We start from the raw sequence: 288,358 nt of genomic DNA, 5'->3' as shown, positions 1-288,358 counted from the left end.
AACATTCTCAAATGTTTGTAAATAAAGGAAGATATAACATCTGAGTTAAATGAGAATGAAAATAGTTCAGAAATATTCTAAAAGATGGTTCTGAGGAGATCAAAATATAAAAGTACTTAAAGGAAGGTCATAAGTGTACCTTGATCATGGTGTCTATATGTTACACTAACAAGCAATACATCATTTTCATTCCAGTCAGTCTTGTCAGTGTCGCGTAGGCAGAAAAGTCAATTAATGGAGTATTTTGCATTACAAGTTTCATTTGCGTTGTATAAATTCAGTTTACGTAGGTTCGATTTTAATAGAGACAAGAACTGCAAATGGAAGGTGATGACAATGTCCTACAGCTACAAACTCTTTGAAACGGAAGTCATCACTTTAGTCAAATTATTTCATGTACATGCTCTAAAAGAGAAATTACTCATCTAATGGTTAACATGAATGAAAGTCAAGTAGTATGGTGGATGTGACTTTAAGGGAAAAATGTTTTCTTCACACAGCAGATGTGGGAGCATAAGGCCAGCAGTGGGTATCAATGCTAAACTGTCACCGAATTACATAAAAACAACAGGCTGTAACAGAATAACTAGTGTTTTCAAACTTGCTATTTTAGGATTGACTTCTTTGCCAACCTCCTTTAAAGAAATCTGATGTCCATCGACACTCATTTGCTTTAATATACACTTGCATCAAATGGGAAATTTCAGGATCAGGCAGAAATCAGATGTTTGTGTGACCAAAAACATGTAATAAGATTCTAATGTGAGTTGTTTTTTTTCCCCTGTTTTTTTTTGTTTTTTCCTTCCTAGGGCAGAGTTCATTCATTATATTTAAATTCTTGCATCTTCAGTGACATTGAGCTATTATACAATACTGCTTCTCTAACCTGGTAGCTTTGCTTTACATTTATATCACATCATTCACCTAAGGAAATTTGATTTTTTTAAGATTAATTGACATTTATAGGGTAGTGGGATTATTCACCTGGAATATCAAATATAATACAAAATGGCCTATACCCTACAAATTATCCTACAAAGTAAGCGTGGAATTTTAAAATATTTTCTGAATTCTTTTTAAGTCACATAAGACTGGCAGTTTACTCCAGGTTATGATGCCAGGTTAGAGTACTGAAAACCCCATATGGTTAAAATTATCCTTGAGAATTCCCTAAATTTCCTATGTACATGAATTTTTATATACAACTCTCTACAGTAATTTGAAGCACCCTAATATTTGAGAACCACTGAAATAAACTAAAAGAAAAAAACAGGAATGTATATGTGAAGATGTGCCATCATTTATTTCTATGTATCTTAAAAAAAAACATAAAACCCAAGAGTTTTCAAGTCTCTAGAGATAAATGAAGGATGCTTATAGAATTCTACTTTAATATAAACTTGATACATATTAATAACTGTTAAGTTATGATTAATTACTGTTAAGCACATTTGAAGCTGTGATTTTTCTGTATCTGAAACTGTTACTATACATTTAGGGTAAACAGATAAGACATAGCCACCTGAAAATTTTAACTAAAAGAGAAATTTTAAATAATCTATATGATCACATTTAAAAGATCTCAATGTATTTAATTTCTAAATACTTTTTTAATAACCGAAAACATTAACCTTCAGTTATTAGAATACATATTTGTATATGTTTTTAATGAGTGTCATTTCAAGGATTTTGCAAAGGTATCACAATTGTGCGCTTTGGCCTTAATATGACCTATTATACACGGCCTTGCCTGCTTTCAGATTCTCTTGTAATTCATTCTCCAGATTCTGGCTGAACAAAATCTTGCCTAGGGTATCATTTTGATTTTTCCTATCCCCAAACCATTCCCCCCTTCTTATATTTTGCTTAGCAAATTACAACCAAACTCTTTCCTTCATCTTTTGACCTCTGCATTTCTCAATCTTCTTCACTCCATGCAAATTATCTATTTGTGCCCTATAGGGTTACCAGCATTCTCCTTCTATGCCTTGAATTTTCTGATTCAGTTACATGTTTTGTTCTTTTCCCGATTTGCAATTTTTTCATCTGAATCTCTGCTTGTCATAATCTTTAACATTTCAGGGAAAGTATCTTCTTCAAGACAATTCATCCCAAAACAGTTCTGCATCTTTATGGTACTAAAAAAAGAAGAAAAAGTATCTTAATGCTCTTAGGCACACTAATTACTGAGACACATACAATGTTTCCCCAAAAATAAGACCTAGCCAGACAATCAGCTCTAATGTGTCTTTTGGAGCAAAAATTAACATAAGACCCAGTCTTATTTTACTATAAGACCGGATTTTATAATATAATATAATATGCGGTCTTATATTAATTTTTGCTCCAAAAGATGTATTGGAGTTGATTGTCCGGCTAGGTCTTATTTTCAGGGAAACATGGTAGATATTACTTCCCTCCCCCATTCTTCTGTCTTCCTTCACTTCATTCTCTGTCTCATTGATCAGGACCCTATTATGTACTTGCCAAAATGTACCAGGCACTTCATGTACATTCTTTCTAATGCCTTCAACAATCTTGGGCGATATTATTAGCTCCATTTGACAAATACATAAACTAAGGCTCCAGGTAATTGACAGAGATGAGAATCAAATCAAAACAATTTTACCATGGTGATGTTAACTACCTTTTATGTTTTAGTCTGTTTAAAAAGTAAATGCTTTCGTTTGTTTCACTAAATAACTGGTTGGCCCAAGTTGCATAATTTTGTCTCCAAGTGACAACTCAATGAGGTAGTTTTTATTACAGGCAAATAAATGTTCTTTAGTTTCCTTAGAATATCACACGTAATTGCTTTCTTCACATTACGATGGCTAAATTTGAATGTGACCTTTCTGAAAATAGTTTTATGTCCCCTCAGAGTCAACTGGGTGATTTATGCATAGCCTACTGTTACCGAATGACTGCTCATTTTAAAGATTAATGTTCCCAACCCCTCACCAGCTGGGGATGCCAGGTGAAAACGGGAAAGGAGTGCACATCACAAAAGGACGTCACAAAACCAAGACTCAAGGCTTTTTCTTACTTTTCCCTCTTCATTTCTCCATTGTCATCTCCTTCCCCCCAAATCTCCTTTCACAGAGGATATGAAGTGGTGAGCTGCCATACTTTATTTGGTGGCGTCATTTCCATAATCACCCCTGCCATGCCGAAGCACTGTCCTTTATTCAGTTGCTATTCCCTCATTTCTCATAGTTCAAGAATTGCCAGTAGACAGGACTACATACAAAGCACGTTGCCTGGCCAGCAGCACTTGCAGCTGGCACAAAGTCAAATCTCAGCATTTAACTGCAGGGCTCATAGCTCATTCTGGATGGGACACGGCAAGAGCTAATTGTTTATGTAACCATCACTTTGCACTTCTACATATTGTTTTTACCAAAATGTTTCCCAACTTTAATAACAGATTGATTTTTTATAATTAGATATCTAAAGTTCCTTACCATAAAATCAACTGTGACTTCAGAAGTTGAAATTTCAGACCCGTCCCTAATCTGTCAGCACTGAGATCTCTATCAGATCCCCAACTGGATTTTCTTGAAATTTTAGTAGAACTGTCTTAAAAGGAATAATGATTTATCAAAATAAATTATAGGACTTTATTACATTTGCATTTATTTGTTTCCTTTGGGGGGCGGGGGTATACTTTACCAAGGATTTTGCTATAATTACAAACTTATTTTGAAAAACAGAATGGTTAAAATGAGAAACACTAGATATAGAAAAAAAAAAGAGGGTAAGGGGGGAGGGGTGTGGTAGGTAGATGAGGGTAAAGGGGATCAAATATATGGTGATAGAAGGAGAACTGACTCTGGGTGGTGAACACACAGTGTGATTTATAGATGATGTAATACAGAATTGTACACCTGAAATCTATGTAATTTTACTAACAATTATCACCCCAATAATTAATTTAAAATATATAAATATATATATATATATATATATATATATATATATATATATATATCAGTAGTTCATAAAGAAAAGGCAAGAATATACCAACGTATGAGTTCCATTTTATTTTCTTTTAATTCTTTTTCGCCTGTAATAGTGTTATAGCAGACAAAAACATGGAGTGTAAGGTTTGAATTTTTTTTTGTTAGTTAAAAAAAATAATAATAGGACTATATCCAGTGGCTTATGAAAGACTACACACTGTGGTCCTCTATTCAGGAAAGCTAGAGACAACAGGCGAAGCACCCACCATAATGCTACAGTTGAGCTTGATGTGACTCATAGAGAAAAAACAGAAGAAATAAGGATGCAACGGTATCTGGCCACCCTTCTACCCACCCACCACCAATTTATTCTGTTCTACTATTGGGCTGAGTCATTCTGTTCGAAGTTGTAATTATAAAGGAAAGGAAAGGATAGTAAAGTGTGTTCCTGTTTGACCCATTACTGAAAGGTATGTATTCTGCATGTGAAGGCCCCCAACTTATTTGGGGAGAAAAATAAAAAGAACTAATCTCTAGTCCCACCCCTAAAACAAGAAATGAGACCAACATCATCCCCCATGGTCACCTCTACCCAGTAGATGTCCATCTGGAGGCCCTGGAAGCACTGAACTTCGGCTGCTTCAAACCTAAACTTTGTCTCACAATCACAAGCCTGCCCCTCACATCCATGTTGCTGCCATCGGCATCACTTCCTTCCATTTATAAACGCTGATGATAGCTTTGACTCTTTTTCCTCTTTCAGCTTCCACAGCGTATCGGTCACCAATCCAGGAGACAGCTCGAACCTTTTCCCACGATCACTGCCTTCATCCAGGCTCCCACCATCTCTTACTACTCTAAATGGTCTTCTCCTGACCATCTCCATATCTTCCCTGTGGTTCTCAAGGATGGTGCCCCCATTAGCAGCATCAGAAACAGCTGGGCATTTGGCAGAAATGCAAATTCTTGGGCCTCATACCAGACCTACTGAATCAGAAACTCAATTGCTTAAAATTGACCAGATGAGTCTGGTGCATGTTTGAGTTTGAGAACCATAGGTATAGATCATGTCTTACACACATGAACATGTCTTATAAAAATATAGATCATAACTTATAAGTTGATCGGTTAAAATATTCAGTGAAACGGACAGACTCCTGATAATATCAGAGAGCTGCATTTCACCATCATCTTCCTTTACCCCTCTCGCATCCTTTTCATTTCAGCCACACACATTTCTTTATCTCCATTTCATAAGAAACCTGAGATTTAAAGGAGACAAGTAACCTGCCCAGGGATAAACAACTAGAAAATGACAGAGACATCCAATTTTGTTACCACCAAGCAAAAGCAATGAATTGTTGGTTAGTTCGTTGGTGTGTTTGCTTATTTGCTTGTCTGGTTTGTACAACGAGTAGGTGAATAATGGAGGAGTGAACATAAGAATTACTGGGCAAATCAGCAAAATTCAGTATAAATAATGATAAGTGCTCTAATAAAGTGTTTCATAATAATAGCTTTGAAATACAAAAGCAAAGACATAGGCCAGATCTTACTAGATAAGTCTAATTGATTAAATACAACTTGATATATAAACAAAAGTGTCTACCAACACCAATATGCAGGAAAACTTCTCTGCATATTGTGTCCCCTTCTACTAACCCTGTGCCATTGCATATTTTCACGGGGGGAGGAGGATTCAGAAGACCCTGGCAGTAAGCTGGACACATGTACAAGTGATTAAAAGCTACAGGAGATATCCAATACTCAGGATGAAAGAATTTAAATCCAAAAAGCCTAACAAAATAAAAAAAAATCCCTCAATGTTTCTAATAATAAGGAATGTAATGGGAATGTAGTCAGTCTGAGAAAAGTGTGTGTATAAATTTAAGGTGATTAAGAGTCTGGGCTTTGGAATCAGACAGGTCTAGATTTGAGTCCTATATTGTATTTAACTTTTTAATCTTTGGCATTTTATCTAATTTCCCTGAGCTCAATTTATTCTTTAAGAATACTTAGGAAATTGTTGTAACAACCTCTTAGAACTCGTGTTGACTAAGAATTAATATGAAACTCTCAGTACAGAGGCTAAAATATAGTTAAGTATGAAATCAGTGTTTTCTAGTAACTCTTTTTAGATATCACACAAACATTGCAACCTGGAGGGAACAAACATATCACCTAAGCTTCATCAAACCATCTACAGATGAGTATCACATTATAGGAGAAACATTCACAAATATGAATGTTTCCTCTCATCCAGAGGCACCGGGGGAAAAAATAGTATGATAGGAAACAAACAACAAAAAAAGTCATGAGCAGATGCTTAACCAGGAAGAGTAACTTCTAAAAGATATGACTGAATACTTCAAACTTTTAAGAAATGCTTTATAGGAAAGAAACTGGGACATAGAATTTGGAATAAAAAGTTATACGGGGAGATAGATTCCTACTCAATACAAAAACGAATGTATTAACAGAGCTGTCCAGGAGAATTCCAGAAGTGATGTAAGTTTCATATGACTGGTAATATTCAAAAAGAGGTTAGAGGTCACTTGAGATTATTTGAGAGAGGATATAAACACCAAATCAGTAGTTTAAAAGAGGAAACATTTTAACTGAAGAGTTTGTCTTTAGTGGCTAACTGCAATTTGTATTTATTCAGCAATTGTATCTTAGTAGTATCAAGACTGAAAACATTACCTCTTGTCCCTTCATTACTGATTTTTTAGTGGATTATTAAAAATTATTATAAATTTTCTCTCATTATGGTAAACTTATTTTTATTATATTCTCCATTAGCAATACAGAGATCCATTTAATTGGAGACATCTATTTTACTTTGGTTATGAATGGACCTCTTTATTTCTCTTTTTATCTGCTCCCAAGAAAGAAGAATATAATACACTTTTCAACAATAGAGGGTATTTTGTACATTATTGTCCATACCAGGATACTTTTGAGAGTGAAAATGGGCAATAGATCAGACAGGCTAAGTAAGTGACTAAAATGATTGCTGTTCAGTTTACTTATCTAATTATTAGGAATGTTTTGTGGGGAAAAAAGAGTGCTGAGTGACAGAACTATAGATACGACAAACTTCCCCAAGAACTGGCCATAACAGACTTTGATTTTTCAGGGGGACTTGTTCTTCTCTAAATGCATCAATGCAATTTATTTGGCATTCCTTTTGTTCATTCTGCTGGGTCACCATATCAATGGAATAACAAAAGATGACCCTTTAAGTAACTAATAATATCTCAATGTAAATAGAAACATGCCAAAGTATCAAGTAAGAATACAATATAAAATTATCTTTCATTTTCTATGTTTTCATTTTTTCTTATTTATCCCTTTTTTAAAAAAAAGTGACTTAATTAATTTAACATTTATCTCTTTGTCTTGCTTAAAACAAACTAACAAACAAAAAAAGACCTGGCAGGAGGGAGTAACTTCCTACCTTTTTGTTTCCAATATGCCTTTGTGAATTCTGTACTTCTCTCTAATGTGGCATTGAGATGGCTGAAACTTTGTAGAAGCTTCCTTATCCAAAAACTTTGGCCTGGTGGGAAGTTAGAGGCATAATTTGCCAATATGACATATTGCCAATGCTGCAAATTTCAATACTGTGAATCATCCTAAATGTGCAGAACTGGACAGAGAGCCAGAGAGGGACAATGGATTAATGAGATGGTCAGTCATTTCTGAAGATTTGAGTTCAAATCTTGATATTCTAGAATGGGGAAAAATGAGCTAACAATTGGCCTTTTAGGCATTGAGAGGCACATCTAAAAACAATGTAGAGAAGGTATCAACTGTAATAAAGAAAAGAGTAAGCAATTTGGAAACTTCTTAAGTTTGGGGCACGGGGAGGTGACAAGAAAATAATAGTAGCAAATTTATGATTTCCCTTTATATAGCCAACATGTAAACTATCAATCTTAGCCCAGTTTTCAAATCACAATAATACAAGAGGCTCTCCCATGTTTCTGGATTGTGGATCATCCTATACTAGGAATGGATCTGGGGAACTAAAAGGCAAACAGACAATTCCCCTAACCACAGTCTTATTTTATTTTCTAGTGTTACTTAAGTAAGTAATCTATATTTAAAATCAGAAGTAGCAAAAGCATATTTTCTATGCAATTTGAGGATACCTTATGTTTTAACAGAAGAAAATATTTTCCTATTTATCCATTAAAATGGATATTAGGTTGAACCACATGAAATCGCCAATACTTCACAATTTTTAACTTCAAAGATCACAATTTCACACGGGTCAACCTAACAGGTTTGTAATACAGGGGTAAGGGAATCTGCATCGAGCATTATGCTATTGACACTAAATATATTCCTTCAATCGTCACTACAGTATCATGGAAATTTAGATTTGGAAATTTCAAGTAACTTTCCTAAATCATGTGGCTAAAGAGTGGGATGATTGGTATCAAATAAAGGCCTTTTCAAACCCTACGCAAGGTCATCACGTATGACTCTGACACCCTTTGCTGCACAAGGGTAACAGTTAAGAGGAAGGGAAGGGCTTACATTCAACAAGCTGGGAGCCCCTGGGTTGGCAGATTGTGTTTTCCAAAAATGGCTGCACCAACATATACTCCCTCCCACATGCACTTCTTACAATGTAACGTTGACACCCCTCCACTGAAAGGTAGAGTCTATTTTCTCTGCCCTTCAAGCTGGGTCAAATTTTATAACTGCCTTCAACAATAAAAAAGCAGAAATAATACTGCCTGGCTTCTGAGATTAGGTCATCAAAGGAAGTAGGACTTCATCACCCATGTGCTTTCTTTCTCTCTTGGAGCAAATACGTTGGAAGCCTTGAGCTAATGTTTTATTATTTATTATTATTTTTAATTACTATATTTGTTTTTGTTTACCAACACAGATTGTAATTCGCTTGGTATATCGCACCTTTTAGAGGGGAAAGGTGGGAGTGCTGATGGTGGGAGTCAATCTAGAATATGCTAAAAAGTGATTTTGCGGGAGAGATATTTATATGTGAACAACAACAACAACAAAAAAAATCCAGTTTGGAACCCAAGAGAATACTAAGCATTCCTCAGACAAATAAAATAAAAATGAAGCTCAGGTTCAGCGATTAAAGGTTTTTTGTCACTAGAAATGACCTATGTTTACATAAAATATTGATATAACAGTCATACCACTTTCTTAAGTGATAACATTGATAAAAGACATGATGTACTCAAAAATGTGTCTTTGGCAAATACAGTCAATATTCCCCAAAGGGTCTACATAAATTAAACATGCAGGCAAGCGTAGCAGAAGATAAAACGTGTAGGGATTTTATCAGTCATCCACATCCGTGACTTATTTTAAGCTCTAGGTACAGTGACCAATGCATATTTTCATGGCTGTTATAGATCCATGAGAGTGTTTAAGAGCCAAAGTTACATTCTGTTACAGAAAAAAATAGACTTTTAACCCTGTTACTTTATCAAGTTAGGCTGTACACTTTTATAATGTACTATATCATTGTGATAGAGCAGCAGCTACTTTTTATTTAAAGAAAGATCTGTATAGTTTCCATTACTTTTATTCTTTTACATTAAAAATTATTTAAACATACTTTCTCCTCTCTTTTATAGGCCCATGTTTGAGGATGTCGCTAATCTGATTTTCACTTGAGATGATTCAGAGCTTTCCAAAACCATTCTGTGTTCAGATGACATGCAAATCAGATTAATTTGCTTGTGTTACAGATTTAGAGATAAGATTGTTGCCTCCAGGGTGTTCACAGTAAAAAAGCCTCTAATGTTTACTATTTTTTGTTTCTGACTTGGCAGTATGTCTCCACAGGAATGTCTTTTGGCAGATGCATTTTTTAAGGCGAGGATCTACTCAGGAGGCAGAGAAATTCAACAAAGCCATTTTAGGAAATCAGAGAAAACATTTGAGGCTAAGGCTTCGATTATAACATAAGGGACTTAAGTTAGACATACAGGCATGTTTGAAAAGAGACCTACAAGGAATTTTAAATCCGGCCTGTTTTTGTTTTTTTTTTCCTTTTTACATTTTCAGAAGATGTACCTGTCTAACTGAAACATGATTTAAAGAAGGGACATACACAAAATAACCCTTCTGAATTCATGAGTCCAGCTGCATGATGTTTCCAGGCCCGAGTGTTTCAACCAGGCCAAGTAACAGAACTGGGCATTTTCTCATAATCACATGCTAATTTCAAATAAATAACATATGCTCCAACTAGGAAAAGGGGAGTAACATTTTGTCATGCACATGAAATACGCAGGTCAGTTTGCTAATATCCTAACTCCACTGTCGGAATAAACTGGAGATGTGTATCTCCCTTTCCTCCGGCCATCTCAATTTCCAAGGGTAGCTCTTCGAGCATGATGCTTTTTTAAAAGATGGTATGTTTTTATATGGGAGCCAGTGACTCCAGCCAGGATGTCCAGTACTTGACCAAAGGGTTAGTAACCTATGCCAGAGCTGGAGAAACAACTTGCTCGGTTGCAGTGTGTCTGTTGTCAACGGTGTACCATGTGAAAGCATTTTCAAAAGTAGTTTGGGATGGTACCCCATGAATTTTCACCCTTAGATTGAGCTGAGATTAAAATTTGCCGAATAAGTAAACGAATTAGCAGAAGTAATGATAAGAATCCAAAGACGTTCTTAGGAAGTAATGTGCTAGGTAATGTGTTAGGCACTTTGCATTCATCTTCTTTAATTATCTTGCCAATCTTGAAGGTTATGGATTATTATTTCCATCTCAGAGAGATGAAGAAAATGAGAATCAGAGACGTTAAGAAAACTCCCCAGTGGGAAACCAGTATAATATCTATAATCTGGTTCCAAGGACCTCACCATGTTAGCCATACAAGGCAATTACAACGCTCTCATTTTAACTACTATGATCGTGACCCTCCAGATATCGCCTGTGTTCTGTATACTCTACTTGCTTCACCGAGCAGATTACACAGTTTAATACAATTGTTCCAATAGACTTGTTTTGACTCATCACAATAGCCTGGAAAAACTGACATCTGCTTGCTACTGAATTTCATAATTGCTTTTAAAATAAGAACTTGACATTAACGAAAATGATAATCTAAGTCTCTCAACTTTTTGTAAAGCCAGGAAAACTTTTCTGAAGAGTAAACATGAGATGCTATATTCTAGGCCACTTTTTGTATTGAAGCCAGAAACAAAACAGATAATAATGTTTACAGTGTTTAAATATGTCTGCGTTGGCACACATACCCACATAGCACCCTGACCATACTTAGTCTCTCCCTACTAAAAACCTGAATGAACAAAGTAATGCCAGTTACATTTCCAGCAGCAGGCCGAATGGGTCCTTAACTGTACTTAAGTCCACCGTTTGTTCAAATGACAGCTAAACACATTTTAAGGTCCTGTGACTTAATTCATTAATGCCACAGCTTTGTGCAACCTTTAGTCAGGCTCATATAATTCTTTATGGTCCTTTAGCTTTAGATATAGTGGGAAGCTACTCTGTCTAGAAAGAAAATGCCTTTGATCCTGCGGGATATAAATCTGATGGCATGCTGCTCTTAAGAATGAGCCTCTCTCTACTTTCACTCAAGACTCTTAAGGCATTAACCTAAAGCACCCTCCGTCTAGCCAAACCGTGCTCTCTCACCCCTGCCGATTAAATAAATGCCTTCTGATTTCAAGCATTACCCTTTCCTTAAGAGAGAAAACCTGTTTTATCATATTACCATTTTACCATTTTCGCTCTCCAATAGCTCAAATGGATGAACTTCGCAGCTCTATTGATTTTTGCTTCTATTGATTTTTGCATGGCAAGTATTTATTGCCTATTTACCCTTAACCTGCTGCTCGTTGCCTTCCTGTCTTTCCAGTTGGTGGAAGCTGCCCTTTTGAAAGTCACCTGAGACTTACTAATAACTGTGTACAATTTTTTGCAGGTTCCCTCCCCCCACGTCTTTTTAACTTCTCTAAGCCACCTTAATAGTTATGACTAACATTTATTGAGCTTTCACTACGAGGCACTTGTAAGCTCTTCTCGCTGAAGTCTCATAGGACACTACAAGGTAAATATTCTGCTTAATATCCATTTGCAGATGAGAAACCAAGATTCCCACAGATAAAATAAGTCATGCAGCTGCATTTTGAATACACGATGTGCAACTCCTTAACATTTATTCTCTATTTGGGAGTCCCTTGTATTATTGCTCTACATGAATCTCTATGAATGAGGCAGCATTCGTGACAATCTTCGGCATTGCATAACAAAATTTTCCTTCAGATCCTCATCTTCCCACCTAAACCACAATCTCCTAAATTGCAGTGACTATATTTTCTAACTCCGCAAAATACATGGTTCTGTGGTTTGTCTAAGTACTATTATATTTGTTATATTCATAAAGCTGAAGGAAATTGAAGTGGTCTTTGTTCTTCCTGATATTTAGCAACATGTGATAATCAAGGCATTGAAAAGCAATAAGTAGATTTCGTTGATCCACTCCTCTTGAATGAAGGACAAATTATCTGATGAGACAAATACAAGAAGACTGCAGGAATGTCTAGGCATTTAGAATTGGGAGGAGTGGCAGTTTTAATGGTTCATATACATAAACAGGTGTGAATACGTAACTGGGCATGGATAGGAAATATTGCCATCCCAATAAAGAGATAAGTTTATCTTTCCTATTTCTTGTTTAACCCATGGAGAGCTAAGCAACACTGTTTCTTACCAGCAGTGGACCCAGTTGTGAAGGAGAGGAGGAGAGGCGACACTGAAGAAACTGATCAACACACTGATCAACTGATCAAATTGATCAAGACAAGAAATTAATCAAGAGAACAAGAGTCTGGTGACCACTCTGGTCTATCTGTAAAATAAACGTATTGGATTTTAATGATTTGAAAGACCTAACCTGCCTTCACATTCTCTGATCTGTGAAAGAGAGAACAATTAAGAAGAGGTAAAAGGAAGAGGGATTGGACAATTTCACCTAGGGGAACTTAGTCTTTAAGCATGGTATCCTTCATCTGTTGGCTGATTCACCTTGAGATGAGGGTCCTCTATTTCACCCTCTCTCCAATTTAAAGGACGGAGAGAGGGATGCTGATTAACGGTTTAAAGGTATCATGCTCTCACACACAACTCTCCTCCTCCCAAAACTTATGAACGTGCAGTGTTTCAGAAAGATATATGTAAATGACCTTATGTTAAAAAGATGCTCCAGAACATTAAAAAAAAAAAAAAAGCAATGAAAACTTTACTGAAGTACCATCTATCACTTATCAGATCATCAAATTTCTATTCCGTTTTCAACATATACTGCTTGTGAGACTGTGCAGAAAAAGGTTTGTTCAGACTTTGATGGTAGGGATGCAAAATGGCCCAATCCCCAAGGATTCCCCAAGGGGAATCTGGAAATATTTAGCAAAATTATATACGCAGGTATTACTTAACACAGTAATGCTTTTTCTTGGAACCCAAGCCAAAGTTATACTGAAAAAAAAAAAAGATGTACATATAGAATCATCCACTGTGACATTATTAGTAATAGCAAAAGATAGGAATAATATCATATATCATCTAGAGGGGACTGACTGAGTAAATCATCCATAGAACAGAGTACTAGGAAGTAGCAAAAATGAATAAGGAAGTACTCCATGTATTGACATGGAATGAAATCAGATATATGTTATTAAGTGAAGAAAACAGAACACAACAAAGAGCACAATACTGAACATAACATGCTACTTTTGTGTTAAAAAGATAGAAAATACAAATGTATACATATATTTTCTTATTTTTGCCAAAAGAAACAGAAATGATCAACCAAAAGTCGATAGTAACAATTTTAAAAGGTTGTTTATGGGCAGCATGGGAACCTACAAGAAAAAAAAAAAAAAAATATATATATATATATATATATATATGTATACATATATATATATATACACACACATGTATACATATATATGTACATATATACATATATAAATATATATACACTTATATATAAAAATATACACATATATATAAATATATATATGTGTACATATATATATATATGTATATGTATTTGCTGGGAAGTAGATCTGTAAATAAAAGGAACAAGGACTTCTTAGGAAAATCGGCTGATTCCAGTATAGGGCAGGGAATTTATAAGATAGGCTTGGGAAAACTTTATGTTAGAGATTTTATTATAGAAAATCAAACCTTTTATTATAGAAGAAATAATAAAAAGAAAATCACTCCTTTCAACCACTAATGAAATATTAATGCTCTAACTAAATAAAATAGTAGTACTGAAAGATGGATGGGGACTTGTCAATCGAAGGATCAGGCAACAGTCATCTGAACCAAGGATCAGTGTTTGCATCATTAAAAGTCAGAACTCCAGGCATGTATGCTTCCTGAGGAGCAAACCACTTTAAAGTGTGTAACAATACAAAGTGGGGAAGGCAGTGATGAATGAAAAGAGAATAGCAAAACGTTGACAGTTACGGAATTTGCAGATGGGTGTACAGAGATGCATTATATTAATCCCTCTCTCCTTGGATTTGTATAAAAACATTAAAAATAACATGCTTTAAACACAAAAGTTCCCCATCGGAATCTCATTTTTTTCTGACTTCTAACAAGAAAAAGTACTCGGGTTTCTAAGGAGGAGTCCTGGAGAGAATGACTTTCAATGTGTTTTTCTCAGAAACTCAATTCCTCTAATTCTATTTCATTGTAAGTCTCCCCTTTTGGAGTAATTCCATGCACATCAGCACAATAAAGGTTCTAAGAAGTTCAGTAGTAAAGATACTGGGTTAACCTGGTTTTAGGCAGAGTTTCCCAGACAGCATCAGCTCTAGCACCTTTGCTTTTTGTTTGTTTGTTTGTTTGTTTGTTTGTTTGTTTTGTCTAGTGACACCTGTTGTTGCACAGAAAGAACTCTCTTTATGCAAGCAAGGGTTGTGATGACAGGAATTTCAGACACGAGTAGTCGCGAAGAGAGAATCAAAATAGTGCTCTTCAGTCATCCCTTAGCTCTAAATCGCTCAGTGGATTCCCAACACCTTCCAACAGAATCAGACATTGCCAGCTCCTCCTGATGTTGCCCATAAGTAACCTGATATCTAAACTCCCCTCTTTCACCTCCGTGGGAGCCCTGGATTGTGGGTGAAGTGGAACACTCTGTGTTGGCACTGTTTATGCATGTGACTGTACCCTTCTGTCTCTGCACCTTCACTTCCAAAGTTCTTTCTGACAGAACCACCCTTCACTTCTTCACCACCTTCACCACGCTCAGTCTCAACTCCAGTTCAGATGTCACTTCCGGGAAGGTGCCTCAAGTGTTTCTTTACTTCCCTCTCTTAGTGCCCCACTCCAACCCTCACAGTAGCACATATCACACTGTACTATGGATTCCTCCGATTTGCCTTTTTTCCCCACTAGATTATGATCCCCTTGAATACAGCGTCTGTATCTTACTTTCTCTGTAACCTCTGAGTATGTCATATTTGTTCAAAACTATCTGTGGAAGGGAAAGAGAGAAAAGGTAATACCGGTAAGAAGGTGAAGAGTTAAAATCTCATCATTCACAGTTCCTGTAACGAGAGGTACTTCTGAGAGAAACAGTGCAGTTAAAAATTCACAATGACGTCCAAAGAAGTGGCATTTGAGTATTTCCAGAAAAGAGAATATTTTATGACAGATGAAGGCAGAGAGCATGAAGGCACAGCATGTCTGAAGAGGAAGGACACGGGGGTGTGTGCCTTCGGACGGAGTAGGTAAAGGTTAATAAAAAGGAAGATCATGGCTTACAGAGATAAACAACACAAATTCTCAAGCAATCTAGAACCAAAAAGCAGTGGCGGTATTCCAAGGATGCTCAGGTGTAGGGGAGAAGAGCGGCTCAGGTGAGCTTCTGTCTTCCATGTCATTCATATGGACAGTGGCTTTTTTATTTTTATTTTTAATCTTCTGTAAAAGGCTCTGCCAATGCTACTATTCCTCGCAATGTCCCCTCGACTCTGCATCAGTCAGCTCCCTGCTCCTGAGCCCAGGCCCTTCTTTCCGTGCAGGAATATTGGAGACACTACTCTGCACAGACAGGCTGAGGCACATTCTTACAAGTGGAGTTTTACCGTATTATGAATTTGCATTCTATGTCTACAGAAGCACCTCAGTTTATTTCCCCTTTTAAACAAATTACTTAATGCCAAATAATTTTTTTTTTTTTTTAAGGCAGGTATTTTGTATTTCATATGGAACAAGTAAACGGCATTTCCGATGCAGATCACCTTTTCCTTCCATCCCAGGGACTTCGTTTTAATGGGTCCTTATTCTCTTTCAAGAAACTTAGCATCAGGGAGTGACCATTCAATCCATTTTCTTACTCCCACTACTGCGGTATTTGTCATTTTCCCCCTCATGGCTGCCAACAAGCTTTCAGTTTACTGAGTTCCATCAAAACACTCCAGGTGCTTTGGGCTTTGGTTTTCTTTTTTACAGATTGGGTTTATTTACTTCGGTTCCAAATGTGGCAAAAAGCAAACAAACAATTATCCACATGGTCCAGACGTGGCTCCTCTTGTAACTCAAATGAAAGAGGCCTGACAATGTAGCCCAGCCCCTGCTCTCTCCACAGGCTCCGTGGAACACACTAGCACTGTCCTGGGAAGTGGCCAGCCTGGCTGATGAGCCCTAATTGCAGGCATGCTGCTCACTGCCAGCAATTATGCAGTCATCGTTAAGTTAGATGCATGCACTCTGCCTAGGTCTTTTTCTATTGGAATATAAGGTTTGGGCTAAGATCTCAGAAATAACATTTCTGCATGGAGGAAATAGTTTTAGTGATTTAAGCAACAACTATTCTTCCTGGGGTTAACCTGAAACAAAACTGTGGGGAGGCACATCTCAGTCCTTTGTTTTTCTAGCATCCCCAATTGATCCGTGCCATATTCTGAGTCTCTCTGACTTGTCTTCTTAGATTCCATAGCCCTGCTCAGTCACGCCACATAGATTTTAATCGAAGGTGTCAATGCCGGGAGCCATGTTTTGAAATTGTTTGAAAAGTATTTGGAGGTTGCTGAAAGGAGCTAAGTGGGAACAGTGCAAGGATCAATTAACTAGCAATGTCTGCTACGACACGTGACACCTATTTTAGAGATGTCTTCTCCAACCCCACTGTCTAGAAGAGATTCTCCAAAAGGAGCCCCTTTTCCACTCGTTGAAGGTAATATGTTGACATGATGACTTCTCAGGCCACGATGATGTGGCAAACAGATTTGGAAGCGTTTTCCTGACTCCAGGATCAGAGCTGAAGTGGAGCCAGCAGTTTCATGTTCCCCCCATTCCTTTTTTACAGCAGGAGAAACAGTTTGCCAGACAGGCTGACTATGTGGTGGGTGGTGTTGGGAAGTCAGTCTTTGAGGCCCACTCTGGAGTTTGCTCTTAAAGTCTCTCAACCCTTTCTATAAGCACTTATTTGACTCCTAACTAGCTGAAATGGTTTCTGTTACCTGCAAATGTCCCCTGCCTGATACAGACTGAAACATATTAAATCGCTATGAAAACAAGACCATGAGACATACAGAGAAGCAATGAAGTTGTGCCAGCCTTATCTTCAGCCTAGCCTTGCTCTTAGAATGTGTGACCTCGGATGATACTTCCTCATGCCTGACAACAGTCTGTCTCTCAGCGCTCGGTTCCAATTGCACTTTCCCCATGAAGCTTCCCCCTAACCTTCATCCCCATCACCTGCCATCCTCAAGCAAAATGAGACGTTCCCTAGCCACATGACATAGCACAGGTGGTTGCTGGTATTTTGATCATGTTTCCTTTACAATTATATATACTTTGTAACTTAGGTCCTTGTGAGGTTTTGGAGTCCTCTGAAGGTTGGATTGTAAACATACAATTTTGTCTTTGGGTTTTCTGTGGGTGCATCCAAGCTCCTATGCACACACACTGATCCTACCATCGTTGCTGTAATCTGATACATGTTTAATAATGCTGCTTTAATTGGATCAAAATGATTCAATTTATTCTAAATTAAAATGTATAACACATTGCTCTTATGTATACCCTATTATAGTTTAATATGCAGAAATCAGTCTCTAATGATGAAAGTTTAATCTAAGTGAAGTTTTTTTTTGTTTTTTTGTTTTGTTTTTTTTTTAATGTGAACGTGTGGGCTGGTGTAGGAGGGATGGTCAAAAGACAAAAAGGGTAAAGTAGCCTGGACAGGCTCTGTCATATTCTTACTGGCCTCTCAAATTCACTTAAATCCGAAGCTACCACCTTTATTGAATCCAAATCCTGGTTCTTTTGGTGCTGTTGCTCTCTATAGGCTTGGTCTCTTTTTATTAGGTCATATCCCCAGAGCCAATATAGAGGGTTATGAATCCAGGCTATGTAGTTAATGTGCCTGGTTTCCGATCCCTTCACTACCATTTGCTACCACCGTGTGACCTTGCATAAGTTATTTAATCATTCTTTGTTTCAGGTTACTTGTCTGGAAAATGGTAATAATGATAACATGCAACTCAATTATAGACATGTCAAGAAGAGTAACAGAAAGCATGACATATATGTTAGCAATTATTGTTTATTTTTTTTCCTGCTGTGAAGACAAATGCATGAAATTCCATTCACGTAGTTTTAAGATAGTAAAGGTACATACATGTTATCTAAATCACTACAGAAAATAATGAGCTAGAACGTTGACTACTCGAATGTTCTCCTGTCCCTTTTGACCTTGAACCAGTAAGTTGAACTTCATTAGCTCCAGTTTGTTAACAAATAGAAGAGGAATTACGAGAACTAGTTAGACTTATGTGAATTAAGTCTATCCAGCCAGGTTATCCAGAAAGTTTCTTTTCACCAGTAACTTTCTGGATGGAATGTCTTCGGGGAAGGTGAGCTGCCATCCTTTAACCTTAAAGAAAATGCAGTTAGCCTCTTCGCACAGAGGCTGCCACGTTCAAATCATCGAGCTGTATGCCTTAAACTTATACAGTAATGTATGTCAATTATTTCTCAGTAAAGCTGGGGGGAAAGGTATTTTTTAACTAAACAAATGAATAAACATACTGACAGACAAATAAGTGAATGAGTGAATTGTTGAAAAAAGGCAATGGTTTTAAAATTATGTTCCCCAAGAATGTGCCTCCACGGGTTACTGAAGAAGGGCTGGTGAAGAGAAACTTGAATGAACGGGCTCTGGCTGTTTTAAAAGTCCATATATTGAGCATCTGCAAAAGATGCAAACTGAGCCTTTCCCTTTCCCCTATGTTTTAGTGTAGCTAAGGGACACCTTCTCTTGATACCTCAGTATTAATTTTACTCAGCTGTAATGAAGGCAAAAGCCACCTTCGTTCACATTTATGAAATTGATTGGTTCGTTCTGACTACTGGCTTCTTGCAGTATCAGCATTACCAGCCTGGGGGCAGTAACAGAATATTATTTCTATAGCACCCCAAAGGGAGGTCAATCATGGAATTTAGTTTCCACATGACAGCAGGATGGGACACACGTCCAGACCCAATGAAAGGTGCCCCTTCGGAGACGTGGGATACAGATCTTGTTCTTTTTCAAACTCTTTGCTCAAGGGGCTGACCACAGGTTGTCTAGAATTCTCACCGAGCTGCTTCTCAGCTGAGGACCATTGGTGTGTGTGTTTTTTTTTCCAATTGGCAATTCAAAAGGTCAGAAAAAGATTGGATCAACTTAAACTTTACAGCAGCAAGACTGCAAGGAGCGCTTTGTGTCAGCCTTTATTATTATCTCAGTGGTTGAAAAACGCCCCTGTGCATTCACTTGCCCTTGGAAGGATGAGAGGAATAATGCAGTCTTTAATTTCACATTTTACTTTAAATGCATTCTGTTGTGATTCTTTTTCTTGTGGAAAAAGGCAATCTGATGGTTTTTGGCATTGCCTAACCAGTACAGCAATGCTGTTTTTTTGTTTTTTTTTTAATTTATTGGGGTGACAGTTGTTAGTAAAATTGCATAGATTTCAGGTGTACAATTCTGTATCACATCATCTATAAATTACATTGTGTGTTCACCACCCAGAGTCAGTTCTCCTTCCATCACCATATATTTGATCCCCCTTACCTTCATCTCCCACCCCCAACCCCCTTACCCTCTAGTAACCACTAAATTACGTTCCCCAGATTAATTTTCAAAACCCCGTGGCCATGCTGTTTTTGATGTGAAAATACAACTCATCCATGCTACTTCTGCTCCAGGTTTGTACAACCTGGTTTCTAGCATCATCTTACTCATAAGAGCTTACATCAGCCATAAAACTGAGACGCCACTGATTTACAAATCACTTAATAAATAACCAGACTTTGCAAAATTAACTAAGTATCTACTAAAATGCTTTTCGGGGTAGGGGGGACATTTTTAACAGGCTTTTTTTTTTTTCCCCCTGCACAACTGGACCAGAAATTTCTAGAGGCTGGTTTTATGCAAAGTATTTTGAGATGTCGTGTTGCATTCTTGATTAGAATTGTAAGGAGGAGGAGGAACATTTATGAACAGTGAAAGTCTTGGCTTGTCTTTAGGGTATGGAAAGGGACAGCATGAGTTCACAGCTTGTGTTCAGGTTCAAGGTCATTCTGCCATCTCCAGTGGAACTACGAGTAAGCCACATCTTAGATCAATTTATCCCTGCAGCTTGTTTATCATTCTGCTTGCATGAGTTTATTTGTTTTTACCAAAAATCAGGGAAAGAACTAACATCTTCTGTTTAATCTGTAATATGAAGTTATGAAAAAAGTTTTTTTCCCATTTAATTACTTCTTTACATGCATTTACAGTAATTAGACATCAGATGCAGCAGCTAAAGCAATTACTATATGTCATCTCAGAGAATTACAGTATAAACATACAGTAAATACTCAATAATCCATGACAAGCTACTTAAAAAGTAATAAGGAAATTTAATTTAAAATGTGGGAGCTGAGATGCATGATGTACTTCAGAATGAAATGCCCACAATTACAAAAAAAAGAGATTCCAGCTTTGAAAAGCCACCGCTATTAATTTAGTACCTTTCACAGTGTGGGTCATTGGCTATCTCCCTTCAAAATTAACATTAACAATGCATGATAAATAGTGTCACATTAAATGGTGAGCCTCTCTTTTCTCTCCCTGTCCTCCTCTCTTTTCCCCTTCCTTGACCTCTCCTCCCTTTCTCATGTACACTGCAAACCCAGGTGACACTTCAAGCCCATTAACCTGCGAGCACAAAAGTGCAATTTGTAATAACATCACAGTGGTTCACCCACAACGACACTCATTGTCTTTCACTTTTAAAGGTCTTTTTCTCACCATATTACAATACACTATAATAAAATGCATAGAAAATTTGGAACTCATAGGAGTGAGTTCAAATCTCAGTTTATTACTGAGAAACCTTGGGTAGCTACTCGATTTCTTTGTGTCCCAGTTAACTTATCTGTAAAGCAAAGGCGTAACTATTTATCAGTGAGTTGTCCGACACGCTGTGAGCAAAACATCTCTCTGGGGAGGATTAGGTACGGAATGAATGGCTGCTAGTCTTGTGTCACCCATTCATTTATGTAAACACATTTAACATGTCTGGACAAATTACTCTTTTCTATTTAGACTTTTGTAGGCTCCATGACTTCTTAGAATTAACACTTTGATATGTGTACCAACTACTACATAATGTTTTCCTCCATTCATTAACGGGGGGAAAAAAGGTAAAATGCAATGTTTCCCCAACATATGCCAAAAACTGAAGACTAACTCTACGGTCACCATTTTAAATCCACTATGGCTTTACAAATTCTTGTTTAACTATACTTAGGCAGTCTCTCAGGACCGTAGTCTTTTTTTCTCCCCACCTCCCACTGCCCCAATAAGATGCCCTTCTCCCGTATGTTATAATGAGAAGTGTATAGAGGAAAGAGAAGCACATTAGATATTGAAGTCTAGATTTACAGTGTTCCCCCGAAAATAAGACTGAGCTGGACAATCAGCTCTAATGCGTCTTTTGGAGCAAAAATTAACATATGGCCCAGTCTTATTTACTATAAGACCCAGTCTTATATAAGACCGGGTATAATAATATAACATAATATAACATAACATAACACCGGTCTTGTATTAATAAGACCGGCTAGGTCTTATTTTTGGGGAAACATGGTTTTAATACCACTTAGCTTTCTCTTTGTTGCCCTGCCACTGCTACCCTCTGTGGTTCATTTCTCTTGTGCTTTCATGACTGGTGACTTGATTTCACTTCTGTAGGAACCAAAGCCCACTCATCCCTTCATTTGCATATTTCCCAAATATACAAAAGATGTTTAAATTCAAGAATCCCGTGATTTGGATTTGTTTAAAGAGCTGCTTTAGAAATAAAGCAATTGCCTTCCTTAAATTATGGGAAGAAAGATGAGCATTATGATTTTTTTTAAAAGAAGGGAGAGAAAAAAAAGGCTTGTCTTTACTAATTTCAAATGCAAAACCATGTACAAGTGCAGGTATGCTTTCACCCGAATGAGTACAGAGAAAAGCCGATTCCTCCAGGAAAGATTTGGAAATACTTTTTAAGCTCACCGAGGTCTTGTGGAGAATTATGATTACAACAAACCTGGGAAATGACTGTTGTTCCAAAATGCCTGCGAAAAGGTTTATTTCATGCCCAAGAGCTTAGCTGATTTGGAATTAAATCAAAAGAGCCTTTGATTCTCTGAGGTTGAGCAGTTCATTGTCACCTCTTGGCAAGCATGATGAGGTTCAGGGATCCCTAGCTCTGTCCCCCTTGTCCCCATGGACACCATGTCAGGTTATAGTGTGTAAAGAGACATGTTGGCAATTTGGCCATAGTTGAGAACTGAAACTATTTGTGAGTATGGGACACCCAATGCACTATTTTGGTAGTTCTTTTCAAGCTGGTAAATGTACTGCCTCTTTACAAATTATAATCATCATCACTTAATAAAGTGTACAGAGGGAACCTACTTGCATTCTTTCTCCTGCTTTTCATTTTCTAATAGACTTTGCTATTTTGTACACTGCAAAATAGTTAAGATTTTTCATAAGACAATGTTATCTCATTACATTTCGGTGAGTAGTCATTTAAAGACTTTAGGGGTTCCAATTCTCAAGGTTCACTCAAATACAGGACACATAGAATCCAATGTAGCATAACAGCAACATTCTAGTAAGTTTTAACTACTACTCGTTACCTTACATGCATCAAACGAGGTATATGGAACAGTCATGAATCATTCTTTAGCCAATGTTCTAATTCTTTCTTTTCTCTTTCTCCTTTTTTCCTCTCTCCTCTCCCTCCTCCTCCTCAGCCTCCTTCACTTCCTCACCTCTTCGCCAGATCAGATAGATTTGATTTGAAACTTTAGTATTAAAAATTATATGCAACGCCTCAGATACGTCACTGCTTTCTTCACCCAAAGTCAACATCATGACTAAAATGAACATCTTACCTCCAACAACATTTAAAATTCAAAAGCAGAATTCAATGTCTCTCTGATCAAATGGAAGCTACTGGCCCTGTCTTAAAGACACTTTATAAGAAAAAAAAAACCAACAAAACCAAAAACCAAAATCATGACTAAATAGTCCTTGGCTACACTGTACCTCGTTTTATCATCTACCAACTAGTGGCAAATTTAGTAATTACTCAGCAAGGTAATAAAAAGGATCAATACAATGATAAATGGGAAACACTTTAAAACTACTGAGTGCTAGGTGGTAGAAATTGGGGTGATTTTATATTCATATATACTTTATACTAGTTTCCAAATTCTCCTAATTTTATATTGGAAAAAAAAAGTCATACACTATAAACTGAAAAGTGCTGTGAAACTGTGTTATTAATTAGGACATTATCTGATAGAGGTGGAAGTTCTTGAAAGTAGTTAAAAGACTAAGAATGTAAGATTGTATAATAGTAATAACAGACATATGGGAATATTGTTGCATAGGTAAGGGTTAGGAACTTCTCAATTCTTGAAATGGGTAGTTTTTCTCCAACTTATTGTCATTTCGGAAAGATGGGTTTCCAAATAAGAAAATCACAGCAACCTTCATGTTATATTACCTATGGCATTGTAAAATACATCAAATAAAGTTTCTGATTCCCTTCTCCACGGGAATTAGTTTGGAGATTAAAAAAAAAAGAAAAAGCCCAGCATGTCCCAAGGGCATAAAGCATCTGATGAGCGCATTTTGGTTTTTCTCAGGACAGTCTGGGCTTTGGCCACTGAATCATTAACATCCACTTACTGTGAAGGAAATTACAATTAGTCTAAATTAGACACTTCACCTTGGAAACGCTCATTCTCCACTCCAAGAAAAAAATCATGCAAAGTACATGCAGGTAAGAAAACCTGAAAACGTGTCCAAATATTCCACTAGAAGAAACTCACTGCCTGTGGGGCTCACAAACGCATGTCAACACAAGTCCCAGCACGCCGTGTGTAACCCAGACAGGACTTACCAAACTGCTCCTTCCAAATTTAGATTATAAAAAGAAGTATTTCCAAGAATTGCACATATAATAATTTGTTTTCAAATAGTTTACCTGTCCTAAAGTTATATTTAGTAGTAGTGTGTGCAGACACGACACTTAAAATAACTTTTACAAACTCACATTTAATTCAAATGAAGCTATAAAAGTCATATGTTTGTAGCTAATACTTTATCTAAAATATTTTGTGGTTCCTTTCAAGCAAGTGTGTGTGTGTGTGTGTGTGTGTGTGCATGTGTGTGTGTGTGTGTGTGTGTGAGAGTGTGAGAGAGAGAGAGAGAGAGAGAGAGAGAGAGAGAGAGAGAGAGAGAGAGAGAGAGAGAAGAAAGAGAAATAATTACTTTATTTTTTTAATTAAGAGACTGGATACATAGTCTGGCAATTTTGAGGCAGCATTCTAATTATTATCAAACTTTTTCTTTTTATAAGTCAGAGCTCTAATTACAGGTAAAGAAAAATATGTTTGATATTGTGGAATATTTATGGAAAATACTACTCTTAGCACTTATCAGCTAAACTGTAATTTCTGGAAGAGCTTATACAGCAATTTCCCAAATAATGTTATCCACTTTGGCCTTTCCTTTCTTGTTCAATATACATAATGCCTGATGAGGGTACAATTTCTTTTTGAAAAACTCTAAATTTCTGTTGGTAATTAGTACAATTCTACCATCTGCATTCTTTAAAAAAAAAGGTACAAGTCTTATTCCATGAGCAATCACTTTGCTCTGAAAAATCTGACTTTCCTGGACAAGATATTCACAGCTCTACCTAATCACAAACTTTATTGTGTTCTTGAAAGTTAAGGACATTTAATGTTTTCTCCTAAGACAGGATTCATGCAATTAATTTCTTCTATATGTTTTTTAAAACATAGAAGCCAAGAGGTGATACTAATTTCTGAATTATTTCACTAAGACTTTTCTCATCTCCCCCGCTAAAAAATGAAAAATACATAACTGTGCATACACTCTCCATTATCAAAATGAGAAATGAATTCTTAATTGTTGAAAGACTTTAGGCATACCTAACATTACTATAGGATTGATGCTATATGTTAACACAGAAAATTTAAATGTATAATTTCTGACTTCTAGAATAACCTTAGCAATAAACTATCTACTCATTCATTCTCTCTCTCTCTCTCTCTCTCTCTCTCTCTCTCTCTCTCTCTCTTATTCCATAATGTATGCCTATGTATTTAAACACAGTTTTTAATAAATACATATACTTTAGGCTAGGATTACATAAACTAAATATAAATTTTGGCAACAGGAGTGATTATACTAGTGTTTACTGAGTTGTGGGAGTGTTACTTAATCCACCTCTATCAGAATCATTGAATTGCTTGCAAAAAAATGCAAATTAATGACCACGTTCTAGATCAAATAAATCAGATTCTTTGGAAGTACAATTAGACAGTCTTCATTTTTTACAAGTTTCTCCATTTTTATACCTATGTTAATTTGAAGAACACTGGTAAGTGGATTTGCTGTTGGATCAGGACTCACGAACATGACATTTTTTTAAATTTCCTGCAGTGTTATAAGCATTTGGTTCTACTTTTTCTCCCATTTCATCCTTCTTTACCTGAGATTGAATGTATAACTTTAAAATATCCTTATACCTTCCTCAAATACATGGCTTTAAAAATGCGTTGGCCAACAAAGTTTTAGCAAATAATTGTTAAAAAAATAAATAAATACATGCATACATACATGCATAAAAACTGGACATATTTTTTCCATTTGAAGAAATGTACTTCATGTAAATATAGAGAAAAAACAGCTCAGATTATATCTAATCAACTGAAAAACTATTTGAGTGCAAGGGGCTAAGTTATAATTGTTTTGGGAGCAGTGATGTTGAGTTTTCTGGATTTTGTAGATTTATGTTCTAAGCCATAACGCTGAGTTAACAATTTTGCTTCGGGATGAATACATAAACACCTGTAAGATGAGGATTTCAACTTTCCTAAGGATCACATTAGAAATGAATTGAGGCTTAGAGTGCAATTATAGCATTAAGTCGTCCCAAACCACTGTACAGTTAGAAACTGTTAGAAAAGATTGTCAATTTGCGCTGTGTGCTTGGCGCCAAATTTCTCTAGGAGACTCAAAAAGTCTGTACTGTCCATCCTGTTTGAAGGTAACATTGCTGACAAGGGCTATTTTCCAAAGCCAATTTGTCAACGTCAGAGACAATGAATTGCTTCCATTGATTAGTATGATGTGGGGTTTTTTGGTGTTTTGGTTCTATGCTTCTATGAATATCCTGGAGGCATAGAGGAGACGAGACATATAACATTGTTATCTTGTGTGTGTGTGTGTTCCGTAATACATAGATGCATGAAAATCTTTAATGTCAGCAGCCAAGTTAAGTAATTGCGTAATTTTTTCCAAGGGACTCTCAGAATTTATCTGTCAAGCACTTGGGGACTTTTTTAAATTTTTTCCCTAAACAGGCTTCCTTGTATTTATGAGAGAGCATAAGAGAGAGCTTGCAAAATGTGCTCTGACTTGAGAGTTTGTCCACTGCTAAAACTCGTTATCCCCAAAACTAGTTATTGATCTTTAAGAATCGCTCAGTCTCCTTATTTAGGAATCAATCAAATACAAATTCATTATGTACATATCAGCAAATTAAAATTATTATATTTATACTAAAAACACCCCAACAAGCAACAGAATTCCTAATTAAATTCCAAACACTTGCTGAATGGCACCTTCAATATGGAATACAAAAATATGTATGATCGAGTCGCTATCCTCAAGTAGCATTAAACGAAATTTGAAGAGGAAGCCAGAAAAGACATGCCTCTTAAAATGTGTAGAATTATAAAGCCTGAGAGGAAGAAAAGTACTGATCTTCCAAAAACAATTTGACTATACTTCTTTCTAAGAAAGTGAAATTATTCATTCATTCCATATAAATGGTAGGGGCTAGATAGTAAGGTTCTTAAGGAAAAATCCTGGGAACCAGACTGACTGGATTAGAATCACCTACGTTCCTGACCTTAATATTTTACATAAATCACTTAATTTCTCTGTGCCTTTTTTCTACCTTCTGCCTTTATAACAGCACCCACTTCTTGGGGTTGTTATAGAATTAAATGAGATGTATTTCTAGGCATAAAGGTATATAGATAGACAAATATAACTACTCAGAGCAGTTAGAAGAGTGCTGAGAACATAAGCAATTGTGTATATATATTTATATTTTTAAACATACAAATAAGCATAGAAATAACTATGAGCTTCTAGGAGATCAGGTTCAATAAATATTCACTTGTGATCATTTTGATAAGAATTCTTAGCTGCCTCAAAGCTCTTTCTATGGAATTATTAATCCAAATTAACAAGAAGACCTTGTCATTATGTTTACCCATTAATCTGAATTTTCAAGATTAATAGTAGACTCTGACTATATTAGATCAGATAATAAATAATATTAACCACAGTTTTAAAAATATATGTAGCTGGATTACAAAAGACAAAAAAAAGCATTTATTCTTCCATTTTTTCAAGGTCTTTTAAGGAATTCTTTAGTCCTAGTGCTTATCGTACATTAATCATTAATTTATGTTGTTTTTTAAAAAACAAATGTACATCTAAGTTTTCTTTTTGAGATGAAGGTTCTACTTTTTTTCATCTTTAACAGCTCAATAATATGAAAAGGAATGAAGTTCTAGGTTTCTTACCTTAATCTTACTTATAAAGAACTCGTTATTTATCAAGAAACACCAGTTTGAAGGTGATATTAACTTTTATTTATACCAGGGCTTTCTCTCTTAAAAGCACAATACACACTAGAACTTGGCAAAAGAGAATAAGCAAACACACAAAGAGGATTTATTGCCTTATGTGTTTAGAAAGAATAGCAACTGGAGAACCTTCAGGTGAAGCTTTGTTCGGGGGCTTCAGACAATGTCCTCCCATACTTAGTTTCTCTCCTGACTAAAACCCTGCTCAACTCCACGTGTTTTTTCATTCCCCAGAGTCTCTCCCCTCATACTTATAAGACCATCAGCCTCTCTAACATGTTGATGGCTGTAGTCCTGTGTTAGATCGTCTACCCATGAAACATGATAATGCCCTACCCAAACCATGTGAATCAGTGGGGAAGATGTGGATCCCCCCCGTAAGCACTGACGCTATTTTAAGAAGGAATGACTCTCGAAAAGAACGATGGACATATTCTGTCAGGAGGCAAAGATCCATTGCTAATGTAGTATCAAATAAAGAGGACTGCATAGGCACAATCCCTTCCCCACCCCACCCCACCCCACCCCCGTTTGGTATTGCTCTGCAAAGTTATTACATTTAGTAAATAAGAATAGAATGCCTACTAAGTTTGACATTTAAACAGATGTTGAGAAAAATATAAGTCTGGCCTTAATAAATTCAGGATTTAAGAATGGAATATGTACATATACCCGTGTGTGTGTGTGTGTGTGTGTGTGTGTGTTTGTGTATCCCAGGATAACTAGGCATTCATGCATTTAACACAGTGATTCTTAAATTGTGTTGAAGAACTAGCTACTGTCTTGAATTCCACTGCAGAATAATACTTTTGTAAAATGCAATAAAACTAATTAATAGGAAAAAATTATCACACACTTGGAGACAAATAAACATCAAATTGCTATTAAACTTTCTAAATGCTTTCTAAAAACTTGTAGACTCATTGTATACTTACAAAGCATTCACAAACTCGGTCCTATATGTGGATCACACTTTGAAAAGCATATTTATAAATATATATTGAATTCAGACAATGTTTATTAACAATGCTAATTATTAATATCATAGTGGCAAAGGGGTGAAAACTGAGGGGATACTCAAATAACAGACATTTAGATCCCTGTCTTAAGGGGATCTTTAAGAGATCTTAAAAATCTTTTGGGGGGAAAAATTAATTATTTATGAGGTGATCATCAGCAGTCAGCAACTTTTTTTTTTTTTAATAAAGGGTCAGCTAATAAATAATTTAGGCTTTAAAGGCCATGAGGTCCTTGTCACAACTATTCAACTTGATGGCCCCTGGTCTAGGTCTTCAGTTGCAGGAGGTAGAAAACCCAAAAACAAGTAGTCTAAACAAAACAAGGAATATATTGACTTTGGTAACTGAAAATCCAGATGCTAGGTTCAAGTGATGCTGGATCCAAGGACTCAAACTCTGTTAAGTTTTCTTCTGTACCTCAGTTCTGTATTTCACTACATCATTTTCAGTCTCACACAGGAGAGACAGGTAGGTTCCAGGCTCATATCATCCCTACCATCACAGTGCCATTAGAGGTGAGAGAACTCTCTGCAGACAGAAGTCACAATGCATTTTGTTGGATGTAGCTATGCCACATGTATATCCCTGAACCACTCATTGTGTCCAGGGAAAATGTATGCTCTCATTGAACAGATTTTATTCTCTCCTCTTTACACCTGGACCACAGGATGAAGTCAACTGCACCTGAGCACAAAAATTTAAGAGTCAGGTGGATGTTAGTGCATCAGAAAAAAAAAAAAAAAAAGAAAAGTAAAAGAAAGGTATTTTTGTCAAAACTAGGGTTAAGGGATAGTGAAAGACCAAAAAGCAGTAACGTCCATGAAAGAAAAGTAAGCTCACAAAGCAAGAGATATCACAAGATCGGATTAGGTTTCCTACGTCATATTGCCAGTATACACTTTAAAGTATAAGAAAGTGGCAATCAATGGTTAACCTGGGATACTCAGCTTTGGCTATCTGTAGAAGTTTGCAATCGAAACCAAAAGAAAGGGTGAGATATGGATGGGCAGTAGAGACGAAGGAAAACATTTCCCGTGCACGAAGCATCCACAATAGGAAGATACGTGGCATTCTGTCGACTGCTTACCCTGGTAGACAGAAACACATTTCGGTATCATATCTGGATTTAACTCTTGGTTCTACAAATTAAGCGTTACACAAACTTAGACAAATTGTTCCTCATCCCCCGCCACCCCCCACCCCCTCCACCCCTCCACCGAGCTTCAGTTTCTTTCCCTTAAAATGGAGATACTTAATTCATGGAGTTCTGTGAGAAGCAAATACACATTACATACTCCAAGAACAGTGGCTACTCTTTCTATAATCACACAGTCTGGCCGAAACCATGGTTTCATTTTATAGGAGTCAAGGACAATGCCCTTGGAAAGGAAGCATGAGTCGAGATAAGAGCAGAGCCTTGAAAAGGAAATAAATTTTGACTCTATGTAGGGATGAGTAGTGAGGAAAGATTTTTGAGCTAGAAAGTGACATAATGCAATTGACATTTTAGGGAGGCTTTCTGGCAATAAGAAATGCATGAAGAATTGAGTAAAAAAGAAGCTGTCCAAAGACAGTTCTGTGTGTGTAACCCCACAATCAATGTTTTCAAATGCCTATCATGACAACAGAGATTCCTTTTAAATGACTGTGCCATATATTGTATTTAACATTTGTCAATATTCTATGAAATATAATGACATTCATGATGGAACCATACATAATGAAAGCAGCAGAAAAAGACCTTTTATGGAAATGAGAGGAATTGAATGACCTTTACCTTCTATCAGCAAGAACTGAAACTCCAAAGTGGCATCAGTGAGAAAGAAACAATGAGAATAGGAAATGAAAGAAAGTCTACAAAAAAGAAAGTTTATTAGGAACTTCCTCTAAATGGCATCGTGTTTGCTTTCTTTCAAATGTAGGAGGAATTAGAAAATGCCAGGTTTGATGTCATAATGTGCTTAGAAATTTTAAGATAAAGGAAACAAACACAACACACAAAAAAATCGTCTCTTATTAAAGTAGCGATCCCCCTAATTCTGTATGGGTGAAAGTCCAAACAAACACTACCTTTTCATTTTCCTAAACTGGTATACATTCAGTGTTCATTGTACTTCTAGTATTTATTCACATATGCTTCATTCATCAGAGGGAAACATTTACCAGCTCAGTAAGTTCTCAGCCTTTTACTTAGTCTTTTCTCTGCCTCTATTTCTTCCTTTGTTTCTCTATCCATTTGAAACATGACAGACTACAGGTCACCATGATGCTATTATTACGGAAACCTCAGTTATGTAGACAAATATACAACCTATTTATTTCCTACATGATTTGATTTTAACCGAATCCTAATTCCTTTGTGTTAAGTATGTAAGAGATTATGTTCTGGCCAACAAAAATCTCTGCGTTGTGTATCTTCATAACCACAGGTGCTGGCAGGAATTATAAATCTTATTTTACAGCAGATTGGGTATCTAAGAGAAGAAGAGAGGGAGAGAGTTTAAGCGGATTGCCTAAGGTCACAAGCTAACGCTGTCTCCAAGTAAGATTTCTTAATTCTGCCTTTTGTGCCTGCAATCATTCAATCCATTTTGATGTTGGAAACTGTAGTCAGATTCTTTATCTCCTACACTACATCTTCAGGCAGTATGAGATTCTGACAGGTGACAAGACTATGGTTAAGTGATAGCTCTCTTCCTTGGATAGTGCAGGGAACTGGAATAAAGTAAAGGAATTCCCATTAGATCCCATGGTGGAAGATCTAGGAAGGACTACACATCAAAAAAAAAAAAAAAGAAAGAAAGAAAGAAAGAAAGAAAGAAAGAAAGAAAGAAAGAAAGAAAGAAAGAAAGAAAGAATAGTAAGTTTAATTCAACATTGGGAATTCCTTTTTAATTTTATAGAATTGGGTCTAATCAGAATATTCAAATGACTAAACATGTTCAAATTTGGCACGTTCTATTATCCATGGATTATATATAAGAGCTCAATATGCATGTTTTTATTTGGACAAAACCCTTGTGTGTTAACTTGCTTTTCACTTATGTTCTGTCGTGCTTTATGATGATGAGTTGTAGCTGATAGATGCTCTAATCTAATTCCAGAATAATCAATCCAGGTTTCCTTGTTTGAATACACTGTGCCCTCTAGCCAAAGATCAAGTACTCTCTAGTCGAAAACTAATAATGAGGATAATTATATCTCTACATGTTTGTACCCCTTTGCATTTCACAAAGCACTTTTACATAATTTATCTTACTTGGCCTCCATAACTCAATTAGTTGCTTTTATATTATTCCTACTTTAAACACAGAGACTCAGGCTCCTGAAGGTTAAGTATCTTGCCTGAAGCTTCCCAACTACTTACTCTAAATCATCGAGGGGGCAGTTATTTAATCAAATCTTAAAAGTTCATCAACATGAGACCCGCCATCATTTTATATTGCACTATGAAAAAAAACAATCTGTTATAATTATAAGATATTATCAATTTTATGGTGTATGCCAATTTCAGTGATCATAAAAATGTTTAAGAGTGTATGTCTAAAACAGATGCAATGTGTGACTTATCATGCCATTCCAGCACTGGTTTCCTGGTCTTTACCACAAGGCTTCTCTAAAAAGTGATTTCCATGGACCATTTCCTTCTTTTTATAATTCATTCATCATTAATTTCCCCCAAATCTGGCCACCCGCCACTCTCAGACTTCTCTTTTTAATAGTCACCAATGCCCACACAAACAAAGCTGAGTCTGTGTTTTTCAACACACACACACACACATACACACACCACTTTCAGAATTAAAGCAGCATTAGCACCCTTATCTGGTTCTGTTTACCAAATACAGTCCCACCTCTTCGACTTTTCAAATAGTCTCTTTTCATTCCCAACTCAGTATTTCTAAAACTAAAGTCATTCTCTCTCTCTTAACAATGATAATAACAAAAGCAAACAAATAGGGCCGGCCTGGTGGCTCAGGTGGTTGGAGTGCCTAATGCCAATGTCACTGGTTCAATTACCACATAGGCCAATAAGTACGCCCTCTACAGCTAAGACTGGCTGCTGTGAGCAGCCAGAGGGTGGCGTGAGCTGCAGTGAACTGCAGTGAGCTGCAGTGAGCTGCCGTGGACAGTTGAGTGCTGCTGCGGACTGCTGTGTGCTGCCATGGGCTACCATGAGCGGTTGGCACCCAGCATGAGTGGCTGGCAACCACTGGGAGCTGCTGAGGCTGCTGTGTGCTGCTGTGGGCTACCGTGTGCTGCCATGAGTGGCTGGTAGTCAGCGTGAGTGGCTGATGGCCAGTGAGTGGCTAGCAGCCGGCAAGAGCTGCTGTGAGAAGCTGACCGATGACCGGTGAGGCCAGAGGGAGCACAAGGCTCATAAACCAGCTGGGCCAGGGAGATGGGTCCTACACAACTAGACTGAGAAACAGCGGCTTGAACCGCAGTGGGGGGTTGGGTGGTGGGGAGGCAGAAGAAGGGGGAAAAAAAAGCAAACAAATAACAAAGCTCATTTCTGACTTGTAAATTTCATATAAAACATATATTATTTCCTCTCTTGATCTGTTTAGAATGCAGTGAATAATGTTTTTATTAAAAATAATACAACTGCTTCAAAGTGGGTTCCTAAAATGAAGTACCAGTAAGGTTACTCTGGTACAAAACGTATGCATTGATTTGTACAAGGATATCTATCATGGGTGTAGTTTTATTCCCCAGAATTGGGCTTCTGATATTATATTAATATGACATGAAGGTCTATCAATCCTATATTGGGAGAAACATGGAAACTCTTTCCAAATCGGTCCTATTAAGTCAAATTAAATAGGAAAGCCATTTCTACTATAACCAAGAGGTTTGATTTCCTATTCCTATGTATATACAGCCTTACAGGGGCACATAAAAGTGACCTGATATAGGTCCTTCTCCACCATCGACATCCTATCTTTCATTACACAATTTTTAATTTTGTTCTTTCATCACTTATCACTTCAATGAATTGTTCTTTAACTGTCACCATCAAGTACATGTTCCATAATGGCTGAATGCATGACTGTCTCAGTCATTTTTGTACCCCTACCACCTAAACAATGCCTGACATTTAAAAGACATTCTGTGGTCTTTTGCATATGTTATTAAAACCTGTATTGTAAGAAAGAATTATTGTGCTGACTGAAAAAAAATACATTTATCATTCATTTCATTGTTGGCAGTCCATACCAGTGTATGGCTTGTCTCTAGATGGCTTTGAAATGCAGTGTCTAAAATCTCCAAATTTTGAGAGATAAATGAGATATTTTTTTTCTTTCTGAGAACTCATTATTGCTGAGTGTAACCTGCAAAGCATAAATGACAATTTAACGTTGGTAACATGTTTTCTTATAGCTCATAGAGCAATAATTCCATGATACCTATTTAAAATTATCAAGTTTCTTTTCCTTCCAATTTTTAATATTGTACTATGTCTTTATTAAATTTTAAAGTTTAATATTTTATACATTTGGATTTTGCTAGATACACTTTTTCCACTTATTAATTTTACCAGTAGTATCAGTGTTCAGCAAATTAGGATTTGTTAAATAGAGTTACACCATATTTATAAGCCCAAATCTCTTGGTCCTGATGTTTAATTCATTGCTTTATTAGTATATTTCCAAGTAGAAGATTTAATTTATACATATTAAACTCTACCACATGGTGTCTTGTTCACAAAATCTTTCATTAACTCTATTCCCCAGTAATGAATATTTTACCAATTTATCACATGAAACATCCCTGGCCGTTATTACTTAGATAATCAGTTGAGAAATTTTGTCAAATATACTAAGCAGAATAAAACCCCCAAAACAAAGAAACAAAAAATAAACGCTTACTCCTCCATTAGAATATTCAATTCTTCTGTTCTTAGACAATCCATTTAATTCACTTAAATCTTGTGTTTTCTAAGAAGTATTTTGGAATTTAGGGGGCTATAACATATCTTTTCCTTTAAACAGGATTATTTGCTAGAAGTAGCTCTTTTTGCAAATAAAAGAATATTTGTTTTTCATGGAATGCAAGCCCTATGGCCTAGGACAGATCAGACTTTCACTTCTCATAAAAACACTTGCATGGAGGTACACTTGCTCCCATGGTAAAACTAACTATATGCTCCTGCCCCACTAGTTTTGACTTATAGAAAGAAAAGAAAGAGACTAACATTTACCCTACCATTTGTTTCAAATATTTGATGCTACCCAACCTCCTGGAACACTTATTTCAAAAGTGAAATTCCAGAAGGAGGAAACAGTTTGCTGCACAGGATACACGAGGCAGGGGCAGGTTACTCAAATGCATAAAACCTAAGGATATCAAGTCTGCAGGGCAAGGCAGACTCAAAGTGCTAACTACTACCATGATATTTTATTAATGAATTGTCCATTGATTAAAACCCCACATTAGAAGTCTCCTTGATTCATTTTCCAAAGTTATGCTTCACATGTGCACTGGTGGTGGGGAATACTTAATGAGAACAAAGCCATGTTCTCAGCAGAGAAAAGCTTAGACCCAGGTTTGAAAGGGAGCACTGGTGTTGCTTTAGAGAAACTTTGTAGGAGATAATACAAATCTCCACTCTGCAGTTATTCAGTATATTCATAACTATAAAACATAACCTTATAGGAAAGACAACCAAAGGTAATTGATATAGTACAGTTGTGTTGTGTATACCTCTGTGTGTGTTATATTTCTCTTGTAACCCTCAAACTTACTCCCTCCCTCTCTTCCACACTAACATTTCTCCCTCTTTCACTATTTATATTCATGCCCTACACTGAAGATTCCTATGGGAAATCAAAAGACAAAATCAGGAATCGATGTGCTTTGAGCAGTTATAATAAAATAATATGATCACAATGGAATTATGTCCTAAAGTACTATTACCCAGCAGAGGAGTCTGCAATGCACATAGATTGGCCACGCCAGAAAATAACTAAGTTCAACGGTGGCAGGGACTTTAATAATCTTATTCAGTGTCAACCACTCTACTTGGCTTATACTAAACAGTCATTAAGTATTAATTGATCAAATGAATGAAAAGATGGTGAAACCTAAGGTGAAAGATAGTTTGTTTGGATGTGTTCAAAGGGCCTTAACTAAAGATTATTATTTCAGTTAATGAAAGCATTTTTGGAGCATATAGTGTATGTTGGATACTGCATCATACCCTGCATTTATAAATATGAGTAAGCATGGCCTCTCCATGGAACTTGCTGGGAAAGCTAATGTCAACATTGGTCTTCAATTTATTTTTGTCAGAGCTATGATATAGGTATATAGTTCCTATGAATGAAAACAATACATTAAACCCAAACTAATTTAATGGTGACACGGTTGGATGTAGAAATGGAGACAAAGAGAAAGGGGATTAATTAGGAAAAGGCATCCTAATGGAGGGTTTTAAAGTGAGGATATCATTGAAAAATAAAGGATATGATTGAAATTTTATGTGAAAGCTGAAGAGTGAAGAAATGTCACTTATTCAAGAAAGCCTGCCCTAATATCTCCTTTAAACAAATGTATAAACTCCCCCATTATTCCTGGTGCTGAGTTTGTTTTCTTCACTCCTCTTATACTGGCTAATTTTCGAAAACATTTGCCTTCTTCACTATGATTGTAAGCTCTATAAAGATACGGGCCATTCAGTCTTATTCATTATTCTAAGCCTTCTGCCTAACAAGGAGTAGGCAGAAGCACAAAGAGAAGGAAGGAGGAAATAAAGAATACAAATTAAGCAAGAGATCAATAGAAATTGTTCCGAGAAACCTGGCGAAGGTGGTAAGGAAACCAAAACCATGCTCTGAAAACCCATTTAATCCTAAATACAGAATCTCACTGGAGAATTGTTGGCTCTACTTAGGTAAGAAAAAGGAAAAATATAAGTGTCTTGAAAAAAAGATTGGATTGAAAGTAAAATGACTGGAATATAATCTCAACTGTGTGGCTTGATCAATTAACCTGAAATCTCTGCTGCTCTATAAGTTCAGACAGGGAATGAGATGGCATTCAGGAAATCGCACCACGGGAAGGATTAGGCAGTAGTCTGCAGGGAGGGAAAATGAAAGGACTACTGTGTGGAAGCTACAAGGAAGATATTTGCCTACCATGAGGAAGAAAATTCTAGAAACCTGAGCTATAAAGACGGATCGTGTTGCGTCAGGAGATAGAGACATATCACCATAGGCTGGCAGACTACCGAGGATATTTAAAAGTGGGCCATTTTAACACAGTAATAATTACATTAGATGATCCATGAGTTCTCTACCATTTCCTAAGACTGTCTTATTGTATCAACCTGCACTATGCATAGCAATGATACATGAAATAATTATTCACAAGGGCAATGTCCTATTTACCCAGAATACCAACTGGAAAGCTTAGCAGCAATTTTAGATTAAGAATGTTCGGAAAGATAAACCTCGTACGTGTGTAATATATACTATATTATAATATATTTATAAACCTTATGTGTTTAATCACAAAAGGAAAATGAAACTAGTTGCGGTACACTTTGTACCCTGCAATATGTTAATAGTTAGAAGAATAATTCTATTTTAAGCAGGATAATTCAAATGAACAAAAAAGTCCTTTCTCCTGCCATTTCAGGTAAGCAGGGATTTGGTGATTATAAAGAGATTCCCAATACTGATATTTTGGAACTTAAACTATTACAAGATGGTATGTGTTCTGAAGCTAGTTATATGATAATCTAATTCTGATTTTAGATAATCTGTTTTCATAGACTTATTCAATTGTGGTGGTTTATCTTTAATAACTTTTAAACTTTTAACTTAGATAACAAATGCTTTTATTGTGGAAAATATTTAAAGTTACCCAAATAATTATTTATAGAATAAAAAATTTAATTTTTTTCTCATATAATAAAATCACTTACTTTTTTGTAGCGCTAAGCTTTAACCTCCATGACAGTAAAATTAAAGGGAAAGGGAGTAAGAAGAGCCAAATCTTAAAAGAACGTACAGTACAATAATAATAATTTTAAAATAAAGTATAATAATGCAAAGCTAGAATTACTAGAATTCCATGAATTATTATCTACCCAGGTGTGCTACAGAATATAACTATTGGTAATTGATGTATGTTTATGTTCCAAACAATTATGTAGACATTTTCTCGAATAAAGGATATATGCCATGTCAAGTCATTCTTCTGCATGTTAAAATTAAAAGTCAAGTGCCTTAATTTTCAATGACAGCTGTAAAATGAGTAATTGTTATAAAAGTAAATGATATACTAGTCTAAAGATACAATCTGAAATATACTCACTTAGATAAACAGCCTGAGAAAAACACTTTAAAATACTGATACCTGTGTCCGCAGTATTTTATTTTACAGTTAATAAGTAAATAAGACAAGCATTAGGATATTTTGATGTTAACTGAAGAGGAATCAGAGGAGGAGGGGCAATACACTTCTGCAAAAATAATACACTTTCAGTTTTTGCTCTTTGGAAAAATTAATTTCTTGAAGAGCATAGGTTCAATCCACTAATTCTTATTGAGTTTAAAATATCATTTTTTTTCTTTCTTTGTAGAAGCACCAAGAATGAAAATAAAAGTGATTATCAAGAACTTGTAAATGGAATTATAGTTAGGTAGTTTCCTATTCAACTAAGACTACTAAGAACAGAATATTAAGGATTATTACCAATCAGATTATTACAAATCAAGCATCCTAAAGGACAAACAACAGCTGATTCTACCACGGATGAAATGAAACTCCAGAAAGGTTTTAATTCTTCCTGTGACTAATAAAAGATGGCCAAGTTGGAAATTTTTGTTCGAATTAAAACCTTTATTTGACTTCTTTGTTCACATTTGGACACAGATTTAGCTAATGATCTTATTACTTTATAAATGAAGCATTTCATTTAAAGTGGCATGTGTCTGTGCCAAAATATAGCACATACCATGCCACAACTCCCTGACCTACAATTAAAGAGACAAACTGCATTCTTTTAAACTCAGAATCCCCATGAAAAATCTTTCCTTTCCTGACAAAGACAAAAGGTTAGATCAGATACACAACATCACAGGAGCATTATCTTGTCAAATGACTAGAATACATTAATACAGGGAGGAACCTTTCAGTTGAAATTTTTAAGAACGGATGAGTGAAAATCTTTATACTTGCTATTTATATTACTTTCACTATGCAGAAAAAAATAAGAAGAATAAGTCTTAGTGACTATTATGAGGCATACTGGAAGAAATCCAATTTAATTAGGAAAAAACACTGCTAACTTGGGGGTTGAAAAAAATAGGACTTTGAAACAAGTCTAAACCATTATAAAATGCAGTTTGTGATTAATAAACAATGAATTCTTCCTTGACACATATGCACTGTTGGTTATTTATTGAAGTTTCTTAGTTTACGCTCTGCATGGCATGCTCTTCATTTTTAAAGAATAAGTATAACTCTTTTCTTTGTTTAGAGCCACGTTCATTTTATTCTTAACAAGATAAATAACAATGAGACTAGGAAAGCTTACGCATGAAACACTTATAGACTGTAAGCATTGGTTAATTGTCTCCATCTTTCCCTTGTGTCAGTGTTTAAGTAGAAAAAGCTAGAATAATTAATATGATCTGGCCCAGAGTTGTCCTCTGTAAAACATGGAAGTTCAACATGCAGGAAAATTATGGTGGGAACCAGGAAGTATCATTTAGTGTAGCTGACCTGTTACATAGAAGACTATCTATATGAAAACTCAGGCTTGGGCACAAAATTAAAGCACTAGTTTCATAGCCATCGCAGAACTCTGTTAAGATGTGGCTGGTTTATGGATTAACTTCTAGCGCATTTAGAAGTCAAGATTTGATGTGCAATACTTTTCAAACGATTCTATATACTTGGAAGCATTGAGCATTGGAATAGACAGACACAACTTTGATCCCTGGGTTTCTCAGATCTTATAATCGGTTATTCGTCTCTATGCTAATTCCTTTATTCATTCAACAAATATTTGTTAAGCACACCTCTGTGCTGGCAGTATAACAAGAAATTATCATAAAATAAGTGCTGTTTAGGAAAAATATACAAAACATATTTGTACTCTGGGGATGGGAGTGCTAGTTAGGAAAACCTTGCTAAACGAGTGATGAATCTGACAGAAGGCCCCCGATAGAGAGTGTTCTGGCAGACAACACAAAGACAAAGTTTCGTTTTCTTTTTGTTTCCTCTTTACAAAAAACTGAAATAAGTTCAATAGGCCAGAAGTTGGCTTATATTTTCTTTTACAATTCTATTTTAACATAAAGTAAATAAACATATATTCTTGGGCTAAACGTATTATGTAGAACCAAGGTTTTCCTTTCAGTGGATTCTGATCATTGGAGCGCTGAATATGGCTTTCCTACATAAATCACACCCTTAACACATTAGGTAAACGTTCAAGGTTGAGTTCTATGAAGGTCAAATGAGATTGATACATGTATAGAATTTTTCTAGATTCCAAAAAATGCTATATGAAAAAATTTAAATATCCTAAAAAATTATAAAATATATTATCTGGATTCAACAATTAACAAGAATGTACCACACTTATTTTTTCTGCTTTTTTGAGGCTGAGTTGATATACTACTAGGTTGCAGCGAAAGTAATTGTGTTTTGAAAGATTAAAAATCGCAAAAACCACAACTACTTTTGCACCAACCTAATGTAAGCAAATCTTAGTCACTGCCCCTTCTTGATAAAACTTTGGCATCTCAAAATTTATGAACATTTTCTTAGATATTCGCACTGACATTAATAAAATCAACATTAACTCCTTGATGTCATTTAATCCTCAATCTATGTTCAATTTTTTGACTGTGCGGGCAGTGGGGGAGAGGAAGATACCTCTATTATTTAAAACAGATAAACAAGAACAACAAAAAATTCCCAGATTAAGTAAACAAAATCCTCAAAGCATAAGCTTTAAAATGAAAAGTTGATGTGTGTATTTATGTAAAAAATGAAGGACTTCTCTTCTGTGAAGAACACAGTATTATCTAACACTTGCAGCATCTGAGACCATTGAGATCCAAACAGAAACAAATAAACACAAAAGCCCAAATTCCTTCCACTAGAAAATTTAATATCATTCCACTGATTTTTCTACAAGGAGAAATTTCTCAAATTAATTTGTTTCACATAGCTAACATAAGGAAGGAGTACCTGGAAATTCTAGCATGATAATGAAGAAACATACACACACACACACACACACACACACACACACACACACACACATATATACACACACACATATGTATATATATATAAAATGTTTTAATTGTTGATTTTTAATTTTTCAATAATATTAAGATGGGAAGTGATAAGAGAGCAAAGGTTACATTCCAAGTAAGGTACTACTTGTACTTTAGCTACTTTACAGTTAATTTCTTATGATTAAATAATGAAATAAACAATTGCGGGGCGGCCAGATGGCTCAGTTGGTTAGAGCGTGAGCTCTCAACAACAAGGTTGCCGGTTCGATTCCCGCATGGGATGGTGGGCTGCGCCCCCTGCAACTAAAGATTGAAAACGGCGACTGGACTTGGAGCTGAGCTGTGCCCTCCACACCTAGATTGAAGGACAACAACTTGGAGCTGATGGGCCCTGGAGAAACACACTGTTCCCCAATATTCCCAATAAAACGCAAGAATATTGGACTCATGAAGCAGCCCTATGTGTCAAACTCCAGCACAGTGCATTACATGGACTCTCTCACTTAAATTCCACAATAATTATGTGGGGAGGTATTGTTATCCATTATTTTAAAGGGGTAAACCCTGGTTTACAGAAACTATGTAAACTGACTGAGTTCTCACCAGTAAGAGGTAAGTCAGGATTAGAATACAGATATTTGGCAATAATCTGTGTGCTTTTTTGTTTTCCCTTTTTATGGTTGCTATTTTAATTATTTATTTGCTCGTTTACTTATTTATCAATTAATAACACTATGTGGTTTAAACTTCCAAATGCAAATAATTATCTGAAAAGACTTCCTTTGACTCCTAGTTTCTGCCAACTTATTATCATACCACTATTTTTTCCTTTTTGGTTTATGCTTCTACAGACTTATGAACACCCAAGAAGCCTCTATGCACATACATGCATGTATCTGTGTATATTATTTTATTCTTCCCTTTCTTATGCCAGGGCTAAAATATTTTCCATCCTTTTATGTATCTTCCTAACACACACACACACACACACACACACACACACACACACACACACCCTCCATCAGGTTGTATTTGAGAGTGCCTAGGGTAGCAGACAGATAAATCTGTCGTGTGTCAGTTCTCCGAGATTGGCAGTCATCTGTTACAATAGCGTCACTTGAATTGTAGTAGTCTAATTACATTGATGGCTCCAACTACTGCCCTCTCTGCACCCTTGACCTTGGTTAGAGTCCTACCACATAGAAACTGCGTTGACCATATTAATTGTTCTGGTCAAGTGGGCAATAAAAATATTGATACCAGAAGCATCTTCACAGGGAACTTGAACGTTTATACTTCTTTTGGATGCCTGCTATTGCCAAGAGGTCATGTCTGGGTTAGACTGCTACAGGAAACCGAAAGCTGTGTCATCCCAGCCAGCACCATCCTAAGCTAGTCAACACCAGGCTGACTGACCAGATGACCACAGAGGGATGGGCAAACCCAAGTTCCCCAACCATGACTGGAACAGATCAGCAGACACAACCAACCAATTTATAGACTTGTGAGGGAAAAAAAAAAATGACCACTAAGTTTTATGTAGTTTGTTAGGCAGCAAGTAGTAACTAATACAGCACATCCAGACTAGTATACTAACTAATCCCTATTTTATTCAAATAAGCCATTTTGTTTGCTCTTCACTCATTCCTATATTGCCTGAATTAAGAAAATGGGTAGCAAATGTGTTTTTCTTTTGTTTAAAAAAAGTACCCAGCCGCAAAATATAATTTTGTCTCAATTTAGACCTCATCATGATCAATCTAGTTCAAGCAATTTTAGTATTGCCAATAAAACTTCACCTTTATGCCATCATCCCTTTTTATTATGGGACAAATGAACAATCACAACTAGAGAAAGACTAGTTGCTTCAGTAAGTGTGTTAACAATCACCATGATTAATTATTTGAGGTTTTTATGTTTTTTTTCCATTAATAAAAATGAGTGATGCATGTCTAAAAGAGAAGTGAGTTCTTCCTTGTTAAAACATTGAGTCTAATCCAGTTAGTGATGTTTATGCAATAGATGAGGCTTGAGAGAAAATCTGGGGCTGGGAGAGATATTTGTGAACTTTTTTACAGTGAAATGATCCTAAAGCTCTCATACGAAAGGGATTGATGAAGGCTATCATAGATCTGAAAAAATGAAGGTAAAAGGAAAGGCATTATGGTAAACAATCTCATTTACTTGGATGCAACTGAGAAAATGTCTTTTACAATACTTGTTCTTGACCATTTAGAATCATGCTGTCTTAGAATCTAAAGAAAGCTAAAAACTATAAAATGTACATGTGTACATATCCATCAAGATTTGAAATAATTCATAATAGTTCAGAAACTCTGACCCATCCATGGGTCAGAATCTGTATTAATAATCTGTCCCAGGTTAAGATGCCTTGCTAAAGAATGTTTCTAACTCACATTCTTTTGTGAAATTATTTCTTTAATAGCATATGTCAGCATGGAAATGCATATTTTTCTGGAGCTATAAAAATCCACAGTGTGTGCAGAAACTTTAAATGAAAGGAAAATTTATAGACTTTTCAAATTTTTCTGTTAGTTAATTAGAGTCTGACTGTTTTAGGATCCTGATATTTGGAATAAACATATTGTGTTCCTGTGTCCACACTTTTCACTCAATGCCTTAACTTTGGTCAAAAGGAAATGATAACTGTTGTTTTGTTTTCCAAGAGACATATTAAATAACAATGATAAAATGCCCTCTATAATGTTATTCAAGCAGAAATATGAAAATTTTGCTTTTACTAATGAAAAATAAGGTGATCTCAGTTTCTCTAAGGATTCTCAAAGATTGAGATCTCGTGTGATTTTCAGTTCATTTAATGTCTTTAAGATTTCATATTCAAAATGAGATTAGTGTGTGTGTGTGTGTGTGTGTGTGTGTGTGTGTGTGTGTGTGTACACTTGTGCTTCTCAGGTTTGAGGTCATCTTTCATTTCTTCATGAATCATTGATCTAATCAGCTAATCAATCTATTCAACTAAACATTGAAAATGAGTCATGTTATGTAAATATAGCCTAATAATAATTCTCAATGGCATTTATATGTTTCGTAAGGATTTCCATACAGCCATTAAATTCTCACACTGATATATATAGGCACAATTATTACCCAAAGCTGGCCCAATGTAACACACAGCTGGAAAGAAAGAGTATATCAAACACAGACTTCCAAGCCCATTCTCTAAAAGATTTTTGAGAGATGGTTTTCTTAAATAACAGCTATTAGGTCTGAAATAAATTTCTGTAAGAGGACCAGCCATGGGTTGGAAATGAAAAGATGCTTTAATCTTTATCAACTTTGAAGTTTACAGCTAAGATATAACTGAAACTCATACATCCTCCATGACTAAGGCAGGACCTCTATAGCACATAGTATCGGGGCTGTGATAGCACTCATCCGTATGCTAACACATCTGTTTTGGGTTTCTAACCATATACTCAACACTGTTAGGTGTGACTGTGGGCTGACTATGGGCTAATGGTCCTCACTCTAAATGACTGCCCACCATTGTTTCATCAGCATCTAGCATTGCACTTAGCCCACAGTAAATGCTCTAGAACTTGGAATGAAAGTTTCTACAACATGATGTTCTGGACATGTGGGATTGAGATTGGCAAAATGATTAGGGGAGCTCAAGAACATGCCACCTGCAAACTTCTTAGAAAGAAATTCAGGTATATTAATTCACACAGTAGATAGTTTCCTGAAATGCAACTGGGAAAATCACTCTTTTTTCCTATTGATTTACATTATCTATTCAGAGCTCTTAGCCTTCATTTTGGATTGATCTCCAGTTGTCTCAATCTTCTTTTAATTGAACTCTGCTACATCCCCTTCTAATCTGCCTGCTTCATCTCAAGTAGTTAGTGATCTAAGCATCCACTACACAGAAAGAATTCCACACACAAAAAAAGATCCCACTATATATATATATATATATATATATATATATATATATATATACACACATATATGTATATATATATATATACACATATACATATATATGGCATAAATACATATACATATATACATATATAGAGCAAAAATATGTGTATATACACATATAATAAATATGTGTATATACATATACATATATATGGCATAAATATAGTATCTAGTTGAAAAATGACTTTTTGTCTAATAATATTTCAATTTTACGTATCAACTTTTAAAATGATTATAGTAGCAATCCTTTTGAGAAAACAGTTTATTGTGGAATAATTGCAGTATCTGAATTACTTTGCAGTGTAGAAATTATGAATCAACATGGTTCCTTACAAATGAATTTTGTTTCACTTCAAATTAATTGTCAAAACTTTTGCATCAGCTTTCCTTATTTTTCATGGAAAGCATTGGTTATTCATAGGTAATTAAATTGTAGTCCAGCAAAATAATAAAAGGCATGGTTTTGGAGTAAGGCTAATCTAGGCTCCAATTCCATTTCAGCACTCACTCACTGTATTTATATCTTTGGGCAAATTATTAAATTTCTTGGTCTCTAATCTTCATCACTGAAAATTATGGCAATAATAACACAGGACTTTTAAGAAGATAAACTACAATAAAATGGTAAACCACTTAACACCATGTCTGGTACGTGGTAGCTGTGTTTACTAGTATTGTTTTTGTCATTGTTTCATTAGTAAGTAAATACTGGTACATTTCTGGTACTTCTGATTTAGGCTTTACTGTCTAAACAAGTTTTCTGGCCTTTAGCAAGAAACTAAAAATCCACCTTAAATATTTTACTGACTCAATTTAAAATCTAATGTTCTATAAATAATGGAACTTGGCTCAATAATAGCAAAATAAAATCTGAAAATGGAATGTTGGTTTTATTCAAAACAACCAATGAGATTGTTGACTCATTCTGTCAATTCAAGCTCTGAATTTGATAGCATTGTCATTAGAATTTATGATGCTTCTGAGAATGAGACTCAGACAGTTGGAAAGTGTGGAAAATGCTTAAAAATATGACTTTGCTATAAATCATGAGTTCACTGGTGTTAAAGAAAACAATATGTGTCAGAGTATAATTACATCAACAAGTTTGTGAATCTCCTAGAAAGGTGACAGATACTTCTCATTTCCAAAGCAAAGGTAATGACACTGAAACTATCTCTCTTCCATTCATTGGCTATAGTGCATAATACCGGGGTGCCAAAAAAATGTATGCACATTTTAAGAGATGTTATCTTAAAATGTGTATAGTACCCTCTGTATATTACAAACATAAATTCTAGCTAAACATTACTCTACACATCCGTCAAAATTTATTTCTGTAATGAGTTCACTTCCATCTAATTAATCCCCATATTTAATCTGTTCCACAGTTTGCTCTTCTAAGGTAAATTTACAAGTAGTTGAATCTTCCAGTATTCCCTTACTCTGAGCTATAATTAATTTGGTGGTTCACAGGAGGATGGTATCCAAAGGCCAGGATGGCAGGCGTCCAATAGAATAATTCCTATATTCTGAGGTTGGAGGAATACAGAGCTGGAAGAGAAATACTCATGCCTGCTAATAGAAATTTACTGTACCAGTTCCTCACCAATCAGATTGCCAATCGCACCTCATTAGCTTCCTAATTAAACAGTAAGTGTAATACATACATACAGGTCATGTTTTTGAGCTACTGAAATATATTCATTTTTCCAAAGGGCTAATCACATTAAATTACTGAACCTACGAAAAATAAAATTCTACAGCTATAATAATTCAAACTTGCCAGCATAAACCCATTTTTCAAAGAATAAAAAAAAAATCTATCAAACAATGACATTATTATTCTTGGGAGTTTTTTTTTTCCTGTAGCAATCAGATTTTAATTATGAAGTGAGCATCAAATATGACAAATAACCAGTAAAATCAAGTGACTATCTTTTGTCCAGTCAGCTTTCTTATTTCCCTTTTTGATTATCCTTAGGAAAGTAGAAATGATTTTTTTTTTAAATTCAAAGCAAGACAGAATTAAATACAAATGCCAAGTGAAGAGCATGATAAAATTTTCAAGTCTATGGGCACAAAAGCTATTTTTGCAGTATCCTTGCAGAGTGATTTCTTAAGTGGGAAATAGCTCTGATTTGACAATGGTTCATAAAAGTATTTTCATCAATGGAAATACTGCAATGAGACAATGCTTCCTGTCACTTAGAAACAAAATTGACATTCATCTCTTTTTCACATGTAGGGCATATACCAGAGGAAGAAAGAAAAGTAACTTTTTTATTTGAGTAAAGTACGTTAAAAGTAGTTATGTGGAATAGACAGACGGTTCTTGTTGCTACTGGAATTTTGAATAGGGAAAAGGCAGGATATTTACTAAATGGATTGCATTTAGTGTCATATGTACTGTAAGAATGCAAAAGTACTTTGCTATAGTCAATTAATAAGGCAGACGTGGAGGGAGGCTTAGCACTGAGGACAAGAGGGGACTTTGACAAAAATGGCCCCCAAAACTATGGTTGTTAAGGATAACCTGTAAAGGTCAGGCTGTCGGAGTGATTCCATCCAGACCAAATGAAGTTGTGTTTGGAAACTTGGAGGAAAAAGATGTTCTAGAAGTAAATGCACAAGAGCTATTACTCTAATGACTACATTGACTTACATTGCATAAAAAATGTTACTTTCATAGAATTTGGTAAATGCAAAAACACTTTACTTTCTAGTAAAGCCATGATCCTCTAAAGTGGTAGTTGAATCATGTTTTAGAAGAGATTCAGCAATATTTCAAGGTGGATTTGAACTTTTTAATGATGATTCGTGCTGCCTTGTTTGAAAGAGACGATTGGTGAAATTCTGGCTTTTTACTTATTTCCATTTTTTTCAGGAATCTTTGTTTTGTAATGGATATAGCTTTACAGAAACATGATGACACATGGAGTTCCCATATACCGCACACCCAGTCTTACCTGTTAATAACAGCTTATATTACTATGGTTCATTTGTCATAGTTAATGAACTGTTATCAATATATTACTACTAACGAAAATCCATACTTTATTCACAATCCTTTAGTTTTTACCTAATGTATTTTTTTTCGGTGCCAGGATCCCATCTCAAATGCCACTTATCATTTAATAGCCATATCTTCTTAGGCTCTTGCTAGCTATGAATTTCTGAGACTTTTCTTGTGTTTTAGGACCTTGATAGTTTTGAGGAATACTGGTCAGGTATTTTGTAGACTATCCTTCAGTTAGCATTGATTTAATGTGGGTTTTTGTTTTGTTTTGTTTTTTGTTTTTTCCATGATTATACTGAGGTTTGGGTTTTTGGAGAGGAAGACAACCATGGTGAAGTGCCATTCTCATTACATCATATGAATGGTGCATGCTACCCACATGGCTTACACTTGACCAAGTGTTCATAATTTTCCGTTTCTTACCCTTTGCTTTGTCGTGACTAGACCAGGCTTCTCTCCTCTCCACAGGCCCCTGAACTTTGCTTGCTCTCCAGCCTACGCAAAGACTAAAATGCAGAACATAACACTCCTCCGCCCCCACTTTTCCTAAAAATCAGCTGACCGTACAAAGATCTACCGTGTTTCCCCGAAAATAAGACCTAGCTGGACCATCAGCTTTAATGCAGCTTTTGGAGCAAAAATTAATATAAGATCCGGTCCTATATTATATTATATAAGACCTGGTATTATATCATATTGTATTGTATTTTATATTATATTATATTACGTTATATTAATTATATTATATTATACCCGGTCTTATATTAAAATAAGACGGGGTTTTGTGGGGATAAGGGGGAAGGTGAGGGGATTAGAAAACAATCAGTAACCACAAGATGGCCACGGGGTTTGAAAATTAATCTGGGGAACGTAATTTAGTGGTTACCAGAGGGTAAGGGGGTTGGGGGGTGGGAGATGAGGGTAAGGGGGATCAAATATATGGTGATGGAAGGAGAACTGACTCTGGGTGGTGAACACACAATGTAATTTACAGATGATGTGATACAGAATTGTACACCTGAAATCTATGTAATTTTACTAACAATTGTCACCCCAATAAATTTAAAAAATAAATAAATAAATAAAAATACAAATAAATAAAAAAAATAAGACGGGGTCTTATACTAATTTTTGCTCCAAAAGACACATTAGGTCTGATAGTCTGACTAGGTCTTATTTTCGGGGAAATATGGTATCTCCTACCAAACCACACTATTCATAATTCCCCCTGGTTTGCCCGGGGTATTAGTTGTTGGGCTGCCATCACAAAACACCACTGGATAGCTTAAACAGTAGAAATTAATTTTCTCACAGTTCCGGAAGCTAAAAGTTTGTTTGTTTTTAGGCAGGTTTGTTTCTTCCACGACTTTGGCCTATAAATGATCACCCTTTATCTGTGTCCCCACACAACATATCCTCTGTGAGCATGCATCCCTGGTGTCTCTTAGTGTGTCCCAGTTCCCTCCTCTCCCCTCCTGACTATAAGGATACCAGTCAGATTGGATTAGGACCTATACATTTGACCTTATTTAACTGTAATCACCTCTTTAAAAGTCCTATCTCTGAATACAGTCATCGTTTGTGGTATCGGGGGTTAGGGCTTCGATATATGAGTTTGGGGACACAAAGCTTTTGCCCATAACACCCAACTTTACCATCCTTATTGCTTGTTCCTACTTAGTTTATAAAAGAAAAGCTGTTTACTGTTTGATTTTGAGGCACTTACAGATCTCTAACATCTGAGTGTCATGCCTATTACAACAGAGTCATGTGCCACTTAGCAGCAGGGATACATTCTGATAAGTGCCCCAACAGGCAATTTTGTCATTGTGCATACAGTGTATTAACACAAACCTAGATGATGCAGCCTACTACACACCTAGGCTATGAGGTATAGCTTATTGCTCCTAGGCTACAAGCCTATAGAGAATGTTACTGTACCAAACAACACCAGATTAAATCTAGTACAAGAGAAAATGATGCAATCAAGAAATGCAGTAAATACAAGATATATGAGGCTCCTGCCTATGTAACATGGCATACTGTTTTACAGAAAACTTTTTTTTTAATAAGAAGAAAGAGTACAGTATAAAGTAACAATAAAAAAGCATAGGATAGTAAACCATAAACGAGTAGCATAGTTGTCTATTATAATTATCAAGTATTATGTACATAATTAAATGTGCTATCCTTTTATATGACTGCCAGTGCAGTGGGTTAGTTTACATAAGCATCACCACAAACGTGAGAGTAATGAATTTCACTACAACATTAGATGGCTGATACCACTAGGGGATAGAAATGTTTCAACTCCATTAAAATCTTATGTATATGTGGTCTATGGTTGATCAGAACATCATGGCGCACATGACTGTAGCCTTTTTGAATAAAGCTTTTGCTTCTCTAAGTCTGGATTTGTTTTTCTTTGACACACTATTGATGTTTACTTTGACCACCTGGCTGAGACGATGTGTGTCAGGTTTCTCTACTCTAAAACCCTTCTTCTCCTGGCCCCTCTATGGAAGGAAGTCACTAAAAGCTATGAGCATCCAACACTTAAGCAGTGGGGAGTTATGCTTTCTCTCCCTGAGGATCAAGTATTCACATTACGTATTTGGAAATCTACATGAAAGATTTGTCTATTTTCCCACGTACCTTTTCAATACTTTATGTCAATGGAATCGTGGATATTTATTTATGCTTTGGGTTCTCATCCCAAACTCCTGTATGTTCCTGTTTTATCATTGATTTTCAAACCAACATTTTATGCAACATTCAGCTGATTCATGTATACATATGTGAATCTTATCCAAATGCTGTTACTATATCCTTGATCTGCATATTTGATTCAGATAAGGGTAAGGCCTGAAGCTCCAGCTGCTTGCCTCTATGCTTGTCTTGAAACCTAAGTTACGGTGTGGGAAATCTATAGGTAACCAACTGGTGCCTGTTTCTTAACATGATGACAGCGGAGAATTATGGCTACTGTCACCTTGTCAAAACAGCATCGAAGGCCAGGAGGTAGTAATGTTTCACCTAGTTTTGTCACATAAAGTTGAGGTGCTAAGTAGTCATTAACTCAACCAGCCTGCATACCCCTTCAGACATTCTTACTATCCAAGAATTCTGATAATAATGATCAAGAAGGGAAAAACTACAATAGCCTTCCTCAACAAAAAAAAAAAAAAAGAAAAAAGAGGAAAGAAGGCTAAATGTGCACAATTGAAGACGAACTAAATCTTTACAATCCCTGAAACCTACAAGTAATTTGTATGATAGGATTTTTAAAATTTAGCGCAACAGTGTTTCACACTGTTCAAGGGTATTGATTCCCTCTCAGTATAGTTTCAGCAAATTTAAGAACGTTAAGAATTACTTTTAAATCATAACTCTTCTTTGTGACCGTTCGTAATTCTTCCTCTTAATATTTTGAATTTTGCTAGATATACGTAAATCTTCTGAATTTTGCAAAATATAGGTATGTACGATAGCATTCGAACTTCATTCTGAGCAAGCAAATCAGTACATCTTAGAGTTCCTAAGTGGGGGCAATACCTGTTTATCTACCTGTTTATTTTCAAACTAAAAATACCTACAAAAACATATACACAGACATACCAAACAAGCATTTCTGGTTGAAGGACTGGGGAAAGGTTATGTGGAATGGAAGGCTTAACCTGTTATTTAAGTAGAGTGGGCTATAGATTGTCATATTTAAATCAGGGGACTAATTAGGCAAGTGTTTGAAGACTCTCCCATAAAAAAATCATAAAGTTTGCTGTAAATATTATTATAATGCAGATGCACACTGTATTTTGTGTTTGAAGTAACTTTGAATTCTTTAACAACTATACTTTTTTGAATGACTTCATAAAATGAATTGGGATGATTCGGCTAAGAATTGGTAATGATCAGAGTGCTTGATTTCCAAAGGAATCGATTCAAGTGGGAATATCTGAAGCAAAGATTGTCATTGACTAGGTTGCTTTGACTCTGACTGAAGAAATATAACAAACTGTTGTGATTTACACTGTATACATGGTACCAGATTCAATATCTTAAGAATGTTTGAGGGAACAATAACTCTTTGGCCAATGAACCAGTCTGACTTAAATGTAGCAAACAGATCCATTGTTTTTGGCTAGAGGCTCTAAGCCACAATAAGAAGTTATTCACATTTTTATGACAGGACATAACATAACACTGATATTTTGACATGTCCGTGATTTAGACAATTTGCTTGAAAATAACTACTTTATAAATTCTGGGAATGAAAAAGAAAATTGTACTCAGTTTAATTTCAGCATTTTTAGGAAGCATATATTACAGACTTGTAAAAGAAACAGACGAAAAAAATAGAAAAAAATGAGTATAGTTGCTAACAAGGATTGCATACTGAAGTTGATTAACTAATTATACATTTTTAAAACACTTCAAACTTTATATTTTTATGATTGCTTCCTTTCTGTTTTTCTACTGGCTCTTGTGTATCTTGTAAAGTCCCACTAAATAGTATGTCAATTCTTAGAATAAAATAGTGAATATCCAATCCTAATGGTTATAGGTTTTGGGATACACAGAAATGACTTTCATTGCTAAGTCCTCGAGCAAGGTATTTCACCTAAACTGTTCTAGCTTGTCATTTTTAACCAGGGATACTAATTTTTATTTCAACAGTTTTTATAATTACATAATATACATAGTCTAGAATGACATATGGTAAAATATTCAATCAGTATTAGTAGCAGCAACATCAGAAGCAGTAATAGTAATTATTAGTTATTATAAAAGTTCCCTTTGTTCGGGCAACATTTCTCTAATCACAATTTGACCAAAGGTCTACTCTGATATTTAGAAGGTGGGAGCAGTTAATTGAATCTGCTTCGCTTCTTCTTTTCCCTTGCTCCCTTCTATCAGAAATAAGGAAGACTATTTTGTGTCTATTACATTAGCCACACGTGTCTAACTCTTGGATGGAATTTTGCAGTACACTTGATTATTTTCCCCAACCTTTGTAAGGTTTGCCCTCCATGTATTTAAGTAGAGTGGGCCGAAGATTGAACTAAAGTGGATTTAAATCAGGGGACTAATTTAGATGGTAAGACTTTGCTTCTTGTAACATGACCCTCATCCAAGCAGAGTCTATTTACCTTCCCACACAAGTGGAAATGAACACCAAGCACCAATCACTGACAGTGGAGGCTGTCTTGGTCATTTCAACCTCACCAGCTTTGGCTTAGTGACAGTGCTTTGACTAGAGGGAAGGTTATTGAATGGTTTGGGAGATCTGACTACAAAATGCATAATACATTTTGAACTAAGAAAATACTGAAGATGGGTTTTCTTACCCTTGTTCAGACACTTTGAAATGTGGCTATAAAGAGTGGATAGAAAGAGAAAGGGAAAAATAAGGCAACGGAATGCATAATTTTAAAGAACTCAGTTATGGGGGAGTGCCAAGAGAGTCACTTTGTGGTTCATAAATCTGTCTGCTGTTTTCAGTGTTATTCTAGCATGCACTTCTCTTGTTTTTGTTTCATCTGTTTGGATGAATTAGCCAGCAAAGCATCATAAATACTTAGCAAGTGCTACCTTTCTTTAGGGAAAGGAATTATTTTTCTGATTTTCTTGTTAGTTTGAGCTTTGAATAAACTGTTAGGAAATCAAAATAATTAGTATTCCTATAACCTACTTCTTTCTTTATGCCTTAATCACTAAAACTACTAGAGGAACGAATCATTGTAAACCCTGTGAACTGTCAAATTTCCCACCTTGACCAATGATGTCATTCAAAATGTATTTAAAATAGGTTACCAGGTAACTCACATTCCTCACTCAGACAATATTGTCATATTTATTATCTATCCTTTTACATATATATTAATACTGTTGTAGGAATTTGTTGACTCTACCAGATGCGCTGAATTGATAGGGCAAAAAGCGCATTTTTATTTAAACAAGGAATTTACACAGCCGACTGTGGTCTCTTACCATTTCTATGCACTTCACAGCCTGTGTTCTAATTTTAAATTAGGGATCTGATGTGTACATTTATACATAGCCATACTTGAATCAACCTGTAACTGTAAACCTTTGGGGAGTGATTGTGTTTGAACATCTGGACTTACCACATGTTTTCAGTTGGAAACGAAACATCATTTAGAAGACCTAGGTTTTAAAAAAGGAAGAGATGGTGATGACATTCTATAGCTGTTCCAGATGATTAGAAATGTATTCTGCAAATCTGATTGAGCATTTATTGTAGTACGGGTGTAAAATGAGATTTGAAACTGAAGTACTTTTACTAAAAATGCCTATCATACGTCTTTCCCTTATTTCACACAAATGTTTTGATTACTGTTTGAGCAAAAATAACAACAAATTGAATTACATAACAGATTACAATTAATCTGTTCCATATAACATTTTCTATGAAAAAAATCAACAATTATTTGCATTCTGAAAAAAACAGATTCTTTGTAATAATACCAATCTTCAAGGACCAAGTCATATTTTGTGTTTATTAAATACAGATTAAGCATCACTCTCTTTTGAAGTGCTAATATAATCTCTTTTAATCACAACTAGAAGCTTGCCTTCATTAAATAATTGCCTATGGTTAGTATGTTTCCTTATAATACTTAAAAGAGAATACTGATCCTGTCTTCTCTTGTATAATCTGAATTAACCTCTTTATTGGAACCCTATGGTTTATATTTACAATGCATGTATCTATCAGCAGAAACTAATTAATTGGACTCTGTAACCTTCTAAGAGTAACCTTAAACCATATAATATCTGCCTGTGCAGATTAAAGAAAGTACTGGGAGCTAATTTGAGCAGAACTTTCCTGAAATGTCAGAAACCCTTTAATCTGATAAAGAAAGTTCATGTAAGGAAATCTCTTTAATCTTTGACTTGCACACACTACAAAACCAACAATTTAACCTTTCTACATATGTGCAAGTTCATTTATCTTGCGATATATACTGCTATCATGTAACATACAAAATACTGAATAAACTAAGATCGTTTTGCCATTTAACATGTACACAGTTTTAAGAAAGTAAATGAGTGGGAACTTTGTTTTAAAATTAGGATAGTTTCCATTGTGAGTTCCCACATGCAACTGTGGTTAAAAATCTACCTCACTTTGCCTGGTGCTTAGGTTTCTAAAAAGGTGTCAATAAAACATTTTTTTAAAAAAAATAAAATGAATGGCCTTGAATAAGCTTGTTTTTTAAAAACTGTTTTAACTAGCTTTTGGGGGGAAAAATACTTTTAAGGGTATAATAAACTTTACAATGTAACATTTTGTTGAATGCACAGATTTTCCTGTTTTTCAATTCTTTGAAGCAGAGCACACCTGTCACTCTATTTTTAAAGATGGTTGTGTAATAATGCATACAAATATTATTCCTTGGATACTGAGATCATCTTTTTTTCGACATTGGATGTTTATGACTTGCAGGCTTCTGTAACATGACCTTTAAAACATCGACTGTAATTGACTTCAAAACAGCCAATCAGCATTTTAAAATTAATATTACACTTAACATTTTTGGACTCCTGTATTTTACATTTAGATAAGCGAAATTGCACAATTATTTCAGTCCAAAAATTCATCCTAAGGGTCAGTATTATTAACTTGTGCCTGTGGGCAGCACGAGGAAGCTGCCACTTGTCCATTCTACTATGTCACTGAGATCAGCAAGGAGCTTTGATTTCCAGGATCCACATCACAGTCAAGAATATTTTTAAGTGAAATAACTGAACCAAAAAAGCTAGCTGGAGGTCTCTCATTATTTATTCTAGCTTGTTATTTCAAAATTTTTCAGTTGTAGTTATTTCTATCCGTGCTTCAATTATAAAGTCATCATGAAAAGGGCTTGGAATTATGGATTTTTTTGGGGGGTGGTGGTGTTTGTTTGTTTGTTTTTGTAATTTCAGAGGAACTGTCCATGATGCCAAATGAAAGATGCATGTGATACCCCAGAGCTGTCAAAATGAAATTCCTGTAGAAAACCAATGAGAGACAATTCGGTAGACCAATGCCACCACAACAATGAAAACAGTGTCTATTTCAACAAGTTATAAATAGTTGATATATAAGCAGATAACAAAGTTTAAACTCCTCTTACAGAACAAGGAAATACACTCTTTTTAGTATTGTTACATAGCCAAGCCTCAAAACTCACTACACCAAGCTCCATCTTAGATAATATGCTCTGTGCCACATAAAACTCAAAATATGTTACATGGAGTGTAACAATAACCATATCATCCAATTTTGCATTATTAAAATTTCAGATAAGCTTCCAAATTGTGATCTAGTTCAATATAAATGATATTGAATTGAAACTTTTCCAAACTTTCTCAATTATAAACAAATTGAGAGCAAGTACATATTCCTGACAATATGCCTTGGACAACTTTGGCATAATTATTTAAAAGTATTATTAATATGATGAATAGTCTCTATAATTTAAAAAAAAAGTTTCTCACTAAAATGGTTTAAAATTTGAAGGCCTTGGAAATCATTTACAATTGGAAAAATTAGACATTTACAGTTGGAAAAACTAGAGTTTGGGGGAAAAAATAAAATGAGCATGATACTAAATGTAATCATAAATCATGTAATCATATTGCTCTGGTGTGTATAAATACAATGATGGTACTTTTGTAGTATATTAAAAAAAAACTAGAACATGTCTCCTTTTAGATAAAAGATATAACTGTACTGAAAAATGTGGGGTAAGTAATTTTTAAAATAATGTTAAAAAGTTTCCAAATAAAAGCACATGTATCATTTTGTGGAGTATATGCATTCCTTAGACAGAAAGAAAAACTCATATAAGTTATGTAAATTAAAAAAAAAACACAAAAAAACATTAAGTTCCAGTCAAGATGGCGGAGTAGAATACTGAATACCAACTGTAACTGAAAATTTTTAAAAAATATATTTTAAAAATAAAATTTAAAAGAACATTAATAAATTTAAAAATCTAAAAAGTTTATAAGTAACTTTTCCAAAAAATCTTTTAGGCAAGATATAAATTTGGTAATTGCATGTTCAAATATGGTAGCTAAGTAAAAGAACAGTTATTTTTCAATCAGATATTTGGCCATTGGGACTTCATTCATGCTTGAGAGATAGTATTCTTGATACTTCTTTTTTCCTGCCAGTCCTAAAAGAAAATAGCGTTTACTCTGTTTACTGAAAATATTCTGCCCTTTACAGATTGTAAACCTCCTCTCTATTCTTTCATCATTCACTTTTTTCTTCCAAATAATTTCACATACTGACATATATTACACATCAACTTTTCTTGATTTTTTTAGTACACCTTAGGAGAAACTCTAAAATGAATTCTTTATATTCGTGCCAGTTATCAACTTCCCAACAGTCCTAAAAAAGTCACTGCAGTAATAATTCTTTCCTCCTTTAATTTTCACATCCTCAGTCAATTGAATATTTTACATACACTCCCCAAGGATTTAAACCTTTTGTAAGTGAAATTGGAAAATGAAGTAAGTCATGCATAGGAACAAGAATCACAAGTCTTCCAATGAATAATGTATTTTTGCATGCAAATGCTTCTATTTTCACAATACTTTACTGTTAAACATGTGCTCCTCTAGAATATGCTTTAATCTTATGCTACATATTTTATTGTATGTAAGAGTAAAAGCCATTGACTGTCAAGTGTCATCCTAATGATTCCAGGTTATCATTGACATACTTCATGTGAGGGAATCTGATTAGGAGCAACTTTTAGAGAAAATACGGTTACAAGAAAGAGCATTATAGACACACAAAGACAAAAAACATATATTAATTAGGGTTAAGTTAAAATGTCAAGTAAAAATGGCTTTATAATTAAAATTGTCTAGTGCTTTTAGCACTGAGCATACACAGCAATATAATTCGACTACTACGTTATTGGGAACGTGAATGGGACAGCAGAATATATCCAAGTTACAAGTGACTAGCACTACAAGATGTCTTGTCTAAACTCAGTAGAGCAAAATTTTACAAACCTGTTGACAATACTACTCCTAAATTCTCTACAGACTTGTAACACATTCTTAATATGTCTGTGATTAGTTTTCTAAGCAGTATCAGCTACAATGAATGATCTCACCTAAGAGCTAATTATATATATAAAGTATATTTATATAAATTATATATGCATATAAAATGGCACGCAAAGAAGGAGCACAGTGATAAAAGCAAAGGTACATTTTAAGCAGGAAAAGAAACTTGAGGCTCAGTAATATCACACAGTGTTTGAATTACGAATGTCCTCGTATTTTCTATTAACATCACCAACATTTCACATGTTTGTGCTACCTGTTAATTACACACATATAAGCTCATGATAACACCTTCTAGGTAAGACTATCATTGTACATGCTTGTGAGTGAGATTATTACCTCACGTAATGATTAAATCAAAATTTATAAGTTATATGCCTCATCATTGGTTTTCCCCAACTATTAATATAAAAGTTAAAAAAAAATTTACAAAGCATATATACAGCACAATACTGTAGCCAGGGGAGGATAATGGCTTATACAAATGACAGTGAATAACTTGGCACATTTAGAAATAATATATATTAGGAATTGCATCTCAGACCACAGTTAGAGATCAAGCTCCCAACTATGAACGCAGAGCTCATGGAGATGCAAATCATCATGTACATTCCTCTTAGAAAAGATTTGGTAGTTCCTTCATTTAATTGCAGTTTTTCTTACAAAGTTATTTACTTGAAGGGAGACTAATCATTGAGAAAAAAAAAAAAACATAGCAGTTCAACAGAAAGCAGGCATTATCTTAAAAAGTAGTCGTGATGAAAGTGTGTAAAACTACAATCATGTAACAAATAGATAAATCTTGACTGTGTCTTACCTGAAGGAGCAGTGTCTTGATAGTGTGGAGTGTTGACAAGACGCAAGTCTCTAAATTAGAAAACAAGGGGTGTTTACACTCCCAGTTTTAACGGAGCTAGAGTGCTCTATGCATAAGTAATAAATCGCCTCTTCAGAGTCGTCCTGACCACGGTGATCCTGGGCAACGGTAGCCTGCGGATGCTGCTCCTGCTGCCTTCTGCCTTTGCACAGACACCTAACATGTGAGTGTGCCAGAGAGCATCCGTCCCCCCCACCCCCTCCTTTTTGCGTGGTTTTTCTTTCTTTCTCTCTCTCTCTCTCTCTCTCTCTCTCTCTCTCTCTCTCTCTCTCTCTCTCTCTCTCTCTCTCTCTCTCTCTCTCTCACTGATCACTAATGGAGAGTTACCGTTCGGCTTATTCAGCAGACAGTCAAAGAGGAGGACAGGCTGGCAGGCAACAGTGCAGCCCTTACTCTCCTGCTGAGACACATGAATGTGTTGTGAATTAAGACAAAGCCCCGACCAGAGCAGCGCATTACTACCTGACACAGCACTGCTATGGTCTGTCTGCACCAAGACTCCACAGGCAGCCAGGACGCCGGGCTGAGGGGTGGACCACATCCCCCGCCCTCCCTCCCGGGAACGGGAATGTGCATCGTAAACTTTGGCTCAGGACTTTGCTTCCCCTCTAGAAGATCTTGATTTCTGTTCTGTTATCATCAACTGTCTGAACATCGTGAACAAAAGTGTTTTACTTAGTTTTCAACTAAGTTAAACCTTGAGAACCTAGCTAATCCCCCAAGTTGTTGCCAAAGTAACGGCATTTTCTAACTTTTAATGATAAAGATCAGTCTGGTAGGCCCCAAATAAATGTTTTCATGGTAGTGGAAGATGGATTTCTCTAGTCTGAGTATTCCCAGAGGGGCTGAGTGGGAAGCAGTTGGGGGCTGAGGTGAGTAGACAAACAAACAAAAAGCATCAGTATCTCACAGGTGCCAAAAATAGAAACTGAGATGAAGTAACGTGAAATTGATAAACGGGGCTGAAAGAACGTAAGTGCAAAGCAATGAACAGAGTAAATAAATGGGACTCACTGCTTTCCTATAGCTACCATTCAGGTTTCATAACCGAAAGAGATCCTACTTATATAGTCCGTGTTTTGCAGTTATTGCAAGTATTAATATATAAATAAACATATGCTAACATATACCCTGCATTCAGGAAAGACTTAGTAGATAATAGCCTGCAGGTGTTTGCCTAAGGAAAGTCAAAGAATTTTTTTCATATTAAAGAAGCTACAGGAAGTTGCTCAACTACGGATAAAAAGCTTGGGTTACACACCTCCAAATGTTGGTCTCAATCAATTAGGATGAGTCTTTTAAAATGTACAGTAATATGATGCAGACTTTAGTCTTGGAAAATTAATTAAATATAAGTTAGGATTAGATGTATCTACAGATGCCAAAACACTTGAAATAAACAATGGCTGAAATAAAATATCAATTTGTTTCTGTCTCTCATGAAGATGAAGTATGGCTGGATGTGAGCTCCATGACCATCAGGGATCTGGCTTCTCTTACTCAGCCATCCTCAATATGGTCCAGATGGTTATTCAAACTGTGGCTATCAAATCAATACCTAAACTTCCGGAAGAGAGACGAATGAGGAGAATATGCTCCCTATTTAAGGATATATCCTGGAAGTTGCATATGACGTTTCTCTGACCAGAAATTAACCATATGGACAGAGCTACCGTGTTTCCCCGAAAATATGACCTAATCAGACCATCAGCTCTACTGCGCCTTTTGGAGCAAAAATTACTATAAGACCAGGTCTTATATTACATTATATTATATAAGACCAGGTATTATTATATTTATATTATATGATTATATATTTATTATATTATATTATGTTATATTATATTATACCCATTCTTATATTACATTAGAATAAGACTGGGTGTTATATTAATTTTTGCTCCAAAAGACACATTAGACCTGATGGCCTGGCTAGGTCTTATTTTCGTGGAAACACGGTAGCTGCACGTTAGCCTGGAAAATAGAGTATCTATGTGAAATGACCACGGACATGGCTAAAAATCTGAGTATTCTCTTACTAAAGAAGAAGTAAACTATGGAATGTAGGGGGAAATAACAGTATCTGCCATAGTAGGATAAAGGATAATGGATACTGTAAATGATGCCTCAACATCTATTCCACGTTTATTCCATTGCATAACAGCCATGTAATTCAGGGAATTGATCCATCTCCAGCAGGAGACCCTGTTTAGTCTACACTAATCATGGTAATGTCACGATCACAAGAGATTGTTAAGGAACCCAGGCCTAAGCCAGTCAGAGCATGAAATTCACTTGGGGGCAGTTATTGACTAAAGGATGGCATATGCTTTTTAACACTAACCCAGTCTCTACTCTTTCAAACAGAAAGGAAGGAGAATTGTTCAACGTGGAAGAAAAGATTTAGGATTCAGTTTTCAGATGAGTATGACAGTAGGGAGAAAGAAAGGCATTGGGTACTTGAAATCCATGAACTTCTGGATTAACCAACTCTGAAGCCAACACTAACTCTAAACTTCTACTTATCTGCACCAATATGTTGTATTTTTAAAAGTCACTTTGATACGGATTTCTGTTAATAACCAAAAGCATTCTCCATTCTACATGAAATTAAGCACTGTTATTAAGGATTTGGTAATTAATTCCTTGTCCTCAGTCTTACATGGGATCATGTGTAAAATCCCATGGCTCAGTGATATCTATTTGTAAATTAACAACAGAAACTACAAAGGACATATTAAATTTCTACTTACACCAGACCTTCAAACCATCAAAATATTTATCTGAAATTGTTTCTAACAATTTAATTTTTCTAAAAAATTTAATCTGGCATTCCATTAAGATTACTAGAAATCAAACGTGTTTATGAGTTGGAGATATGTCACAAACTCAGTAGATTTAAATAACTGTTGTTTTTTGTTGCAATTACTACTTCTCAGGATTTGACCAGAATAACAGACTATCCTGTGTGTTTTTACTCTCTCTTCAGTTCGTTAATAGTAATTATTATATTTTAATAGCTGACACTTGTCCTTGGATATGTTTACCCAATGTCAAATCCTGCTTTAAGTATGTATGATATATGAGCTCACGAAGTCTTCACCACAGCTTTATGAGGCATATATTACTAGTATTCTCATTTTATGAATTAAGACATGGAATCACACATAGAAAAAATTGCACAAGAAAAAAAAAGAAACTCTAAATAGTCACAGGTAGATTAAGGAAATTGATTTTACAATTAAAAAAAAATCTCACAAGCAAAACAAAACTCTCACAAGCAAAACAAAACAAAAACAAAAATCCCACAAGCCAAACAAAACAGGCCAAATGACTGTGCTTGTCAATTCAACATTCAAGAAAGAAATGACATCAACCAAAACTTCGCAAGCCCTTTCAGTAAGCAGAGTAAGAGGAAACACTGACCAACTCATTTTATGAAGCCAGAAACACCTTGATAACAAAGCTGGGAAAAGACATCAAAAAAAGAAGAGGCCAAAAATATACCTACCATGAACTAAGATACAAAAGTCCTTAACAGAACATTGCAAAGAAAATCCAGAAATATATAAAAAAATATATTATAACCATGAAGGTTTTATGCCAAGAATTCAATTTTGAGTTAATATTAAAAAACAAAACAAAAACACCACACAATAAAACTTGTCAATTAACATAATAAAAAAGTTATATCATCATCTTAATAAATGTAAATAATTTTTGAAAAATTCAACCTCCATTCATAATAATCAGCATTGTCTGCCCTTTCCCCTTTTATTCAACTTTGTATCAGATGTTCAGCCACTGCAATAAGAAAAAGAAATAAAAGGCAACCAGATTTCAAAGAAAGAAGTGAAGCTATTTTTATTACCAATCAGTATGGTTATGTATATAGAATACCCTAAGGAATTTCAAGAATAAAAAGGTATAAGAATAAGTGAATTTAGTAATGTCAAAGAATACGAGTAAATATACCAAAGTCAATTGTATTTCTAAATAAGTGTCTAAGTATCTAAGTATGTATTTCTAAGTATCAATGAAAAATTGTAAAACAAGAGCATATACATATGTATGTGTACACATATATACACACATATATAATTTATATACTTTACCACAGTATCAAAACTTGAAATATTTAAGAAATAAATTACATATACATGCATACTGGGGGTGCCAAAAAAATGTGTACACATGACTTGTATTCATCTTTCATTATCAGTATATATTAAGTATTACAATTTTAATACAGTTTTTCCCTAAAATTTGTATACATTTTATTGGCCATATATTATATATCACAAAAAAGACGAGACAAAAAAGAAGAGGCCAAAAATATACCTACCATGAACTAAGATAAAGAAGTCCTTAACAGAACATTGCAAAGAAAATCCAGAAATATATGAAAAATGTATTATAACCATGAAGGTTTTATCCCAAGAATTAAATTTTGAGTTAATATTAAAAAAAACACACAATAAAACTTCATTAACATAATTAATAAGAAATGTTATATTATCATCTTAATAAATGTAAAAAATTTTTGAAAAATTCAACCTCCATTCATAATAATCAGCATTTATATATATATATATATGTGTGTGTGTGTTATATATATATATATATATATATATATATATATATATATATACACATATATATATATAACAACTCCACAATTACAAGAATAATAATTTGATTTAAAAATGAGCAAACAGTTAAATAGACACTTCACAAAAGAAGATGTACAAACAGGCAATATGCACGCGCAAAATGCTCAAAGTCATTACTTGTGAAGGAAATGCAAAATAAAAGCATAATGAAGTGAACACACCCCCACTGGAATAGTTAAAATTGAAAGGACTAATGCTGTTAAGTATTGATGATAATGTGGGTTAACTGGAAATCTCACACAATGTAATTTCAGGGAATTATTTGTCAGCTACTTATAAAGTTAAATATGCATGATTCAGGAAATCCATTGCTCAGCATAAAACCCAAGAGAAATGGGGGGAAAAAAATCAAGGCCGCAAAAGACTTGCACATCAACACCCTTAACAGCTGTTTATTAATAACCAAGAAATAAACAGGAAAAATAATTTCTATCAACACCTGACTAAATAAATTGTGGGATATCTATACAGTGGAATGCTTCTTAGCAATAAAAAGGAACATACTACTGATACATACTACATGCATGAATTTATAAGATTCTGTAAGATTACACTTATGTAGAATGCTAGAAAAACAGCGTAGCTGACAGGAAAAAAATTGGTGTTTTCCTGAGGGTAGGGAGACAAGAACATAACTGGCTACAAAATGACAAGGGTAATTTTATGGAGAAAGGAACCATTCTATGTGTTGATTGTCGTGATGTTTGCAACAGATGTACACATTTCTTCAAACTCTTCTAACTTTATGCTTAAAACGGGTATATGTCATTTTATGTAAATTATAGCTTAATAAAGTTAACTTAAAAAGACATGAGAGAGAAACTGAGACACTGAACATGAAGTAACTTTCTCAAGATCACACCAGTAGTAAGTAGTAGAACTGCAATTCGAACCCTAATTTACCTTTTTATCCCCTCTTAACCATGCATTTCTGCTGAATCTTGGTAAGTTTAGAAATAGTTTTCTATTTCTAAAAATATAAATATTTTTCTCATTTTCTCAAAACTGAGAAATTTCAGGGAAACAATAGTACAAGCAAAGAATCAAGGAGAGATGGTCGGCGTTCACCTGAACCAGAACTAAAATGTCCTTAGAATTGGAGACAATTCTAGAGATGAGCTCCCCAATCTATTCTTCTTGGTGTCTTTCTAAATATTTCAACTCTCACTACAGATGATTGATTCTTACACTCCTGTCTATAAACTTAACTTTGAGTTTCTGCTGATTTGTCTTAGTCTTTGTCTTAATCAACTCACACTGCTTTAAGACAATGCCATAGACAGGCTAGCTTGAACATCAGACATTTATTTCTCACAGTTCTGGAGGCTGGAAAGTCCAAGGTCAAGGTTCTGGCAGATCCAGTGACTGGTAGAGAGCCCGCTTCCTGGTCTTGTATCCTCACATGGCAGAGAATACAGAGTAGGACTTTTTTTTCTCCTCCTTTTATAAAAGCATTGATTCCATCATGGAGGCTCCACTCTCATGACCTAATCTAATCCTAATCACCTCCCAAGACTCCCACCTCCTCATACCACTCCATCAGGGTCTGGGTTTTCAACAAACAAATTTTGGGGGAACGTAAACATGTCGTCTATAATAGTCATCCTTCCTGCTTTATAGTAACTTCATTTTGCTATAATCCCTCATGAAGTACCCCTTTACAAGATCTCTTTCTGCCTAACATTTCCCACTCTCTCGTCCAAATTTCCAGGAGAAAAAAATCTGAGTGGCCCAATACATCTGGGCTAATTCACAATAATAGCCTTATCATAGGTCACAGGCAAGCTATCCATTGGCTTTCCGTGGGTGTAGTGCCCAATCTTGGATCTGTCGGGTATGGCATAAGATAAGGTTTATGTGGTGAAAACATGCCTGTCTGGGTGGGCTTATGAGTGTGGTAAATGCCATTATTAGCATATCCAGGTATGTTATGTTAGTTTCAGTTTCCTCTGAAATTATTGCCAATATTTGTGAAAGGAAGACGCATATGAATATATCTATACATTCATTTATGCAAACATAGACACACATATCTAAACACACAGAGACACATAAAGAAAAATATTCCTCTTGGACAGCACGGATTCTAACGACTTTAAAGATTTAGCCCAGGCGAAGGCCACACATTCTTTCCCCTATTCTCATCCTGTTTATTGTCATTAAATTACTCCTTTTAGCAACTTTCAAGAATATATGTTGTGTGTGTGTGTGCACGCTCAGACATAAAGATAAATAATTTATTTCTCTTCGATGTCACAGAAAAATAATGTAACATGTTTTACTTATAATTTTTTATTTTATATTTAAGTAGAATTCTTGACATGCAAATAAACAGGGTTGCTTTTAATTTTTGACTCTTAAGGAATACCAAATTTGAATGTACAGACTCATCCCAAGCCTCCTACTCTCAAAACTCCTCCACAAGTCAAAACAGTGAACGATGACCCATAAATAGATAATTAAAACAACAGAAGAGGCTAATAAGTAAACATTAGTCGTGCCTACTGAACGGGGTGAGCACAGTTCAACCCACTCAAAATTCAGTTCGCAAATTAGTTTCTAATATCATAAGGAAACATTATTTCATTTGACTTGAATTTTTGTTAGTTTTATGAATGAAGAAAAAAATACCATCATAAAATTGTGAGATAAAATTTGGCCTTAGTAAAGCTCAGCCTGAATTAGCAATTTTCTTGTTACAGGGCAGAAAATGGTAAGTTTGAATGATGCATCAAATATTAGTGCAAAAATTACATTCTGAGAAAATATGTATTTGTGGCATTATTTCTTGTTCTTACACATGGCGAGGGAGGCAGAGTTGGGCAGGCGGGGTGTTCCAAGGCATTTTCATGCTGTGCCATTTTGAATAGGAAATATGAGTTTGTTACTATCACCTTGGCCGTATCCTTCTTGAACTAAAATAAATACTTGAAGTATTACAGTGAGAACTATCAATGACAAGAAATCAATTTGTCTATGAGAGATCATATTTTCAACTGCTTGACATTCCCACGCATTTTTATAAAATTAGTTAATATAAAAATAAATTTCCCTGCAAGTTCCAACCCGTAGTCTAAGTTTTGCCTTCTAGAGACAGATTTACTGGTTTATATACTGGTTTAATAATGTTTGAAAACAACTCCTCCCATTCACTGCCTCAACTCTTTCCACACCCTTCTCTTAATCAAATGAAACATGACCAACTTTCATGAATTTCTTATATGACATAGTTTAAAACTCCTTTATTATTTGATCTACAGTTCATTGAACTCACTACAGTTTGTCAAGTCTATAAACAATGTGGACTGATGTAGTAGATAGCTTAAATTCTGCTGACTTAACATTTATTCCCCCTTTTCTGGTAACAACATCTAGAATTCCCTCTGGATACTATCCATCCTCGTCCTTACATGACAAAGGCAAAGTCGAACCTAGCCACCGTCCACAGCAATTGGTTCAGAGACAGGCCCATGGGCCCAAGAGAGGCCTTTCTGAGCTAACCTGTCACTAAATTGGAACTATTAAAGCAAGAAATCGATCAGCGTTGCTTAAGTACAGATAGAATACTGGAGTAATCGGTGGCCATTTTGCTATTATATGTATTTTATCTGAGAAATCATCTACTACAGAAGAAAAAAGAGGTGAGCTGTAAGGAGAAACAGATCCCTCCCACCACCTAGATCCAGATAAGAATAAAGCCTGTCCTGGGACTTCTCAGGTATTATAGACATAAATTTCCTTTCTTACTTCAGCCATTTGAGCAAGATTTCTTTGAATTGCAACTTGAGAAGTCTAACACAAGAGACTATCCTAAAGTATCCGGTCTAATGTAGACACTTTGCTTTGATGGAGTTGCCTGGGATTCAGTCATCTTGACTCCGTGGCCCCCAGACATCTCCCCGCTTCTATCATCCTTGGGATGATTGTACCTAAATGTACCTAAATGCCTGACTAAACACATATTTCTGTTAAGTTTTATCCCATGCGTTTCAGATAAGCTATCCCATGGAACTTTGACACCTAATGCTTTGATAAACAAGCTTACCTTATCTTCATCCACAGTATTTATTTCAAATGCTGAACAGGATAGCTACCCATGGCAGGCCCTCAGAGACTACCTCCAGCTACAAATAGACCCATTCATTAGTGCTCTGTGTGTGGTGGTATAGTTACACCATGACACAGTGTATCAGGATATTAAAGAGGAGATTTTCACCAAGGCACAAAGACAGGGCAGATATAAAATTACACAGCCTGGCATTTTCAAAGTACTTTACTCTTAAAAATCTTTCAACCAAACTGAGATTATAAAGAAAGGACAAAGAGAAAGATAGAAGATGTCTGTGAAGAGTTGTTCGTTGGGAAAACAGTCCTGTATATTATACCCCCATAAGGATTGATGGGTGCATGATATGAAACAAATCAAAAGAGAGAAGGTTATTGTGATTTATAATAGGAAATATGTATTTTGGCTCCATCCCTGTTTCTGGCACAGACTTCCCAAACCCCTTGGAATTTCCTAAGTGACCGGAACAATAACGGTGTTTTTTGTTTTATTGACACCTAAGGACAGGGGCTGGTTGCCAGGAGAACAATGTGATATAACAGTTGTAATTTTCAGTCCCACTCTGAAAGTTCTTCTCAGAGCAGGAGAGGGGCTTTGAGCTTGAATCAACTGCCAATGGCCAATGATTTCCTCAATCATGACTATGCAATGAAGCCTCCATACAACCCCAAAAGGACTGGGATCAGAGAGCTTCTGCATTGATGGCCACGTGGAAGTACTGGGAGAGTGGAGCACAGGGAGAGGGCATGGAAGCTCCATACTCTTTCCAGATGCCTTGCTCTATGAATCTCTTCCATCTGGCCATTCCTGAGTTATATCCTTTTAATAAACCAGTGACTCAGTCAGTAAAATGTTTCCCTGATTTCTGTGAGCCACTCTAGCAAATCATTCCCACCTGAAGCGGAAGCTTTGGGAACCTCTGATGTATATAGCCTGTCAATCCCAAGTATAAGGGGTTTGGGCCTGAAGTTGGAGTGGGGGGCAGTCTTGTAGGACTGAATTCAACCTGTGGAATCTGATCCTATCTCTGGGTAAGTAGCATAAGAATTGAATTGAGTTGTAGGACAATCGCTGGTGTCCCAAGAGCTGTTTGTCAATTTGGGGACCTCCCCTTTTCCCATTGGAATTGGTACCGAAACCTGTTTAGTTACGTAAAATTGAGCCTGATGGAAACCACTGCAGTTAAGGAGTCTGCCTGAGGAATCTGGAGCATTTGCTCCTGGTGGCAAAACAAAGGAAGACCTTCTACTGCTCTGGAATTTGACAATCTGCCCGCATCCCCATAGATTGTCAGAGCAGACTGTGTATGGATTTGCATGGCAGCAGGAAGTGGGGGGCGGGGGTGGCGGAGACGAAGATGGACTCAAGAGCAGAGATAGATAGAAGGAGAAAGACTGGAGCTATTTAAAAACATTTCCATGAAGAATGCCTGAAGGGACAATGATTCCCCAAAAGTGAGAGTCAGGATAGAGTTTCTATGTAAAAGAAACTGGGAAACCAAAAACCGAGGGCCGGGGGGTCCAATCAGAGTAACATGCATTATCTAGGAAATGCAGATTAAACTTTACATTGTGGGTCTATGGAGAATCCACAAAAGCACTCACAAAACTCTCATCTCTCAACACTTGCCAGATAATGAAGAACGTGAAACCACCTTCAGATGCATGAGACAAGAACTTCCCTGCCCTTGGATATATCAATCCTCTTCCTTCTTTGACTTTAATGGTGTCAAAAAAACTAGAGTAAGCAAGATGAGGTGAAAGAGAGAAGGACCGTGTCCCTTTCTTCAGCTTCCCACCTAGAATGCCTTGTTGGGGTGAGAGAAGATTATTTTAACTGCTTTGAATTAAATACAGAAGTTTCGTTATTATGTGAACTTACATTTAATTTCTGAATTGAGTCTGTGTTTGTAGTTGAAAGTGGCTGCAAAATATTTGGCTAACGGAGTTCAGAAAACTCAAGGAGAAATCCTAACTTCCATCTAGGAAAGTGGAAGTACCTCCTTCTCACTAAATTTGAAGAGCAGGTGAGAGACAAAAATAAAGATGCTTTCTGATTACATAATGTCGTAATGTTTAGTGTACAAGTACCTTTTTTCACTAAAGCCTAGCTTCTCCATCTTACAGACATGTATAGGGTAGAAAACATTGACAACAACCTTACTAAAATCCAGATGTTCTCTATGCGTTCTCTTAATAACTATTAGGCAGACGATTTAGGAACCAAAATAAAGTTTGTACGTAACTGACCAGTTTTAGTGGAACTATGTTACTGTGATACAAGCACCTCTTTCTTTTTGGGATATTTACAAATGTTCTGATTAATATTTCATTTTCAAGTTGTTAAAGTGACTGATGTCAAGTTTATCAGCTGTAATTGCTGAGAATCACCTTACTTTCAATATTAGGATAACTTGAATATGTTTCTTAAGTGATGTTGCAGCATGTAATGGCTTCCGAATGGCTTTCTCAAAGACCCGTGAAGATGAAGATCAATGATTAAGTTGATAAAATTTTCTGAGACCATAGAGATCAATTTAAACAACTTCCTGTTCATTTTGTTGCTGTTGTGTCATTTCATTGACAGTGATTAAGTTGGACAGTAAGCTTTCAAATACGATATACTCTTCGTAAAGATAACACTTTAAAATAGTAATGATTTTTCTTAATGACACAAATCCTCAAGTTACTAACTGTGGTCAATGTTTCTGTTAAGCCAGAGAACAAAATGATTTGGCTTATTTATTTCTCTTCTGTTGCCTATGGCATTTCATAAATATTGTCTTCAGTGGCGACACTGTCACAGAAATACACCTTTTCAAAATTTGTGCAGTAGTTTGTCAAGGAGGGCAACACGGACAGAGTAGAAGAATAAAAATGACCTTTACGCCACTATTTTAATGATTTTATTTACTCTAAATTTCTTAGATTGGCCATTTTACAATTAACCAGAATGCTAAATTAATTGGAATGATTTTCTGTACTAAGCTTTTAAAAGGAAGTCCTACATGATGAAAACAATTAAAAATAATGTAAAAAGCTTTCACAGCAGAATTCTTGACCCATAGACACTCAGTAATATATGTCAAATAATTAAATGAATGCGAATTTAATGATAAAGTAATTTCAAAGCAATAGCCTGAATATAGATCCTATCCTATTCCTTCAAAATATATCTCTGAATAAACAGAATGAAGTGTTTGTATAGACTGAATGTAAAATTGCCCAAATTCCAACTTTTGAAACAGCTTCATTGAGATATAATTGACATATACGATTCAATATGTGTGTATATTATGAAATGATCACCACAATAAGTCTAGTTAACATGTCACTACACATAACAGTATTTTATTTCTTGTGATGAAATCTTTTAAGATCTACTCTCTTAGCAACTTTCAAATGTGCAGTATGGTGTTATTAACTGTAGTTTCCATGCTGTACTTTACATCCCGTGGCATTTATTTTTAGATTTCTTCTTGAGTGGGCTTTCATAATGTGTATCTTTCAAGGAATGTGCCTATTTCGTCTAAGTTGTCAGTTTATCGGCATAAAATTATTCATAACGTTTGTTTATCACACATTCAATATTTCTAGAATCGGTTGTGAAGTCACCAATCTCATTCCTGAAATTGATAATGTGTAATCTTCTCTCCTTTGTCCTGGCCATTCTGGCTAGAATCTTTTCATTTTTGAGAAAACTGCTTGTTTTTTTTTAATCTCCAAAAAAACCCAGCTTTTGGTTTTACTGATTTTTCTATATTGTTTTTCTATTTCTATTTTATTATTTTTACTCTGGTTTTTATGATTTAATTTCCTTTTTGGGTTTCATTTATTCTTGCTTTGTTAGCTTATTCATGTAGAAAGTAAGATCATTTATTGAAACTTTTGTTCATTTCTAACATAGGTAGTCCCATAAATTCCAAGAACTGTATTAGTGGTATTCCACACATTTTAATAGGTTGTTTTTACTTTCATTCAATTCAAATATTCTAATTTCCCTTTTGATTCATGGGTTATATATAAGTGTATAATTTCATTTCCAAATGGGGATTTTCCAGAGATTTTTTTTTTAAGTTAACTTCTAATTTATTCCATTGTAGTCAGAGAACAAACACACTTTAAATGACTTGAATCCTCTTAAATTTAATGAGATATTTCATCTTTAAAATCTTTGCTCACAAATAACAAAAATTGTGAATTTTACTTCGTTGGGTGATGGGTATTTTTATATTCCTCTGTATACACTGAGCTTTGCTCTAGAATGCAGTTAAATTGCTTAGAAACAGTTTGATCCTGTTCATTCCTGCTTTTCAGATATGTTAGGCTGTACCAGGGCTGTTTCATCTAATTAATTATCCCCTGCTAGTGAGTCGAGATGCTTCTGTGTACTGTATTCATTGCTCCCGGAATGACACTGTCCTCCAGGATGGCTGATAGGAAAAGCCACTGGACGGACATAAGGCTCCATTCTCACTAATCCTTCCTCATGGTCCTTTCTCCAGTTTGGTGTTGTTTCCTCCCACAGTTCTCAGTTGAATAGTTGGAGGAAATCCTCTATAGATGTCCCGAGTTCACTCTCTGTGCGACGCTCTCCCTTTTGGTCTTCCACTCTCTGAATGTTAGTAACTTCAGTCTCTCTGGATTCTCACTGCCATCTCCTCAACTCAGGAAGTCCAATGGCTTCACTTGGGATTGCCCTCTTTGCACCATGGCCTGAAAACTCTCAGGGATGGTAAGCTGGGGTAACACAGGGCTGATCCAATTGTTTACCAGCCTTAAAGGATAACTGTCCTTTGGAAGTCTGATGCACAATCTTGAAAACTGCTCTTTAAATCCCCCCCCCCTTTATTTTTCTGATATTGATTCAGGTAGGAGAGTAAATTTGGTCACTGTTATTCATCTCGACCAAAAGTGGAACCGCCTTATTCCATTTTTAAACTCACAAACTTTGTAGTTGAATATTTCTCAACCTAATACAGGTCTTATATTTAAAATTAAAAGTGCTTAATCTCCTACTACCAATGTGATTCTGGAGATATACTGATAAATAAAAAAATTGTAATCTATATTCTAAATATTGATTCCTCCCGCCCCATATTCCTTGATTTTTTGGAGCCATTTTAAACACTGTTAACATATATTTTATGTTAAAATTTAGGAGTTATAAAGTGTATAATCTAGAAAGTAACCTTTTATCTTTAGATAAAATATTTTAATAGTCAGCAAATGATGCTGCTGACAACTGCCAAATGACAGATCTTAAATAAAGAACTTGATGATCCAGATGAAATTTTTTTAAGGTTAACATTAGGGAACTAGTTTTCCTAACATCCATGTAGTGGGCTAAAGTTGCTAACTTCTTCCACCTCATGTATCATCATAAGTCCCCTTCAGCATATTTGTGCTTGTTAGTGAAACTTGTCAAATTTCAAAAGCAGTACCCTAAAACCATAGATGCTGTAACTTTCATTCTAATTTTAGAATGAAAGTTTTCTTTTCTGTTTTGTTTGCCATAGTCACCAAATGAGAACAAACTTAAAGTCAACTACCCTATTCCTAATGTTTGCATTAGTTCACTAATACGTTTTGAAAATTAAGACTGTATATATTAATTATATATTCTTCAGATGAAGCTTCACCTTCATCTACTTCAGATCCTTACTGGGTTTTACACTCTTATTTTCATAACTGCATCATCCTTTTTTCTGTTCTGTCCTATTGTATGATTTGTCAGTATCCAAATAATAAAAAAAGAATAAGGAAGGAAAGAAGGAAGGAAGGAAGGAAGGAAGGAAGGAAGGAAGGAAGGAAGGAAGGAAGGAAGGAAGGAAGGAAAGAAAGAAGAAAAGGGAAGGAAAAGGAGAGAGGGAGAAAGGGGGTGGGGGAGGATTGAGAAATGTGAGGACTCTACAAACTTAGAGCAAAGAAGAAAAGAGTGGTCAAGGCTATTATCTTCTTTCTATAAGGTAGGTCCAGATGTTCTTCTGTCCTCTGTATTTCTATTTTATTTTTGAGAAAAATTTAGTGACTTTTTTGGGGTATAATACCTACTTAGCTACTGACAGACAGTAGAATCTGTATGGCAGATTTATATATCTTCGTTGTGAATGAAATTTAAAAAAATAGATCAAATGAGATCTGCCATTATCTCAAAGAGAAGCTATTTTGCTCATTGTTCAGTGCTAATATTATGAATGTATCCATTGATGCTAAGAATTTTCCTAGACTGACATTCTCTAATTCACTTTACAGATTAGTTTTTAAAACGTCAGTGGTCTATGAAAAATGAAATTTAATTCACAAAATGTGTATTGTCCCTACTCCCCAATTTAAATTGTTATTTCTTTCCTAGCTGCATATCCATCTGCAAGTTGTCTCTTTCACTTAGCACAAGGCACATAATAGTTCCTTTATGAGTCATTTTAATCCATTCCAAATTTATCTCTTAATTGTTTTCTGTCTATAAAATGGAGAGAATAGTGCATACCTCATGATTTTATTGTGAGAATTAGTAAAAGTCTCTGGTGTATAGTAATGCTCAATAAATGCTAGGTACTTCTTTTTCACCAATTATTATTTTTCACAATCCCTAATACAAGTCATTCTTTAATATAAGCCAAATACATATTGTTCCCTCAACACTGTTTCCACTTCCATGCTTTTGCTTATGCTGAACTTTCTATCCAGAAAAACTTCTTCAAATCATAATCCTAATTCTTAACCACATTTTACAAGATCTTTTTCCAATCTTGTTAAGCCTTCTCTTCTAATTTGTGTTTATTGCTCTGTCTAATCTCCTTTAGTGCTCATTTTCTAGTATCCATTTAGGCACCCAACAATCTACTATCTTCTATATGGTTTCAATGCATAATGATTTGTATGCGTTTGGTGTTTTATCTTTCTAACAGGGCTAGCTACTTCTTAAAGGCACTGATCCCTTCTTACTTCCTATTCTTGCTACTCACATACTTCAAACTTTTTAGATATTTAATAGATGTTGAATGAAGACCAACACAAATGTACTTAAACTCTCTCTCTATATATATACATTTTTAAAGATTAGGTAATGATAATGAGACAGATTTTACATGTGGTTCAATGTCTCTTCTACCTTAGCACATCTTGGTTTTTCTCAGGTGTTTTTTCTCAGGCATTTTTCCCCAGTTTACTTTCTAATGGCAAAGCCTTCTAATCTGATATTTCTGCCCTAGTTAAGGCTCTTTGTGCTGTACTATAAATTCTCTTTTTAAAAAATATGATTGTTTTTCTTCCTCAGCTTTATTTCCCATCCCCGGAATAAAATCGATAATATGGGTCATCTGAAAACAGGTGACAGTTTGCAGCTAATTTAAAAAATATATTTCAAAGAAATATTGCTTAGTTATAACTTACTTTTGGTGACATTAACACAGCAATTGCCACAAAAGGAGCATACTGAAAAATACAATGACAAAAATAAAAATAAATAAATTTTTTTAATTAAAAAAAATAAAAATTTTTCAAAATGCAAATAAGGAGGACATATTATAGGCATACCTTGGAAATATCACACATTTAGTTCCAGATTGCTATAATAAAGTGAATATTGCAATAAATTGAGTCATACAATGTTTTGGTTTCCCCAGTTAGGTTTATACTATACTGTAGTCTATTAAGTGTGCAAAAGCATTATGTCTTTAAAATATACATACCTTAATTAAAAATACTTTATTGTTAAATTGCTAACCATCATCTGAAAATTCAATGAGTTGCAATCTTTTTGCTGGTGGAGGGTCTTGTCTCAGTGTCAATAGCTGCTTACTGGTCAGGGTGGTGGTTGTTAAAGGCTGGGGTGGCTGTGACAATGTCTTAAAATAAGACAACAAAGTTTGCCACATCGATTGACTCTACTCTTCCTTTCTCCAGTGATTTCTCTATAGCATCCAATGCTGTTTGACAGCATTTACCCACAGTTGAAATTCCTTCAAAATTGGAGTCAATCCTCTCAAATCTTGCTGTTGCTTTATCAACTATATTTGTGTAATATTCTAAATCATTTGTTATCACTGCAACAATCTTCACAGCATCCTGACCAGGAGTAGATTCCATCTCAGGAAACCACTTTCTTTGCTCATCCATTAGAAGCAACACCTCACGTGTTAAACTTTTTATCATGAGAGTGTAGCAATTCAGTCACATCTTCAGGTTGTAATCCTAGTTCTCTTGCTATTCCCAGTTACTTTCTCCTCTGAAGTTTTGAACCCTTAAAAGTCACCATGAGGATTGGAATCAATTTCTTCCAAATCTCTGTTAATGTTGGCATTTTCACCTTTGCCCATGAATTACAGATGTTCTTAATGGCACCCAGAATGGTAAACCCTTTCCCGAAGGTTTTCAATTTACTTTATTCAGATCCACCAGAGGAATCATTATCTATCATATGGGATCCTTATGAAATGTATTTCTTAAATAGTAAGACTTGAAAGTTGAAATTACTCTTGATCCATGTGCTACAGAATGGATGTTTTATGAGAAAGCATGAAAACAACATTAATCTCATTGTACATCACCATCAGAGCTCTTGGGTGACCAGATACATGGTCAATGAGCCTTTGTCAATAATCATAGCATTGTCAATCGCATAGTAATAGAAGAGGGCATCTTGGAAGAGAAGCTGGGTCGTCCATGATTTCTTATTGCCCCAGTAGTGTACTGGTAGTGTATGCTTATCGATATACTTGAAGGCCTTGAAGGTTCTCACGGTGCCAGATCACAAAGAGTTCCAATTTGTAGCCCACCACATTGCTCTCAAGGAATCTATTATCATGCCCTTAAAAGCCTTGAAACCTGCCATTGACTTGACCTACTTGTGGATGAAAGTCCTTTCAGGCATTTATTTACAGAATAGGGAGGTTTCATCTATATTGAATATTTGCTCTGGCAAGTCATTTTCCTCCGAAATCAGCTTACCCAGAGTTTCCAAAACTTCTTCATCTGCCTTCACATCAGCACTCAGCAGACTCACCACTCACTTTCACATTATGTAATGAATAATGATTCTAGAGTTGTTTAAACCACCCAGAGTTATCAGTGAATTCAACATTGTACTTGGGTCCAGCCTTTTATTTCAACATCACAGACTTTTTGCTTTGGCCGTGATCATCATGGTGCTGAGAGGGATATGTATCTGTGTCTGATCTTCCATCCATATTGTTGGAATTTTCTCTATGTCTGATATAGGCCCTTCTGGAAATTTTGTTAGTCTCATTGCCTTCAATGAAGCAGATTCTTTAACAGCTTGCATCACTTTTTTCTTTTTCTTCAAGATTGTGGAAAGGGACATGCCTGACTGGTGAGCAAAAGCCATCACTTATTTTTCAACTTTGTAATCCTAAATCACTTTTAATTTTGTTTCCAGATCAATCGCTTGATGAGGCTTGTTACCTGCAATATTAGCAGTGGATTGTACTCTTATGGGCCATGATAAACAAAACACCACGAGATTAAATCAAGCACAAGAGAAAATGATGCAATCGACAGATGCGGTACACATGGCACATGTACCACAGGCATACGCCTGGAGGCTACTCCAAGCATAACGGGGCATACTGTTTTATGGCAAATTTTTTCTTATAAATAGAAAGAGTAAAAATAAGATACAAATATCATTTTTATCACTCTAAAATAATGATAAAAAGTATAGTGTAGTAAGTACACAAACCAGTAACATTGTAATTTATAATCACTATCAAGTATGATGTACTGTACATAATAGTAGGTACTATACTTTTATACAACTGGCAGCACAGTTGGTTGTTTACACCAGCATCACCACAAACACCTAAGTAATGCATTGCACTATGGCATTACGATGGCTACCAGGTCACTAGGCAACAGGAATTTTTAGCTCCATTACAATCTTAAGGAACCACAGTTGTACATGTGGTTCTGTATTGACAGAAAAGTCATTATAAGGCACATGACTGTAATGTTAACAACATAACATCTCTTCTTGTTTTTATATTTTTGAGGATTATGCCTTTATGAAGATAGTGAAAGACACTCATAAAACCAGTTTTTTCTCTTTCCCATCACCAAGATTCATCCAAGAAAGTATACAGATGTACAAGTTAACTTCTTAATTCTATAGCTCGTAATTTGAATATTTACATTTGAATAGGTGTTGAACCCATAACGCTAAGGATAATATGGAAATTTCAAGATTTTTATTCCATAATAATATTTATCACAAGCCAGGTGATATAAACTATTTCTGTAGTATGATGACTTTTCAACCAATCCTAGTAGAAACATCACCTAAATTCCACTATGTACCAATTTTTATTATGTTTTTAAGTTGAATGAAAATTACTATTAGGCAGTTTCTAAAATGGCTTATTAAAGGGCAAAGACAAGACAAAAATACCTCTGAGTATCGTTACAAAACAGATGAAATATATTATAAATAAATAGACATAGTTTTTTTTTCTACTTAGTGGTGGGTTTGCTTTCCATTCAAAGTGAGTACAAATATATTAGGTTTGATTCATAATACTAAAGGCATATTTTGGTTTGTTTTAGTTTTTATGTGACAGCAATTGGATCTTGTGATGTAGTCCTGATTCTCAAACTTACTCAAGATTATCTGTAACATGTATCAACAACCACCTCCCCCAACTTATACTTAGCAATCGATTGTGAAAATGTCGAAACCATGTTGTTATCCACAGTGTAATGTATTTGTTTTTTCCCTTTTCATCATCCATTTAACATTTTACACTTTTCAATCTTTAATTTCCTTTTGTTTAGTACTTTATGATACAGTCCGAGATTCATCTGTCTTGCTACCATTTGGATTCAGCATGATAACTATCCAGTATCCTCCATAAGCTAATATAGACCCCACATCTTACAAACAGTTGAAGTACCTCATATACTTTACCTTTACTGAAGTAGGTTCCTTTTAGTAATTCCCCCATGAAAACTGAAAATGTCCAGTATATTTTCTTAATTGCATCTGTTAATTGCATAGTTAACCCCTGTTGGTTAGTCCCTTTACTTGGGATTCTTATAGTGTTTAAAATACAGCGTTAAGTTAAAAACAATTTAACATAATATTCGCCCATACGACCCAGGGAGTTCTTTTTCTATTATTTGCATTAATTTCTAAACATTATCACTATATTTTTATAAATATGTTATTTCATACAATTTTAATATATGAAGTTGTCAAGTATGGTATGTTTATATGTGTGTATCTAACATAAGGTAGGTTTTTAATTGATTTTATTAAGAAAAAATAAATAATTTAAAATTTAAATTATTATGCTTTCAAAATCTTGTGAAGAGTCATTAACATACCCCTCTTAGATATACAAATGCAGAGCAATAGGGCTTTATTTGCCTCCAGAATTAGAAAATGTTTCCTTATGACCTAGGTATACAGAGTTGGTTTTTTGAGAGGAGGTAGAATGAATATATATATATATATATAGAGAGAGAGAGGATACCCAAAAAGAAGACTTTTCAGAAAAAGGTGGGGTAGTTAATGTTGGAAACGTTGGCTGAGAGAAGAATGACAGGATTTCTGGTCAACGTCAGGTCCCAGAAACCATGTAAAGCATCAGTGTTTTGGGAGACAATGTTCGTGACAATGAAGCAAGAGACCTATAATTGTGCTTCTCAAGCATGGCACGTGACTTTGGGGAGGGCAGGAAACAGACCAGAGAAGAGGTCATCACATATTTAAAAAGTGTGTGTTAGACTCCGATGGGCCGATTTTCTTTCCTGATAACATGAGGCATCTAGAAAATAAAGGTGATACTGGACAAATAACTCTTTAGTTTCTCCTTCCTTCTCCTTTGTATGTGGAACGAAAATGACAGCTTTTGGAATAAATATACTCTGAAATTTTCCGACAATTTTGTAATAGAATGCAGGAACTAGGAGCCTATAAATAGGTCAGATACAATTTTTAATTGTTTTTATAAAATATACTAGAAGTAGGATTATGTTTGTGTCTTGACATGGCAGAGTAGGCCATATTGTACACCTTTGTGGGTCATGCATATGAATGTGTAGGAGCAGTCACGTAACTGTAACAATCAAATCTCCTCTTAAAACCATAGGATTCGTTTTTTATTGATTCAGCGTGTCACCTCCCCTCAAGAAAGACATCTCTGAACTGGACCATATCACTCATTTAGTGACTACTGCGCTGTGAAATACCACGTATCACTTTAGATATGTGTTCCATCCCCCAGTTAGATGACAAATTCAAAGACTATTTTGAGATCCATCTGTACCCTTCAAGTCCACAGTGCCAAACATAGCCCCTTTATTGGAGATAGAACCACACCTTGGTAGAGTGGTAAGGCAAGATAATATGTGGTATATAGTCAAAAGAGCTGAGTTTAAATGGTGGGCCCCGCTCTGACTTGACCTAATTATCTAATAAATACCAATTACATGGACTTATCAAAATATATCATTTAAAATGTGAATTATGTTCTGTCACTCTCTTCTACTGGACACGATTTACAGGGTTCTACTTCACTGAATTTTCCTTTTATATCCATGTTGTGCTCCATTACAAAAAAGTTTTCTTTCAGCTTTTCCTATGCATGAAGATTTCTGCTTTAGGGTGTTTACAGACAGATACTCTGCCCTCTGCCAGAAACATGTACGTTCCCTATCCATACTAGGGACTCAGTAAATATTTGTAAAATTACTGAATGAATACTTTATAATTGGTCTACTCGTATTTTATTTTTTATTGCTATATTATCAGGAAATTATTAATAAACTGGACTGTAAAAATCTCTTTTTCAGCATTTCGATCCTATACTAACATTGTTTTTATAATAATGAAACTAGTTCATTATTTCTATAAAAATGGTTAAACTAATTAATAAATAGTACAGATGTTTAGGTGACACATATCAAAGTTTTATTGTGATTTAGATACTTCTCCTCTGGCTCACAAAGAATACTTAGTGACATTTTCCAGTCAGTTTTTGTGTTGCTGTATCTTCTTCCAAAAAAAAAAAAACCAAATACACACACATGCACACACACGCACCTACATCTAGTAAGGCCTTTGGCTATGATTGTTTTACTACCTTTCTGTTCAGATATATTTCTTGGGTCCTAACTCTGTCATTTGTTCATCATTCCTTCGATTAAATATTTATGATATTTTGAAACTTTCTACATTTGGCTAAAATCCTAACATTCTTCAGTCAATGATAAAATTTACTTGACTCTTATCCCCATCACTGTTTGGTTCTTTGATTGTGATCTCTAAGAAATAAAATCATAAAGTTCTTTTGATTTTCCCAGGATATTTACCTTTCATTTTATTGGGAAATCTTTCATTATTTTTAATGCACTGCTCTTTTAACTTTCTATTTTCCACTCAAGTATAACATATATTTATCATTTAAAAAGTTTAAAAACACAGAAAGGCAGAAGATTGGGAAAAAAATTACCTGTCATCCTAGAAACACTTAACACTTCGTGCCATATCCTGCCAGTCCTTCTGCTGTACATATTTTATAATTAGGATAATATAATAGATGTAAAATTGTATTTTAAATTCTTAAATTTTATATCAATGGTATCTGATCTCCACATAAGATAATTTCAGTTTTGAAGGGTCAATTTTGGCAGTTAAATAATGTCATCCCTAATGTTTTCATCCATTAATTTGGAATCATGGAGATTTTATCATGAAGGAGTTAACATTTATCTTTACAACATATTTGAATAATGGATATTCTAAGCAAATTAATAATATGAAAATAGACAACAAAATGAAAAGACAACCCACTAAATGGGAGAAGATATTCACTAATGGCACATCTGATAAAGGATTAATATCCAAAATATATAAGAAATTCATACAACTTAACACCAAAAGGACAAACAATACAATTTCAAAATGGGCAGGGGAACTAAACAGACATTTCTCCAAAAAGGACAGACAGAAGGCCAATAAACATATGAAATGATGCTCAATATCACTAACCATCAGAGAAATGCAAATTAAATTTACAATGAGGTATTAACCCACACCTGTCAGAATGGCTATCATCAATAAATCAACATACAACAAGTATCAGTGAGGATGTGGAGAAAAGGGAACCCTCATGCACTATTGGTAGGATTGCAAATTGATGCAGCCACTATGGAAAATAGAATGGAGTTTCCTCAAAACATTAAAACTAGAACTACCTTATGACCCAGCAATTCCACATTTGGGTATTTATGCGAGGAAATACACAACAATCATTTGAAAAGACGTATGCACCCCTATGTTCATTTAAGCATTATTTACAATAGCCAAGATAGCAACCTAAGTGTACATCAATGGACTAATGGATAAAGAAGAAGTGGTACATACATACAACGGAGTGTTACTCAGCCATAAAAAAGAATGAAATTTTGCCATTTGCAACAACTTGGATGGACCTAGAGTATATTATGCTAAGTCAGAGAAAGACAAATACCATATGATTTCACTTACACTTGGAATCTAAAAACAAAATAAAAGAAGAAACAAACAGAAACAATCTTATAAATACAGAGAACATTTTGATAGTTGCCAGTGGGGAGGAGTTGGGGGAGATGAATGAAAAAGGGTAAAGGATTAAGATGTACAAACTTCCAGTTATAAAATGTCACAGGAATGTAAAGTACAGCCTAGGGAATACTCAGCAATACTGTAAAACTGTATGGTATCAAATGGGTACTAGACTCATCAGTGCGATCACTCATAAATTTTATAAATGTCTAATTACTATGTTGTACACCTGAAACTAATATAATACTGAATGTCAACTGTAATTCAAAACAAATTTTTTTTGAATATAAAAATAATATGAAGATGGACGATCATGATTGACTTAAAAACATAATCTCACAGATGATAGAAAATTAATACTACAAATATCAAACTTTACCGTGTATTCTATTATTTAAATTTAACTAAAAATTTAAAGATAGTAAAATTTACAGGACAATTTTTGTATGAAAGCATGTAAAAATCCCTGTCCTCAGAGGGCTTGCAACAAACTAGAGAAGCCTGATCAAGCATCTAATTTTAACACAAGAGAGCGTCTTATACAGGATGAGAATTATGATAAAAGTGAGAGAGAGGGAATGTTGTACTGGAAGACTTTTGAAAGTCAAGTAGATTTGGATTTTACTCACAGTTCTGACACTTTTCGACATGGTGCTTAATCTCTCAGTGCTTCGGTTTCCATCCCTGTAATATGAAAAAGAAAATAAAGTGTATATCTCAAGGTCATTGTCAATTTAAATAACATAATATGTCTAGCATAATAGAAATCCTTAATGAATAGTAACTATTACTCATTTCGGTTATAGACCTATAGTGCCATGAGAAAAATTAGAGAGAATATTTAGGAGGCTGTTATTATGATAATTCTAGTAAGCGTTAATGAGAGTCTGAATTAGCATAGTAGTAGGCAATACAGAGTAGAAAAGTGGATATTGAAAAGAATACAAGAAAAGCATATATAAAAATTAGTTACATAGAAAATGAATGTGCAGGAAGAATCCAAGATGACTTGAGATTTAGACCTTTGTGAATGGGAGAATACAGAGATCAGGACCCACTCAAGCAAATTAAATCAGAATCTACAGGTTTAGGGCTCTAGACTCAGCATTTCTGAAAAACATTCCAGATTAGTCTAATGCATCACAAGACTAGAGAACCATGTTTGAGATTTTTTTATATGCATATATTAGCATATACTTAAATGCTTTAAAATTAATTTAAATTCGATTTTATTGTAACAATTTTAACTTTATTAAAATTCATTACATATAAAATAGGAAAATAAATACTATTAAGTTGGTTGTCAGGCTTCCACTTTCTGAAAGTTTATTTACCAGGGTGGATGTCATTTTTAGAAAAGAGTCCCATTGAGCATATTTTGGACAAAGACAACGGCTCCATTTGAGCGGCTCTCCAAAGGGAGAGCTTTAAACATAAGATGCATTGCTTTGCATAAAGCTATGAAATTTGGAATCATCGAGAGATACTCTTGTTAATAGGAGCCTGAAGACTAGAAGAAGGGGTAGGGGTGTGGAGGGGGGGACGGGATATGCCCAGTGAGGAACACACCATTATCAAATACTGCAAGAAAAGAACCACCAATGGCAAATTCTATATCCTGTGAAAAATGTCCTTCTGGAATGAATGGGAAATAAATTCTAAGACAAAAGAAAACTAAAATAATCTGTTGCTAGCAAACCTACCCTTAAAATGGCTAAGGAAGTTTTCTACACAGGAGGAAATGGTAACAAAACAAGTCTTGGAAGGTCAGAAGGGAAAGAAAATCATTGGCTTGGGTTAAAACAAGGGGTACATAGAAGAAATTAGCCGACTTCTTATGCACTTATTAAATGCATAAGAAGTGGGCTAATTGATGTGATGGCTGAAGCAAAAATTGTAATATCACCTGATATGGTACTCAATGTACATAGAGAAAATGCTTAAGACAATTATAATAAAAAACTTGAGCAGATGAAAGAACCCAAATGAAGTTAAGGTTTCTAAACTTCACTCAAAGTTGTAAAACGTCAATACAGATAAATTGTTACAAGTTATGTATGTATATTGGAATGCCCAGAATATCCTCCAAGAAAAAAAATATAAAATGGTATAAAATATAATGATATTTGGTAGTTCTTGAAAAATGCATAAATAGACGTTAGAATCAGGTAAATAATTATCTAATGGACCTTGTGTGTATTGACAGCTTGAAAATAATTTATGGGGAGAGATAGAAATAATTCAGATATATATTATATACAATTATATATATTCTTTTCTCAGTCGTTTCCCATAAAATGTTGCTTTGAACTTTAGTTTTCAGAAGCCAGAAAGACCCAGGACACACAATCTTTGTTTGTGGAATATGACACAAGTGGCACAAATATTGTAAGGTAGTTCATGCCCTTGGATCAGCTGTCACCAAGCAACTTTTCAAGATGGCTTATCCCTATCTTGTTCTGTTTGAGAAATGGAATACTGACAACTACGTTCCTATGCAGCTTCTTTAAAATGCAAGTTCCATTGTATTATACTGTTTGAGAATCAGGGTTAACATAAATAGAAGTCAAAATATATTAGCATATGCATACACAGTATTTATGGTGTGTTAATGTTGATGCCTTTAAAGGTAGTTATGATACTGCAATAGTAACAGTTAATACTTAAACACTAATAGAAAGTTATGAAATGTACATGCACTAAATTAATCTTCACAATAACACACATTGGTTGAAAATATTATTTCCAATTAGCAGATGACATTGTTAAAAGGTTGCCCAAGAACAAGGAGATAGGAAAAGATGGAGCTATAATTTTAACTGTATCAGTGACTTCAGATCCCATCCTCTTAACTTTTGTGCCCCATTGGAAGACTCTTACACTACATTTGTGTCTAGGTAAATGCAATTACCTTCTCGTTTCTGAGCCTGCTTCAGATCCATTTCAGAGGTTCCCAAGGCCATTTATTATCTACTATCGGAAGTCTTTACGTGTCCTACCTCTATCCTATTTCTTAGGATTATTCCTTTCAAAAGGAATCATGTGACATCATGCTTGGAACTCTTTCATAGAGCTGCCTTTCTGTTACATAGCTCTTTAATTTAAACATGCCTTATTAAAGGAGCCAGATTATTTCTGTTAAGAAAACAGAACAGCTTTGAAAGAAGCTCAATGCCCACCAGAAGGTAGGTGGGTCACACAGAATTTGAGTCTATATTTACTTCAGTAGCATCATAAATGAATCATTCCAAGTGAAAACCCATAAATCCTAACTCTAAATGCATTACACCTTTGATAACAGAAATACATATTAAAATATATTATTTTAATAAATATTAATTAAGTATTAACTCTATACCATTCAGTGTTATAAGCAATGGAGATTCAGAAGAAAATGCGATTGTGAGATTTCTGTTTAAATATCGTATATAGCTGTATTATGAGTGAATAAAAAAGATAAATTATCACAAAATATTGATATTCAAACGTGGTAACTTTTCTGGTCAATAATAAACATCCATTTAATAATTGGGCATATAAGTATCTTAATAATGAAACAATTTGATATATTTACCTATGTGTTACACTGATCATTTAGAACATCAGTTAAATATTGGGGGAAGAAATGGAAAAAATGGATTCCTAGTTCAGCAGCCCTATTGTTATTTTTCAAAAGGGTATGTTTCAGAACTGCTATTAATGGATAATTTTGAGTGAATTTAAAAGGTAAAAACCATTCAAACTTATTGATACATGTCTGCCCCCCTTTCAATAATCAATGCATATTTTTAATAAATAGAATTTATGGATAATTTCTCATAAATCCTAAACCAAGCCAAATTTTCTGTCCTATTTTATATAAGTCTGTCAGAGAGTAGCTTCCTTCTTTGACAAATTGTTCTTTTCTATTACATTTAAGGAACTGTGATTTCACTCTCCTGTGTAATTAGGAGTACACTGAATATTCTGTTCTTGTTAAAAGTAGCAGTACAGGGAACAAATTGATGGTATAGTCACATACCCATGTTTGACCCCCTCATTAGGTATAAAACAGCCTATTTCTGATAAAATGATCCGGTGTCAACAGAATGCTTTTCCCTCTGGATTTTTAAGTTATGTAAAATCTGCCCTGTGTTTCCTATTAAAAAACAAAACAACAACAACAACAAAACTGATGTCAAAGATCTTCTTTTCTAAAGAAAGAGATTATCTTTCAGAGGGAAAAAAAAGAACAATGTGATGTCACTTTACATTCTTTATATCATAAGTTGGAAAGTTGGACATGGGTTATAATAACCCTCCTGTTCTAGTGAGAATGGAGTGTCCTGACAGTATTCTGGAGAGTAATACAGCACTGATTTTGTTAAAGTAAGTATTATTATACATGCTGTATGACACATAAATCTTTCTCCTATGTCCTCAAAAAAATTCTCTTATGGGTCTGGAGGGGACACGAATGAGGTTATTCATAGTGATGTTAGTGGTTAGGAGTTGACAAAAAGCTTGGTGTCCATTTTACGGCACTGGATAAGACAATGTGAGACCCTACAGAGATAATGTACAACACTAAATAAACAAAAAAGAAACCCACAACATATGTGCACACAGCTACACTGATATATCTCAGAAAGATCTGAATAAAATAAACAAGAAGCAGAAGATGTATAGCATGTGTCATGTATGCAAAACAAAACAATCACCTAACAGGATAACATACTAATAAAAAGGACACTTAACCAACACATAGTGTGTGAGTACAGGGCAATGAGCTTGGGTGATGAGGACCAAGAGGAAAATAAAGAGGAAGGAAGGAAGGAAGCAAGCAATCCAGCCAAGTTGGAGATAGAGCAACTGGAAAGAAAGTTTTGATTTTTAATTTGTACATTCTGTTTTTTGAGTGTGCCTATGCTGTGAATTTCTCCAGAACTATAATATCAAAAGCAAGAATTCCTACACAAGCATGTTTCCCAAAATTACTTGAACAATATATACCGTTTCAGTCTCTGAGACAGTAGATAGCTATTACGGTGTTTCCCCAAAAATAAGACCTAGCAAAACCATCAGCTCATACGCATCTTTTGGAGCAAAAATTAATATAAGACCCAGTCTTGTTTTAATATAAGACCGAGTATAATATATAATATAATATAACATAATATAATATAATATAATATATTAGTATAATACCAGGTCTTATATAAGACTAGTCTTTATAACATAAAATATAATACCATATAATACCAGGTCTTATATTAGTTTTTGCTCCAAAAGATGCATTAGAGTTGATGGTCTGGCTAGGTCTTATTTTTGGGGAAACACGGTATTTCACCTAGAGTGATGAGTACAAAGAAAATACCTATGAGATATACAGTTATTTTTTTCTAGAAGAAGAATTGTTTGGATGGAGAAATAAAGAAAAGTGAAAAATAAACATGATAGAATAAATTTAATATTTTTAATTCAATTTATTAGTCTATGAATCTTGGAGATTTCAGAAAAGGGATAGTTTCACTTACATCACAATAGGTTAAGAGGTAAACTGGGGATTTCAATGGCTGCCTTTAATCCTGGCTCTACCGATTACAAGCAAGGTGATTTTGAGCAAAAGGTAAGACTTTATGAGCCTTGTTCTTTTATTTTAATTGTGATTTTAAACTACCGTATCAAGGTATGACTAACAGCAAAACGCTGTATATATTTAATGTATACAACTTGATGAGTTTAGAGATAAGTATACATCTGTGAACCATCACCATAGTCTATGCTTTACATATGTCTATTACCTCCAGAAATTTTCTCCCATCATCTTTATTTATTATCATTATTTTGTGTGTGATAATAACACTTAACATAAGAGCTATCCGCTTGGCAAATTTTTAAGTATACAATACAGTATCATAAACTATAGGCACCATGCTGTACTGTAGATCTCTAGGACTTACTCATCTTGTATAATCAAAACTTTGTACCCTTTCACTAATACCATTCTACTCTATGCTTCTATGAGTTTGACTATTTTAGATTCCTCATATAAGCCATATCACATGGTATCTGTTGTTCTGTGTCTGGTTTCTTTCACTTAGCATAACGACCTCCAGGTTGTCACAAATGGCAGGATTTACATAATTTTTAAGGCTGATAATATCCCACAGTATGCATATACCACTTATCACATAGGGCTTTGTGATGATTCACTGAGACAACTCAGTAAATAAGTACATATGCTTGGAACATAATAAAGGCATAATGTGCGCTATTATTAATGAAATCGAAGTGAGAATCAGATGAGTTCTGGAGGCACGAGTTCTGACAATTAAGTTCACGAACTTATTGCAACAATGTTGCTAAACTTTTTTTATATCAGAGGGATTATTCATTATGAATTTGTACCAAATGGACAAATAGTTAACCAAGTTTACTATTTGGAAGTGCTGAGAAGTCTACATGAAAAAGATGAAAACAAACTGAACTTCTTGCCAACAATTCATGGCTCTTGCATCACAATGCACCAGCTCACATGGCACTGTCTATGAGGGAGTTTTTAGCCAGTAAACAAATAACTGTATTGGAATACCCTTTCTAGTTACCTGATCTGGACCCAATGACCTCTTTCGTTACGTGAAGAGAAAGGAAATATTGAAAAGAAGACATTTTGATGACAGGACATCAAGGGTAATATGACAACAGCTCGGATGGCCATTCCAAAAAATGAGTTCCAAAATTGCTTTGAAGGGTGGACTAGGCGCTAGTGTTGGTGTACACCTTCCCAAGTGGAATACTTGGAAGGTGACCATAGTGATATTTAGCAATGAGGTATGTAGCACTTTCTAGGATGAGTTTGTGGCCTTAATTGTCCGACCTCATATGGGAAGGTTTGGGTAGAATTAGGTAGGGCATTTTAGATCAAAGTCTCATCAGTGGAAGGTTATTTTTTTTTCCCCTTAAAAATTAAACATGTTTCCTAAACTTAGTATCTTGCTGGAAATTTTCAAGATGTACTCAGTATTATAATCTATAGAAATAGTGGTATTATCACTGTGTTTTGTCTAATTTTCTATGTATCTTCTATAATATTTGTTTTATGGAATGTTTATTATATGTTACTTATAGAATAGATATTTATAATTGTAATATCATCATGGATTACAACTTTTAGTACTTAAAAGTGTTTTTATTTTTAATCAGTTAATACTTTTTGGCCTTAATTCTGGAGTGTCTGATATTAAGGTCATTATTTCTGTTTCCTTTTTGGTAGCATTTGATTTGAACCATTTGAATTGTCCATCATTTTTCTTTTTCACCTAGTATGAATTACATTCTTTGGATGTATTTATTATATAGAAAGTACTGTTTGGGTTTGCTTTCTGATCCAATCTGAAAATTTGTTTACCTCTACAATAATGGGATAAAGCCCATTATAATTTAAAATATTAAAGTTGTTTACTCCTCTATCAGGTCATGTTACATTTTTTTAATTTTTATTTTTTATATATTTTTATTTTTATATAAGTTCTCATGCTATGTCTGCTTTTTCTTTCACATTTTTGTTCATAATCCTTCTGACATCTAGGAAGTTATAATGTTCTCTTTTTTTTTTTTAACTATAATTTTACATAAGACCCTTAATCTTCTATTTGTCAACAATTTCTGTTCCATTCTAAAATGCAATCTTGGAGTGTTTCCTCTGTCTTTTCCTTCTCTTCCCTCTCCTTTACCGCCTCCTATTAGTCAATACTTTGTTTCTCCTTGTGTTTACTTTTATTTTAAATAGGCTAATTATTACATTTCTTGATTTATCAGCTTTAAGATAATTAACATACTAAAAAGATTAGTATACAACTAATAAAGATTTGATAATCAAAGAACTGATCCCTCCCTACCTCTTTCCCCTCCCACCTTTCTTTTTTGGGTTGTTTTATCATTTCTACATTTTTCAGGGCATATAACACTTACATGCTGTTCTGTTAATCTAGTCTTTATACTAGCCTAGATCTATTATTTAACTAATTCAACTCTCATCACCAGTCATCTCACTGAATAAGACATGGAAAGTATATTCCTTGAGTTGTTATAAGTTCAAGAATATTTATTTGTTTAATAATATTTGGAGGAAAATTTACCTGGTTATAAAATCCACAAAGAAAATAGCTTTTTTTGTGTTTTTTTTAATCCACCAAGTTTTTAAATTGGGTATTTGAAGTAGGCTTTAATTAGTGCTTTGTGAAATTCCCCACCACTCTTTTCCACACATTTCATCAGTATCTTCTTTCCACATACCTTCTGCCAGGTTTCAGCTGCTATTCACAACCCCATTTCCTAAGCAGATTTTTTGACATGAGAATCCATTAGTCAACTTGCTCAATGACTGCACTTACAAAAAATTATTTTGTAAAAACTCACTGTATAAATTTACACTCACCTCATGTATTTTCTAAGAAAGGATAATAGACCATCATTTTCTAAGAAACGGAGTCACCAAGAGTAAGAGTTTCAATGCGAAAATTTACTGAAGCTAGTTCAAAAGTCAATAGAAAATGAATGACATTATTTAGCCCTTTTATATCTAATACAATATTTTACGTAATGCAAATACATTCATGGCTTTTGGCCATGTTGAAGTAGCTGAAACTAGATGTGCTATTCAGTGTAAACACAAGAAAACTGGAAAATATATGAAAAACTTTTTAGACATTAGTCAACAAGTGTGTGATATCCAAAAGAAACAAAATGGATAAGGTGAGCCCTCCATTGTCCTAGATTTCTGCTTGAAAAACTTTACAGGTGGTTGCTCAGAGATGGTAATCCAGGCTAGAGGAAGTGATCCCACTGTTTGAAGAGACACTGTTAGGATTTTAGTGGAAAAGATACAGGTAAGATTAGTGTGGCAGAGTTGTGGAGAGCCAGGAGCTACACAGAAAAAGAGCTTAATGTAGGATTTCCTTGTACCAGTTGCTGAACACTAAACTGTGAATGTGTAGGATGAATCTCCATGACGTTGGTCAGAGAACTACTGGAGAGTTCTAAGATTAAAAATGTCCAGGTCTCACATTGGGCCAGGAGATATTACCATTCTAACAAGTCAGAGTTAAGACACCTTATTGACAAAGCGGGCACTGACAGAAATCTCAGAAAGATGGTGACTCAGTAGCAGTAAAAACAAACAAATAAAAGTTCTGCAGTGATTCATCTTTTGGAAGACTGCCCCGAAAAGATGGGATTCGAGTCTCCTTTCATGGCACCATGTATATTATCAATCATAGCATTTAATTCACTGGATTTTGATTTTTTTAATTAGTTTCAGTTGCACAAAACAATGTACTAGTTAGACATTTACACCCCTCACAAAGCGATAATCACTGCTTTTTTTGCTGACCTGTCATTTTGTAGGAATTGCTGAAATCAGAAGTCACTCTTCCTTGGTTTAGGTCTAATTATAGTTTTTTTGTTGTTGTTGTTTTATTAATTGAGGTATAATTTACTATAACGTTATATTAGTTTCAGGTACACAATATAATGATTGCATATTTACATATATTGTGAAATGATCACCACAATAAGTCTAGCCGACATCTGTCACCACATATAGTTAATTTTTTTTTTCTTGTAAGGAGAACTTTTAAGATTTATTCTCTTAGCAACTTTGAAATACAGACATACATCAGAGATTGTCATGCAGGGTGCCATATGGGGTCTCAGCTCCCGCTCCCCGTATAAGGATGCAGGATATGGTGAGGCCAAAAGGGGAGTTATACCACTATATTCTCTCTGGCAGCTGGGTTGGAGACACAGGAAGCAGGAGCCACATGATCCACAGCCTGCTGTCCGCTTCTTTGCCAACAAAACTCACTTGCTAACTGCAATCCGCCGTGCCAGCCACCATTTGCTGCTAGCGTAGCCATGGCAGTTATACTAGTGGCTAATGGCTAACTGGTGATAGCTAATGGCCAACTAGTCACAGCTGATGGCCATCTACTACCCGAGCCAGCACCTTTCCAGGTGCTGAGGCCAAGAGACTGGAAACTGCGCTCTGGGACTCTGTCCCTACAGAGATACTACAGGTTTGGTTCCAAACCACTTCATCAAAGCAAGTGTCACAATAAAACATGTAATCTTGTTGCTGGTGGAGGATCTTGCCTTCAATTTGTTAAAAACAAACAAATAAAAAACACAACATCTGTAAGATGCAATAAAGCAAAGCACAAGACACGCCTCCTTTTATTGCGTTCCAACTAATTGTGCCTCACAGGTGCTATGTATTTTCTACATATTGAAGGCAATACTTTCCATCAGCAATAAGATTACAACTCACTTTATTGAGGTGGTTAGAACCGAACCCACAATAATCTTGGAGGTACGCCTGTACAATCATCATGCTGTGCATTATATTCCCATGACTTATTTATATTACAAGTGGAAATCTGTACCTTTTGAACCCCTTCACCATTTTGCCCATGCCCCATCCCACCTCTGGCAACCACCAATCTATTATCCGTGTTTATGAGCTTTTTATTTTGTTGTTTTGTTTTCAGATTCAGGCCAAAGATTCTGGACAAGCAAACAGGCCTCTTGCAAGGACTGGGGTTGTGTTTCAGTCGGCTGTGCAGTGCCCTGGGGGTGGTAGCCTTCCAGGAACTCTGTTATAGTCACTGGGACTCAGGAACATGAGCCCCCTACCCCACACCCCACACCCGCCAGAGCCACCAAGAGCCTGGCGATTAACGGACCTCTCCAGGGGCCAAAACTGGAACACCAGAAGTAAAAAGCAGCGTGCCAGGCGAGTGTAAAAGTTCCGCTCTGGGAGATACTTACGCTCTGTATCACGGCAGAGGGAGAACGGAGAGATGGCATACGGTGTGCAAGAAAAAAAGGGTGGGGGAAGCCCAGAATTAAAGAATGATGGGACCCACTGGCTGCTGGAAGGCAAAAGGAGCTTGCACACATGGTGCCAGCCAGTCTCCGTTCCAGACAGCACCCAGTAGGCTTCAAATGTGGGTCACATCAGATGCCCGCTCCTCAGGCCCCAAGCTCCACGACCAGCATCCTCCCATCTCCGCGGTTGTACTGGGCCCTGCGGACCGTGAATCCGAGATTTTGCGAGAGTGTTTTTCCTCAGATCTCAGAGCCTGTAGATCTCGTGGACTGCGAAGCCCTATTGATTTTCAAAGCTAGATGTTTGGGGGGCTCGTGTCTCAGGTGCAGGTCTTAAAAACAGGGGGTGCCTGATGAGTCGCCATTCCCAGATTGGGGTTTATGTTGAGATCATGTCCCAGTTTCTCCTACGGCGCTTCCATGTGGGCCTTTTCTCCTTCACCCAGGAGTTTGTCAGCTCGTTCTTAGTTTTATTTGTTTTGCTGCCTTTTTTTCCCTGCATTTGTAGCTGTAACCTTACTGTGTTTGTGGGACGGATGTTTTCAGAGCTCCTCATCGCCAACCTGACTGGACAGTTCTTCATAAGAATGAGCAATGAGATGAACCGGGTCATGAAAAGACAGCAACTTGTCAAAGTGTTTTCTACTGTAGATTTATTTATTATATACTGTCACGCGGGGTGGCCGGCGGGGTCTCTGGTCCCGCTCCCCACACAAGAACGCAGGACATGGCTAGGCCAAAAAGGAACACCCACGGAGCCATAGGTAGGGAAGTCATACCACTATGGTCTCACTGGGTTTACACGACGTGCGACCTGCTGTCCGCTTTGCTGCCAACCGACCGACTCTCCTCCACTCTCCTCCTCTCTCCTCCTCTCTCCTCCTCTCTCCTCCTCTCTCCTCCTCTCTCCTCGACTTCCCTCCGTAGCCGCGGCAGTTATATTATTGACCAATGGCTCAATGGTTACAGCTGACGGCCAACCAGCCACAGCTGATGGCTATCTACTACCTGAGCCAGCACCTTTCCACATGAGGCCGAGAGCCTGGAAACTGCTTTCTGGGGCTCTGTCCTCACATATACTCTGAGTGATAATAAGCAGTGTTTAAGTCAAATGTCATTAGTTTTAACCCTTTACCGCTGAGGAATTTTAAAATATAAGCAATCTTAGGTGCTCCAGTTTTTCTTTTTCTTTTTTCTTTTTTTTTTTAAGTTTGGGTGATGCAGGAGGGTGATCAGGTGAGCAATTTTAAAAAAGGTGGATAAATTCTCACCTGTCTCAATACCTTCCGTGGGGCAGAATGACTAGCACTGGTAAAATCTAGTCATGATACCATTATCTTGTTTGAGGCAGGTTTAACCAATAGAGGACTATTATTTAGTGGCAAACTGAGCAAAGAATAAGTTTTGGATAAGGGGAGTTTTAATAGCAACTTTGGTGTGTTACATGTTATATTTCTTGCAGCACTTGTTCACATATGTTGTTTTGAAGCATTTGGGCACACAAAATTAGTGTGACTAACTTAATAAGTAATAATCACACTTTGTAATTTTTATCTTTATTTACGGGTGAGGCAGACGATGGAGTCTTTTACTTATTTATTTATTTATTTTATTTTTGGGTCTGCTAATGTTTGGCAGGCATTGTCTGTCCCCCAGAAAGAAATGTGACCAAGGATCACCCCCACATCTCCTTCCCCAGACTGTGGGCTCCTTGAGGGCAGGAACTGTGTATTTCTTTAGCCAAGATCACAGCACAGAGTTTACATGCGGTAAATGCTCGATAAATATTTTCTGAATAAATAAATGGATGAAGGGTATCCATTTTCCCTGTGAAGGGCCCCTGCTGGTGTAACTGGTAGCTGGCAGGACATCATTCCAGCACTTCTGACAGTCCTGTTCTTGGCTATGGTAAGATAATCTACCCATGGAATGGGTGATGGTGTCTTTGGAAAGCTGGAGAATCTGCTTTTACCTTGAACTCTCTCTCTTAGCAGGCTTGACAGGCTGTTTTCTACACAAGACAGTAGCCCACGTATTCTTAAGGAACTGCACGTAGGTGGTACCTGCAACGCAAATACAACTCCCAATACATACTCTCTCCACAGAGGGTGTAAAAGGAAGGCCTTGGAATTAAAAAGAAAAACCAAAACACAAAAAGCATACATAGAACATTAGATTGAATAAGATACCAAAGATGAAAAGGGCAAAGGGTTTCAGCTAAAATTGTGTTTTGAGCAATTTGCAATCCTTGGCTAATTAAACAGACCCTACTTGGATTTTCTAAAACAATCAAGTAGAAATTGAGACTAATAGAAGCCGTTATGGAATTGGAAGTGCCCAGGGTGTTTTCTATTTCTGGGATAGTTTGGAGCATCTGAGCTCTGAACAGTATCTGGGAGATGGCCCAGGATTCTGAATAGTTTTGCATATTCATTAACTCGACAAACACTTGTAAGCCAGCTACACTAGGACGTCTTCTAGGTACTGACAGCAGGGCAGCGAGAAAACACATGAAGTTTACATGACTCAGATTTCCTCTTTTAATGCTAATACCAAGGTAAAAAATTAATTGGCATTTTTAACTAGTAGTTGTATGATATATGTTTCTGCTTTGATTTTGTTGTCTTGCAAAGCACTATATTTGGGGTAAAACTGCTTTCTGGGGTGCTGGATATACTGATTTATAAGTATAGTGATACTTACTCTGCTTTTTTCCCCCTGGATGAAAAGGTAGCCCTGCTGATAAAGAACATATATTCCCTGAAACAAACATCGGGCAAGTTTTTTTCCAGATAACGGTAGAAGTATAAATTGACTGTGAGGCAACCCAATATCAAGCTTCTGAGATCTGGACAGACCTGGCCTGGTGTGCAGACTCACATGACCTGGGCAAAGTAATGTGTACTGAGAGGTGCTGCATCTAAGTCTGCTCCAGCGGCCATCTGTGTTCTACTCAAGGTCTTCACCTCTAACCCTATAGTGTGTGTGTGTGTGTGTGTGTGTGTGTGTGTGTGTATGTGACATGTATAGTTTTCTTGAAATACGACAAATAGGCAACTTGCTTTACTGTTTGTGTTTCTGAGGGAGAGTATGATTTTCTGCTTTTCACTTTCTTTCTGTTAGTCAACTTGTATTTACTCCACATTTACAATATGCATGGAGTGAGGTGTTGGGGATACTATATTTTATGAGGAAGTCCTAGGCAATGAAAATACAGAGTATGGGTCTTTGTATTTTTACCTCGAGTCCTTAATTCTGTGGTAAGTGAATGGATAAAAGAAAGAAGGAAAATATGTTCAGTGAAACCTGGCTTTATTTTGGTTGGGGCTTCTCTGTGGTGCCATCTGACTTTGACAATTTCTGTTAAATGTATCTATCTTTCCACAAACTCTTATCATTTATCCTTCATCATCACTGGTATCCCAATTAGGTGGAAAAAAGAAACAAAACAAAAACAAAAAAACAAGAACAGAGCCTATGTCTTCCAATCCAGTTTTCAAGTTCATCTCTGTTGTAGCAGTGAGCAGGCCTTCTCTTCCTGTCAATCACCTTTTGTAACCTGAAGAAAAGAGAAAGTTACTCACTGACACCAAGCAGAGTTTCTTCACATTCCATTCTCAGTATCCAAGGGGCTCTGGGATTTGAGACTATCAAATTAGTGTCAATTTGAGGCATTTCTGTGAGAAGGAGAAAAAAATTGGAGATTACCTGAATTCATCTTCCATGTGGCCCACTGCTAACATCCAATCATAGCGGCTGTCAATCACAGAGAAGGGCACGCTATTTCAATGACCGGGTATGTCTTCAATTACAGAAATGAATAAGCCAGCTCCCCCAGCTCTCTTCTTAACGGCTACAGCCCATGAAATGAAAGATCTGAATTTGAAGGATCAACAAAAACAGAATTTGCCCAATTTCTATCACTAGTTTCTTTTCCTATTGTCTGATACAATGTTCCCTTACCGACAGAGGAAATGAATGAGGTCTGGAAACACTTTTTCTAAGCTTCAGTGGCATTTTACAACGCTACCTTCACCTTCTCAAGGTTTGTGGTTGTGAACAGCATCAAAAATTGATGATCTTTAAAGACGTATATTATTTTTAAAAAATCTTCCCAAACTATAAAAAAGTGGAGAACATTTAGGATTTGGATCCATCATAGAAATATCACACATTGTTATTAATACTATGTATCAAACAAACATTTTTTACCTTTTTGTTGATCATTCCTAAAATTATTTGGAGGTAATTTTGGAGAGACATACGAGTATAGCCAGAATATTTCAATTCAAGGAAACTGACTTACATGCTTTCTATATTTTAGTTTCTTCTAGGTAAGTGTAAAGTGCTTAACCCGGGGTTTTGCACTTAAAAATTACTCAATTAACATTAGTATTCATTACTGTTAATGTCATGGTGATTTTTCTGCTATTATAGCATTGCTTGAGTCACTGATATCTTGAACATCTACTATGCACAGCATTGGGAAGAATACAAAGGTCAGTCATGATCAGATACAGATATTGCTTTAAGAAAGCAATGGAAACTAAAAGTAATCAGTGTAGTGAGAGAGACAGAAATAAAGTCCTTTGGAAGTTTATAGAATGAGAAATAAATGCCGCTAGATAAAATGAGGGATTGCTTCCTGGTCAAAGTGGCATATATGTTGACCAGTACAATTGAGACATGTAAAAAGCCAGGGATGACCATTTTGCAAAGGGAGAAGAGAGTGAGAAAAAATAACTATGATGGAACAAGACATGAATATTATGTCAGAAGGACAGTGAGACATGTTTGCCAACTGGGTTTGGGCATGTGCCACGGAGAGCTTTGAATGCATGGGAAGGAGTTGGTGGGGCTTTTGTGTTTTTTACCTAAATGCGGCCCATGAATAGTTTGGAGGCAGGGAAGGAATGTGATTAGAAATATTTTAAGAAGATTAATTTGATTGCTTGTCTTTATGCTTTTAGAAGGTTGCAATTAACTGTCAGCTTTCAAGCATAATTATTTTTTACTAAGATGTATGTATGATATACAAATATATGTAAATAGTAATATATATTTAATGAACATATATTAGTAAATTATTTATATATATGTACATATGTATTTCCTGTCTGGACGAAGAAGTTTAAAGAAATAAGAAATATCTTCCAATAGTAGCTCAAGAATGGCTTCTTATAAAGTTCAAGTTTATATGTATATATACATTGTATATACATATATAGAGAGAATGTATATATATATGTATATATATATTGAACATATATGCTCACATATTTCTATTTTCATACTTTGTAAGTTCAAATATTCATGACACTTCGGCTATGAGGGAATCAGGAAACATTTAAATAGTATACGTAAGGGAGAAGCATCTTTATAATATACACTGATAAAAAATATTCCTATTTAGCTACCTTAATCTAAAAATCTCAGGAACTTCTTTAAGCTTTTGAAAAACCTAATAGAAATTTAGAAAATAGCATTGTGAGGATTTTTAGGTTGTATTGAAGCACAAAGAAACCAAATCAAGTTCTAGACTGAAGAAAATCTGTGTTTCCACTGCAGAGCTGAAATCTCATTCACAACCAATTAAATTATCTAAATCATACCCTATAAGGATGAGTACCCTAATTTTGAACGTAGGCAAATACAGTTTAGAAGTGTAAAGGGTATTGATTCCATGGGACACAGACCACTTTACTCTGCATCCTTTCCTAACACTAAAATTCAGGATATTTTAAGTCCAATCCATAGTATTATTACATAATGATGACTCTGATCTTTTTGGTTAGCAGAGGCTTTTCATACTAATAAACCCATGCTTTCCTGATGAAGCAAGGCCTTTCTGGCTTGAAATGATGCATTAATAATCTATAATAATATAATATAATAATTTTAGACTGGTTGACTGCGCCTAATAGAGTCAGGTGAATATTAAAAAATCACTCTTCTAAATAGATAGACCAAAGAGGGCAAGGAACATTTATTTAGCTCCTAAGCACTTTATTTTATTACAGGTAATATAATTTTCCTTAGCTAAATAAATGATTGTAAGGAAGGTAAATACAGGCATCCCTCATTTTATTGTGCTTCACTTTATTGCACTTTGCAGATACCATCTTTTTTTTACAAATTGAAGGTAAGACCCTCCACCAGAAAAAAAGATTATGACTCGCTGAATTCTCAGATGATGGCTAGCATTTTTTAGCAATAAAGTGCTTTTAATTAAGGTATGTGGATTTTTTTAGACATAAGGCTATTGCACACTTAATGGACTACAGCATAGTTCAAACATAACTTTTGTATGCATTGGAAAACCCCAAAATTCCTGACTCGCTTTATTACATTATTGCAGTGGCCTGAAACCAAACCCACAAATATCTCCATGAAATGCCTAGGTTTCATATGTAAATGCCTTTCAAAGTAGGCACCTTAGATAGTTTAGAAAACCAGGGAGGAAATGTATCATAAGCAGTATTTAATTACATTTTAGGAAATTCTTCAACTAATTTGGGTAAAGTCTTGGGTATGAATGCACATCCTTAAAAATGATTTTATTCTTTTTAATTATAGGCATTTGGGATTTATATCTGCACTGTGTGTAGTTATATTCCATTACATGCTAAGATGATAATGTGTAAAGCTCCTAGAATTTGGAGGGATTAGGCAGGAACTGTCAATTCAAGGAGAGAATTTGGTTTAAATTCTAAAAGATTAAAAAGTTGAAAACTGACAGGAAAGCTAATGTTTTCATTATGATATGGTTATTCTCTAGCATGGACGATATGTGTTTTACTATAAAAATATTCCAAAGAAATTCTATTTAGGTAGTTAGAACAAAATAGTTCTGCCGCCATTTTACGTAAAAGAATACAAACAAAAAAGAAATCATGTGTTGGTAAATATTTTCTACACTTTCTCTGACATTATTTTATAAAGTTTAGACCAGTAAGATAAATATTTCCAAGAAAATTTTAAAGCTCTACTAACAAGTTTAATTATATGTAAACAAATTACAGCACATACATCACCACCTGTATATTACTTAAATGAGTTTCTTTTTGAGAAATGGTCAAAGTTCTTAAAAGAAATAAAGAAAAAGCACTAATTCTCCCATATTATAAATATGAGTAGGAAAATCATTCGGTACAGTTCCTGTTTCCAGTTTAGCTGGAGAAAAAATCGTCAATAATTCAAATAAAAGAATAAATTAACCTAACAGAAATAGCAAGCAATGGGACTGTGGGTATTTCTGGTCGCTCTTTTATACAAAAAAATGGATACCAACAAATTTAGGATTTCAGTGGCCCACATAAGCCCCCATATCCCCCAAAACACTTCACATTAACCTGACATTCTGAAATTCCATTTTGTGAGATTGGCATTCTCTAACTCTCTTTACTTAACGCAATCTTTCTATTAAAATCACAATGTGACTTACAAAAGAGTCACACTAAATGAAAATGTGTTATGACCATGTTAACAGAGTTTGAAGTAAATGGGATTTTTTTTTTTTTAATGAAAAAGATGGAATGATTATGGACCCTGCCAATGAAATCAGGACTATGTCAGAGGCTAAACTGAGTATAAGAGGGGAACCCAAGGAGACCACGTGGGCGGAAATGCAGTTTATTGTGTCTGGAGATATAATAAACTCCAATGTCTTCAAATGCTATTAAAATAGTAAATAATGTGTGACTTCCAGGAGTATATGATCATAGGGATGGATGGTGTGGGGATGAAGCATGAATGCCTTTCAGACTTTAAAGCGTTAAAAGTCATTTTCTTAAACACTGGGCTAATCAAACACAATAGGTCAAGGCCAGACTTTGCTAAAAAGTCAAGAAACCTTTGCCAGAATATTATCTCCAAGCTTAATGTTTTAATGTAGCAGAGATTTAAATGATGTGGAAATTAAAACCCTTGCACAAGGGTTCTGAGACACCCTCCAAGTCGTCTGGAAATGCGCTTGTATTCTGGGGACTGGCAGACTGGTACCAGCACCAAATGACCTTGCACATTTTATTTATATTCTCTGAGCCTTCCTTTCTTCATCTGTAAGATAAGGATAAAAGTAGAACCAAAATGAGGATTTAATGAGCTAGGTAAGGTACACAGAGCCTGATACAGAATAACCACTCAAAAAGTTGGCTACTGACTGCCACTTTCTTGTTCCTGAAGAAAAAACAAACCATATATATATATATATATATACACACACACACACACACACACACACACACACACATACACATATATGTATATATACGCACACACACACACGTATATATATGTATATATACGTGTGTGTGTGCGTATATATACATATATGTATATCTGTATATATACATATATATATGTGTGTATATATACACATATATTTCAGATGGGCTGCTAATTCTGGGCAATCAGAACTTAACACAGACTGTTAAAAACATTTCATTCTGAACGTTATGCATTGTTAAATCATCTACTCGACAAAGAAATTCAGTAGAAAAACAGTACACGGCAGGTCACCCACACCTCTGCCCTAGAGCACACCCATGGTAAGTATTGGCCCTTGGGTCAAGGGGTCCTTGGATAGAGTTCATGTTTCTTAAAGTCTCATTTCTGCAGGCCACACTAGCTAGTTAGGTTGAGCTCACCTGACAATGCTTCATCTAGGTTTCCTTTAAACAGGAGGAAGGCTCTATATTATTTTGAAGATTAAGCGCCAGTAGAATAATCCATAAGCGTGAGAAGTCCAATTTGATAGGAAAAAAAAATCCCTCAAATTATGAATCAGCAATTGTGTGTGATTAATAACGGATTTATTGCCATACACCTCTAATCATTGCACTTCAGTGATCTAAACAAAAATAATTTCTTAGGTCTTGACCCATAGTTTCCCAATGTTAAACCCCCTAAACAAAATCTTTTCATTTTGATTTATCGTATAATTGGTTTCACAATCTTCTACAAGGCTACGATTCACAGAAGCAGTGTTCCTTTGTGTTACTATTGCCGGGTATAATGAGATACACAGGCTTCAGAGGAAATTATATCTGAGGAGGCTTACAAGAATATGTGCAGCTTGATTTTTTTTTTCAGAAACAAGATGTGATAGATTAGAATTTGCCTTAGGTTCAATTTGGGTCACCTTATTTTTAGATAAAGCAGAATATCCTTCTAAAAGGACATCCTGACGGGACTTCCTAACATAATTGTATCTGCAGAAACTGGTTAAATTTCATTCATTAACTCATTTATTAATTCACTCAATAAATATTGATATAGCTACTCTATGCCCAACCTTACACAATATCAGAACAGGAAATATGTAAACAAAAATATAGCCTAAACTCTCATGGAGTTCAATAAATTGAGGATGACCTAAAAAGCTAATCTACAGTTGCAGTTGTTTGATACCTGCTCTGAGAAAGATGTGCAGAAAAACTCAAATGAACAGAAGTTTCCCATTAAGTTGATGCCTGAGCTGAATCTTAAAGGATGAGTGCAGTGTGAAGGTGAAATTTTAGTAGTGCTGTTTAAAATAATAAAACATAAAAAGCCCAGCTCTGTGCCTTTCAGACAAACGGAAGGATTCCACTTCTGTGCCCGCTTTGAAGTTAGGCATGGCTTTGGCCCTGGTGATATGTGTGTATTACTTCCGTGGTTTCAGATCCAGTGACTAACGTCCTCTGTTCCTTTATACCACTGATAGGACTGCAGATACACAGATTTGTACATAGCCTCCTTCTGCCTGGGGACCTGAGGGCCGGTAACAGGTAGAACCGCATCAGCTGAGTTGATTTAAGCTACTGGTGAATGATAAAAAAAATGGGGGGTGGCGATGGGAGGCAAGATATTAGTATTGGGGGCAGAGAATAAAAGATGTGGAAAAGGACAAACCTGATAATGAGGACTATACTGAAGAGTAGCAGAATATGCTGGAGAGGTAGGTGAGGCAAGATCACAAAGGACATTGTATGCTTTGTTAAGGAGTCTCAGATTATTGACATTTTTTTCAGCAGTGAAGTGGCATAAATTTTTTATTTTAGCAAAATGATTGAGGCCACAGAGTATATGCATACTTTCTGTCTCTATAGATTTGCCTATTATGGGCTTTTCATGCTATATATGATCTTTTGTGACTGGCTTCTTTCACTTAGCATACTTTTTTCAAGTGTCATCCATGTTATTACATGTGCCATTACTCCATTCCTTTCTATTGGCAAATAATATTCCATTATATGGATGTGTCACTTTTGTTTATTCATCAGTTGATGGACATTTGGGGGATTTCATCCTTTTGGATGTTATGAATAAAGCTTCTATGAACGTTTTTGTACAAGTGTTTGTGTGGACATGTCTTCATTTCTCTTGGGTATGTACCGAAGAGTGGGATTGCTGGATCATATGATAACTCATGTTTAACTATTTGAGGAACTGCTAGACTGTTTTCCAAAGTGACTGCACCATTTTACATTCCAACAAGCAATATATGAAGGTTCCAATTTCTTCACAGCATTGCCAAACCGTGTTATCTTTATGATTACAGCACTCCTATTGAATGGGAAGTGGTATCCTCCTTGTGGTTTTGATTTACATTTCTTTGATGCTAATGATGTAGAGCATCTTTTCATGTGCTTATTTGTAACTTGCTTATCTTCACGGGAGAAATTATTGGCCCATTTTTAAATTGGATTATTTACCTTTTAATTGTTGAACGGGAAGGGTTCCTTACATATTCTGGATATAAATCCCTTATCAGATACATGATTTTCTTCAATTCTATGAATTATCCTTTTTCACTTTCTCGATGTTCTCCTTTGAAACTTAAAAGATTTTAATTTTGGTAAGGCCACTTATCTTTTTTTTTCTTTTGTTGTTTGTACTTTTGTCATCATTATCTAAGAAGCCATTGCTTACCTAAGATCACATTTATTCCTATATTTTCTCCTAAAGACTTTTTTAATTTTCTTTTAAACGTAGGTCTTTGACCCATGTTGAGATATTTTGTGTGGTCTATGGTAGGGGTCCAACTTTGTTCTTTTGCATGTGCATAATGAGTTGTCCCAGCACTATTTGTAAAAAACCAAAAACTGTTTCTTCCCCATTGATTTTTCTTGAGATCCTTGTCAAAAATAAACTGACCACTAATTGGACAATTTATTTCTGGACTCTTGATACTATTTCATTGACCTATATGTCTATACATATGCCAATAGCACACTGTCTTGATTACTGCAGTAAAATTTGAAATTTGGAACTATAGTTCTCTCTCCCTTTGTTATACTTCTGCAAAAGTGGAGTGTATAATTATGTTTAATAAACTTAATAAAATTATGAATAAGGTAGAATTTATAGCTGCCTTTTTTCTCATTGTAGGTCTTTTTGTTGTTCCCATATTCATCCATACTTCTTTATATCGTGTTAAATAACTATATTATAGTGTCACATTTTAATTACTTTGTTATTTATTATACTGTATTTTTAAAGTTATTTTCTCCTTAGTATTTGCCCTGGGAATTAAAGGTAATATCTTAAAGAAATCCAGTTTGGATAAATACAAATTAAATTCTAATAGTATATAAAAACTTTGCTCCAAAATAGCTTCTGTTCCTTTGAGCTATTATTATGTATATATGCAATAAAAATTCATCAATACAGTTTTATTAACATTTCTCTATGCTATTATGTTTTAGATCAGGTAGGAAAAGAAGAATTAAAAACACAAATACATTTATACAGTATTTTATATTTACTTATGCAATTACTTTTCCCAGAGTCTTTATTTCTTTGTGTATATTCAAGATACTATCTAGTTCTTTCAGACCAAAGCACTTCCTTTGGTATTTCTTCTGTGGCAGTTCTTATAGTGAAAAGAAAAAGAAAAAAAAAACAACTCTGAAGTTTTTTTGTTTTTTTTAATTAATCTTGGGAATTTTTATTTATTTTTTCTTTCTTCTATAGTCATAGTTTGGCTGGATATAGAGTTCTTCAGAGACATTTTTCTTTCAGGATTTTTTCATATTACCCATGTCAATTCTTAATGTTATTGGGGATCCCTTGCATGTGATGGGTCATTTTTATCTTGGTGCTTTCAAGATTCTTGCTTTGTCTGTTTCTTTCAATAGTTGATTCTGGTGTGGCTATATGTGGATGTTTTTTAGTTTAGCTTACTTGAAGTATGTTGAGCTTCTTTGATGTATAAAGTAACAATTTTCATCCAATTTTGGAAGTTTTAGGCTATTATTTTTTCAATATTCTTTCTGCTTTCTCTCCTCTCATTCTGGAACTTCTATGTTGGTGTGTTTGATTGATGGTGTCTCCCAAGTCTCCAATGCTCTGTTCATTTTTCTTTATTCTTTCCTTCCATCTTCAGATTGGGTAGTTTCAATTGACCTATATTTAAGTGCCAATTCTTTCTTCTGCTGCTAAAATCTTCTGATGAGTCCCTCTAATGATATTTTTTTTCATGTGTGAGTGATTGTACTTTTTAATTCAAGTAGTTCCATTAAAAAAAATGTGTATCTTCTTTCTATATTCTCCTTGTGGTGAACATCAGTCATACTAAACTTTAATTCTTTGTGTATGGTTTCCTTTAATCCCTTGAACGTATTTATAATAGCTTATTTAAAGTCTTTGTCTGTTAAGTTCAATATTTGGGCTTCCTCAAGGACAAGATCCAATTGACCTGTTTTTTCTCCTCTGTATGGGCCATACTTTCTTTCTTTGTTTACGCTTTAATTTTTGTTGTTGTTGTTGGAAACTGGACTTTTAAAATGACATAATATGGCAACTATACCCTCCATCATCAGCACTGTGGCTTCTTGTTGTTGCTACTTGTTGTTATTGCTGCTGCCGATACTGTTTGTTTAGTGACTTTCATTAGTAATTCTGTCAAGTTTGCATTCTTTGTCATATGTGGCCCCTGGAGTCTCTGATTAGCTAGCTTTGTGGTCAGCTACGGATTGGACAGAAAAATTTTAAAATTTAATTTTAAAATTAAAATGCCTTGAATCAGTATGTATCTCACCCTTTGCCAAGGAGCTTTGTGTGTGTGATCACACTTTCAATGACCAACAGTTTACAGTTAGTTATGCTTTACCTTTTCCCTTCTGCATATGCAGACCTCCAGGCCAGCCAGAGGTAAGATAATAGGGCCTGGATTGATCTTTCCTAGGCACACGCTCAGCTGTGCTCATGTCTATGGCCTTACCTCCTACATCCCCAAGAAAATGTTGGAGATCTTCTCAGGAATGTAGTCCCTTATGGACATCTCATTCCTCTAATTTTCTTAATGAATTTGAGCCAACTTCTCTTTTGTCCAAACTGGTATCACTACCTCAGGCAACAATTATGAAAGTAAGAATGTAAAACAAGTCTTACTGATTGTTTTGCGGTGATGCCGTGGGGACTGGGCTTTGCCACTGAATTGGGTCAAATAAAGGCAAGCCCTTTGAATGAAGGCTTTATAAGGAGCTTCCAGAAAGGTCACATATTGACAATTATTGGGGGATGAAAAACCCCAAAGCCATTCTACTTCCTCCAGCAGCAGCTATGCTGCTGTTTTTCAAAGCTTACTTAGTTGCAAGATTTGGGGTTTTTAAGGCCACCACAGAGCTATGAAGAAGAGGATATGAATAGAGCACGTCAAAACATCACAGAGCTCATTATTCTTACCATTTTTCAGACATTTCCTTGAATAAATGCTTCTCAGATTGTTTCAAGCCTGTGGTTAATTTCCCGAACTCTGAAAAAAGTTGACTTTGGACAAACTTTGCCTGTGTTCCCGTTGCTTTTGAGGAGGAGCTGATTTCTGGAGGTCCAGCATTACAGAAGTACCTCATGACCAGTCCCAATAAGAAATGGAGAACTGGTATTCCATCATCTGCAAAATAACAGAATATCAGGCTCTCTGTTTATGCTCAGTTTGGATCTTTTTATTTCCGTGGGGAGTTGCGTCTTTCTGCTTTCCCCTGTGCCCCAACCCAGAGTTTTTATTTAACTTTCTTTTTAAATAAAACTTCTATATATTCAAGGTGTACAACATGATGATTTGACACACATAGCGAAATGATTATTACAGTCCAGCTAATTAATATCTTCTCCTCACATAGATACCATTTTTTTTTTGTTACAATGAAAGCACGTGAAATCTTCTCTCTTAGCAAATTTCCAGTATTCCATACAGTATTATTAACTCTAGTCATCATGCTGTACATTACATCTCTAGGCTTATTCACCCTACATAACTGCAACTTTATACCATTTGACCGATAGCTCCCCAATGCTCCCACCTCCTCCCCACCCTGGTAACCACCATTCTGCCCTCTGCTTCTATGTATTCAACCTTTTTTAGATTTCAGGTAGGAGTGAGAGCATGCCATTTCTTTCTTCTCTCTGTGTGAGGCTTATTTCATGTCTTAAAATATGTAGAAAAGAAGCTACCTTTTGTCATAAGTTTTCTTTTTACCTGTACACATTTTGAAGAGTGCTCTATTTAGAAAGGCCACCTTGAAAATAATAATTATTACAAATTTAAACCTTTGTAACATAGTAAAACAATCACTTACTAATAGAGAAGTTCAGTCCCTCCTCTCGGAAAGTCTCACTTATGATAAGACATTAAATTGTAAACAAATGTTATTGTTCATTCTTATGACCAATGAAACTAAAAGACAACATAGATTTTATAATTGGAGAGATAGTTGCAACAAATAAAACATCCCCTGATACTGTGATATATTCCCTTGGCAGTGAATTTATTCTTTTTGATCGTTAGAGCATAATTCAGTAATCAAGCTAATGTAGTTCATTTTTCAGGAAACACTTATTTTCAGCACTGTTTATCTTATATAATAACAAACTAATTTAAAAAATTCAAAAACTTATGTTTTTAGGATAGTATGGAGTACACAATGGTTTTATTTCTCACTGTTTATTTGACTATACTTAGTGTCACAACATACCTTTTTTTAAATTCACAAAGCAAGCAGTTTTTAAGTTGATTTAAGTCTTCCCCCAGATTCTACCTGATGTTATTTATCCTTGACAATAAAAGTGACAAAGATAAAGTGTAAAATCAGCCCAAGGAGTTAAATACACTTAAGTTTGAATCTGAGCTTTATAGAGATAAATTAGTGGATCAGTTATTGTAGAAGCACCTAGATATTTAACACTTTTTAAATCCTGTGTCCCTGCCTATGGAATGCCTCCATTCAGGGTGATTGAGATGGTTGACTTAAATAGTGTACATTGACCAACTAGTGTATAGATGCTCAACATAATACATTTTTCCTTCTTTAGCTAGGGTACATAAATTCTAGGAAAGATAAATATAAAAGGGAAATACTAACTTTATTTGATAGACCATCCTTGGTTACAAGAGGGATTTATAATAAATTATATTTTTTAAATGTATGATTCAAATGAATTATGTCCAAAGACTAATAGTCCCTAATTCTCAGTAAGTCATTCAGCGAGTCATTTATTTTATCATGTGTTTATTCAACAACAAATATATACTGAGCTACCACTAAAGGCCAGAATTGAGGCTATCACAGTAGAGAAGAGGGATGACTGCTGCTTTCAAACAGCTTCATTCCGGTGGGAGCATCTGCAAAGTCACAGCAAAACCTCTCCAAAATTGTTAAAAAGCCAAAATAAGCATAGATTATTATAAGTACATAAGAAAATATATACAATGATGGCAGATGACCTCAGGTGGGAGCTTCAGGGAGAGTGGTCATCGCAGGCCTCCCTGAGGTGATGGCATTTGAGTCAAGACCTGAAGAACGGGAAGTAGGAGCCATACTAAAACCCGGGGAAACAATTTCCAGGCATAGGGAAGAGAAAGTGCAAAGTCTCAAAAATGGGGAAAATCTTGGCCTATTCAAGAAACAGAAAGGAGGTCAGAGGCATTGGGACCTAACAAACCACTGAGAAAGTGATATGAAAAGAAAGTGATATTGGGCAGGAAGCAGATTACGCAGGGTCTTGTAAACCAAAGGAGTTGGATTTTCTCCTAAGTGCAGTGGGAAAGCAATGGTGTGACTTGATCTGATTTACGTTCTATAAAGATTATTCTGGCTGCTCCATTGAGAATGGATTTTAAAAGGCCAACTATGCATATCTAGGGACATACCCACATACCTCGCATGCGGCTTCAAGAGGACTGTGAGTAATGGAAAAATGCCATTTGGCCAAGTTCCTGTCATATGGTGGCAGAGAAACTTGTGACCTAATATGAGCCCCCCAAGGGTCTTTGATCACCAGATGGTGGAGAGACTACCTTTCCTCTCCATGCTGCCTGCTTGGTCTCTGCACAGCAGCTGTCCAGAGCCTGTAACAGCATGTGGGGCTGCACAAAGGATAGGACCTGGATAGCAATGCCATGCCCGAGGGACAGCTACCTCAATGTGACAACTTTCATACACAAGCTCTCGTTTTATATTCAGTTTTGTGAGATGGTCCAAGTATAAGAATATTCACTGTTTAAATATCCAACGTGTGGGAACAATTTTCATTACCATGAATGTATATTTTATGTAAACATTATCTAATTGTGAAGTCAGATTTATTTTTCTTATTTATATTTAGTACATTCCATTAGTGCCAGGTTTCTTGAGTACATGGGGTTTGTCAGTGAAGGATTATAACTCCGAGATGTCTGTCGATAACCAAAAATTGAATCAATTGATCCTTAACAATAATCTTTTAGCTCCCTGCAGCATTCTTTAATTAACACGCTACGGGGCTTCAGAGCTTAAGTGTTGTTGTTAGATTATGCTTCTAAAGGACTTGTAAGAAATTGGGAAGCAAAGAATGGAATGAATTTAGCCTTTAAGATACAAGATATTGACTGACATGTTGCCTTAAAGTGTGTGAAAGAAAACTATAGTACAGTAATTAGTGCAAGCCTTCTGTTTTGTGTTTATCATCTTGAAGGATAGCAATAGAAAATAACAAGGACAACATTAAGAAAAATAAATACAAAAAATGACAACTCAGTTATAGGAAATGGTACTTATTATATGAATTGAAACTATATAAAGAAGTTATTGGACTTTCGGTTTTGTTGTAAAGAAGGAGTGCATGGAATCGTTGATCCTGCCAAAACCTACTCATTTATTTAATGGCTGCCAAATACAGCCCTTGATATTCTGCTAGAGATTTGACAGTTACGGTTTTGCCAAGTTTGTTTGGGAACACTTGATGTCTTTCCCATATGTTGTTAGAAGGCAACCCTAGAACATATTTTATAAGAGCCAGGCTGGAAATGGAGCTCTCTGGGAATCTGTTTTTGTGTTAAGTTTTCACATAATGACTATTAATCTCTGTCCCTTTGCTCGTCTAAGAGTGATGGAAGGAACGGTGCAAATTTAAGCAGCCAGGGTAAGTAACCTTTCCAGCCCAACTTAGAAACTACCTTTGTTTCTGAAAACAAACACCAATCATTAACATATGGCACTTTGAGAGGTCTACTGTTAAATGGTCTCAATTTATTTCCTGGAGGATTTTTAGACCTTATTATTGATGCACCACAAAACGGCCATAATGCAGTCTAGCTAACTCTAAAGGGAATGAGTCTGAACAGGATGAGGAATTCACCCTTCTTCTCTTGTGGATGATCTTTTCTGATCAGGGTGAAGTTGTTGGTGTTGGAGTGAGTGATTGCTCATATTCCCCTGTGCTCTGTCTGGCTTTGCCTACGGAAGCTTTTATTGTTATTAATATTTAACACTGACTGAAGGCCAAGAGTGCTCTAGGTGATGAATACAACTTTGAGCTAGCTCTGGTCTTTGTCCAACTGGATAATTTCCAATTACACAACTAAGAAGTAGAATTTGCTCTATATAAATATAGGGATAAACAGGACAATGTTGGGGAGAAACAAGTCATTAATATTCACTGATCTATGACAAATTCCAGATGTACCTTAAAAAGAACTGGCTAATTTTCTAAGGAAAATATTTAATATTTTCTAGTTTTGGTTGGTCTTTTCGCTTTAACACTTATATTGGAGTTATTAAGAATAATATATTCTGAAGGGGCTGTAGCAAAATTACTATCAGTTTGATGAACTCAGGCTATATTTATATGAATAATTATTGTTCGTTTCGTGGATAAGCATTCAGAAATAGCCGTTATGTTCTCAAAAATTGTATTTGTTATTAAAATTATACTAATCAAATACATCCAAGTGGCCTATCAAAACACACAACAAAAAAACTAAAGCAAACAGAAGTCGGTATTAAAATGAAGCTATGCTGGTTTTTTTTCAAATATCCTTCCTCAAGGTAGAAATTATTTTGCCACTAAGACTTTAAGGGATGTGTGTTGGTTCATCTTCTTGACCTCTGTGTTCAAAATAGGATTGATTTACACCCTGCCTTTGTCCAATTTGCTCCTATGATTGATACAGCACTGGATGAAAGTAATCCATTAATAGACACGAGTGTGGTTTTAAAGGGAAGAGGAACTGCGGAAAGCATTAAACTAACAAACAGAATGTGATGCGCTTTATTTATAATTATGCTGAAAGAAATAAGTCGGAGGTGTCATTACAATAGAATCTGTTATAGTATTAGGTCCTGATGCTTTGTGATTTTCCTTGAAGTGTTTTGCATTTTAGAAAATTTCTTAGTGTGTCAAATCTTCCCGATGACTCTTTTTTTTTTTTTTTTTATTCTTGGGTATTTTTTTTAAAATTTATTTTTAATTTATTGGGGTGACAATTGTTAGTAAAATTACAAAGATTTCAGGTGTGCAATTCTGTATCACATCATCCATAAATCACACTGTGTGTTCACCACCCAGAGTCAGCTCCCCTTCCATCACCATACATTTGATCCCCCTCACCCTCATCCCCCACCCCCCAACCCCTTTACCTTCTGGTAACCACCAAATTACGTTCCCCAGATTAATTTTCAAACCCGTGGCCATCCTGTGGTCACCGACTGCCCTCCAATCCCCTCACCCTCCCCCCACCCCCCACCCCTCCCGCCCATCTAGCAACCCTCAGTTTTTCCTCATTGTCTCCCAAACTGTTTCTGATTAGTTCATTCACTTATTCTTTTCTTTAGAATCCGCAAATAAGTGAGATCATATGGTACTTATCTTTCTCTGTCTGACTTATTTCACTTAACATAATGTTCTCTAGATCCATCCATGTTGTTGCAAATGGTAAGATTTCTTTCTTCTTTATGGCTGCATAATACTCCATTGTATAAATGTACCACAGTTTCTTAATCCAGTCATCTACCGATGGGCATTTTGGTTGTTTCCATGTCTTAGCTATTGTGTATAGTGCTGCAATAAACATAGGAGTGCATAAAGATTTTTGAATTGAAGTTTTGGATTTCTCCGGATAGATACCTAGGAGTGGAATTACTGGATCATAGGGTAGTTTCATTTTCAGATTTTTGAGATACCTCCATACTGTTTTCCATAGTGGCTGCACCAATCTGCAATCCCACCAACAGTGCACAAGCGTTCCCTTTTCTCCACATCCGCGCCAGCACTTGTTGTTTGTTGATTTATTGATGATAGCCATTTTGACTGGGGTGAGGTGGTATCTCATTGTGGTTTTTATTTGCATTTCTCTGATGGTTAGTGAGGTTGAGCATTTCTTCATATGTCTGTTTGCCATCTGTATGTCCTTTTTAGAAAAATGTCTCTTCAAGTCCTCTGCCCATTTTTTAATTGGATCGTTTGTTTTTTTGGAGTTGAGTTGAGTGAGTTTTTCATAGATTTGTGATATTAATCCCTTATCAGATATATCATTGGCAAATATCTTTTCCCATTCAGTAGGATCCCTTCTTGTTTTATTGATGGTTTCCTTTGCTGTGAAAAAACTTTTTAGTTTGATATAATCCCACATGTTTATTTTTTCTCTTACTTCCCTCGAGCGAGGGTATATATCAGGAAAAATCTTACTCCGGGTAACGTCTGAGAAGTTTCTTCCTATATTTTCTTCTAGGTATTTTATGGTTTCAGATCTTACATTTAAGTCTTTAAGCCATTTTGAATTTATTTTTGTATATGGTGTAAGGAGGTGGTCCAACTTCATTTTTTTGCATGTGTCTGTCCAGGTTTCCCAGCACCATTTATTGAATAGACTGTCATTACTCCATCGTACATTCTTGCTTCCATTGTCGTAGATTAAATGGCCATATAGGCGTGGATTTATTTCTGGACTCTCTATTCTGTTCCATTGATCTATGTGTCTGTTTTTATGCCAGTACCATGCTGTTTTGATTACTGTAGCCTTGTAGTATAATTTGAAGTTAGGTATTGTTATACCTCCCACTTTGTTCTTATTTCTCAAGATTGCCTTTGCTATTCGGGATCTTTTATAGTCCCATATAAATTTTAGGATTATATGTTCTATTTCTGTGAAAAACGACGTTGGCAGTGTGATAGGAATTGCATTGAATATGTATATTGCCTTAGGCAGTATGGACATTTTAACTATATTAATTCTTCCTATCCGATGACTCTTTTCTTGCATTTTGTTTGTTTGTTTTTCTCATACATTTGAGTATACTTGTTTTAGTCCTTCTTAGTTGTGAGCCTTTAAGGAAAGAGGCTGTGTCTTATTCCTCTGGGTATCTTTGTGTCTAGAGTACTCTGGGCATGAAGCAAAATATTTTGTTGAACTTATCTGATTTTCAGATTGAACTTTCCAATGTTTTTTAGAAGAACCCAACTTTAGAAAATCTAATATCTACCCTCAAATTTAGTTTGGTTTAGAGGTGATAAAGGATAGAATAAGTAAAAAAACAGAAAGTAACTTTGCCCAAAATGATATAGAAATTGTGTACAGGACAAATTCTGGTGCATTATGGAATTAAATGAAATGAGTCTTTTACATTATATCAGTGATCATTTTTCTCAATTAAAAGTAACACTTAAAAACATGCATAATGTGCTTATTACAGGATTGTGATCGAATACACTAAAAAGCAAAAGGTTAAAAATAAAAATAATGTGCAGTTTCTTTACCCATAGAAAAATTCCATTTACCATTGAATTTCTGTTCTTCAGTCCTGTTTGACATATATCTACATTTTATTTTTACAAGTGGTCATATTATGCATACAATCTTGTCATACCCCTCTTACCTAATATAGTATTCATTTTCATGCTATTAAAATTCTTTATGATGATATTTGTATGTCTTAATATTTAAGCATGATTTTATCAAATCAGTTTTCTATTTGAAGATTTTGAATCTTTATTCTGTGTCTTTTTGCCCTCCACTAACAAAATAGCTTAATAAGTATGCTCAAATACATTTGTCATAATCACTAATAATTCATAAAATCATTAAAATGTACATCTAAAATAATTATTGCATTTTTCTTTTTGGAACAGAATAAACGGGGAAACTGTTTACTTAAAAAACCACATTGGACTGACAGACAAGTTAAATTTGTGAATTAACTTTCCCACCATAACAACTTGGCTGCCAACTTTTATTTCAAATTTCTTCCATGCGTATTTGATCATTCCTCAGACATTAACCTGCCAGGTACCAGGTGCTATTCTAGGAGTAAGAGAATGAAGATCACAAAGTTTTTATGCTTAAATTGCTCACAGTTTCTGGGAACAGATTTGTTTTATAGAAATGAGGGAGCTTAAAGACACAGAATAAAGATAAGGCTAAACTTTACAGCAGTTTCTCCACATACACATCAGAACTAATTGACACTCAGTGAAGAAATGAAGTAATCATACATGATAAATGAAATAATAACAGGTGAAGAAAGGATTAAGCTTATGATATGTACTAAAAATTATTTAGATGTTTGATGATACCTATATTACTTATCATTATCACTTGCTAGACACTAACGTCTTCATGTAACTTACTATTTAACATCTTACGTTAAATAGCAGCAAATGCATACTGGTGTATTGGAATCTGGTATAAAGAGATATTGAAGTGAAAAAAAAAGAAATATTGAAAAGATTATGAAGGGAGATTTGATTTACCAGAAGTTATGTTACAAAGTAAAAACATAATTTACTATTATTAAACTATCAAATAATTTATGAAACTCTAAAATATAACCTAACTGAAGTTAGATTTTGGTACACGTTTGTTATCTTGGCAAAGATTTGCTACCTATGGCCTACTGCTAGTAAGTCTGTTCTTTCGTCTAGTTTTTCCTTGATTCATGAAAACAGGGTAAAACATCTCAACATCTCTGAATGTCCACTAGTTGATTTTGACTCCTATGGGACGTGCTGTGCTACATTTAATTAGCAGGACAAAAAGTCCAATCTGAAAACTAAGTTTACAGTAAGGAAGTTCTTCATGTATTATGTGGTCTGAGAGCATTGAAGCACTGCTATTTATTTATTTGTAAAACACAGTTACCAGCAACTGCCCTAGCTACCTCAGAGAATTATTGTGAAGGCAAAAAGAAGGTTAGAAAATGCTTTGAAAATGTATAATTAGATACAAATGTGAGGTCATATTATCCAGGTTAATTTCTTGTCAACTGAGAAGTATTTAATACTTGACATTTTCCATAGCACACTTACAAGTGGTAGGGTTTAATACATAATATTATTATTTTTCTCCATGGTGACCCATAAGATATAATATTTTTAAGAGAATGATTAATAAAATGTACCAGTAGAAGAAATGGAGGCTGCAAATGTCCTAAGGTACTGCAAATGGTCATTATGGATGATTAGTCCATGCACTAAATACACAAATGATTAATTAAGTGATGCTCTCCACCCAACTAAAAGTTTGTAGCCAAGGAACAGCTATCATTTTAAAGAAATAAACTCTTAAAGGAATAGCTGAACAAGAAATGCTTATCTTAATTATCTCTTGCTCAAAGGGAGTTTTACGCCTACACATAATGAATGAGAGTATTTCCTGGGTCAGATTGATGCCAACGCTAAAATTACACTCAGATTATATAAAAATGCATCTACATCCTGCATCTTTAAATCCAATCAACCTCCTCCTTAACTACATTTCTCAAGATTTTCTAATCCTCTGTAGTGGCAAAAAGCAAAGCTTTGTATAAGTAAGGCCAACTAAGATGAAAGCTAAAATGAGGAATGTGAATTTTCATTTTACAAGATAGCAGAGTTATCTATAGCAGAGATAGAGCATCTCTCAAACTCAATCTCATTGTAAAGGCAGTCAGGGTGTAGCTGAGGGATAGTGGAAGTAGAGATGATTGATGGGTGTCATCTCAATTCATTCTGTTGAACATTGGTACTCAATGTAGATTTTGTTTTACAGTAGTGAAGTGGTGATAATTTGCTAATTATTCCCTTAACAAATAATTATTTACTGCCTACTACATGCTAGCCCAGTGGGAGAGATGGAGAAAAGGAGGAACCTGGGTATGTATCTCCCTCTCTCTGCTTTAAGCAGCCTCAGAAGCCGGTCACTTCTAGGTTCCAGTGACACCATCCTCTCCTTTTGTCCCTGAGCCATGTGGTAATGGTTTCCCTCGTGTTGATGAACATGGTTGATGACCCAACCATTCCCTGTTTGGTTTCTCAGCCACTCCACACACGGATAACAAACTCCCTCCATCAAATTCTATCTCTTCTGAAAATGGATAGTGGTTTCTGTTTTCTTGTTTGGGCCTTAACTAATATGTGGTTTTTATTGCTTTGGTTTCATTTGGAAAGAGTGGGGGTAATGATGGCTTCCAGAAGCTTTTTATCTGCAACTTTTCAAAGCTGACAGGATTAGCAATTTCTAGATGTGGTCAGGTCAACTTTAGCCAGAGGGCCAGTCTAAAAGGTAGACAGTCTATATAGAGCTAGAAGATGTTACAAAGTTTGAGGAAACTATGACACTAGGGAAGGGCCCCCTAAATAGTGGCCTCTTCTGTGTCTGCCTTAAATTTGCTCTTTTTTTTAAATTTTTAATCTAATGAGGGGAGAAAAAGGTTTATTAAAGAATAACCATTTATGACAATATACATACACTTCGATTTTAAAAAGTTAAAATACAATTGTGTTATCTGCTAGAATGAAAGAAAAAAATTCCACAAGGGATCAAGTGCAATTTATCTGAATGTAAATTGCTAAGAGCTACTAAATATTGCACCATGCATTGGGGAGATAATGGTGAATTTCCCTTCAAAGAATGACCTCTGAGAAATAGAGAAAGCCATTAGAAATTACAGGTTGAAGAGCACTCAGATTCACGTCTTGGGCAGGAAGTTGGCTGCTATGTACCACTAGTAAGGGAAGCACCAAGCAAATGATATTTATTGTGTTTCCAAGGTGACAGAACTAAACAAAATGGAAGACAAATCTCTGTTCGAAGTATAGAATTGAACCTTGTTCTCGAGGGCTGCTACTACTGATTCTTAAACTTCCTAAACAGGACCCTCCTTCTTAACAAAGCCTCCAGTAACCACCTCTCTCCCCCATTTTCTGTAAACTCCCCTCCCTAAACTTGATCGAAATAATAAGAGTTTGGCCACATCTTATAGAGCATCACAGCACATAATCACATTTTAGGTATAGCTTACTTCTCTATCTTCAGGCCATTTTTATTTTTTTATTTACACATGTTCATTCAATCTCATGATCCTAAATACAAACTATGTGCCAATGATGTCCACATTTGTATTGTCTGTTTTGAGCTCTTCCTGAGATTTTTATACTCTTATTTCCAATGGCTCACATTCTCACATGACCTGTAAATGCACTTAGCATAAAGCCGTCCCAAATCTCACCTCATCTTGTTCCTCTATTCATGTACTACATTCTAGCCAGATGCACCTTCTCTTCCTCACTTCATTACTCATGTACCAGCCAATCCTTCTGCCCTCAGAATCTTCTCCCCCACAGATATTTAAGAACTGGCTTCTTCTGCCCATTCAAATCCCAGCTCAAATGGCACTGCCCCTAATGGCACTTCCCTGATGACACAATCTAAGTTGTACAAACTTTCTGCCTTATTTCACTGAATGGTATTTATAACTCTTTGAAAGTATCTGTTTGTTTATTTATTTATTTATTTATTTATTTATTTATTTTATTGTATTCTCCTTCCACACTAGACTATAAACACCATTAGAGCTAAGACCTACTCTGGCTTATTCTCCACTGTATTTCCAGGACTTAGAACAGATCTTGCCACCTAATGGGTCCTCCTATATTGGCTGAATGTATGAATGAATACAGTCTAGTGGAGGAGAATCCAAAAAGAACGTCAGCATTATGATACACTTGAAGTTAGTAAGAAGATATGGCTTCTCCTACCTCGCCTTGTCCCTGAATACCAATCTTCTTTGGCCTTTAAAAGCTTAACATTAAGAATAGTGTACCATGGAAAAATGACTGGTGTCGTAGAACAGATTTCCAACTAGGCTGATCTGTTCTCTAGACTAAACTTTTCTCGAGGATAATAAATGTAGAACTCTTATTCCTTTGAGTTTTAAACAACTAATAATTCAGATACACTTTTGCTCCAGTGGCCACGTTAACTAATTAACAGAAGCTTTCCAATGCACTTGCCCTCTCTCTGGTCCTGAGATTGTCAATTATTATTATCAGCAGTAGAGACTTGTGTACAATAATGGTCTCGTGGGCACAAAGTGTTTCTAAATATAATATATACAATAAAAAGCAATGCTGTTTAATGAATAAGAATGTGATGAACTGTGCCATTCAGAAAATGTGGACAGAGAATGCAATCTAGTTTTTAAAAATTCATTGGATTTCACATTGTTTTCCCAGCATAAATTCTCATAGTGCCTATCAGATAATGAGCATTTGACAAATGTTTTTTTTTAAATTGAATTAACTTTAAAATATGTTAGTTTATTCTTAAACATTTACTCACTTATTTGGTCCTCACAATTTATTGTCTTTTAGAAAAACAGTGTATGTATAATTTTCTGTAGTGTCATATTATTAAAAGTGAATTATATTAATTCAATAGTAGATATTCCTTCTTGTACACTTTTTATATTATATAGTATCTGTAGTTTTATCCTAAAGTCCATGTAGTTTTTCTCAATTAACTGATACTAGATATTTATCTTTATTTAATAATACCTGTATTCTGAAAGGAATCATACATTATTTTATCAGGTTCAGAGCCCTTATGTCAAAACTGAAGTATCTTATTTACTTAATTCAAACTAATGACTAACTTATACAAATTCTCTTCCAAAACAGGATTATACAAATATGCATTTTGATACATATTTTTGGTGAAACTTGTGTAGAATAAATAAATAAAATTTCTTTATTAAATGTTTGGTGAAGCCACATGGTTATGGAGTTTTTGTTGTGGGAAACATTTCTACCGCAAATTCAATTTCTTTAATAAATGTGGAACTTATATAGGATATCCATTTATTCTTAAGAGAGCTTTAGTAGTTTGTATCTTTTAGGAAATTTATTTTATACAAACAATATCAAGTTTGTTCTGAGATGCAGAACAAACAAAAGGCTTAACCAAGGTAAGGTAGCTAGTTGATGGAACATCTAGATTTGAAACTATTCCAAATCTACACCCTAATATTAAATCACTCTTAGGAAATTTTTAGCCAATTGTTCTTTGTAAAATTTAAAACATGGTATCTTCTTCAGGGCTTAGTAGTACAATCATATTCCTCATTAAACATATTTTGTAATCATATAAACCTCTTAATTGAAAATTATCAGATAAAAACAGAAATATTTTCTACTTATTTTTTTATGTGCGCACACACACACACACACACACACACACTCACACACAAATTACCTTTTTCTGTTTTTGTGATTGCTGTGATTCTTCTGGTCTTTGCAGTCACCTACCCATGTCTTGATGCTTGTAATGTGGCAATTAACGAGCAGCTTCTTAATGATCTAATTAAACCTAATGATTGAGGTACAAGGCATTTCCTGGGGATTAATGGCCAACTGAGAAGAGTTGATGGGCCATGGTATAGCTGAGAGCCATTAACCCCAACCAGCCATTAATCCTGTGAAAACACTATATAGAGGTTATTATTATAAGCTAGAAATGGAAACAATGAAGTATGCTATATTTACATGCTTGTTAAATATGGCACATTACTAAAGAATAAATGTTTGAATTTGCTCTGAAATAATCATTTTATCTTTAAAACCTACTGCCAATACTGCAGAAATATTTTATCAATTAAATAGCATTAAATAGCATTTCTTGAGTAATTCTGGTTGCAAATTACAGAAGAGAACTGGAGCTAGGTTAAGTCAGTAAGAAGAAAATTGTACCTCCTCAGACCTGAGGTCAGAAAGCAGTAGAAATTCAGAAACAATGGGAACTGGAATTTAGAAAGACATGTGAATCCAAAGAGTATTCTGTATGTCTCTCCCATCTCTCCCTCTCTCTAAATATGTATGTTGTTTTCTCTCCCTGCAAATTAGCTTCTTTTACTTCAAAGACTTATGAACAAATAAGGCTGCCCACAGTGCCTCGGTAAGATTTTACATGTTCAGTCACTCAAAGAGATTAATTATCTTTCTAAATTCCAAATACATGTTCCTAAATTAGGGAATCTGGCCAATATTAGGTCAGGTAGCTAATTAGTGGTTCTGTATGTTTGTATGGTATGTGTACATTTTGAATAGATGGCAAATAGTCCCAAAAATGAATAGATGGCAAATAGTCACAAAAATGAATAGATGGCAAATAGTCCCACAAAAAAAAAATAAAAAAATTAGTGCCATTTTTCATAGAGAAACACGAATTAAAACCACAGTGAGATATCACTACATATCTCTTAGGATAATTAAAATAAAAAAGATTAACCATACCAAGTGTTGGCAAGGATGAGGACAAACTAAAAACTCTTAAAACTGATGGAAGGAATTCAGAAGGGTAAAATCAATTTGGAAAACAAGTTTTACAGCTTTTTAAATAGTTAAATATACACCTACCATATGATCCAGCCATTCTACTTCTAGGTATTCATCCAAGAAAGATAAAACATATGTCCACATAAAGACTTGTACATGAATATTCAGAATCACTTTATCTGTAATCATCACTATATTGAAGCATTCCAAATATCCGTCAATATGCAAGAAGTATAAATTTCAAAATAACTATGCCGAGTGAAACAACTCAGACAAAAAGAGTACTTACTATATGACTATGTTTATATAAAATTCAGGAAAACACAGACTAATCTATAGTAACAGAAATTAGATCAGTGGTTATGTGGATTTTGAGGTGGGAGGGAGAAATTACACAGTGGAATCATTATCTTGATTGTGGTTAGGGTTCCATGGGGGTAAACTTACATTAAAACTTGTCAAATAGTACCTGTGAAATATGGAGTGTATTGTAAATCCATTATACTTCAATAAAGCTATTTTCTAAATGGCTATTCTATCCTAGCAGAGATAGAAACAGCCATCACAGAATAGGGATTTGTCAAGTGATCAGTCGCTCCATCTCAATCTTTTATGTGCAAGATATTTAAGGACCTATAAAGTAAGTCTTAAGCATAATATTATACTTACTCATAAGGACTTGCCTACATCTTACTTGTAAGGCATTTATAATCTGCCTATTAAGAAGAATAAAATTATTAACATTTTATAAAAAGAGGAAAGGTAAGACAAAGTACTATGTATTGTAACAAAGTTAAAATACATCTGGAAAGTATTTTGAAGCAGGGAGAGATCATTTCCGATTGAAGATTTAAGAAAAGTCTGCATTAAAGAGTGAAACTTGAAGTGAGATTTTGAGTACACACAGAATTCCAGCAGGCACAGGCTGCTTAGACCAGCATGAGCAGGGACTCCGAAAGCAGAAATATTTGGTGTGTTATTAAGAAAACACTAAAAAAGCCAATTTTGCTATAGCATAGCGTGGGAGCTGGGGAACAGTAATAGAGAAATGTAGAAAGGTAAGTTGGGCTTATATTGTTTAGGTTCTTATATATAGCAGTTAGGATTATGTTTAATTTGGGATTTCCACTTCCAAGTACGATGCAATAGATGGAAGCCATCATTTCAATGGAAAAAAATGAGTGAATTACAAAAACCATACTTAAAAAACATTGTAGAGCTGTGGCACCAAGTAAGACAACATAAGTTAAATTTAGAGAGAGAAGAGCTTCCCTGGGTAAGTTCAGCATTTATTGCCCTGGAGGAATATTCTGAGACTGAGGGTCCCTAACTAAAGATAGAAGAACTCTAATAGGGGAAAGGGAAGTCAGAAAGGCTTTTGGGCCACGTTGTCTGGCATAACAGAATAAAATCTTAGAGGAGCCCAAGATGTGTAGCTGGTATTCCCAAGAGGAAACTTGCTGAATGCTGTAGTAGTATAGGAAGCTGGGCTAGCCAGAAAGGCACAGTGAAACAATTCCCAGTCTCACAATGCTTTGGCATGAAAGTTATTCTAAAGGAAGGGAAATACACTGATGCTCTCTGTGACAGATTTTGAATCCGTGTGAGGTTAAGCTCAAAACCTCCAAAAGGCAATAATACCACAGGGAAGAAGAGATACGGTAGCAACATGCCAGGATATCAACCAAACGACAGAGAAAACTACAGTGAAAGGGGGGATTGAACAGGCTCATGGTGCTTAGAAGAAAAAGAGCCACTAAAAGGAGATATTATAACAAACACACTATAGAGATTGCTCTCCAAACATTTCTGGATTGTGTCTGCCTAAAAGAGAATCTCAGGCCCAACACAGCTTAACTTGTTTGAATTGCAAATGGTCCTTCAAACTATCTGTTTAGTGAAAAAAAAGGCCAATCCTCTCTGGATAAAAGTAACATTCGTTTCAGTCTACACTGTTCTTTTATAAACATTGGCTGGAATGTAATTTTTAAAAAGTTGAGACATTAAGAGTCACAAAAATGCGGCTATAAATCAAGAGACTAACGAGACAATAGAAGCAGACCTAGAAATTATACAGTTGTTGGAGACAGTAGTCAAGGACTAAAAAATTATTATTATAAAAAATGTTAAAGTGACTGAAGAAAAGATATACAAAATGAATGAAGAGATGGAGAATTACAACAGAAAATTGAAACCCATATAAAAGAACAACTGGGTATTCTACAACAGAGGTAGCAAACTTTTATGGTAAAGGGCCAATTAATAAATACTTTGGGCTTTGTGGGCCATGTAGTTTCTGTCACAAGTACTTAACTTCATTGATGTATTGTGAAAGCAGCCATGGATGATACATAAGCAACCAAATTAGGGTGTATTTTAGTAAAATTTTACTTATAAAAATAGGTGGTGGGCTATATTTGTCCCATGGGCTATATAGCTGGCCAAGTTTTTTTTTAGAACTGAAATATACAATATTTAAAATTAAGAGGTCATTAGATGGTTTCTGTTGTAGATTTAACACTTTAGAAAACAAGATTAGTGAGCCCAATGACAGAGTAATAAAATTAAAAAAAAAAGTATAGAGTGAGAAAGAAAATAGACCAATGGCATAAGAAGCATAAGTGATATAGTCAACTTAACTAGTATGCATGAAATTGAAGTCCAAGAAGAGAATAAATAACAGAAGCACTATTTGAACATATACTAACTGAGAAATCACACAAATTGATAAAAAGCATCAAACTATGGTTTCAATAGGTCAGGGAACCCTAAGCAATTAAATAAAAAGAAAGACATACCTAACTAAAAAATATTCAAACTTTTCAAAAGTAAAGATAGAGGAAATAATTTAAAAACAACTAGTGTTGAGAGACTATTACCTTTTAAAAAGCAAAAGTAATAAGATGATAGCTACTTTTCAACTATGGAAGCCAAAAGACAATCAAATAACATCTGTTGGGAGGGGGGAACAAACCTACCAATACAGAATTCTTTCTAAGTAAAAATATCATTCAAAAATAAAGTTAAAATAAAGACATTTTATTTTCAAATAAGCAAAATCCAAAGGAATTCATTGCCAACAAACAAACATTACAAGAAATACTAAAGAAGGCTCTGAATGGAAAGAAATCATCTGAAGTGAAGCATGAAACCACAGGAAGAAACAGAGAACCCTGAAAAGAATAAATATGTGAATACATATAAATAAATGCTGACTATTTAGAGCAGATTAATAACTATATGTTTTAGAATTTTTAAATATGCAGAAGATTAACATGCAATACAATAGCACAAAGGATAGGAGTGTGGTTAAAGGCACTAATCCATTGAAATGGAAGTGGTAAAAATCCAAATTCCAGGTAGAAAGTCATGAATCAACGATTCTATGCTATATACAGAGAGTGCCAAAAATGTATACACATCTTAAGAAAGGAAAAAACTGTATTAAAATTGTAATACTCAATATACACCAACAACAAAAGATGAATACAAGTCATGTCATGTGTATATATATTTTTGGTACCCCCAGTATTGTCCAATGATGGCTTCTAACACTTTTTCTCCTCCTTGAACATGGCTGCCTCTCGTCAAATCAAGAGGTAGATGTTATTTCCATTCCCACTGAATTTGATCTAGCCTTGTAACTAGTTTTCACCAATAAAACGTGGTGCAAGTAATACTTGTGAGCTTAATTCCATTTCCTACGTCTTAGAACCCAGCAAACACACTATGAGAAGCCCAAGTCATATGGAGAGGCAACACAGAGGAGACATAACAGGCTCTGTTTGACAGCCCTAGATGAGTGAGCAGTTGACAGACAGGACTGTATACTTGTTGGATTCCGAAGCCATCTTGGACATACCAGCCCAGTTCAGCCATATGTGACTGAAACCCTGGCTGACACCACATGGGGCACAACTGTGCAACTAGACATAACTAATCTGTATTAGATTGCTAAGGTTGTCGTAACAAAGCAACATGGACTGGGTGGCTTAAAAAATCAGAAATTTTTCTCATCATTCTGGAGACGAGAATTCCAAGATCAAGGTGTTGCACAAGAATGGTTTCTTTCACCCAGGTCCCTCTCCTTGGTCTGTAGATGGCTGTGTTTTCACAGGGTCTTCCATCCCTGCACATGTCTGTCTTAATCTCTTCTTTCAAAAACTAGAAAATAAAAATAACTATTTTCTCTTTACAAGAAGCATACTTTATATATAACTACATAGATAGGTTGAAATTAAAGCAATTAAAAAGATATACCATGAAAAAACAAAACAGGATACATATAATCTAGTAGAAGTAATAATTTAAGGAAAATGTTATGTATTCGTTTATATTTATTATAGTACCAGTACTTATTCTCCCCTAAACATTCTGAGGTTATACCAAAATCAAATTATCAGTGGATATATTTTTAGGCAAGTGTCTCTACTTTTAACGTCATTCACCTAATACAACAATGATAGGTCATCAAAAATAGATTTCACAAAAATTCCAAATTTGATCATTATTAATATGGAGAGGTTGCGATTTTGTTGATAACCTTTTTTATAAAACATGGGTAGTGTATATTTTTCTGTGGCCCAATGATGAGTTCTGGGATGATATTTTGCATCACAGATTTTATAGTGTCATAGTAATGGGATGTGTATAGTCCATAGCAGGTGCTTAATAAATATCCTTTGAATAAATGAGTGAATAAACTATAATCTGACATTCTTTCCAAGTTTAAGGGAGAATTTAATGTTACTTTGTCAAAAAGGAATTAAATAAGTGTGTAGAGATAATTAATCAACCTTTGTATTTAAAGAGGTATTAAATATGTCAGGACTATAACCACACAGACAGTGGTTAACACCAAGTTGGTGAAATATGATGAAAACATTGAGAAGCAGAGAGAACAGATTTCTTACTGTTGAAGATAAATTACAAGATAGAGAAATACATTGCAGAAAAATAAAGGCACGGGTAAAGGTTAAGTTTAAGATGAAGAGTGATTTTTTTTGTAACATGAAAGAAGAACGATGAATTTGCTCTGGTGGTTTTGATTTATTAAACCAAGAAAGTTGGTAAAACATAATAAAAATGATCAGTTGAGGATGTGTCTTTATCAGCATTTGCAAAATTATTTGAGAAGATTAAATTTGAAAAACAATCTAACATATTACACAAAATTGATTTGATATAAATTTAAGTGACAGTTAGATTCCCGTATAACAAGCTACATAAATTATTCAAAATTATTCTATCGTAATCAAATTTTATCAAAATGAATATATTTTTAGAATTCATACAGACATTCCCTTTCACCTAAAGGTTAGACCAAGTTGCTCATTGTCTTACTTTTATCTAAAAGTAAAAGAGTGAAATAAACTCAGGCTTCTTCCTCTTTCTTGAATCCACTTTATTAACTGAGGGTAAACTTATTTTCTTTTTCCTAATAATCATTTGATCCCTAATCTGTCCTAGTTAGCAGGGGGAGCATTAGTTCTCTCTCCTTAGGCCTCATTTCACTTTGTGAAACATCCATAAATCCTGGGAACTTGATCCTTACAAAAGAAAGAAAGGGCTATACATGTTTCAAAATAAGTATTCAATCAGTTTTCCGACTAGCATGGGTCCTATAGATAATCCAACCTTAGCCACTCTCTGTTACAAATTCTGAGATTCTTATTTTGTGACCAAACCCCCAAATCATTCTCATAGGTATTTTTCATTTAGGGAACTCTGTCTTTTTCTGCTATAGAGCCTCGGTAGGGTAAGACAATTCTCCTTCAGAGAAGTCTCTTAAGTTTGAATTCCACCCTTTCTCACATAACATGCCTACTCAGTTAATGCAAATTGAATAGCTCCTCCCAGGAAATCAGCCATTGTCCTTTAGCCATCTTCATTAGCAGCAGCCTTGAGACAAAGGGTTTTCCACACCTTAAATGCAAGACTACAAGAGCGTCCTCATGCTACATTCATTTCAGGACTCAGAACTCATATTTGGTAATGAGGGGAGAAATTAATGTGCCCTGTGACACATAAAATTCCTGCATCAGAAGTACATGGGATGCTTATTTAAAAAGCAGATTCTTGGGTCTCATCTCAAGTCCATTAATTCACAATTTCTTGAAGTGTGCCCTGGCATCACTTTCAACTAGCTCCTTCGGTGATTCTTATATCTAAGGTTTGAGAACCATTGAACCAGATGATTGCTGAAAACCTTTTTCATGAAATTCTAATAGTCCAAATCCTTGAGAAATAGATACAATAAATAGTAACTTCTCCCTCCCCTTTGTTACACAATTTTCCATTTAAAAAAATTGTTTGAAAGCACTATCAGGTATGTGTGTAGTGATGGGAGGTAGAGGGATTCTCTCCTAGATTCTTCTTCTAGTACTTTGAACTTACAAACTGTTTGATCCTGGAATCATCATTCCATCCTACACATAACTCACCTACCACTAAAGATATAATCAAAATGGCTTAAAATTGTTAGCCTGGTTAGCTCAACTATAAACGAACAGTCTTGTTATGCTTCCCATTCTTCTAAACAAACTTCAGAGAATCCCATACTTCTGATAATCAGTAAAGCAGACTATTTTGTGGAAAACAAAGTATTGGTTATATGGCCTTCAAAAATAGATTTAAGAAGATTCTAGAATTAATAAGAGAAAGACATTTGCTATAAAAATATGAGTCACTAGTAGTGAAGTAACATCATTATTTTATAGATTAAACAGTCCACAAAATTTAAAGCCTCATTTATCTTAATGTTATCACATAACATGTATACAGTCTACAAACAGACAATTGAGAATTATTCTTATTTAAGAGTTATAAATAAAAGGAAGAAGATTAATTCATTATAATTTATTTCAGCTTGATTTGAGCTAAAAGAAGGATATGGAGTTCTCCCCTTTCACATGTAGAAAACTGAACAGGTGATTGTAGAGAAGCTTGGATGACATCATTACTCTTTCCCAGATAACTACCTAAATATGTGCCACATTAACGTGCCACCAGATAAAAATGTTTGTCCGGATTCAATGGAAAGATCAATAGGAAGAGAAAGATGTTTTACAGGCTCTGTATTTTCTTTCTAGAATAACTGTCAACTCATATGATAAGAATGAAGGTCAAACGATTCCGAAGAGATTTCTCTCTCAACTTTCAGAACATTAATAAATACTTTGTGAGCATTAATCTTTTGCACATTTGTCTGAGAACCAATCTGGGATCTATAATTTCAGAACTTATGTGAATCCTGGAAACGGGGTAGATCAACTCACTGAACCTTTATCTTCAATTGAAATTTAATATGGATCAAACAGTATTGAAAACCCTATCATGTTGCATTGTGATGAGTGAGCATATTAATGCCACTGTTTGGTTTGAGAGTGTTCCTTTCATTTCATACCTGCATGGTTAAAAGTGCTTTAAAGCAGAACGATCTGTGATGAGCTGACAAAGTGTATCATTTCCTTTAACTAGAGAAGACTTTGAGGATAGCTATATTAGAAACTTCACTTATTTCCCTATTCAGTATAACAACCCAGCTGGGTAGGCTTCCTTTGGGTAACATTTTGACTTATTTGCTTTGTTTTTGTGGACAGATTTGGTAGACACTGTAAATAAGGCTGGTGCCAAAGATAGGTTGTAGATCTACAATGGCACGGAGCCCAGGTGACTGTCTCAGTCTGGGAATTGCAGCCCTTCCATAATGCCAACTGTCCTACAGTGTCCTCATCTCATTAAAGGTTAATTAGTTTCCTTTCAGCGTGAGCTCCATGATATATTATGTGGGTCATAAAGATGATATGAACATGTACTTGGCATGCAATTGTAGACTAACCATATTCATTACGGAGGCATAAATTCACTGCTCTGGGGCCATTTCTATTCTGGCAATGCAAAAATAGTCTCTAGGAAAATCAGACTACAGATTGGAACTTTGCTCACATCCACACTCGAGTGATAAACCTGATCCATTACTAGATGTAGAACGAATTTCTCAAGGCCAGTAACAAAGTTACTCCCAATTTCAGAAGGCGACATGACTCACGATTTTATTATATTCTGGAGGGAATTCGATTTAAGAAGCTACAACCATAGAAAAAACATGAAATGAACTTGTCAGAGCTTTAATATCTCTGTTTTCAATTTACCGCTACCATATAATTGCTGTTGGCAGGGTAAGAAGTAACAACAAAAACAAAAGGAGGTGGAAACTAGTTCTCTAAAACCTGCTGTAGATGGTAAAATTTGAAAATTAGTTTTAAATAATAATCATTTTCATTTCATTGTGCAGAGATTCTATAGACCTCTTTGTAACTATAAAAAGACGATGGTTTGGACTGTTGCCAGAAATCAGCCATTATAATCAACTGATTCTAACAGTTTCACCTTGAATATTTATTACATTTCTTTTTTTTAATTATTATTTTTCTAATTTGGTAAAATATAACATAAAATTTGCCATTTCAAACATCTTTAAGTGTACAGTTCAGCAGCACGTACCACTTCTTTCACCCTAAATTACATAATATATCTGAATTGTGTTGAACTCATGAGTAACTGCAATCAGTGTTTTCCTAATAATTGTTTCAAAGGGAAGTATTTGAGAACGACTTTAAATACACTAAATTGTGTTTTAGGATAATTAATGGGACTATGGTGTTCATTTTTGTTAAATATAAGATCTATTGCTGATTTCTTGAAATAGATATTTTTTCTAAAATTGATCTTTTTTACTTCTAAAATTGTAATTCATTTAAACTGCAAATGCTTATGTTATAATTCTTAAAGTAAATATTCCCAAGACAAATAAAATTTAACATGTATTAAGAATAAAAAGCACACAAGTAGGATGCAGATACTAGTTAGCTGGCATTTAATAATCACATATATCTAAAATAAGTTCCTTAATTGGGCATGTTTACAGCCAGTGTTATACAACCAGATTCCAGATGATTAAAACCAATTTTCCAAATTTCTAGTGAATTATTACACTTAACTCTTTGTCATCTCAATGATCCATGACGCACTTGTAATATCTTTCTATTTATTGTAACTCTACATATCAGTTCTCTAATCTGACTTACAGAGAGCAGTGTCTTTTATTAGATATTTCTGAGCCATTGGGAAGAAAACAGAATGACCTTTTCCCTTTTAAAACATTCCCCTTCAAACGAAAAGTTAATAACCTGAATTTGGGTTTCAAACTATCTTATGGTTTAGATCTATTTAATAGAAGTTATCAAGCAGATGTGCCAACATGTCTTAATTCACATTGTTTGCAATTGGAACTGATATGGTCATGAACCATCCTTTGAAGCTCTACACCACCTCTTCCATGTAGCTTTTCTCTCTCTCTCTCTCTCTCTCTCTCTCTCTCTCTCTCTCTCTCTCTCTCTCTCTCTCTCTTCCCTAAAATAGGCCAAACATATAAATAAAATCAGCTAAAATGGTGAAATCTCTGCTTGATTTCCACACAGAGTACAATACTTTCCATTTCAAGGTCAGCCCTCAAGTGTTCATATGTCAGGACAGGAGGAAAAAAATTATAAATCATAGCCAGTCTTTCAGTAGATCCTTCTATAAAGCAAAAAAAATCTCCTTGGTTTATCAGTCGATGATGGGCTCCTTTTCCCTAAGCTGAAGACATAGAGAAGATTAGCAGAGTAGAAATGAGATGTACCTAATTAATTCCCCAGATCTCTCTAGATTATACTGCTAGTTTTGATTAGCAGAACATCGTGACAAATATGAAAAATATGTACAATAGTTGAAATCATGGAGAGAATAAATTTTCCTAGTACGTAAAACTAATAGTTCTACGTAAAACTAATAGTTTATAATGATAATTTATGATGTCAGAATTTTTTAAGGATCCTTATTTATAACGGCATAACTTTTAAAATATTCCACATGAATATTAGGTCCGAACAGGATATTTATATTTCTTTGTAGCAATAACTGTAAAAAGTGACTTCTTTCCAACTGAAAAAGACAGTAATAATTTGGGAGCTAATTACCAATTATAATTTGGATCATTTAAATGTCTCCCATTTCCTTGTACCTGTCATCAACCTACTGCATTTGATGAGAATTTAGCAACATCTAGATTTTAGAGAAAAAACAGCTCTATGAGTGTTTCCATTAGTTTCATGGAATTATAAAATAGAAAGTGAGATCAATCATGAAAAAAAACAACCCTCAATTGGTTCATTTCCTATTGAGTAACAGATGCATTTTATTAGTTGTCATAAGAACTTTTCTTTATATTTTAAACTTGTTCACAATTAGTCTTGCTATAGTTAGAAATGAAACACAGCTGCATGTTGTAAACAGTGTTAAATTTACCAAATATTGCCAAATGTTATAGTAACACATGATGTTCTAATGGAGGAAGAGAAGGCTTTCCAAAACAGTCAATGGGTGGGCCCCTTAGGGTCTATAAGCAAGAGTAACAGGGTCAGATGTTCTCCAAACATATCCTAATAAAAGGATGGCACCTAATGGAAAAAGCCTTAAATATATTGCCTGACGTAGCTTATATACTACATTAAGGCAATACACACACACACACACACACACACACACACACTCACACACACAGGCCCAACAGTTAAGTTTGTGAACTCAATCCTCAAAAAAGTACTACATACCTCATTGCTGAATATCACTACAGTCACCTTCGAAGTAGGTACTCCCCTTGGGAAGCTATGCACCCAGGCCAGCACCTAGTCCACCCTTCAAAGCAATTTTGAAACTCTTTTACTGGAATGGCCATCAGAGCTGTTGTTATATTACCCTTGATGTCCTGAATGTCATCAAAATGTCTTCTTTCAATATTTCCATTATCTTCAGGTAAAGAAAGAAGTCATTGGGGGCCAGATCAGGTGAGTAGGGAGGATGTTCCAATACAGTGTTTATTATTGGCTAAAAACTCCCTCACAGACTGCTGTGTGAGCTGGTGCATTGTCGTGATGCAAGAGCCGTGAATTGCTGGTGAAAAGCTTTGGTCATCTTTTTCACATAGCCTTTTCAGCACTACCAGATAGTAAACTTGGTTAACTGTTTGTCCAGTTTGTGCAAATTCATAACGAATAATCCCTCTGATATTAAAAACATTAGCAACATCATTGCAACAAGTTCGTGAACTGAATTGTCAGTATGTTACGTGTGTGTGTATATTATAGAGGAATTAAATCTGCAGGTGATCATTTGGCAGAAGATGAAATGCTTCACCATGATATTCTATTGCTTTAGAATCGTTCAGCTTTCGAAAATAACCTCAATATTTTTCTAATATTTATTTTTCATAAATGATTATAAGTAATTAGTTTTACCTTAGCATTTATCTAACAATGGAGGCTAGTTATTCTGACATTTTATTTTACTGTCATTATTTGTGAGAAAATAACGATCAGCTTATTTTTTTCTTTTTAATTAAAATTTATTGGGGTGACAATGGTCAACAAAACTACATAGGTTTCAAGTGTATGATTCTACAATGCATCATCTATATATTGCATTATGTGTTCACAACCCAGCAATCCCTCTCCTGGGTATCTACCCAAAATCTGAAATGTATATATAGTTTTTAATTTTCACAATTGACTAGAACAGACTTTATTGGTCTGTTTAAGACACGGACACTATCGGGTGGTCTGTAACTTGTACCTTAAAGCAATCTAAATTATACTAACATAAGCCTGATATTTTGATGGCAGACTTAGAGACACTGAATCTTTTACTGAGTAAGTATCCACTGAATTCCCCGAGACTGTGATAAATTTGAAATGAACATTTACAAATTAAGCATGATCTTTGAACTCTGGTCATAGGAACTTGAGGAAGTTGCTTAACTTCTCTGGCCTATAGATTCAGAAAGTATCCCATAAAATTATCGAGAAACGACCTAACTTGGGATGGAGAAGAATAATATGCTTACTGTTTGTTTAACGTAAACCTGAATGCATATGGTCTAGTTCAATCATTTGGGATCTGAATGATACAAAGAAGAAAAAATTATATAAAGCCATTAGAATACGGGCTTCGGATTCAGGCAGTTCTTGATCTCTCACCATTTGGTTGTATGACCAGATTATCACAACCAAGAGGTATCTCATTTACCTCATCAGTAAAAAGTGGGTAATAATATCTACCTTGCAGGTATGCTCTGTATGTGAAAGTAGATAGCATAATGGGTTATCAACTTTAGTGCCCGCCACATGGTAAATAGTAAACTGTGAACAAATGAATTATACTATTGAGATAAAATAATAACATGCATGGCACAAATCATACTGCAGGTATACCTCTAGATTGTAGCTAGTCCTAGAAGTGTCCAGAAAATGCTGTTATTTGTTCTCTACAAAGATCATCCTTCTCTTCATTGAGACAGGTTAATAATAATAATAATAATGCAAGATATTGTCAGCCATTGATTAAAACAAAAGCAAAGTTTGGATATCATCATCCGTCCCTCTTTTGTAGATGAGCTCTACCATAGATATTATTTTTTACCTACACATGGATGGAAAAACAAATAAATAATGTATAACTGGAAAAAAATGTCTTTTATTTCACCTTCCCATTTTAAGCTAATATCTACAGCAAGTACAGACCAGAAATTTAATACTTCTCTGAATATTATCACTGAGTGCTTATTAAACCCTTGTTTAAACATATATTTAGTTCTCATAAGGCACCCAAAGATTTATCTGTTCGGCACAACGCCCTATTAGGAATTTGCATAATAATTTACCTGCACCAATATTTCTGAAAGGAAATATGGTATGGAAATGTAGTATGACCATAGTATTATGCACATTTTGTTTTTACAGCCATTTACTTTTGCCATGATACCTTATGCCATTTCCCAAGCAGTGCACTGAGCCATATCAGTGCTGACAAAAGCAGACAGGAGCCAGACTCCAGATCCGGCAGCTTCAGCCTTAATGTATGGTTGCCTTAGGGGCATTCTACCTATTAATTTAACATTCTAAAACTAATTATGTATGTCAGGGTGACCTCTCTCTAATCTACATTTATCACAGAGTCCAAGCCGTCTGCCTCTATTGTTCCCGTAATAAAATAGCTGTTGATAGACTTATATAATTGAGTGTGTCGGAAGTGAACTCACCCTACATTGCTACATGCAAATGGTATATAGTCCCAACAGAATGAAGATAAGCAAAAAATAATCCAACTATCTGCAGTAATTAACTTTGGAGGTTTCATAACAACAGTAGGAAATATATTTCCCATTGGCTTAAAAATGAAATTAGGGAGTACACAGGAGTCACATCTGTAGTAATTAAAAAAAGCTTTCTTAGGGAAAAGTTGGATGAAAGAAATGTACCTTGAGTTTCTTTATGTAATACTTATAACACTTCCTGTTCCATGGGCTAGCATACTTACAGAACTCAATTAAAATATGTGTGTGTGTGTGTGTGTGTGTGTGTGTGTGTACCTTCATACACATATATATTTTAGTAGGTCTATTCACAATTGTCTGTGTAGTTTTGGGCATCAATTTGTTGTGCAAATATCGAAATGCGTAATAGGTGCTTCCCTTTCTAAAATATTTATGATAACTTCTCATTTATCCTGGTGATATCTTACTAAAAATGTCTTTAAAGATTAATTTGTTGGTTTCATTTCCACTTTGGAAATGAGTAATTTCCCTTTTGTTTAAAAGGATTCTCCTGATAAAAAGAACACTTTGGCAGAGCCTGTCAACCATAAATAGTGATTAAATGGCATTTTGTGCTGTATATTATTCCAGGTTCGGAGAAGACTCTCAAATGAGAGACAAGGCAATCAATGTCTTTTGGAGTGAGGAACCCAGACTAGTTTCCTGAGGGAATGGGAGCAACTCTAGTCACATTCTCCCTGAAGTTCTCTTCTGTTCTTCCTGAGAAATTTTATTTAGAAATTATTATCGTTCCAGCTTTACGATACATCTAGAAGGAAACAATTGAAACATGGTCTTTTTACTCAAAGATGCCACTAGGCGTCTGGTGCAGAGTCGCAGGTAGGAGCGGGCACTCAGGGATCAAAGTGCTGGGTTCGAATGTGACCTTGGCATTCCACGGTTGTCTGACGTGAGGCTAGCTACTGAAAAGATCATCCTTAAATTCCCTCATCTGTAAATTGAGACTACATAGAATTACAGAACCTACCTGACATGGAATGCAAGAAGTACATTTAGTAAAACAATAGTAAATGCAGATTGCATAGCTCGTGGGAAGCACTCAATAAGCTTTAGCTGTTAGTTCCTTTGATGCGAGATGCATTACTTGAGAATAATACGAAAAAATGATATAAGTAAACACCTAGTTAGTGGCATGATTTTTTTTTAAAAAAATCACAATAGAGTCTAGAATGTAAGGTCAAGAGATGTTAGTTTGAGTCCTACTTCCACCTGTGTGAACACAAGCACGTTATTTAAACTTTCTGGGGCCTTATTTTCTCGTAATCTGCATAATAACAGTACCTGTCTTACAGGTCTGTATAAGAATAAAATAAAATAATGTGTATGTCAACCTCTTAGCACAGTGTCAGGCATTCAGCAAAACTCATGAATATTTTCTGGTTTTGTTTTGCTATTTAAGTATTATTACCATTGGGCCACACATGGGGATAATGAGAAAGGAGAGGGCCCAAAATAAGGCTTCATGTGTGGTATATTAGCTTCCTAGGGCTGTCGAAACTAAGTACCACCGATAGGTGGTTTAGAACAGAAATGTATTGTCTTGTAGTTATGGAGGCAGGACTTTTGAAATGCAGGTTATCGGTAGGGCTATGCTCCCTCTGGAGGAACTGGGGAAAGATGTGTTCTGGGTCTCCCTCCTGGCTTCTGGTTGTTCCTGGGTTTGTGAGATCATGACCGCAAACTTTTCATGGTGTTCTCCCTGTGTAAGTTCTTTTTATAAGGACACCAGTCACATTGGATAAGAGGTCCACTCTACTCCAGTATAACCTCATCTTAATTAACCACATCTGTGATGACCCTATTTCCAAATAAGGTCATATTCTGAGTATTTGAGGGGGTAAGGATTTAACACACAAATTTTGGAGGTACACAATCCATAATAGATGATAAGAGGCTTTGACTAATTCTAGAGAGATATGAATGGGGGGAAAATTAGAATACCATTCTAGGTGAGGAAATGCCATCAGCAAAAAAATAGGAGGGGTGATGGTAAGTTAACAGAGTATGAGAGGTATGTAAGGAGGTAAAAAGATTGCATTCCAAGGTGTGTAGAAGGATGTGGAGATTGTGTCAGGCCAGATCTAGGGTCACGCAATATATAATGACAAGTGCAGTCAAGTCAGTGACTCTTCAGAATAGACAGTCGTTACACCAAAGCAGCTAGGCTAAAATCAGCCCTAGAACTGATTCAGGAAATGTGAAGTTCCAGTTAATTAATTTAGATGCAATGTTTCGGCATGAAATTCTTAAACTGAAATGGTGCGGTCATTGCCTAGGGTATATACATTCAACGTTAAGGAACTGTTGGGAACTATAACTGGAAAAGGTAAACATGATTTGAAATTAGAACAGGGAAGCTGTGTAAGTGCTGACTGCATATTAAAATATGAAATCCTCTTTCATCCCAGAAGAGTTAGGAAGAAGGGTGCTAGGTTTGGAGGGAAGGTAACTAGCTCTCTTTCTTCTTGGCTGTATTCCTTCATTTATTAAATAAGATATTAATATTTACTCCCAGAAAAAAAAAGTTAGAGAATTGAATGATGTTATTTCAAAGAAAGCTGTCACATAGTAAATGCACTAAAAATGTTAACCATTATTTTTATACTTATTACCTTACCTATTTCATTACTATTAAATAAAGAAGGGAATTGCAAAATAATAGGCAATAACATCTTACCATATTTCACACAATTCTCTCATTTTTTTCTCTTTCCCAGTTACTTTTCTATATTGTTTTTTCTTAAACTATCCTTTTTCTAATACTTCTGCTTTTTCCTCTTGTGTTTTATGGTTTTGTAGGCCTTAATTAGCTATTTCTTTCACTCATTAATGTAGTTATTCCAAAGATTTTTCTTCTCATAACTTATGTTTGTGTTTAAAATTATGTATTGGCTTTCTTCTCTCTTTTTTTAAAAAATTCTTAATTCTTCATGTTTCTAGAGCATGTTCTGAATCATGTGCTAAGCCCTAATTCTGCAACAGAAGATCTAGTGAACTTCCTGACATTGAGGAGTTCCCAATTTGGCAAAAACAGATATACAGACAAATAAACCACAGCACAGTGTGATCAGTGCTCAAGGAAACAAATGCACAAACACAAGCGGAACTGACGATATTTTGAGGTAGGTGACAATTCACTAGATTCTAAAGGCTTGAGTAAAAGCTTTCCAGGAAGAGGGTTTAAATGCCTTCAGCTTTTAAAATTATTCTCTTCTTGACTTTCATTCACTATAATACATCTTGGAGGTCTAGTTGATTCTGTTCAAAGTCAGAGACGCTAAGCAACAGAGACTCTGTCTCTCTCCATTGGTGGCATTGAAGAAGCATGTTACAGGGAATTCTATAGCTATAAGGAAATGGATTTTATATTCCTATCTAGTTAAACTTTCCAGTGAGACTGAAGCCTACCTAGCCAATGACTTGGTTTCAGTCTTGTGAGATCCTAAGCAGAGGACCCCACTAAGCCATATATACACAGAAACTGTGCAACAATAAATAAAGGTTGCTTTAAGCCAATAAATTTGTGGTAGATTGTTATAGAGCAGTAGGAAATGAATTCATTACATTATTTAACATTGCAATGTCATGTCTCCAGCCATCTCTATCTCATTCTGTTGCTTTATTTCTCTCCTTAACACTTACTACCATCTGACACTCTATATTTTGTACTTGTTTATTCTGTTTATCATCTCTCTGTCCTCATTATAATGTAAGTTCTATGCAAATACAGATTTCTGCCTATTTTTATCTGCTATAAACCAAGTACCTGGAAAAAATGTCTTCACATAGTAAATTAATAAGAATTTGTTGAATAAATGGTCGGATGATATTTAAATGAGAAAGAAATTGTGAACAGGGCCAGCAGTTATATATTTTGAAACATCACTTTTACTACTCTGCTGCTCAAGCTTTGTTAACAGGTACTTCTAAAAACCCTGGTAGGGGGGAAAAAGACTTGCAGATATACAAAGAAAAGGACCTTAAAATGTCCCATTCAATGTTTGATTTCATAAGACAGTACAAAGAATCCCTTTGTTGTATGTTCACATAAAATTTGAGGCACATTGAAGTGATTCTAGAGAGTTGGAATGGTAGTCTGTGTAGATCACTCTGTAATACATATCTCAAAGTTCAGAGATAAACCACTTTAGGCAGGTACCTGTACACTGAGTGCCAAGCTTAAGGGAAGAAAGAGCCATGTAGACTTATATGACTTTCTTTGTCAAAGATCTAGACCAACACGGTTGGATACCAAAAGCGGCCTCTGCTATCTACTGATTGTGTGACATAAAGAAGCTTCAAACTTTTTCTGAAAGAGTTTATTAAAATATCAACTCATGACAATGTTATAAAAGCTTTCCCTGAAGATCAATAGAGCGGTGGTACACAAGTACAGCATAGAGACAACACGGTTTGGGGCTCCAGCTCTGGGGTGAGGCCCCCACAATTACATCCTGACTCTACACTTACTAGTTCTGTGACTTTGAGAAAGTGATTTAATTTCTTTCTGCCTTATTTTTCTCATCTAGAAACTAAGAATTGTTTCTTTTTTTTTTAATCTTACATTGTTGTGATGATTAAATGAGGTAATGGATGTAAAAAACCAAGGCAGTTCCTAACATATAATAAATGTTCAGTAGATGTATTAATATTTCTTTTGTTTTCTTTTACATATGAAAACACTTTATGAAAGGAAGGACTTTATCAATAAAAAATATCATTTAAGTCATGTATTGATTCCTGTTCTAGCCAGGAATATAATGTGCAATATAATACAATCTGTCACAGCCTAAGATTAGAAAATAGTTCCCCCCAATACTATGTTATTTAAGTACAAAAATACGCATTTAGAATGAGTTTCAAAGAAAGAGTTTCCATTTAAGTTTAATGTAATGCAGCCACATGTTTTCTTGCTGGCAATATCTTATTTCATTTTTAGCTTTCACCTAATTCCTTATACTTTATTTTGTGGATTCATTACTATGCAAATACATATGCACTATATCCAAGCGCATGCTTTGAGGATTATGTTATATCATTTCACAATTAAACAGCTTGCATCCAGCTTCCTCAAATTACAAATGTTTTATATAAATTGGTACAAGTTACTGAGTCCAGTCAACAACAAAGACCTTCCCTTTGAACTAAGAAAACACTAAAATGACTCTCCACAGTTGGTGCTGATGAAAAGTTTATTTAAAATCAACTGTATCAGTAAAAAGATATATAGGCTATTGATTTATATAAAAATACAACTTAAAATCAACTGAAAAAATCTATACTTAAAAATTAACTTATTATGATTATGCTTATTTCTTTCAGTCTCTAAATCATTTAAAATTCTCATTTGTCTTTTTTATCCTGGTATCGTCTTTATGCCACTTTTATTATTTGGTAACATCCCTAGTTTGTGCGAAATAAAAAGAAGTAGAAATGAAAATAATGTTAAAAGCTGTTTCATTTCTTACTTTCATCAGAACTGATAAAATGTTGGAGGGGAAAAAGCTAAAACAAATTGTTTTAAATGACTACTGATTTAATTTTTCATGATTTTAGTTAAAAAGGTGTTTGAAAAAGATGGTTATTCAACCACTCATTCTGAAACCAAAATTAGGTTACTGTGCCTTCGTTTACAAGACTCCAAATATTAAACACCAGTATATTGAGATTGCTCAGATAGTTCAATGTTTATTAAAATAGAATGAAACAGGATACTTCAAATCAGAATATTTAAAACATATGGTCTCTTTAGCCAAATAGCAATTAAGTCTTATGAATTACTTTCAACTGGGTATTTTATTGGCAACATATTTAACTAAATAGTCCAGTGGTGATTCTTTTTAATCTGATCAAGGTGAAGAAATACAATATAAATACACATAAAAAAATCATCCTGGGTGGATTTTTAATGACTCCTTTTGCCCAGTACTGAGAACAGTGCAAGGCACATACTAAGTGCCAATTAAATATTTGATTGATTAAATGAATGAATACACTGCAGCCAAGTCAACAAGATTTGCTTCCTGTCATAGGAAAATGACTCCTTTGGAAGTTCAGGCTGAGTCTGTACCATTGTATCAGGCATTACAGTTTGTCAGAAATTCATGCCTCATCTCAATTAGTAATAGTGAGACCATCTTTTATTATTCCTAATGAATAATTGTGGGAATTTTTTTAAAAAAACAGTAAAAGTTACATTCCAGAGAATACAAATGTCTATAAAACTAACAGAGATGGCACTCACTGTCTATCATTTAAAAGTGTCCTCATTTTGAGATTTTTCCTCTGTATACACATATAGTATACCTGCTATTTGTAATATTAACTTTTGTTATATAAGTTACCTTTTGTTATATAAGTAGTGAGCTAACTACCACTAATTAACCTATTTCATGTACAAGCTTCATTTGGGAGATATTTATATGCAGTATAATTCAGAATACTTTAAATTATTATAAATAACTTGGTAATCTCACCTGTGCTAAATTTTACATATAAACATTTCATAAATACATTGATATATACGCCTGAAAAATTAAAACTTAAGGAAGTTACGTGCTGAATTGTGCCCCACTTCCCCAAATTCACATGTTGAAATCCTAACCCCTACTACCTCAGAATATGACCAAAGCTGGACATACTTTTACAGAGGAAATTAAGTGAAAATGGAGTCATGAGGGTAGGCCTTGATCTAACATGTCTAGTATCCTTACAAGAAGGAGAAGTTTGGATACATAGACACATACGTATCCAAGGGAAGAATGAGGAAGACATAGGAAAAGATGGTCATCTGTAAGCCAAGGATAGAATCCTGGAACAGATCCTTCCCTCTTGGTCCTCAGAAAGAACTAACTTTGACAACACTTTGATCTTAAACCTCTAGCCTCAATCCTGTGAGAAAATAAATTTCTGTTTAAACAACTCTATCTGTGGTACTTTGTTAGAGCAGCCCTAGAAAACTAATACAATGAAAAATGTCCTTATTACATATATGACCCTAGTGTTTAAATGTTTCTTTTTCTTCTAGTGTTTTCCTTCTCTTCAATAGTTTATAATCTATATCCGATGACTGCAAAACAGTCCCAGGTTAAGGAAGCTTAGATGACAGAATGCTCATTCTTCATGCCAATTCCATATCGTGTGGAATTTTCCATTTTCTTTGACTTATGCTCAGCGACTGGCACATCCATGAAAACACAAAGCGATGGCAATGGCTTACATATACAGTCAGTATCATTATCAAGCAGCCAATAAAGTGGCACTGGTTTTTCTAATCTACTACACATTTCAGAATATAAGAACATCATTGAAACAATAGGAGAACCATTAGAGCACACAATAGCTTTGCTTTATTAACAATCCTGTTCATGTTAGCAATTTTGATCTAATTTAAGTGATGTCCCCATTATAGTGGCAAATTGTGTTTTCATTAATACAGTGAGAAAGCCATTAATATGAAAATTGTTCATTCAGAATCCCATTAGTGACGTGCTTATCTTATGATCACTAAGCTGATTCTAACTTAGGTACTCGGAAATCGGAATCCAAGCATTCTGTGCCAAAGGAGTCATCATACTTCTTTAGGAGGCTTTCGTTGGCTTCCTTATGGTTTCTTGACACCTTTTCCTGAATTTTTCAAACTGTTATGTAAGTTAATATCAAACATATTAATAGTTTATTTCTGAATCTTATTCTATAATTTTTATAGAATCACATATACATCCTAATCTTCACCTTCATTTTCTACCATGTCCAGAATGAATCGGGGTGTACATTGCTTTGGTCAAGTACCTTATTTTAGATCAATTTCTCATCTCAATATTTGTGTGAAAAATTCCCCAAACTGTTGTGAGGTGATATCTCATTGTGGTTTCTATTTGCATTTCTCTGATGATTAGTGATATTGAGCATTTTTTCATATGTCTATTGGCCATTTGTATGTCCTCTTTGGAGAAATGTCTCTTCAGGTCCTCGGCCCATTTTTTAATTGGACTGCTTGTTTTTTTGTTGTTGAGTTGCATGAGTTCCTTATATATTTTAGATATCAGCCCCTTATCGGAGGCGTTGTTTGCAAAACTCTTCTCCCATTCAGTTGGTTATCTCTTTATTTTGTCGATGGTTTCTTTTGTTGTGAAGAAGCTTTTTTAGTTTGATATAGTCCCATTCATTTATTTTAGCTTTTATTTCCCTTTGGAGTCAAATTCACAAAATGCTCTTTGAACCCAAGGTCCATAAGTTTAGTACCTATGTTTTCTTCTATGCAATTTATTGTTTCACCTCGCACAAGTTAGAATGGCTATTATCAACAAGACAAATAGTAACAAGTGTTGGAGAGGCTGTGGAGCAAAAGGAAGCCTCATGCATTGTTGGTGGGAATGCAGACTGGTGCAGCCACTAGGGAAGGCAGTGTGGAGGTTTCTCAAAAATTAAGAATAGAATTACCATATGACCCAGCAATCTCTCTCCTGGGTATCTACCCAAAAAATCTGAAAACATTTATACATAAAGACATATGTGCTCTAATGTTCATTGCAGCTTTATTTATGGTGGCCAAGACATGGAAACAACCAAAGTATCCTTCGATAGATGAAAGGATGAAGAAGTTGGGGTATAGACTGTGTTTCCCCAAAAATAAGACCTAACCAGAAAATACGCCCTAGCATGATTTTTCAGGATGACATCCCCTTAACATAAGCCCTAATGCATCTTTTGGAGCAAAAATTAATATAAGACCCGGTCTTATTTTCAAGGAAACATGGTATACAAAATGGAATACTATTTTGCCATAAGAAAAGATGAAATAATGCTATTTGCGACAACATGGATGGATCTTGAGATTATAATGCTAAGCGAAATAAGTCAGACAGAAAAAGCTGAGAACCATTATGATTTCACTGATATGTGGTATATAAAACTGAAAACAACAAAAGAACAAGACAAACAAATGAAGAAACAAAAACTCATAGACACAGGCAATAATTTAGTGGTTACCAGAGGTTAAGAGGGAAGGAGGATGGTAGATGAGGGTAAAGAGGATCCAATATATGGTGATGGAAAGAGAAATGACTCTGGGTGGTAAACACACAACGCGATATATAGATGATGTATTATAGAATTGTACACGTGAAATCTATGTAACTTTACTAACAATTGCCACCCCAATAAACTTTTAATTAAAAAAAAAAATTCTGCAAACTGTCACATTTATAATATCTTGCACCACAGTTGGGACAGAATTTTGAGTTCTTCCCAGAGTGATAATGGTCTTGGAACACTACCTTTTGTGACTTGTTTTTCACCATTTCCTAAATGGGAAAAAAATTCCCATCTCTTGAATAAAAGATAAAGCACGCTACCTGAATATATATTGCTCAATCTTGAAGACTATAAATTCAGTCATGAGAAATCGCATTATGTAGACTACCTATAACTTCTGATGCCTCGTGTCCTTTACAAGAGAGCTAATTTATAAAGGGTTGTGATTGCCCTAGAAAGTCCTCTGACCAAACTAATTATTTTCTATACTATAATGTCTTCTCCTTTCCCTGAAAAGATTTAGCTCTGGATTTACATCCTCCAGGTGTGTGTGTGTGTGTGTGTGTGTGTGTGTGTGTGTGTGTTGCTTGAGTTAATAGCACTGCTACAATATAATTTATGAAAAGTGAAAAAGGAAAATAGTTACCTTTTATTTTCACCTAGAGCATAGATGAATTAGGTAAAATATTTCCCTCTGTGTGTTTATTTCCAACTTAGACTGGAGTTCTTTCATCTTTTTTATCATGTGTACACACATTGCATAGCATGGAATCACGCTGATCCAACCAACCTATTAGACACACACTGTGTTTTCAATGCAGTCACTGTAAGAAGGCAGAGTTTCATCTTGGAACCTTGCCTGGGATCTTCCTGGGGTCAAGGCCAATTACTATGGCAAGTCTTTGGAGTTTATTGCTGATCACTGAAGGAAATGGTTATATAAACCTTGCAAGCTTAAGATTTCCCCTTCTCTTTCAGGGGACAGATGTGTTATCCAAGTCCCCAGAATAATGATGGATGTAAACTACAAATCAAGGACAGCTGTGTTCAGAAAGAGTGCTTCTGCATCAGGACAATCTCCAGTGCATTCTAGACCAGCCACAGGTCATTCTCTACTTCTTGTTCTCTGGATTGCCTCCAAAAATATGTTTAATGAGATTTTCATTGAATTTCAAATCAATGTGCCAACTTAAAGAGAAAGCAGAGAGTAAAAGAAATGAACATAATGGGATTACACAGTGGAAAGTATAATGGTCATTGGCTGTTGAAATTAGATTTTATTACTATGTTTATTATTTTCTTCAGGGACAGAAGATATGGTATCCGTCCTTATTTTGAAATGAAAGTAAAATATTAACAAAATGTTGCCGGGGGGGGAGGGGGCATGGGGAAACATGTTACTGGTTAATGTCCTGTTGCCCCAAAAGATTGTCTTTTCCTACGGGCAATATGTTCCTGTCTAACGCATTGTATTTCTGCCTGTTGCTAGTTCTATTAGTAACCCCTGGTGAATATTTCCCATTTAGGATTTAACCTAGTATTCCTGAGAACAGGTCTTCAAATCTCTGCTTATTTCAAGCATAGATGTCTTTGGGCTTTTTACTCCTCTGGGACTTTTTTCCAACTTCCTAAAAATTGGGAATTCAGCAGGCTCTGCTCTGTTGGGTCCTATAGCAGATAATTACCAGCAGAACTAGCTGCTGGAAACAAGTTATGGTTCACAAGCTATTAAACTTCAGTCTGAGGTTTCTTGACAGTTTCTTTCCAGATTCCTGATAGCAAAGTGTGCCAAAGTTTATTGTAACTCTTCCACTGTTGTCTACTGTTAAAACTATATTGTTCTATTACAGAAAATATTTTTGGATGGCTTTGCAAAAATAAAAGCTACCTTTGTCCGTTTCTTTAATTGAGTTTCATTATCTCCAGAGACCAAGTCGCAAAACTATGGAGGAACACAATATCCGAATAGGGTGTGTTGGAAGGGGGAAATAAATGCAATAATATTAACCCTCAGGATTGGAAAACAATCTTTGTAATAAAATGTGGGTAGTTGTATATTTGAGTGGCCGCTCACTGAAGCTCTTCTAAGTAGACATTTTCATTGAAGGACGTAGCTTTTCTGTGTGTGGACTAGCTTCTGAACTTCTCGGCTAAATTATGTTGTTTTCAGGCTTTTCTTACCATAAACTTCGTTGGTGTGTCTCCTGTTATACCTCCTGTTACTTTTTCTGATCCCATAAAACTTCAGTTAGTTTGGTGACCAACATAGTAACAGATCAGACCCTGAGGCAAGATTTTGAGAGTAAGAAGTTCACCTGGAGGTGATCCCAGGCGCAATGGTAGAAAAATGAGATATGGAAAGGAAAGCAGCCAAAAAGAGGATAAATTAAGGAATATAACAAAAAGATGAGTTATTGTGTTGTTGACAGTGGGGGAGAAAGCCTGGTGGGGACCGCTGGGAGATGGACTAGAACATGCTCCACTTTTCCTATTTCAACAGTTAGGGAGCTGGAGCATTTATCCTCTTGTTCCCTTCCATCAGTGGTTGAGAATTGCTTCCTGGGGGTCATTAACTCTCTGACCCCTTAAGCCCTGTCCCATGTTTGGGCTAAGGATACCAGATAAAGCCTACAGGTGGAGAGCTGCAGTCACTTGCTGAAAACAGCCATCAGTGTGCCCTGAAAGAGGGAAAATCAATGGAAATGGGAGGTGACACAGAGAGCTTCACAATAGTCATCAAAACAAGGATTCTTTTTTCAATAGCTGTGGGTCTTAAGTTCTTGGGAGTAAAGGATAAAAGTGTCAACTATTGCTCTGGCATGCAAAATCTTAGTACTTACTGATGATTAGGTATGGATATTACAGAGCTGGGACACTGGTATTTCCCACAGAGCCCACCAACGGGCATGCCAACGTGGGTAGTGTATTCAAAAATCGCCAATGAGCAAACACAGAAACCTGTACTCAGAACACTATAGATTCCCAGTCCAATAGCCTATTTTGAGTTAAACAGCTTTCTTCCCACATATCTCGGAGTCCAATATTACATGTTTTCCTGATCAATCTGTCAATGATTCTGCTGCTCTTTTCTCACTCGTGTATCAATTAGTTTCCTTTTATTCTAAAATATTGGAAGATGTAACTTGAACTGGCTTCAGCAATAAGGGTATAGATCTATCTATCTATCTATCTATCTATCTATCTATCTATCTATCTATCTATCTATCTATCTATCTATCTGGTACCGAAAAAATGTATCCACATTTTAAGAATTGTAATAATATATACCCATAACAAAAGATGAATACAAGTCAGGTTTGACTTCTACAATTACAAGAGGTGCTCAAAGTGGTTACCATCCGTGTAATTTTAATAGTTTTTTTCCTTTCTTAAAATATGTCTACATTTTTTGGCACCGTGTGTGTATGTGTGTGTGTATTTCTACTTCCTTTTCCTACCTCTATCAACACTTATAAAGAGTTCTAACCAAATAGGGTGCTTTCCATCTCAGCAGCCACTGCAGAACAACTCTAGTCTCTCAACCCTCTCTGTCTCCAATCTAGAAACGGTCTCCACAGGCAAACTACTCAGTACATTCCCTAGTCCATGACTGCGATTGGTACACTCCCCAAATTCGAAAAACCATTTTGAGCTGTTTCAAAAAACATCATTGTCAATACATTTTTTAAAAACTGATAATTCTATAACTATTAAGTTTTACTAAATTTGAACTGTGAGGTGATGTCTCATTGTGGTTTTAACTTGTGTTTCCCCAATGATTAGTGATGCTGAGCATCTTTTCATATGCTCATTGGCCTCTTTGGAGAAATGTCTACTCAGGTCCCTTGCCCATTTTTTAATCAGATTGTTTTGTTTTTTTGGTGTTAAGTTGTATGAGTTCCTTGTATATTTTGTGTATTAATCTTTTATCAGATGTATCATTGGGAAATGTCTTCTCCCATTCAGTATGCTGTCCTTTTGTTTTGTTGATGATTTCCTTTGCTGTGCAAAAACTTTTTAATTTGATGAAGTCTCATTTAGTTTTCTTTTGTTTCCGTTGTCTGAGGGGACATATCCAAAACACTATTACTAAGAGTGATGTCAAAGTGTTCACTGCCTGTGTTTTCTTCTAGGAGTTTTATGGTTTTGTTTCTTAGATTTAAGTCTTTAATCTCATTTGAGTTTATTCTTGTATATGATTTAAGAAGATCTAGTTTCATTGTTTTGCATGTATCTGTCCAATTTTCCAAACCTCAATTTATTGAAGACACTATCTTTACCCCATTGTATATTCTTGCCTCCTTACTCATAGATTAATTGACTATGTAGGCATGGGTTTATTTCTGGGCTCTCTATTCTAGTCTATTGATTTATGTGTCATTTTTTTATGCCATACATAAAAAAAAATGTTTGGATTACATAAAGTTTGGATTACTATAGCTTTGTAGTATAGTTTGATATCAGGTAGTGTGATACCTCTAAATTTGTTCTTTCTCAAGATTGCTTTGACTACTCTGGGTCTTTTGCGATTCTCACCTTTTTCTTCTTGTGTCAACAATAACATCACTTACACATTGTACAGATTCAGCAACTGAAACAGGGAGGCATTTGGTACACACACACACACACACACACGTGTGCATATCTCCATATCTCCACAACAAAGCAGTTTGGTCAAACTACTATGACACCAGGATACAAGTCAAAGTTTTTAAATATAAAACCAATGTTCTTACTCTGTCCTATAACATGTAATAATCCAACTACAACTTGTTCCTTCTTGCTACTAAGCAATCTTTTTTTTTTTTTTTTTTTTTTGGTCTCTTTTTGGCTCCTCAGTATGTGTCCAATCTAATTTATTTCAGACCTTTTCTCCTCTCTGGAATCTAAAATTGCCTTGTTCTTCTCAACAAGTGGTCCACTCCCCTGAATCTAGGAAGGCTGATATCAGGAGGTTCAGATTTCTTTCATCTTTGTTCCAACTCAATGCCACATTCTATTACCTACTCTTTTGTCTTTCTTTCAGGACCCAGAAAATTCCTCATCTCATCTTTTTTATGTCTAACGTAAAACTTTCCTATCTGACCTCAGATCCCATTATGTCCCAACTCCAGAAACACTTTGCTACCATTCCAATCCCTCTGGTTAGCCCAAGTTCCCCCTTTTAATTGGATCTCCTCTCTTGGCTTCACACACACTCACACTTGTCCTGATGTTCTCATACTCATTTTCTTATCCTGGTGGCATGTGAACGATGTATGGGACACATTTCCTTTGAAACTAGTTGACAAGTGCTCCCTCCTTTATTAATGACTTGACTTCCTTGCTTGCCCAAAATTCTTCTAAGAACTACATATGGGTCCTCTTTGGTCTTCATAGTATGTTCCTAAAATATCCAGCTTATTTTCTGGCCCTAAAGTCAATGTTGCCCAAATCTAAATGTATAATATGTAGTCACTGCAGCTCCAGTGCATATCCCCACAATCCCTCAGACATTTCAGTTTTCCATAAATTCCAAATCAATCTACACATGATGATTCTATCATGAAACACACCTAGTATAGTGACTACAGTAGTAAATAGGTGATTTGTTTATTTATTTATTTTTAATTTGCTATTAACTCTACAATTTTATTATGCTATGAACAGGTAAGCCTTGGTTCCTTTCAGATTTTGAACTTCCAGGTGTTCTGCTTGTACAATTGCTTTAAAAGATGTCAGAGTTTTCTATTTAATATTCTTATACTACTCTAAAAGCAATAAAATGTTGTTGGACATAATGAGGTTTCAGATCCCTCTAAGCCTATAATTCAATGTTTCCATGTTTCTCATCTCTATGTACTTAGGTGTGTATTTATATGGTGATTAGATTCAGGTGTGGGGGAAAAGTAAGGTTATTCCAAAATTCTTAATTCAGAGTTATATTTTTTCACAATATAAAAAAATATATAGGAGATGCAATCTGACAGGTGAATATAATTCTCATATTATTTTTTGAGAAACTACACTAATCTGAAAAATACTTTGAGTATAAAAAGTTAGACATAAAATTTTATTCTTGAAATAAAACTTTCATCAATGATTTCTAATAGACGTACAACTATTAGCTCTATTTTTGTATTTCGTTACATATGCTTATTTAATACAAATTACTGCATCCTTTCAGTAAGGTGAGGCATGAGTCCTATTTTACCCCAAAGTTCGTTGCCTTTCAGTGCTTCTTTACACTGGGGGACTTCCTCAGATTCTTTTTATCCATAATTTCATTTAAAAGATTTCAAAAGTAGTATATTTGGTCCTAGAGTCAATGAAGCCCCACCTCAAAGGATACAGATAAGGAAATTTTCATCATGCAGAGAATAGGTCCTACCACTATTATTTATCTACCCCAAATCTTTTCTGCCTGTGAAGGCCCCCAAAAGGTCAGCAGGAATTTGTATGAATATGAATTTCTTCATTGCTGCATCCTACAAAATGCATATATCAATTATATTAATATAGAGATGCAGACTTCTTTTTTTTACCAAAGAGTCTTTTATAAAAGTAGACTTAGACACTGAAATATAATCTTAACTTTTATCAATTCCTGCTTAATCTAATCCTTGTCTTCTCAGCACGTTTGAATGCAGAATACTTTTTAAAACTTTACTTTAATCTTTATCTCAGATCATTATATCTAGAATAAGATTTAAATGGAATGTAGGATTGAAAGAGATGGATAGTGTTTTCATCTCAGTGGGAAAACTGCCCTTGTCATCTACTTTTATCACTTTTCTCTCCTTTCTTCCTGCCGGAATTGAGTCTTCTTTGCAATTCTATTGTATTTCGTAATCTGTACTTCACAATTCAGGACTAAAAAAGGTGGCCTTAAACTGATGATAGCTATTTTATAGCTTAGTTATGTTTCTCAACAGAGCTAATATCTAACTTAGGATGGAAGTTAATCGCCTACGAGTATGTTGATGTCCCTAGGAGCATATTATCGAGTTTGAACAATATATTTAAACATATGTAAAGCAGTAACGATAACAGGTAACTTGACAAATTATGAGCAAGTATCCACTTGTACTTTATGAATGTCAAATGCTGGGCACATTTCAATGGTATGAGCCATAATGTTTTAATAAGAAAAAAAAAAAGAACAGAAGTTTGGATTCTATGAAACGTGACTTTCATTTGGCAACAAATGAGGATTTTTGTTTGCGTGTTGACTTTGTAGAGCCAAAAGAAAAGAAATCAATACATTAGCCTATGGGGAAGTATAAACATAAGTCTCTTTGAACACTTTCCTTTCATATCTATACGAGTTGAAGACGTTGGCATTATTCCATTGCCTGTCCCTGTACCTGTGCAGACTCATAGGTATGCCAAACCACAGAGATTCGCTGCGGTCAGTGTGGAAGAGCTAGTGAGAACACAGCTGCTGAATGAAAGTAACACAGAAAGGGACCAGATGGCAGGAGTAATGAGGATGAAGAGCAGAAAGGAAAATTCCCCAAAGATCTACGAATGGCATTACTACAGCTGCTGAAGGAAAAGAGGACTGAAAAGGGAGCCGGAATGGTTTCCTGACATCTGAGTAAGCTGACTCAGTTAGGGGTTCCTCTGCGGGGTTGGAGTTAGAGTTGGTTAGGAATGATGAAAGAATGGAACAGGAATAAAGATATGGACATGTTGCCTGACTACTTTTGCAAGGACATTTCTCCATCTTTGGAAACTGTAAATATTTACCAACAGTTAATATACTTCTGGTTCCAATCAGCATAAACCCTGTAAAAAGTAATTTTGTTTAAAGAGGTCTATCACTACCACCACCAACAACAACAAAAACAACTGTTACTTTCATGAAAGCCTTTTACAGTTTGCTACAATTTATAAAAGGGCAAGAAAGTAACTTATTTAGTTTGCCACAGTTGGGAAAAAAATGAAGCATAAACATTCAGAGATTCTGAAGCTATTAAAAGATGATACTGGTTTTGCATCATTTACTTGGTATAGAATTGACAGGAAACAAGCACTTCTTTAGTTTACTTTTACATATAAAAATTAGGTCACTGAAGTAAAAAGTCATGAGATATCTTTTTTATGTTAAACTATTTACAACATGTAAAAATAAACCTTTTGATCTTTTTTCCCCTATATTACAAGAAAATAGCTAACATTGATGATCATAAATAAAAATATTACATTACAGAGGACAATAAAATAGTTGGAACATGTATTTTATATGCATATTTATGTGGGAAGGAAGGCAATTCCTAGGAAAAAAGGAGAAAAGCCAAAGCAATAATCTCACTGCACTTTTATCCCTAAAATTTAAATTGTAGAAACTTAGAGTAATCTAAAAAGGTTTTCTACTTCTTTTCTATTTTTATTTGAAGGGAATGAAAACAATATGTTTTTTTACCTTTAAAAATACACTTTAAAATGGGGTTTGAACCAGCATGATGCATGATTCCAGAAACTACCAAAATTGGAACATAACAAATTGAATGAGAAGTGACGGGGGAAAGTTACAGGGATGAAACCTGATCTATATAGAGAAATGAGGTTATATTAATAGCAAGGATGGTGGTTATACAGGTGATGGACACACACACACCACAGTTGGCCCAATGTCTCCTAAAAGCTTTAAAAAGAGCCTCTGATACTACTTGTTTAAATGTGTTTTTTATCTTAAAAAATCATCAATGAAATACTATTTTCTGTGATGGCCTGTAATGCTATCCCTTACAGCAGAAAGTAATTTTTTAAAGAGTTTAGTGTACTTAATAATTTATATTTGGGTTTACTATAATAAATATTAAAATTTGAGCATAGCTTTATTCAATGAAAAGTGCAACTTTAAAACACTTTTAATGCTAAAATTTTCCTAATTCCACGTTGAATAGGGAGGCCATTAATTTGAGGGGTTCCCGCAATATTTCTGATGCCCAAACTACATATTCAAAAGTACGTTTCATGTTCTTAGAGAGGTGTCCCTAAAAGCAGGACTTCCTTTTCTGCCTAACTAAAAATCACTCCACAAAGGATGCAACTGAAAAATATAGTAGAACCAGAAATCACTTTATTTGTTAGAAATGCAAGTTCCTAATAAGAGGAACTGATCTGTATTAAACACACATGATGCACAAGCCACTAGTTTTAGGGCTTTACATGCATGTTATTATTTAATCACAAGATAACACTATAATGAAGACACTATGATTATCCATATTCTGTAGGGGAAGAAATAGACTGAGGGGGTTAAGTAACTTTCTTAGGTTCACACAGCTAGGAAGTTGCAGAGCTGGATTTGAACTCAGGCAGTCTGGCTCCGGAGTCTAGGTTTAACCAGAATAGTACCTGGTTTCTAGTCAGAACAGCCTTGATTCTTAGGAAATATATTCGCAGTGTTCTGCCTCTTTCACTCTGAACATTAGGTTGTATTTGACAATGTTAATCTAAGATGTAACAACACAAAAATCATGTACATAGCAATTCAGTCAAAATTTGTTTTCATAGACTTCCGGTCAAGATGGCGGAGTAGGTAAATACTGCTCACATTCTCCCACAACTATATCAAAATTACAACTAAATCATGCGGATTTTTTTTTTAAATGTACTGGGCATTAGAAAGAAAGAGAAAGAACAAAATATGCAACTGAAATGCTTCTGTGTTTTAAATGTACACAACACTGTCAAAACCTCAAAGAGCAAAATACTATTAATTTTCCACATTGGTATACAAATGGATACAAATAGGTAAGAGTCTAAATTCTTTCCAAAATACAAGCAGTACATGTAAGTAGAATGAAGCCTTTCTAAATATCTGGTTTCAAGAAAGATAGTGTGAATATCCAGGATGTAAACAGGGTAAAAGAATGTGAAAAATTTCCAGAATATTGTGTAATTAAAAAAATTTTCAGAATATTGTATAATAAATTATTGTATAATTAGTCAAAGAAATGTATGATATGAAAATGGGCTTTTCTACAAATTGATTTTAGAGCATATTGGCTGCTGAACTGAACAAAAGTGATCAAGGGATATTCTTAGTGAACATTGAACCTCAATTCAAGATAAGTCAAAAGGTTCACATCAATACTGCCAGGGAATTACCATTATTGCTGAGCTAAGCAGAAAGAGAGAAATACATGGGGCCCACAGTTTACTGATTTTCCATTTAAAAGCATAAACCACCAAACTTCTCCAAATTTCATGTGCAAAAACCTTAACTGACCAACAAGCTGAGATCCAGTTCATAAGACGATACTACTTTTTTCTGTCTGAGGTTTAAGTCAGGGCTGTTTTAAATCACTGCATAAGATCTATTCAAATTTCACCTAATGATTTTGATTCAACTTACTTTCTATAACATTATTGCATTACTTCTTTATTTTATTTTTAACATAAATTTTACATATGTGATGTAGAACATGGACACACTTTAGAAAAACTCTAAACTCTATGCTAGTTAAATGTAGAATTAAATAGATATCTCAATAATCGTCAATAGCTATTATACTGTGTTAATTATGGTTTGGGGCTACATCATTTTAACATGAGTATAGTTCAAGAGATGTCCAGTACAACTTGGAGCTGTGATTCATTTGCATACACACAAAGACTTTTTTTTTAAAGCATTGGAAATATTATTTTCACTCATTTAATTGCCGAATTATTTCCTTTAATTTCTTATGTTGAGGGGAGGGGAGAAGGGTAGAAAGGGATAGAGAGAGAAAAAAGGAGAGAGATTAGCCCCAACCAACTGAATAAGTTAATTTCTAATATAATTTAAGAAGCCGACTGAAGACCTAGAAAGTAACTGACTTCATGAGCTTCAATGACTTACAGCATGAACGGGTTTCAATTTCGTCATAAAAACATTAGTCTAGAATCTAGACTCCAGGTAGTTTCTGTGATAACTATTAGTTTTAAAATTCTACAATTTTAACATATATTAATTTTTATCAGTGCATGATAAAAAATGAGAGACCCTTGTTGGAGGCTGAGAATGGTTTAAGGATTGTTTTTGAAAATTTTGAGATAATTGTGGTATTAAGGTGAGAAGAGAATTTTGCTCTAGTTTAATACGTGTTTTTCTTGCATTGATTGGGAATAATTGGCAACTACATCTGTCACATTTATTGAACATTTTGAAGACAGCTCAACTAGGATTATATGGGGATATAATCATGTGGGAGTAACAATCTTGAGGAATACATTACCTTCAACCACCATGTGAAGCACAAGGCTTCAATGTTACAATGTTCCTTCTTGCTTCATCCCCAATTTTTTAAACAATGACAAAAACTTATGCTGTATCTTTAGGTTGCACTGGTAGTCATTCTTTGCTCACCATCTGCGGCAAAACTTGTACTGATCTTTTTGTGTGTGTGAATTATTTACTATTGAGATATTATTTATATTCACTACTAGTTAATTACTATTTATCTTTTTTAGCTTCTTGGCTCCCTGCAGTCCTAAGTATCATGTTCAGAGAAAGAAGCCTGAAAAAAACTCAAATATGTGGAGACTAAACAACATGCTGTAAAACAACCAATGGATCAAAGAGGACATCAACCAAGAAAAAAAAAAATGAAACTACCTTGAGACAAATGAAAAGGAAACACAACTTTCTAAAACTTATGGAATTCAGCTAAAGCAGTTTAAGAGGGAAGTTCATAGTTATACAGGCTTACCTCAAAAAACAAGAAAAATCTCAAGTAACCAATCTAACTCTACTCTGAAAGAACTAGAGAAACAAGAAAAAAAACAAAATTCAAAGTAAGTGGAAGGAAGAAAATAATAAAAATGAGAGCAGAAATAAATGAAATAGATACTAAAAAATAAATAAAATAGAAAAAGCTCAATGACATGAATAGCTGGTTATTTGAAATGATAAATAACATTGACCAACCTCCAGCCAGACTCGTTAAGAAAAAAAGAGAGAGAGAGAGAGATCCCAAATAAATAAAATCAGAAATGAAACAGCTTCTGCACAGCAAAAGAAAAGCCATCGACAAAATAAAGAGGCAACCAACTGAATGGGAGAAGATTTTTGCAAACAGTGCCTCAGATAAGGGGCTAATATCCAAAATATACAAGGAACCCATGCAACTCAACAACAAAAAAACAAACAACCAATTGAAAAATGGGCAGAGGACCTGAAGAGACATTTCTCCAAAGAGGACATACAAATGGCAGATAGACATAAGAAAAAATGCTCAACATCACTAATCATCAGAGAAATGCAAATAAAAACCACAATGAGATATCACCTCACCCCAGTCAGAATGGCTATCATCAACAAGACAAATAGTAACAATTGTTGGAGAGGCTGTGGAGAAAAAGGAACCCTCATACAATGTTGGTGGGAATGCAGACTGGTGCAGCCGTTATGGCAGGTAGTGTGGAGGTTCCTCAAAAAATTACGAGTAGAATTACCATATGACCCAGCAATCCCTCTGCTGGGTATCTACCCCAAAAATCTGAAAACATTTATACATAAAGACACGTGTGCTCCAATGTTCATTGCAGCTTTGTTTACGGTGGCCAAGACATGGAAACAACCAAAATGTCCTTCGATAGATGAATGGATAAAGAAGTTGTGGTATATATACACAATGGAATACTATTCGGCGGTAAGAAAAGATGATATAGGAACATTTGTGACAACATGGATGGATCTTGAGAGTATAATGCTAAGCGAAATAAGTCAGACAGAAAAAGCAGAGAACCATATGATTTCACTGATATATAGTTTATAAACCAAAAACAACAAAAGAACAAGACAAACAAATGAGAAACAAAAACTCTTAGGTACAGACAATAGTTTAGTGGTTACCAGAGGGTAAGGGGGGTGGGGGGTGAGAGATGAGGGTAAGGGGGATCAAATATATGGTGATGGAAGGAGAACTGACTCTGGGTGGTGAACACACAATGGGATTTATAGATGATGTAATACAGAATTGTACACCTGAAATCTATGTAATTTTAGTAACAATTGTCGCCCCAATAAATTAAAAAAAAAAAAAAAAAGAACAATGCTGGAGGTGTCACACTCCCTGACTTCAGTTTGTACAATAATCAAAACAGTGTGGTATTGGCAGAGAAACAGACACATACACCAATGGAATAGAATTGAGAACCCAGAAATAAACCCACATAAATATGGACAGATAATTTTCGACAAAGAAGCCAAAAACATATAATGGAGAAAAGACAGCCTCTTCAATAAATGGTGCTGGGAGAATTGGAGAGCCACACGCAAAAGAAAGAAACTACACTGCTACCGTGTTTCCCTGAAAATAAGACCTAGCCAGACCAGCATCTCTAATGCGTCTTTTGGAGCAAAATTTAATATAAGACCCGGTCTTATTTTAACATAATATTAAGACCGGGTCTTATATCATATCATATAACAGTGTAATATAATATAATGTAATGTAATATAATATAATACTGTATAATATAATACCGGGTATAATACAATACCGGGTCTTATATTAATTTTTGCTCCAAAAGACGCATTAGAACTGATGGTCCAGCTAGGTCTCATGTTGGGGGAAACACGGTATCTGTCACTGCGTACCAAAATTAACTCAAAATGAATTAAAGACCTAAACATAAGACCTAAAACAATAAACGGCATAGAAGAAAACATAGGCACTATACTTATGGACCTTGGATTCAAAGACGATTTTATGAATTTGACTTCAAAGGCAAGGGAAGTAAAAGCTAAAATAAATGAATAGGACTATATAAAACTTAAAAGCTTCTGCACAGCAAAAGAAACCATCGACAAAATAAAGAGGCAACCAACCGAATGGGAGAAGATTTTTGCAAACAACCACTCTGATAAGGGGCTAATATCCAAAATATATAAGGAGCTCATACAACTCAACAACATAAAGAACAAACAATCCAATTAAAAAATTGGCAGAAGACCTGAATAGACATTTCTCCAAAAAGGACATACAAATGGCCAATAGACATATGAAAAAAATGCTGAACATCACTAGTCATCAGAGAAATGCAAATAAAAACCACAATGAGATATCACCTCACCCCATTTAGAATGGCTATCATCAACAAGACAAATAATAACAAGTGTTAGAGAGGCTGTGGAGAAAAAGGAACCCTCATACACTGTTTGTGGGAATGCAGATTGGTATAGCCGCTATGGAAGGCAGTGTGGAGGTTCCTCAAAAATAAAGAATAGAATTACCATATGACCCAGCAATCCCTCTCCTGAGTATCTACCCAAAAAATCTGGAAACATTTATCCGTAAAGATATGTGTTCCAATCTTCATTGCAGCTTTATTTACAGTGGCCAAGACATGGAAACAACCAAAATGTCCTTCCATAGATGATTGGATAAAGAAACTGGTATACATACACAATGGAATACTATTCTGACATAAGAAAAGATGAAATAGTACCATTTGCAACGACATGGATGGATCTTGAGATTATTATGCTAAACAAAGTAAGTCAGATAGAAAAAGTCGAGAACCATATGATTTCACTGATATATGGTATATAAAAGTGAAAACAACAAAAGAAGACAAGCAAATGAAAACACAAAAGCTCATAGACACAGACAATAGTTTAGTGGTTACCAGAGGGTAAGAGAAGAGAGGGTGGTAGATGAGGGTAAAGGGGATCAAATATATGGTTATGGAAAGAGAACTGCCTCTGGTTGGTGAATACACAATGTGACATATAGATTCTGTATTACAGAATTGTACAACTGATATCTATATAATTTTACTAACACTTGTCACCCAAATGAACCTTAATTTTAAAAAAAGCAAAAAAACAAAAACAAATGGGAGTTCATTGAACTAAAAAGCTTCTGCACAGTGAAGGATGTCATCAGCAAAACGAACAGACAACTTACTAAAGGGGAGAAGACACTCACATGTGATATATTTGATAAGGGGTTAATATCCAAAATATATAAGAAATTCATACAACTCAATTACAAAAAAATAAACAATCCAATCAAAAAACGGACAGAGAGCCTGAAGAGACATATCTCCAAAGAGGACATACAGATGGCAACAGGCATATGAAAAGGTACTTAACATCACTAATTATCTCGGCAATGCAAATCAAAACCACAATGAGATACCACCTCTCAACAGTCAGAATGGCTATCATCAAAAAGTCATCACTTAACTACAGTTGGTGAGAATGTGGAGGAAAGGGAACTCTTATGCACTATTGGTAGGACTGCAAATTGGTACAGCCATTATGGAAAACAGTATGGAGATTCCTGAAAAAAACTAAAAATAGAACTACTACGTGACCCAGCAATTCCACTCTGGGTACTTATCTAAAGAAAACAAAGCAAAACAAAAAAACAATCAGCAAAGAAATATGCACACCTATGTTCTTTGGAGCATTATTTACAAAAGCTAAGATATGGAGCCAACCTAGGTGCCCATCAATAGAGAAATGGATAAAGAAGATGTAATATGCACATACCGTGGTATGTTACTCCACAATAAAAAATGAATAAAACTCTGTCATTAAAGACCGCTTAATGGACCTAGTAGATACTGTGCTAAGTGAAATAAGTCAAAGGAGAAAGACAAATACTGAATGATTTCACTTATAGGTAGAATTTCTTTTAATAAAATCAAACAGAAAAAAACAGAAACAAAGAACATACTGATGGTTGCCAAAGGGGAGGAAAGTGGAGGGATGGGTGAATAGGTGAAAGGGAATATAATCAATGATAGTGTGATAACTTTGAACATGACAGGTTTACAGACATAGTGAGGTGTTCAGATCCTAAGATATAGAAGTGTTGAATCACGATTTTGTTCACTTGAAATAATACTGTATGCCAACTATACTGTAGTATTTTTTTAACGTTCCAAAATTTGTGTGTTTGTGTGTATGAAGCAAAATATGAAAAGGATACACCAGGTTGTTAAAATAGTTTTTGTGGGCAGGTAGATGGTTTCTGGAGAAGTTGAGGAAGACGTCAAGTAAAAAATAATAATAATAATTAAAAAGTAAAGTGAAAGAATCAAAAGAAAATGATAGCCAACATATAAAAATAAGAGGAATTTATTCCAGATGAAATGACTGTCATAGAACCTTCTGAACAAGTCTGTAAAACAAGTAAATGAAAGGATAACATCCATTTTAAAAGGATAAGAATTTGTGACACAAACAGGCAGAAATAAAACAAGAATAGTAGGAAGTGAAAAAGAACCAATTGGAAATATTCCCAATGAAAAAATACTGAAATTATAAAGAAAATCATAGTAGATGGATCAAACTCTAATTTGGAGACAAAGACATAATGGATTAAAATATATTACTGAGTGATTTAATTTACAAAGCATCTATATATGCTTACTTTATACCAGGTTCTTTTCTAAGTGCTTCATAAATGACCCACTTAATCTTCTAACAACCCTACGGGGTAGGTACTATTACTGTCAATATTTTACAAAAGAGGAAGCTGGTATACACCTAGAGAGAGGCTAAGTAACTAGCTCAATTCACATAAACCACTAAGTGAATCTACTCCTAGCACTACCTACAAAAAGATAAAAAGCATGGAATAGCAATTAAGAGACCCAGAAGATAAACTGACAGAAATTACGGGAATTATACCTTCCACGTCCCAAGTAACAGTTAACTTTGAGAAGCAGGGGAGAGTTATTAAGGACAATGCTTAAATGGTACCTATAACTTTACATTTGTTTGAAAACTGAGAGAATCCTTTGAAGAAAATGTGGGAAGTTGGCAACATTTGTTAAATTAGGGTCATGAGTATTTGGGTCTCTGGATGTTTGAAAAAAATCATGAAAATTACTATATATATATATATATATATATATATATATATATATATATATATATAAAACAAACTTTCAAAGCATTTACAGAACGGAACATATAGAACTTCATTTTGTAAAACTAAATTCTATGTACTAAAGAACTAAAGAAACAGGTTTGTTTTTTTTTTAACATTTGGTAGAACAATGCTTTTTATGTGTTCTGATATAAGATGCTCCTGTAAAGCACATTTGCTAAGGCTTCTGTATCCCATCCAGAACTCAATGCACACTTACTGAGCTGGACATAGTATATTTCTGGGCATCAATTCCATAGTTTGGCTAAATTATGGAAAACTTTATGGATCACTCATCAGAACCACTGTGAGATCTTTTGAGACAAATTACCAGTAGCTTATGGAATATACATCTCTTCCTGATATCCTCTATTTCCACTTTCATGATTTTCCCCACAGCATATCCTTAACTCTTCAAGTTTCAAAAAATAATACAAAGTGAACTTATCTATCTTTAAAACTCAGTTTAAATGACCTAAGCAAGTATGTCCATTAAAATCTTCCAAGGGCAATGGGATGTTACTTATTTGTACTAAAAAATACTATCTGATAAGGCTTTCTTTTTACAGGTTTTCACTGTTTTTAATGTCTATCGACAAATACAACCAATTCCCAAATTGCCACTCTTTAAGACAAGTGTATAAAATTGCTGAAAAGATTGCCTGGGATAAACTCAGCCTCTTCTCATTCAATGTTCTCCCTGGGCTGGAGAAAAATAGGGAACGCAAACATGGAAAGAGTTCTTACCATTATTTTAAAAATTCCATAGGCATGGAGAAATGATGGTGTTGCTGGTAGAGGAAGGAGGAGTAAAGACAGTCTCTGGCTTTTAATGTTTATTTTATACGATACCCTTTACAAAGAATTTCAGATTATTGATCGACATAGCCTGATTCCATTTCATTGAGTCCCATGAGAGTTGAAATTGCAGACTGAGATGAACTAAAAGTACCAAGTTCATCATGTTTAAAACTGCTTTTTCAGGGTACTGCTTTCTCTCTGCTACTTCAATGCTATTCCTCTACCATTGAGAGGTTGTAATTGCAAAATGGATAGGGGGAAAAGCAAAGAAAAAAAATATATATATAGCAGTTATGATCTGATGTGTAATAGTCTGTGATGTGTGTCTGAAAGATTTATGTCCTGATTAAAGAAGGCTTGATTGAATTTTCTGATAGAAAATTGTTTTGGTCACAGGCACATGTGCTGTATATTCTTTGGTCCAAAGTCTGTTTCACTTACTGCTTAAGAAAGTTAGAAAAAGGAAGGCCTAGGGAAGAAAACGACCGTAAGTAGAAAGGAAATTAAATATATTTTGTAATATAAGGCAGACGTCGGGATTTAGTGACCAATAATTCATGGTCAAGATTTTCCAATGCATTGTCTGTTTCAAACATTCACTCACTCATTCATTCATTCATTCATTCATTCAACAAATATTTACTGATTCAACACACACATAGGAGGAGTGGGTTCAAGATGGCAGCACAGGCAGACGTTGAGCTCACCCCTCTCAAGAACACATTGGATGTACCCTGATACTTAGAACATTCCCTAGTGAGAGACACCTGTGAACCAACTGAACACCTTCTGCAAAACTACCCTTTACAAAATTCTGATGTAAAGGGTACAGTAAACATTAAGAGCCCTAGACTTTCTTTACTCCTCCTCCTTCTAATAAGCAAAAGAGAGGCACTGCATAGGGAAGGTGAGGAACCACGAGAGCTCTCCAGGGAACCACCGAGGGCCAAAGGATTGGTGAGTGCCATTGCTGATGTTTCCCCTGAACGTGAATGGCCAAAGGGAGTTCCATCCAGGTTCTCTGGCCAACGTGCAGGACACTGGCACATCCCAGCCATGCTTCCTGTAGCTAGAACTAACAAAGACAGGAGGGTGACACAGCATACATACAAGGAGCCCCTGCACCGCGAGACTGATCCAGTGGCACAGCGGGGTGCTGCTTGGGACACCCACTGGCTCTGCACACAAGGGGCACACTCTAATGGAGAGAGTACAGAGCTATCAAAACACTGCAGTACTTGGCTTGCAGCACTACCCAGCCAGAGAGAGTGTAGAGATGGTGGGGCCCCACTGTGTGCTCTCATGGGGCTCCCCCTCCTGGAGAGAGTGTGGAGCCAGCACTGCCCAAAGTCTCCCTTCTCCTTAATAGCTTGCTATTTGGGAACTATTGGTGACAATGCATTAGGAGCTGGTATCAGTGGTAAAGAATATATTTGGGATGGTCTCATCACCTTCTGTCTTGAAGTTAATAAAGTTGTAGGGAAACTGGAGAGAAGAGAGGTGTTAATTTGATTTTTGGCCATGAAGGGGGGATTTAAGAATTTAAAATAATTTTGAAGACACTGATAACCTTAGAAAATAATTTGCTCTCAATTTCATCTCCTGTTCTTTTGATTAAGGGTGCTAGTAGTATTTTCTGGGCTAGAAGCAAATAGCGCAGATTTTATGTATTTCATTACTTTGATGTTGAATGAAATGTATGGCAGAAAGGACAATGAAGCCAAATAAGATTCAACTTCACTGCGTCCATTTATCAGATCTCATGAGATTAACACCATGGGAATACAATTCACGTTAAAATATTTTGTTTTCCTCAAGGACATTGACTCCCTGGTGCCCTGATCCTAAATCGGAGTTTTATGAATCTTGATTACCTTGTGGAAAATAAAATGTATCAGAGAATTCAGCTTTGCATCTATTTGTGCAGGGAGTTAAATTTATTTCCTGCCAACATCAGCAAGTCTGATTTTAGAGAATGCAGCTCATTTGAATAAGTTAACCATATTAGAATATATGCTGCTCCATTCCTCACTGCCAGCTGCTCTGGGTGTTACAATGCATCCTGAGAAGCCATAGAGGAAAACAGATGTCCACTGCACCTCACTCACTGATTGTGTTCAGACTAGGTAATTGATTCAAACAGTCCTTTCTCTCAGCCAGGGTGTAGATATGCCCTGCATCAGGTCCTGGGCAAGAGCAATTCCTATAAAATTCCTAGAGGGCTATCAGTGAGTCTGTGTAGCCCAAAAAACCTAGCACCCAAATTCAAGCCACATGAAGCAGTGGAAAGTTGTAGACACTTGTGTAGAAAGACACTTATTGGTACAGGAGCCAGTTTCCAACTGATATACAGTAGTCCCACATTATCTGCGGCTTCACTTTCCTTGGTTTCAGTTATCAACGGTCAACTGTGTTCCAAAAATAGCAATGGAAAATTCCAGAAACAAACGACTCCTAAGTTCTGAATTGCACTCCATTCTGAGCATCATGATGACATCTCTCGCCCTCCCGCTCCATCCCATGAACCATCCTTTTGTCCAACATATGGATGATGTAAATGCTCCCCACTCTTTAGTCACGTAGCAGCCGTCTTGGTTATCAGATGAACTGTCATAGCATCACAGTGCTAGTGTTTAAGTCACCTTGATTTTACTTAATAATGGCCCAAAAGCACAAGAGTAGTGGTGCTGGCAATTCATACACCAAAGGGAGGCAATAAAGTACTCCCTTTAAGTGAACAAGTGAGTACAGCACAATCACTTATTTTGAGAGAGAAACCACATTCACATAACTTTTAGTACAGTGTAGTATGATAATGGTTCTATGTTATCGTTATTTATTGTTAATCTCTTACTGTACCTAATTTATAAATTAAACTGTATCATCGGTATGTATGCATAGGAAAAAACAGCATTTGTAGGATCTGGTACTATCTGCAGTTTCAGGCATCCCCTGGGAGTCTTGGATTTTATCCCCCGTGGGTAAAGCGGGAGTACTGTACTTGAACTCTTTTCTTCACCCAACTTACAACTACAGAAAGATTTTATGTTCTTGGGCAAAAGGTCTATTCAGTTTTTCACTTTTTCTAAAGCTTCTTTCCACATATAGGATCTATCCCATTTTTCCATTCCTGACGTCATCAGTGGTTTTCAGGCCATTATTATCTTACACCTGCATTATTGCTCTAGTCTCCAAATTAATGTCTGCTCTCAAATTCTCAGAGAACATCGTTCCTTCTCGCCAATATGGACACAAATGCACACACTTATTCTCACAGGTGAAAAATCCATTCTTCCCAATATTACTAGATTAATCTTATCAAATGATATTTATAAAATGTTATTAATAGTCACTAAAGACATAAAATATCGACAACAAAATATCAACAAGTTTTAGTGTATCATTCCATGACTTGACAATCTTAAATGTCTCCCTATTTAATATGAAAAGGAAGCAGCTTAATCTACTCTGAGGGTCCCCCATTACCTGCTTCAATTCAGGTTGTTACCAGATCACAGAAAGGAAGTGAGGTATCTATATATATAAAGGACTTAACACAGTGCCAAACACATTAAAAGACTTCCTAAAATTACTGTACTCAGCTTCGCCATTTCTTTATTTCCATATAATGTGGCCTTAGGATAATCAGGCTGTCCCCTCCAGGTTTCCTAAATATTTGAAATTGTCACGTGCATTGCCACGTTCACATCTTTAATTATACGGTCCCTCATTTTTCACCCACATATGTTGCCTTTCCTTTGAGACTCAGTTAGGAAGGGCACTTAGGATAGGATGTGGGAACAAAGGGCTCTGTCATCTAAATACCTGATTTTGAATCCTGTCTTTACTATTCCCCAGTGCTGTGCAAGTTGTTACCTCTCTAAGCCTCAGTCTTCCTGTCAGCCAAATGGGACAATCACAGTGCTCTCCTCCAGGAGAGCTGAAAGAAATGTGAGAACTGAAAGAAATAATGCATATCAAACCCTTAGTATGGAGCATGACACATAGTAGGCATTCAACTGGTGTGTTGTGAATAATTAAGTTCAAGTTCCATGTTTTCTGCTAATCTTTCCTCAAACAGCCCAGCCCCTGCTGGTGCAATCTTTATTTTAAAAATGGTCTGTGGCTCAAAATCTTTGCTTTGTTACAGTACTCTCTCATGGTCTTGAGTTATTCCATTTTTATTTTATTATTAACTTTTGCCCTCAAAATGGCTGTTGACTTGGAGCAGAGACAAAGAATTATACTTTGCCCACCCCCCACCCCCACATATAGTGTCTACCATGTGATTTTCCTTCATCACTCACTGTTCACCCATTCATTCTACAGATATATACTGTCAAGCTAATTTAATTAAGACCACTTGTATTATAGAGTCTTTGATCTCATGGGATTAAGAGCTTTACAGAAATAAAACAGACATAATGTTAGGAAGAGGACAAGTCATTTATTAGATAATTCTAAAGCAAACAAACAATGTTCATCTTAGATTAATATGATGAATATGCACTCATAGATACATATATATATTGTATACACATGTACAGAGGCTAACACAGGAAACAGGAGTGAGCTATCATGCCAAAGTTAAGAATTAATGACTCGATGCTTTTGAAATTTTAGCATTTTTGCTTCTTATCATGTCCTCTTTAGGTGCTATGAAGTACTGGGGTACAAAGCTCGCTGGTTAGTTTCTCTGGCTTTGGTAACTATCCCTATTGAGAATTCTTGTTTTCTTCAAAGTGCTGTGCATGATTCATCAGCCTCATGTCATCTACTGGCTAGTGTTTTCTATGAAGTCCTATCAAAATGATGTTGTGCCTTCAGCACATGATCTGGTACTCAGACTTTTGCCAAGCTGCTGGAAAGGAAACAGGGCATTCAGAATGGAACAGTGTGTCAGCAACAGCTACTCAAACCTAACACACAGTCTGTTAGCAAGGCAAGCAGTAAAAAGTAGCATGTATCAAGAGCATTTATGGAGGGGCGGGGGGGACGGAGCACACAGGAGACAGGAGAGTTTTATTGATCTGCAAGAAGTTTATTTTTCCATTCTGCAATGTTAAAGAAATCAATTTCTTAAATAAAGCCAAAGGACCGGTATTGAGAATCCCAATGACGGTTTAAGTTTTCTAGGACAACAGAGGTATCATATTGACGTTGTAATAACACAAATGCCAGGCTTGATTGTGTTTGACACATTTGCTCGTGAGTTTTGATTGCTAGAATTAATCCCTTACTGTGAAAGAGATGTTTTCCAGATGTTTGGTTGAGGGCTGGTGAATTAAGGAGCTTCTTACTTCATCCTCCCTTGGTTGCCATAGATGTTTTTGTGATCACAAAGTCAAGAAAGGAAAGTGGGATCATAAAAGTCACAGAGTACTTAAAAAAAAAAAAAAATAGAACTGGCTACTTTTAGTCTGTTATGCAACAATCTGAAAGACTGAACGTATATGAATGGTTCAATTCATAATTAATATTTGTTTCTGATATTTATAATAGTTATTTAAAATATCTTGTCGGTGTGTGTTTTTGAAAATCTTTCTTTAACCAGAGTTTCATACCAGAGATCACTATGTACTGAGCTACCCACTGACAATTCCCATTCCATCCCTGCTTCTGGAGTTAACCAGACCCACCCCATTGTATCCTCTGCCAGATTCAGAACACAGGTATCGATATGGAGGATAAAAAAGGAGGTGACTGTTATAAGCAGCTTTTATTTCACCCACAAGCAGACACATGTCACGCTGTCATTAAAAGTTTCTAAGTCCGGGTCAACTCACAGCACATTTTTGGTGGTCCATATTTCAGTTGTTATTCAATTCAGAGATACATAAAAAAATAAATTTAACCCCTTTGGTATGTAGTCTTGCTCCTTTCATTTTATTTCAACTTTTTAGAGTAAAGATGGTATTAAAAGTATTCTTATTATGAGAATTATAAGAATACTTTTCTTAGTATTCTGATTCTTATTAAAAGTATTTTTATTATCCCTGATTATATGAAAGAAATTCTACAAGCTCAAGAGTTATTTGATGGGTTATAAATTGTAATCATTTTGTTATTATAAAAACAGGCAGTATATCAATATATACTGGTTCAGATAAGAAACTCATAACCCTGTTAAAATACAGAAGGCATAAACAATTGAACATATTTTTCAAATCAGTTACAAATCATCAGTGAAAGAAAAACATTTTAAATATTGAAAAAATTAACAGGACTCTGTTTTCTCTGAAGTATAAAGTATGGGCAGTAATCTAAGAAATTCCAAAAACAAGAAAAACAGCTTGTGCAAATTCTTAGTGAGCAAGATAACATCAAAACAATTTATGTGCATGTATAAACAGTTGTTTTTTAATGAAATTAATCTTGGAGAAAAAAAGCATCCATAATAGGTGTTACTGAAAGGTCAACAGTATAAAGCAGTGATACTGGCTAAAATAAGAATGCCCTTTGGGAGTGGTGGAAATACCTCGTAGGAAAATATTTACAAGCATATTTTGCAAGATGGTATCATAAGAAATGAGATGAAACAAATTTTACACTTTAGAGTGTGCTATGCGATAATACATCTAACACCTTGCACAGTGAAATTTTTACTTGCAAAGGCAATTTATTTCAGTGAAGCTACAACATACTTTTTTTCTGTAATAGCTTGTTCAATAGGTGTAAAATTAGTTGGCTAAATGTTGTTTAATGATAAAAGAAAAATGTGCAGGTGGTTCATCTGTCAGAAGCACGGTGCTTGAGTATTGTTGGGGAAAGGACTGAAGGAAGAGAGGGGAAGAGGGAAACAACCAAAGGGAATAACAGGCTGAAGACACAGAGAAGCAGAGACTGTTTGAGTATGCTGTGAATTAAACTGGAGAAAGGAAGAGGGGACCAAAATACAATTTTAGCAAGATTTCCATATGAAGAAATAGGTGAAATTTCTACAACCTCCCTTTAAGGAAACTTCTTTGTAAGGATGCACAATATTCTTCAAGAATTCTGGAAGTGATGTATCTTATTTAATAAGTTGAAGAGCAAAGGGAGGACTCATGATTGCTTAGAAATGTTTGCCTTGTATTTTGAATAGTCCAGTCTGAGAGACCTTTGAGATAGAGATGAACTGATCCTGCATTAAATCACATCTTATAACAAATCCAAGAAAACCATCACTATCCAATGAGGTATGGGGGTCAAACTGAGATCAGAGGTATGTAAAGAATGATATGAAGAACAATGCTTAGTTTAAGACTATGTGACCTTATCCTAATAGCAAATAACTGTAAATCAGATGCTTAGTTTAAGGTTATGTGACCTTATCCTAATAATAAATAACTGTAAATCAGAAATACCCAAACAAAAACTTCCTAGTGAAATTACTAGCCAGTTTACTGAGCTTCAATAAACAATTTCTTACAGAGACTTCTTTCTGAAATGGAAAGAATAAAAAGATTATCTCCGAGAATATTGGTGTAACAGGATGATAGAGTCATTCTCTAATATACAATGTTGCAGAATCTGACTAGACCTGTGTCATCCTGTTTCCTACTCCTAGACACATAGGAGGATTGACTGCATTTCCCAACCTCCTCTGTGATTAAGTTGGGGAACTGTGACTAGTTTCCATGAATTGGATATGAGCAAAAGTGATATCTGTCACATGTAGGCCAAAGTAGATATGAGAAGGGGACAAAGCATTGATGGTGATGGTTGTTATTTTTCATTCTGTTTGACTTTATGTTGAGAACAACCTTTTAAATAAAATTGGCTTGATTCAAAGAGAGGGTGAGAGCATGTTGAATGTTCTGAGGTTTGCAGTCGTCCTCCAAAGGCATCTTTGCCATTTCTTCTGCTAGACAGGTCATAATGCTTGAGCATCTGTTTGCAAAATTAAGCTTAAGCAACATATCTATATGTGAAATTCTTTTAAACTGTCTAGAGGAGTAGCACAATACTCCACTCATGTGAATTAGTAAAGCAATACAGATAAATGATCAGATAGTAACCTAGGGTTTTCCTCTGTATAGTGAGGTCTGTCTCATTCCTGACAACGTAGATGTTTAGTTCACTTGCCTCTGTGCTCTGAAGTTTGTTCAGATGGGGTTCAATCCTAAAGGATAAGAAATGCTCATGAGTTCTACTTGGGGATACACTAAGTGTGTTGTAGCTGTCATTTTCATAAGCTATCATAACCTTGTACACTGTTCACTGCTGCAACTATTAATCATGGAAAACATATTACAAGTATTTTTTAACAAATAGATAAACCTGATCACTGCTGGAGTTTTCTTCTACCACACTACGTGTTTAACTCTCTGACAATTTAAACTTATCTTTATCTCACTCCATAGCACAAACTCTAACCCTTGGATAAGATCCTGAACCAAAATGAATTGGCCTTCAAAGTATAGAAGAGTACTTTACATAGCATGTAAATTCTTTATTCTGAAAAAGTTAGTTTAAAGCATTCTAAGTGTATTAGAAAAAAATTTAAATTCATTATGCGTATTTAAATACTCAAGATTTTTATAGCCCTGTTGACTTAGGTTGTCAGATGTGCCAAAGTAACTTTTCTCTAATTTTTTTTTCCATCTGTCATTAATTGGTGCTGTTTTTACACAGAACTGCCTTCTTCTGGAATCACCACCTGGAATAACTTATTATAGATTCTTCAGTTCCATTCTTCTTATTTGTGTTTCGGTATCTAGATACCATCCTACTGTCATCCATTTTATGTGACACGTGATACTTAGAACTTGCCACCATCAAATGTTGCAAAAGAAACAGGGATCCCATCCATGTAACATTAATACAATTTGGCAAGCCTCCACCATGAGCTGGAGAATTGTAACTTCTCAAATTCACTCGAGCTAGCAGTTTAGAAACACAACAGTTAACAAATTATGAAAATAGTCGAATACCTAAAGCATATGTGGTGTGCAAAAGTTAAGCCTTTAAATATAAAACTGACTGATAACAGCCAAGGCTGTCATTAGTGTGCTTTATGAAAACAATTCCCATTATAAAGGCATGGAGTATTACAGAAGCCCATCGAAAATACAGTCTTTGTTAACTACATCGTCTAGCATTTTTTGGAGTCACATCAATGTATATATTTACTGAATCTTCTCAAATCTTTTCAAAGTACTCTTTTTGGAAAGCTTGGCTATTTTTAAAGCCACCCTCAGAAAATGACTATATATTTGGTAATACAGGTTAAATCCAACAAATCCTTTAAAATAGTTCCATTCCCCCCTCATGCAATGGATTCTAAACAATATGTTGGAGCTCTAATGTAAACTTGGTACTTGCAAGAAAAGTTTCCAATAGGAAGTTTTTTGAGTTCTCTATCCAAAGAGATTTAATCACAGACATTTCAGATAGACCTTATTATAGAATGCAGTCATATAATGAAGTACCCAAATTTAAATCTTGAAGAGATGCCCATGGAACTACATTCTCATGAAGTCACAAGGACTGATGTCTCATGGTAACAGGTAAAATTGACAATTGACTGTATCAATGGACTTATAAGGACTAATAATTTCAGAATACAAATGCCCACCTGATTCTCCTGAGTCCATTTAGCTTTACTGCATTACTGCCTGATTTCTCCCCAGAATTTTGCAAGCCAAATCCTCCAAGAACTGATCCTCAGATACTTGACTGACTCAAACAAGGTAAATGTTTTAGGATCTAATCTCTCTGATCTCTATAAAGAGATAAAGAATGACTTTGAATGAAAAGGTATCTGAGTTATGCTAACTTGTTTTGAGGAGTTGAGCACTGTACTACAGAGGCTCAATTTTAATCAAAAAAGGAATTCATTGGCTTCCATAGCTAGGAAGTCCATGGGTAGATGAAGCTGGCTTTACACGAGGAAGATTAAAATGCCTCAAGCAATGTCATTTGGGCTCTTTCTGTTGGCTGGTTCTCTATGTATGGGGACTTCACTCTAGCCAGGTTTCCCCATGTGCCATTCAAGATGTCCAGCAGCAGTGATAGTTTGTGATCTCAAAAGAAGAGAACCCTCCTTTCTTTGAATTCATCTAACAAATTTCAGGGAAGCTTTTACTGACTATCCTTGTTTCATGGACCTGTCACAGACCCAATATCCATGACCATGGAAATGGAATAATATATACTTGCAATGTGACTTCTTCTGTAGCCTGTGATCAGGTCAGTCAGGCACCATGAGTTGCCAAGACAATATGGAGTAGATACCGACACCCATGTCTCTCCTCTATAAAGGAAGAGATGGCTTGTTTTTTTGTTTGTTTGTTTGTTTGTTTGTTTTTTTAACACACAACCACTTCTGGTGTTTTCTACATGTTGAAGTAATTTTTGATGAAGAATGTGGATAGTAAAATCTTGTTATAAAATGCCTCACTATACCCATTTTAGCTATACTGGGATGAAGTATGCACATTTTATTTTCACCTCAGAGATTAAATAATAGAGCAAGCATATCGTAGGCCCTAAGTAGGCCAGTGAAGCCCAAAATAAAGATTGTTTTCAGTAGGATTGGATAAAACATTGCAGTGAGGCTGCCCAGAACATAAAAGAAGCCAGCAACAAAAATTATTGTATGTTATTTCAAAATCATAGTTTGTAAAATTTTTTTCCCATACATACTGTGACTTTGCTTGTTAAGTTCTTCCCTCAAATCATCTTAAATTAATAGACATGTATGGATTCTACAACAGTACATAGTGTATGTTAGCTGAAGTAATAGCAATTGTAATTTTACCTAAATATACTTGCTCTAAGTTTTAAAAAGTGAGCATTTTTCATCCATAATATTGTTTTTAAATGCTTTAAAAAAGAGTTTAAGTAGACTTACATATATATAAATCTTCTTCAGTTACAAAACAGACATGAACAATAAAATGTGGTACACTAGAATTGAAAACATTTTATTGCTATTTTGATTCTTTCAAAATGTATAGTTAAATTTTTGGGTAATATTCCCTGAACATAACATTTTATTACACTTGCCAACACACCTAAGCCAGTTATTTGGGGGCATTTATTAAATGAATGCTAAATATAGCAAATGTCACACAATGCATAGAATTATAAGAGAGATACAAGGATCACTCCATTATAATCAAATAGCAGAAATAGAACAGACATACAATGCACACAGGACAATCTCATATGTCCAGATAAGCTGGCATTGGGCTATATCTGATATAAAAACTACACAAGAAAGGAAAATTAACCTCAATAAGAGGAGACCCCATTTCTTTTTCCTGCATCACATCATGTTCTCTTTCGAGTCCCTAATTCTCTTGGGTAAGCTAGAGCTGTGCAAGCAGAAAGAAAGGAATTGTGGTAGTAACCATTTGTGACTTTGCATGTGTGTGACCCTTTTCCACTCTGTATTGATCTCCTCACTGATTTAATGGTCCATTTATGTTTATGCAGTTGCTTCACGTATGGACCAAAGAATTGATGCCATCCCTTTTAACAAAGTGACCACTACAAGCGGAAATCTGCTGTCCTCCAGCAGAGAATTTTAGAGTACAGAATTTTCTCCTTGAAGATCTAAACTCTAGATGGAAACGCCAGAAATATGAATATAACTATATTTAAGTTTAAGCATCTTAAAAAATTGAATAACTGAGAAAGGCAACATGGCATAGGATTTGGGGGGTAAATAAGTCATAACTAGTATTTCCTCAATGAAATGCAACATACTATGCACTATAAAGCTACAACGAAAAATTTTATAAAGAGTACTCTAAGAAGAAATTGATCATTTTGTTGATGAGAGAATTAAGACTTTTCATAAGGAAAATTTGTATGTAAATCATTCAAAATTTAGGTATATTTTTACTGATTCCATGTATGTTTGTATACTTGCCTTACACATAGACCATGTGTTACAGTATATCAGTTTTATTTTGCTGAATAACAAATCATCCTAAAACACAGTGCCTTAAAGCAACTGGGAGTTATTTTCAGGACTCCAAAACAGCAAAAATGGAAGCTTCTGAAGACATACCTTTGGAAGTCCCTCAGCATCACTTCTTTGTCATCCCATTGTTCACAGCCAAGTTACACAGCCCATTCAGGTTGGAAGGAAGAGAGCAGAGACTCTACTTCTTGAGAGGAAGAAGGGGAAAGTAGCTCTATAAAGGAGCATGTATACGGAAAGAAAGTTTTGCAGTCATCTTTGCAAATGATTTATCACATGTAGAACCCTATTAAATTACATCACTGTTATAAGAAATCTTTACATAAATTGGAATTTATTAAACTGTGCTACACGAGCAGGTTTCTTTTCCTTAAAAGTTCAAGTATTTTGCTATCCTTGGTATCATTGTAAAACTTAGATTTAGGGATTAAAACTTGAATATGGTAAGACCTGAAACAATAAAATGCATAGAAGCAAACATAGCCACTAAGCTTCCGGACATCAGTCTCAGTGGTGTTTTTGTTTATTTGACTCCAAAAGCAAGAGAAACAAAAACAAACAAATTATCATTAAACTAAAAAGCTTCTGCACACCACAGAAAATGATCAACAAAACAGAAAGGCAACCAAAAAAACGGGAACATATATTTGCAAATTATAATTCTGATAAAGGATTAATATCCAAAATGCATAAATAACTCATAAAACTCAACAACAACAAAACAAAACAACCCAATTAAAAAATTGGCCAAGGATATGAATAGACAGTTTTCCAAGAAAGACATACTGATGGCTAGTGGGCATATTAAAAGATGTTCAACATTACTAATTACTAGGGAAATGCAAATAGAAACCACAATGAGATATCATCTCACACCTGTTAGAACAGCTATTATTAAAAAGAAAACAAGTATTAAGTGTTGGAGAGAATACGGAGAAAAGGGAATCCTTATACACTGTTAGTGGGAATGTAAATTGGTACAGCCACTGTGGAAAACAGTATGGAAGTTCCTCAAAAATGTAAGACTAGAACTACCATATGATCTAGCAGTTCCACTTCTGAGTATTTATCTGAAGAAAATGAAAACACTAATTTGAAAAGATATATTCACCCCTATGTTCATTGCAACATTATTTGCAATAGTGAAGACATGTTAACCTAAGTGTCTATTGGTGTATGAATACACACACACGCACAAACACACACACCGGAATACTACTCTACCATTAAAAAATGAAATATTGCCATTTGCAGCAACATGGTAGGATCTTGAGGGTATTATGCTTAGTGAAATAAGTCAGACAGAAAAGGACAGAAACCATGTTTTCCCTCATTTGTAGAATGTAAAACAAAAAAAGTAACAAATGAACTAACAAAACAAAACAAAAACAAACTCATAGATACAGACAACAGAATGGTGGTTACCAGAGGGGAAAGAGGGTATGGGAGGGCATAGTTAGTAAAAGGTGTCAAATATATCATAACGGATGGAAATTAGACTCTTTTGGTAAGCATGCAATACAGTATACAGACATCAAATTATAACGTTGAACACCTGACTTTTATATAATGTTATTAACCAATGCTACCTCAATATAGAAATTAATTAAAAAACAAGCACACATTATGTCATTCCCTTGATAAATAACTAAGAATGGTTAGCTGCTCCCACACTGTTAAGGACCCACTTTTTCAACTTTTTCTATTACATCCCCCATCTTTCTTGGTACCATTTTCATGTTTCCCTGACTGACAACTTGACTCTAGACAGTTTTCTTCCTTTCCCCAGACTGTCTGTTTCCTTTGGTCATGCTGAACATTTAACTTAAAACTAGTCCTCTATAAACATAGTTGTACTCTGCCTTTTAAAACATTTGCCCACCTTTGAAATCTTACCTCACTGAAGCTCTATTCATATTTTTAGTTCCCAGTCATTAGAACTCACTTTTATCACAGAAAAAGATTATTCCAAAATATAGAAAAAATTATGGTAAACTTTCATTTATCCGTTTTTCATGTTGGCTTAATTTATTTGTCCAAATAAAATCTTGCCTTGCATAAACACATATCACATCAACTAGCCTAACATTTGAGTATTAAGTGTTAATTTACAATTTTTGGTAGATTAACTTCAAACCTGTATAATTTATGTTCTTTGGAGAAGCACAAATATTTAAATTAAAAAAGAAACACTTCTTTTTACCTTAACAAAATGTTTTCACAAGAGAATTTTTAAGATTTGAAGAACCAGTCATTTATCCATGTAACTCAGGCACTAATATATTGCTGAGTATAAAAAAAAAAAGAGAAATTTTAGGCCACCATGTTTCCAACTGGCTGTCTACACTGATTAAGAGGGAAAGGTAGTTTCACTTTCACCTCTGTGAAATTCATGTTTTTTCTAGTGAAATTACTCAGTTGAACTCAACAGAGATTTATAATTCATTTCCCATACCTAGCCAAAACATAGTTAATTTGCTATCTAGAAACACTGGCATGTTTGACCTCTAATCGAGATATGTGAAAAATCATTTCATAGACAGTGTTTCCAGCACATTTTAGTGCTTTAAGATTGCTGAAGCACAATGCTAAAATCTAAACTTTACATTTAGTGTCTAGGTTTAAATCTTCATTTGTTCCAGTCTTTCCCAGAAGCATGACACATTCAGGTACCTGCATTGGTATGATCTACTCCTCATTTTACCTTATTGCAATTCTAATGATTTCTCATTTTAAATTTAAAATATCCAATTAGTTTATGGTGTCAAGGGAGAATTCTAGAAAATCTGCTTGGCCAGCAAACTTACCATTTTGAAGTGGAATGATTAAGAACCAAATCAAGGGCTTTTTCCAGCTAGCTTAATTGAAACCGATGAATAATAAGAAACGTATAAAGGTAAAATGAAGGCACAGAACCTCACTAACTCAAGGGCTTGTTCATAAAAGAAATGCTGCTTCTCCTTGAAGTTATAGCTTGGAAGTTTGGAAGTTGTCAACTTTTGAAGATAGGCAGGGTAATTTTAAGAGAGTACATTGGCAAAGGGTCTTCATTTTTCAGTATCCCACTATCATCAGAACTTAATTTGTTAGGCCCTATTTCCAATGACTATTAAATAATTATCAAGGAAAGGCCAGTCCTAATGATTTTGGTGGCAAAATCAAGATGATTGTCAAAGCTGTCATACTTTCTGAAACTTTGAGATCTTCAAATAAAAGGGGAAAAGACAGTTTGGCTATCTGGTCATTACTGGGATTATGCTTGAAAATGTTTCTATTAGATCGTTAACTAGACCCCAATTCTTTAGTTTATAAATATATGTGAATTCTCTGTATCAGTCAAAATCTGTTAGCCATTTTATGAGTGTTATTTAATCCCCTCAACAAAAGCACGAAATAATTATTATCATCTCTGTGTTTTACATTTCATTGAGGTTGTGAACAGTTGTGACTTGGCTAAGCCAGTCAATGAAGAAATCAACAACAAAATACTAATAAATGGTAGGATTTTACATGACTCTATAATCTGTCCTCAAATCCTATATACTTTTTATTACACTAGAGTTGCATATTTTCCAAATAATCAAATGTTTGGGGGCCAGATTTAGGGAAGTATTAGCTGCAATTGAAAATTCTAAAGGCAAACTGCAAACTTGTCCTTCAACTGTAAAAATTTGTTAGAATCTTCTTTAGTTTAGCAATCTATTGTTCAGGAACTAGAGATTTTTCTTAAACATGTTTTTGAGGTTGTATTTGAAAACCAAAGTTGCAAGATATAGCTACCTCTTGTAGTTGAAATAGTACATAAATAGTTGTTTTTATCTCTTTCGAAGAAGAAATGGTCTTCTCATTGAAAGCGGGACTATAAGCATTTTGAGAACCTTTAAGGTCTGTATTAGGGACAAACAAAATGCTTTCTGTAACCAAACCAATCATAATGAAGATTTTTCATTCTGGAAGTATTTTTTCTCAGCACAAGCATTTTTTTCCCAAAGCATATTTTTGGTTGTTATGACAGCAACCAGTAAAACATTTTTGATGCTTCTATATAAAATGGTATATAAAACTTTTCCTCTAAAAACATTTGCTTATGGAGTAAGAGGTAACTTCAGGCCAATATAAACTGGTATGGCAAAAATGATTCTTGTCATCTATTTTATTGCCATTTCACCTCCACTACTTAAAAATAAAGTGCCTATGAAAAATCAAATCAAATATCCAAAAACAGCAGACATCAGTCCAACAGGGTTTGGTATTGTGGTGATAAAGTAATTGGGTCATTAAAATTTTCAAGTTAGGGTTGCGCTTTTGGGTGGTATCAGCTAAAGTATATCCACATGCAAATTTCATTAAGCATTTATGAGACCCCTATTATGTACAAAACTTTATATCAGAGATCAGCAAACCTTTTCTATAAAGAGCCAGAGAGTAACTATTTTTGTTTCCTGAGACAGACAATCTCCTTCACAGTGACTCAACAATGCTGTTGTACCATAGAAGTAGCCATAAACAATGCATAATGACTGGCATGCTACTTATGTAACAATAAAACTTTATTTACAAACACAGGTGTGTTTGTAAGTCAGCTATAGCTTTGGTGACCCCTGCCATGTACCTTAGAGGCACAGAAAAATTAATGAGTGAAAAACATAATTAAAGAGCTCATGCCACCACTGTTAGAATGCAGTAAATGATTTTAGTAAAGTTGCAGGATAAAAAAATCAATATGCAAAAATCATACACATTTCTATATAGCCAACAAACTACCAGAAAGAGAAATTAAGAAAACAATGCCATTGACAATAGCATCAAAAAGAATAAAATACCTCAGAATAAATTTAACCAAGGAGGTGAAAGACCTGAACACTGAATACTATAGACATTGGTGAAAGAAACTAAAGACACAAATACATGAAAAGATATTCCACATTTATAGATTGGAAGAATTGATATTGTTAAAATGTCCATACTACCCATAGTGATCTACAGATTAAATACAATCCCTATTCAATGGCAGTTTTCACAAAAACACAACAAACAATTCTGAAATTTATATGGAACCACAAAAGAAGAGCCTGAATAGTCAAAGCAATCTTGAAAAAGAAGAACAAAATTTGAGGTATCACACTTCCTGATTTCAAACCATATTACAAAGCTAGCATAATCAGAACAGCATTGGCATAAAAACAAACATGCAGGTCAATGGAACAAAACAGAAAGCCCAGAAATAAACACACACATATATGATCAATCAGTTTACAACAAAGGAGGCAAGAATATACAATGGGGAAAGGATAGTTTCTTCAATAAATAGAGTTGGGAAAACTGCCACATGAACTATCTTATGCCATATACAAAAAAAAAATTCAAAATGGATTGAAGAGTTGAACATGAGACCTGAAATTTTAAAACTCCTATGAGAAAACAGAGGAGGTATCTTCCTTGACATCAGTCTTGACAATTATTTTTTTTGGTTTTGACACCAAAAGCAAAGGCAACCAAGGCAAAAATAAACAATGGGGCTACATCAAACTAAAGCCTCTGCACTGCACGGGAAACCATCAACAAAACGAAAGGAAACCTAGGAATGGGAGAAAATATTTGCAAACCACATATCTAATAAGAAGCTAATATCAAAAATATATAAAGAACTCATACAACTCAACATCAAACAAAACAAAACAAAACAAAACACAAATGACCCAATTAAATAACAGACAAAGGGGCTAAATAGACATTTTTCCAAAGAATACAAACAATTGGCCAACAGGTACATGAAAAAGTTCTCACCATCACTAACCATCAGGGAAATGCAAATGAAAACCATATCACCTCACACCTGTTAGGATGTCTATTATCAAAAAGAGATTTGAAAAAATGCTGAAAAGAATGTAGAGAAAAGGGAACACTTGTACATTATTGGTATGAACATAAACTGGTACAACCACTACAGAAAAGAGTACGGAAGTTCCTCAAGCAATTAAAAATAGAACTAGTATATGATCCAACAAATCCACTTCTGGATATATATTTAAAAAAAAACAAAAACAAAAACTATTATCTTAAATAAAAATCTGTACTCCCATATTCATTGCAGCATTGGTCACCAAGACATGGAAACATACTGTCTATAGAAAGATGAATAAAGAAAATGTGATACACATATATACAGAAAGAGAGAGAGAGAGAGAGAGAGAGAGAGAGAGAGAGAGAGAGAGAGAGAGAGAGAGAGAGAGAGAGAGAGAGAGAGAGAGAGAGAGAGAGAGAGAGAGAGAGAGAGAGAGAGAGAGAGAGAGAGAGAAAATTTCTTCAGCCCTAATAATGAAGGAAATCGTGCCATTTGTGACAACCATGCATGAGCCCGGAAAGCTTTATACTAAGTGAAATAAACCACATAGAGAAAGACAAATACTGCCTTTGTCTTTCTCAAATAAGACATTACTTATTAATATTTGGAATCTTGGGGGGAAAATGTCAAACACATAGAAACATGGAGTAGAAAAGTGGTTGCAAGGGTCTGGAGGTGGGGTAAATAGGGAAAGGTTGGAAAAGTGTACAAACTTCTAATTATAAGATGAAAAGTTCTGAGGATCTAATGTATAACATGGTGACCATAGTTGATAACACTATATTGAATAACTGAACTTTGCTTAGAGAGTAAAATTTAAATGTTCTCAAAAAAAGTAAATATGTGAAGTGATGAATGTGTTAATTAATGCAGTAGGGAGAATCCTTTCATAATGTACACATATATCAAATTACCATGTTGTACACATAGATAACTTACAATTTTGTCAATTATATCTCAATACAGCTGAAAGAAATAAAGAACTTACAGTTCAGAGAAAATGATATTCTTATACCCTTCAAATAGGAGAATCATGAAGTGATATAATAAAATTGTAACAGGCGTTATTCAGAGCACAGAAAATAATACCAATTATACTGTTTTTTTTTAATTAAAGTTTATTGGGGTGACAATTTTTAGTAAAGTTACATAGATTTCAGGTACAATTCTGTATTACATCATTTATAAATCCCATTGTGTGTTCACCACCCAGAGTCAATTATACTGATTCTTGAAGGATGGTGTGAGTTTTACCAACTGACTGCTGTGGTGGAAGGAAACTTTACATAATGAGATTATCATCAACAAAAGGACCAATGAGGCTAGAAAAGGCGTCTGAGGACCATTTGGTCCGCCTTTGAATAATATGGTGAAGGGTTTAGATTTGATGCCTTAGGTTAAGACACATCCTGAGGTCAGAAAAGAGGATAACAAAATTCTAACACCTCACTCTTCTCTCAACTGAGGGGTGATGAAATGGGTAAAGGTATGGCTGACATATTTTTATTTTTTATTTTTTACCCTTTATATACATTTAATTTGTCACAATACACATGTATTATTTCCAAAATAAGACAAAAATAATTTAGTATCATTTTTATCTTTTTTTTTTTTTTTAAGATTTTATTGGGGAAGGGGAACAGGACTTTATTGGGGAACAGTGTGTACTTCCAGGACTTTTTTCCAAGTCAAGTTGTTGTCCTTTCAATCTTAGTTGTGGAGGGTGTCATTCAGCTTCAAGATGTTGTCCTTTCAGTCCTAGTTGTGGGAGGCGCAGCTCAGCTCCAGTTCCACTTGCCGTTGCTAGTTGCAGGGCGCTCCCAACCAACTGAGCCATCCGGGAGCTCAGCGGCAGCTCAGCTCAAGGTGCCATGTTCAATTTTAGTTGCTGGGGGCGCTGTCCACCATCCCTTGAGGGAGTTGAGGAATTGAACTGGCAACGTTGTGGTTGAGAGCCCACTGGCCCATGTGGGAATCTAACCGGCAGCCTTCGGAGTTAGGAGCATGGAGATCTAACCGCCTGAGCCACCAGGCCTGCCCATCTTTTTGTATTTGTTTAATTGGAGTTGAAGATACATATACAAATTAGTTTCCTCATACTCAGAGTGTTTTTTTGTTTTGTTTTGTTTTGTTTTTACTTCTTATATATTGCTTAATCTGCTATTATGAGACACAGCAGAATATGAAAAATTTCATACAAGTAGAGTTATTTGTGGTATGGCTGTGGAAGTGAGCCATGCGACACAGATCTCACTAGACTGTAATCTTCCTGAGGTTATGGCTATTTCTACAACATAACAATTATTCCAACAATATTTGTTTAATAAAGAGCTATAAGATTTTCTTCTATAAATACTATCAAATCTACTTGCTGCAACTGAAGAGGATTGTAGGCCACTCGTTTTCTGACTAGTCCTGAACTTAATGTTGTTTTTGATGATCAACACACTCACACCAGAGGTAAGAAGTTCCTTCAGTTTTTTTCTGAGAAGATACCATGTTTCCCTGAAAATAAGACCTAGCTGGACAATCAGCTCTAATGCGTCTTTTGGAGCAAAAGTTAATATAAGATCCGGTCTTACTTTACTATAAGACCAGGTATAATATAATACATAATATAATACAATATAATATAATATAACATAACATAATAATAATATAATACTGGGTATGATATATGATATGTGATATGATATGATATGATATATAATATGATATAATTAATATAATATAATACCAGGTCTTATATAAGACCTTATATTAGGTCTTATATAAGGTCTTATATTAATTTTTGCTCCAAAAGACGCATTAGAGTTGATTGTCCGGCTAGGTCTTATTTTCAGGGAAACACGGTTACCCTCCTCTACTCTGAAGGTTTGTAGTTGGTTGTGGCTGACGCCACTGTCAATGCTAGAGCTGGGCCTTGCTTCATCGAAGTCATCAGCAAACGGCTATGCTGTGGTCTTAGTAGGTGATCAGGAAAGAAATATGACCCACTCAGAGCTAAAGTTTGGTCAGAGATTTTTGTTTGTTTGATTTTGCTTTAACCAAAGGCACTGTTAGAAATTATCCCCAGTAATTTGATCTAGAAAGCACATGGGCTGGAGATGCTGCCTCCATCTTGCGTCCATTTATTGCCTGAAAAATGACATGAAAAACACAGAGAATGCTGGGGAACAGAGAAGCCAGAAGCCAGTGACTTCCTAGATGCCCTATTCAAGCCATTTCAGAAAGAGTCCCTATGACTACATGTATTCCCTTATGTGAGGCCACAATTTGCTTAAGTCTTTAATAAATCAATTACAACCTAAAAAGATTCTTGCTTTTCTAGTTGTAATATGTCCCCACTTCCCACATTTCCTATACATTCTAAAGTGCTTTTTCTAATATATTTTTGTGTCCAAAATCAATTATACATAAGTTACATAAAACAATATTCATATAAATAATTGAAGGAACCTGAAATATACAGAGGGTGCCAAAAAAAGGTATACACAATTTCAGAAAGGAAAAAAACTATTAAAATTGTAATACTCAATATATACCAATAACAAAAAATGAATACAAGTCACGTTTGACTTCTGCAATTACAAGAGGTGGTCAAAGCAATTACCATCAGCGTCCAGACACTTCTGATTACAGTGAACTACTGCTTGAGCAACGTGGACCAAAGTGTCCTCTTGTGTACACTTTTTAGGTACCCTGGTATAGATTTTATATAAATTATTTTAGTTTGCACTTAAGATCTCTATGATAATGATTATTCATTATTAATTTGCTGGTTATTCTTTACTTTTCAGTAGTCAACTACTATTGACTTTATTTGGTTTATAGTTTCCCCTTCTATTCTTTATGAATTTTACACATTGTGATCAAACATTTTTCCTACGTTTTGTTGCACATTCCTCCCCCAATCAGCAACATCTCATGTCTTGGACTCTGGAATCACACATGTATCTCTGTTACTTTCCTGTATATCAAGCCCAAATTGATATCTGAAGACTCAGTTCAGTTCAAGCAGTGTTCAATATTATAATTTTTTTTCAAAAGATTTTAAATAGGAAAAATATTGTAATGACTTTTATTGCCATCATCCTAATTTTTTTTATTACACCAAATAAAAAAATTGAGTTGATCAAATTTTTCATTAAAAAACAATTAACTGGTATGCTTTTTCCTTTGCACTTGTTAGTAAATTCTATCTTCACTCAGAAGAGAATATATATATTAAAAAATGAGGAAATGATAACTTGATTAGAATAAGATATTTTCCTTTAATTTCAAAAGGCCTGATGAAGTTTCATGTGTTTACCCCCACAATGGTGTATTCTTTCTTTACTGCTATTCTTTCTAATAGATTTTCTAAGTTGATCCCTGCCCTCTCAAACACAGAACTCACTCCTACCCCAAAACTGCTCAAATTGTCATGAGGCTAAAAATAGGTCAATTATAGTAACATCTTTATTTGTTGCACTGCCTTGATAATCATTTGTTCTGAGATAAAATGTAGCCACATAAGATTTCTGTGGTTACTTCATGGCCCATTAAGGATTATTTTAATCAACTACTATTTCTTCCAGAAACCAGAAATTATGCACTGAGAAAAGATGAGCATTTGTGTATCATGGCTGATTTGCCTCTTCATGAATTTTTCCCATAACTCACCAAATATTTGCAACATTTCTTGCATAGGAATCAAAAACCTTGTAGGGTCTTTATGACTGGCATATTGCAAGTATACAATAACTATTATCTCCCTCTTTTAAACATTTTATATAGTCAAGAATTGAAATAAATCGATGATAATATGGTGGCTATTTATATTTTTTAAGTAGTTAGAAAATACAGGAAACTGAGTATATGCTCAGGATATCTTCCTATGAAGGATGATTATTAGGTATGAATTACAGATATCTTTGGCCAAAATAGTCCTGTAATGTGGTCTAGCCAAGTATATGTCATAACCTTTATCACATTCTCCTCAAAAATGACAAATATATGTGTGTGTGTGTGTGTGTGTGTGTGTGTGTGTGTGTGTGTATATATATATATATATATATATATATATATATATTTCAGATATGTAAGATACTTCATTAAATATTAACATGGATGATTAACCCATTTTATTATCAGTAAATATTCTCTCTTTTGTGAATATCTAGGAAATTATTTTCTTAATATAAAGAGGGAGATAACAGAACTTTATAGACAGAAATTTTGCTTTATATAGGCATACCTCGGATATATTGCGGATTCTGTTCCAGACCACCACAATAAAGTGAATTGTAATCTTTTTCTGGTGGAGAGACTTTCTTTCAATTTGTAAAATAAATGCAAATTCTATGAAGCACAATAAAGCAAACTACAGTACAATGAGGTATGTCTGTAACCTTTAATATATCCCAAAGCAGACAGACACTCTACCAAAACATGCAAACATAACCATGGCCCTTATAACGCTTAAGTAATTGGAAACACATTTAAACAGTTTTGTGTTCTTTTTTTTTTTAATCCTATGCCAAAATTCGTAGGGGCAAAAATGCAAAACACTTATTTTCAAAAGGTTAGTTGCTTAAATGAAAATGGAAAGTATATCCTCTGAAAATAGTCTGTGTTGAAGGAACACTTTTCTCCCAGTGCAGCTTCATAGCCTGGTAGTAAATTTTGTGCACAGTGAGTATGGCTTCTGTGCAATTTATGGTGTATGCATTACAGCAGATCTCAAGTAAATTATGAACTCTGTGTGTTACCGAGACACTGTCAAACTCTGATTGATTTGGACAGTTTGTAGTTAATTAAGTTCATTTCCAATTCTGTCTCTTCATCCAATTTCAAAGCATTCTATATTGAAAGCCTATTTTCAATTAGTAAGAAGGATGAAACAAAAAGAATTAATTACAAAAGTGACAATCCCCATTTATGTCTTCATAGTACAGCAATTATGTATCTTAAAAGTTAAGAAATTGAAGAGTTGTACTTGTCTAATAAATTATGTCCTTGATATGTATCTTATATATACTAAAACTTGATGTAGCCATGCCATTACAGTGAGGGAAAAAAATGTGATGATTGAAGCTATCTGTAAGTTAAATAAGAGAAGACCATTTTACCTAGGCATTTTACTTAGTATTTAATTATGAAGAATCAGACTTGTTTTCTGAACATTGTAAGGATGGCAGATACTGTGGAAAATCTTGTGATAAGACATATTTTTTTATTTAGTGAATCTTATAAATCTGAGAAGCATGAATAATGTTTAAAAGCCTGCTAGGTGATTCTGGTATAATAAACCACCACTTTCCAACCTCATTCCATGCTGTCACTCTCCAAGGTCCTGCAAACCTGACCACCAAAACCAATCGCGAGGCAGTTTTACATAGTGAATACATTTTGGGGAGCTATGTAGAGCTACCACAAATGTCTAGTTCTGCCATTTATTTTGGTATTTGGCGAGGAATTCTTTAACCTCTCTCTTCCTCAGTGAAGATGTTTATAAAATGAGGATGTTACCACACAATCTACAGGGAAGAGGCAATCAAGGATTAAGGAGACATGTATGCAAAATATTTAACTGAGTACTTGGCATAGTGAATAGTTATTTATCATCATTATAATAATAATGATGGCACTGAAAAATCAAAAACCCAAGTCTTACAAATGTCACACCTATATTATTATAAAAGGATGTTATTGTGCATGGAAGTGAGAAAGAGATTTGAAATCACTGAGTTGGGCTTTAAATATTTGAGCAGGACACTCCAGTAGGGCTTCAAGTTGAAAATATCAATCCTCTGTTTTCAACCACAACAGTGTGCAACTAAAACAAGTACAATCAGAAAACTGGAAAAAACACAAAAATGTGTAGGATAAACAACATGCTATTGAACAACTGGGGGGGGGGTCGACAAACAAAATCAAAGAGGAAATCAAGATATATTCTGAAACAAACAGAAATAGGAACACAGTGTTCCAAAATTTCTGGAACTCAGCAAAAGCAGTTTTAAAAAGGAAGTATATAATAATGTAAGACTATGTCATGAAACAAGAAAACCCTCAAATAACCAACCTAACATTACAACTAAAGGAACTAGAAAAAGAACAAAACAGCTCAAAGTTAGTAGAAGGAATAAAATAATAAAAATCAGAGTGGGAATAAATGAAACAGAGACTAAATAGAAAAAAATCAACGAAAGTAAGAGCTAAATTCTTTGAAAAGATGGTCTAAAAAATTAATAAATATTTGTCCAGACTCATCAAGAAAAAAAGGAGAATAAATAAAATCATAAATGAAAGAAGACACATTAAAACTGAAACCACAGAAATACCAATAACCATAGGAGAATTTACCAACAATTATACACCAACAAATTGGACAACTTAGAAGAAATGGATAAACTCTTAGAAACACACAATTTTCTAAGATTGAATCGGGAAGAAACAGATAATCTGAATAGACTGATTACTAGCAACAAAATTAAATCAGTAATAAAAAAATCTCAACAAACAAAGGTCCAGGACCAGATGGCTTCATAGGTGAATTCTACCAAATATTTAAAGATAATACCTATCCTTTCCAAATTATTCCAAAATTGAAGAGGAAGGCATGCTTTGAAACTCATTTTATGATATCAGCATTACTCTGATAACAAAACCAGACGGACACTTACAAAAAAGAAAATTATAGATCAATATCCCTGATGAACATAGATGCTAAATTTATCAACAAAACATAGATGCTACATTTCTCAACAAAACATAAGCAAACTGAACTTAACAATACATTAGAAGTATTATACACCAAGTAGGTGTAGGATTTATTCCAGAGACGCAAATATGGTTCAATATATTCAAATCAATCTGTTGCTCTCAATCGATGCAGAAAAAGCATTTGACAAAATTCAACATCTATTTATGATTTAAAAAAAAAAACTCAACAAAGTGTGTATAAAAGTAACACAAAACTTCAACATAATAAAGGTCATATGTAACAAACACACAGGTAACATCACACTAAATAGTGAAAATCTAAGAGCTTTTTCTCCAAGATCAGGAGTAAGAAAAGGATGGCCACCCTCACCAATTTTATTCAACATAGTTTTCAGAAGTTCTAGCCACAGCAGTCAGACAAGAAAAATAAATGTAGACCATTGAAATTGGAAAAGAGAAAGTAAAACTGTCACTATGTACACATGACATGATACTACATATATTGAAACCCTAAAGATTTCACTAAAAATTGTTAGAACTAATCAATAAATTCAATAAAGTCGCAGCATGAAAAATCAATATACAAAAATTTGTTACATTCCTGTACATTATAAACAAACTATCAGAAAGTGAAATAACGTAAACAATCCCATTTGCAACTTCACTGAAAATAATAAAATACCTGGGAATATATCTAACCTGTATTCTGAAAACTATAAGACATTGATGAAAGAAATTGAAGATGACACAAATAAATGGAGGGATGTACTATTCTCATGGTTTGGAAGAACAAATAGTGTTAAAATATTCGTACTAACCAAAGAAATCTACAGATTCAATGCAATTCCTATAAAACACTAATGACATTTTTCAGAGAACTTGAATAAATAATCCTAAAATATTTATGGGACCACAAATGATCCTGAATAGCAAACATAATATATATATAAAAAAGAAGAAGAAGAAGAACAAAGTTGGAGGTATCATGTGCCTTGATTTTATACTATACTACAAAGCTATAGTAGTCAAAACAATATGGCACCAGAACAAAAGCAAACACATAGGTCAACGGAAGAGAATAGAAAACCCAGAAATAAATCCACACTTATTAGTCAACTCATCAATGACAAAGAGGCGGGAATATACAATAGGGAAGACTGTTTCTTTAATAAATGGTGTTGGGAAAATTGGACAGCTACATGAAATAAAAACGAAACTGGACCACTTTCTTATAACATATACAAAAATAAACTCAAAATGGAAGGCCAGAAACCATAAAAGTTCCAGAAGAAAACACAGACAATAAACTCTTTGACAATTAGATCACATTACACTATGCAATGGTGTCCAATATAATTTGTTCTACATTGGTGAAAAAATAGGACCGTAGTACCTGCCACCCCACTTGGTTAGAAACACAAGTGAAGGTCCTTTCTTCACAAGCATTAATTATGATTGTAAGTATGATGGTTAAAAATATCAGTTCTGAATTCTGAGACTTGAATTCAAATCCTAGGGTTGTTGAACAAGTTTCTAAACCTTCTGTGTATTGATTCTTTACCTATAAAATGCAAATTATAAAAGCATCTCTTAGATAATTTTGTGGTGAGCATGAAAAAACTAAGTAACATGTTTAATACAAAACACATTTGTATGTATTCAATAAATACATCTATTTTTTATGAAATGCATCTGTGATAAGTTTCTTGGAAAATATGTCACTGCTTAGTTTGTCATTTCAATACATATAAATCTTTATCTCTAGCTTACTTTATGAGCACATCATACTAGAAAAGGCACTTTTAATGTTGTATGGTCTTCATACTTAGGTTTATTAAAAGAAAAAAGCAGTTGTCACAAGAAAACTTTTTTTTAATCCTTAAAATTTCACACACAATAAAGTGTAGATTGTGTTTAGCTTCATAGTGAGCAATTATTCAAGGAAAAGTCAAGAAACAATATGGTTGTTAGGTTTCAGAAAGAACTATGTTTACCACTTAACAAAATTGAAAGGAGAAGTTATTTGGATGAGGAGATAGATTTCCCATCCCTAAAAAACAAATGAAACAAAACAAAACAAAACAAAAAAACCCAATTTCATTCAGTCCCTACTGTGTTTCCTTCAAGGATGATCACTTTTATGCACTTCTAATTTTTGGCCCACTGAACATACAGACATAACCTGACCATACCCTTATCATTTATTTTCACAGGAGATATCCTGATTCCTTGCCAGATTGCTATTTATACTGCCCATAAAGACAGCCAGCCTGATAATTCAGGATGAAAATGGCTTCCAGCCCTGCCCAGAAGTCCACTGAGCTATAAAGCAACTTTGTTAACGTCACTTATTGGCTTTTAAATTGCCATGTATCGGAAATTTGTCACTGGCATTGACTTCCTGCCCTAGAGCCAAGATTATTGCTGTAACAACTGGTTCATTCTTCATCACCAGTTTTAGAGCTTACCACTCTGGCCACTGTAAGGAGGTACAGTTTGAGAACTCCACATCACAGGACCATTTTTAGTACTGCCCTGAAAATTGAACTATGGAGAATTTTGTCCTTGATATTCTGCCAGCTAGATTTACAAATTCTCAATGATTAAATAATTCCATCCAAAGGCTCATTCAGTAGTGGGCAAATATTTATGAGGCCCCATTACTGAAGACTTGAAGTTGTGGTAGATAGAAAAGAATAAGGTGCGGTCTCTCCCCTTAAATAGCTCACAACAATAGCTAGCCATTAGAGAAAATGGATCAACTGTATCAAATGTCTGGCAAATTTGTCCAGTATTTGGATCCTCACTGCTACCATGGTAATATCCTCATCACCACCTTTAGTCTAAAGCATTGTAGCAGCCTCTTAACTCATCTCTCCTCCTTCATTCCATCTTCCCAATGGCAATGGAAGTGACCTTCTAATGCAGAAATAAAATAATATAGCCTCCAGGTATGACATCTTTCAATGATTCCCCAATGCTTTTAGGACAAAGGAGAAATTTCTCAACATGGATTAGATGTCCCACTAGATCTCCACCCTGTCCAGCCCATCACTCCAGACTTATCTCTCAATTCTCTGCCTTATGCTCTACACTGTAACCATGTCAAACTCCTTTAGTTTCTAGAACTCCTTATACTCTTAAACTTCTAAGCTGTGAAACATGTTAGTCCCAATGCCTGAATCTTTCTTCTACTGTTTTTCACCCCGCCTCCATATTTGAGCCTGGATAATTTCTACTTGATCCTCATATATAAGCAGAAATACCACGCCCCCTTGGAAGCCTTCACTGATACATATATTTGATTACCTTTCTCAACTATTCCAATATGTGTTCATTTCACACTTTATTGTTTATACTTTATCACTGTATTCTAATTAGTTTTATTGTCATTTTGGCTGAATATTAATGTTCCCATGGACAGGGAGTGTTTCTATCTAATTTATTATTGGACCAAGTATCCAGCTACCCTGCTTCCCCGAAAATAAGGCCTAGTCAGACAATCAGCTCTAAAGCACCTTTTGGAGCAAAAAACAATGAAAGACGAGGTCATATTTTACTATAATATAAGACCAGATCTTATCTAACATAATATAAGACTGGGTCTTACATTAATTTTTGCTCTAAAAGACGCATTAGAGGTGATAGTCTGGCTATGTCTTATTTTCAAGGAAACATGTAAGCATATAGCAGACTCTCAATAAATATCATGAATGAATGAATGAATGAGTGAATCAATGAATGATTGAAAGAGCTGCATAATAAAAGTGTCATAGAAGTTCAGAAAAAAGAGATCCATGTGACTAGAATAATCAGTGGAGGATCTGTGAAAAAGGATTTGAAGAGTAAATAGGTTTTGACCAGTAGAAGAAAAAAGCACCGTACTCAGTGGAAGCAAATTTAGAGCAAAGACTAATGATATAGATTGAATAACAAGCAGATTTTGAATCAGAGGATACTTGATATTGAACAAATATGTGGAAATAACCAGCCATTATATCATCAAATATTGCTCCTTCCTCATTATCTATTCTTTTTTGTATACTCATTAAATTCTAATTAAACTCATTTTAGTGTTTGTCATTGTTTGTTTTTCACTTTCATATCTTTCATTCCTTTATCTCTCTTACGAAGCACTGTCAGTTATTTCTTCAGAATGTCTATCAGTTTGCTAACTATGTCTTCAACTTGGTCCAATATGCATTAAAGCTATTCATAGCACTTTTAATTTATTAAATTTTTTCAAGACTTCTTTTTCTCAAATATGTCTGTGCTCATTTTAAAAAACAGTGGTGTGGCTCTTTCTCATATTTTAAATGTTCTTATATTTTAAATTTTATTAGAGATATTTATTTCTATCCTTAAAGTATAATTCTATTATCTGAAGATCCTGGCGGTTTGCACTGATACTGTTATTTGTACTTCTGCCTACACTTGCTTATGTTGTTTTGTTGCCTTGCCTATTTTATAAAGTTGGAATGCTCAGACTCAATCCACGGGAATTCTGTACGGCCTGAGTTGAGAGAGCATCCCTCAAAGAATTTGTTTTTGCTTCTGCTAAGCATCTTCATGTTCTAGCAGTTCTAGACTTCTGTATGTTAATTTCTCATTTAGAGGTTTTCAGGACTACAATGGAAGTAAACATTTTAATAACACACTACCGTGTTTCGCCAAAAATAAGATCTAGCCAGACCATCAGCTCTAATGTGTCTTTTGGAGCAAAAATTAATATAAGACCAGGTGTTATACTTTATTATATTATATTAAAGACCCGGTCTTATATTAAAATAAGACCGGGTCTTATAGTAATTTTTGCTCCAAAAGACGCATTAGGGCTGATGGTCTGGCTAGGTCTTATTTTCGGGGAAACACGGTAGCAAGAGGGCATACTGATGGTTACAAATATTTAAGGGAGGCATTTCTTCCCCATCCAGAGCTCAAACCAAAACTGCTAAATTATCTTCTCTCTCTTTGCAGTTTGGTGCATTTTTTTTCTTTCCACCCTTTCACTAGGTTGTGGCCACTTGAGATTCAGTGTTTTCAGTTCCAGCTCCTACTTGGACTCCCTACCACCCCCTAACAAGGCTTCTCTATTATCTCCAAGTGTCCATTAAAAGACAAGCCTTTTGGTTACCAAGATTGAAAATATGTTCAAGCAAAGCACAATTTTAGTGCAGCTGAATGTTCCAGAGTTTTCGAGCTATCTGTTTAGCTTCCTGAGAAGATTCTTTACATTCTAACAAGCTCAGCATCTGAGAGAAAGTTGTGCTATTTTATCTAGTTGTTATATTTCATCTACAGATATTATAATGGGAGAGTTTTTAGACTATTTACTCAATCATATTGACAGAAACTCAGGTTCAAATTAATCAGTAACTTGGTTCAGGAAACTGTTTTTCTTAAAATATAGCATCCAGGTAGAGTCTAATTCATACTGGTTTCATGCATTCATGATTGTCAGTCCTTTGTCTTGGTAACCTCTCAGTCCACAACCCTACATCTACATCTAATCACATCTGGCTGTCAAGGTTGTTGGTGGCAAGTGACAGAAAATGACTTACTGAATTAAACAAACAACAAAAAAAGAGGGCATTTTTTTTTTTTTTTAATAACAGACGGTGGGGATCCCTAGAATCAGTGACAGACTGGTAACCAGACCTCAAAGATAGGGCTGAACAAAAAGAACTGTCATGTACTTCTTGTTCAAGATTTAAATTTTTTTCAAGGTGCAATTTTTCAAGTTGAAATATTTTCTCCACCTCTGGCTGCATCCTAGAAGTCAGTCTTAATTCCCACTAAGATACTCCTAAAAGAACTTCTCTAAAAGGGAGATGTTATGCAGCAAAACAATACAAAACAAAATCTCACCATAGCAGATGTGGTATACCAGTTGAAAGCCATGGTGACAGATAAAATTACCTTAGATTTTTGGAAGTCATATAGTCATTAACTCTTTTCCAGCACAATTGCTTTTAATCAGGTCACTTTCATTTCACAATTGCTGAGTTTTTGTTATTCTAAATGTGTGATTCTGTATGTCCTGCTACTACAATGTTCATCTATTTATCTTCATTACGTTTCTACCACTCACGAGGAACATTTAGAATCTCATTTGTATTATTCAATTTCTCCCTTCTTGCAATATTCTGTTTATATTCCCTTGACCCTCACTGTTAATCATTTTTGAACAAATATATAACCTGCTATTGCTGTATTTCTGTCATGATACCCATGTACATCCTATTGATATTTAATTGTAAAAAATATTTTTAAATAAAAAGATATTTCTCATGCAATCTGTAAGATAGAATGGAAACAGCTGTGTTATATACAAAAGCACTACAGGTAAGTGTTATTGGCACTACTGTGAAGATGAGCAAACTACTGCTTACAGAAATTTAAATTAAATAAAAAAAGAATACCCCAAATTTATTAGTTAGTAGCTGAGATGGGATCAAAAATTTTATCTGACTATAAAGTTTTTTGCTGTTAACTATTAGTTTATTCTGGTGTAAAATATCTAAGAATTACCATCAAAGAGCTCCCAATATTAAATAGATAACTGAATACCTCCTTTATTACTTTCTAAGCTATAGTATTATATGTGTTCATTCATATTTTCAACAAACAGTAATTCAGTAAATTTGTGCCAAGAACTTTTCAAAATTCTGGGAATGCACCTGTAAATTTAAGGGGGAAAAATTGATCTCTATGTCTATGGATCTTTGTAGCAGACATAAGATGGATAATAAGTAAGAAATATAACAAATTTTCCTAATATAGCATTTTAGATGGATATTAAGTACTATAGAAAAATAATTAAATGTGGTGAATGGTAGGTGGGAAATGAGAAAGCTGGGGTGCAGGAATTGAAAGAGTTTGTTGAAGGTTGCAGTCATATACTGGAACACACTGTATGAAATTATTTTTGAACTACAAAAATAGAGACTTCATAGGGTTCAGCCTATCCAGGATTGCAAGGTAGACATCACTGAGAAGGTGAGATTTGAGCAATGACTTGGAAGGGCTAAGGGAATTAGCCAGGCAGATGATTAAAGGATGAATGTTTTCATTCCTTCTGTCTATTACATATTCCCCCTTTCTCATTTCAGTTTGCCCTCTTGATCTAACTATTGGTCTCCTATCATAAATATTCTTGTTGTCTGAGACATTTGCTGTTATCGTTCAAAATTACCACTGCAGAACTTTAAGTCATCAGAAAAACAAATGTTTCTTTTTCATAATTACGTTAGGATTGTGCACTTTTTACATACTCCTTCCTTTTCAAAACATAAAATACAATGAAAAAAACTTTTATGAAACCAAGTTTCCACTACTTCCCTTCCAATGATTCAGAACCAGTAGATATGCTTTCTTTCTTTCTTTTGGCCTTATGGATTGTTGCCACATGAAAAATGGTGCTAGGGTGTTCAGTATGTTTGGGAAAGCCTGGTAGGCTCTGTTATAATCTGATTATCTTCTCCCTGTATCACCATCTGTGCTGTAAAGGATTAACTCAGCAGGCCTGGGTTACTCAAACCCTGTATATTCCAATGAAAGACTGGCCCTTGCCCAGCTCTTGGGAGAAAATTTCTGAATGCTTGGGATATCCTGTCTCATATGAGTGCACGGGTACAGCTGAGGTTTTGTGCCATGCCAGACCTGCTAACAGCGTGGTTTACGGTGAGAACCTGTCTTTGTCTGCCCGAGGATCTGGGCCATGCTGTCTCAATTTAACCTCTGTGGGGCTGAAGATGGAGTAAGCAAGGTCAATCACACAGGTGATGATTGCTTTCATGGCTGACCCCCAATACACTTAGCACATTTTGTCACACAGTATTCCTGGGAGAACTAAGCACTATTTGTGAGATTTCCTTCCTCTCGGAGAAGACAACAGGAAGTTTGTGCCTGGTTTCTCCTGGACTTGACACTTTGTGTCCTTTCCCTTTCCTGATTTCAATCTGTATCTTTTCACTGTATAAACTATAACTGTGAGTCTAACAGTTTTTCTGAGTTCTGGGAGGCCTTCTACTGAATCACTGAGACTGAGACTGTGGTCTTGGGGACCCCCAACACTCCATTCACCACACTTTATCTCTTCCTCCTGTGACACAGTAACAACTTTCATTATCCTTCCAGGATCTAAGAAGAATTTACCTTCGAGCAGAGTTCAGAATAAGAAGTAGGTGATCTCATAAATGTGTTTTTGAGCCCCACTCCGTCCCCATGTAATATTCCTCTACATGTTAATGTCTACACACAAAATTCAATTATTTTTAACCTTCTCAGATCTCCCTACCCCTACTCCAATTTTGTCTTTATTCATGAACTGTTTTTCCTACTTTGATTAGGAACATTTTCATTTTGGAAAATAAGCTGAGATGTAGAGATTTCAGAATTTTTAGCAAGCACCCTAAGAGACTGCTATATACCTTAAAATTAGCAACATGAAGTGCTCAAGTACAGTTTTCTTAATCAGCTATCCATTCCAAAAGACCAGTAACCAAACTATTTATAAATCTTCCACTTCTTTCTATTTTCTTTTTCATAGTAAAAATTAGCATTAAACATCCTTCTTTTCATAATAGTTTTATATATATGTGTGTGTGTGTGTGTGTATATGTATATGTATGTGTGTGTGTATATATATATAATATAGAATATATATAGAATGTAGGGCAAAAAGAGTCATTGTATGGAACATTGAATTATTCATCTAATAGTACCCCTATCGTAAAGACTAAACAATTTATTAAATACATTAGAGATCCTGCATTCTTATACATATTATTTAAAAAAACTTTTTTTCAGTAAAAAAGAGTTTAAAATTTTAAATCCGGTGTTAATCAACTGACATAAAAGAACTTCTTTCCACAACAAATGTTACTTCTTTGGAAGGAAAAAAATAAATGGAACTGGGAAACACAAAACCCAAATTGACAAACAATTTATATTTCATATTTTGAATTTTTTGAGTTGCATTTTGGTTATGAATCTCCTCATATTGACTTAAAAATTTTAAATGTGCAAGAAAAGATCAAGTTAATTAAAATATTTATATAATTAACAAAAATATGTTTTTAAATTTCTTCAATATACCCTATGTCAAAAGTTGTACTTCTCTTTAAAATGACATGAAAATAAGTGCTCAGAGTAAGCAATGCATCAATATCCATTAAAAGCATCTGGCAAATCACTACGTATGAAATTATGTTTAATATTACCTTTAATGAAATAAAATAATTCTGTTAAGTAGCAATCCTTTTTCTATCTCTGTAAATTCTCTGTTTGTATAAGTGATGAACCAATAGTTCATGCTTCTGTGAAGTAACCTTTATGTAAGTTATTATTTGGCTAATCATCCTTTTGTGGCAGATTATTTTCAGTAGATCTGTTACTGTACGTGAATTTGCTTAAATGTATGGTTCTAAATTAGTGAACATACATTATAGCTCCATGATTTATCATCATTTTGGCTGATACAGAATTGCATTTAAATATTTTACCATGGAGAAATGATTTGAGTACAACATGTTCAGCCACTCTGATAGTTATCATTTCTGCCGCTATATTTAGCTTCTTTCTGGGACTATAGCTTTTGGCACTTCAGAAGCCAACTGCAAACCTCTAACTTCGAGATAACTCATTGTCAGTTAAAAGAGGCATAGCATAAAAAGCACCTCGTTTTATGAAAACTTACACCTTAACTCACAGAACTCACTGAACAGAATGGTATTTACAGAAAATAGGCAAAGGGTACCTGCTGTGAGTAGATGCAAATTGCTCCAGTCTTATGTTCTGGCATCCAATAAGAATTTACCATTGAACTTAACAATGCCTCTACTTTTTGGCTAATCAGGGAACTGTTTCTGGTTCCAAAAATCCTCAAAAAACAAAAACACTTTCCTTGTGAAATGTGGCACTCTCCTGAAGGGAGAGATATTATCATAACTTATGAAGAAGTTATTATGTAATAACTGTACAGGGAAGCACAGAAAAAGAAAGAAATGACTGCCTTTTATGTTTGTTCAATAGAGAATTAGGATTTTAGAATGGTGTATTGAAGTACGTATCATATGCCAGGGAGAAATTATTATGTTTTATTTATCTCTAGAAAAAGAAAACACGATTTTTCAGATATGATATCTGACTAGGTCTGCCTAAAGTATATATAAAAGACTAAAGAATTTTTGAAATAATAATTTGCCGTGGGTAAGATGAGAAAAATGTAGGAGAAAAGAAAGTCTGTATAAATTTAACTTTAACATTAAGAAAAATGATGTAATCTCTATTTATTTCATCTTCTCTTACCCTTCAGACATCAGAATTAATAATTGTTTCATTCAAAAATGAACTTTTCATTAAGTTTGCTAAATATCTCTAATGTGTCCAAGTCATATGTAGATATCTTGATTTCTGATTTTGCTTCACATTTAGCATCAGAATATTTCTTGTTTTCTTACCATGTCCACAAATATGATTGTTAGAGATTATCCAGCAGTCTCATGTTAGCTGGGGTTTCAAAGTCACCACTCTACCAGAAATGACTCTCATAATATTTACCTTCCAACAATATACATCTATTAACTGTAATGAAAATAAAATTAGTCAAAAGTAAAAATAATTTACATGATCTAATTTTCTTAGTAAAAATTCCAGGTCTAAAATTTAAAAAGTTCTGAAAAAATCATTGTTTATATGAAAAATGTAAACAGCGCAAAACCCTGGTCTACCATCTAGACTCCTGCCCCTCTGGCCCTCGCTCAGGCAAAGTTGTACAATATGAACAGAAGGGAATCATCAGTGCGCTGCTCAGGGTCATTTAGAAGTCATGTCATATATATATAAATATATAAATATATAAATATATATATATATATATATTTCTTTTTAGTTAAAGTTTATTGGGTGACAGTTGTTAGTAAAATTACATAGATTTCAGGTGTACAATTCTGTATTATATCATCTAAAATCCCATTGTGTGTTCACCACCCAGAGTCAGTTCCCCTTCCATCACCATATGTTTGATCCCCTTTACCCTCATCTACCACCCCCCTACCTCCTTACCTTCTGGTAACCACTAAACTATTGTCTGTGTCTATGAGTTTTTGTTTCTCATTTGTTTGTCTTGCTCTTCTGTTGTTTTTAGTTTTATATACCACATATCAGCGAAATCCTATGGTTCTCAACTTTTTCTGTCTGACTTATTTGGCTTAGAATTGTAATTTCAAGATCCATCCATGTTGTCGCAAATGGTACTATTTCATCTTTTCTTACAGCCGAATAGTATTCCATTGTGTATATGTACCACAACTTCTTTATCCAATCATCTATCAAAGGACACTTTGGTTGTTTCTATGTCTTGACCACCATAAATAAATCTGCAATGAACATTGGAGCACATATGTCTTCAGAGATAAATGTTTTCAGATTTTTGGGTAGATACCCAGGGCAGGGATTGTTGGGTCATATGGTAATTCTATTCGTAATTTTTTGAGGAACCTCCACACTGCCTTCCATAGCAGCTATACCAATCTGCATTCCCACCAAAAGTGTATGAGGGATCCTTGTTCTACACAGTCTCTCCAACACTTGCTACTATTTGTCTTGTTGATGATAGCCATTCTAACTGGGGTGAAGTGATTTTTCCAAATGTATTATTTCCCTTTCTCAACTAACCAGATTTTTTCCCTACACCTGTTCTATAGAGGGTGAAGATGATAAATAGATTGTAAAGGCCGTTATCCATCCCTGGTAAAACTGTAGCTGTAGATGAGTGTATATATGAATCTATTCACTATTTTGGGGGAAGAAAGGACATGGGAGGAGGCCAAAGGAAACCAGAAGGCCCTCTAGTGCCAGGCTTTAAGGTTCTGAATAACCTTAAAGAAAACAAATTGCTGGGAGACAGAAGCACCCAGTAATAAATTGGCAGCAGCTATTCTCCCTTAAATATGTAATGGCATGAAACAGTAAGTCTGGATAAGTTGGGACCTCAATAAGAATACTAGGATTTTATTTTCTACAAATTTTAAAATATATTTGTATTACCAGAATGACCAGTAATCTCATTTAGAGTAAACTGCATCAGACAGAGTAAAAGGGTAAGAGCAAATAGATATGTTTTATAGTTAAAAAGAAAAAGAAAGAATAAGAGAAAGGGGAAAAGGGAGGGAGGAAGAAAAAGGAATAAAGGAAGGAAATGTAAAAAAAAAAAAAGAAGAAAAAAAAAGAAAAGAAACAACAGATGCAAATCTGTGCTAAGTCCCCCATCTACAAACCAAAACCAAGACTAAATTGCAGTTTCAGCCTCTACCAGAAATTTAACCTTTAAATCAGTCAATCTGGAATTACTTGGTCAACACTGGTGAGGTAATTTGCCTGATAGTCCCCTGCCCTTCCCCCAAAGGAAGGTGACCTTGCCTGAAAAAAAAAAATCACTCTTTGCTAGAAACTTCCTTTTTTTCTGCCTCCTTCTGCCTATAAAATCTTTCCATTTTGTTCAGCTCCTCAGAGCTTCTACTTGTTAGTCGGGATGATAACTGATTCATAAATCACTGGATAAAGCCAATTAGATCTTCTTATTTTACTCAGTTTAATTTTGTTTTTTAATGGAAGGAAGGGAGGGAGGAAGGAAGGAAGGAAGGAACGAAGGAAACAGGAGAAGAGAAAACCCCTTCTTTAAATGGTGTGTATCCTGTGAAAAACACTGATTTGAGGATGAACCAAGAAGACAAGAAGATAAATGGGAAATCTGTGGTTTATTTGCAAAATATATACCTAAAGATGGGGATGATATATGGTAGGGGAAAATATACTTACTGCTCTTATGGGAAAAGGACCAGGTATGGTACTGCTCTCTGGGAAGAGAAAAGGCAACAAAAGCACCAACACCAAAGCCCCTGTCTTCAAGGAGCTTAGATTCTAGTGGAGGGAAAGTAGGGATGGGGAACAGATAATAAAAACTGTGATGTAATATTGCATTTGGTGATAAGTACTATGAAGAACTATGAGGAAAATAAAACAGACTAAGGGGATAAAGAATAATTAGGGAAAACCGTTATTCAGGAAAGGAGTCCATGAGGACATGACATGAGCAGAGACCTGAATGAAATGAGCAAAACAGCCATGGGTCTAGCTGGGGGTGCAGGAATGGAGCAATCCAGACACAAGGAACAGTAAATGCAAAAATCTGAGGCAGGAATTCTCTTTATGTGTGAAAGGAACAGCAAAGAGCTCATTGTGGCTGCTTTACAATGAGTTGGGAGCAGAGGGGTTGTGGATGGAGGCAGGTTGCAGATTGCATAGAGGTTATGGAGGACTCTGGAGTTTACTCTGAGGTGGGAAGCCATTAGAGTGTTTTGAATAGACGAGTGACATGTTGTGACATATGCTTTAAACGGATCAACCTGCCTGCTATAAGGAAACTGGACTTCAGAGTGAGAAGGATAGAAGCAGAACAGTAAAAAGGTAGTTTTATAGGTATGTTTCTCTGTGGGATGACTGCTGTTACAACTTGCAGGATAACAAAGGGAATTAGTCATAATTCATTTACCAAAGTGACTCCTGGCGTATCATTGCTGTGTTGTTTTTAAAGACTTAAGATTATTTTTAGAACAGTTTCAGGTTCACAGCAAAGCTGAGAGGACAATGAACAGATTTCCCATATACCCCCTGTCCGAACACAACCTCCCCCATTATCAGCATCCCCTGCCAGAGTGGACATTTGTTATAAATGACGAATCTAACCTACATTGACACACCATAATCATCCACAGTCTAGAGTCTACATTATGGTTGACTCTTGATGTGGTGTATTCTGTACATTTGGACAAGTGTATAATGACATGTATCCATCATTATAGTATCATATATAGTAGTTTCACTGCCCTAAAAATATTTTGCAAATATAGTGTCCCAGCATGTGGGCTTGTCTTCTCATTCTCTTGACCATGTTAACTGTTTTAGTTGTTATTTTATTGCAACATTAAACACACACACACACACACACACACACACACACAGAAATTCAAGGCAAAAAAAAAAATCATCTACAATAAAATCACCTAATCAAGTAAATAGTTTTGTCAATTTTTCTTTCTAACCTTTTATATGTAAATATCTGTGCCTGATACCATATTTACAGTAATTTTATAAATACAATTACACAATCTATACTTTTACCTTCACATTTAACATTCTACCATGTGCAATTTCCTACTTTATTTTTTCCTTTTCCCTATATATTATTCCTGATCAAATTCCCTTCCTCTATCTCCAAATAACCAATGTAAACAGGCTTTTCTGAATATTTCCCATACCTTTCTTGATACATATACAATTTCTTTTTCAAATATTCTAGTATTGAAAAATACGCATGTAGTTCTGCCTCCATAAGATGTATTTTGATCCTTTATAAGCTCCACATTCTACTTTGCAAGCTGTCTAAGGTTGCAGTGAACTAAATTCTTGGATTTTTTAAATATGAATCTAGTTTGAGAAAAATAAATGTGCTTGGTCATATTAATAAATGTAAACCTGCTTAAATACGGTATTTTTTTCCCCTCATTTGTTATCTGTGTTATGAATTCCCATTCTCTTTCTAGGAACCCTCCCTGCAGCTCTTTACAAAGAGGAATGGTGTATTTGTGAATATATTTGTTATTTAAAATGAATTTCAAGAATGGTTTCAGTGAAGCTCATCACTAGAATTACATTTGCATTACTAAGTAATAAGTACTTACTACAAGTACTATTTGTGCATGGCCATCTGCTTTAATGGCACATCCAAGGTTGAGACAGCTCCCCAGGGCTCCACAACTCACTGACATCCCTGAAAGGGCATCACTAAATCAGTAGACCCAGGATCTGCAAACACACATCCTCTAAAGTGTTTGTTGGCCCTGAAAACAGTTTCCTCCTTCTGGAAATCGTGAAAATGGATTAATGTTACAATTGTAGGGTCTAGCATATTTTATTTAGTGTATAGTCCCAATAATCAATATTTAGGGGAAAACGGTGGTTCTCGGATATTTTAAACATTTTATTTTCCTAAGTATATTCTGATTAAATTATTTGAGAAAAAGGAATATGGGCTGGTAGCAGTGTTTCCTCATACTTTTCCAGGAGATAATTACTAGGTGCAATAAAAGGAAGTATTCCATTTTAGCAATATTCAGTTAGGAGAGGCATCAATTATTTTTTGCAAATAGAATGACTCAGTTAAATGAGTTCCTTCCAAAAATACTTTCTTCCTTTGAAATATTTTGGAAATATAATCTACAAGTTTTATATTTTTATTGCTTTAGGGAAGACTAAACAAAAAACTCCACATGAAGTTCCAAATTAAGTTTATGAATATATATTTATGAATATATATGGACATGTACATAGTACATATATACACACATACATACTTTTTACTAAGAACTCTGCAACAAATATTTTGTGTTTAATATGTTTTATTCTTGGAAATCATGATTCATATCTTCAGATAAGGCCATAATCAAGTATTTGGAAAAATACATATTCAACAAAATATTTTTGATTCCATTACCCAATTAACAAAAGTTTCCGTTACTTCATGCCATTTTTTCTGAAGGAAAAAATCAGTGCACGGATATACAATGTCAGGCAGCCTCTTTCTGAGAATTTTAATAAAGACTTAACTTTTTTCTTCAAAAACATGATTAAAAGAGTTCCCTCTGAGAGACGTCATCAAAATGGTGGTGTGAGGAGAGCCTCTGGAAATCTCCCCTGGAATTTACAACAAACTGAAAAACTATAACTCCACAAAGGACTCCCTGCACAGCAGACAGGCAAGACGAAGAGGCCCACTACTAAATTCACCGAAAGGTGGGTGAATCGCATTGGCGGGGGGGGGGGGGGGGGGGGGGGGGGGGAGAAGGAGGGAAGGGAGAAGTGCGGAGACGGGGCCACGTGTGCGCAGGACGCAGACCGAGCTCAGTGCTCCCAGCTCGCTGCATCCCGGAGCTACGGCAGCTGTGGGAGAGGGAAGAACTCGGACTGCTAGGGCTCCGCTTATGGCCCACAGGGCTGAGGGGGCAGCATGTAACACGGCTGAACCCAACACTCACGGCAGAGACCTCAGAGCAAAGACTAAGGGAAGAAGCCTGAAACAATGGCTTAAGCCCTCACTGCCACAGAGAACAGAAGCCTTGGGCACTGAGACTAGCCGCCTCCTCCCTACCGTCTCAGAGCGTGCCCGGCACCCACCTGCCCAGTGCTAGAAGCGGAACAGTAGCAGTGTCAGACAAAAAGAACAAAATATTTGCAGTTCTGAGAACTGTGGTCCACAGACACAGATTCGGAGCCCAAAGGGAGGGAGCTGTGGAAGCAGGACTGGTTGTGCTGGTGGTCACTGCCATTGCTCTGGGCCACCTCTCACAACCCCCCCGTCCCTGTCCCCACCTATCTGGGCAGATCCCTGCAGGAGTAACCAGAAGTGCTAAAACACACGGTCTCTGAATCTGGTGCAGGAACTTCAAAAGCTCTCCACATCCCCATAGGGATGCGGTGCTCTATGAACCAGATGAACTGTTAACAGAGGAGAAGCCCGCCTTCCAGAGAATCTCCCCATTGTGTGAGAAGCTGGAATAATGCAGAGAAAACATAACACTACAGTGTGAGAGAGAAAAGAAGGCTGCAGTAGGAAAGAAAATAAAATATTCTATCAACAAGTAATGGAAAACAAAACAAAGACCTCTTCCTATCAACCTGTTGCAGAAGCCACTCCTGTAGATGTCTGGGAAGAGAAATAATAAATCAGTAATTGCCATGAATAACCAACGCAACAAGACAGCTCAGAAAGAAAGTGAAAAGTCTCCAGAAAAGGAACTTAAAGATATGGAAATATGTGACTTAAATGACATAGAATTCAAGATTGCAGTTCTGAAAAAACTCAACGAGATGCAAGAAAACACTAAAAGGTAGTTTAATGAACTCAGAAACCCAAAGAACAACATAAACATTTTACCAAAGAGATTGAAATTTTGGAAAAGAACCAAATAGAATTTCTGGAGATTAAGAACTCAGTAGAAGAAATGAAGAATGAAATAGCCAGCTTAGGTAGTACAGTTAACCAGATGGAGGAAAGAATCAGTGCCATCGAAGATAGAAACCTGGAAATGACACGGATGGAAGAAGAAAGAGACTTGAGACTTAAAAGAAATGAAAGAACTCTACAAGAACTTTCTTATTCCATCAGAAAGAGCAATATAAGAATAATGGGCATACCAGAAGGAGAAGAAAGAGAGAAGGGAACAGAGAGTATATTCAAAAAAAATACTCGATGAGAACGTCCCAAACTTGTGGAAAGAACTGGATCCTCGAATCCAAGAAGCAAATAGAACACCTAATTACCTCAACCCCAACAGGCCTTCTCCAAGGCACATTGTATTGAAGCTGTCTAAAATCAACAACAAAGAAAGAATCCTCAAGGCAGCCAGGAAAATGAAGACAGTATCCTACAAAGGAAAGCCCATTAGATTATCATCAGATTTCTCAGCAGAAACTCTACAAGCAAGGAGGGAGTGGAACCAAATATTCAAACTATTGAAAGAGAGTAATTATGAGCCAAGAATAATATATCCAGCAAAAATATCCTTTAGATATGAAGGAAGAATAAAGACCTTTCCAAACATACAGAAGCTGAGGGAATTTTCTAATACACGACCTGCACTGCAAGAAATACTAAAGGAGGCTATTCAACCACCATCAACAGGGACGATTTGTGGCAACCAAAACATAAAAAGGGGGACAGTAAAGGCCTGAGCTGGAATATGGGAATGGAGAAAGTAGGCATGCTAAAGAAAATGGAATACTCTAAATATCAAACTTTCTTTTACATAAACGTAGGGGAACCACTCAAAAAAAAAAAAAATCCAGAACTGAAATACATACTGTAATAAAAGAAGGAACAAAGGGAAACATCATAGAATACCACCACAGAGAAATAATAGACAACAACAAAAAGGCAAAGAAACAACGGAGACCAGTGTTAACAGAAAACTAAAGATAGAATGACAGGAAATCCTCACATATCAATAATCACCCTAAATGTAAATAGACTGAACTCACCAATAAAAAGTCACAGAGTAGCAGACTGGATCAAAAAACTAAACCCAACCATATGCTGTCTCCAAGAGACACATGTCAGCTACAAGAAAAAGAATAGACTCAAAGTGAAAGGGTGGAAATTGACACTCCAACCAAATGATATCCAAAGAAAATCAGGTGTAGCTATACTGATATCAGATGAAACAGACCTCAGGGTGAAAATGTAACAAGAGACAAATATGGACATTTCATAATGGTATGGGGACGGAATATACAACAAGAAGACATCACAGTCATCAATATGTATGCTCCCAATCAGGGAGCACTAAAATATACCAAGCAACTACTAACAGAACTAAAGAGAAAAATTGACCAAAACGCAATTATACTAGGGGACCTAAATACGTCATTGACAGTTATGGATAGATCATCCAAACAGAAAATAAATAATGAAATAGCAGCCCTAAATGACACATTAGATGAAATGGACATAATTGACATTTATACAGCACTTCATCCTAAAACATAAGACTATACATTTTTTTCTAGTGTACATGGAACATTCTCAACGATAGACTAGATATTCGGACATAAAACTAACCTCAGCATAGTTAAGAAGATTGAAATCATACCAAGCATATTCTCTGATCACAACGCTTTGAAACTGGACATCAACTTCAAAAAGAAAGCAGGAAAAACCACAAACACATGGAGATTAAACAACATACTTTTAAAGAACAACTGGGTCAAGGAAGAAATTAGAGGAGAGATCAAAAGATACACAGAAACAAAGGAGAATGAAAATACATCCTACCAAAATTTTTGGGATGCAGTGAAAGGAGTTTTAAGAGGGAAATTTATATAATTGCAAGCCTATCTCAAGAAACAAGAAAAAAATCCCACATAATTAACCTCATGTTATACCTTAAAGAACTAGGAAAAGAAGAACAAATGAAACCCAAGGTCAGCAGAAGAAAGGAAATAACAAAAATCAGAGCAGAACTAAATGAAATAGAGAACAAAAAGACAATAGAAAAAATTAATGTGACAAAGAGCTGGTTATTTGAAAAGATTAACAAAATTGACAAACACTTGGCTAGGCTCACTAAGATCAAAAGAGAGAAGACACTAATAAACAAAATCAGAAATGAAAAAGGGGAAGTTATCACAGATGACACAGAAATACAAAGGATCATCCAATAATACCATGAAGGACTAAATGCCACCAAATTCAATAACCTAGAAGAAATGGACAAGTTCTTAGAAACATATAGCCTTCCTAGACTGACCCATGAAGAACTGGAAAATCTAAACAGACTGATCACCAGTAACGAAATTGAATCAGTCGTCTAAAACCTTCCCAAAAGCAAAAGCCCGGGACCAGATGGCCTCACTAGTGAATTCTACAAACCTTCAAAGGCAATCTAATACAAATCCTGCTCAAACTCTTCCAAAAATTTGAAGAAGAGACAGTACTCCCTAACTCATTTTAAGAGGCCAACATACCCTGATACTAAAACCTGATAAGGATAACACAAAAAAAGAGAACTACAGACCAATATCTCTGATGAATACAGATGCAAAAATGCTAAACAAATTTCTAGCAATTCGAATACAACAATGCATTAAATAGATTATTCATCACGACCAAGTGGGGTTCATCTCCGGGGCACAAGGATGGTTCAACATCCGCAAATCCATCAAGGTGATACATCACATAAACAAAATAAAGGACAAAATCCATATGATTATATCAATTGATGCAGAAAAAGCATTTAACAAGATACAATATCCATTTATGATTAAAACACTTAATAAAATAGGTATAGAAGGGAAATAACATAATAAAGGCCATATATGACAAACCCTCAGCTAATCTCATAATTAACAGTAAAAAACTGAAGCCCTTTGTTCTACATTCAGGAACATGACAGGGCTATCCCCTATCACCTCTGCTTTTCAACATAGTGTTGGAAGTTCTCGCCAGAGTAATGAAGCAAGAGAAAGAAATAAAAGGCATCCAAATTGGGAATGAAGAAGTTAAATTGTCACTCTTTGCAGATGACATCATGTTATATATCGAAAACCTTAAAGACTCCACCAAAAAGCTATTGGAAACAATCAACGAATACAGTAAAGTTGCCGGCTACAAAATCAACGTACAAAAGTCCATTGCATCCCTATATACAAACAATGAAATCTCAGAAAAAGGAATGAAAAGAACAATTCACTTTGCAATTGCAGCAAAAAGAATAAAATACCTAGGAATAAACTTAACCAAGGACGTGAAAGACCTATATGCTGAAAACTACAAGACATTTTTTAAAGAAATTGAAGAAGACACAAAGAAATGGAAAGACATTCCGTGCTCATGGATTGGAAGAATCAACATAGTTAAAATGGCCATATTATCCAAGCAATATACATATTTAATGCAATCCTCATCAAAATCCCAATGGCATTTTTTAAAGAAATAGAACAAAAAATCATCAGATTTGTCTGGAACCACAAAAGACCCTGAATAGCCAAAGGAATCTTAAGAGAAAAGAACAATGCTGGAGGCATCACACTCCCTAACTTTAGCTTGTACTACAGGGCGACAATAATAAAAACAGCATGGTATTGGCAGAAAAACAGACACGCAGACCAATGGAATAGAATTGAGAACTCAGAAATAAAACCACATACATATGGACAGATAATTTTTGACAAAGAAGCCAGAAACATACAATGGAAAAAAGACAGCCTCTTCAATAAATGGTGCTGGCAGAATTGGAAAGCCACGTGCAAAAGAATGAAACTGGACTGCTATCTGTCACCATGTACCAAAATTAATTCAAAATGGATCAAAGACTTAAGCATAAGACCTGAAACAATAAACTGCTTAGAAGAAAACAGATACTAAACTTATGGACCTTGGGTTCAAAGAGCATTTTATGAATTTGACTCCAAAGGCAAGGGAAGTAAAAGCTAAAATAAATGAATGGGACTATATCAAACTTAGAAGCTTCTGCACAGCAAAAGAAACCACCAATAAAATAAAGAGGCAATTAACTGAATGGGAGAAGATTTTTGCAAACAGTGCCTCCGATAACGGGCTAATATCCAAAATATACAAGGAACTCATGCAACTCAACAACAAAAAAGCAAACAAACCAATTGAAAAATGGGCAGAGGACCAATCGAGACATTTCTCCAAAGAGGACATACAAACGGCAAATAGACATATTAGTAATGCTCAACATCACGAATCATCAGAGAAATGCAAATAAAAACCACAATGAGATATCATCTCACCCCAGTTAGAAAAGCTATCATCAACAAGACAAATAGTAACAAGTGTTGGGGAGGCTGTGGAGACAAAGGAACCCTCACACACTGTTGGTGGGAATGCAGACTGGTGCAGCCGTTATGGAAGGCAGTGTGGAGGTTCCTCAAAAAATTATGAATAGAACTACCATATGACCCAGCAATCCCTCTCCTGGGTATCTACCCAAAAAATCTGAAAACATCTACACATAAAGACACGTGTGCTCCAATGTTCATTGCAGCTTTGTTTACGGTGGCCAAGACATGGAAACAACCAAAATGTCCTTCGATAGATGAATGGATAAAGAAGTTGTGGTATATATACACAATGGAATATTATTTGGCTGTAAGAAAAGATGAAACAGGACCATTTGTGACAACATGGATGGATCTTGAGATTATAATGCTAAACGAAATAAGTCAGATAGAAAAAGCAGAGAACCATATGATTTCACTGATATGTGGTATATAAACCAAAAACAACAAAAGAACAAGACAAACAAATGAGAAACAAAAACTCATAGACACAGACAATAGTTTAGTGGTTACCAGAGGGTAAGGGGGGTGGGGGTGGGAGATGAGGGTAAGGGGGATCAAATATATGGTGATGGAACGAAAACTGACTCTGGGTGGTGAGCACACAATGGGATTTATAGATGATGTAATACAGAATTGTACACCTGAAATCTATGTAACTTTACTAACAATTGTCAACCCAATAAACTTTAATTAGAAAAAAAAGAGTGCCTTCTCTTTAGTGTGTGTGTGTGTGTGTGTGTGTGTGTATAATTGTGTGTGTGTGTGTGGTGTGTGTGTGTGTGTATATAATTGCACTAAAAGCTGTGAATTCAGTCATTAATCATCAATGCTTAAAAGAAACAGCCCATTCTGAGTTCTCTACATAGGTTATCAGTGGCCCCTTTAAAAATGACATTCTAGTTTAGCAACTGAACTTCCAAAAGGAATGATCATGAACATAAGATCTAGTTGAGAGGAGCTCTTACCCAGTAGGATCTGAATTCCTTCCCAAGTCATAAAGGTCTTCAATTTCTCATCAAGTTTGACTTTCATATTTAACCAGAAACAAAGAATCAACTTACAGCCAAAGCAAGTGTCTCCAGAAAGTCTTCCAAAGAATGAAGGCTGAAATCTAAACTTACCTAGCCCATTTACCTCACAAAACAACTAGGTCTCATAACCTTTGATTTTTTTCAACACCAAACAAGCTTAATAGACTTCTAAATGGACAACCCAAAGGTCATCATGTCATTGACCAGAAAGAAAATTGGGGTGTGCTAGGTGATCTTTTATACTACTTTGCTTTTATCATAATTTTAAAGTATGTTTTATTATTCTACTCAGGAACAACTACCACTTATGAGATGTCATGTTTAAGAGCTTTATTTTTAAAACTTTTTAAAGAGAAATTTTAGTTTCTATTTTCTGTCATGTACCACAGGCAAAGGAATAGTTTCAGGAAAGAATATTTCTGAAACCACAGTAAACAAATATTCCTAGCATTGGCTTCATTCTGGCTCTGATCACAGAAAATCGAAGTTGCTTATTTATTATTGTTTTATTGCAGGTCAGGGAACATGGTTACAGATTGAGAACAAAGACTTCTCAGAGATGAATGAAACCAATTAGATAACATGAAATTGCCACTTCCAGTAGGTTCTTATTGATAGAGAAACTTGTTCACTCTTAAACTTATGAGCACAAGTTCCTCTTCTTGTCACAAGTTAATTTTTTCCTATACATAGAGTATTTTTCCTTCAAAAACCCCCAAATAGAAAGACATCCTTGGTATTTCTTATCATATGATTTTTCTTTATTTATAAAGTGGCTAATTTGGCTCTTCTTGATATAATTATTTTAGGTAAACATTCCCAGATATTTGCTCTCTTTTTGCTTCCATCAGATTCAATAAAGGCTGGCAAATCCTGAAGATTTTAAATTTTAATATTCTTTTATCAATGAAAGAACTATTCTGAAGGGTGATGCATAGGGAAATATTTTCACCATTGTACATCCTTAGTTCTCCTGAAGCTTCTGCAAAATAACAAACTATAGTATGCTTTAATCATACGAAGAAAACTTTTTCATCATTCTCCTCAGCTTTCAACCTGGTTCTTCATGTTTGACTTCTGATATTTCAGTTTTTCTCAGATAAAATCTCTTCAGAAAAAAAACCTAAGGTTCCTTGTGCGACCCATAGTTTACTCTAAACAAGCAACAGAATTTTAGTCAGAGGTGCAATGTTATTTACAAACCTTGATATTTATTTTAGAAATATCAATAATTCTTCCAAAAATGCAAATGCATGTTTCAGAATAACTTCATAAGCCTCAAGTCATGGATTGTGACAATTCAACTTGAAATTGCTCTGTCAGTTCAGATTTGTAAATTTGTAATGTTCATCATTATTTATGTTTTTCCAGCTGATGTAAGGAAAGGTAGATGAGTGAGAAACAGCTACAATGTCCCTGTCAGGACATCTTTTGGAAATTAGATTGGCAACCATGCTCACTTATGTCTTTGAAAGCTGTATGACCTTGATCAAATTACTTACACTCTTTGTTACTTAAGTTTCCTCATTTTTTCAATGTGTGTAATAATAGTACCTAGCTCATAGGTGCTATGAACTAAATTGTGTTCATCCAAAAGTCATCTGCTGAAGTCGTAACCCCTAATGTAATGATCATTAGATAGGGGACTTTTGAGAAGTAGGTTCAGATGAGGGCACAAAAGTAGAGCCCTCACGATGGCATTGGTGCCCTTGTAAGAAGAGACACCAGAGACCTTGCTGTCTCTCTCCATGAGTACCACACCGAGGAAAGACTATGTGAGCACACAGTGACAGGGCAGCTATCTACAAACCAGAAAGGAAACCCTCACCAGAACCTAACCACTCTGGCACCATGATCTCAGAATTCCAACCTCCAGAACTGATTAAATAAATTTATTTTTTAAGCCATACAGGCTATTGTATTTTGTTATGGCTGCCCAAGCTAAGACTATGAAATATATGTAGTATATATAGTAGCTGTTTATATATATAGTATTATATATATATAGTATATTTACTGACTATGTATATAGTCACTTAGTCATTTAATATAAAATGCTCTAACAATGCCTGACTGCCTGACACATATGAGCTCTGCAGACATTACCATTTGTCCCACTGCCATCTGGTTCTTGTTTCATTCTAGACATATGGTAGGGTTGTGCTGTCTCATCGTACTTAAGTATGACCCTATCGCGTACTCTGACCAATAACATGTGAACACAAGTACATGTATGACTTCAGGTAGAAACCTGGCTTAATTTGCCAGCTCTCTATCCATTTCTCTCTCTGCCATTGCAATCATAAAATCATGTGTTGATATGGGTGTTCAGTGTTACATGCATTTATGGAGAACAAGTGCATGGACAGTTTCCCAGACTCAAAATGGACTTTGCATAAGAAAGGCATAAACTTTGGGCTTTAAGTCATTGAGATTTAAGACATGGAGACTGGTTGTTATTGCAGCATAACCTAACCTATCCTGACTAATATAAACATGTAAATACATCTGAAAAATAAACATGGCATCTGAATCTATTTTATCTACTCCTCTTTGAATGCCTCTCTGGATAATGAGTTAATTGCATTTCTTAGTGTATCTTTACTTACTAATTCATTACAATTCATTTAGGATTTACTATATGCATGGAAGTGGACAAATTGCTAAGGATAAAAATAAGAAACTGGATAGGGGTTGTCCCTAAACTGATGTAATTGGCATTATTACAATTACAATTTTGAAAAAGACAAAAAAAAAGGAAAAAGAAAAAATAATAATTCAACAAAATAAACAGGTATATAACGTATAAGAGCCATAAAGGAAATAAGTCAAAGTTGAACATATAATAACAGGGAACTTACTTTAGATTAGATAGAGCAATCAGAAAATCTTTGTCACGGGGTGAGATTGAACCTGAGCCCTGAAGGCAAAGAGAGAAAGGACAGCCATGGGAAGTGCTGAGGGCAAGAGACAGATGACAGCAGGAGCCCTAAGAACTTCGCTGTTCTGAGAAGCTAAAGCATCCGTGTGGCTGTAATCAAGTAACCGTGTTTCTAGATGACATTCTAATTGTATGCTCTCTCACCTACCGTGGGATCCCCAGATTTCCAGATGACACATTTCTGTGGAAAGAACATTTGAGGTTATCCATGGTGAAAAATGCCTTTAACTGAATTCACAGTTTACTGAAAAAAATTTTTTTTTCAGAAAACAAGTAAGGGATAAAACACTAAGCTATTTACACATAAATTTATAGAAAGCCTTGACCTGAAAGAGAGAGAGAGAGAGAGAGAGAGAGAGAGAGAGAGAGAGAGAGAGAGAGAGAGAGAGAGAAAGAAAGAAAGAAAGAAAGAAAGAAAGAAAGAAAGAAAGAAAGAAAGAAAGAAAGAAAGAAAGAAAGAAAGAAAAAGGAAGAGAGAGAGAGAAAGAAGAGAGCAATAGTATTTCATAGAGAAAAGAAGTGGTTGAGTTTTGCTGCTTACACTTGTAGCCACAGTTAGGTGGATTTTACCCCACACTTTCAAACTCACACCAATGTAAAGAAATTGAAAACTATGCAATCTTAAATCATACCTATCATAAAGAAACAGAAAAAAAGTTTTAAAAACCCAAAACAATTTGGTTAAACCCCCTTAAATATTCTTAGAAAGTTATTACTTACTGATGATTTAAGAGTAGAAATATACACATTTATCATTTTATTGCAAGATACACTAGGTTGAATGTAATTAACTAACTTAACATAATGATCTTGAAGAATATGTGAAAGTCAGAGTGTGGCTTTTCTTTTTTAAATTAAATTTATTGGGGTGACATAGGTTAATAACATATAAGTTTCAAGTGTACAATTCTTTAATACATCATCTGTATATTACATTGTCTGGTCACCACCCATAGTTTAATCTCCCTCTATCACCATATATTTGACCCCCTTTACCCTCTTCATCCTCCCTCCACTCCTCTTTGTCTCTGGTAACCTTCATACTGTCTGTCGGTCTATGAGTTTGTTTACTTATTTTGTTTCTTTGTTGCTTTCTGTTTTATGTCCCACATGAGTGAAATCATTTGGTTCTTATCCTTTTTTGCCTGACTTATTTTGCTTAGTAAGACACTCTCAAGATCCATCCATATAGTCACAAATGGCAGCGTTTCATCTTATCGCTGAGTAATATTCCATCATATATATGTACCAAATCTTCTTTATCCGATCATCTATCAAAAGACACTTCAGTTGTTTCCATGTATTGGCCACCATGAATAATGCTGCAATGAAGATAGGGGTGCATATATCTTTACAAATAAATGTTTTCAAATTTTTCATATAGATAGCCAGAAGAGGGATTGCTGCATCATATGATGGCTCTAGTCTTAATTTTTTGAGGAACCTCATACTGTTTTCCATAGTGGCTGCATCAGTTTACAATTCCTCCAGCAGTGCATGAGGGTTCCTTTTTCTCCACATCCTTTCTAACACTTGTTATTTCTTGTTTTTTTTTTGATGATAGCCATTCTAACATGTGTGAGGTGGTATCTCAGTGTGGTTTAATTTGCATTTCCCTTATAGCCAGTGAAGTTGAGCAACTCTTCAAATATTTGTTGGCCATTTGTGTATCTTTTTGGGAAAAGTGTCTGTTCAGGTCCTCTGCCCATTTTAAATAGAATTGTTTTTGTTGTTATTGTTGTTGAGTTCCGTGGGGCTTTTCTGATAGTAACCAAGATGATTTATACATGCGTATACACATTTTAGTGTTTTAGTTCTTGTTTTTTTTGTCTCCCTGCTTCTAGCATTAAGATATGTCACAAGCAATAGGTAAAATGTGTTCTTGATGATTATTTTGTTAATAAAAAGAGGAATCTTGGGAAAAGAATGTGAAAAAAAGTATTCATTAAGGGATTTGTTTCTTTGCAGTTGTCCTTTGTCAGCTGGGGTCTTCCTCACTTTAAGATCATGGGAGACGTTATTTAATTGTACAAATTCAATGTCTGAGAAGTTCACAAAATTTCTGCTAATCTCTGGGGTTAAAGCATGGTCCAGTTCCTTTGTCTTTGTCGGTACTTGATATCGTATCCTACCACCATGTCAAAATTAGTACAATTATCAGCCATTTTGCCTGATTGGACAAGAGGATTCATTACACCAAGAAGATCATAAATTAGTTTATATGTTGAGATCACATCAAATTCCACACTGAATTCCACTGATGCGCAGAACAAACAACTGTTCCCCTCGGTGTAGAGTTTTACATCAGCACCAATCCCTCCTTGTCTCAGCACATGACCTGCTGTATCTTTTAAAGGCATTTTTAACAATGACAAGATTGTCTCCTGTTTACATGCAAAAAATGCATCACTTTGTATAAATTCATATTTTTTTTTCAAAATAGCAGGGTGTTTATAAGCTTCTTACATAGTAGTTTTTACCAGTCTTGTGGTAACTTCGTGGTCACATTTACAGTGTTCCCAGTACTATGAGAATTGAACCTTTCTAACTTCCATGACTGTATTATACCCCAAAAATGGGACTCATTAAAACCACACTGCAAATCATATTTTCAGAGCATTATCCTAGAGAAGAAAATGACCAAAAATAAATAAATAAATAAAAATCAATAGTGTATGCATCTTGATGCCTTTTCATATATTGATCACATGCCATTTGTTTGCAATTATTGTTTAAATACAATTCACTCTTTGCTAATAGAATACTATTATCACTATTGCATACAAAGATCAAACTTCCATGAAAGTGGTTTAGACACAAGCCTAAGGTTATTGTTGCTTATACTTAGAATACTAAGTAGGATTTTAATGCAAATGGAACACATATACTTGGGCATTACAATCATCGGTGTTGAACTCTGCAGTTCATCGGAGATCATCCTTCTAATATTTATCAGTGTAAAATTGGGTTACACTTCTCTGTGACAAGAAGAAGGAGACGCTCATGGCTTAATGGCCGTCACTTATGCAGTCCCTGCTCATTGTATGGTTTGTACATGGGATCCCTATAACAAAAATGCTAAATGCAATATCCTTCTTTGAAAATCAAACAGTTCACCTATTTTATTTAAAAGAAAATTATAGAGGAACTTCAATTCAAACCCAAGATCCCCTTTTCCATGATTACTGTTCCCAAATGGCCCCATATGGAATAGAGATGCTTATTCATTTTACTCCATTCTCTATCTTCAAACTAGAAGCAGTAATCAGATGCAATTATAAGAAGCCCTGCTTTCATCATGCCTACTCAAGGGTGAAATGGCCTAGAGTCAGGGCTTCCAATTACGCGGGGTGGCCCAGAAATGGACAAGCTGATTTATAGATGGCTGTGCTTGGTACTATCCCAAAGGCCCCAGAGGAGACGCCCGGAGAAGCTGAATCTCCCTATCGAGTGGCTCTCAGCTCGGTCACTAGTCACAGCATTAACTAGAAGGATAAATATGCAAGATATTTTTTTTCTTTCAAACTATGTCCATTCTTAAATAACTGACATTAATATAAAAATACCACAGGCACACTTGTATGTCCTCATTAAAATACAAAAATTACAGAAGAAGTGACAGAGTAATCACTAAACCAACTACAGGGGGGATGCCCACAGGAAAAAGACCCAGTCCACATTTTAAGTAGTTCAGTCTGAAAAAATCAAAATGCAAATTCCTTTTAGGGAACTGGTATCAAAAGCATGCTCGGTCACATAGGAGTACAACAGAACCCATGCTGTTTTGACCAATTGAAATTACTCTTCCTATTTTGGGCTTTTCAAACTTTTTGTTGCTGAATTCTTCTTTTTGACACTATTAAGAGTGAGTCAATATATAAAAGAGTAAAATGAAATAAGTTGTTTTGCCTATTTGGGGGTAAAAAGTAGAGCTCTGTCTGTTCCCTGCCCCTATTTCAACCCCTCAAAACACACACACACACACACACACACACACACACACACACACACACATACACACACCCCTTTTTCTAAGGTACTTCATGGAAGCTGACTTTTAAAACAACTTGTCACTTGGACATGTGCAAAATCTAGAAATGTATAATATAAAACCTACACCAAAAATGATTATCTCCTTTTTTTATTTTCAAAGGCCTCACATCTTTCCACATAAAAGGAGGCAGAAGATGAAAAATACTTCCAGTCCACAGCATAAGTCCCAAATATTTTTTGAAACCCACCATGAACAATACTGACAAAAGACAAGACAGAAATGTCTATCTTCACGTGAATATACAGATGACTTTAAGACTCTCCCTGATTAGATCTGCTTCTGCTGCAAAGCATAATGCTACCTAAAAGCCAATTTTCTGTAGAGAAAGTTTTCATGGTGAATAAGAAGAAGAAGAGGAAGTTTAGAGAGAGAGAAATAAGAAATTAAAAATGTCTGAGTTGCGTAGAAATAGAGAATGTAAAGGGAAGCTGGCATTCTACTGTGGAGATGTGATTTACTGTCTAAAACTAGAATTTTAGGAGAAAATAGTGCAGGAAAATTTTCCTCTTACATTCTGTCACCTCAATAGCCCTCCCTTCAATTTTTCCTTAGGAAGGGTGTCCATCCACCTTAGTAAGGGTCGCAGAGAAGAGATGCTGAACACTTAACGTGTTTAATAAAATCATATTGTGCTCCAGACTTGCATTTGTCATCCTTGTAAAGTAATGGTGGCCTGAGTTACGAGGCAGAAATGATAGACCTTGGTGACTGAGTCAAAATGGTACCTAGATTTGTTACTTGGACAATAGAAGAATAGTAATTCTACCTACAGAGTCAGGGTTCCCAAAAGGATAGGGAGAAATGGTGAGTTAAATTTGGGACTTGATGAGTTTGAAGTATTTTGTGGTGTTCAAGTGGAAATGTCTAATGATTGGAGATATGCATCTGATACTCAGAAGTGAGATCTGGCCTAGATGTCAATTTGTGATTAAACAAGGGAATGAAAAAAGATTACCCAGGATGAGTGTGCAGAGTAAAAAAGGAAGGAAGAATTAAGACAACAACAAAAACCTTTCAACAATAAAGAAAGAGAAAACTGCAGAAGGGAATGAGAAAGGCATGATTCTGAAGAGAAAATACCAAGAGTATGTAGAGTTGTTGAAACTAAAGAGAGTTTTTTCAAAATGGGAAAAGTGAGCACCTGTATCAAATGCTCTGAAAGCTCCAGCTGGATAAGGAGACGTGACCATTGAGTCAACAACTGAAGACATTACCAGTTATCCATCTTAAAAGGATTAGAAGCCAAATCATAATGGATTGAGAAGTTAATTTAAAAAAAAAAAAAAAGAACCTGTGTATGTACACTAGTGGTTTCCAAAGATCAGTGCTAATGCCTAACCAAGTTTTCATAAATCAGATGCAAATACAGAAATAAAAAAAATCACATTTTTTCTTTGTTTAATGAAGGTAAATTATTCTATAAAATTGTTAGTCTGGGATAATATCCGTCTACATATTTTTAGTACTTCTAAAAATACATCTTTTCAATAAGATGATGATGATACAAGATAGTGGTTTTCAAATATTATTGTGAGTTCAATCTATATACTATCCCAAATTCTGCAACCTACGATTGCTGCTAACTCTCAATATATGATGGAAAGAATGCCTTAGCAGTGCCTGATGAATAGAAGGGAAGTAGAACAAAGGGGAATGTTACTTGTCTGGCAAAGGCATTTCCGTCTTTCTAAGTGTACAGAGTATGGTTCTGAAGGGTCAGTAGAGAGGTATTTGCATTTTGTCTTTGGCAGTTTCATTATGTTGTCAATTATTACAGTGCAATGTTCTAATAGGAGTTTCATCCTGCATTCAAATTGAAGAGGGGATTCATTTAGCCGCCACAACAAATTGAGCTCAGCAGGCTTCATTTCAGGAACTTCAATGGTGTCAAGTGGTCAGTCCTTCAGTTTTAATTTCTAGATATATGAGATGCAAATTGCATGATCTTTTCTCCTCTGATAGTCAAAGCAAATGACTCCAATTACATTCTAACATACCTTTAACTGGGAGGTAAATAACATTATCAGATTGGGATGTGGTAAGATGAATCACAAAGAAAAGATTAATTATCTTGTAAAGGTATTGTATTACCTTAATTGTTTGCATCACTCAAGCTTTTCTAATTAGAAAAGTAAATACCATCCAAGGCAGGTTTTACCCTTGCACAATGAAAAAAAGGCTAAACATGTGCATAAATTGTACCTTTTCAAATACTTAAACTTGATAAGGCCACACATCAGTTTATACCTGTTTTCTGTCATCGGACTTCTCAAAGGTCAACTGCAGTTCTCTCATAAAGAGTGAAAGTGTAACAGTCTACTATTAAATAACATAAATATTTCAATGTACTGACGCAAGTCTACCATTCCACAGTCCTACAACCCACTATTTTTTCATGGTTTCCAAAATCTAAGATGCTTTTCTCCATCAAATCTATCCCATGTGTCCTTTTAAGCCCAGTGGTTTATTGGAAAACTCACAAGAGATTATACACAATCCCTCTGTTTTCTTCCTTCAAGCAGCAGCTGTTATTTCTTGTACTGAGTATTTCCCATTCCATCTTCCTGATGAATGCTTTTGTCTCTGGATAAACTTAGTACTGTTAAATAATCAACATTGGATCGTACCTCCCACAACTCTATCAGACCTAAGAGAAGTTCATCAGACTCTCAGGAGTTGAGTCCCACAAAAGCTATGTTCCAGACAGGCCACAGTGACACATGGAATACCCTTGCTATCATGGGTATCTTTCTTGATAGAACACCGAGAATATTGTAGGCACTCCGAAGTGTTGCCTCCTTTAGGCTGATTTCCTCTGTATTGGCTTCTGGCCTTCACTTTGAAGCAGCATGAAGAACAAAGGCTTTGGATCCATATAGATCTGCATTTGAATCTGACTGTAACACTAGTTCTATAATCTTGTGCAGGGTGTTTCATTTCCCTGTGTCTCTTTCCTCTTCTGTAAAATGATAAATACCAACCTGTGAGGGTGATTCGAAGGGACTAGACGATACCATGCATGTTATACCCTTAGCTCAGTGCCAGGTTCAGAAGTACACCGTAATTGTTGGCTGTATTATATTGTATCACTATATAATTTATAGTCTCTCTCCTGAAACTCAGTCTGGAAGCCATTTCTGAGGTCAGAATCAGAACTGAACAATTCTTGTCATTGACAAGGTCACCTGAACTTGCCCACCTACCACATGCTTCTCTGGGTCCTAATTCAGATATGTCTCTCTCATTCTTACATCCTCAAAGTGGGATATTTTCAGAGGTCTGATGGGCTGTAACACACTGTTTCCGTAGCTGGTTTACCAACTCACTGATCTGCAGCATTTCACTTAGGGCTGTTCTATTTCTGACAGGAAGGCTTGAGGGAGGCGATGATCTTAAATGCCAGGGGGATTTTCCACGTGAGCACAGGGGAAGAACACTGAGCATCTGGGCACAGCGTGCATAGCACATTAGGAGGGTTGGGAACCTCCCATCTATGTGTTCAGTTAATGGACCCTGGGGTCTTGCGCACAATGTATGATGGAAGGAAAAAGGGGTTCATTCATCAGGAACTCGATTTGTGAAACCAATTCTTCATTATCATTTCTATTTCCATTAGCAGGGCATCTTTAACAGTGAGGTAGGGGGCTGTGGTGTAGGACGCCGTCACAACTGAAATGTAAAATTCTGTGGGTATGATCTATTTACATTCTTCAGCCAGTTGCCTGGAAGTAAAAAGCCAGGGATCCTAAGCCCTCACAGGTCTGTTGTTCCAGAGTAGCCAAGAATTTCCCCTTTGAATGTCTGTCTTAGTCTTCAATCACTTTATCTTTAATGCTCAAACTTCTGTCTAACACAAATCATCAGATAACCTACCTGAATCTTCTCTCCTATCCCTTCCCTACTCATGATAAAAACTGATTTGACTCCTTTGGAAACCAGGCACAGTCTTTTAAGATCGTCATTTATGTTGGACCATCTGTTCATGGCTCACTTTAAAATCAGGTCTGAAGTACATGAAGTCGATGCTACTCATCCAATTATTGGGACTGTAAACAAGTTACTTCACTTTTCTAAACCTTAGGTAACCCATCAGTAAACTGGAAATCCTAATCATTTACACAATGTCATTGGTTTGACGATTAAACATATTATCTATGGGAAGTCCTTGCTGTTGTTTCCTGAATCAGTGTGCCTCAGATGTATAGGCCCAGTTCTTTGATATGATGCCAGGGACTGGTTCAAGAGACTCAGATTGCTTGAAACATTGTTCCAACACAAAAAGGAAGAAAACACGTCAAACGTTTCAAGCTCAATCTTGAGTTTCTATTTCCTGAGGTTTCTGCCTAAGCCCCAAACCAAGAGTAGACCGGGTGAGGCCTCTTGGAAAAACAGTTGCATGATTTAATGCCCCATACTGACTTCAACCAGAGGAGTCAGAAAAATAGCAGTTGATCAGTAGCAGAAATATCCCTCTAATGTTTAAGCTCAATTTAGCACTTGTATACGTAAGTCATATTTTCTTTTTATGACCTCATTCTTAATCTGCATTCTAAATTCTCCAGACTTTGCCTAAGAGTAGAGTAAGATGTATCTACACCCCAAATTACTGTTTACTTCAGATGCTTGCATTTTCTTCATTATTTCCATGAGGTGGTGTCCTATTCTCGGGCCAACAAGAATGGAGCATGTTTAGCCTAGCGGTGTTAAGATTGCCTAGTTCTTTTAATCAAATTCCTGCTGAGGTCTTAGCTATATTTACTCTTATAGTTGAAAGGTTGCAAAATATTTCAAAATACTGTTTCTATTCTCTTCTTGTTTGGTATCTTTCCCTCGTGAAGACTGGAAGGCTGGCACAATTTCTTCCAAAATTAGTATATTAACTTCTGTAAGTTCTATCAGCTAATCTTCATGCCGCTATACTCTTTCTATACAATACTCATCTCATCAGTACTTATCACACAATACTTAACACAATGCTTGACATCTAGTATGCTTTCAATAAATTTTCTTCCAGACACTGTCCCAGGTGTTACTAATAACAAAATGAATAACCATAGCTCTTATTTGCAGAGAGTTCATCTTTTTGAATTTGTGCTTAAGTCATTTTTCCATTAATGACACTGGTGTTTCCCTGAAAACTTCATCTTTTCTTTCTTAATCTTCCTTGGATGCAATGACATGCATTATCATGATTCCTGGCCAATGTTGTTGGATGAAACTTATAACCAAAGAACTGAGTTCCAGTAGTGAAAATCTCTAAAAACTCTACTTACTACACTTCTCCTTAGGGCAAAGGTGCTTAAATATCATTTGCATAACAAGGAAGCAACATCTAATATAAACGATCAAATTGGAGACTCCACAAGGTTAAGAGTGTCAGGTGCCCAGATGGCCAGTCATGTACCCGACAAGAGGCCAATCTCTGTCCCATTTTTCCATGAGGGTAGTTGTAGCTTGAAATAAATATTCAAGTGTTGCAAAGTCAAATTTTTTGTAGAAGAAATATTCTTTAAGACTTGAAAATGGGCATCTTCCCACGCAAGGTTAATGGCACTCATTTCAGCAGACTGAAATCTCCTTGACAGGGAGGGTCATGTCTGTATTGCTCAATGCTTCAACCCCATTACCTTACACAATGCCTGACAGAATTCAGGCTCAATAAATATTTATTAAAAGAATAAATTCATTTTGCCACCAATTTACCACCTAGAAAAAAACAGGTGGGTAGCAAAGAAATTTAAAAGAAGTAGGAAATGCATTTGCAAGATCAGGAAAGAGCAATTCTGAACACAGTGGAAAAGTATAATATTAAATACAAAATAAGAATAAATCCATACAGTTACCCTCTATAAATCCGTATCTGTTTATTTCCAATTGATAGTTATCCCTCCCACCCCAACTTTAGAGGTATCAATTAATGAAGAAAAAGAACTGAAATGTTGACTGTGAGATTTTAAAAAGTTGGGCGAGTTACTTTGCCTTAGTTCTTTAAGTTAATGAAATTTTGTTCAAACCCATCCACCAACCCTTCATTCAAATGTCACCTTCCTGATTGCTTTTGTTATGTGCCATTGAGTCATGGAGATTTCATGGCTGACTCATGCCGTGGCAAGGTGATAAATCATAACCACCAAATAATGTCAGAGAAATTACAAATGACAGACGGCATTGCAGAGGAATGCCTGTGGGAAACCAGGTATTTATTTTCACTTTGTACCTACTTCTAAATAGCCTATGCTTGGCAGTGGGAGTTGTCAGAAAGGTAAGAAATTATTGCTAGCTCATTGCTATTCAGGCACATAGGAAAGACATGTCAAAATTAGAGGACTAGCTCCTTTGTTGTGCTAGCAAATAAAACTGAAGTTGAGAAGTACAGCATAAATTTGAAGAGAAAGTAAAAATAATATGAAGGTCAGGCCTTTGGTCAAGAGGACTAATTGTTGTCATTTTTTTTAAAGGATTCTTCATATATTTTCCTCAGCAAAATACATAAAAAAGTGGAAGGAAGTAATTTTCTTTTGTAGTTTCCATGAATAAAGTTATGCTTTACATACGAATCGTTATTTTGGACTCAGTTTACCTTAGCATTAGATCATTATAGTCTGAGAATTACACATAGATTCTGGAACAGCATTCAAATGAGAGCAAATGTGAGACACAAATACCAAACAGCTTTTAAATGTCTAATTAAGACTACTAACTAATGTGTCTCTAATGAGCATTTATTTATTCTCCATGTTTCACATAGTAACTAAGCCTTTAATGACAATCTCTTCATCTGGGTCTCCTAAAACTGTACTTGATAAACATTGACAAAATAACTCCACTATTTAAGGGGAGATGGCCGTGACGTCCAAGTAAAGTTAGTAAAATTTCAAAATTTATAAAATTCCAAAATTTGATTACCTTATAATTTGACATAATGAATACGTGTAAGCACTTACGTATCAAGGGGCAGGAGAATTTCAAGGAGAACATACAAGTAAATCTGTGGGTCTTCAAAATACTTTCATCCTCATATAAGATCTGAGCTTGTACGTAATTTGAAAGAAGGAAAATTTGAGCTAACCATTGATTTTCTTTTTATTGGCTTTTTCCCAAAATTTATTTTGTTTTGAACAATGTTTCAGAAGTTTTAAAAAATATGTGAGATAATAGAGTTTTCACCCAGCTATCACAGGCACTGCTGAATCTCATCTCTGAAAACAATGGGCAGGAAAAATCAAACTAGGGAGCTTGAGATACAAACAATCCATGTCACTTCACCTTCTGGGAAACACACTACCCTTTGGGAATGGAGGAAGAAGAAGAAGAAGTGAGCTGTTTACTAAGAATATCTAACTAAAGTCACTTGAAGCTTTTACAGGAAAACACCATTATCTCTGGTGGACCCTTAGAGGAACGCAGGAATATAGATATTCCCATTCTCTTAAGAATTGTGCCAAGAAAGAAAAGCTGAGAAGGCATCTTCTTCAACATTCTGAAGGGAAATCAGCCTTTAAGAAGGCACTTTTCGTGCACTATGCATTAAAGTGTTTTAATAGCATCCATTTATCATTTTAACAGCAAGCATTTATTAAAAGGTGTATGACCAGGTGCAAAGAAGAAAGCAGATAATGTATCCTGAGGCTTAAATTTTCAAAAGACAATGTGAAGTCATGTCAGAAATGGGAAATGTTGTCCTTTTCCCTTTGTTTGCCTAAAGCATGTGATTTTCAAGTCTTAGCTCTAGGGGTGACAAAGCTTTTGCTAGGAACACTGTCAATGATATTTGGATGAGGAGATGATTGAAAGGAGAACCAATCACATCAGGTTAATTCATGGTTATATTGGAAACCTCTGTTAGCCATGGCAATACTGTAAATGTAGTAATGATAATAACAGACTGTATTAAGAAAAATCAGAGTTTATGTAAGGCTTTCACATATGTTATCTGAGGTGGTCCTCCTAACAACACTGTATATCTAGACCTTATCCCCATTTGACACAGGCTGAGCTAACTGGTTGCCTCATTGGTATATGGACCATATTCAAATTATGCCATCCCAGCAACCAAAATAATTTAACAGCCATTTAAATCCCTTATCCCTCAAGAAATAGAGATCATCTCATTGATAAATTTCAGCAAAATCTTTCAAAATCTGCTTTCCTTCAAAAATCCCAGTGCAGTAAGAGTATCTTATGCGCCATTCATTATAACGTGACTATTGCTGAATACGTAATCAATCTCTCTTTTCCTCAGAGACATACACATATATACACACAACCCTCCGTTATAAAACTATATTATTTTCATGCTCTCAGCATGTCTTCTGCCAATAAGAGCCATTCTTCTAGCCTTTTACTTTTTATTCTGGTGAAGAGTTTTGACTCCTGTCAACACTCAACAGGTGAATGATAGTTGGTCCTTCTGCACGTATAAAAGACAGAATATCACATTGTATTTTAAAGTGGGAGGTTAGCAGCAGCTCAAGAGTTTTCAAGAAAACGGTGGACAAACAAATAGTAAATATCAAAAATGGACTGACGGAAGTAAAAATATAAGAAAATAGCTCCATAAGCATTAATTGAGTCTGGGAGAGTTGACTGATATTTAACTTGGTGGTTACTGTAACAAAATGAAACTAGAAATCTTAGATGACTTCAGAGTTACGACCACTGAGGAATCCCAGAAATGCATTTTGCATTTTCCAAATGTCCTAACATCATAAAACAATTCCTAGGAAGTGTTTGTGGGTGCCCATTTGCTGATCCCAAGGCTTAATGTACTGTGTAAGGCAACATAGCTACTCTAGATATTTTAGAGCGGGGGTTGCAAACTTTTTTTTTTTTTAAAGCCAGATAGTAACCATTATAGACTTGTGAGCCACATATCTGGCATACATGTTCACTACAATGGCAGTGGGAAAGCAACGGAGGCCATACTTAAATGAATGGGGGTGGCTGTATTCCAAGAAAACTTTTTAAACATAAAGTAAGGACTACCAACCTATCTTTAGGTTATGACGGGTGCTGTTGTTTTGGTTGGTTGGTTGGTTGGTTTCTGCTACGCTCACTGCTCAGATTCTGCACAGTAAAGCAGTTCCTAAACTGCTCCCATTTATCTGTCCTTCTGAAGATCTCAATATTATTGCATAATAGCTTACCTTATGTCACTTATTTCCACACTTGAGGGACCCGAGGCCAGCAAGGTAAAGGCACTCTTAGATTCTAAGCATGGCTCTCTGTCTTCAAGGCTTTCATTCGTTCCTTCAAGCATTTGAAATGTATTCTTGGAGACCTCTACAACTTGTCTGCTTGTTCCTGGAGACTTTGCAACCGCAGATGACCTATCTGATGATCCCTTGTTACAGTTCTGGACTTGGGTTAATTAATTTCTACAAAGGAGTTAATAGGAGATATCATTGGTGTTACACATGTGAGTGTATTTTCTTATCAAGAGGAGACTCCCAAGACTGAAATGTCTTGAATATACAGAAGAATACATCTCTAACTGTATAGTGAATAGATCATGGCAGGCATTGGACAAGAAACTGCAGACGGGTACATATCCAATCATACTTAGTAGGCCTGCTTTACCTGTTCACATGCATTGTCTGAAAACATCTTTCTCTTCTTTCTGTGTTTCAGTTTCTGTAACTAGCATAATGTAACCATAAATGCCCAAGGCACTTTCCTCTGTCTACGCTCTAGACTCCATTGCCTTTGGAAATGAGAAGCTGTTATTAAGACCTCTGACTCAGCACTGGAGAAGTTTAGTGACTCTTTGCATGAGTTTGGCATAAAAGAAGACACGCATTCCTCCTTCTGACCCTAGTCTAGCCCTGTCCTGATCTTTGTCACTAAGAGTCCAACTTACAGAACTCTGTTCTTCTTCTGAAGTGTCAATATCAGATGAAGAAAAAATAGCAATAGGAGAGGGCAGTCCAGAGAGTAATTTATTTTATTCTCCAGTCTGACTCTATGGTGCTAAAAATGGGAGACTTCGTAAAAGAAAGGGAGCAAAGGAGATGGAAGATACCAGCATCATACTGATAAGCCAAGTTATCTCAGAATCGTGGATACAGGAGATAAAAAAAGAAATGTATGTTTCTGTTAAATACTGTTAACTCAAATGTATAATTCTGTAATGCAGGGACTCACCTCCCGCTCCCCGCACAAGAACGCAGGATATGGTGAGGACAAAAAGGAACACCCAAGGAGCCATAGATAGGGGAGTCAATCACTACATTCTCGCTGGCGGCTGGGTTGGAGACACAGGAAGCAGGCTCCACACGATGCGCAATCCGCCATCTGCTTCTCTGCCAACCAACCAACACCCCCTTGTCAGCGTAGCCACGGCAGTTATATTAGTGGCTAATGGCTAACTTGCTACAGCTGATGGCCAACTAGTCACAGCTGATGGCTATCTACTACCCAAGCCAGCACCTTGCCACATGAGGTCGAGAGCCTGGAAGCTGCTCTCTGGGACTCTGTCCCCACAATTCACACATCTAGATGCAGCTGCTGCTTCTTGGCTAGAAAAACAGAAGTCAGAATGCGTGTATTGGGACAACTAAAGAGTCCAGGAACTGAAAGCTACACACACACACACACACACACACACACACACACACTCTTCCATACTCTAATTATACACTTAAAAACAGATGTGCACCTCTCTGCAGTCCATGTTTTTAAACACAAATAAGAAAGCTGTCATACAAGGACACAGACCCAAACTAAAAAGTCATTTCCCAGCAAGTGACACAGCAATCTCTACTTTGACTTTGACTTTGGCTCCACAGCTGTGGTGAAACTCACATTATGGCTGCGGGAAGGAAATTGCTCCCAGGTGAGAAGTAAATTATCTGGCTTGGCATAAAAATGTTGAAAAGGCAAATTCCACCTGCTTTTCACTAGGAAAGATACTTTTGTTCAAACATCTCCCTGTCACCTAGTCAAGCAGTTGCCCACATGTCCAATTTATATCCTTATTCTGGAAATAATTCCAATTTTGCATTCTGCATACACCTAGCATATATGTGTGTGGAAATACACAGGAAAACTAAGGGCTAAATCACAGGCTTTCTAATTCACTACAGAGAGAGTTTTGAAATACCTCAATTATGGATGTCTTCATTCATTCATTCATTCATTCACTTGTTTCTTCTTTCATTCATTCAACAAATGTCTCCTATTTTGTGCCAGGTGCACTGTTTTAAGTTTCAGAACTACAGCAGTAACAAAGTCAAGTTCCTGTTCTCACACGAGAAGACAGACAATGAACAAGTAAATAATAAATTAGATACACATATGTTATAATATTAAATATAACTTTAAGTTCTATAATAAAGATATAAGAAAAATGTTGGTAGAAGCCTAAGAGAAGATATTCTGACAAATAAGAGGGGAAAGCATTTATGGATAGGCATTGAAAAACAAATGTCAATAATAATGATGATAAGAGAAACTAATATATTCTCTGCAGTGCTCACTTCCTGTCATGTACTATTATAGGTACTTTACATATGTGACTTTTTTAATCCTTGTCACTCTCGGAAATGACTATTTTCCTATCCCCATTATATATACTGTCACTGAGGCATGGAGATGTTTAGTAAGTCACTCAATTCACAGACAGAGCACATAAGGGAACCAGGATTTGACCCCAGGTAGACTGGATCCAGAGTCTGTGTTCTTAAACACTACCCAAAATGGCCTTTTAAAGTACATTGAATTTCAGCAGCTAAGAGATAATAATCCAACCTGGTAACACAGCATAACCAAAGGCACAAAGACTTGAAGGTTGTAAGCTTGTTGGAGAAGAGGGAGTTAAACAACTGGATAGGTAATCTGAAATAGCACGAATGTAGTGGGATTTATGGCTGAAAAAGAAGAAACTCATTGTGGAACTCACGAGGGCCATGCAAAGTAAATTTATTCTTTAGGTTGGCAATGGGGAATCACTGCAGGTGTATGAAGATGAGAGCACAATACTATTATTAAGAAGAGTTTTATATGATGCACACTTGCTCCATCCTGACCCTTGTGCTAGGTGCTTTATTTATATTATTTCTAATCCTCATATAATAGTACAAACTATTAGCATGACTTTGGAGCTGAGAAAACTAAGGCTCACTGATCATATGAGGCAAGGCTAGAATTGGAGTCCATGTAATTTAGACGACTGCCCTATTTTTTCCTAAATTCCCATGAATTCTAGTTTTGTGTCAGGATTGGAGAGTTAATGAGAAAGCTGAGAGATTGCAGGTAAGGAGACCAACAGTGCGCCTATTACTCTATATTATGTTAATTTATGGGTCTTAATGGTTCGTTATTAAATGCCAACAGTATACTTACACTCTTCCTCAATTAAATTGCAATTTCATTTTTGAAGCCACAGATATGGTTAGTCCAATTACTGGGACTTTAAGGTCCTGTAAATCTAGTAACACCATTCATTTTCCTTTCTAATGCTATTTCAGTGCTTATTCTCGGCCAGACTGTGTGCTAGGGGGTATTGTGAGTGCTGTAGTAGAAAAAGTCTTTCTCGCTGTAGAGTACGTAGTGTATTGAGGACAAACATAACAGTAACAATGAAAGTAGAATATCTGGGATGACATAGGAAAAATAGAAGGTGCTTTGGTCCCTCATTGCACACTCATCTAACTTGGGGGAAGGGTAGGTTTAAAAGTAAGAAAGGAGGATGAGTAAGGGGAGGACGAGTAGGAGCGAACAAGAACATTCAGAAGAAAGATCAAGCATTTACCAAGCATCATATAACTAGAGATAAGACGTTTCTCCAAACTTGGAAAATCGGATTGGATTTTAGGCTCACTGTGTCTACTGCTGAAGACTGGAACAACTCTGCTGCTGTTCAATGAGCGTTCTAAGTGGTGAGTTAGGTGCTCAGGGTAACAAAGGCATCTCAGTGGACAACGGCAGTCAGCTGATCAGGATGGTAACAGAATGCCAGCCTCAGCCCCGCAGCCCCAAGACTAAGATAAACATGGTGTCTTAGGTTCCCTCTGCCCCTCCTACTGCCCTTTTTATGGCTAGAGCTTACTAATCAGGGGTCTGCACCCAACACTGCAGCAATTGGCACCAGTAATTCATCTAAAGACCCAGAGGATTTTGCTTTTACTTACCATAGAGGAATGGTGCGGAGTAAGAGACATGAGAGCACCTTGGATTCATAAAGGTTGGAAGCACTTAGTTTGGGAATTTACGCTTTCAGCAAGTGACAGGTGAAAGCGAGCGTCACACCCAAGACAGGAGTCTACCCAATCCAACAGGATACATAAACCAATCAGTTTTCACAGCCATGTGCATTTACCTTCACTTTTGCAAGAAATGATACATGTCAAAGCAGCTCAAGTGGGCAATAATAAGACTGAATCCTCGGCAATGGCTTTTCCATAAAAAAGGCGACGCTATGATACATCACAACAATGGGCCCCATTGTTTAAAAAATACAGTTACAACCCTGAAAGGTAGCATTTGTACAGATGGGAAAACACATTTTCATGGAAAAATAACCTTCATGTTTCTTGAAAGATTTTGATTCATGCCATCTGATTTTTGCTAGGATGAAATTTAATTGGTGCTAAATATCATTGACATATTTCTAGCGTTCATGTTGAATTCCACAACTGGAAAAAGTTCATGGAAAAATGTGTATTCACTCTGCCTTAAAGAACATTTTTTACTTCTAAGCCTTTTACTCTCTTTCCCTCTTACGATGTTGTAAAACATCTTTTCTTGGGTCTCATCAGCTGACCCCTAATTATCCACAGCTCTAATTTTCCCATATGCTTCAGAGACTATTTAGATAATAGTACTTCTATAATCTGGCAATTAGAGTTTATATCTTTTTAAGTAAACTCCCAGGAGAAAAGATGGAAGTTGTAAACTGGGACCATGCCCAACGGTAGAGTAATAATAATGATTTAAAATTTTATTTTATAGTGACAATTACTGAATATTTATGATGTGCCAGTCACTGAGCTAAAAAATAAATGCGATCCTATTTATCTTTGACAACAATCCTATATAATAGGAACCCGAAGAAAATGAACATTAGATAGGAAAACTAGCCTACTGAAGGCTACCTCAAGTAAGAAATGGAGCTTAGTTCAAATCAAGGTCTAACTTCAACACTAACCCTTTTAAACAAATAACTGTATCCTCACCCTATGTTATTGGATAGCCTCATAAAAGCCATTTTTACTTCTTATATACTCGTATGTTTAGTTCAGAGAATCTGTGTGTGTGTGTGTGTCTGAGTTTAAGTTCCTTTGGTTGTATAACAAGCTAGCCTAAAGCTCATTCACTGATATGTCTACCGTGTTTCCCTGAAAATAAGACCTAGCTGGACCATCAGCTCTAATGTGTCTTTTGGAGCAAAAATTAATATAAGGCCCAATCTTATTTTACTACAATATAATACCGGGTCTTATATAATATAATATAATATAATATAATATAATATAATATAATATAATATAATATAATATAATATAATTATACTGGGTATAATATAATATAATACTGGGTCTTATATTAATTTTTGCTCCAAAAGACGCATTAGAGCTCATTCTCCAGTTAGGTCTTACTTTCAGGGAAACAGGGTAACAGCAATCTGTGAACTGAGTCATTAATTGAGGCTGTTAGTATAACAAATATACACGGCTTCTCCGTGTGGTCTGGCATGCTCAGATATGATCACTGAGTTCTAAGAGCAAGCAGAGAAAGGGAGAGAAAGGCAGATAGGTCACATTTTACCGCCTAGCTTCAGAAGTCTTACAGCAGCTCTTCCGCTACATTCTATTATAGCTGACAGAATCTGAGTGGCCTTGCCAGGCTCAAGAGGAGGAGAAAGACTCTCCCTCTTAATGCAAGGTTCTGGAAGAGCATGTGGGCCCAGAAATATAATTTGGGTCATTTTTAATGCAATCTTCATTATATATAGCTCCTATATAAGAATACATAGGAATGTAAATTTACTCTGATGTATAAATCATATATGCATATATATGTGAATATAGAGACACATATGTGTATGTATATATGAAATAATGACTTCTTGACATGATAAAAATTTTCAACCTAGCTGTGATGAAGAACGCAGGATCAAATCTAGGAGGCAATTTAGCTGACACCATTCAGAACCCAGCTACCTTTAATTGTCATTCTTAACCCCTGCTTTTCTTCATACACAGCTTCTTCTGACCAGCAGGATCTCAACCCTCCTGTTTCAGTAGATACTTGCTTTTTTTCCTGTGTCTGGTTCACCTGTATTATGTGCACAACATTCTACAGCAGTAAGGAGCAGTGGGGTCGAGGTGGAGAGTAAACAAATGTTCAGACTGTGGGGTCAGATCAGACTTGGAATCTTGGTCCCAACTTTTACTAGCTAAATAACCTTCGTAATCGATTCACCGCCCCCCCCTTGAGTCTTTGTTTACTTATCCACAAGATGGGAATACTGCTGCACTCCTTATAGAGTTGTTGCTAAGGTGCATTAAATAGCTTCTAGGGAGTGCTTGGTGCAGTGCTCACCACACAACTGTTATGCAGAAAATGTTATCGGAGTTTAATGAATGAGATTTATGGTCTATAAGATCCTTCACGATTCAGGTCCGGTTCACTTCCCTGGCTTCACCACATCCCGTTGTGTTACTTATTATCACTATGCTCTAAACTCTATGAACTTCTTTCCATTTTTTGAAATTGTCCTAGCCTCAAAGCTAATGTATTTGTTCTTTCTTCCTCTGGAAGATCCATACCTGAAAGCATTGCATGGTTACTTCCTTCCCATCAGTCAGATAATCATCTCATTGGAGAGGTCTTTTCATAATCAACCTCTTATCTCCAGGACTTCAATAATTCTTCCTAATAATTCTTTATCATGTTATCATATTTATAGTCTAACAATTCTTTCTACTCAAAATTACCTTTATTATGGACTTACTTGCTTTTTAATTATATGGCTCCCTCACAAGAATGTGAATTGTGATCTTCTCAGTCTTGTTCCAGGGCCTAAACAGTACGAGAGCAACAGTAGGCCCTCAGTACATACTGGAAGGATAGATGGATGGACGGGTGGATGGATGGATGGATGGATGAATAGATGAATGGATGGATGGATGAATACACTTGTGTACAGGTGTGTTTATGTGTATCTAATGAGGGTACAGTAAAAGAAAAGTGGGGAAAAGAGGAAAGCTTTAAAAAGACCAATATATGAAATGTCATTTTGGTGGGAGAAATGAGACTGACATTTACCTGCTGTCCCTCACTGAAGGGATACAACAGAAAGGGAACTGGGTGGCTGCTCCTTATTAACTGTAGGGCTTGCATTGGAGACAAATTTACCCCATGCTACAGTGAAATCATTCCATGTGTACCTTTGCCTTGATGTTCTTCATTTGTTCCCTCAGGCCTGGTAAATTGTTGCTCTAGGGATTCTCTCTCTTCCTTTCACTTCTGGTCTTTTGGGTTTAACTGTGGGTATAGACCTGTATGCCTCTCAATCAAGATAATCTGCCTTCCTTTTCCAGGAAACAGTGTTTAAAAAGTCTCAAAAACCAAAGCATTGCACATGCAAATCATTCCTCCAAAACCAAAACAATTCTAAAAATTACCCAAGCTTGCATAAAAATAAATGTTAAATTCATTAGATTGGCTATTTTTACTTTTTTGTCCTTTTCACTGGAGCTATTTGGCAACTGAAAATTCATCAGTGTATAAATGAATGATGTGCTTATGTAAGAAGCTTCTAATTAGCACATATATTGAAATGTGGAGCATTTTCTATGTAACATTCTCTGGCTGAGGTTGAAAACCAAGGTCTGTCTTCTGAAATACGCGGACAGCTGCTGTGCACTTAAAAAAATAAATAAATAAAAGGAAAGGAAATAAGTTGTGAACTTGGGACTGTGGAATGGAACCTGACTGTATCTCCTGAACAGATGTTTCAGGTCTGGGACATTTTGCATGGAGTCATTAGAGACTTCATATCCAAAGGTTCCTGGGGAGCTGTCTGACTGTTTTGCTTAATTAATAGATCTCTTTGCAACTCTAGAAGCAGAGGAGCCAGGGGACAAATATAGGTGTGCGGTATTGCTTTTCCATGAAAAAATGTTACAGTTACCTAAGGCAGTTTTGGACCGCTTCCCAAACCTCCACGAGCCTCAGTTTCCCTATCCTTAATTAAAGAGGCTATGAATCTCTCCTTGGTTCACAGGGATGTGTCAGAGGACCCAGATGAATAAACTATACCAAAGACATTTGCTTTCTGACAACACTATTTTTTAAAATTCTTAGTGCATTATTTTTCTCTATAATCATCTTTAATTCGGGCTATAATAATTTTGTGCATTAGAACTGTCTTACGGACATTAAAATAAAAAAATAAAAAAATAAAAATTTAAAAATACACAAATAAAATAAAATATGCTACATAAATTCTGGAGGTTCAGAGGCAAACTAAGTTACGATCAGGACCTCTAGTAATCTACCTGAGAATGCATTATCACTTAGAGACTAGAATCAGACATAACAGGTATCTACAAATTCTGGCTTTACCTTGTAGTAACTGCGGTATTTTTTGAAAAGTTATCATCCTTTCTTAGTTAATTCCCTTACATATAAAATGAGAATATTAATAATTTACCTACCAAAGGGGGATGTTCTGAAAATTTCAAGAGATAATATATGCAATGCTCTTGGCACTTCTTTCTAGTACACAGTGATAAATATTATTTCTTAACTAATCAACGAGAACCTAATAAAATAATAATGATTGAGGGATTGTAGTCATAAATATGATATTCTCACAATAGTTTAATGGCACTAAACAATTTATATTTTTCATCATTTGTGTTCAACATTCAACGAGAAATTGAGTACTAAGCAATTTGATAACAGCTTCAAAAAAAGAAAAAGAAAGAAAAAGATTAAGAGAGAAATTTGCTCTCATGTGCTCACTGGCCACTCTCTTTTCTCCATAAGCCTGGACACTTGGGGAATTGAGGAAGTGAACATGAAAATCTCAACAGGGTGCTTTGTGCAGCAGCTAAAAAGGCACCTTTCTTCCTGTCCTGCTGATTTACACAGTGATCGATGATAAACATCATCACTAAGCTCCATGCCTCACTTTGCAAAGTACCACTCTTTAGCTATTAAGAGGATATTGTTTTAATATTGACAGGGAAATCAAAGTGTTTCACTGAGTGGTGGTTGCATGTTTTCTTCCTGGTGGAATAGGATTTCCTAGTGTCTTTGGCAGGAGAACGCCACTTTCCTCTCCATACCCCCAACCAATTGGAAAATATGTCCACTCTCTTTGTTTTCTCAAAGAGTCTTCCTATTCACTTAGTTTAGTTCCCTCATGACTTGGAGTAATTTCACCTATAGAAGACAGATGACTTCAATCCTCCATCTTGAGTATGAATTGCAATACAAACCAAATTAGATAAAATAAATCAATAATACCCTTGCAGGCCAAATTCTCTTAAGTAATATTTACAGAACAATTGCCCACTTTGTCTGTATACTTTAATCCATTAACACGCTACATCTGGCACCTGAATAAATGTTACTCCAGCTGAATCTAAATGAATTAGGTTTCCATCATTATTTTATGTTGAGTGAAAGGTTAGTAAATTTTCATTTCTTTAAAAAAAATTGATTTTGAAATGAAGCAAAAAGTTGATGTGTCATCAAGTCCTTAGATTTTGTTTGAGTGGCTATTGAAATAAGCTGAACGCTCACTGATGGCTTCTATGCAATTTATGGATCACTGCATTTGTACCTTTTATGTTTTGAACCCCAAATACAATATAAAGCCCAGTACATTTGTATTTGGATTCTCACTTGGAAAGCAGACCTCAGATAATGAACAACAGACACACACACTGAACTGTGGCTTGGAAAACATCAAAGTGGGTTTTGTGCTTACAAAATGAATAGGACACCTAAAGGTGACTGTGGCTAACACACACATAACTGAAAGATCTCGGTCAGTCCAATTTGTTTCAGCTTCATGTAAACTATAAGTGAATTAATTAGTCCCTCCAGTTCCCACACTACCAATACAGTGTAGTGTATTACACAGAAAAGGCTATGTAGACAAGACATTCATTCAATCAATGGTTTGAAATTGGGAAGGCTGTCAAACACTTTCTTTGAACAAATACCAGGGTCATAGTTGTGTCAAAACTTGGCTCTCAACTGCAAAGGTGTGACATTGAAAACCTAGTCCGAGAAGTTGAGGAAACAGAATGAAAAAAAGAGTTGAGTACGTGCTTAGACAGATGTATAAAAGGCCTATGCATCAAAAGGAGTGACAAGACTCTTAGTGATAGAGTTCTCGCTGGATGTACATTTCAGGGTGAGAGGTTACCTTATGTTTCTAGCCTCCCTCTGCCCCCACAATGCCAAGGCAAACTACTCATGGGCATGTTTGAAATTATAGCACAGTGGTTAAGGCAGAAGTTTAGTGTTCGGAAGCCTAGACTCAAGTACTGGTGCTGCTACTTACTTTCGGAGTCATGGGAGAATCATTAAACCCTTTTGTAGGTTTTTCAAATGGAAATTAAAAAAAAAAAAAAAAAGACTTAATTTTTACAGTCATAGTGAGAATTAAACGAGGGGAAAAATGATAGAGGCATAAAGGGAAGGGGAGAGAATGAATGACACTTTAAGTAGGAGGTGGGTCTCCCTGTCATTGCCCTCTAGGCATGTAGGCATGCGGTAGGATTGAGATGGGAGACTTGAATCTCTTGTTCTCTTGGGCGGTCCTAATATATATGTCTCTTTTATTGTTGGCCCAGATCATCATGCTGAATATCACCTTAGTAGTTGAGGATTTTGCCTTTTGTTTTTTGGTTTTTTTGCTGATGATGACCAGAAAACATGATCCAAGTACTTCTTCTGGTACTCAAACAAAAGCAAATGATCTTTCCACCACTTGGAGAAAAACTGACTGCATTATACTTGAAACAATCGTACAGGCATACCTTGTTTTATCGCACTTCACAGATGTCGCATAGTCAACAAATTGAAGACAAGATCTTCCACCAGCAAAACCTGAAACTGAAAAAAAAAAAAATAATACAACTCGCTTTATTGTAGAGGTCTGGAATTGAACCCCCAATATATCCAAGGTATGCCTCTGCTTTAGTCTCCAACATACCGCCTTCCTAAGAGATTGCTGGTGGTTAATTTTTGACAACACCTAATTTTCTTCATATGTGATGACTTTAAAAGGTTACCTCCAATAACACGGAACCGTGCTTTCTGGGCCAGACCAACTTCTAAGAAGAGTGTACCACTGATGTACATGGATCAGAGTACATAAACTGACACAAGTCAGGGACTACCAAATAGATATATAGAGCCATGAGAAATGACTCTTCCATTTAACTGCTCTCTAAAGTTGTCTGATGCTTGAAATGGAGTCATTCATTCAGTAGAGAAAGCCCATATTTCAGAGATAACTCATGGTACTTATCCAGCAAATTGTGTGGATAAACAGGGGAAAAAATTAGCTACAAAAAGAGAGAGAAAACATTTGTGCCGCAGCCTAAATCACATGGAAAACAATTTACAAAATGAGCATTTTAATAGACAAAGCACAATGTTTCTACTGGTTAAAAAAATGCTGCAAAATGTTCGCAACAATAGTTTGCATCCAAATAGTCAAACTAATTGTTTCTGAATGCAACATAATTGAGTCTTCATTGTGAGAGCTTTAAGAAAACCAAGTAATATAACATGGGCTTTTATGACATTAAAAACAAATAATTTGTGCAGAATTATTATGTTTGAAGAAACACACACCCACTAACCCATTAGATTTCATTAGAGACAGACACAAATTGTTAAATGTTTTGTTTTGTTTTGTTTCTGCTTTGAACTTCACAAAAAATAAAACTCATTTCTCTGGAACATTTCCTGCTCTCCTTAGAAATAAGCTTTCAAAGTATGCATTATAATAAAACTACACTTAAAGTAAACCTGGCACTCCTTACTATCAGCTGTTAATTCTAATTGTTAATAGACTCTCAGTGGCATTTACGGTACTGTCACAACCTCTACAATTTAAAGCAATGTCCAACTAACACTTTGAAAATTTGAGACTCATTGACATAAATGCAAATTTATACTTAAAGAAGATATCTTCTCAGTCAGGAAACTAAAGGAGAGATTCATAATAACCTGGACTAGAGCAAATAGAAACAGAAAACAAAGGAAAATAAGCTTAAGTGCCTTTTGAGAACTCGAAAATGATTCCTAACTTCTGGCTTTTTTTGAGCCCTATTGCACACATAACATTGAAGAGAGAAAGAATTAAGCACAGAAGCAAGTTATGGATCACACACTCTAGTGTAATCAAACTCCAGCAGTTACAGCAAGAGCAAAATGTCAACTCTAGCTAACTACATTATTGAATCCCCAAATCTATGACCCACAAGATAGCCATATTAATTTGGTCATGCCCAGAGTCTCAGTCAGAGAATAAAGTATATCCGACAGAGACAAAAATAAAATGCAAGGTAGTCTATCTTTTAAAATAGGCACAGGCTCTTTTGACCATAATTACTAACTTGTCCCAGTCTGCCTGGAACTTACCTGGCACTGGCCCTGGAAGTCCAGCATTCCGGAAAACCACGCAGGCTCAAAACACTAGGATGGTGGCTTAGTCTCCCATTTAATATGAGCTTCTCATTACTACCGATTTGCTCACCTGAACTTACTTTTGACTAACCGATGTAGAGAACAGTGGTTCTCAGACATCACTGTGCATATGAATCATCTGGAAAGCTATTAAAACACAGTGTCCTGGGCCCCATCCCTTAGATTTTAATCTGTAAATTGAAGTGGGGCCCACGAATGTGCATTTCTACCAAGCTCACAGCCAATACCGATGCTGCTGGTTCAAGTACGACATTTTGTGTAACAGCCATTCAAACTTCACACACCCCTTTCATTTCCCAATTTTCCTTCCTATGTGTTTGAATTTAGTTTTTGAGGGTACTTATGCATCAACAGATAGGTCTTTTTAGAAGGAGAAATATCTCATCTTTGCAAAAATGACGCCGATATAATTAATGGAAAGCTTATCCAATAAACTGATTATTTATTCAACATTACAAGTTGTGACAATTTTATTTACATGAATTGCCTCAGTTATTAAAATGAGGAAGCCTTACTGAAATGCTATTTCAACTTTGGGGAATGACTAGGAAGAACAGGAAAACAGAGATAAGCCTTGTGCATACCCAATGTGTTTACTCAACAGCTGTAAAACCAGAATAACTACAAACTATTTGAAGAAGTTCAGCACAGATTTTGTAAGGAAAACCTCAACTAAATTATCTTAGCAGGCCTATGATTTTTCTGATACCAACTGAGTATCCAATAATTAAATTCTAACCCTCTGGAGTTAGCGCAACCCACAGGGTAAGGACTCAATCCCACAAGACTGCCTCCACTTCAGATGCCAGTCTCAGAAGTCAGTCCCCAAGACCAACTGTACTTCTGACCTACTGGCTGTAAATCTGGTCATAACCACCCCTGGAGGTTCCATTAATTACTAGAATGACTCACTACACCCAGGAAAATACTTTACTTACATTTACTAGTTTATTATAAGGGTTGAAATTCAGGAGCAGCCAAAGGAAAGAGATGCTTAGGACAAGGTGTGGGAAGGGGGCACACAGAGCTTCCCTGTCCCCTCCAGGAAGCACACCGTTCCAGCACCTCAATGTGTTCATCAACCCTACATCTCCCCCAATCTTGTCACGTAAGGGGTTTTACTGAAATTTCATCACTTAGACATGATTTATTAAATCATTAGTCATTTGCCTAACTTAATTTGCATCCCCTCTCCTAGGGTGGGAGATGGCTGAAAATTTAACCCTCCAGGGGTTTTCCTGGTGACCAGCACCCCCATCCTGAAGCTATCTAGAGGTCTCCTCTCAAAGCATGAGTCGTCTCATTAGCATGCAAAAGAGTAGATTCTCAGCATTTTACAAGTCATGTGCCAGGAACCTGGAACAAAGACCCTATTTATTAATATATTTTTTTTTATATTATACCAAGAATTTACTTTTTATTTATCTGCCCCAAAAAGGAAGATATAAGTCTTGGGAGAAAAAGCTATCTTTTCTCAAGTATTCGTTTTCAAAAGTCAGCTTTGTCTCTAACACCTATAAATGCAGTTTGAACCACAGACCATGATGTCCACAACAATGCTGCAAATTCATTATGCTCCCTCTGTTCTACTTATGAGGGTACGAAAGTCAGTGAATGCATTTCACAGAGACTTTTCAGTAGCCCAAACTGAAACTGAAAGAAATTCTCAGGATAAATCCATTGAATTAGAATATCATATTCCGTGAGCATTACTGAGTGCTGAATGTGCTAGTTGTTTCAAGATAATCTTTACAAATTCAACATTTTTTTTTAACAAATGCTAACATTCGTAAAGAGCCTCCAACTTAATCCATTTGCCATTTCTCACGTAAGTTATAAAACTAATCATGCACAAGCACCCACACTCACATACATTGCCCACCTTCACAGGCTGCATATGGACATAAATGACCCGTTGTGTTCTTTTAAGCTGAAAACTGCCCAGTCCCTTGTCAGAGTTGTGATATTTTAATCCCTATTAACATAGTGCTACATTTCCATATATTCTCCAAACTAATAATAGCAACATCAATAACAATATTGGCAACAATTATATTATTAATATTTGAGTACGCTACTGGCCCTGTGCTATGTAATTTATAATACTTTAATTATTACTATTAATCCTTACCAGGCCCAAAACTAAGGTGAAATGAGCAAGGCTCTCACCCTAGGTGCAAACTTTGAGGGACCACCAGAAAGTTAGTAATCAAGGTAAATCAAATTCTATTGCAATTTGGGGGGAAATGAATATTTATGAAATATCTGTGATGAACAACATTTTAAATAAAGACTAAATCAGCATTACTGATTTTTCCTTTTGCCTCAGCTTCTAAAATGGCTCAGCACAGCCCTGTTATTAATTCCTCACAATGACCCTACGAGGTACGAAATAGTATAATCCTCATTTTATGAACAGAAACTCAGAGAAGTTAAACACTTTGTCCAAGATCGCACATAGAGCCAGTGTATCTGTCTGACTTCAAACCTCTTCCACTGTGATATTACAGTGCCTCTCAATATTATGCACTTTTTTTGTGCGTGATATGTAGGGAAACAGTACCCAACCCGAGGTCAAAATCTTGTTAGAAGGGCTCATGGTACCTGCTGAAAGCTGTTATACTTATGGTTATGCTTCATGACAGTGAACGGATACAGATCAGAGTCCGCCAAGAGAAGAGATGCATGGGGCAGAATCCAGGAAGTTTCCAAATCATCCTCTCCCAGGAGAGTCATGGATAGAGTTACCTCTCCCAGCAACCATATAGGACAATATGCAAAAAGCACTGTCAACCAGGGCCGCTAACTAGGCCTCAATGTCCAGAGTTTTTACTGAAACTCAATCACATTGACATGGTTGACCTTTGGTCTCGTGCCACTCCAGAATGAGAGCAGATACCACGTGGCCCAAAGCCTACATCATTGATCACACTGTTAGACTGTTTAGTGTGGTCCAAGGTCTCAAGGTATACACTTAACAGGCAGAACATTCCAACGACCTCGAGATCACTTCCCAGGAGTCAAGGCCAAAGGCAAAGCTCTCTTGGGGAAAGGTGAATTCTTTAATATGTCACGTGTCAGCACCATGAGTCGGAGAGCAGGAGGAGGAGTATGCAGAAGGAGACACACACCTCTTTTTTGGAAAAGAAGATGTAAATCTTAAGTGAATAAAGTAACATGATCCCATAAAATTATATTTAAGAGTCAACTACATTGTCTCTATCTTTACTAGAATAAATACTTATGGAAAAGAATTTCCTTCTCGGCTTCAAGACTGCCCATAGAAAAAAGGGCACTAGACTTTAGGGGAAGCCCGACTGACTTCCTAAATGCACCTCTCTGTTTTGGTGAAGGAGGATGCCTGACTAATACAATCAGCACTGAAGTCAAGAGATCTAAGAAAATGCACGCACAGTCATATATTATTTATAAATAACATCCGCCAGACACCAGAGCTGGTCCATGGTCCTTAACATATTTCCTTAGGACTTGTTGAACAGTATACCTATTGTCCAAACCTAGTAATTAGAAGAGTGTCTAAAAGGTGGGAAGTACACTGCTGGTGATACGTGAGATGGTTTAGGTTATATAAACAAGCAAGTTTTACGTTAATAACTACGTTTCTATTTAATGTGTATTAGAAAATTTTATTGTCAGCCTGCTGGAAACACACTAAAGAAAGTATTGAAGGTTTTAAAAAAATGATCAATTTAAAGAAATATATTAAGTAACTTAAAAAATTAACAGAAGTGGTGCTTGGATATGACACAAGGAAGAGAGGAAAAGAAAATAACCGAAGTTTAGGAAACCATGGATTAGTGAGATAAAAATTTTATCATATCTTTCGAAATAAAAGGATTTTAATTCCATGGCTGCCAGAAAACCAGTTTCTGAAATGGAAATGTAGCCATGTTCAATCTAGTTTAGTTTAGTTTTTTTTTTTTTTTTTTTACTTAGAAATTTCTAAATTGAGGAATTCCCTCAAGGGCCCTTCTTGTGCTAAATCAGTTTTGAAGGGGGACGGGAGGTTCAGAATTCTTTCTAACCAAACTCAGGAAATCTGATCACTATGAAATAAAAATAAATATTACACATAAAGCTGATCATTCTGAAACAGTTCTGAATTGCTTAGTTGATAAAAATGTTCCGTTTCACTCCGTGCTAATGTCTATCATCAGATGCTACAGCCCCCCTGCCCTGTGCCTGATATTTGGATCTCTAACATGGAAAATTAACAGCAGAGCTGAGGCGGAGGCAGGTGGGCCTGGTGGGAGCGGTATTGGGTTCCCCAGAGCTCCTCTCCCACCTCAGTATGACCTTCAGAAAACCGTTCCTCCCCCTGCACCCCACTTTCACATTTGGGAGGGATGGGATGGTGACCTTCTCAGCATATGGTGGGAGGAATGAGCTCCTGTGTGTGAGCACCCTGAAACTCTTGAAATGCAAAGAAGGAGAAGGTGAAGGAACAGCAGGGTTTCTGGCTGCATCTGTGATCACACAGAAGGAGCAGAGCAGGTGGCTAGTGGATGGAACGCAAGGGCCCGATCTGAATATGAAGGGAGGTACAGGCTGTACTTGGAACCCTGACTCCTTTGTTGTAGTAGAGCACAATTAAAATGAATGAGCAAATGTGAAATGGGCGGAGGGAGGATGGATAAAACCATTTCCTGGATCTTTGTTTTTGTTTTTTTTTTTTCCGTTTGCTTTTTTGTTCAACATGGACAGACAGGAAAGAAGCAGTGCTGAAGAAGGCTGGATTTTAAGATTCATAGCTAAAAAGGTGAAATAGCATAGCAACTAGTTATAGAGGCTTTAGAAGTGGACAGATCTGGTTCTCAGTCAGTACTTCCTGTGTGATATTGAAGAAATAACTTAAGCTCTAGTTTTCCTCAACTGCAAAGTGAGTATAGTAATAGTAGCAACTTTATGGAGAGAATTAAATGAGATAATGCAGTGAAACATACAATGCCTGGCACATCATTCTGCCTCTGTTATTATTATTTGTTTAATTTAACCTCTCAAAGTTGCATTTTCTCATTTGTAAAATCATAACAATTAACTACTTTGCGTGTACTTTATTATGTTTAAGAGTCAGCTACATTGTCTCTATCTTTACTAGAATAAATCCTTATGGAAAGGAAGTACTTTATTATGTACGGTGACAATCAAAAGACGTCACGGAAGCCAAGTGTCTGTCACCTGATGGTAGGAGGGATCCTTTCTGTCCCTTGGAGATATAAGTAAAATTAGCTCAAATGCTCTAAATTTTCAAATTTGTGTGATCCCAGTGTTTATTAACACATGCACGCACACACACACACACACACACACACACACGCAGAGTTTCTACATATTTCCCATCTTACTTTCTCACTGTACCTCCGCCTCTAGGCCTGTGTTTTCATGGGCATCCCCCAGAACCCCTGAATCCAATCTGGACAAAAAGTTCTGTCCTCATTCTATTTTCCTAAGAAATCCTATCGCTTTGAACACGCATGAATTCAGCAAATTTACTGAGGATCATGAAATACAGTCTCTTATGACTGCATTCCCCCTACCTTCTGTTCTGGGCCACACACCGCCAGTGTCAATATTCCCAAAGCCTGTCCCACCACATGCCATCCGCCCTGTCACACAGAGCTGGCTGGGGAAGGTAGTCTAATGCCCTTATTGCAACTGCTTTTCTACCCTCTGTCCCCTCCCCCTTTACCCCAATGTCTTGCTTTGTAAACTGAAAAAGCATTGAGTAATTCCAAAGAACCCGAATATGCAAATTAAGAAGACAACTGAAGTTTTAATTCCAAGTCAATTTAGGATATATGCATTGGTGCTCATTCTATGCCATAGACTATGCTAGTGTCTAATAATGCAATGATGATTAAGCGCGGGCAGCTGGGTGTATAAAGAGACAGGAAAATGAATGGTTTCAGGACAGCTTCCTCAATGAAGGGAAGGGTTCATGCGGGGCAATGAAACGGCAGTTCTGGAGAAGGTGAAAAAGGCCCAGTGGGGTAATGAGATCTGTGTGATGAAGATAAAATAACAAACAACAACAGAAAGATAAAAGAGAAGCTTATTTTAGGTACAGAAAAAGCCATGGCAACCAAACAAACAGACAAAAATTCAGAAGCAAGGTATGTTAGGGGAACAAAAAATAATTCATTGTAATTTAGAGTCCAGGCTAGGCACTGAGCTTGGACCTCTATTCCAATGTGTAAATATTTCTTAAAACAAAATACAATCGAAAAGTCTTATTTCAGTACTATTTAGAATACAAATAATTATTAAATCTAGCTCAAAACTGTTAATTAGAATAAAAGCAAGCTTCAAAATGTCCAACTTATCCTCGGAATATACCTTACAATAGACTGGACCAATAATTACACGAGCTTTATGAAACCTCCCTATCTGCAGAGGGGGCACGTAAAACATTTACTACTGAAAAAGTATGAATCTTTCACACTCTGTGCAAGAATCACAACATGTAGGGCATATAGGGCGTATATAGATGCAGCCTTACTTTGTCTCCTCTGAGGGCAAATTTTTCTTTTTCATTACAAGTTACTCATTGCAATGAAAAGAGAATTTGACAGGTAGGACTAAAATTTCCATTAATAAAAAAGGTATAATTTTCATAAAGAGAGGAAAGCATGAAGTTGGAAGCTAAAAAGGCCCCAAAAGAACCTCGACTTAAGAACACAGAACTCAGGAGAAGATCGATATAACATTGAGTGTAGACTGTGCCACTGCGGAGAAATGATAAGTCAGATCTTTTCCACACATACAGATAGTTTTTTTCTTAATTATTTCAAATATTACTTAAGTCTTACCTGCTAGGTTTGAGAAACAATTCAGACATGTTTGAATCCCAGGATTTATTTATTCCAAAAATAGTCAAGGAATGGCCCCTGGTGTTCAGATCACCCTGGCCCAATTTGCCCAGCCCTACACCTTTTATTCAAGCTTGGGTGCCAGGGTTTTCATTTACTTTCCAGTGCATCAGTACCAACGTGTGATGAGCATTTATTTAAAATAACTTTCGTCTACACTGTAAGAGTAGTTGAATAACATTTGAAGTACCCTAATCAGGAATCTATAATCCAGGTGTTTCATTAGCACCTAAGTTGTGTACACTCCAGAGGTGGCTGCATTAGTGCTTCAAACATCACTCTATAAATTTGCCACAGTGTATATTAGTTAATATAAAGGATATTAAAAATGATGTTTTTGTTGTCGAAAAGCCACAGCGGTGGCTTTGTGGGAAATCATTTGTCGAAAAGTGTTAATAAGATCAACACATTAATGCCTTTAGATTATTACTCCAGGTCTGAAAGTCCTTTGAAAGGCCAATCCCCTGAAAATGGAGGTATTCGTAGGGATTTGTGGCCTTGCTGATCTTGCTGCATCCCCATGGGAATGAGTCTTTCACACAGTGGTATTTGTCAAAGGGTATAAAAGGATGGAAAGTCTTTACTGAGCATCAGGATCAGGTTGCATGACTGTTTATTCACCTACTTACTAACAATGTTGCCTGTGCGCCAGATTTTGACTTGAGACTGGATGCCATTGAAACATAACACCCAACAGTGTGGCTGGATTGGGTGAAAGCATATAATTCCCACTTAGTTTAACTGTTGGAGGTGACCAATATGTACCCAAAGAACTTGACCTGTTGGGTAGCCAAATGGTCTTTTCCTGGGCTTCAGAAATTCCAGCCTCCATAGATACACACACATGAAAGCATCCCGTATCAAAGTCCTGCGTCCTTAGCACTGGGATGATTTTGTTCCATCGACCAATATTTGACGATGACTGGAGACACTGTGGTTGTCACTGTTGGAGGAGGGGGTCCTACTAGCATCTGGCGGTTAGAGACCCAGGATGCTGCCAAACATCCTATAATGTATAAGACAGCACCATTTTCTCCAACAAAGAATAGTATAGTCCCAAATGTCAATAATGCTGATTTTGAAACCCTAAGCTAAAGAGAGAATTGCATAAGATATAAGATAAAATATTGTGACTGTAGTTGTTATCACTATATTGCATAATTGAAATTTGCTAAGAAAGCAGAACTTAAATGTTCTCAAGATAGATAGATAGACAGACAGACAGACAGACAGATAGATAGATAGAGGTGATGCATGTGTTAATTAACTAGATAGGGGAAATATTTTCACAAAAGAAAACAAAAAAGACGTGATCGGTGCCCAGGCCCTGGAAAGTGATGAAACCCTATCCTCCAAGTTTTCTTCAGGACAGGCACTTCTCCATTTCCTTTCAGAATATTCTCTCCATCCCATCCCAAACTTCCCTTTCCCTCTCAAATAAAATATCCCTCTCAAATAAAATATGTAATATCCCTCTCGAATAAAATATCAATATTTTATTTGACATCAAATAAAATATCTAATATCAAATAAAATATCTAATATCTCAAATAAATATCTAAGGGGAACTTTCAAAACAGCTCATGAAATACATAAACCTGTTCTTTCCTGGTGAAGAAAAGGAGCCCAAAACTGAAGTCTTTCAGGTATTCCAGAGGGGCTGGTATGTGGGCAGAGAAGGAGATATTTACATCCCCAAGAATTTAAAGTTTGAAAGCAATGAGAACATATCAAGTATTAATATCTCAATAAACTACTCTTCCTTACCTTTGAAGAAACTAAAACTTTATTCCACGGGTTTTGGGGAATTGGCATTACATTTTCTTTGTTCTTCCTTTTGTCTAGAAAGCAGGAGGGGGAAGCCTCATAGGGCTACACACCACTGTCAACAGTAATAATGGGATGATGGTGATGATGGTGATGATGCTGATGAAAGTGATGGGCATGGAGATGATGACGGTGGTGGAGATGGGGATGGGGATGATGGTGATGATGATGGTGGAGGTGGTATTGTTGATGATGATGGTGATAAAGATAACTACTGCTCAAGGATCACTTTCTTATAAGCCATGCACGATGCTACAAATGTGCCTGATTCTGTTTTGATCTTTTTCTACAATACCTTTTTACAGAGGTATTGCAATTCCTATTTTATGGATGAGGAAATAAAGGCCAAGGAAGTGATTTAGGCTTCCCCAATTCACACTGATAATAAAAGGTAAGGGATTCAAACCCAGTTTACAAATCTCTGATATTCAGACCCAACAAAATGCATTCCACAAAAATATTCAGTACTTATCATGTGCTAGGCATTTATTTTGGGCCAGAGATAAATTAGAGTAAAAGGGGCAGGTGGCTCTTAATCACTAAGTTTTACTACCTATATGATAAACATTTTTCAACGATGGTACTACAGCAAACTGTTTTCTTTGCTTAAAACTGAATTATTTCATTAATGCTTCTCACTCCACATGTTTGTTATCCTTTGGTTCCCATTCAAAGCAGATGTCATTGTGACTTTTGCTCACTTTTTAGGTCAGCCAAACACAAGCATTAGAACAGAGCAAAATTTTTCCGATTTTCTCAGCATCAAATAATAGAACTTGGGACAAGTTTCCTAAACTAGAGCTCAAGCTCTTGTAACTTTAGAGACTTGGAGAGTAGAGAGTTTACTTGAGGCAAAATTTTCTGCATTAAAAATGGTACTGAAATCCAGGATTCTCTAATCATAAAAGATTCATTCTTTGCTGTCAGCAGATTCTATGTCACCATTCTTACCTAGGCAATAATGCTTTGTCCTTAGTGACTGAGATTGTGTAACTGGAGATTAGCCTGAGGAAGGACCCCAGCCTCCAGGCCTGAAGGAGAAGGGGTTTTGCACCAGAAACTTACAGGTTTTGTCACATGGCAGTGCAATTCCCAGGTGTGGAACTGTAAACCTAACCCATGTTACCCTGATAACAAATGTGACAGCATCACAGAATTGTCATAGAAAAGTATTTAAGGGTATCCATTTTCAAAAAACATAAAGAAGGAGACGTTCAGGACCAACGGACAGAACAAATCTCGGTCCACAATGAAATGTTACCTGTAGCAAGTGACCTATTAATTTCAGCCATACTTACTCTGAAACAAATGTCTCACCAGTTTTTGTTTGTTAGTTTCCCAGTTTTCTTCATTAGTAATGGTTTTCTAAATTTGAATAAAGAAATCAGTAGTTTTACATAAGAAATGTTCAGGAAATCATTTTAAAACTTGGTAAATGAGGGACGCTGTCTAGCAGACATTTTGTATTCTTTAAGGGAACAAGGATATTTTGTCACTAGTTATGAGGCCATGAACTAGGAAAAAAATGTCGGTTGCTAAATAATATTCCAGTGGATTGTAATGGGAGAGAGATTATAAAATTGAGATTTAAACTGGAAGACCAAAGAAAGCAATGGAAATTAACTGAGACAGTCAGAAAGTAAAATTGAAAAGGCAAGGAAATGAAACTTACAGAGGAAATATGAAACCACAGTATGAAGGACTGCTCAGGATATTAGCATGGTGGAAACTGAGCGCCTAAGTGCTCTATTGATAAATGGAGCCATCATTAATCTCTTGTGACAAGATACTTTGGAGTAACCAAACTGTGATGGTCCCAGGCCCAGAATATCCTGTGTTATCCTCAGGATTGAAGATGACTTCTATATACAGTAATCACTGCATCGTGTTTCTCCATTGCAGTCAATTTTAACAGAAATGGCTTTCAAAAGCTGTCTTAACAAAAAGTGATTTAGGGGGAAAAAAATAGAGTATGCAACTCCAGTTATTCGAGTTATTTCTTTTTTCACAGTGCTCACTTAGGCATATTTGATTTTGAAGTTCTATTTGGAGGGGCAGAGCTACTATGTCATTTAAAGCTGAAGTAAGAAGTGGGAGGTTTGCACTTGGTTGAGGGTTTTCCAACACAACACCCCTCTCCAACGAATTGTACAATTAGTGCTGTTTATACATTTATAAACTTCACTTTATGAATGCATGCTCTTTATGACAGAGATTTTCAGGGAGAGGTTATAATAGAAGTTGGACAAATCCAAATCTACACTGTTATCTCTCAGGGAAAAAACAGAATTTATAGCATATGGAAAGGCTTTCCTTAGCAGATGAAAGAGAAAAGGAGGGACTTCCTATTTGCTACAATAATTATAGAACCTTACAGAAAGACGACAAATACAAAATAATGACAAGACAGAAATCACCCCCCCACACACAACCCACCACACACACACACACACACACACACACACACACACACACACACGTTGTGTTCCCCTCCATCAAAAAAGAATCACATTGCTGGTCTGGGAGGGCTGACTCTGGAATCACGCCCTGTTTCATTTTAACTTGACTTCTTACCAGTGTGAACTCGAGCAAATCATTTTACTTCTCTGAGTCTGTTACACCATATTGAGTGTAGATAATAATAGTACCTATTTCTGTTAGGGTTGTTTTGAAAATTAAATAGTTGAGGTAGAAATGCTTAGCAACCTGCCACACAATAAATACTCAGTAAGGGTAGGAGCTTGTAGTGGATTGAATGGTGGCCCCCAAAAGGTATGTCCATGTCCTCAAGCCTGTGAATGTGACTTTATTTGGAAAAGGGTCACTGCAGATATAATTAAGGATCTCAAGATGCGATCATCCTGGATTATCCAAGTAGTCCTTAAATCAAATAAAGGATCCTTATAAGAGACAGAAGAGGAGAAGACACACAGAAAGGAAGACAAAGTAGTGATGGACGCAGAGATTGGAGTGATGCAGCCACAAGCCAAGGAATGTCAGGTGCTACCGGAACCTAGGAAAAGACAAAGACGGATTCTCCCCTCTAGCCTCAGAGGGAGTACAGTCCTACCGATAGCTTAATTTCAGGTTTCGACTCTCCAGAACCAGAAGGCAATACATTTCTGTTGCTTGAAGCTACCCACTGTGTCATAATTTGCTACAGCAGCCCTACGAAACTAATATGGAGCTACTTTTTAACAGCTTGATTGAAATATAATTTATATACCCTATAATTCGTCCATTTAAAGTGTACGATTCAATGGTTTGAGGATATATTGCATTATTGTTTTCTTACACTGTAGTAAAATACATATAACATTTTAACCATTTGTAAGTATACAGTCCAGTGGCGTTACTTACATCACTATGTATTTCCCAAGCTTTTCATTACCCAAAGCAGAAACTCTATATCCATTAAGCAATAACTCCCCATTTCCCCCTCCTCCCTGACCCTGGTAATCTCTAAACTACTTTCTATAACACAACTTTTTATTACTTACTATTTCAACTTCTATTATTTCTGCCATAGTAAAAAAGTTGGAGACGTGATAGTGCTTACTCTGTTACTAGACCGAGGTGATTTCAGCAAAATGTAATTACCAGATAGTGGCCTAAAAACGAAAATATTTGTCAATTTCCAATATGTGTGCTATATGAAGAACCAATCAGAAGCCAAGAGAAAAGTGACAGGGTTCTGAAGGCAATTACACAAGAAGGGACACCTTCCTACCCAACTCGAATTTCGGTAGCCTGGCATATCCTTGCATTATCAGTGGATTTAAGCCTTTTGTCCTCCTATGTACATAGTGGGCATTTGTGGTCTCCAGAAATCTTATCTATACCTCATTGACTCAGTTATATTGACAGTGGGCAGGATTTCTAGTTCGCTTTCCTCTCGCTGTTACAAAAATTCCCTGTAATTTATCTATTACACAACTTATGATTTTTTGTTCCAGTTAAAATATGGTTTCTTAGGGAAATATTTTATAGTATTTATTTTATTGTCCTATTTATCCATTAATTCAAAAATTTTTTAATTAGGGGAAATGACACACGATTCTAGGCACTATAAAGGAAATAAATGAGTATAATTTATACTTTTATTTATCATGATAACTGCTGCCTAGCAGGCTTTGGAGTGAGTACAAAATATAAAAAGTTCTTTTCACCGATTGTTTTAAGGATGCATAATGGTTGGGGCTTAGTTCACAGTGGATCGTAGTTCAAACTATTTTCCAGAAATTTTTTCTGTCCCTTAGACAACACCAAGAAATTCCATGTATCATGTAGTGAATGTAGAAATAATCTTATCTGGGCTTAGGTCCTAGTACTACTACCATTAAAAGCAGACAGACCTTAGGTAAGACATCTAACCACTCTAGATCTAATTCTCCTCATTCTTAATAAAGGATGATGCTTTAATCTACTTCTTACGGTTATGAGCATTAAATGAGATAAATTGTTTAAAACTATTAGCACAGTGTCGAGCACAGGAGTGTTTCAGAAATGATACCCCAAATGACCATGTTGTAAGGCAAGAGATCTAATATACATATTAGGTAGTTAACAGTTTCAGAAGGTTTCCTTTTCTCTGTAAAATGTCTCCCCTTATTTTTAAGGGCATCTTAGATTTCTGTTTTATTTGAATCTTAAAGATAAGATATGTGGTGTGAGATTACACCCCGATTGATGGCTAGTTCCCTCAATATTCCTAAAATGTCACCCTCCTCATTCATAGATCCAGTGAACATTTATTAAGTATTCACCATCTCAAGGGTGCTTGGCTCCATGCTACTACATCCCAGATGCTTGTGGTGCAGTAGTATAGACAAATTATTAAACAATAGAATGAAAGTTATATTAAGAGGATGTGCAGAGGAAGGACTAAGAAGGGGGCATGTAACTCCACCTTGCAAAGGTAGAGGAAGTGGCATTTCAGGGGAGTCTGGCATCATATAGGAAAGGTAAGTAGGAAGGAAGGCAAGATAAGGTTCAAGGCACAAAATAGGGCATGACATGGTTGGGGACTTGTATGTTTGCTTTCTGTGCAACAGGCAGATACCCATGGGAGTGTGGCAGGAGCTATGAATGACAAAAGACAACCTAGATCTAAGGACTTTGAGTTCTCTCTCAAAGACAATGGGGAGCAATTGTAAAGCTTTAAATTGATATCTGGATCGTACTTTCTACCTACCTCACTTCATTCTTCCCACAAATAACTCGTTTCGTGCCAGGAGATTTGCCTGATGAATGGCAGAGCCCTGGCTCTCAAGGCACTCATAGGCCAGTAACGGGCATGTGGGTAAGCATATAATCACACCATGGTACACTAATCACAGTGACAGAGGTAAGTAGAGGTAAGATGCTTTGTGAGAACAGCTGAAAGGCACCTAACCAAGTCTTGGCAAGATCCAAAAAAAAAAAAAAACAGACCTCGAGAAGTATTTTCTAAATGAAGCCTTGAAAGATCAGCAGAGTAGAATGTTAAGGAGTGTGGGCAGAAGAATGCACGAGGCAGAAGAAGCAGTATGTGCAAATCTATTGTGCAAATCTATTGTACCAATGCAAGAGAGAGCATGTGGAATTTAGGACACCAAAAGTAGTTCAGTCTGACTAGGGCTGCAGGTGGAAAGTGGAGGATGAATAGAGACAGAGCTGAAGACAGAAAGAGATGGCGTCATTCTGGAAAGGTCTCTCTAAGCCAATTTTTGGGAGTTCGGACTTTATTCTGAAAACATTGGGTATCTAAAAAAGGTCTGAGCATAAAAGTAGCATAATCATTTTTGTACCATATAAAAGTCACTCTGGCTATGTATAGACAAGTGCTTGAGGGGTCATACTGGAGATAAGAAGACAAGATAAGAGGCTGTGGTAAAAGTTCAGAGTATCTTAAATAGGATAGTAGCAGTGAGTAGAGTTTAGAGAGATATTTAGGTGACAGAAGTGACTAGACTTGCTGATGTGATAGTGAAGGATATGGAGGAATTAAGAATAATACCAGGATTTCCGGTATGGCAGCCCGGTGGCTGACTACATTTTCATTCTGATGTGGATCTCAGAAGGAGTTGTGCTTTGGGAGAAAAAGACGAGCTCAGTTTTAAATATGTTAAACTGAAGGAAGAAGCATTCCTATTTTTTAATATTTAAAACCGAGAATATTAGAATAGAGAGAGATACCTAGGAGGGAGTTGATATTCAAAATGGACTGGAAATACAAATTTGTGATTCATCAGCAAAGAGGTGGTCACAGAATCCTTAGGAATATTTTTGAGACCGCCCGAGGTAGAGGAAACAGAATGAAAGAAAAAGAAGGATAAAGACAGAACCTGTTAACAACCAACATGTAGAAGTGGTGATGGTAGAGGATCACACAAAAAAGACCTGGGAGGGACCGGCAGAGGCAGGAAGAAACCCACAAGAGAGTACTACTACATCATCCAAGGGAGACGTAACAGGAAGAGAAGTCGGTACTGTCATGAGGTACAGACACGTATAGTTATGTGTGCGTGACAATGTTTGGGTCAACGACAGACCAATACATGAGGGTGGGCCCATAAGATTAAAGTGGAGCTGAAAACGTCCTATTACCTAGCGAAGGTGAAGCCATCATAATGTCATAGAGAGACGTCTAGCGTCACGTGTTTATGGTGACGCTGATGTAAACAAACCTACTGTGCTGCCAGTCATGTAAAAGTATAGCACCTACAATTACATACAGTGCATAATACTTGATAATGACACTAGACAACTATGCTATCAGTTTATGTATGTATTATACTACACTTTTCCTCGTTATTTTAGAGGGTACTCTATTTACAAGAAAAAAGAAGTTTGTAGTATAAAACAGTGTGCCACAGTATGCTGGCAACGGCTTCATACATCTCAGGTTTACGCCTTTCTTGATTGCATCATTTTCTCTTGTGCTTGATTTAATCTCACGCTGTTTTATAAATATAGTGTTGCCTAACTGTGTAGTGTTTATAAAGTCTATAGTCGTATACAGTCATGTCCTAGGCCTCACATAACTGACTTACCCATAGCAACTCCCAGTCCTAACAGCTCCATTCATGGTAAGTGCTCTATACAGGTGGACCATTTTTTATCTTTTATACCGTATTTTTACTGCACACTTTTTTATGTTTACGTATGTTTCGATACACAAATACTTACTGTTATATTACAATTACTTACAGTATTCAGTATAGTAACATGCTCTACAGGCTTGTAGCCTAGGATCGATAGGCTATTCCATACAGCCTAGATGTGTAGTAGCTTGTACCACCTATCAATAAGTTTGTATGAGTGCACTCTATGATGTCCGTACAATGTCAAAATCACCTAACAACACATTTCTCAAAATATATCCCCATTGTTAAGTGGCACATGACTGCAGTTTAAAATAAAAACTAAAAAACAAACATTTTGGACAGATAACTACAGACGCATATGAACAAAAGTCAAGAAAATATTAAGAATGGCAGTAAGATCATTAGTAAGCAAACTGATGCATTTGTTCAAGCAAGCGATGATGAGATCTGGGCTAGTTTAATAGCAATGGGATTATTAGCAAGGGAAAGATTTACAGATTTGGACGTATTTGGGGATTACAGATGACAGGATTTACAGATGAGGGATGAGGAGAAAAACAGAGTCAGGAAGAAGAGAAATACTTAAGTAAGTTAGGGAGTTGTTGAATTTGAGGAACAACTGAGATTACCAAGTAGAACAGTAAGTGAAGAAAAATGATCTTCAGATTAGAAGTCAGAAAAAGTGAAATCAGATGAGAAATGTCAGTTATGCCAGTGAGTGAGGAATGTGTGCAGAGCGAGAAGAGAGACAAGGAGAAGACTGTGGAAACATCATCTTATACAGGAGAAGATGGAATGCATAGAGGAGCACTCACTGAATTAGAGAGAGCGCCACGAAAACAGTGTTGTCCAAACCAACAGAAACAAGGAAAGGAGTATCCACAACATTAAATGCTACAGAAGGCTTCAATTACATGGGATAGTACTCCTGGATTGACTCAAGAAAATCCAGTTCTTATTCTAGTTACTTATAGTGTGAAGTGACAAAGAATAGAATGCCCCTGCAAATACCAGGACTTGGACTAACAAATTATGAAGTCTATATCAAAGGGGATACATACACACACACACACACACACACACACACACATCAATAGGATATGGGTACCAGTATCTCTGGCAGAACTTTAAGGTTTTAATTCAGAGCACATTCATTGTCAAAGACCACTTATTTAATGACATGTTGAATAAAAGCGAGGGTGATCAACTGATAAAAAAAAATGAATGCATATATTCTGTAAGGGTGAGAAAATATTCTCTAAACAACAATTTGAAGTGAGTCTAATACGAAATGTTATCCAGAATAGTACACAGTCACTCTATAAATCCCCATGGATTTACTCAGCTGCTTGTTAAAACCAGATTATAGTTAGGAAGTTGACATCCAGCATTCCTTTAAGACTATACCCCATATTAGAATAACATTTATTCCAGTAAAATAGATAAATATTTTAATGAAATCAGCAACACATTTTGTTTGAATATAATTTCTAACCAGACACTTGGGAGGATGTTGAAAATGTTTAAATAACTGTGAATGAAAAGAATTGGAGACTGTAAACCACGGAAAGAAAATAGGATTAAGTTCAGAAACTGTTCTGAAAACCATAGGCATTTTAACCCACATTAGCAAGTTAGTTTGGTAGAACCTACATGTCTTAAATTACATAATGATTATATTAATGGATAAATACATTAACCATAATATAGGTTTATCTTCTTGCATGCACAAGCAGTTTTCCTTCACATGTTTGCTCATTTAAATGTTTTCACATATAATTAAATTGGTAACTCTAATAAGATAAATGCTATATATTAAATGGTAGGTTGATCACTAAATATAAATTATCGTGATGTACAATCACTGTAATGAGAATTAAGTATATCTCGATGCACTGGATCTGTGCCCCAGAATAACACCAGGTTTGTACCACTCCCCCCAATTGAACCCCACCCTTACCTCCAAACTGTTTTTGCACTGAAAACCCCAAGATCGTTTGCAGTTCAGAAAGTCCTCATATTATGAATTCAGACAGCTCGAAATTACTTGATATCCAGATTCAACAATCTCCCAGTCTCTATAAATCTGCAAATGGAATTTACAAGCAACAGAAACAATAATAGAACATTTTGTCCTTTTAAACTCAAGTTCTGGACCAGTGGCTAGCTTAGCAGCCAGAAAAGCTATGGTTTGGCTCCAGACCATTGTAAAATGCCTCCTATGGACTCAATAATAAAAACAGAACTTCTAACTTTGAGAGTAAACTGCAGGGGTTCTTTTTTGCCACATTCCAATCTAATAGAGTAGCCATGACTTCATATTTATTAAAATCCATATCATCATTTTAATACACTGCTTTATGTTTCCAGGAGAGTGCATAGAGTGCAGCAAAAGCCATATTTTACAAGCCAATTTTAAATGCCTTTTAATGATGATTCACGGTGCTCTAATACAGATTTCTCATCAATATCACCATCCTGCAGGCACGCATTAAAGCTGCAAATCATTTCTTGGGTGGTGCTACTGTCAGACTCCAAATGTACTATAAACATAACTCAGAGATTTGAGTTAAGCATCTCCTTTGTATGCGATGGGTATAATCTGATTTCTGCAAACTGGAAGGAATGCCAGTTATGCCAGAGACAGATTTGAGTGCCCTTCATTGGAAGACATGTCTGAGTCTCTCTCTCTCTCTCTCTCCCCTCCCCCAAAATGAAGAAAAGCAGGAGACACTCTTCAGTTCAGAGCTGCCAGCCCACTCCTCCACAAAATAACCATGAATTGAACATCTGTCTAGGTTTCTACAATTTGCAAAATGTTTGATTATTTAAGTCTTTTTTTCCCCTAGTAAGTGTTAATCAGCATTCCTGCTGGTGGTCCTTAGGGTTGTTACCATGGAACTTGTAAATGATTTTAAAGATGTAGCTGAGATAAAGGGGGACACCTGTGGATGAGTTCTTTCCATTATCATTAGCATAAACCCTTACAGGCCAATTCCTGCAACATTGTGATAAACTGCTGGAAATAGAAATGCTTGATACAAAACATGGTAGGAAGGCTTAAATTGTTCTGGGTCTTTAGCATATTTTCACATTGGTATCAAGAATGTTAGAAATAATTTAATCATTGCCTGATTATAGCGATGTTAGGAGTAATGAAATCCTTGCCTTATTACATATGGACTCGTTCAGAGCCTCATTATTTATTTGGCAAGCATTAAGCATCAAATCAATTTAGTCAGATACTTGAAAATGGGAAATTCAAGATGAAAGTTAAAGTGAAGATTAAGAGGTAAAATTAAAACTATTTATTTCTAACAGGCACAGAGCCATTTCCTGTGAAAGCCCCGTATCCCAAGAGAGCTTAAATGGGAAGAAGGGCAAATGATAGAGTCCGTCCCAAAGAAGGGAAGTAAAAATTAAGAAGAGTTGGCAAAGCATCCCCTACTTACATTTGCCTGTGTCAAATGACATAGGAAGAAGAGAGTGATAACTTTGATTTGTAGCTATGAAATATATTCTGTGCTTTTATGCAACTGATTATTATTGGAATGGTTTCCATTTCCAGCTCAATAGAAGTGGGAAGGAAGAAAGTACATGCTAATCACTTGGGAATGTATAGTATCATTTTGCATATGAAGATGTAGTGACATCAGTAGGATGCAATAAATGTATTCAGGTGTTTTTGTTGTTGTTGTTGTTGTTTTGTTTTTGGAATGAGAGTAGTGGCCACACATTGATGATACATATTTTCACAATGGAATATGTATGGGAAAGTATCCCACTAAATTGAGGCTAGAGATAATGCCATTGTAAGCAGTTATCTGGTTGATCCTTGTAAGGAAATTTTCTAATGTATTGATCCATGACAATAATTACTGGATGGGGTCACAGGAAGCTGATGAAGCTCACTGCATAATGGGGAATAAAATCATACAGGAAGCCTGAGGGAAAAAATAACTCCTTCCTTTTGAGCATAGAGGTAATTAGAAGCAGTAGAGCCAAGACTATCACAGGGCAGCACTGGGATTTGTTATGCTGGCTCTTACACACGAGACAGCAATATATCTGATAACATTGACAGCCAGTGGCAGATGGGAGAAGCTGGACTTAATTCTACTCTTTCTGGATAAGGTGAGAAGCTAGACATTTACACTGAATGTTGACCATTAACTACAGGAAAAAAAAATAATCATGTTTATTAGTGAAAAGGAGATGGTTTAGCACAGAAACAGAAGAAATATATATTTAGTATTAAGGAAACGGGACAAAACAAAACAATAACAACAACAACAAGCAAGAACATGAGAATCAACATTCTTACTTGGCCAGGCGCTGGGTTAGAAGCTGTACATACAGCCTTTCATGTGATCCTGCTAATAACGATTCAGGCTGAGGAAGATTCAAATTTATTAGATGAGGAAACAGATGTAGGCAGATGATGTCACTGCTCCAGGTCATATATGTTGGAAATGATCAACCTGGATTTAAAACTAGCTGTCTGATTCTAAAACCGATGCTTTTTAAAAACTGCACCCTCGGTTTACTCAGCACATACCATCAGGTAGAATACACCATACGTCCCCCAAAATATCAGCCAATGGCACAGACCCCATTCACATTTTCTTCAGCCAGCTGGAGAGGCTGATGGAGAGAAGTGAGGTCAAACAGCTTCTGTGAAGTGACCCCAAATTCAATAAAGAGTCCTTTAATCTGGTGAAGTGGTGAAGTGACTTCCATCTCCGTCAAGAGTGAATCAATTCATCCCCATTGGAATTTTTTTTAATGCTCAGATTTTACTAGTCAGCTGACTAGAGAATCAAGAGGAATGTTCAAGGAGGAATTATTTTAAAATCTGCTTTTGTTTCACTTATGTTTGCTTGACGTTCTTGTGTAAAAAGAGACAACATTCATGTCCAGAGAGGCAACTAAAGTACTCCGTTACTGCGGTTCCATTTGGGTAATAGTTTTGCTCCTTGACAGTCCCTGTGCTATTTTCAGGAAAGACCTATTGACTTCTTAAACAACTCCGCATTACTAGGTTGCAATATTTTCTTTATCATATCAAGTTTTGCTCTGTGAATATCCTGGCCAAAAACACGCAGCCGCCCAAGTATAATCAAACATATAACATAGGCAGTGTACTGGAAATGGTCTTTGGCTATACAAATAGAAGTCAATTTGTATTCTCAGCGTCTTTGTGGATAATCCTTTCATTCTTCAGAAGTTTATATTTTCCTTCTTTAAAGAAATTTTAACTCCCTGGGATTTTCTGAATTCACAATCCTCCATGCGATTAAGATTAAAATAGGCTCGCTACGCTGATACAGCTTTGCTGCTCCATGTGGTCACTGCAGCCGAATCAAAATAGTTTTGTTTTCTAAAATAAAGATTTTTTGCCAATAAGAAGAATCCCATTGTCAATGCTAATGAGCCTTTCTGAGCTTTTTATTCTGTTCCATTTGGTATATTAATCTATCTTTAAATGAATGATTACCATGGATTTATACCAAGATTTGATCTTCAGTAAAGCAAGTTTCCCTACTTCCCCACCCCCCACACTTTGGATTATTGTTAAATTTTTATCATATCTTTTAAACGTAGAGAAATGTAAACACTAGGACATCAAACTTCTCTGTTCTCATGAACTGGTTTCAAAATTATTAACCTATGACCAGTCACGTTTCATGTTTATGACACCGCCCAATTCTATCCACCCAACACGAGATTGTTTTTAGGTAAATCTAGATGTCATGTCATTGCATCCACACATAATCTGAAGATAATCATTTTTTTCATAGCCATTGTATGATGATATAGAAACAAAGAATATAATTTGTAATGATTCATTAAGTCAGTGTTAAATTTCCCTGTTCATGTAGAGATAGATGTATGAGGGTATGTGTGAACTTTCTACTGCATATACATTTTATGTATGTATTTTATGTATATAAGTATATATATACTTTTATGTATGCATGCATATGTCTGTATATGTACTTTTTATGCATATGTTCTGTTCATATGTGTGCATATACACACATTTTGTATGTTTTTAATGTACTATATATGTGTATATGTGTGCATGGATACACAATGAAAAAAATCTGAATACTGATTTGAGAAATGACTTAATTATTGCATGTCTTTTTCTGTCTAATAATGTACTTGTGTGTGTGTGTGTGTGTATATATATATACTTGTTATGTATATACACATTCATATTTTATATTTATGAATATGTATATATATATGCACATGTATATATAAATACACTGTTTTATGAATCAGGATCCAAATATAGTGTACATATTTTGTTTGGTTGATTTGTTTGAAATGGCTTTATTTTAACTTTTAATAAATGTTTATTTTAGAATAGTTTCATTTACAGGAAAGTTGCAAGTATATTATAAAGGTCCCTGTTTCCTCACTGTGTTTTCCATACTGTTAACATCTTACGTTGCTATGGTCCATTTGTCACAACTGGTAAACCAATCTTGGTACATTATTATTATCCGAAGTTCATACTTTATTCAGATTTCCTTAGTTTTAATGGCCTTTTTTTCTGACTCAGAGTCCCATCTAGGACACCACATTACATTTAGTCATCACGTCTCCTTAGAATTCTGTGCACTGAGTTTGCCGGATTTTCCTTGTTTTTTGATAATCTTATCAGTTTGATAAGTACTGGTCAGGTATTTTGTAGACCACTTTTTCAATTTGGTTTTGTCTGATATTTTTCTCGTGGTTAGACAGGAATATGCGTTTTGGGAGATAGACTACAGAGGTAAAGGTCATTCTCATTGCATCATATCAAGGGTAGGTACTATCAACAGGACTTATCACTGTTGATGTTAACCTTGGTCACTTAGTTGAACTTGTATTTGTCAGGATTCTCCACTATTAAGTTACTGTTTTACCCACTTTCCATACTGTGTGCTCAGTAGCATTAACAATGAGATGCCTCTTATCTGCAAAAAGTCTTTATTTTAAAAAACAAAACTAATGTTCTTCTTTGAAAATTACTGTGCACATTGTATACTTAAGAGATCGGGAATCATATTCTCCTTCCTTGAGGGCAGAAAAGTCACATAAATTATTTTGTATCCCTCTGTATGGGAGATTTGTCTATTTTCCCCTTTTATGTGTTTATTCACTTATTATGGTTGCATTCAATCATTGTAGTTATATCAGTATAAACTCATGGACTGTATTTTATACTTTGAGTTATAATTCCACACTATATTACTTATTTAGTTTTTGCTCAAATGTTCCAGTTTTGATCATTGGAAGATCTTTTAGTTTTGTACCCCTTTGATATGCCTCCATTGTTTTGTTTTTTGAGCACTTCCTACTTTCTGGAACCAGAGGATACTCCATGCTTATCTTGTATAGCTGCTCCCCTGGTGCTGAACTCAGACATTTATCCAAGCATCCGTGATTCCTTTTAATGAAGAATGGCATTAGAAATTAAGGTCTGGGGATTGGGTGTGCTCATTATGAATAGGATATGATGCTTCTAGGCCTTCTCAGCATCAGAGCTAGGAAATAAATGTATGTATACTATTTATATTTAATACACATTATATGTTATATTCTATAAATACATAATAAATATACCTAATAGGTTCATGATGTTCCCCACCATGAATGTAAAGAGAAAGATCTAAAAGAAACCCAAATTGACCTTATACAATAGAAATGGATAATACAATACATAAAGTTTAAAAATAATGCAGATGAGACATTTTGCCAAAGAAAAAAATTCAGTGACATGGAAGACATAGCAATTAACACTGTGCAAAATAAAGGGCAGAGAGAAAAAGGATGGATAAAAACAAAACAAAATAAAAAAAGCCTCAAACCAACTAATATACATATAACTAAATTCTCAGAGAAAGGGGAGCAGCTAGAAAAATATGCATAAAGAAATAATGGCCCCAAACTTTCCAAATATGATAAAACTTATTGCCATGAAGATCAAAAAAGAATAAACATTTTTAAACCACAAAAGCAAAGTAGAATAAATATTTTAAAAATACAAAGGAATCACTTCAGTGTTTTTCTGGAAAGCAGTGATAAAAATAAAATGTTAAAAATAGCCAACAAAATATTTACATATATAAGTATAAGATTAACAATGATAGCATAGTTCTTATAGAAACTATGCAAGCCAAAAAAATAAAGTAGACATATTTTAAGGTACTGAAAGAAAGAAAAGTCGATCACAAAGTCTGTTCATAATTTATATAGAACTAGTTTATGAAAACAAAGGACAAAAAAGAGACAATGAAAGCATTCTGTTATAAGATTTATCTGATATATGTGAAGGAATATATTATTATGAGGCAAGATGTAATAAGTTAAAGATATCATTGTAAATTTTAGAGATAAATCCTAAAAAAATCCAACAAATACTTATAGCTGACAATATGTTAAATACAATGAAATCATACAACTTTACTTAATCTTTTAAAAAAAGCAGAAAGAAAAGAAAGGAAAAGAGATAATAAATTATAAAAAACAAATATCAAGATAGTAGATTTAAACTCAACCATATTGTTAATAATATTAAGTAAAAATGGTCTGAATACACCAATTATATACAGAGACTGTCAGATTGAGTAAAAGAGCAACTATATGCTGTCTATATGAAACTCATTTTAAATAAAGGAAGTAATTTTGACTATTTAAATAATCCACGTTAATTGAATGTGGAAAGGGTAGTCTTTCAACAAATTATAATGTAACAACTTAATATCTATTTGTAAAAAAAATTAATATTCTCAATTCTTACTTTACATCATTACAAAATTAATTCAAAATGGATCATAGACTTAAATGTAATCTCTTAAACTATAGAAAATATGGTCTTTCTGACACTGGATTACACTAAGAGTTCTTAATAAGATGCAAAAAGATTTTAAAAAATGATAGACCATCAAAATTTGAAATTTTGCTCTTCTAAGAACACTTTTAATAAATTGAAAAGGCAAGCCAAATACTGACAGAAAATATTTGCAAAATACATATATCTGATAAAGAACTTCTATCCTGAATATATAAAACACTCTTACAATATTATAAGATGACAAGCAATTTGATTAAAAAATTGGTAAACATAAATTACTGTAACTTTCTCCAAAGGAGACATAAAACACATAAGCACATGAAAAAAAAAAAGCACAACATCATCAGTTGAAGGAAATTCAAATAAAGAACAACAATAATATATTACTACACACTGACTAGCTTGACTAAAATTAATACCATTGAAAATAACAAGTGTCAGAGAGCATGAAAAACAACTGGAATTCTGATACACTCTTGATAGTGATGCCAAATAGTAAGCCACTTTGTAAACAAGTAGTTTCTTAAAAAAGTTAATCATACACTGACCGTATGGTAACATATGTCTGCCCAAAGATTTCTGTGCAGATGTCCATAGAAGCGCTATTCATTACAGCCAAAACTGGAACCAACACAATATCCATCAACTGATGAATGGATGAACAAATGGTTGCATACCCATTCCATGGAAAACAACCCAGGAATGAAAGGAAACAAGCTACTGGTACATGCAACAATATGAATGAATATTCATGCATAATATTTAGTGAAAGAAGGCAGGCACAAAAGAATACATGCTGTATGATTCCATTTTCATGAAATTTAATACATGTTAATAGAATTTATTATATATTTTATTATGATATATAATTATATGTTATAGCATTATATAATAGAACTTACATGAAATTCTAGGAAAGTTTAATAACAGAATGAATATGAATGGGAGAAGCAGGTTTTATTGTGAAGGAGCATAAAAGCACTTTTTGGGATGATGGAAACTGTGTATCTCGTATTTGTGCTGTGGCTTCACAACTGCGTTCATTTGTCAAAAATCCATAAACTTATCAGTTTTGTATGCAAATAATGCCTTAAAATATGATTTTTAAAATGAACATTCTTTGGCCTAAACTTTGAGGAGCAGAGGTAGGCTGGTAAGCAATAATTATAATTGTAATAGTTATAGTTTCATCAGTGCTATAGTAGAAGTATGTACCTATATTCTGTATTTATTCAGCAGGTAGCTATAGGCCTGGGCTACAGTAAGCACTGTGATAACAGCCGTCCTCACAGAACTTAAGATCTGGGAAACAGAACAGAAAATAACTAATTCGCCCTACGGTCTCAAAAAAGACTTCTTAGAAGTGATTTCTGAGCAGTCCCAATAAAGAAAATTCACCAAGAAGCAGGAAAAGCATGTACAAAAATACTGACTCTTAAAATTAGTGGCATGGCATTAAAATCAAAGATAATTTTGTGTTGCTTTCCCTAACCAGTGAAGGCATAGTCTCTGTGAAATTTCAAAATACTGCATTTATGTAAACTATCTGGTAATACAGTTACCACCTTAAATTTGTATTTTCTGGGTTTGGTCTCCGCTTCTGGATCACTACTGAAATACTAGGAAAATAATCAAATTTAGTTCTTGTAATGTAATGAAAGGTGTCCTCCAGCAGGTTGAAATGTACCAGGAATAGGGTGCTTGTAATTATTTTCAAAGACTTATCTTTGAGATAATTTAAAAAGGTGCAAGGTCTACAAATTGGCATTAACTTCTATCAACACAAGGATATTATCTGCTTTGTTTACCACTATATACTGCAGTGGCTGAGATATGGTAAATGTTCAATAGATATTTTTTATTGTTGAATGAATATGAAATCATGTTCTGACAACTTATTCCACTTACTGCCTGTCCCTTCACAACCAAGAAGGATATCTGAAGATCAGTAACCCCCAACCATGCACTTTTATTCTCTCGTAATGCCAAATTTAACCTTCTAATGAATGGATTAGAATAAATATGTTAGTATTAGAACGATGCACTAAATTTATGAGCCTGGTACAATTTAGATTATAGACAAAAATACAGAAATAGTTGTACATTTAAGAAATCTGCATCCTTGCTTTCTTCTTAGGATCGCTTTGGCGATTTGGGGTCGTTTTGATTCCATAAAAATCTGGTGATCTTTTTGTTCTATTTCTTGAAAAAAATGTCATTGGGATTTTGATGGGGATTGCATTAAATCTGTATATTCCTTTGGGTAATGTGGCCATTTTAATTATGTTGACTCTTCCGATCCTTGAATACGTAATAGCTTTCCATTTCTTTGTGTCTTCTTTAATTTCTTTTAATAATGTCTTATAATTTTCAGTGTATAAGTTCTTCAAATCCTTTGTTAAGTTTATTCCTAGGTATTTTATTCTTTCTGTTGCAATTGCAAAAGGATTTTTTTCCAGTTCTTTTTCTGAAATTTCATTGTTAATATATAAGAATATGATGGATTTTTGTATATTGATTTTGTATCCTGCAACTTTACTGTATTCATCAAGCCTGGAGGTATCACACTACCTGACTTCAATTTATACTACAAAGTGACAGCAATCAAAACAGCATAGTATTGGCATTAAAACAGACACAGAGACCAATGAAATAGAACTTAAAACCCAGAAATAAACCCACATATATATGAACAGATAATTTTCAACAAAGAAGCCAAAAACATGCAATGGAGAGAAGACAGCCTGAAGAAGAAGCCTAAATGGTCCTGAGAAAATTGGAAAGCCACATGCAAAAGAATGAAACTAGACTGCTATCAGTCACCATATACCAAAATTAACTCCAAATGGATCAAAGACCTAAACATAAGACCTGAAACAATAAATTTCATAGGAGACAACAAAGGTACTAAATTTATGGACCTTGGGTTCAGAGAAGGTTTTATGAATTTAACCACAAAGGCAAGAGAAGCAAAAATAAATGAATGGGACTATATCACGCTAAAAAGCTTCTGCACAGCAAAAGAAACCATTGACAAAATAAAGAGGCAACCAACCAAATGGGAGAAGATATTTGCAAACAATGCCTCTGATAGGAGTTAATATCCAAAATATATAAATACATACAACTCATACAACTCAACAACAAAAAGACAAATAACCCAATTTAATAATAGGCAGAGGACCTGAACAGATACTTCTCCCAAGAAGACATACAAACGAGCAACAGATATATGAAAAAATGTTCAACTTCACTAGCTATCAGGGAAATACCACCTCATACTTGTTAGAATGGCTATCATCAACAAGACATAACGACAAGTGTTGGAGAGGCTATGGAGAAAAAGGAACCCTCATACAATGCTGGTAGGAACTTAAATCGGTACAGTCACTGTAGAAAACAGTATGGGGTTCTTCAAAAAATTAAGAATAGAATTACCATACGACCCAGCAGTCCCTCTCCTGCATATCTACCCAAAACATGTGAAAACATATATCCATAAAGATATATGTACCCCGATGTTTATTGCAGCATTACACACGGTGGCCAAGACATAGAAAAAACCAAAGTGTTAATTGACAGATGATTGGATAAAGAAGATGTGGTACATATACACAATGGAGTATTACTTGGCCATAAGAAAAGATGAAATACTGCCATTTGCAACAACATGGATGGATCTTGAGATTATCATGTTAAGCGAAATAAATTGGACAGAAAAAGTCAAGAACCATATGACTTCACTCATTTGTGAGATATAAAACTAAAAACAACAAAAGAACAAGACAAACAAACAAAAACTCATAGACACAGACAACAGTTTAGTGGTTACCAGAGGGTAAGGGGGGAGAGGGAGTGGTAGAGAGGGAAAAAGGGGTCAACTATATGGTGATGGAAGGAGAACTGACTGGCTAGTAAACACACAATGCAATATATAGACGATGTTTTATATAAATGTACACTTGAAACCTATATAATTGTACTAATCAATGTCACCCCAATAAATTTAATAAAAATAATAATAAACATTAAATAAATAAATCAACATGAAGTTAAAACCAGAAATCTGAATTTTCTTGACATTTATCCAAGCACTTTATATAGTCTCTTGTTCCTTAATATCTGAGTAGCTGCCAAAAATCTTTATCTGTCTCACATAAGTAGCCTAGATTGTGTTATTATCAGAGGCCTGTTGAACTGACAAACTATGAACACTTACCCTGCAATCTGCCCACAAACGACTCACAGCTGTTAAATGTCTTGCAATCCAAACTGAGCGACAGTAAATGTTTATTTCAACACCTCTCAATCCAACAGGTGAGATTATATTGTGTGGTATCTATTATATAGTACTGTGCTTCACCAGAAGAGAATGAGATGAGGCTAAACATAATTGCATGTGAGATGATGGTTAGATTTGCTAGTAATTCAAGAGCTAGGGAATCAGTCCAGCTCATTTCTGGCATTTTGTCACAGGTTTTTCAATCTGTGTATCTTTTTTTCTCTTAATATCATTTGAGTGGAGAATCTCTTTCTTTTTTGAAGGGAAGGAAACACAATAGTACATTCTAGATCCCCTTTCCATTACTTTCACGTGACATCCGTGACCAAGCAATCACGATATGGATAAATTCTTCTATTATTGTTACAGAGCATAACAAACCCAGCCACCTAGATTTAACCACAGTTTGTTTTCTTTTTATTTTCCAAAAAGTATGTTGTAAAGTCATCTTTAGAAGAAGAGTATGTTAATTTTAAATTAGCTTTCAATTAGTTCAAAAGCACAAACATGAATAACTAAACAAAAATTTCCTTTGGGATTAGCAAAAACAGAAGATTATTTTACAATGGTAAAAGGCATCTTTGTGGGTAGGGCTTTCGGACTATAAACTAGGAGGTCTGGTTTTTTTGCCTTGGTAGGCCATTACCTAACCCTGAGACTGAGGATAACATCATTGAACAGTGTGCATTTCATTTTCCTTATCTGCCAAATACCAGTGATATTTTATATACCTCTACAGAATTTGAATATAAAAATCAAGTTCTGATAATATACGAGAAAATGTCTAAGAAAATATTATGCAATGTACAAACATTTGTTATCACACAAACTCTTTTGTGTACCCAGAGCATTGCACTATATCTTATACGTAAGTTACTGAGGCAGACAAAATCATTAGTGCCAGTCAATCATCCTTTGGTAACCACCTAAGCATTCTGTTCTGATCCTCCCAGAAGCATAGAATAGCTCACACATTTTTGGCTTCTCTAGATGCTGAGTAACTCAGCGTCCTGAAAGAGAGAAAAACTATTTGAATTTGTTAAGTGCTTTAATTGAGATGAACAAGAGAAATGACTCAAGATTTCTAGTGAATGTTGACTAGAATATTGTCCCTTGTCTTCATGAAGTTTAGATTTCAGTTGATTTATGTGTATAAATTAAAATGTTATCGTTCTCCAAAATATCCTCCAACTTCAAATTCTTAAATTCAAAAGTCCCCCTCTCCATATCCTCCTACCCTTTGTTTTCTTCTTCCAACTACAGCATTCTGACAACACTCATCCTGATCCCACAGAGATCTCCTTTACTTTTTTTTCCCACTCCATAATTTATTAATGATCATCTTAAAAAATTAAAAAAAAATTTTCAATTACAATTGATATACAATATTAAATTAGTTGGTGTACAACACAGTGATTAGACATTTATATAACTTTTGAAGTGATCCCCCCAATAAATCTAGTACCCATCTGACACCATACAGTTAATACAATATTATTGACTATATGTCTTAAACTGTACTTTACATCCCCATGACTGTTTTTTTAGCACTTTTTTATTTTATTTTTTTAAATTTATTATTTATTTATTTTTTAAAAATTTATTGGGGTGACAATTGTTAGTAAAATTACATAGATTTCAGGTGTACAATTCTGTGTCACATCATCTATAAATTACATTGTGTGTTCACCACCCAGAGTCAGTTCTCCTTCCATCACCATATATTTGATCCCCCTTACCCTCATCTCCCACCCCCCACCCCCCCTTACCCTCTGGTAACCACTAAACTATTGTCTGTGTCTATGAGTTTGTTTTTTTTTCCTTAGACGTTTATCATTTATATCCCTCACACTGTGGACCCCCCGCCCCCCATCCACTATCTCTCTGACATCGCACCGAGCCATCCCATTTCCACGATCTCCTTTACTTTTAACCCCTTTACTTCTCCTTTTCTGTCAGCTCCAACCAAGACTTTCTCTTCCTTCTTTACACAGCTTAGACTTCACATCAACCACTTGGACTCTCCCTTAAGATATTCTCAACTAATTTTCACTGTGATATTTCCAACGATTACGATTGTCTTCATGCTCACACAATATGGCCTAGATCAGTGGAGAAAACTGGAACATACTGGAATTATTACAGATTCCTAGTCTCTAATCCCAAACAAAACTTCAACTCTCTTATAAACCCCATATTTCTATGTTTCTTAGTACACTCATCCATTCTCCAAAGTAGTGATTAACTTTCTTGTTCGTTTCAAATCTATCCTATAAACTCTGACCTTTTTCTACTACTGCACAATAGAAATAGACCTCTTTAGAGGAGAATTATGTCAATGTTTGCTATAACTCTACACACATACCCATATCTCTTTCTGAAGTGCCAAACACTGCCTCTCTACTGGCTTGTTCCCATCAATATTTAAACATGATTGAGTGACATCAGCAAAATGGCAAAATATAGGTGCCTCTATGAATGCCTAACCCCAGATATATAAAATCAGAATTTCTGTGTCAGAAACCACTTCTGTTTTTTAAAATCCTCAAGGTATTCTGATAGTCATTTCTAGTTAAGAAACACTGCATATGTACACACACACACACACACACACACACACACACACACACACACACAATTTAAAGAAAAGAAACAGTGAACTTCATCAATAATTTCCAAAGTGTCATCCCTGAACCGGTAGCATCTCCGTCATCAGAACACCTGAAAAACACCAATTATTGGACCAGACCCCAGGTATACTGCATCAGAAACCCCCTGGGGAGTGGGGCCCAGATTCTGCATTTTCAAAAGCCCTCAAGGTATTTCTGATATAAATTAATGTTTAAGGACCACAGTCTTAGGCCAGCCTTATGACAGGGATGGTATCCCCCAGCCTACATTATGCATGTGGAATATAACTTGGTATTAATTATGGTAAACTTCCCCTTTGAGACCAGGGCATGGTCTCAGAATCTTTCTCAACAGAGAGATGTAGGACGTATCAGCAATCAGTCAGAGTTATACTCTGAGTTGAAATCTTTCTGTGATTCTTACTATAATTTACTGTAGGATTCATACCACTTCTCAGTACACAGAAAGATGCTTAGGACATAGGCTTGAGCAATAGAGGAGAGAGGGGTGGACAGGAAGACGTGAACTTTAAGATACCCTTGAGAAAGCAAATAACACAAGAAATAGTGTGGAGGAAAGATTCTCTAAATGCAGGGAGAAGTGCTTCACGGGAAACGACAGTGAGGGGAAACCAGATAAAGGGAAAATTTACCAGGGCATAACAGACAGAATAGACTGGAGTCCAGAATGGAGAGAGATTTTAGCTACTATAACTTTTAAATACAATCAGGTTAATTCATATTCACAAACTATATTGAGTCCTATAACTGAGGGCCTTGTGCTTCATTTTGGTGGTTGTATAATGGCAGAAATTTTCCTAACTGTTCTTATTTAAGGGAAAAGAGAATGTAAATAAGTATTTTCAAATCAGTTAAACTTAAGGCAGTATTTCCAAAGAGGATAAACGTAAGGAATTTAAAATAATTTTGAGAATCTTTGCCTTTTTAAAATATCACTATAATGGGTTTAATACAATTAATACTAAGGCCTTTCACCCCCATTTATTTTACTGTCATTAGAAAGTATTTTTCTTTGATAAATGGCATTGTCTGTGAGCTACTAAATGCTTCTCTTTTTTAAAAGGAACAGGGCATTTTAGGGGAGTACCTACAATTTTTATTTTATCAAAACCATTATATGTTTGAAACCTCAATAGGTTCAAAGTAGTGTATAAACAGGAGTAAAATAGAGATTTCAATGTATTTCTAATAGTTCCATTTAATAACTACCTCTTGCATTGTCCATTATTTTGCAAATATTTTGAAAGTTTGAAAAATCTCATTTGAATGTATTTTTCAACGGTAGAATTTCTGTAACATTGCTGTCACCAACAGGTTTCTGTGTGAATTTAATGTTTTCATCTCAGTATGTTTTCATTGTATCTAAGAGTTAAAACTCGAGGAAAAAGGTATACTGCTTTTTTTCTTAAATGTGAGATGCTCTGTACAGTGCAATTAAGCATTAACATATTACATCTAGAAAAGTAATTATTATTTTTTGATTTGCCTGAAGAGTATAGTGTGGACATATATCAGCCAAAGAGCCATTTGTATTTTTTTTTCTCCAGCAGCAGATTTATTTCTCCATTAAATGTAGAAAGATCATCAATATCTAGTACATGACTTCAATTAACTGAACATTTTGTCAACCACTGCTATTCTCCAGCTGCCAGATATACCATATGAAATAATAGAGAACCTGTCCTATTTTCTCATCTTCCTTCCCAATTAAACAGAAGAACATAGAATGACAACAGAACATTAAAACTAAGCCTGTCTTTTAGTTGGCATCTGCTCTTCTAAGACAATTTATAAAAAAAGTTGTGTAAAGGAAGAACCACTGTAAAGGCAAGAACACAAAGGTATTTAAAATGTTCCTTTCCTCCTACTTCATTCCACTGCCAATGCCCTTGTTCTTCTGTTTCCCAGAAGTCTCAGCATCACCTAGGCCTAAACGAGAAGGACTCAGCCAATACTATCCTTTGGCAAAGATAGAAATACCCAAGAAAACTATTGGTCAACCATGAAATAACACAAATAGTTCATTAATGTTAATTACACATTACAACAGGCCACCTTGGTATTCTTTTATTTTTTTAATAATCTAGACTGTTTTGTCATTGCCAATTGTGTATTTTTTTTTCTCAAGGTTTTATTAAACTTAAAATATCCCAGATGAAAACTGAGCATTAAAATGTGTACTTCATTTAGGTTCAACTTTTTTTTTTCTTTTTAAATATGGGATGTGTAAAAATTTAGGATCATGTACACAACAACATGAAAGCAAGAACATAAATTAATTTTATTGTGTTCCATTCCAGTGTAGCCCATATGTACAGATTAACTTGGAATATCTAAGAGAATGGCTCTATTTTTTTATACTCATTTATTCAACCATATACAACATGCTTGGTTACGTGCAGGACAATGGGATACAGATCTCCACTTGAAGCCTACTGTCTAAACTAGAATGTACAAAGACTCAACCAAATATTTATAATACAGTGTAACAAGTGCAATAATAGGAGGGAGGAGTTTACGTGAATCTGGGAATAAAAAGGAAGAGAATGTACGGCACCGGGGAGTGGTAAGACAAAGTTATTTGAGCTGAATCTCCCATAATTTGTTTAGAACACTCCAGAAGGAAAAAGCATTTTGGATCAAGACATGAGGATATTTTCTTGTGTGTTATTTTTACCTTAATTAAGCAACTATAAGTCAGGCCTTATGCTATGTGCTTTAAGGAGGATACCGCCTTTAATTCTCCCAACCAACTGTGAGCCATTTACTATTATCATCTTTATATAAAAGAGTAAAAAGTAAACAACTTGTGCAAAGTCAATCATACTGGACTTTCTCTCAGTCTGGTTCCAAAGTCTATTTTGTACAACACTAAGATAGCATGAACCCTCTGGGAACATCCTATTTGTCTCCATGACTAAGAATCTGTGGTATTTGGTAGAGGAATAAGCTATAAGAGACGACACAAATCAGAAAAGAAAGTATGAAAGAGATGGTCTTTTTAGGTGAAAATACCCTGTTTAGACTTCATCCCCTTCACTATATGGTATCATTGTAGGACTTAAAGAAAGGGTCGACTAATTATGTATTAGTTTTATAATAGCTAATTATTTTATTAGTTTTTATAATAATCAGCCCAGAAGATAGCCTAAAAAAGTAATGATTAAGGTTGGGAGATAGCTTAAGAAACTAGGGCAATATTGCAAGCAGGTGAAAATAAAACGAATAAGTGGGAGCTGAAAAGTGGACACATTCAGGAGATACAGAAGGGGAAGAATCCACAGGGCTTTTTTGATTGATCTTATGTGTGGAGAGGGGTAAAAGAAGGAGGAACCTGGAGTAACTGTCATGTTTCTAGTTTGAGTAGTAATTTGGGGGTTGCAGTGACTTCTGCTGATAGGGAATGTAGGAAGAAGATATATTTAGGAGTAGAATGAAGGAAATGATGGATTCTCTTTGGAGAATGATGTGGCTAATATACCTACAGAGAATATCATGGCGATTGAATAGAATGATCTTAGATGAAGAAGTTGAGGCCACATGTTTATTCATGTGTAACCAATTTATAGGATATTGAACTTCTTCCAGTTGGCAAGATCAATCAAGAGAGTATGTAGAAGATAAAGTGACCTAGATATAAAGAAAAATAAGATCCCATGAGAGAGGCTGAGGAGAAATACCAGTGAAGAGAGACAGAAACAGAACAAATTTGTGGAAGCGAGAATTTTTGAGTATAGGCAAAGTCATCAGTGTTAAATAACAGAAAGAGTATAAGTTTGATAAGGACTCCTGTGTGTCTGCTGAACGTGGCCCTTGAAGAAGTGAATTTGATTGAGTTGTAGGGCCGAAGTTAGAGTAGAATTAAAGGAGGAGGAGATTTGAGTGTTTAGGCAATACAGGGGCTGAAACGATGCATCGTGAGGTCTAGAAGGGCTAGGGAAGAAATTAAAGCTAGATGGAGTCTGTGATGAATTAAAGGAGTAGAAGTACAGCTGACCTTTGAACAATGTGGCGGTTAGGGGTGCCAACCCCCTTTACAGTAAAAAATCCATGTGTGACTTCTGAGATCTCAATAACTTAACTACTAATAGCCTGCTGTTGACCAGAGGCCTTACTAATAACATAAACAGTTGATTAATACATAGTTTATACGTTGTACATATATTATATACAGTACTGTTACAATAATGTAAGCAAGAGAAGGAAAAAAAATCATGAGATAATACCTTTACTGTATTTATTGAAAAACAAAAATCCACATTTCAGTGGACCCACACAGTTCAAACCCATGTTGTTCAAGGGTCAACTGTATTACTATCAAGGTACTGAAGAAATTGAAAAACTGAGAGGCCATGGTGAAAAAAATGTGACACTGACTTTTAAGATTCCACAGATAAGACATCTCTGAACAATTATACCATCTATGCGTCTGGCCATAGATTGAGTAACAGAGAATGGAAGGTCATCGAAACAGAAAAGTTCAGCAATTTGGTAGGTGGCCATGCAAATGTTTGAAGTACCTGAGGTAGCTGACAGCAGTTGGAGTGGAAGGAGAGACTGGCTCAATAACCAATTCACAAAATATAGAAAAGGTTTGCAGAACCAAGTGAGATAAGAGATGAGCCAGGTGGCATGAGCCTCCTGTGAGAGTGGCTTTCCCATAAACATATTTGTCAATGGAAATGGGGACTCAAAGAATGTCAATGTCTCCTACCATCTCCAAAGTATGCAAAATGGGCAAAGTTAAGGTGTCTTCACTAAAGAGAGCTGCAGAGTAGAAATTAATTTCTCCTCTACATACCTGGTAAGCTACAAACTCACCTCAGAGCAACTTGAACTTCCTTCTACCTAACATTCACTGTACTTGTGATAACAATAGCATATTTGTCTTTATCATATTTCATTTCTATCAGTTACTAGATATTATCTATGACCCCATTCATCATTATGTTCATCCTTGCACCTTCCATACAATATAACTCAGAGCTATACACATCACAACCTTCTAGTAAGGCTTGTGTAAATAAAGGAATAGACGTACTGACCAGAAATGCTCCTATGTCTTTTACAATTGGGTGACATAACAACAACAACAAAATGGATATGTCTGTTCTAAAAGATATTAATACAGTTGCATTGTTACTTGTATCATGAGTAAACAAGCCAGCTAGTGCTTTGAAGTGTGTATTCCAGCCTGAATGATGACCTAACTCATCGCCATATTTTGACCAAATTAATCTGTAACACAGCAACAATGCTACTTCAATTTATGTTATGAATAAAGAGGCACAGAGATGAAAAAATCAAACTAACTGTCTTTTAAAAATCTGGATACCAAAAACCATGTTTATGAAAAGAAAATATACATATATATATATATATATATATATATATATCAGGGTAATATTGCCAAAGACACATTATGAATTTCTAGTTTTGATTCCAGCTTCCCAATTCAATTCCCTTTTATCCATTTCACTTTTATATTTCTTGATGATGCTCCCTTTGCAGTTTCAGAATCTGAAATTACAACACCAGGGACAGCATCGGAATTCTCAACACTCAGAGTGACTGTTGTAACGAGCAAGACTACAGGTTCAGTCACTGTTTCGGTTAAAGGATCAATATTTGTATCTTGTCCAACGTCTGCTGTCTTTCCTTGACAATAACTTGCACCACTCCCTTGAGGAATAACCTGTAAATGCCTGCAATTTTGTATCCAAAGTCCTCTTTTCTCTCTCAGTATCCACTGTCTTGGCGAAATATTTTTCTTTCTCACTACTTCAGAGACTGCCCTTGTTACTGCCTCATCTAATTTGTCATTAACACTACTATTGAACAGGAGGCCAGCAATTGGTAGACGCTGATCTTAAACAGTTCAGATGGTCAATCTGCTATTCAGATTTTTTAAAATGTATTCCCTATCGATAAAATTAAAATTTTCAGATATAGAACCAGTTGCCAAATGCTGAATGTCCATATGGGATCAATGTTTGATTAGGATTCTTTTAAAAGTGTCAGTTTTATGAAGCCAAATCTAATAGCTGAAATAGCCAATCTTTCCTATCAATTAGTAGACCACCAAAGTAAAAAATAAGATTGAATTCCTCTGATAAAGCGTAACTCATAAAAATGGCTGACACCTGCTTTATAGCTTATAAAGCCTTTTTTTGTAATGTGACAAAAAGATAAATCTCATGGATCTATGTATATAGGAAATACTATAATACTTTATACATAAATTTTAATTTGATCTTTCATTTGAAATGTTGAGGGCTTGCAAGGAAGTAGAATCATTAAATGCAGAAGACAGCACATGGTAGCAGAAAAGAATTGGGATTAGGAGATAAGATCCTTGGATTCTAGTCCTACTGCTTCCCTCTGCCTATTTGACCTTAGGCAAGTTATTTTGCCTGTGTTTCTTTGTTTCTTCATTTTTCAAATTCAGATATATAAACCATATCCTTCTAAGTTTACTTCCCATTCTGTGACTCAAATTAAAGCGTGCAAATATTACAACAGTGTTAGCTAGATCGCATAGCTAATGCTTTTCTAGTTACCTACCAAGATCTGTCTTCCAAATATTTTACTCCAAATGTTTTCCAAGTTGTAGCAAATTCTAACCATCTTAAGAATAATCTATGGGAAGATGTTGAGGAATACATTTAAGGTTTCCTATATACCGTGGGACTTGTCTTTTTCTAGAAACCCTGTCAAAATACAAGATGCATAAACTCTTATTACCTAACTCATTTTTTTTCAAATAACATCAAATATAAGTCAATCAGTAAAAACTTCTATTAACATATTCAGTACTCAATTGCAAGGTAGGTATTTTTCAAGTGCTGTCTGTCAAGGTCAAAATCAGCATACTGTTTTAGAAATATATGCTGGTCCTGGGTTTTCAGGCATGTATCACAGCATCCAACTACCTACTTAAACCAAAGTCTACATCAGTCTCAATGTTAGTACACTTTTAATTCAGTGGCACCAGATTAACCCACTTACAGATATTTCATATACTACCCTTTAGGAAAGAAAATTTACCTTATGCTTACATCATTTTAATTTTTAATTAACTCCACTATTCAACAACACACTCATATAGAAATGAAAGAATGAATGAGCAACTAAGTGAACAAGCAGATATAAAATTGTAAGCCCAGACTATGTTAAGCACGTCCCATGCATTATTTCATTTGATCTTCACAAAACTCAATAAGTTACCTGTTACTATTATTCTTCTCAGTAAAAGCAGACTTAAAGCTAAGTAGTTTGCTAAAGTTTACAGAGTAGGGAGAAAGAAAACTGAGCCCACGAAGCCCAACGCAGAGCTCACACACTTAACCCCTAAGCTGTCATGTCCACATCATCAAATATTTTGGGGTATTCAACTACATGATGTGTGTGAGATGGTTAGAATATTGTGTGGCACATGACTAGACCATGATATAAAACAGAAAATGGAGTCCTGAAGAGTGTGGACTCAGGAACAAAAATTCAGGGTTCAGACCCTACCTCTGCCACTTACAAGCTGGGAGACAATGGGCAAATCACTCAATCTCTTTGTGCCCTAGAATGCAAGTACCATGTTTCCCTGAAAATAAAACCTAGCCAGATCATCAGCTCTAATGCATCTTTTGGAGCAAAAATTAATATAAGTCCCGGTATTCTATTCTATCATATCATATCATATCATATCATATCATATCATATCATATCATATCATACTATATTATATAAGACCCGGTCTTATATAAGACCTGGTATTATATTATATTATATTAGATTAGATTACATTAGATTAGATTACATTAGATTATATTATATTATACAAGACCGGGTCTTATATTAAAATAAGACCAGGTCTTATATTAATTTTTGCTCCAAAGACGCATTAGAGCTGATGGTCTGGGTAGGTCTTATTTTCAGGAAAACACAGTATGTAAGTGATGGTAGTAAAAGTACAGTTGCTCTGAGGATTAAATGAATCAGTAGCTGTAAAGCCCTTAAACCAATGCATAGCCCAAAGGAGGAACTATAATTAATTATCACTGTGACAAATGTAAACTAGTATCATTTCCACGTTTAAAAATAACAAATTATGGAGTGGCCGGTTAGCTCAGTTGATTAGAGCGTGGTGCTGATTACACCAAGGTTGCCGGTTTGATCCCCGCATGGGCCACTGTGAGCTGTGCCCTCCTTAAAAAATCTAAATAAATAACAAATTATATTTTGTACCACACTCCAGAAATGACAAAGAATCTACTCAGAGAATCTTTGCTTCTCACGTTGTTATAGTCATTATTCCTATTTTGTTGATAGGGTATCTAAGATTACACACATGGATAGGGAATGCCTCAAACTCAAGCCCTCATACTCCGAAGTAATTTACTACATTGTAAGTCATACTGCTTTGGCCAGTAATCTAAATCTGGTCACCCTCAAGGGCGGTGAGAATTTGACCACAAATTCTTACCTCTAATATCCTCTGGAAGGAAATATGGGTTGCAGCTTAATATAAACAAACACATAAACAAACAAAGCAATCAATCAACCTAAAGGGTGACATTCAGAGTTCAACGTCTCGTCTAGAAACCTAAGAGTGATTAGGAGAATGGAGTAGATATAGTCAAGTTATGGAACACAGGACACATCCAGCCAGCCAACTCGTTTTGTATAGCGTGGGAACTGAGAGTGGTTGTTACGTATTGAATGGTTGGGAGATAAAATCAAAAGAAGAATATTTTGTACCACGTAAAAATTATTAGAAATTCAAAATCCATTATCCATAAAGAAACTCCTATTGGAAGATAGGCATGTTCTTTAGCGTGTACACCGCCTATGGCTGCTTTACATTATGATGACAGCTGAGTATCTGAGACAGAGATTGTATGTATGAGTCACAAAGTCTAAAACAGTTGCTGTCTGGCTCTTTACAGAAAAAGGTTACTGCTTTCCTTGCCTCTGCATCTTAGTGTTGGTTGTACGGGACTGTTACAAAGAAATCATTTTTTATGCAAATGATGCTGAAATAAATGCCCTGAGATCCCCTCATACACCTAAGCAAGTTCCCTACGGTAATGGTTGGCCACGCAATGCTATCTCTGAATAAGAGTACCTGGAGTTACTGGAATTCAACATTTATATACTGACCTTTTGATTACAGGTCTTGACACCCTGCCTGTTACTAAAAAGTTCTCATATAAAAGGCTGCCAAAAGCCAGCTCAGTGTCCTTTTACAGAGAAAATACAGTAGAGGTGATAACTTGGGTTCAAACCTAAAGTATTTCTCCTTGAGCTGTAAACTAAAACTTCCCATGCTGCTAAGCTCCTTAAAATGCATACTGAGTATGGCATCTTGAGATAAAGGAAAAGGCTGGTGTATCCTAGACTTGAGTTGTAGAAATCAGCTAACTTTCTTCTTGTGATTAAGGGCTCAATAATGACCACGTGTTCAGAACCCTGAGACCGATAAACTATTAGATTTGGTATCAGCTCAGGCTATGGTGTTCTCTGGTTTAGCATTTCTAATGATCTTTTGAAACCATAAGCTCAACATTGTTTTGTAATGAATTTCCTTTGTCCTGTCTCAGGAGCCCTCAGCACTCCTTGGTTACACTTGGGTGACTCATAATTAGTTCTGCAATACTAACACAGATTACAATTTTTAGAGAGAGTAAAAACAAATATGCTTTCAATCACAGCAGAGGGGGGAAAAGGAATTGTAATAAAATGTGTTGGTATTGCAAATTACCTGGTTTTATTACCTGTTTTATATATTTATTTACTTGTTTATTTATTTATTTAAATTAAATTTCTAGGTCCTTTAAATCAACCTTATTCTTTCAAAGATGTATTATTTTCTAAGTTTTGAACAAGTGAACATAAAAAAAAAATGTTTATGGCAATTTGTTTAAATAAGCCACCTTGGCCATTAAATCCGATATTCAGGTAAATAGCATAGGGATTGTTGCTTGGCACATCTCAGAGTCACAGAATTAAGTATGAGAGAGCATCGTGGTAGAAACTGTACAAGGTTAAAATCACAGGGTTTGGGGTCCGACAAACCTCGATTTGAAGCCTGTCCTAGTACTCACTAACTTGTAATCTCAAATAATTGATTTCAACTACCTTAGCCTCAGTTTGAAACAATCTGTCCTCATAGCTGTGACCAGAACTAAATTTAGTAATTCATGTCAAGTACCCCAACAGAAAGTATTCATGAAACATATTATTAGTGTACTACAATGCAGTCTGACAATGCTGTTTGCCACTGACTCAAAGCCCAGTGCTAAATGCATTGAGTGTTCTAGTGCCCGAGAGCCACTTGGCTGTGTAGTCTCTACCTGAACTCACCATGTGTCCATAAAGATGACCATTTTTGTTTCACATAGCTATAATTTTCAGAATTCATCTTATACGGGTCTTCAATCATTAGTGTGCCTCCCTAGTCCAACCCTCCTTCCTGGAGCTACACAAAATCAGTCTGACCTACAATCATCCACATAAGTTTTCTCTTCCTCAAACTAATTAACCCAAGGCCCGGCAACAATTTCTCGTGTTTTATCAGTGGTTCTCAACCCTGGCTGCACATAAAAAACATCTGAGAACTTTTTAAAAATCCCGATGCCTGTGAAACTCACTAGAAAAATTAAATCAGAATCTCTGGAGGTGGGACCCAGGCATCACCCCAGGCAATTCTAGATGTGCAGTGGAGTTGAGAACCACTCTACATATTTTCAGTTGTTTTATTATGTTAATTACTTTGTACCTAAGTAACTTCAGTTCCTAACAACACTACCTAAATGATAGCTCTCAGATAAATATTGTACTTTCAATGTGGCCTGAGCAGGATCACCAGCACCTCCCATTTTCTTAGTGCAGGAAACTCTTCTGCCTTATCCAAGCAAACATTTGGTCTCAAATATTACTATGCATGAGAACTGGGGATTTTTGTTAAATTGTAGATCACGATGCAGAATCTCTGCATTCTGCACTTCTAGGAAGCTTCCATAATGCCGATGCTGCAGGTCCCTGGACCATACTATTAGTAGAGGTCTACACGCTGATAAAATCACATTAAAGTGGAGAGAGAGAGAGACAAACAGAGAGAGAGAGAGAGAGAGAGAGAGAGAGAGAGAGAGAACAAAATACTGTCTTGGTCAAATTCTAAGTTATTCCATTGAATTTTTGATAATCTATATATATTTGGTGAATTTATAAACTGGTTGGCAAGCCATCTACCTCAAATATTGGCTATTTTCTCAGATATTCAGCTTGGTGTTTGGTTTGGAAACCAACATCTATTTGTCTTTGTGGCAGGTAGCATGGTGAATTTAGCTAGCTGGAGGGATTCATAGAAATATGAATATTGCACTTTCAAGTTCCTAAGAAAACTTTCTAACACACACATATATCATTTAAGGAAATAAACACCTTCTCTGAGTGCAAAGATCATGTTCAAGTTAACAATGTCTCTTGTGACTCTCAGTGTCTTCAACATGATGGACATAAAGAAGATGCTAAATGAATATTGGTTTATTAACTAATTGATGAGACATACTCACTGGACAATGAAACATGCTTTTTATGTCCCTGGAATAACTAAAGAGAGAGACACTGACAAAAATGACAAATTACACAGCATAAACAGTGAATGTAATTTAACTAATAAATGGGAAAATTGAAAGAGGTTGAGGCAAGGCATTGAAGGAGTGATAATCTATAAAAAGGTAGAGAAAGAGGGCAGGGAAAGACATATCAAGCTTTAATATGAATAGTTTTACATCCAGAGTCAACATCATGCTTGACTTAGGATATCTAATGAGACTGCAGACCTAAATGGTGTACTTGTAGGACCTTCTGTCACATAATGTCAGGGATAATATATTAAGCCAAGGAACGTGTGAGTTATATTACAACTGCAAGGGAATAAAAATTAAAACCTCTTCATGTGGAAATAGACATAATCGTGCTACATTTCCGTGTAGAAGAGCATACAGTGGCAATTTTTCTTCATATAATATTACATTAGCTTTAATTCTTATTAATAAGATACAAGAGTCATTAACACTATTAAAAATCTAATTATGTTAGCAATTTTCCATCATGTCATATTTGAGCAGTTAAGTATTGGTATTTGTTTTTCTTTAATGGGATTCAAAAGTCTAATTAATAGGCATTCTTTTGTGGTTAAGTAGAATGAATCTCTATGAGAAGGAGCCATTTTTAATATCTGCATGCAGCTTATATTCTCATAAATTCTACTACCAAGCCATCTGTCCACCTGTGGTGTAAGTAATTAGACATGAATTATAAAATTATGCTATGAAATTGAACAATGTTTTTCATTACATGTGATATACATGTTGCAGCTACCATATTCTAAGAACTTGGAAATATCTAACTGACAAGAAACACAGAAAAAGAGAATGCAGTAGATTATTACTTAAGGAAATTTGAGGAACTGAAAGTAGTATATTGAATGGGTCAAATGCGTTTTCTGCTTGAGTTGGTATTACTTTGGGTTAGTACACATCAAAATAACTAATAAGAAAAAGTTGTGTTTCTTAACTCTAGATTATTTAATTAACCTAAATTAATGATTTAATGAGAAACATCTGTGTGTTTACTATGTCTCTTTATTCCTTGGTAGTATGCTAATACATAATTACAATGTCCTATAGGTAATATAATATACATTATATATATATATATATATATATATATATATATATATATATATAAAACAAATATATGTAACACAATATATATTATAGTATACTATATAATATATTTAGAGAGATATATACTAGTATAGCACCAAAGAATAAAGGTATTTGTGTACACCACAATTCCTTTGTTGTTATTATTAAAAATCCCTGTGATATGCTAGTCATTTGTTATTAATCATGTACACACAGGAATTAAACCATCATATCATTTTTTTCCTTTAGACTGTTAATTATTTTTTAATTAAGACTTTATTTTTTAGAGCAGTTTTAGGTTCATAGCAAAATTAATGGGAAGGAACAGAGACGTCCCACGTACCCCTTGCCCCCATACATGCATAGCCTCCCATATTATCAACGTCCCCTACCAGAGTGGTGTATGCATTACAATTGATCAGCCTACGTTGACACATCATAAACCCCCAAAGCCCATAATTTCATCAGGGTTCACTCTTGGTGTTGTATGTGTTTGGACGAATGTATAATGACATGTGTCCATCATTACAGTATCATACAGAGTATTTGCACTCCCCTAAACATCCTCTGTGCTCTGCTTATTCATCCCTCACCATCTTCCAAAATTGACAACCACTGACCTTTTTACTGTCTCCATAATTGTGTCTTTTCTAAAATGTCATATAGTTGGAATCATATAGTATACAGACTTTCAGTTGATTAATTTAAATAAGCAATATGTACGTAAGGTTCCTCATGTATTTTCAGGGCTTGGTAGTTCATTTCTTTAGAGCACTGAATAATATTCCATCGTCTGGATGTACCAGAGTTTATTTATCCATCACCTACTGAAGGACATCTTAGTTGCTTCCAAGTTTCAGCAGTTATAAATAAAGCTGCTATAAGCATCTATGTGCAAGCTTTTGTGTGGACATGTTTTTCAGCTCCTTTAGGTAAATACCAAGAAGTGTGATTGCTGGATCACATGGTAAAGAGTATGTTTAATTTGTCAGGAAACTACCAAACCATCTTCCAAATCAGCCTTACCATTTTGCACTCCCACCAGAAATTTATGAGAATCATGCAGAGGAATTGAAAAAATTAAAAACAGTCGTTAATATATTCAGAAAGATAAGTGAATATACTGTTAGATGAGACAATAAAAGACTGCTATAAAAAAGAAATATGCATAAAATAAGGAAGATGTCTTGTAAATATCAGAAATATCAGACGCAACAGAAGTGTTACTAGTAGAACTAAAAGATAAAACAAATGGAAGAATAGCATAGAAAAGATCAGAAAACTGAAAACTAGGGCAAGGGGCTCATTATCAGTATACTTGAAGTTCTGCAAAAAGAGAACAGAGAAAGGGGGAAAGAAAACAAAAAATATTCAAGAAAATTTCCCAGAACTAGAGGACTTGAGTTTTGAGATGGTAAAGGTCCGCTGAGTGACCATCATAATGGATCACGATATACTGGCACTAATGACAGACACTATAATGTCATCATGGAATTTTTCATACCATGAAATGAGAGAAGATGCTCCAAACCTCCTTATGAAGAGAATGAACAGACTTCTGCTAAAAAGAAGAGACCGAATGGCATCTGAAGGTGCCTCAGGTATGTTACATGACAAAGCCAGAATGCCTTTACAATTCTGGGGGGAAAAAAAGGAGGGGGTGAGGGTTGGGATGATGTCCTGTCACTTAGGACCTGGATGAACTAAAATTAAGTGAAAGGTAGAAGAATGATTTCTACAGATACGCTAAGTCTTAAAAAGAAAACAGCACTCCTGATGAAATCATTCTCTGAAACCTACTAGAAAATGGGCTTCTCTAAGAAGGGATAGTTCAGAAAGAGGAAGGTAAGGAGTCCAGGGAACAGAAAGTCCAACTCGAAAAGAGAAAAGTGGAATCAGTCCCCAGGAAACCATGAAGGAAACACTCCAGACCACAGCTGAGTCGATGCCTAGATAACAACCAGTCTAGACGGGAATACGTAAAGGATCCAGGGTAAGTTGCTTTCACAATAATATGGTTAGGTTATTTCATGCCTTTTTTATTAAGAAAAAACTTACACAGTGGGAGGAAGAATTTGCAGTTGAATTTGTAGGGAACTAAGCAAATAAATAGCAACAAACAATTCCAGGGAAACAAAAATTTGCCAGAAAGGAAAATTTATCATTACCTTGCTCAGCTGATAATAGCATTTGTGTAGTCAGATAATGTAAATGTTTAATACTGATCTAAGGGAAATTATGACATACATTTATCGGGAGGCCAGGACGATTAGAAATGTGTGTGTGTGTGAGAGTGTGTGTGTGTGTGTGTGTGTGTGTGTGTGGACACGCATGGAGGCAGAGCAGGTTGAAGAAGAGAGGTGAAATAGAGGTCAAATGCTGATCTTGTTTAGAGAAAAGTTAATAGATAATGCTTAAAAATGAAAACATAGCAGTATATATATGTTATTTAGAAATATGGAGATAATCACCAAGAGAATGAAGTTAATGGACTGAAAGTAGTTACCTTGAAAAGTAGGAAATAATTGAGGGAATCGCATCGAGGGATAGTTATTTTTCACAAAATGTCTTGCAGAACAATCACATGCACATACTTGAAAAAATTATATGTACACCTAAAGTATACGCACATCCTTTGATAAAAACAAAAACTAATTTTAAATATCTAGATTAAAAAATCAATGATAAAATGAGTTTCCTAAAGCCTAACATGTAGGATGACTTCAATTCATACTTTGATTTAAATGGCCTGGACTAAGACCCATTTAACTGAAAATAGCACTAGAACACAATATACAACACAAGAATGACAAAGAAGTTTCTGAACTCGTGGCATCCTTGACCAAAAGTAGTTGTTTAGAATGATGTGTTGAATAGAATTTTGAAACCGGGGATTTTGATGCACTCAGTAAACTTCACAAATACAAAATTTCATAGGTAGCCGAGCCATTCACCAAACTATAGGCTTATCATGCTAGCAACTGAATTGTAGGTTGGTATGATCCCAGAGTAAATGCTCAGGTTCCGTTCTTGCTTCTCATTCATGAGCTCGGGTTGTAAGGCTCTTACTTGTGCTTCTGGAGTAGAATTTTTCATTGTAGGGACCCTCATTTTCAGGGGAGCAGTGACTCCACAGTAAGCTGATTGATGTGACTTCGGGGAGGCAGGACTTGCATACAGGAGGGTTCTAATGACACTTTCTGCTCACTCAAACCACATGTATCACTCAGCCACAGCTCACAAGGCTATAAAAATGCCTCTGCCTGCATGATGAAACACGTTGATCCCAAGGTACACCGGAGATCTGAAACTAAAAAGTAAATCTCCTCCTTAGGTGGGATCGGCATTATCATGCAATTTGTGAGCTTGTCCACGTGAGCCCATTTCAGACACTTTTAGATCAGTGGAGCAGCTATTAAAGTGCCATCAAAGCATTTTTGACTCCATAGAATTAATCATGAAATCTGTTCCTGCCAGCTCACTTATCATATTCGAAATATTAATTTAGAGCAAAATTAAATCGGACACCCACTGACAGCAACATTTTGCCCTTCAGAACTCCCCTTCATATTGATTTATTAATGGCTGCCAGAACAGTGTACTAGAACAATCCATTACTTTTTTCTGGATGTTTCTGTATGCTTACAAATAGTCCTTGGGAATGAGAGGTGTTATCTGACAGTCTTTTGACATGGGTATTTTTCAATTTGCATAACATTTGGGGGATTTATTGGGTTTTGAGGAAGAAGTTTCATTTTAGTATCAGTGGCAACGGGTGATTTGCTTCGAGAAGTTTTAAAGCCAGGGTGGTCATCTGACTGTAGTGCGAGCCAGAGATAATATAAAACTGAGCGCATCACTGAATCCACTCTCCACTGGGATGAGGTGTTGTAAAACGCAGACAGGAAGCATAGGGCGTCCGTTATGAACTATGTAAATATTCTTTATACCTTTGCTATTAACTTAAATACCTGCATCAGCACTGGAATACCGTGAAAGTTCAAATGATCATCTGTGACAGCACGTATTCCAGGCAGTGAAAGCAAACAGCCCTCTAACGCTGAGACAAAAGGCCTTTACTCCGTGGGCCTCAGAGAGAAAGGCCACTGAGCAGAGGTGCTGGCCAACCCCCAGGTGGCCCAAAATCACCACCCCATTGGTGTCAATAGGGTCACCAACACAGATACAAGTAAGAGGTGATCTCATCTGGGCAACAGGCTTTGTGCTGATCCAGGCAGTCATTCAGCAGACAGATTTTTAATTGAGTGTCTAATACCAGGTACTCTTCTACACACCGAGCATACCATTACCACGTTGAATGGGACAGACGCGGTCCCCCAGGAGGTCCCAGCTCATGCAGCGCTTACATCCTAACTGAGGCATGGGGGATGGTGTCAGAAGGTCAGAAGGAAACGGACAGACTATTTTAGATAGAGGCAGGTGCTGTAGAGAAAATAATGCAGGGTAAAGGAACAGAGGTTGCCTATGGGCTGGAGAGGGATTGCATTTGAGTTAAGCAATCAGGGAAAGCTTCTATAAACAGCTGAGAGAAGAGGAAACAGTCAGCATTAGATTTTGCTATAGGAATAAGTTTGTGTACACATGAAATAGAAACTAGACCCAGAGAGACTGGAGCATGGTAAAGGAGGAGGAGAGGTTTCACTGATGGGGTCAGGCAGGCAGGGGTCAGATCTTTAAGATGCGGGTTAGGTTTTAAAATCTCTCTACCTTGAGGCTACCCTGTGGCAAGGCACTTTCAGCCACTTACCTCATATCAAATGCCCACCATCACACTATATAATCAGTAATATTATCACTGCCATTTTAGAGAGACTAGGCAGATTAGCCAAAGGCCCACTAGCTGGTGAAAAGAGCTGACATTGCAGCAGTGTCCTTGACCACTGTGCTCTAACACAAGTGAAATACAAACATTACAAACATGATACAGCGATTGAAAGTCATAGGTAAAGAGCTACTGGCATTCACCAGGCACTACGAGACACCCACCAAATATTCCATGACAGTTGGCGTCTTCTCTGATGATCTGTAGGGTCAAGAAGGCCACGCCATATAATCTACAATTTCCTCTTAGTCTCCTCTCTGCTCCTCTTCTCCCCATATCTTGCACCCCTTCAAATCTTCTGAAGACTTGGGGCTCATGCATCCTCATGCATCCAGGTTTGCAGAACTAGCTTTCCCCAAAGACAGCTGGCTTATCAAAAAAGTTTCCCAAAAGTCAAAAAAAAAAAAGCTTTTCCTTAAGAATAAAACTCTTCACTAATTTTACTCTTCACCATTCTGCTATTATATATATATATATATATATATATATATATATATATATATATATATATGACAAAAGCATAAGATATGTTATAAGGGTCAAAAAGATTTCCTTTAGGAGACTTTGTCCCATTTGAAATTGGTAATTTTCTCTCTTCTCACTTCCTCATGCCAGCAAAAACTTCTATCTAAGGTAACAGAAGTAGCTTTCTCTCTTTCAAGTTACTTTCTTATTTTATTTTTAATGGCCATCTTTTTCTCTGGGTCCTTCATCCTTTCCTAGAGCAAGTATTTATAGACTTTTCTCTTGATCTCTGTGGGAAGAAAACGACATGGAGCAAAGCCACAGGAGATTCCTGAGAGCCATGTGTGGTCCAGAAGAGGCCAGCCTGGGCCCAGTGTTGGTCTTGCAATGCTAGTGATTAGCCCTGACACCAGAAGTCTTCCTTTCCTGCACCACGGAGTCTGGGGCATGGCACCAGAGCTCTGTATCTTATTTCCCTGAAACACACCTAAACTGCAGGATACCTGAGTTCCATGCGGAATGCTTTCTTTAGAACGTCACGCCTTTGAACTTGCTGGTTCCACTACTGACCACCTTCCTTTATCTCACAAAGTGCATCGATCCGTGAAGACTGTTCAAAAGTCTCCCTCTCTATGAAGCCAGTTTCCTGTTGCTGCTGCAGTAAATTACTTAAAACAACATAAATTTATCACCACACAGTTCTGAAAGTGGAGTTCCAA

This window comes from Rhinolophus ferrumequinum, chromosome 24, assembly GCF_004115265.2.
Source record: "Rhinolophus ferrumequinum isolate MPI-CBG mRhiFer1 chromosome 24, mRhiFer1_v1.p, whole genome shotgun sequence".
Classification (NCBI taxonomy): domain Eukaryota; kingdom Metazoa; phylum Chordata; class Mammalia; order Chiroptera; family Rhinolophidae; genus Rhinolophus; species Rhinolophus ferrumequinum.
This window is presented reverse-complemented; position numbering follows the sequence as displayed.